Below are 288,358 nucleotides of genomic sequence, written 5' to 3'. Positions count from 1 at the left end.
CACAGCCTCCGGCTCCTGCCTCTGTGACCTGCTGCTACGCTGCTCCCCCACACCTGCTGGCTTTCTGGGACAATGACTCATGTATAGGCTGAGGAGGGCTTTTCAGCACAAAAAATGTGCTGAAAAACTCGGCTTATACACAAGTTTATACGGTATCTGATATACTGATGATTTTGTAGTGAATGGAGAGGTCTGTAATTTTTATCGTAGGTTCACTTCAACTGTGAGAACAGAACAGAATCTTAAAAAAAAATCCAGAAAATCCATTGTATGATTTTTACATGATTAATTTGCATTTTATTGCATGAAACAAGTATTTGATAAAAGAGGAAAATAGAAAAGTAATAGTTGGTACAGAAACCTTTGTTTGCAATTATAGATGTCAGATGTTTCCTGTAGTTCTTGACCAAGTTTGCACACACTGGAGCAGGGATTTTGGCCCACTCCTCCCTGCAGATCTTCTCCAGATCTTTCAGGTTTTGGGGCTGTCACTTGGCAACAGTGAAATTCAGCTCCCTCCAAAGATTTTCTAATGGGTTCAGGTCTGGAGACTTGCTAGGTCACTCCAGTACATTAGAATGCTACGGAGCCACTCATTAGTTGCCCTGGCTGTGTGTTACAGGTCATTGTCATGCTGGAAGACCCAGCCACGACTTCAATGCTCTTACTGTGGGAAAGAGGTTGATGGCCCAAATCACGCAATACATGGCCCCAGCATTCCTTTGCTCCAACATGCTTCACAATTGGGATGGTGTTCTTGGGGTTGTACTCATCCTTCTTCTTCCTCCAAACACGTCGAGTAGAGTTCATATCAAAAAGTTCTATTTTGGTCTCATATGACAACATCACCTTCTCCCATGCCTCCTCTGGATCATCCAGATGGTAATTGGTGAACATCAAATAGGCCTGAACATGTGCTAGCATGAGCTGGGGTCTTTGTGTGCCCAGAAGGATTTTTTTCCATGACAGCATAGTGTGTAACTAACGGTAATGTTTGAGACTTTGCTCCCAGCATTCTTCAGGTCACTGACAAAGTCCTCCTGTGTAGTTCTGGGCTGAATCCTGACCTTTCTCAGAATCTTCCTTACCCCACAATGCCAGATCTTGCATGAAGCCTCAGGTCGAGGAAGATAGACTGTCATCTTGTGTTTTTTCCATTTTCTAATAATTGTGCCAACCAGGGGTGGACACACTGCATGTGCAGCCATTGCCTGGAGGTGGAGGGGGGCCACGCAAGGCAGCAAACACTGAGGGCAATCTGGCTTGAGGCGCCCCTGGCTAGATTACCCTCATGTGCGGTGGGCAGGGAGCGATCCCTGCAGCTCCATTGCCTACAGGAGAAAATTACAGCAGAGTGGAGCTGCAGGGATCTGTTCTGCTTCCTGCCCGCACTTCCTGTCAGGCACGGCAGCGCGGCTGGATGACGTTAGCATTCAGAGCATGGCGGTGCCAGAGAGAAAGCTGCCCGTGATGAAGATGTTACGGCTGCGAGGAACATGCGGAGAGGTGCTGTGTGTGAATGGTGGTGTATGTCTGTGTGTATGTGTGTGTGTGGAGAGGGCAATGACAGGGTGATGGAGAGGGCAATGAAGTGTATTAAGGCAATGAAAATGAATTAAATGAGGTCTGGATACACATGGTGAGAACATTATACTGCTTCTGTACAAATCCCTGGTTAGACCGTACATGGAGTACTGTGCACAGCTTTGGGCACCAGTGCTCAGGAAGGATATAATGGAACTAGTGCGAGTACAAAGGAGGGCAACAAAATTAATAAAGGGGGTGGGGAACTACAATACCCAGAGATATTAGCAAAATTAGCATTATTTAGTCTAGAAAAAAGACGACTAAGGGGTGATCTAATAACCATGTATAAGTATATAAGGGGACAATACAAGTATCTCTCCAAGGATTGGTTTATAACAAGGAATGTGAAGGTCGCAAGGGGGTATTCTCTGCGTCTGGAGGAGAGAAGGTTTTTCCACCAACATAGAAGAGGATTCTTTACTGTTAGGTCAGTAAGAATCTGGAATTCCTTGCCTGAAAAGGTGGTGATGGCGAACTCAGTCGAGGGGTTCAAGAGAGGATCTTTAGAAGGACATAGATCTGGGGATTTATTCTGACAGAGCTTTGGCTCCATATCTTACGAAATTTCCCTTGATGACACAAAGAAGGGCCAAAAATATAAAAGACACATTGGTAAGGAGCCATCATATAACAACTAAAAGTAAAACATTTCTTGATTTGAGGAGTCCGAGGCAGGGATGTTTTCCCTGTGGCTCGTGTGTCGCGTGTCCGAACATCCTTAGATGTGGGACCTTCATGAATTCTGATGGGAGCAGGGAATTTAAGATTAGAGATTATATCTCATGTAATACTACTTTTGTGGTATATTACGCCACCTGTCCCTGCTCCCTAATCTATGTGGGTCTCACATCTAGGGAATTGAAGGTTCGGACGCGCGAACACGTAAGGGATATTCTGGCCGCCAAGGAAGTAGAAGATCCATCGGTTCTAAAAGCAATACCAAAGCATTTTCGTTTTTTTCACGGATCGGACCCTAGGGGCTTTAAAGTGAGAGGGATCGATAGAATACATGGTGGCATTAGGGGGGGCAATATGACCAAGATACTTGCACAGTGCGAGTGCAAGTGGATTGTCACCCTCGACACCGTCGCCCCGAGGGGACTTAATGAGCAGCTGAGCTTCGCTCCATTTCTGTGAGGTAACTTTTAGCCCTGTATACATCTAATGGTTTTATTTTTTATATATATATATATATATATATATATATATATATATATATATATATATATATACACTCACCGGCCACTTTATTAGGTACACCATGCTAGTAACGGGTTGGACCCCCTTTTGCCTTCAGAACTGCCTCAATTCTTCGTGGCATAGATTCAACAAGGTGCTGGAAGCATTCCTCAGAGATTTTGGTCCATATTGACATGATGGCATCACACAGTTGCCGCAGATTTGTCGGCTGCACATCCCAAAGATGCTCCACACAAGGCAGGATGGATCCATGCTTTCATGTTGTTTACGCCAAATTCTGACCCTACCATCCGAATGTCGCAGCAGAAATCGAGACTCATCAGACCAAGCAACGTTTTTCCAATCTTCTACTGTCCATTTTCGATGAGCTTGTACAAGTTATAGCCTCAGTTTCCTGTTCTTAGCTGAAAGGAGTGGTACCCGGTGTGGTCTTCTGCTGCTGTAGCCCATCTGCCTCAAAGTTCGACGCACTGTGCGTTCAGAGATGCTCTTAGGCCTACCTTGGTTGTAACGGGTGGCGATTTGAGTCACTGTTGCCTTTCTATCAGCTCGAACCAGTCTGCCCATTCTCCTCTGACCTCTGGCATCAACAAGGCATTTCCGCCCACAGAACTGCCGCTCACTGGATTTTTTTTCTTTTTCGGACCATTCTCTGTAAACCCTAGAGATGGTTGTGCGTGAAAATCCCAGTAGATCAGCAGTTTCTGAAATACTCAGACCAGCCCTTCTGGCACCAACAACCATGCCACGTTCAAAGGCACTCAAATCACCTTTCTTCCCCATACTGATGCTCGGTTTGAACTGCAGGAGATTGTCTTGACCATGTCTACATGCCTAAATGCACTGAGTTGCCGCCATGTGATTGGCTGATTAGAAATTAAGTGTTAACAAGAAGTTGGACAGGTGTACCTAATAAAGTGGCCGGTGAGTGTATATATATATATATATATATATACCTAGCTTTGTCCAGATATGTGGTAATAAGATATGGGATTGTTTATGATTCTTGATCTGGCTGTCCTCCCCTAGGTGACCTATTCACCACTCGTCTTTTAATAAGTTGATGTATTAATTGTCTTGTTGTGTGTTTTTTCTTTTAGTTATTTATGTAATACCCATGGCTCTACATTTGTTATGGCTTCGCGGCAAAATATGTTCTACGTTATGGAATACGGAAAAGAAGAAGATCTGCTATTTGTTCGCAGTTTTTGTGATATTCATATAAATGTATTATTTTTTGTATGTTGGTATATTAATCAAAATTTAGTGTTTTTTATAATTTTGTAATCAATTAGGTTTAGTTTAGGGGGTGTTGGAGTTCACGGATTATTCACCATTCTTCACGCACTTTTATGTACTCTGCAGTTTTTTATTATTATTAAGTGTGGGAATATATGTCCTTCAAAAAATGATTTATATCACGGCTATTTAGATGACCTTGTGAAAAATGGGCGTTGTGGGTTTGGGTGCCCCATATTACACAGTATAATGTATACCCCATTGAGAAATGGAGTTTGGTTATTGTAATTAATTACACAGAGTCACTATTTATTACTATTTTTTATACATATGATATGTCAGCTGATATGACATTTTTTATGTCACTATTTTTCTAGGTAATCTCACTAATTTTTATTTCACTCTATTCTTCTTTTTTATTTTATTTTTTATTTTATTTTATTCTTATTATTTTTTATTTTTTATTTATTTTTTACTTTTATTTTTTATTATTTTTTATCTTTTGTTTATTATTTTCTATTTATTTATTCTTTATATTTATTAATCATTATTATTTATTATTATTTTTTTGAATATATTTATATCCATTTATTGCGAACATATGGGTTGCGTAATGTCCCGTATCAATCTAGCGTCCAGTTTTACATTCCATTGGAGACTCCTTTTAGATGTTCAATAATGGTTGCGTTGCGTTTTGTACCCTTTCAGTATTCCATTCCCCTCTAGCGTTCTGATTTTACACTCTATTGGGGATATTCCAAATCTATCTAGCGTTCTAATCTAAACGTCCTATTTGGGACGCCGCGGCGATCTACTTTTTTGCTTCCTGTGTTGGCTCTGTTTTTTGTCTCTCATAAAATGGCAGCAGCCATGGTCTTTCTATATGGGAGTCGGTGGTGCGCATGCCCGGCGTCGTCCATTGTTGCCATCTTCTTGTAGGCCTATCACTTGATGGTGGGGAGTGTTTACCCCTAGTGTTGGTACGGTGGAGCTCCACCTTTACGCACGCCCCACTGTGATGGTTCTATTGGACGATGCATTCTGGACGCCGCTGCGCATGCGCCGGCGTCACCGATTTCAGTTCCGGTTTTAACGATATATAAGCACAATGAGACACTTTATGGATATACCCTGTTGAAAAAGCCACGCGAAACGCGCGTCCGGGGGGACCCAGCGAGGTGGGGAGACCAGACCTGACCAATAATGGGTAAGCAGCAACTATACAGATGAGTAGATATATGACCATGTACTTAGGGTAATCTTGTCATATGAGTGGAATCCAGGGATTATACATGGTCAAACATGTCTTTCTATGTTTGAACTAATGCAGCTACCCCAAAGGTAGATTTGTGTACTCTCCCCAAACTTGGTCCATTGCCACATTTTTCTCCTTTTTGTGTCTTCTGCCATATGGCTGTATTAACAATACACCCATGCTTTGTAATTTTTATGTCTATATGTGATTGTTATAATTTAATAAATATTTTGGATACTGTTTTCTAATCATGTTTAAGTGGACGTTTATTCTCCGTGTTTTTGTGGATTTATTGGTTTGGAGTAGTCCCAGAAGGGCACCTGTGGGGTGCCAAGAGAGAGTCGGTTTTTACCGCTCACCCTTACAAGATATACTGGTACTTCATGACTATAGTACTAAATATTGTTTTTCTGTGTTTCCCACAGCAGTTAGTCAGAAGTCAATGGACTTTCGTAGTCGGGACCAGACGTGGTTATCTCGACTGCAGGAGGCCTTTAAGGAGGAGAATGTTGGTTCTACTGTTGCGAGTGGTGGTGACTCCGGGGAGAGGATAGCCAGATTAAGGTCTTTGCTGCATAAAAGGACAAAGCTGTGGTGGAATAGGGCCACGTTGGGGCAATGCCTGACCCGCAACCTAATCCCAAGGGGCTTACGTGTCCAAATTTTCCCTTCTTATCCGATTGAGGACGAAACATTTAAAACCCAATGGGAGAATATTGCTACTATATGTTCCAGAGGATTCATCGGTTTGCTCATTAAATTAGATGAAACTAAATTGGTTGAATTGGAGAAGGAAATTGACGAGATCCAATTAATTATAAAAGAGGACTTGACACCTGAAGCACTGGGGAAATTAAATGGTGATCTTGAAAATGATTTTCTTAAATGGGAGCAAGAGATTAGTGCTGTTAAGACAAAAAAACTACAAAGAGACAATTCAGATTACCGGGATAATCATGTGTATCGGTGGAGGACAGGGAGAATGAGAACCCGTCCAACATCACAGATGAGGTCGAGCTCTATGTCCTCCGCTACATCTGTGGACGAACTGAGTGTGTCATCGGACCAATCTAAGACTGCGTATGGTGATAGAGGGAGGAAAATACAACCGAATAGAGTTGCAAAAGGAAAGTATACATCTCAAAAGAGAAAGTTCACCTCCCCTCCACGTATGAGCGGAAGGCGAAAAATAATAACTTAGAGGTGATTAATCTATCTACTTATCCCCTCTCTCAAACTCAGTCTGAGGTCTTAAAACTTGGTCTTAATTTTGTTCCATCTAATCAATTTAATTTTTTTACAGCTGTAAAAGACACCCATTTATTTTGTCGCAAATTACTATTGAAGAAGTTACATGCCCCCAAAAATTCTGGTAATCAAACTCCCAGCGATGCGGAAGCTGCTGCTCTATCTGCCTTGGAGGATCTACTTGAGGAACAACAATCAGACTCAGTAGGTAAATTTCCTTCTTCAGTTTTGCCCAGATCATCCACCTTCCCCCCTTTGTCTCTGTGTCCACAGATTGATATTTTCTGTAAACTTGTCACCGAGGATCTAATGAAAATACCGAGGGGACTCTATAATGATAATTTAACGTTGGATCAAAGAAATGCATTAAGAGAGCTACAGGCTTTGGACGCAGTAGTTATAAAGCCTGCAGACAAGGGGGGGAATGTGGTGATCTGGCCAATTGAGAAATATGAAAGAGAGATATTTCGACAATTAAAGAACAAAGAAACATACCGGTGTTTACCCCAAAATCCTACCCCGGAGTTCTCCAGGGAGTTGGAACATATTCTGGGATTGGCATGCGAGTCAGCTATTGTCCCCAAAAAAGTCCTGGATGGACTTATGTCAAGATCTCCTAAGGTGGCCACCTTCTATGCCCTGCCCAAGGTGCACAAAGATGCTGTTAATCCGCCCGGGCGACCTATTGTCTCTGGCATAGGGGGGTTGTGTGAGAACATTTGTAAATTTGTTGACTTTTATCTAAAACCGTTGGTGGAGACGCTGCCCTCCTATGTCAGAGACACTACGGATGTATTGAGGAGGGTGGATGGACTGTCACTCGAAGCGGGCATGATTTTAGTGACCATAGATGTGGAATCACTATATACATCAATCAGACATGGAGATGGGCTGAGGGCCGCCCGCTTCTTCCTCGAGACTACCAACTGGGATGGCCACTTCTCTGAATTTATTTTGGAACTACTTGAGTTTATCTTAACCCACAATTATTTTGTTTTCAAGGACAGGTTTTATTTACAGTTGCAGGGCACTGCAATGGGCGCGGCGTGTGCGCCATCTTATGCTAATTTATTTTTGGGTTACTGGGAAAGGTTTATTTTCCAGGGCGATGGCGCACACGCCGCGGACCCAGTGGTGGGCTGGTTTCGCTACATTGACGATATTCTGATGGTGTGGAATGGTAGCGAGGCCAGCCTATCCAAATTTATGCAGGCCCTGAACACCAACAACTTTAATTTAAGATTTACATACACTTGGCATTTTGAGAAAATTAATTTTTTGGATATCACCCTATGTGTTGCCGGGGATGGCTCTATTGAAACAGATTTGTATCGCAAGGAATCATCAGTGAATTCCTTGCTGCATGCCTCCTCGGCACACAACTACTCAGTTATTAAGGCCATCCCAGTTGGACAATTCCTGAGGAACAGGCGGGTCTGCTCAACAGATGCCCGCTTCGAGAGGCAGTCCGCCATCCTCACGGAGCGCTTTAGGGCGCGGGGATACAGCCGGCGTAGCATTAGGGCAGGGTATGGACGGGCCAGATTAACACGGAGAGAGGACCTACTTCGAGAGCCGAACAGATCTGGAGCGAACAATGAGACGACAATTAGATTTATTTCTACTGCTAACTGCCAGTGGCATCGCATCCGCGAGGTGCTCAATAAACATTGGTCCGTGCTGCAGACCGATGGTGCTTTGGCTCCATATCTTACGAAATTTCCCTTGATGACACAAAGAAGGGCCAAAAATATAAAAGACACATTGGTAAGGAGCCATCATATAACAACTAAAAGTAAAACATTTCTTGATTTGAGGAGTCCGAGGCAGGGATGTTTTCCCTGTGGCTCGTGTGTCGCGTGTCCGAACATCCTTAGATGTGGGACCTTCATGAATTCTGATGGGAGCAGGGAATTTAAGATTAGAGATTATATCTCATGTAATACTACTTTTGTGGTATATTACGCCACCTGTCCCTGCTCCCTAATCTATGTGGGTCTCACATCTAGGGAATTGAAGGTTCGGACGCGCGAACACGTAAGGGATATTCTGGCCGCCAAGGAAGTAGAAGATCCATCGGTTCTAAAAACAATACCAAAGCATTTTCGATTTTTTCACGGATCGGACCCTAGGGGCTTTAAAGTGAGAGGGATCGATAGAATACATGGTGGCATTAGGGGGGGCAATATGACCAAGATACTTGCACAGTGGGAGTGCAAGTGGATTGTCACCCTCGACACCGTCGCCCCGAGGGGACTTAATGAGCAGCTGAGCTTCGCTCCATTTCTGTGAGGTAACTTTTAGCCCTGTATACATCTAATGGTTTTATTTTATATATATATATATATATATATATATATATATATATATATATATATATATATATATATATATATACCTAGCTTTGTCCAGATATGTGGTAATAAGAACATATGGGTTGCGTAATGTCCCGTATCAATCTAGCGTCCAGTTTTACATTCCATTGGAGACTCCTTTTAGATGTTCAATAATGGTTGCGTTGCGTTTTGTACCCTTTCAGTATTCCGATCCCCTCTAGCGTTCTGATTTTACACTCTATTGGGGATATTCCAAATCTATCTAGCGTTCTAATCTAAACGTCCTATTTGGGACGCCGCGGCGATCTACTTTTTTGCTTCCTGTGTTGGCTCTGTTTTTTGTCTCTCATAAAATGGCAGCAGCCATGGTCTTTCTATATGGGAGTCGGTGGTGCGCATGCCCGGCGTCGTCCATTGTTGCCATCTTCTTGAAGGCCTATCACTTGATGGTGGGGAGTGTTTACCCCTAGTGTTGGTACGGTGGAGCTCCACCTTTACGCACGCCCCACTGTGATGGTTCTATTGGACGATGCATTCTGGATGCCGCTGCGCATGCGCCGGCGTCACCGATTTCAGTTCCGGTTTTAACGATATATAAGCACAATGAGACACTTTATGGATATACCCTGTTGAAAAAGCCACGCGAAACGCGCGTCCGGGGGGACCCAGCGAGGTGGGGAGACCAGACCTGACCAATAATGGGTAAGCAGCAACTATACAGATGAGTAGATATATGACCATGTACTTAGGGTAATCTTGTCATATGAGTGGAATCCAGGGATTATACATGGTCAAACATGTCTTTCTATGTTTGAACTAATGCAGCTACCCCAAAGGTAGATTTGTGTACTCTCCCCAAACTTGGTCCATTGCCACATTTTTCTCCTTTTTGTGTCTTCTGCCATATGGCTGTATTAACAATACACCCATGCTTTGTAATTTTTATGTCTATATGTGATTGTTATAATTTAATAAATATTTTGGATACTGTTTTCTAATCATGTTTAAGTGGACGTTTATTCTCCGTGTTTTTGTGGATTTATTGGTTTGGAGTAGTCCCAGAAGGGCACCTGTGGGGTGCCAAGAGAGAGTCGGTTTTTACCGCTCACCCTTACAAGATATACTGGTACTTCATGACTATAGTACTAAACAGAATATAGGCTGAACTGGATTAACAAATGTCTTTTTTCGTCCTTGCTAACTATGTTACTATATGTTACCATGAAGGGGGTGGTGAGGGAGGAGGAAATGATGGTAGTGGTGGAAAAGGCAATGATGGGGTGGTTGAGAAGAAGGCAATAATGGTTTTGGTGGTGGTGGTATTACAATGATGTGGTGGTGGAAAGGGCAATGATGGTGGTGGTGGGTGAGAAAGCAATGATAGAGGTGGTGAAAATGGCATTGATGGGGTGGTGGTAGAGAATGCAATGATGGAGGTGGTAGAAAGGGCAATGTTGGGGGTGGTAAGGGAGAAGGCAATAACGGTGGTGGTGGAAAGGGCAATGATGGGGGTTGTGGGGGAGAAGGCAATGATGGAGATGGTGGAAAGGGCAATGTGGGGGTGGTAAGGGAAAAGGCAATGACGGTGGTGGTGGAAAGGCCAATGATGGGGGTGATGGGGGAGAAGGCAATGATGGAGGTGGTGGAAAGGGCAATGATGGGGGTTGTGGGGGAGAAGGCAATGATGGAGATGGTGGAAAGGGCAATGTGGGGGTGGTAAGGGAGAAGGTAATGATGGTGGTGGTGGAAAGGCCAATGATGGGGGTGATGGTGGAGAAGGCAATGATGGAGGTGGTGGAAAGGGCAATGATGGGGTGGTGGAGAGAACAATAATGGAGGTAGTGGAGAGGGTAAAGATGGAGGTGATGGAAAGGGAAATGATGGAGGTGATGAGGAGGGCAATGATTGAGGTGGCGGAGAAGTCAATGGTTGGGGTGGTGCAGAGGGCAATGATGGAGGTGGTGGAGAGGGCAAAGATGGAATGGTGCAGAAGGCAATGATGGAGGTGATGAAGAGGACAATGATGGAGGTGGGGAGAGGACAATGATGGGATGCGGGGAGGGAAGAGGACAATGAGGGGTGTGGGGGGATTGGGATGGGAGGAAGGGGACTTAAAATGGACTTACGAACAGGGAGAAGTGGAGGAAGATGTTAGGAGGAGGAAGGTGCTAAGCCCCTGATAGCATGCTCCCCCATCTCACAATTCATTGTGATGCAATCGGGGACTAAAAATATATTGGGGAGTGGGAGAGGAGACGATAAGGTGCATATGCCATGTATTTTTGAGGGGTCTGATTTAGGACACCATATTATTAAGCTAGGTAACGTTGATAGAGGCAGCTTTCCATCCATGGACTCTCATATCATAGCATAGGTATTTCTCATTGTATATATACTGCATTCAGCCTGAGCCATCTTGCAATCTCCCATGGCAGTATAGTCCCTTTTATTGGATTGTGTACCTTTCTTACATGTAGTAATTTTATCCTATTTGTGTTTTTAACATTATGTTCAATAAAATTTATTTTATATTAGTACCATAGTGGAGATCGCTTTATTGCATAGATCCCACTATATGTGGAAATCAGTATTTGTAAGCCAAAACCAGGAGTGGGTGATAAATGCAGAAGTGGTGCACATGTTTTTATTATACTTTTCCTCAAATTGTTCCACTCCTGGTTTTGGCTTACAAATACTGATGTAAAATACTGACCAAATACTGCTAGTGTGACAGCAGCCTTATGGTGATAGTATTGTGTTTTTTTTTGTTTTTTTTATTTCTGATCAGTATTGTAGTATTCAGTCACTATGTGGTGGTAATATGTTGTCTGGAAATGGTGTTGTGGTATTTGTCCCTTGTATGTGCTATTTGGTCACCAAGTGGTGGTAATATGTGGTGTTGACACGGTGCGGTGGTATTTGTCCCTTGTATGTAGTATTATTCGGTCACTATGTGGTCTGGTCATGGTGTGGTGGTATTTCTTCCTGTATGTGGTATTATTGGTCTTGGTATAGTGGATTGTGTTGTGTATGGCAGTCATTTGTTCTCTCTGATATTAATTAGGAGAAGATTCTTTATTTCCATTAGAGTTTTAATGCTTTGTACACAGCGGCGGAGATGCACTTACAGGGGTTTCCTGTGGAAAAAAGTAATCACCTCTCCACAGGATAAGTGATAACATATTGATTGGTGGGGGTCTGACTGCTTGGACCCACTCAGCAAAATGTGGAACTTTTCATCCCCATTAGACTGGAGTGGCATGTCCGACTAGATCACTGATCCATTCATTCCCTCAGTGGCTGCACTTGTTTTTTTCTGGAAGCCCCAAAGAGAATGAATGGAGCTGCGGTCAGAAATCCCACCTGCCGCTGCATTTTAAAATAGTGATAAAAGTGTCCTGTCAGGGATAAAACTTCCCCAGTTTCTAATGGTCGGATCTAAGCGATCACCTATCCTGTGGAGCCCATGGATCAGTGATAACTTGTTTTACCTAGAACCACATTAATGTAAACTACCGTAATTATACATCCCAGTTATTGGGGCACACGGTAGATGTGCAGCAGCCGCCGGTGTTTTACAGCCGATGCTCCACTATAATGACAGATATTTGCATATAGCTGTAGGGTGGGCCCCTAGAGTCCATTCCTCTGGTGGGCCCCAGACACCCCAGTCCGACGCTGATCATATTGACAAGAAAAGCCGTGGATGGGAGATGTCGACATGAAGGTCTGAAGAGAAACAGGAGAAAGCTGCTTTAATCAGACGAGACGTCAGCGGTAAGTGCCTGGATGAAGATATTATTCTGTATATGCACTGTTTGATGTGGTGTAATAATGTTATCTGTAAAATCCATGGGCAACAGATCTTCAGGTCGGAGACCATGTGTTAGTGTGGGAAAGACGTCCTCCGAGACATGCTGGAAAATCGGTGGGAAAAGGACTCTTACCGGGTAAAGCGACAAGTCAGCCGCGAGAAGCCTGTGTATGAGATTCAGCCTGAAAGAGAACAGAGCTCTCCTACTAGGATAGTTCATCGAAACATGCTTTGGCCTTGTCAGAGATGCCTGACCCAGTTCCCCGATAGTAGAGGAAGAAGAGGATGAAGAGAGTGAGGAACCAAGACCTGGGGCCTCCAAAGGATCTGATCCCGGGAATACAGAGACACCATTGCTCCCTTCAGTGCAACCTGATTCTACCACTCAAGGGGACTCCACTACTCCTCCCAATGTAGGAGGCTCTGAATGAACAACAGCAAGCAAACCCCCCACACATTTTGATCAGGAACATTTAATTTGGCAGCAAAATGTACTAAAGAATAGAAGATGGCAATGTGATTCGCAAGAACCCTCGCCCGTGGAATGGTGGGCTAAAGGAGTGGGGGAATGTAGGAAGATGGACCAGAACAGTAGTGTCTCTTGCGTGTCTGGACCAGAACTATCAGGACTGTCATCATTGTTGCCGGGGCAAGTACTTTCTGACCGGAGTGGACCTTTGCACCTGACTGCTGTGGGAAGGTGTGATATAAAAGGGACTGCATGCGTGGAAATGGGGCTTTTGGCAGGGATCCAGCGAGTGCTCCAGGAGAAGGTTGACTCCCTCTCCGCTGACCGATGTCAATTGACAGCCCCGCTTTGTAGAGTACCATCCCCTGTGCATACAGACTGTGCCTCTCTTGAGACTGACTCCCCGATATTCTGCCACCATAACACCACTAACCGGTCGGTGCATCTAACACCTGTGGTCTCTCTTGGAAGCGCTGATCCGGGGTTGCATGCAGGTCACAGCGGTGAGACTGCGGCCTCCAGTCCCGGACTTTGCACATCCTCAGCCATGCAGCAGACCTTTCACCATTCAGCACCCCATTCCAGGATCACAAGGCCACGTGAAAGAAGAACAAGATACTTTGTCGACATACAGAGACAGTGCTACATTTTTTCTCCAGAACTGGCTCAGGGACCTCTCAAGCCACCTACGGTGCCATCGTGGGATTTTCCAGCCACCATCATCTAGGAACCAGAGACTGATAAGTTATCCCGTTATTTAACCCGTTCTAGTTACTCTATTGCTATACACACTTTGTGGGCCTGTGTATTTACAACCCCTCACTCCCTGAGTGGAGTATTTACTATTGAGATAATTATATATATAAAACCTGTTAACTCTTGCTCTGCCTCCTGCTCGTCGCTGCATCCCACCTTCCTGCTAGCACCTTGGATATGTAAAGTGCTGTGGAAAAACATAGCGTTACATAAGCAAAGCATAATAAATACACACAGTGACACTCACATATTATCTAATTCTCTTTTACCTCTGTCCACTATATCTTCACTCCATGACACAGGCACCATTTTCCACAATACCACAGTAGCATCAGCTATTGACTCAGTCTCCCCTCTTGTACTTAGCAAAGGTTGACCAATCAATACACAAACCTGGCACACCAACCTCTGAAAAAAGCTGCAGCAATCGTCCCGAGTTGCAGAGCAACACATTCAAACAAGGAATTCTCTCATTCAACTCAACCCTCACCTCTGCTGAAGAGGAATACTTTACAGCTCTCATTTCTATATCTCTGCGATAAAGTTATTCAACACTTTTTAATATCCACCACTGCCCCCCCATATCCATCATTTCTGCAGAAGACTTTGCCATAGACTTCAAAAACAATATTGACCACATCAGATAAAGCTTTAATGTACAACCACTACAACCCCTCTGTATAACAAACCAGTGCGCTTCCTCATATCTTTCTTTCCCACCACACCTGAAAAAAAACTTACTCATTTTCTGAATAAATGGCACTCCACTACATGTGCACTTGAACCCATCCCATCCTACCTCCTCCCTAACCTTACCATCATTTTTATCCCGGCCCTAACCCACCTCTTCAGCCTATCATTAACCTCAGGTCTTCCTTGCTGCTTACATACACACAACAATCACACTTATCATGAAGAAGCCATCCCTTGACCCAACCTCAATGTCCAGCTATCATCCCATATCAGTACTTTAGTTTATCTCCATGCTCCTCGAACAGCACATCCACATTGAACTTTCCTCTTTCTCGCATCTAACTCATTCTTTGACAACTTACAATCCCTCTTCTGTTACCACTCAACTAAACCTCCCTTAACGAAAGTTACAAACGACTTACCAACTGCCAAAGTCAACAGACAATATATTATATTCCTTCTTCTACACCTGTCCTCTGCTTTTGACAAATTAGACTATTCCCTCCTAATACAGATCTTTTCTTCCCTTGGCATCAAAGACCTTACTGTCTCCTGGATCTCCTCACTAAATGCATTATCATCTTTAATTCCCATACTCCCTCCTCATCCCGATCTGTTTCAGTTAGTGCATCACAATGCTATGTCTTGGGACCCCTATTCTTCTCCATCTATACTTTTGTCCTGAAACAATTCATAAAGTCCCATGGTTTCCAGTACCACCTGTATGCTTATGACACTCAAGTCTATCTCTCTATTATCCGGAATCCCAGATTGTCTATCAGCCGTATCCTTCTGCCTCTGATCACATTTTCTAAAACTCAATGTGGACAAAACCGAACACATTATCTTTCCTCCATAAAAATCAGCCTCCCAACCAGAGCAGTCTATCATTATAAATTACATAATTCTTTATCCGTGTACTGCAAGTCTGCTGCCTTGGTGTAACCCTTGACTCTACCCTGTCCTTGAAACCTCAAGCCTTTATCACCTCACGCCACCTCCAACTCAAAAATATTTCCAGAATTTATATTTTCATCAACTTTGAATCTATGGAAATGTTAGCACATACCACTCTGAGAATACAGAGCAGCTGCTATAACCGCACCCCAACACTGACTGACACTGGTTCTACATTGAGGCTGGCTGTCAGTCAATGCCAGAGGCACGGTTACAGTGGCCACTCTTTATTCTCAAAGTGGTGATTGAACCAGCGGCGCCCCCACCTCTATGACTGAAAACCGAATGCTTGCGGGGAGAATAAAGATCATTTTCCCCTTGCTGCATTCGGCTACATGCAGGTGCCAGACAACATAATAACACTATTAACCGGCAGATTAACTGCATATCTGCCGGTTAATAGTGTTATTTCTTGTGTCAGGTTCCCTTTAAATATAGTTAAGTGTTGCTTGATTAATGATGTCTGAAATAAGATCATGTACATGCACTCTAAATGTTTCTGCTTGATGGAATATTAATTTAGCATTTGGGGCCTTACTTTAGTTTTTGACCAAGGCGACACTGTTAAAAAACAAGTTCTACTCAGGGGTGGGTATGGTTAACTCACTGCGACATAGATGCACAGCTCAATATTTTCTAGACATTTTAAAATTTTCTTTAACTTAACACATGTAACAGAACTACCAAAACCATGCACCACTAATGGTGGCTTAGCATTTTGAATTCTCTCTCTTGGCCGTCCCATCTCTGCCAACAGATAAAAATTTCTATATAGTTTCACATGAAATCAGAGGTATACTGTATAAAGGCAGATCTTATCCCATCTCTGCCAACAGATACAAATTTCTATATAGTTTCACATGAAATCAGAGGTATACTGTATGAAGGCAGAGTGAGGGTATGTGCACACGTCAGGATTTCTTGCAGAAATCTCCTGAAGAAAACCGGAAATTTTCTGCAAGAAATCCTCATTTTTTTTTTGCGTTTTTTTCCCCGTTTTTTTCACGGTTTTTTAAGCATTTTGCAAGCGTAATTAGCTTGCAGAATGCTAAAGTTTTCCAAGCAATCTGTAGCATCGCTTGGAAAACTGATTGACAGGTTGGTCACACTTGCTAAACATAGTGTTTGACAAGTGTGACCAACTTTTTACTATAGATGCAGCCTATGCAGCATCAATAGTAAAAGATAGAATGTTTAAAAATAATAAAAAAAATGGTTATACTCACCTGCAGACAGCCGATCTCCTCAGCGGCTTCCGTTCCTATAGATGGTGTGTGTGTGCAGGACCTTCAATGATGTCGCGGTCACGTGACCGCGACGTCATCGCGGTCATGTGACCGCGACGTCATCGCAGGTCCTTCACACACACCATCTATAGGAAAGGAAGCGGCAGCATGCACCGATGAGAGGCGGGAAGACTCCGGGGCCATCAGAGGGTGAGTATATGACTATTTTTTATTTTAATTCTTTTTTTTTTACCAATTATATGGTGCCCAGTCCGTGGAGGAGAGTCTCCTCCACCCTGGGTACCAACCACACATGACCTGCTTACTTCCCGCATGGTGGGCATAGCCCCATGCGGAAAGTAAGCAGGTCAATGCATTCCTAGGTGTGCGGAATCCCCGCAATTCCGCAAATTTAATAAACATGTTGCTTTTTTTTCCGCGATGCGATTTTTTCGCGGAAAAAAATGCAACATTTGCACAAGAAATGCGGAATACACTGAAAATAATGGGTGGCATATGCAAGCGTTTTTTTCGCATTTTTATCACGTTTTTATAGCAAAAAAACGCGAAAAAAACGCGAAAAATACTGAACGTGTGCACATGGCCTTATACTCCATACTCTGCTACACTATCTGTAGAATGGCTTCCAACAAATAGATAAAGAGGATGAAGCACTCTGTCCAAGCCTACCTATGACCATGGGAACCCAGACAAGTATATAAACAAAGATAATCTTTTAAACAAATAGCCAGGTACATGATTTCCAAAGAATTTAGATTTTCAAGAAAAGATCATGTGTCATACCACAAAAAGGTCCCTTTCTTTCTCTATAAGCCAATAGAAACATATCAGTGCACTTTATAAAAATAATAAATTCTAGTGTCGTGGGAATAAAAAAGGAACCACAGAGTACATACAATTTCATTATGTGTCTACTCTACTGGTGACAAATGTTATACGAAAGGAAAAGATAGAGCAGGTAAAATGTGATGATAGATTAGTGAAAAAATAGAATAGCGATAGGGCAGGGATTATGAAAATGTGACTTAGGATGTAGCTCTCTTTTATTAGAAAAAAAATATATATATTTTTAAAGCAATTCTGGGATTATTTTGGTTGCATTCTTGCATTGTATGCGTTTTTGCCGAAATTTTTCTCCGTGAAAACGCATACACAACACAGCCCATTGATGCTAATGATGCGTATTTTTCCACAGCGGAATCGTATTGTGGAAAAATGCGCAGCATGCTCATTCTTTGTGCGGAATTGCGGCGATTCTGCACACATAGGAATGCATTGATCCGCTTACTTCCCGCATGGGGCTATGCCCACCATGCGGGAAGTAAGCAGATCATCTGTGGATGGTACCCAGGGTGGAGGAGAGGAGACTCTCCTCCAGCCCCTGGGAATCATATACCTGTAAAAAAAAAAATTAAAATAAAAAATCATGATATTCTCACCTTCCGGCGTCCCCCGCAGCCTTCCCGTTCCTCGCGATGCTCCAGTTCCCAGTGATGCTTTGCGACAATGACCTGTGATGACGTAGCAGTCTTGTGTGATGCAACGTCATCTGGGGTCATTGTCGCAAGGCATCAGTGGGAACGGGAGCATCGCAAGGATTGAGAAGGCTGCAAGGGCCGCCAGAAGGTGAGACTATCAAGATTTCTTATTTTTTTCATTATTATATTATAGGCAGCATCAATAGTAAAAAGTTGGTCACACTTATCAAACACTATGTCTGACAAGTGTGACCAACCTGTCAATCAGTTTTCCAAGCGAAGATACAGATCGCTTGGAAAACGCTAGCATTCTGCAAGCTAATTACGCTTGCAAAATGCTAGTGTTTAGCGGGAATACGCATGCCAATTCTGAATGCGTTATACCCGCGGCAGGGAGTTGCAGAATTGCCATGGAAATTTCAGCGGCAATTCTGCAACGTGTGCACATAGCCTAAAAGCTGTGTTCTCCTATAGTGGGGTTTTTAAATGAAATTCATGTTTTTTCACCTAAAAATGTGCACCTTCATTTCACCTTAATGTTGTGCAGCTTAGCACTTGTAGCTTCTAAGGTTTGAATCCAGTAAATTGCAAACTGTGGAATTCGTCAGAGAACTTGTCTACCAATTTGATCTCTAGGAGCTCCTATTTGTTCCTGAGCAATTATCTAAGCAAAATTCTGATCAAATCAAAGTTGACCAATGTTTACTCTGTGTGGGCAGAGAAGGGCAGTGGAAATTTTGAATGAGTCCTGTCAGAATTTAAACATTAAAGGCTGTTCACATTAAATTACTGCTAATAATAAACTTGGACATAGGGTACTGTCCCCTGGAGTGTACAGAACTGAATCAATGTAGAGAGCTTCTCTGTTCCTGCTCCATACATTGTTCACATGTGGCAAAACAAAAACAGCTGTTTGGTAAGAGTGACGGGTTTGGATCTCAACCGTTGTGATATTGATGAACTCTCCCATGGATACGTCATCGATATGTATATGTTTGTCCCAGACAACCCCTTTAATGCTCCAGTTGCCACAGCTCTTTCAATTTCAGGATAACCTCAAAAGCGTAATCATCCTCATTCCCATTCTCATTTGAGTATTTCTTCAAATTATTGGTATAACATGCTTACAGTCTGACATACTCTTGCCACATCCTCACTAGTCTTTTCATGATTCCCACAAATAAGTTCCCGGAATGCGCCTGTCATATATTGGTTCCCTTTCAGAAAAAAATTACACCTGAAATAATGCTCATTTTTCCTTTTAACTAGGGTAATACATTGGTTTCTATTTATCCCCTTTTCTCCTGCCTCCTCTGCCCCCTCAAGTCCTATCTTGTACTTTTTCCTTTCCTTTGCATGATGAACTGTTGTTCAATTTCTACTGTTCCCTTAACATGTGGCATTCATGTCTACAAAAGAGAGAAGTGTAATATCAGGTACAAATCAATGCATACTGCCACAAATAGTCCTCTCCTCCACCACAGCTTTCTTTTTCTCCACTGATGCTGGCTGGGTTGACTGGAGATTCCATTCTAGAACTCTTAACATGTTAACCTGGATAGGCAGCCTCTAATCTCTCGGCATCATTAGCATTAATTGATGTTACTTTAGCATCTAAAACAGAACACTTCATCAAATACACAATAATCTATAAACTAGAAAATAACCATTCAAAAATCATAACCCCTTCCCTTACAACTACCTTGTCTACTTTCTTTAGACTTTGTTGGTCCTCACTGATTTTAAATTACTCATGTGTGCATTTATCTTCTCATTCCTCCATATTCATTTTTTCCTCTCCGTTAAAATCCTCAATATCTGATCTTGACCATTGAACACAAGGAGCATTTTACTGGTTTAGTCACTGATCAATAATGAAAATGTACATACTGTAGTTCTCAGAGGTATTTAACTCTTTTAGGCCTTGCCACTTTATATTCCAATATTGTTCTTTTATATGCTCTTCCCTTCTTTATCTAGATTTACAATCCAGCTAAAATTGTCAAATTATTTCTTTTTTGTAGAATCTTTTTTTTGTATCTGCACCAAAATGATATCTTTAAAAATGTGAGCTCGGCGAGCAAAAAATAAGCCCTCACCCAACCCGAGATCAGGAAAACTGGAGACACTACAGGTATCGGAAAATGGCACAATTTTTTTTTTTTTTTTAACAAATTTTGGAATTTTTTTCACCACTTAGATAAAATAGAACCTAGACATGTTACATGTCTATGAACACCGAACTTTGACTTTTTTCCCTTTTTCCAGTGCACAATATGTTAAAGCCAATTTAGTTATTCAAAAGCACAACTCACCCTGCAAAAAACAAGCCTTCACATGGCCATATTGACAGAAAAATAAAAAGGTTATGGCTCTGGGAAGAACGGGAGCAAAAAACGAAAACGCAAAAACAAAAATACCTCTGGTCATGAAGAGGTGAGTCCAAAAAGTCGACAGAGTTGCGCAACTCAAATTACCGTAGTATGAAGTATTGTACTTGCCTCCCACAGTCTGTCTAACATATATGTGTTATGGAAGGGAAAAAAGTGATTAAGCTTGACCAGGATAAAGTACCATCTATGGGCACCTTGTATGTGTTTCCTGCAAAGAAACACAAGACAAGGATAAGTAAGCCCAAAGATTTGCTGCTCTCTGTGTATGTTTTGGCCAAGTCTGTCTCCCAATTTAAAATATTTGCAGATTTATGACAATAGTAATTAGAGATCACTGTCCAGTAAATTTTTGAGGTTGCCCAGCTATCTGTAATGTTTGGAGTAGTGAGAATCATAGAGATGTTTTTTGTTGTTTTTTAAGCCTAGCAAGTAGGGTTGCCAAACTGATTTTTTTTTTCACGACAATGTATCAAAAATCACAGACAGCCAACATTGTTTGGGGACACATTGAAAAACCATAATAAATCATTACGATTTTAAGTGATGCTGCATATCGTTAGTAACTTACTACCCTTAATTCTGAATTCACTATGATATGTAAAATTTTGATAATTATAATTGTAATCATAATAATCGGTCAAAGTGCCCCATTTTTACGGACTTTTTAGGAATTTCTGGACGGCAATGTTGAGAGGAATTAATAATCTATATAGGTTTTTCCAGCTTCATTTAAAAACACAGATGCTTCCAGTTTTATTTTTTATGGATAGGGAAAAAAGTGCACTATTTTAAGGACTGTTCAGGAAGTTATAGATGACAACTTTGACAGCAAGTAATACAAAAAAGTGACTCTGCATTATGCTATACTTAGTCTCGATGACCTTGGAGACCTGACATGCATATTACCCTGTTCTCTAGCTGTAAAAGTAGACTGACAATCTGAAAGAGGTTCTATATTGAGCATCGGTTCAGGTGAAGCAATGCAGTTCTAATAACCTGGGTTAATTTTTCTCAGAAATTGACCATGACAACTCCGCTCAGGCTGAGGTAACTACTTTATCTGTGGCCTATGTTCTGCAATTGCTTCTGTGTTCATGACCTTGGCCCAAATTGTTTGCACTATATCAGGACCATGACCTTTGGCTGACAAGTGTTCTAAAGAATTAAATATTAAAATTGGTCACATGGAGGCTAGCCTTACTATTTTGGCTAGTATTAATGTGATATCATGGTTCTTCTATTAAACATAGCCAGAAAGCCTATACACTTAAATACAATAGGATAATTAATGACAGCTAATGCCATTGAATAATGTTCATATTGATCATTCAACCTTGTTGAAACACAAATGTTTATGATTCCATTGATTTTATTAGCTCCAAGAAACATAGGTACTGTATTTGTTTTAACAATATATTAAATATTGACGTTAAATGCCAGAAGGTACATGAATAAAATTAAAACAGGTTTCTTAAAGTAGTTTCAAGATGAAACCTATTAAAAATTATGTTCATTATGTTCAACAGAGTAGGTGGAGGCGTTGGTCTGCTCCTATCACCCAAAAGTACCTTTCAGGTTATCCCCCAAGTACCCTCACTTGTCTTCCCTTCTTTTGAGGTCCATACGGTCAGACTCTACATCCCCTTCTCCATGCGAGTGGCGGTGGTGTATCGTCTTCCGGGCCCCTCCCATCAGTTAATTGATTACTTTGCCACCTGGCTTCCACACTTTCTCCCCTGTGACATCCCCACCCTCATCATGGGTGATTTCAACATCCCCATTGCTTTTCCCCTCTCCCCATCTGCTTCTTACATTTTATCTCTAACCTCCTCTTTTGGCCTCTTGCAGCATACTAACTCTTCAACTCATGAAGATGGAAACTCCCTCAACTTGGTCTTCCCCTGGCGTTGCTCAGTGGATGATTTCACAAACTCCCCTCTCCCGCTCTCTGACCACAACCTTCTTTCATTCTCTATCAAGAACTGCCATCCCGCTCAGGTCACTCCCACTTTCCACACTTATAGAAACATACAGGCCATTAACACTCGGAAACTTATGAAGAACTTGCAGTCCTCATTGGCCCCTATCTCCTCCTTCTCATGTCCTGATTCTGCACTGAAGCATTACAATGAAACCCTGCAAAGTGCCCTGGATGAAATTGCACCTCCGATATATAGAACACCTTGGCACAGATGGTGACAACCGTGGCACACGCTGCAAACACGTTTCCTACAGCAGTGCTCCAGGTGCACCAAATGCCTGTGGAGAAAATCTAATCTACTCGATTTCATCCATTATAAGTTTATTCTTAAAACATACAACTCTGCTCTTCACCTCTTTAAGCAAACCTATTTCTACACCCTCATCACCTCACTGTCCAATAACCCTAAACATCTCTTTGACACTTTTCATTCCCTACTCAACCCAAAAGTGCAGGCCCCAACCATGGATCTCCATGCTGACGATCTGGCCAATTATTTCAAAGAAAAAATTTACCATATCTGACAGGAAATTATCTCACAATCTCCTCATATCATGCACTGCCCTTCCTCCCCTACTGCATCTAGCTCACTCTCTGACTTTGAACCAGTCACAGAAGAAGAAATAATCAGGCTCCTTGCATCTTCTCGCCCGACCACTTGCACCAGTGACCCCATTCCGTCACATCTTCTCCAGTCCCTTTCCCCTGCTGTCGCCTCTCACCTAACAAAAATATTCAACTTCTCTCTCTCTTCCAGTATCTTTCCCTCCTCACTTAAGCATGCCACCATCCATCCATTGCTTAAAAAACCATCCCTCGACCAAAACTGTACCGCTAACTATAGGCCTGTCTCTAATCTTCCCTTCATCACTAAACTCCTCGAACGCCTGGTCCACTCCCGTCTTATCCGCTATCTCTCAGATAACTCTCTTCTCGGCTCTCTTCAATCTTGTTTCCGCTCTTTACACTCTACTGAAACTGCCCTCACTAAAGTCTCTAATGATTTACTAACAGCTAAATCTAATGGTCACTCCATGCTAATTCTCTTGGATCTCTCCGCAGCATTCGACACTGTGGATCATCAGCTCCTCCTCACTATGCTCTGCTCCATCGGCCTTAAGGACACCGCTCTCTCCTGGTTCTCCTCCTATCTCTCCGACCCCTCTTTCACTGTATCTTTTGCTGGTTCCTCCTCCTCTCATCTTCCCCTTACTGTTGAGGTTCCTCAAGGATCAGTCCTAGGCCCCCTCCTCTTCTCTTTGTGTACCGCCCCTATTGGACAATCAGTAGATTTGGGTTCCAGTAAAATTTCTATGCTGATGACACCCAATTATACACTTCTACTCCTGATATCATGCCTGCCTTTTTAGAAAACACCAGTGATTGTCTTAGCGCTGTCTCTCATGTCCTCCCTCTATCTGAAACTGAACCTTTCAAAAACTGAACTCCTCATGTTTTCTCCCTCTACTAACCTACCTTTGCCTGACATTGCCATATCCGTGTGTGGTTCCACCATTACTCCCAAGCAACATGCCCGCTGCCTTGGGGTCATACTTGATTCTGAGCTTTCATTCACCCCCCACATCCGATCACTGACTTGCTCTTGTTATCTGCACCTCAAAACATTTCTAGAATTCAACCTTTTCTTACTTTTAACTCTGCAAAAACTCTTACTGTTTCTCTTATTCATCCTCGTCTGGACTATTGTAACTCTCTACTAATTGGCCTCCCTCTTACCAAACTCACCCCACTCCAATCTGTCCTGAATGCTGCAGCCAGGATCATATTCCTCACCAACCATTATTTCGATGCCTATACTTTGTGCCAGTCATTACACTGGTTACCCATCCACTCCAGAATCCAGTATAAACTTATTACCCTTATCCGCAAAGTGCTCCATGGCTCAGCATCACCCTACATCTCCTCCCTAGTCTCAGCCAACCACCCTACCCGTGCTTTCCATTCTGCTAATGACCTGAGGTTAGCATCCTCAATAATCAGAACCTCCCACTCCCGTTTTCAAGGTTTTTCACATGCTGCGCCAATTCTTTGGAATGCACTACCCAGGTTAATACGATTAATCCCCAATCCCCACAGTTTTAAGTGTGCCCTAAAAATGCATTTGCTCAGACTGGCCTACCGTCTCAATGCATTAACCTAACTATCCCTGTGTGGCCTATTCAAAAAACTTAAAACATAATCAGGTTCCTCGCATCATGTTCTCATACGCTTTATGCATTTAATAGCCCTCTGTGTTTGTACTGTTACATATTTAGGCTGTTAACTGGTTCATGCAGCTTTACATGAACACCCGATTCTTAAACTATGGCTGGTCCGAAAAACGAAAGCAATTGATACCATCCACCTCTCGTGTCTCCCCTTTTTCTTCATAGTTTGTAAGCTTGCGAGCAGGGCTTTCATTTCTCTTGGTATCTGTTTTGATCTGTGTTTATTGTTATGCTGTAATGTCTATTGTCTGTACCAGTCCCCTCTATAATGTACAGTGCTGCGGAATATGTTGGCTCTATATAAATAAAAATTATTATTATATTATTATTCATTCATTGTTTATCTCTGATCACCTAATTTGGGTGTATTAGTAGAGATACCGATCATCTACTGTTCGGGTATGGACACCGAACACAGACTTCACCAGGAAGTTCGTGTTACTGTTCGAGTGTCGGTCTCCCCGAACACAGGGTGTTTCTCGCACTGTCATGTGCATGACAGCATGGCAAACACTGCCTTTGATCGGCGGTAAAATCATTACCACTGCTCAGACAGCCACAGTTCTCACACTGTCAAATGACAGCATGAGCCCGCAGCTGTGATCGGAGGTACAAAGTTTACCTAAGTCACTGATGTCAGCTGATGGGACTACTGTTCCCATCAGCCTGCGCCTGCTGCTGCTAATAACAATGAGAGCAAGCGGCGGCTGATGGGAGTATTCTTCAGCTGCCGCCTGTGAGCTTAATAAATAATTAAAAAAGAAAATATCTATTATGTCAATAACTTTACAAAATTCTGAATAAAAAAAAAACATAAAAATTTGTTTTGGCATTTTCGTGACCCAAAACTTTTTTATATTACCATCAATGGAACTCTATTGGGGCCATATTTCCTACCTAGCAGTACCCTCCCATGACTGATTAACAGGTTGTTTGCTCTTGTATGGCCGCTAATCTGTCAGTCAGGAGAGGGTGAGACACTAGAAGTGCATCATTGCGTCCAAGTGCACTTCAAACACTTAAAGACACAGTTTCAAAATGTGAATTCTTGCCACTGTAGCAGCTCCTTGCAGTCATAAAGGATTGACTGGCATATCTTTTAAAGGGCTCCACAATCATATACTTTGGAGATAAAAGTTTCTGACAGGTTCTCTAATGTCATATGTCGTGTCTTTAACCAGCTCACATCTTTTCCCACCCATGATGACTGATTTAATTGGCCACCATGTGCCTCTAACATCCACGGATGGAGTGGAGCTCCACCCTTGTCTGTTAACCTGTTAAATGCTGCTGTTAACTCTGACAGCAACAATTAACATGTACCGGCAGGGGGAGTTTTGTTGCATTCTCACATTGGCCTGCCTGTGACGGGATCGTGGGGCACCAATGGGTTATCATGACAGCCGGGGGTCTACTGATGACACCCATGATTCTCCTGTCAAAAACAGTCCGAGTAGGGCAATCATAGGAGATGGTGTTTTTATCTATATACACATGTGGTCAAAATTGTTGGTACCCCTCTTTAATGACAGAAAAACCCTGGTCACAGAAATATTTTGAATCTGACAAAAGTAATAATAACTAAAACATCTATGAAAGTGGATAAATGAAAGTCAGACATTGCTTTTCAACCATGCTTCCACAGAATTAAAAAAAATATATAACTCATGAAATAGACCTGGACAAAAATGATGGTACTCTTACTCAACTTAATATATTGTTGCACAACATTTTGAGTCAATCGCTGCAATCAAATGATTCCTGTAACTGTCAATGAGACTCCTGCACCTCTCGACAGGTATTTTGTCCCACTCCTCAAGAGCAAACTGCTCCAGTTGTCTCATGTTTGAAGGTTGCCTTTTCTAGACAGCATGTTTCAGCTCTTTGCAAAGATGCTCAATAGGATTTAGGTCAGGGCTCATAGAAGGCCACTTCAGAATAGTCCAGTGTTTTCCTCTTAGCCATCCTTGGGTGTTTTTTTAGCTGTGTGTTTTGGGTCATTATCCTGTTGCAAGACCCATGACCTGCGACTGAGACCAAGCTTTCTGACACTGGACAGCACATTTCTCTCTAGAATCCCTTGATAGTTTTGAGATTTCATTGTACCTTGCACAGGTTCTAGACACCCTGTGCCAGATACAGCAAAGCAGCCCCAGAACATAATAGAGACTCCTCCATGTTTCACAGTAGGGACAGTGTTCTTTTTTTTTATATGCTTCATTTTTGACTCCAGTACAAAACCCTAACGATGACATACAAAGCCATCCACAACCTGTCTCCTCCATACATCTGTGACCTTGTCTCCCGGTACTTACCTACACGCAACCTCCGATCCTCACAAGATCTCCTTCTCTACTCCCCTCTTATCTCCTCTTCCCACAATCGTATACAAGATTTCTCTCGCGTATCACCCCTACTCTGGAACCTTCTACCACAACGCATCAGACTCTCGCCTACCATCAGAATCTTCAAAAAGAATCTGAAGACCCACCTCTTCCGACATGCCTACAACCTGCAGTAACCACCGATCAACCAACCGCTGCACGATCAGCTCTATCCTCACCTACTGTATTCTCACCCATCCCTTGTAGATTGTGAGCCTTCGCGGGCAGGGTCCTCACTCCTCCTGTACCAGTTATGACTTGTATTGTTTAAGATTATTGTACTTGTTTTTATTATGTATACCCCTCCTCACTTGTAAAGCGCCATGGAATAAATGGCGCTATAACAATAAATAATAATAATAATAATAATTTTTCCGTCTGTGATCATAGAGATAATATGCCTTGCTAAAAAGTTCCATTTTTGTCTAGGACATTCTCCCAGAAGCTTTGTGGCTTGTCAACATGTAGTTTGGCAAATTCCAGTTTGGCTTTTTTATGATTTTTTTTCAACAATGGTGTTCTTCTTGGTTGTCTCCCATGAAGTCCATTTTGGCTTATACAACGACGGATGATGAGATCTGACACTGATGTTCCTTGAGCTTGAAATTCACCTTTAATCTGTTTAGAAATTTTTCTGGGCTCTTTTGTTACCATTCGTATTATCCGTCTCTTTGATTTGTCATCAATTTTCCTCCTGCGGCCACGTCCAGGGAGGTTGGCTACAGTCCCATGGATCTTAAATTTCTAATGTGCAACTGTAGTCACAGGAACATCAAGCTGCTTGGAGATGGTCTTATAACTTTTACCTTTAACATGTTTGTCTATAATTTTCTTTCTAATCTCCTGAGACAACCCTTTCCTTCACTTACTCTGGTCCATGTTGAGTGTGATACACACCATGTCACCAAACAGCACAGTGAGTATCTGTAGCCCTATATACAGGCCCACTCACTGATTCCAAGATTGCAGACACCTGTGATGCTAATTAGTGGGCACACATTGATGTAACATGCCCCTTTTGTCACATTATTTTCAGGGGTACCATCATTTCTGTTCAGGCCTATTTCTGTTCAGAACATTCTGTGGAAGCATGGTTGAAAAGCAATGTCTGACTTCCATTTGTTCAATTTCATAGATCTTTTATTTATCATTACTTTTGTCAGATTCAACTTATTTCTGTGACCATTGTGGGTTTTTCTGTCATTAAATGAGGGGTACCAACAATTTTGACCACATGTGCATAGCAGTGCTGATGCTCTTGCAATATATAGTACAAGCAATGAGATGATTGCAGCTTCAAGTCCCCTAAATGAACTGCTAAATGCAGTAAAAAGTGAAAAAAAAAGTCTTAAAAAATATGCAAAAACCCTACAGATGTTCAAATCACCCCCTTTTGTACCATTAAAAATAAAGCAATAAAAGAAAAAATACACATACAATATTTTGGTATACGCTGCCTTCGTTAAAATTAGATCTATCAAAAAATAATCCTATCTGTAAACGGCGTAATGAAAAAAAAAATCAAAAAGCCAAAATTGCATTTTTTTGGTCACCTTAACATTGTAATAAAATGCAAAATCTACCCCAAAATTGTATAATTGAAAAGGCAGCTCAGGGTGCAAAAAATAAGCCTTCATACAGGCTCATATCTCTAAAAATGTCTCAGAAAATGTAGACAAAAGCAAATTTAATCATTTGTTTTAAAAATTTCCAAATTTTTTTTTACACTTAAAAAAAACAAAAACTACACATGTTTGGTATCTCCGTACTTGTACTGACCTGGGGAATTATATTGCCAGGTCAGTTTTAACATAAGAATCATATTGCCATAACAGTTTTACCATATAGAGAACTTCGTAATTTAAAAAATTGTGAATTTTTTTTAGCAGTTTCAACGCGCTTGGAATTTTATATCTGTTTTTCAGAACACTTTATAGTAGAATGAATAGTGTCATTCAAAAGTACAACTCGTCTCACAAAAAAACAAGACCTGACATGGCTATATTGATAGAAAAAAATATTATGGCTCATGGACGAAGAGGAGGATAAAACGAAATCAAAAACACAGAAAATCGCCATGTCATGAAGGGATTAAGAAAGAAGTCATTCATTGAGCCATCAATCTGTACAAATAGTTACAAGAGTATCCAGTACTGGTGGTCCGCTATTTATTGTATAAGGCTGGGGTCACACATGCGAGTGCAATGTGAGAAACTTGCACGAGTCTCTCGCATCAATACCCGGCACTTCCACCGGCCTTCGGGACCGGAGTGTGCGGCTGCATGTATTTCTATGCAAATCAGCTGTTATCATGGTTTTTTTGACATTTTTTTCCCAGAGATTTATCACAAGATTGCATCAAACATTGTGATCCCATCCGCAGACCAGTGCAAGTGACTGTCCGGCACAACAACCAACAGACCTTGTAGAAAGGTTCTCATTTAGGCTATGTGCACACGCTGCGGACTGGTGTGTGGATTTTTCCGCACTGATTTTGATAAATCCGCAGGGCAAAAACATTGCGTTTTTCCTGCGGATTTATTGCAGTTTTACTGCAGATTTTCTTCGGTTTTTGTGCGGATTCTACCGCGGTTTAACACCTGCGGTTTTTTAATATGGAGCAGGTGTCAAACCGCTGCAGATTCCGCACAAAGAATTGGCATGCTGTGGAAAATAAACCGTTGCGTTTCCGCGCGTTTTTTTTCCGCAGCATGTGCATAGCGGTTTTTATTTTCCATAGGTTAACATGGTACTGTACACCGCATGGAAAACTGCTGCGGATCCGCAGCGTCAAAAACGCTGCGTATCCGCAGTAAAAACCGCAACGTGTGCACATACCCTAAAAACAATGAGATCAGTTCCTGCATCAGTTTACATTTTTCCATCAATGTGCAGAGGGCCCTAAAAGGGTACCTACTTTTTACTTATAAATTAATAGAACAAGGAAAGTACTATATACATATACAATACTAGAGTAATCCTGCTTTGGCCACTCATCAGTTAGGTTACTCAGGCATTATACATTTTAGCTCCGTTGTTGCTAAATTGTCTTGTCTTCACCTTCATTAAGGGGGCATCAGTTTTGGGGAAAGTTGTGTCCCCAGGTGAGTTTGCTGTTAAAAAAAAAATGCTTCCAGCTGTGCCTTACATACCTTCCAAAGCTGTGTATTTGGAACTCGAGAGCGGGATTTCTGCTGTTTCAGCACTTAGAGGTTCTGCATATGGAGTTTTCTACAAATAATTATAAGAAACTCTGCCCTCCTAAAGTTAAATAGTATTAATTTCCTCTTGAACACTGTACAGTACTGTCCAGACACATATGGGGTATGTGAGGACTGGTGGAACGCACCGAGTTAATATGGATGTTATAATTGGTGCGTTCGCAGCCTGGGGTCCACCATGCAGGAGGCAACCTGCTGCTAGAAAATGACGGCACTATATGGCATTATAAGTGAACTCAGTTACTTCACTGAGTCACACAGAAAAGAACACGCTGTGCCCTGTTAGCGTTACAGGGGAGCTCCGGTGAGGAGTTTTTGTGTGCTTCTCTGTGTGCGTGACCACTGACTGCCATGAGCTGATGGCAGTCAGTGGTCAGGCAAACAGAGAAGCACACAAAAACTCCTAACCAGAGGTGCCGGTATTCTAGGGGCTTATTTCAGCCGGGTCCCTGAATACAATCATACAAACTCCTCACCGGAGGTGCCGGTATTCTAGGGGCTTTTTTTAGCCGGGTCCCTGATTACAATCATACAGGCGCGACCACAATTAGCAAGCTCATAACATGAAGTGATACTAGCACATGGCCGTGTGGCCATGCAAACCTTCTATAGCTGCAGCAGCTTCAGGACCTTCCTAGAGGACCAATGGAAGCTGCTACAATGCCAGAGCAACTTCAGGACCTTCCTAGAGCACCAATAGGAGCTGCAGCAGTACCTGAGCATGTGACCCCTAACCTCCAATGAGAGGTCTTACCCTGGGCATGCTCAGAAGGGAAAAGGCAGGACTTTGTGAGTTGTGGACAGCGCTGAAAGAGCAGTCAGATGTTTGGATGACACTGCTTAATCTACAGCCAGGCATGGTCATGTGCGACAATGGCCGTAACCTGGTGGCTAGAGTTGAGTGACTTTTACTTTTTTAGGATCGAGTCAGGTTTCGCGAAACCCGACTTTGTCAAAAGTCGGGTCGGGTGAAATTGGCCGATTATTGCGAAAAGTCGGGGATCCGACTGAAACACGAAACCCAATGCAAGTCAATGGGGAAGCAAAGTCGGCAGTGAGTGGAGGACAAGAAAGCACCTACAGGGCCCATTTTAATGTCAAAAACATCAATTCTTGTTACTTAAGCTTGTCAATCTTAATTTGCCTTATAATAATAGTTAGGCATTGAAAATTGGTGGTCATTTGGCTAAAGTTGTGGGAAGGATAGGGCTGGCTCAAGTTTTCCGTGGGCCCAGGAAACGCGGACTACGTCACGGCGGTGGAGCAGGGAGAGGTAAGTATTTCAACTTTGCAAGTGCTGTGATCCTGAGCAAGCAGGGGGGGCACACTCGTTCGCATTGGCACTGGCACAGGGCCCCTCAAAGTACGGCGGTGTGTTGGACGGCGGGGGCGCCTCCCACCGGCAGAGACACTTTTGCGTACTATGAGGGGCCCTGTTCCAGTGACGTCACCAACGAGTATGCCCCCCACCTGATGAAGGAACCTGCACTTTCATCAGCACCTTCCTCTTTGTCCCCGTGTAAGGTGGTATAGTATGTGGGAAGGGGAACCTGACTTTCAGCAGGGCCAGATTCTGGCTGTGTAGAGTGCAAGGGGAATGTAGTGGTCTGGGTCAATGTACCAGCAGACTCATCTAGCAGTGACTGGGCAATGGGCAGGATGAGAAGGAAACACAGTTAGTAGGCCCAAATAATAAAGTAGGCTAAATGCAGTTCAAATGTGGTAACAGGACTAAACAGGCGGCATTGCTTTGTTCAGTGGAAGACAACTGTAATGAGTGGCAGGCACAGTTAGTAGGGCCAAATAATAAAGTGGGCCAAATGCAGTTCAAAATTGGTAACAGGTGTATAGAGGTGGCACTGCTTTGTCCAGTGGAGAACAACAATCAGTGGCAGACAACGTTAGTAGGCCCAACCAAACAAGTAGGCCAAATGCAGTTTAATATTTGAAACAGGATGAAAATTGCGGCTCAGCTTTGTTCAGTGGAGGAGAACCACAAGCAGCGGCAGACACCGTTAGTAGGCCCAACCAAACAAGTAGGCCAAATGCAGTTAAATATCTGATATAGACTGGAAGCTTGAAAATTGAAGCTCAGCTTTGTTCAGTAGAGGAGAAAAGCAAGGAGCGGCAGACACCGTTAGTAGGGCCCAACCAAACTAGTAGGCAAAATGCAGTTTCATATTCAAAATATAGGCCGAAAGCCTGAATATTGAAGCTCAGCTTTTTTCAGTGGAGGAGAAAAGCAAGGAGCGGCAGACACCGTTAGTACGCCCAACCAAACTAGTAGGCAAAATGCAGTTTCATATTGTAAATATAGGCCGAAAGCCTGAAGATTGAAGCTCAGCTTTGTTCAGTGGAGGAGAAAAGCAAGGAGCGGCAGACACCGTTAGTAGGGCCCAAACAAACTAGTAGGCAAAATGCAGTTTCGTATTCAAAATATAGGCCGAAAGCCTGAAGATTGAAGCTCAGCTTTGTTAAGTGGAGGAGAAAAGCAAGGAGCGGCAGACACCGTTAGTAGGGCCCAACCAAACTAGTAGGCCAAATGCAGTTTCATATTCAATATATAGGCCGAAAGCCTGAAGATTGAAGCTCAGCTTTGTTCAGTGGAGGAGAAAAGCAAGGAGCGGCAGACACCGTTAGTAGGGCCCAACCAAACTAGTAGGCCAAATGCAGTTTCATATTCAAAATATAGGCCGAAAGCCTGAAGATTGAAGCTCAGCTTTGTTCAGTGGAGAAAAGCAAGGAGCGTCAGACACCGTTAGTAGGCCCAACCAAACAAGTAGGCCAAATGCAGTTTAATATCTGATATAGCCTGAAAATTGAAGCTCAGCTTTGTTCAGTGGAGGAGAACACCAAGCAGCGTCAGACACCGTTAGTAGGCCCAACCAAACAAGTAGGCCAAATGCAGTTTAATATCTGATATAGCCAGAAAATTGAAGCTCAGCTTTGTTCAGTGGAGAACAACAAGCAGCGGCAGACACCGTTAGTAGGCCCAACCAAACTAGTAGGCCAAATTCAGTTTCATATTCAAAATATAGGCCGAAAGCCTGAAGATTGAAGCTCAGCTTTGTTCAGTGGAGGAGAAAAGCAAGGAGCGGCAGACACCGTTAGTAGGGCCCAACCAAACTAGTAGGCCAAATGCAGTTTCATATTCAAAATATAGTCCGAAAGCCTGAAGATTGAAGCACAGGAGAAAAGCACAGGAGAACACCAAGGAGCGGCAGCCACCGTTGCTAGGCCCAACCAAACTAGTAGGCCAAATGCAGTTTCATATTCAAAATATAGGCTGAAAGCCTGAAGATTGAAGCTCAGCTTTGTTCAGTGGAGGACAGCTGTATTGAGTGGCACAGACAGACACAGGTAGTAGGCCTAAAATAAAAAAGTAGGCTCAATGCAGTTTAAAATAGGTTACAGGGGTACACAGGCAGCATTGGTTTGGTCAGCGGAGGACGATTGCAAGGAGTGGCGCAGACTTACTAGGCCTAAAATAAAAAAGTAGGCTCTATGCAGTTTAAAATAGGTTACAGGGGTACACAGGCAGCATTGGTTTGGTCAGCGGAGGACAATTGCAAGGAGTGCAGACAGACTTAATAGGCCTAAAATAAAAAAGTAGGCTCAATGCAGGTCTAAACTGGTAACAGGAATAAACTGGCGGCACTGCTTTGTTCGGTGGAGGACAACTGGAAGAAGTGGCTGACACAGTAAGTTGGCCAAAATAGTAAAGTGGGCTAAATGTCTGCAAAAAAAATGTTCCTAAATAAACAGGTGGCAAAGCTAGGTACAGTGGTGGGTTCCTCTGCTGAGTAGCAGACAGTGGTAGTTCGCTCACAGTATTCACAGGTCTAAATGGAGGGCAGGGCCCCTGTATATTTTTACTATCATCTATCATTTCAACAAATTTGTATTGGCAGTGCCATTGAAGGATTTAACAGCACAGACTAAACAGTGGTGGAGCAGTGAGAGGTAAGTTTTGCAAGTGGTAGAGCACTGTTCGAGCTGGGGGGAAAACTCTCTCGCGGGCGGCGGTACTGGCCCAGGGCCCCTCATATTACGAAGGTGTGTCTGACGTTGGGTGTGCACCACCACCGCCAGAGACACTTCATTGTATTAGGAGGGACCCTGTGCCAGTGCCGTCGGCCAAAAGTGGGCACACCCACCTGTCCAGGCAAACGGCACTCGCACGGGTGCTTGCGCCAAGTGGTGACCACGGCCCCGGGGGGGGGGAGTGTTGTGATTCGGTTCGTGGGCTCCCCCGGTGGTCTCTTGTGGTACTGGTGTCCTGCAAGCTTTGCCTTCTCAGTTCACCTGTTCCTATCAGGATGTGGGAGTATCCTATTTAACCTTGCTCCTCAGTCATTCTAATGCTGGCCATCAATGTATCCAGAGTGATTCTGTTGCATGTTCCTGCTCCCAGTTTTCTGCTCAGCTAAGTTGGACACTTTAGTCCTTAAGTCTATTTTTGTATGTTTTGTCCAGTTTGCACTTATGTGAATCTCTGCAGCTGGAAGCTCTTGTTGGGCTGAAATTACCACTCCAGTGGCATGAGTTGTCACATGAGTTAAGGTAATTTCAGGATGGTGTTTTGAAGGGTTTTGCAGCTGACCGCGAAGTCCTCTGTTGTATCTTTCTGCTATTTAGTTAGCGGGCCTCTCTGTGCTAAATCTGCTTTCATACTACGTGTGTCTTTTCATCTGCTCTCACCGTTATTATATGTGGGGGGCTGCTATCTCCTGTGGGGACATTCTCTGGAGGCAAGCCAGGACTGTGTTTTCTTCTACCAGGGGTAGTTAGTTCTCCGGCTGGCGCGCGGCATCTAGAGACAACGCAGGAATGCCCCCTGGCTACTTCTAGTGTGGTGTGTAGGTTTAGCATCGCGGTCAGCTCTAGTTTCCATCACCCGAGAGCTTGTCCGTTTATTCTATGCTTCTGATGTTTCCTTGCCATTGGAAACCATAACAGTATGGCCAGCCCAAATGTTTAATCTATAGGCTGAAGCAGGAGAGAAAAGGAACTGTGTGAAACCTTTTTTTTTTTTTTTTTTTCCTTCCTCTGAAGTTGCACTCCAGCTCTAATTGCAGTCTCCTGTTTTCCTCTCCTCTTAACCCCTGAATGGCTCAGACTTTATCTGTTGAAATATGGATCCCCAGAGTCTGGCTACCAATTTGAATAATCTGGCCTCTAAAGTTCAGAATATACAAGATTTTTTGTTACATGCTCCTCGGTCTGAACCTAAAATTCCTATACCGGAGTTTTTTTCTGGAGATCGATCTTGTTTTCTAAATTTTAAATACAATTGTAAATTGTTTCTTTCGCTGAGATCTCATTCTGCTGGAGATCCTGCCCAGCAAGTAAAAATTGTTATTTCTTTACTGCGGGGTGACCCCCAAAATTGGGCATTTTCATTGGCACCAGGGGATCCTGCGTTGCTCAATGTGGATGCGTTTTTTCTGGCTTTGGGGTTGCTTTATGAGGAACCAAATTTGGAGATTCAGGCTGAGAAAGCCCTAATAGCCCTCTCTCAGGGGCAAGATGAAGCCGAAATATATTGCCAAAAATTTCGAAAATGGTCTGTGCTTACTCAGTGGAATGAGTGCGCTCTGGCGGCAATTTTCAGAGAAGGTCTCTCTGATGCTGTAAAAGACGTCATGGTGGGGTTTCCTGCGCCTACTGGTCTGAATGAGTCCATGACAATGGCAATTCAGATTGATCGGCGTTTACGGGAACGCAAACCTGTGCACCAGTTGACGGTGTCTTCTGAAGAGGCACCACAGAGTATGCAATGTGATAGCTTTCTGTCCAGAAGCGAACGACAGATTTATAGGCGCAAAAATCATTTGTGCTTCTATTGTGGAAATTCTACTCATGTTATATCAGCATGCTCTAAACGAACAAAGAAAGTTGATAAATCCTCTGCTATTGGCACTTTGCAGTCCAAGTTTATTTTGTCTGTAACTCTAATTTGTTCGTTATCTTCTATTGTTGCGGATGCGTATGTGGATTCTGGCGCCGCTTTGAGTCTTATGGATTGGTCCTTTGCCAGGCGCTGTGGGTTTGATCTAGAGCCTCTGGAAGTTCCTATACCTTTAAAGGGTATTGATTCTACACCATTGGCTAGTAATAAACCACAATACTGGACACAAGTGACTATGCGTATGACTCCAGACCATCAAGAGGTGATTCGCTTCCTTGTACTGTATAATCTACATGATGTGTTGGTGCTGGGATTGCCATGGTTGCAAACTCATAACCCAGTCCTTGACTGGAAAACAATGTCTGTACTAAGCTGGGGATGTCAGGGAAATCATGGGGACACATCTTTGGTCTCCATTGCTTCATCTATTCCCTCTGAAATTCCTGAGTTTTTGTCTGATTATCGTGAGGTTTTTGAGGAATCTACTCTTAATTCTCTTCCTCCTCACAGAGATTGCGATTGCGCCATAGATTTGATCCCTGGCAGTAAATTTCCTAAGGGTCGTCTATTCAATCTGTCTGTACCTGAACATGCTGCCATGCGAGAGTATATTAGGGAGTCCTTGGAAAAGGGACATATTCGTCCTTCTTCGTCTCCTCTTGGAGCGGGGTTCTTTTTCGTAGCTAAAAGCGATGGTTCTTTGAGACCTTGTATTGATTATAGACTCTTGAATAAGATCACAGTCAAGTATCAGTATCCTTTGCCATTACTGACAGATTTATTTGCTCGCATTGAGGGGGCGAAGTGGTTCTCTAAGATTGATCTTCGCGGTGCGTATAATTTGGTGCGAATTAAGCAGGGGGATGAGTGGAAAACCGCATTTAATACGCCCGAGGGCCATTTTGAGTATTTGGTGATGCCTTTTGGTCTGTCAAATGCCCCTTCGGTCTTTCAGTCTTTTATGCACAATATTTTCCGTGAATATCTGGATAAATTTATGATTGTGTATTTGGACGATATCTTGATTTTTTCGGATGACTGGGAATCTCATGTTCAACAAGTTAGGAGGGTTTTTCAGGTTTTGCGGACCAATTCTCTGTTTGTTAAAGGTTCAAAGTGTGTTTTTGGGGTTCAGAAGATTTCTTTTTTGGGGTACATTTTTTCCCCCTCTTCTATTGAGATGGATCCTGTGAAGGTTCGGGCTATTTGTGACTGGACGCAACCGACTTCTCTTAAGGGCCTTCAGAAATTTTTGGGCTTTGCTAACTTTTATCGTCGATTCATAACTGGTTTTTCTAGCGTTGTCAGGCCTTTGACTGATTTGACTAAAAAGGGTGCTGATGTTGCAGATTGGTCTCCTGCTGCTGTGGAGGCCTTTCGGGAGCTTAAGCGCCGTTTTTCTTCTGCTCCGGTGTTGTGCCAGCCTGATGTTTCTCTTCCTTTTCAGGTGGAAGTTGATGCTTCCGAGATCGAAGCGGGGGCGGTTTTGTCGCAGAAAAGTTCAGATTGTTCAGTGATGAGACCTTGTGCGTTCTTTTCTCGAACATTTTCGCCCGCCGAGCGAAATTATGACGTCGGTAATCGGGAGCTTTTGGCGATGAAGTGGGCATTCGAGGAGTGGCGTCATTGGCTTGAGGGTGCTAAACATCAGGTGGTGGTCTTGACTGATCACAAAAATTTGATCTATCTTGAGTCGGCCAGACGTCTGAATCCTAGACAGGCGCGCTGGTCGTTGTTTTTCTCCCGGTTTAATTTTGTGGTTTCGTATCTGCCAGGTACTAAGAATGTGAAGGCGGATGCCCTTTCTAGGAGTTTTGAACCTGATTCCCCTGGTGATTCTAAACCTACGGGTATACTTAAGGATGGGGTGATATTGTCTGCTGTCTTCCCAGACCTGCGACGTGCTTTACAAGAGTTTCAGGCGGATCGGCCTGATCGTTGTCCGCCTGGTAGATTGTTTGTGCCGGATGAGTGGACCAATAGAGTCATCTCGGAGGTTCATTCTTCTGCGTTGGCAGGTCATCCGGGAATTTTTGGTACCAGAGATTTGGTGGCTAGGTCCTTCTGGTGGCCTTCCCTGTCTCGGGACGTGCGTACTTTTGTGCAGTCTTGCGATGTTTGTGCTCGGGCCAAGCCTTGTTGTTCTCGGGCTAGTGGGTTGTTGTTGCCCTTGCCTGTTCCTAAGAGGCCTTGGACACACATCTCTATGGATTTTATTTCTGATCTCTCTGTTTCTCAGAAGATGTCCGTCATTTGGGTGGTGTGTGACCGCTTTTCTAAGATGGTTCATTTGGTGCCCTTGCCCAAGCTGCCTTCCTCATCTGAGTTGGTGCCCCTGTTTTTTCAGAATGTGGTTCGGCTGCATGGTATTCCGGAGAATATCGTTTCCGACAGGGGATCCCAGTTTGTGTCCAGATTTTGGCGGGCGTTTTGTGCCAGGATGGGCATTGATTTGTCTTTTTCGTCTGCATTTCATCCCCAGACAAATGGCCAGACGGAACGTACTAATCAGACCTTGGAGACTTATTTGAGGTGTTTCGTGTCTGCTGATCAGGATGACTGGGTCTCCTTTTTGCCGTTGGCTGAGTTTGCCCTTAATAATCAGGCCAGTTCTGCCACTTTGGTCTCCCCTTTCTTTTGCAATTCGGGGTTCCATCCTCGTTTTTCATCTGGTCAGGTGGAGTCTTCGGATTGTCCTGGAGTGGATACCATGGTGGATAGGTTGCTGTTGTGAATTTGCTTTTTGCTCCCTCTAGTGGTTACTAGTTTTTTGACTCTGGTTTTTCTGTCATTCCTTTTATCCGCACCTGGGTCGTTAGTTAGGGGTGTTGCTATATAAGCTCCCTGGACCTTCAGTTCTATGCCTGGCAACGTAGTTATCAGAGCTAGTCTTCTGTGCTCTTGTCTACTGATCCTGGTTCCAGTTATATCAGCTAAGTCTGCCTTTTGCTTTTTGCTATTTGTTTTGGTTTTGTATTTTTGTCCAGCTTGTTCCAAATCTATATCCTGACCTTTGCTGGAAGCTCTAGGGGGGCTGGTGTTCTCCCCCCGGACCGTTAGACGGTTCGGGGGTTCTTGAATTTCCAGTGTGGATTTTGATAGGGTTTTTGTTGACCATATAAGTTACCTTTCTTTATTCTGCTATTAGTAAGCGGGCCTCTCTGTGCTAAACCTGGTTCATTTCTGTGTTTGTCATTTCCTCTTACCTCACCGTCATTATTTGTGGGGGGCTTCTATCCAGCTTTGGGGTCCCCTTCTCTGGAGGCAAGAAAGGTCTTTGTTTTCCTCTACTAGGGGTAGCTAGATTCTCCGGCTGGCGCGTGTCATCTAGAATCAACGTAGGAATGATCCCCGGCTACTTCTAGTGTTGGCGTTAGGAGTAGATATATGGTCAACCCAGTTACCACTGCCCTATGAGCTGGATTTTTGTATTCTGCAGACTTCCACGTTCCTCTGAGACCCTCGCCATTGGGGTCATAACAGTTTGCCAGGCCAGTATTAAATGTTTAATGCATTGCAGAAGAGGGATTATAAGAAAGAAGATTCTGAGTTTTTTTTTTTTTTTTTTTTTTTTTTTTCTTTTTCCCCTTTACCTCAGAGTGGCTATGCTTGCTGCAGACATGAATGTCCAGACCTTGATTACAAGTGTGGACCAGCTGGCTACTCGTGTGCAGGGCATACAAGATTATGTTATCAGAAATCCTAGGTCAGAACCTAAAATACCGATTCCTGAACTGTTTTCCGGAGACAGGTTTAAGTTTAGGAATTTCGTGAATAATTGTAAATTGTTTTTGTCCCGGAGACCCTGTTCATCTGGAGATTCTGCTCAGCAAGTAAAAATTGTTATTTCGTTCTTACGGGGCGACCCTCAGGATTGGGCTTTTTCGCTGGCGCCAGGAGATCCGGCATTGGCTGATCTTGATGCGTTTTTTCTGGCGCTCGGTTTACTTTATGAGGAACCCAATCTTGAGATTCAGGCAGAAAAGGCCTTGCTGGCTATGTCTCAGGGGCAGGACGAGGCTGAAGTGTATTGCCAAAAATTTCGGAAATGGTCCGTGCTGACACATTGGAACGAGTGTGCACTGGCCGCTAATTTTAGAAATGGCCTTTCTGAAGCCATTAAGAATGTTATGGTGGGTTTTCCCATTCCCACAGGTCTGAATGATACTATGGCACTGGCTATTCAAATTGACCGGCGGTTGCGGGAGCGCAAAACCGCAAATTCCCTCATGGTGTTGTCTGAACAGACACCTAATTCGGTGCAATGTGATAGAAAAACCGCAAATTCCCTCATGGTGTTGTCTGAACAGACACCTGATTTAATGCAATGTGATAGAATCCTGACTAGAAATGAGCGGAAAATTCATAGACGCCGGAATGGCTTGTGCTACTACTGTGGTGATTCTACACATGTTATCTCAGCATGCTCTAAACGTATAGCTAAGGTTGTTAGTCCTGTCACCGTTGGTAATTTGCAACCTAAATTTATTCTGTCTGTAACTTTGATTTGCTCACTGTCATCTTATCCTGTCATGGCGTTTGTAGATTCAGGTGCTGCCCTGAGTCTCATGGATCTCTCATTTGCTAAGCGCTGTGGTTTTACTCTTGAACCATTAGAAAATCCTATTCCTCTTAGGGGTATTGATGCTACACCATTGGCAGCAAATGAACCGCAGTATTGGACACAGGTTACCATGTGCATGACTCCTGAACACCGCGAGGTGATACGTTTCCTGGTTTTACATAAAATGCATGATTTGGTTGTTTTAGGGCTGCCATGGTTACAGACCCATAATCCAGTCCTGGACTGGAAGGCTATGTCAGTCTCAAGTTGGGGCTGTCGTGGTATTCATGGGGATTCCCTGCCTGTGTCTATTGCTTCCTCTACGCCTTCGGAAGTTCCGGAGTATTTGTCTGATTATCAGGATGTCTTCAGTGAGTCTGAGTCCAGTGCACTGCCTCCTCATAGGGACTGTGACTGTGCTATAGATTTGATCCCAGGCAGTAAATTTCCTAAGGGAAGACTGTTTAATCTGTCGGTACCTGAACATACCGCTATGCGTTCATATATCAAGGAGTCTCTGGAGAAAGGACAAATTCGTCCGTCTTCTTCCCCTCTTGGTGCGGGATTCTTTTTTGTGGCAAAAAAGGACGGATCTTTGAGACCTTGTATTGATTATCGGCTTTTAAATAAGATCACTGTCAAGTTTCAGTATCCTTTACCGCTGTTGTCTGACTTGTTTGCCCGGATTAAGGGTGCCAAGTGGTTCACCAAGATAGACCTTCGTGGTGCGTACAACCTTGTGCGCATTAAGCAAGGTGATGAATGGAAGACCGCATTCAATACGCCCGAAGGTCATTTTGAGTACTTGGTGATGCCTTTTGGGCTCTCCAATGCGCCTTCAGTTTTTCAGTCCTTTATGCATGACATTTTCCGGAAGTATCTGGATAAATTTTTGATTGTTTATCTGGATGATATTTTGGTTTTTTCTGATAATTGGGATTCGCATGTGGAGCAGGTCAGGTTGGTCTTTAAAATTTTGCGTGAAAATTCTTTGTTTGTCAAGGGCTCAAAGTGTCTCTTTGGTGTACAGAAGGTTCCCTTTTTGGGGTTCATTTTTTCCCCTTCTGCTGTGGAGATGGACCCAGTCAAGGTCCGAGCTATTCTTGATTGGACTCAGCCCTCGTCAGTTAAGAGTCTTCAGAAGTTCTTGGGCTTCGCTAACTTCTACCGTCGTTTTATCGCTAATTTTTCTAGCATTGTGAAACCTTTGACGGATATGACCAAGAAGGGCTCCGATGTAGCTAACTGGGCTCCTGCTGCCGTGGAGGCTTTCCAGGAGTTGAAACGCCGGTTTACTTCGGCGCCTGTTTTGTGCCAGCCTGACGTCTCACTTCCCTTTCAGGTTGAGGTGGATGCTTCGGAGATTGGGGCAGGGGCCGTTTTGTCGCAGAGAGGCCCTGGTTGCTCTGTTATGAAACCTTGTGCCTTTTTCTCTAGGAAGTTTTCGCCTGCCGAGCGAAATTATGATGTGGGCAATCGGGAGTTGTTGGCCATGAAATGGGCATTTGAGGAGTGGCGTCATTGGCTCGAGGGTGCTAAGCATCGTGTGGTGGTCTTGACTGATCACAAAAATCTGATGTATCTCGAGTCTGCTAAACGCCTTAATCCGAGACAGGCCCGCTGGTCATTGTTTTTCTCCCGCTTTGATTTTGTTGTCTCGTATTTACCAGGTTCAAAGAATGTGAAGGCCGATGCTCTTTCTAGGAGCTTTGTGCCTGATGCTCCTGGAGTCGCTGATCCTGTTGGTATTCTTAAAGATGGAGTTATCTTGTCAGCTATTTCTCCGGATCTGCGACGTGTGTTGCAGAGATTTCAGGCTGATAGGCCTGAGTCTTGTCCACCTGACAGACTGTTTGTCCCGGATAAGTGGACCAGCAGAGTCATTTCCGAGGTTCATTCCTCGGTGTTGGCAGGTCACCCGGGAATTTTTGGCACCAGAGATCTGGTGGCCAGGTCCTTTTGGTGGCCTTCCTTGTCAAGGGATGTGCGGTCATTTGTGCAGTCCTGTGGGACTTGTGCTCGAGCTAAGCCTTGCTGTTCTCGTGCCAGCGGTTTGCTCTTGCCCTTGCCTGTCCCGAAGAGACCTTGGACACATATCTCCATGGATTTCATTTCTGATCTTCCGCTATCTCAGGGCATGTCCGTTATCTGGGTGATATGTGATCGCTTTTCCAAGATGGTCCATTTGGTTCCTTTGCCTAAGCTGCCTTCCTCTTCCGATCTGGTTCCTGTGTTTTTTCAGAACGTGGTTCGTTTGCACGGCATCCCTGAGAATATTGTGTCAGACAGAGGATCCCAGTTCGTTTCCAGGTTCTGGCGATCCTTTTGTAGTAGGATGGGCATTGATTTGTCGTTTTCGTCTGCTTTCCATCCTCAGACTAATGGACAGACGGAGCGAACTAATCAGACTTTGGAGGCTTATTTGAGGTGTTTTGTCTCTGCTGATCAGGACGATTGGGTGACATTCTTGCCGTTGGCTGAGTTTGCCCTTAATAATCGGGCTAGTTCCGCCACCTTGGTTTCGCCTTTTTTCTGCAACTCTGGTTTCCATCCTCGTTTTTCTTCGGGTCATGTGGAGCCTTCTGACTGTCCTGGGGTGGATTCTGTGGTGGATAGGTTGCAGCAGATCTGGAATCATGTGGTGGACAACTTGAAGTTGTCACAGGAGAAGGCTCAGCGCTTTGCCAACCGCCGCCGCGGTGTGGGTCCCCGACTACGCGTTGGGGATTTGGTGTGGCTTTCTTCCCGCTTTGTTCCTATGAAGGTCTCCTCTCCCAAATTTAAACCTCGTTTTATTGGGCCTTACAAGATATTGGAAATCCTTAATCCTGTATCTTTTCGTCTGGATCTTCCTGTGTCGTTTGCTATTCACAATGTATTTCATAGGTCCTTGTTGCGGCGGTACATTGTGCCTGTAGTTCCTTCTGCTGAGCCTCCTGCTCCGGTGTTGGTTGAGGGCGAGTTGGAGTACGTGGTGGAGAAGATCTTGGATTCTCGCCTCTCCAGGCGGAGGCTTCAGTACCTGGTCAAGTGGAAGGGCTATGGTCAGGAGGATAATTCCTGGGTGGTCGCCTCTGATGTTCATGCGGCCGATCTAGTTCGTGCCTTTCATGCCGCTCATCCTGATCGCCCTGGTGGTCGTGGTGAGGGTTCGGTGACCCCTCACTAAGGGGGGGGTACTGTTGTGAATTTGCTTTTTGCTCCCTCTAGTGGTTACTAGTTTTTTGACTCTGGTTTTTCTGTCATTCCTTTTATCCGCACCTGGGTCGTTAGTTAGGGGTGTTGCTATATAAGCTCCCTGGACCTTCAGTTCTATGCCTGGCAACGTAGTTATCAGAGCTAGTCTTCTGTGCTCTTGTCTACTGATCCTGGTTCCAGTTATATCAGCTAAGTCTGCCTTTTGCTTTTTGCTATTTGTTTTGGTTTTGTATTTTTGTCCAGCTTGTTCCAAATCTATATCCTGACCTTTGCTGGAAGCTCTAGGGGGGCTGGTGTTCTCCCCCCGGACCGTTAGACGGTTCGGGGGTTCTTGAATTTCCAGTGTGGATTTTGATAGGGTTTTTGTTGACCATATAAGTTACCTTTCTTTATTCTGCTATTAGTATGCGGGCCTCTCTGTGCTAAACCTGGTTCATTTCTGTGTTTGTCATTTCCTCTTACCTCACCGTCATTATTTGTGGGGGGCTTCTATCCAGCTTTGGGGTCCCCTTCTCTGGAGGCAAGAAAGGTCTTTGTTTTCCTCTACTAGGGGTAGCTAGATTCTCCGGCTGGCGCGTGTCATCTAGAATCAACGTAGGAATGATCCCCGGCTACTTCTAGTGTTGGCGTTAGGAGTAGATATATGGTCAACCCAGTTACCACTGCCCTATGAGCTGGATTTTTGTATTCTGCAGACTTCCACGTTCCTCTGAGACCCTCGCCATTGGGGTCATAACAGGTTGCATCGTATTTGGGGGCAGGTGGTGGACAATTTGGAGTTGTCCCAGGAGAGGACTCAACGTTTTGCTAATCGCCATCGTCGTGTTGGTCCTCGTCTTCGTGTTGGGGACTTGGTGTGGTTGTCCTCCCGTTTTGTCCCTATGAGGGTCTCTTCTCCTAAGTTTAAGCCTCGGTTCATCGGTCCTTATAAGATTTTGGAAATTCTTAACCCTGTGTCTTTTCGTTTGGACCTCCCAGCATCCTTTGCTATCCATAATGTCTTCCATCGGTCATTATTGCGGAGGTATGAGGTACCACTTGTGCCTTCTGTTGAGCCTCCTGCTCCTGTGCTGGTTGAGGGTGAATTGGAGTACATGGTGGAGAAAATCTTGGACTCCCGTGTTTCCAGATGGAGACTTCAATATCTGGTGAAATGGAAGGGCTACGGTCAAGAGGATAATTCTTGGGTTACAGCTTCTGATGTTCATGCTTCTGATTTGGTCCGTGCCTTTCATAGGGCTCATCCAGATCGCCCTGGTGGTTCTTGTGAGGGTTCGGTGCCCCCTCCTTAAGGGGGGGGTACTGTTGTGATTCGGTTCGTGGGCTCCCCCGGTGGTCTCTTGTGGTACTGGTGTCCTGCAAGCTTTGCCTTCTCAGTTCACCTGTTCCTATCAGGATGTGGGAGTATCCTATTTAACCTTGCTCCTCAGTCATTCTAATGCTGGCCATCAATGTATCCAGAGTGATTCTGTTGCATGTTCCTGCTCCCAGTTTTCTGCTCAGCTAAGTTGGACACTTTAGTCCTTAAGTCTATTTTTGTATGTTTTGTCCAGTTTGCACTTATGTGAATCTCTGCAGCTGGAAGCTCTTGTTGGGCTGAAATTACCACTCCAGTGGCATGAGTTGTCACATGAGTTAAGGTAATTTCAGGATGGTGTTTTGAAGGGTTTTGCAGCTGACCGCGAAGTCCTCTGTTGTATCTTTCTGCTATTTAGTTAGCGGGCCTCTCTGTGCTAAATCTGCTTTCATACTACGTGTGTCTTTTCATCTGCTCTCACCGTTATTATATGTGGGGGGCTGCTATCTCCTGTGGGGACATTCTCTGGAGGCAAGCCAGGACTGTGTTTTCTTCTACCAGGGGTAGTTAGTTCTCCGGCTGGCGCGCGGCATCTAGAGACAACGCAGGAATGCCCCCTGGCTACTTCTAGTGTGGTGTGTAGGTTTAGCATCGCGGTCAGCTCTAGTTTCCATCACCCGAGAGCTTGTCCGTTTATTCTATGCTTCTGATGTTTCCTTGCCATTGGAAACCATAACAGGGGAGTCAGCCCATTTAGGGAGGTGTAAAAATGGCCTATGGTGGACATTCAGCAGCTGCAAATGGAGGAATTGGAGCAGTCAGTAAGAGGAGGCCAAAAGCAAGACCTTTTTACAGGAAAGCTACGTGTCAGCAGGGGAAGGTGGGGCAAAATAATTAGAAATCCATGATTGGTTCATTTTAATGAAGGTTAGATCATCAACATTTTGGGTAGCCAGACGAGTCCTTTTTTCGGTCAGTATTGAACCAGCAGCACTGAATACTCTTTCTGAGAGCACACTAGCAGCTGGGCAAGCGAGCTCCTGTAATGCATATTCTGCCAAATCAGGCCAGGTGTCTATTTTAGATGCCCAGTAATCAAGGGGGAATGACGTGTGAGGGAGAACATCGATAAGGCAGGAAAAATAGTTTGTAACCATACTGGACAAATGTTGTCTCCTGTCACTTTGAATTGATGCAGCAGTACCTGTCGTGTCTGCGGTCATTGCGAAATCACTCCACAACCTGGTCATAAAACCCCTCTGTCCAACGCCACTTCTGATTTGTGTACCTCTAACACCTCTGCCATGTTGCCCCCTGCAGCTCGTGTGAGAACCATCACCTCCGCTGTGTGCTGGGAATGCCTGAACCAAACGGTCTACAAGAGTTGCTTGTTTGGTAGCCAACATTTGTTCAAGGTTCTCATGTGGCATGATATTTTGCAATTTCCCTTTATAGCGTGGATCCAGGAGGCAGGCCAACCAGTAATCGTCATCGGTCATCATTTTGATAATGCGGGGGTCCCTTTTTAGGATACGCAAGGCATAATCAGCCATGTGGGCCAATGTTCCAGGTGTCAAATCACTGCTTGTGCTGGGTTGAGGAGCACTTTCTGGCAAATCAACATCACTTGTCTCCTGCAAAAAGCCTGTACCTGACCTTGCAATGCCACCAGTTTCTATTGCCCCCTGAGAAGCTTCCTCCTCCCATAAATATTCAACCCCATCATCCTCCTCCTCCTCCTCTTCGTGCGCCACATCGTCCAGGAGAGTTCCCTGAGCAGACAATGGCTGACTGTCATCAAGGCTTCCCTCATCCTCGGCTGCAGACGCCTGCTCCTTAATGTGCGTCAAACTTTGCATCAGCAGACGCATTAGTGGGATGCTCATGCTTATGATGGCGTCGTCTGCACTTACCAGCCGTGTGCATTCCTCAAAACACTGAAGGACTTGACAGAGGTCTTGTAGCTTCGACCACTGCACACCTGACAACTCCATGTCTGCCATCCAACTGCCTGCCCATGTATGTGTATCCTCCCACAAATACATTATAGCACGCCTCTGTTCGCACAGCCTCTGAAGCATGTGCAGTGTGGAGTTCCACCTTGTTGCAACGTCGATTATTAGGCAGTGCTGGGGAAGCTTCAACGATCGCTGATGGTTCTGCATACGGCTGGAGTGTACGGGCGACCGGCGGATGTGCGAGCAAAGTCTTCACACCTTCAGGAGCAGGGCTGGTAACCCCGGATAACTTTTCAGGAAGCACTGCACCACCAGGTTCAAGGTGTGAGCCAGGCAAGGTATGTGTTTCAGTTGTGAAAGGGCTAGGGCAGCCATAAAATTCCTTCCGTTATCACTGACTACCTTGCCTGCCTCAAGATGTATACTGCCCAGCCATGACTGAGTTTCTTGCTGCAAGAACTCGGCCAGAACTTCCGCGGTGTGTCTGTTGTCACCCAAACACTTCATTTCCAACACAGCCTGCTGACGCTTACTACTAGCTGTTCCAAAATGGGACAACTCGTGTGCAACACTGGCAGCTGCGGATGGAATGGTCGTGCGACTGTGCTCTGTGGACGAGCTTTTGCTTCTGCTGGAGGAGGAGGAGGAGGAGGGGTGGCGAACGCCTACAGCCAACTGTTTCCTAGACCGTGGGCTAGGCAGAACTGTCCCACTATGGCTGTCCCCTGTGGACCCTGCATCCACCACATTAACCCAGTGTGCCGTGATGGACACGTAACGTCCCTGGCCATGCCTACTGGTCCATGCATCTGTTGTGAGGTGCACCTTTCTACTGACTGATTGCCTGAGTGCATGGACAATGCAGTCTTTGACATGCTGGTGAAGGGCTGGGATGGCTTTTCTCGCAAAGAAGTGTCGACTGGGTAGGTCATAGCATGGTACTGCGTAGGCCATCAGGGCTTTGAAAGCTTCGCTTTCAAGCAACCGGTAGGGCATCATCTCTAACGAGATTAGTCTAGCAATGTGGGCGTTCAAACCCTGTGTACGTGGATGAGTACTTCCTTTTCCTAACGAGAGTCTCTTGTAGGGTTAGCTGGACTGGAGAGCTGCATATGGTGGAACTAGTGGGGGTGGTGGTGGACATGGCAGATTGAGAGAGGGTTGGTGAGGGTATTCTTGCTGTTGGCCTACATACAGTGTTTCCTATCAACAACCTGGTGATTCCCTGACTGCTTTGGCCTTGCGACGATACCTCCACATTTGCTGCAGGTGGTGTCCTAAATGGTGGGCTTACAGTGAAGGAAGCAATGTAGCGTTGCTGACTAGCTTCATTCTGAGCGGGTGCACCTACGTTACGGGACGTTTGGTAGTTAGTCCAGGCTTGCAAGTGAATGCTGGTTAAATGTCTACGCATGCACATTGTATTTAAATTTTTGACATTCTGCCCTCTGCTAAAGGTCCTTGAGCATTTCTTACAGATAACTTTGCACTGATCATTCGGATCTTGGTTAAAAAATTGCCAGACTGCACTCTTCCTACTATCAAATACCTTTTCAGGCATTGCACGCTGTGCTACTTTCACCGGATGGCCACGCTATCCTACAACTGTTTTTGGCTTTGATGCACGGTTTTGGACAGATACAGGCCTGCCAGATGAAAGCTGTTGCGATGTTGATGCCTGCTGCAGCTCATACTCCTCCGCTTCAGAGCTACTGCCAGCGGCACCCTGTTCCCCCAATGGCTGCCAATCGGGGTCAACAACTGGGTCATCTATCACCTCCTCTTCAATGTCCTGTGCACCTTCCTCTGTGTCACCGTGTAAGGTGCTATAGCATTCGGGACGGGGCACCATAGTCTCATCAGGGTCAGGTTCTGGCTCAGTACACTGCGAGGGCAATGTTGTGATCTGAGTCAATGGAACAGCATAATAATCTAGCTGTGGCTGTGCATCAGTGCACTCCATGTCCGATTCATCTTGTAATGGCCTGTTAACAATTTCCCTTTCTAACCCAGGCACGGTATGTGTAAAGAGATCCATGGAGTAACCTGTTGTGTCGCCTGACGCATCCTTCACTGTTGTTCTGGGTGAAGGACACAAGGAAGCGACTTGTTCCAAACCGGGAGCATCCACTGACGACTCGCTTCTTTTAAATTTTGAACTTTCCGAAGAGGAGGCGAAAGAGCTAGAGGCTGAGTCAGCAAGGAAAGCCAAAACTTTTTCCTGCTGCTGCGGCTTTAAAAGCGGTTTTCCTACTCCCAGAAAAGGGAGCGTTCGAGGCCTTGTGCAGCCAGACGATGACGCTGGCTCAACAACTCGAGACTTAGGTGCTATTTTGCTTTTCCCACTACCACCAGATGCTCCACCACCACCACCACCATCATTACCAGCTGGCAATGACCGCCCACGGCCACAACCTCTTCCACCAGACTTCCTCATTCTTGGGAAAATGTAACCAAACTAACAACCGTTATATGGTATTGTAAAACAAGGTAGAAGGTGTATGTAAACTTGTTGTGAATTTAAATCTCCCTTTCTATATGTGTGGGAGACTGCTGCAAAATTCAGGCCCACTGTATTACACTACACAGTGTACGTGGCAGAAAGTGTCTGGCAGATATACGCCAAACAGAACTGACGCAGATGCACTTAGTGGCAATATTAATCTCCTTTTTATGTGTGGGACACTGCTGCAAAATTCAGGAAAACTGTATTACACTACACGGTATAAGTGGCAGAAAGTGGCTTGCAGATATACGCCAAACAGAACTGACGCAGATGCACTTAGTGGCAATATTAATCTCCCTTTTTATGTGTGGGACACTGCTGCAAAATTCAGGCCCACTGTATTACACTAAACAGTATAAGTGGCAGAAAGTGGCTGGCAGATATACGCCAAACAGAACTGACGCAGATGCACTTAGTGGCAATATTAATCTCCCTTTTTATGTGTGGGAGACTGCTGCAAAATTCAGGCCCACTGTATTACACTACACGGTATAAGTGGCAGAAAGTGGCTGGCAGATATACGCCAAACAGTACTGACGCATATGCACTTAGTGGCAATATTAATCTCCCTTTTTATGTGTGTGACACTGCTGCAAAATTCAGGCCCACTGTATCACACTACACGGTATAAGTGGCAGAAAGTGGCTGGCAGATATATGCCAAACAGAACTGACGCAGATGCACTTAGTGGTAATATTAATCTCCCATTTTATGTGTGGGACACTGCTGCAAAATTCAGGCCCACTGTATTACACTACACGGTATAAGTGGCAGAAAGTGGCTGGCAGATATACGCCAAACAGAACTGACGCAGATGCACTTAGTGGCAATATAAATCTCCATTTTTATGTGTGGGACACTGCTGCAAAATTCAGGCCCACTGTATTACACTACACGGTATAAGTGGCAGAAAGTGGCTGGCAGATATACGCCAAACAGAACTGACGCAGATGCACTTAGTGGCAATTTTAATCTCCCTTTTTATGTGTGGGACACTGCAGCAAAGAAAAAAACAGGCCCACTGTATTACACTATACAGTATAAGTGGCAGAAATTGGCTGGCAGATATACGCCAAACAGAACTGATGCAGATGCACTTAGTGGAAATATAAATCTCCCTTTTTATGTGTGGGACACTGCAGCAAAAAAAAACAGGCCCACTGTATTACACTACACAGTATAAGTGGCAGAAAGTGGCTGGCAGATATACGCCAAACAGAACGGACGCAAATGCACTTAGTGGCAATATAAATTTCCCTTTTTATGTGTGGGACACTGCAGCGAAAGAAAAACAGGCCCACTGTATTACACTGCACAGTATAAGTGGCAGAAAGTGGCTGGCAGATATATGCCAAACAGAACTGACGCAGATGCACTTAGTGGCAATAATAATCTCCCATTTTATGTGTGGGACACTGCTGCAAAATTCAGGCCCACTGTATTACACTACACGGTATAAGTGGCAGAAAGTGGCTGGCAGATATACGCCAAACAGAACTGACGCAGATGCACTTAGTGGCAATATTAATCTCCCTTTTTATGTGTGGGACACTGCTGCAAAATTCAGGCCCACTGTATTACACTACACGGTATAAGTGGCAGAAAGTGGCTGGCAGATATACGCCGAACAGACGCAGATGCACTTAGTGGCAATATTAATCTCCCTTTTTATGTGTGGGAGACTGCTGCAAAAAAAAAAAACAGGCCCACTGTATTACACTACACAGTATAAGAGACAGAAAGTGGCTGGAAATATATATAAAAAAGGGACTGTACTGCAATAACAATCTCCCTACAATGATCTCAGGACAAGTATGGCAGCCAGCAATAAAAAGGACTGCTGCACACAAAAGTGGGGACAAATAAACAATAGAACTGTGCAGAAAGGAGCAACAGGACTTTTGCTTTTAAAAAAGCAGTTGGTTTGCACAGCGGCGTACAAACAGCAATGCAGCTATCAGGGAGCCTTATAAGCTACAGAGCTGATGCACAGAAATCTAGCCTCCACTGTCCCTGCAAAGAAAAGGTGGTGTTGGACAGTGGAAATTGCTACAGCACAAGCGGTTTGGGAGTTAATATTTCCTCCCTAACAATATCCCTGCTTCTGATGAAGCTGCAGCAACCTCTCCTTATGCTCAGTTCGGCAGAAGTAAGATGGCGGTCGGCGTGCACGCCCCTTTATAGCCCCTGTGATGCCGCAGAAAGCAAGCCAATCACTGTCATGCCCTTCTCTAAGATGGTGGGGACCGAGACCTATGTCATCACGCTGCCCACACTCTGCGTCCACCTTCATTGGCTGAGAAATGGCGCTGAAAGTGTCATACGAAACGCGACTTTGGCGCGAAGATCGCCGACAGTATGGCCGATCCCACGCTGGGATCGGGTCGGGTTTCACGAAACCCGACTTTGCCGAAAGTTGGCGATTTTTGAAAACATCCGATCCATTTCGCTCAACCCTAGTGCAAACCATTTTTTAAAAGAATGAAATCGTGTTCCAGACTACCATTCCATATAACCCAGAATAAAATGGCATTTCAGAGAGAAAGAACAGTACTCTCTGTGAAAGTGGAAGGAGTATGTTGTTTGATGCAAATCCACTTACAACGTATTGGGGAGAAGCCATCATGACAGCTGGCCATCTTCAAAACAGACTGCCAGGTAAAGCCACAAACAAAACTCCATATGAGCTATGGAACTGCGAGAAGCCTAACCTGAAGCATCTCAGGATATTTGGAAGCAAAACGTTTGTGTATGTTCCAAAAGAAAAATGTTCCGTGGGAATCGCATGCAAAGCAAGGAGTCCTGGTGGGCTATAGTGAAACTCAAAAGGGATACAGAATCCTGCACCCAGAGACTATAACAGTAACAATCAGCACAGATGTAGTGATTCATGAAAACTGTGTATGGTTCAAATTCCATGAAGTTACACCAGTTATTCAACCTAAGAAGCAAGAACAAGAATCTCAATCATCAAACCCAGACACCGAAAAGGAAAACACTGAAGTATGGATAAGCTCTAAAGCCACTAAGGAAGACACAGAAGAACCAAGTCAACCTCCAGTCAGGAGATCAGAAAGGCCAAACAAAGGTATCCCAGCTAGACGCCATTCTTATATAGTCAGAACATTTCCTGAACCAGAGCCACAGTCACGGCAAGAGATGCAAAAACAGCCTGTCCATGAGAAACAGAAGTGGATAAATGCTGCTAATGAAGAGATGGAGTCCCTTCATCAACTCCAGACATGGGAGCTTACTGAGCTACCACAAGAAAAAAGAGCTATCGGATGTAAGTGGGTCTTCAAAAACAAATATAACTCAGAAGGTAAAGATCACCGGTTTAAGGCAAAATTGGTTGCAAAAGGGTACTAGCAAAAGTATGGTGAAGATTATGATGCTACATTTTTTCCAGTTGGGAAGCAAACCACATTCAGAATTTTAATGTCTGTAGCTGCAGTTCAACAGATGACAGTGAGACATCAAAACACCATTCCTACATGGTGACATTGAAAAAGAGTTGTACATGAGCCAATCCGAGGGATATATTAAAAAGGGTGAAGAACCTTGCTTGTAAAATGCAAAAATCTCTCTATGGACTTAAGCAGTCATCAAGAGCATGGAACTCGAAAATGAACAAAGTTTTGATAGATGAAGGATTTAAAAGATCTCAAGCTGATCCATGTTTGTATACGAAGAATGTAGCGAACTGGATGGACAAATGCCTTTTTTCGGCCTTGCTAACTATGTCACTATCCTAGACAAAGTAAAAACAAAAGCTTTAGTGGAAATGTGACCAATTACCAAACTGTGACTGAATTTTGCAGACTTTGAATGAAAAATGGTCAGGAAACCGAACACGAATTGGAATGTGCTACATTCATGCCAAATTTGAGATTGGTGAATGTTGTCCAAGCAAGTTTGCCATTCTGTATCCTTAATCACCTTCTCTTCCTCCTCTTTTTCTTCTGCCTTCACATTCTGCAGCATGTAAAATGGACTTTGAGGGTCCCCAACAGACATAGGTCAGTGAGTGATGAACATGTTGCTGCCTTTCTTCCATCAAGTCTTACATTCAATGAGTGTTTTTCTGCAGGATAAATATAAGGGGAATAACATTGTCAATTCAACTGTTGTCCCTACTGCAAAATTTTGTCACCTCCTTTGATGACTTCATTTGCCAATAGCACATCTCAAAGTAACCAACACTCCAGTTTTGCGGGTGCATTATTTAGTCTGACAGACTCCTCCCTCACGTTGGTATGTTTATAGAAAAATGTTGCACAATTAAATTCAGGATGTGTGCCATGCAGAGAGTGGGAGTTACTTAACCCAAACATAAGGCAGCCAGAATATTCCAGGAATGTTGCTCAGATCAATTCCCAGCTGCAATTGACAGAGAGCCAGATAGAGTATACTTTGCCAACTGAAACAAAGCAGCAACTAGTCCGTTGTATGACTTTTGCCCCAATGCTTTCAAGCTGTTTTACCTTGCATGAACATAAAGAATTATGTCAGTACTTGCAATCAGTGCAGTGCCATGTGGCTGTTGAGTAAAGGGCCTTGGCTGTACAGAAGGATCCAGAGGATGTGACTGAAGTGACAGATAACTATGGCCAGGTGGTGTAAACAAACATACTGCAGCTCCCAGTCGTGGAAACTTCATTAGCTGTCCTAGTTGTAGTGGTACATAACGGTCGCTCATAACATGCACTCAAGAAACTCATGTGTTGGCCCTGTCCAGTTAGTTGTTGTTCCAGATGTCTGCATTGCTGTATGTGTTGGAGTTCTAAGAAAAGTTGATATAGCAGGGTATGTTCCACTGCACTTGAAAATAACAATGGAAAACCCTCAGCAAGGCTGAGTTCACATCATCAATTCTCGAAAGGCAGACGTCTCGAAAAGGTAATACAGCAGCAACTGCACCACCAGCAACTTGACCAAGTGAATGTCTAGTTGACACACAAGTGGATGACTGTGAACATATGACTATTTCTTGCCACACAATAAGAAATAATATTTGCAATGAAGAATTAGGAGGAGGCATACTTGGAGTACAGCAGGCTGCAGTGGTGAATGACAACGATGATGATTATGACACCAACCAGGTGCTACTTAAGGGTGAAGCCTAGGTGACAACTTGTGCATTGATATGATTGCTAGTTGCACAGCTTTTTCTACATGAGCAAATTGAGCAAGTGTTGTCGACTTTATGTGCTTATTGATATTTGTAATTCCTAGTCTATATGAGCCTGGCCACCCATGTCTTTGAGAACCTGCAGACTGACAAATAATCTTTTAGCGGCTACCTGTAAAATAACTCTAACATACGTGATGCCCACATGTACGACTTTCCACCTTCCCGACTAAATGATTCATGTGCTGTTGTGCCTCTATCACAAGCAGCATGTATGGCATCAACTACTCTACAACTGCATGAAAAATAAGCAGATTTCTCCTAAGAGGATCTTATACCCACTAGTCGCATGTGCTGTTTATCGCCGAGGTCAACAACCTCTTCATCTCGTCATTCTTGTCTGGCTCCCAGGTCTTATCTACTTTAGAAACATCATCATCCCTCATTCGGCTGCTAGTTGCCTATGTACAGGAAATAGTTTGAGCTCCTTGTTGCCATCCTATCTCTCCACCTGATTTCCAGCTTGATAGTTTCCCTGGCTGAGAATGCTCTTACTATTGTCATTGCCACTTGCTATATGGCTCACAGAGCTAGCAACAGAATTTGAAATTTGAATTGGGTCCTTGATGTGTTAAATGGCAATCCCCAGGGGCAGTGAGACGATACTCGTTTTCTGGAATTGGCCAGACATAATATTCTTTTTTGTCGCAGGAACAAAGTGAGGGGCTAGGTAAAACAGCACCTCCTCAAGGCCCAAGAGGCAAAATCCAGGGGGTATAATCAGACAATTTAAATCCGGGGATTGGGTAGTAGTGCTAGTGCCCACCGTAGAGAGAGCAAGATCCTTAACCAGTGAGAGGGAACCTCTAAGGTGGTGTAAAAGGTGGGAGAGGTCACCTGTAAAGTGCACCTATCAGGGTTAAGGAAGCCCTTCTCCATATATTATGGCAGCCTACAAAACTGTTTAAAGATTGGGACCTGCTTGAAATCACTTGTTGGCTCAGTCAGAAGCCAACATTGCGCATGTCAAAGTGGCAGATACTTTGCCACCTTCCAAAAATCAGCACTGTCAAAAACTCGTTACCCAAAATAGGGGCAGGTTCTTGGAGTTACTCAGTCACCCTTGTGTCATCAACATGAGCCTCCCACTAAGGTCATTTTAAAGCCCTGTAGGCACTGTGTGCTGGCACATGGTGCCCAGCCACCAACATTGGGGAGAATGGGAGGGTATACATGAAATCAAGCTAGGACAGAGTTAAATCCTAGCACTAGAGATACTGATAAGGTGCACCTGGATAGCTAGGACTAGAACCAGGCCATGTGTTCAATGGAGGCAGTCAGCCAGAGGAAGCTGAACATATTAGGTTGTGTTGGAGCTGGAGAGAGACAAGCTAGAATTTCTCTTAGAGGAGACTGCCAGGTAATGTGCACCAAACTACAAGTATCACTGGTTGCTTTGGACAATAGCCATTTTGTGTGACCGAACTGTGACTAGCTCAGTCGTGTCTGAATCACCAGTGAATGTGTGCTCAGTGATCTTTATTATTAAAATAAGGGCAAACCATGCCACCACAAAGTGACCAAACCAAAACAAAAACGTGTTCCACTCAATTAAAAACTATGGGATATATCTAACAATCCCTGATCCAGCTCCTAGATAATATCTGCCTGCCAGCGAAGGTTGACACCCTAGGGGGGAGCATATTGGCGCCCCCGCTCCACGATGACTGACCCTAGGGGCCCTAATAAACCCTACAACCACTGGTGAGCCCCACTGCCCATGGGCTAAAGGACCACTATGTCTATACAAGCAGATGCTGTTTTAGGGAAAGCTAGCCCCCAAAGAAATATAAAAACAATATGAACACATCAGGACCAGACCGGTGTGTAAAACGGAAGATCTCAGCAGATATTGGTTACTATTAATGGTGGCTGATAGATAAACACACAATATCAGGGTTATCTGTGATCAACAGTCAGATATTCTATTAACCAAGTAACGTGTGTGTATCTGCACAGTCCGGATCCCCCTATATCATAGTTGGTGGGACCGAACAAAAGACCATACAGGGGCCTCCAAATCAACACTGATATCAATACACACACTATTGGTATTCAGTAGCCACCATTAAAAAAAGAGCCATTGATACTCATCTGCTTAACACCAGACTTCCTACACCATCTGTCCTTCAAATTTAGCGCCTCAACGCGTTTCGCCTGCCTAGGCTCATCAGGAGGCTTGATACATTGATGTCATTGTGTCCCAAGAAAGATGGCTCAATGCCCACCGATATCCACCTACTTTTATGTCTCCCGCTTATTCCGCCGTATCCGGGCTCCTCCCCTCCGCTTCCTGCCATGTACCAACGTCATATCACACGTCTGCCTCCCAAGCGCATGTGCCAGCTGGAACGCACATCAGCCCGTCCACTCAATAACTATTCATCACGGGTGCGCGGGCGCTTCCGGTTCAACCGGAGATTACTTCCTGTCCAAGAAGTCTTAGAGCGCTCGTCGTAAGTGTGTATATACTATGTTGCATAGCAACCGCACGGAGGAGGTTCCTACTCATCTGTGTCAATGCACAGCCGCACGGAGAAGGTTCCTGCTCATTTGTGTCATTGCACACATTAGATAACGTCAGACTGGCTAGGGCAAAATGGCATATAATTAAATTAACTCAGCCCAAACCCCACATACTCAATATGTCACTTATGAGGGTGGGAATATTTGTAAATGTTACACCATAACTAACATCTTATCCCGTCCACCCCCAATTCACCAGCCGTATATGCTGCCCGATTGCAGCTCTATTCCAGGGACCCCGTACCACTGATAACTTGCCAAACGGCATGTATGGGGGAGAACACAAAAGAAGGAACAAACGATATCTAAGATAACATATATAAGTATATATAATTTCTGAAAACTAAGAAATCTACCCATCATTTAGCATGGTTCAGTCATATAGGACCCTGTAAACATCCTTTTCAGTCCAGACAAACGGAAGAAACATCCCATATATTTATAAAAAACATGCGTACGACAATTGCTCGTTTAGCCCAAAAGGCTCCCGGGACTCCATCCTGAAGATCCATTCACATTCGCGATGGAGAATTGATCTATCAAAATTACCCCCCCTAGGGTTTAACCTGACTCCTGTTACATCATCACTATGGTGGGAACGCATATGTTTGGCCAGTGGGGTATCCCGATTATTTCTAATGTCTGTTGTGAAATTGGATTTTGGGCTCCCCCGGTGGCCACTGGTGGAATTGAACTGGTGTGCATCATCCTCTCTGTTCACCTGTTTCCATCAGGATGTGGGAGTCGCTATTTAGCCTTGCTCCTCTGTCACTTCCATGCCGGTCAACATTGTAATCAGAAGTCTTTCTGTGCATGTTCCTGCTGCTAGACAACTCCCAGCTAAGTTGGACTTTAGTCCTTGTTTGTTTTTACATTTAGTTCCAGTTCACAGCTGTAGTTTCGTTTCTGTGTCTGGAAAGCTCTTGTGATCTGAAATTGCCACTCTGATGTTATGAGTTAATACTAGAGTCTTAAAGTAATTTCAGGATGGTATTTTGATAGGGTTTTCAGCTGACCATGAAAGTGCCCTTTCTGTCTTCCTGCTATCTAGTAAGCGGACCTCAATTTTGCTAAACCTATTTTCATACTACGTTTGTCATTTCATCTAAAATCACCGCCAATATTTGTGGGGGCCTCTGTCTGCCTTTCGGGGAAATTTCTCTAGAGGTGAGCCAGGACTATATTTTCCTCTGCCAGGATTAGTTAGTCCTCCGGCCGGCGCTGGGCGTCTAGGGATAAAACGCAGGCTACGCTACCCGGCTACTGTTAGTTGTGCGACAGGTTTAGTTCATGGTCAGTTTAGTTTCCATCCTTCCAAGAGCTAGTTCTGATGTTTGCTGGGCTTGTTCTCTTGCCATTGAGAACCATAACAGTTTGACCGGCCTCAAAAAGGGTTAAATTAATTGACAGAGAAAGGAGAGAAAAGAGAAGTCTGCTGAAGATTTTTTTTTTTTTTTTTTTTCCTTCAGTTCTGAGTGTGCTTGTAATTGAATCTCTTGCAAGTCTGCCTATATTGCAGCCTTTCTCTCTCTCTCTCCTTCTAATCCTGGAATGGCTCTGTGTTCACCTGTTTAAAATGGATATTCAGAGTTTAGCTGCAGGTTTGAATAATCTCACCACGAAAGTTCAAAATTTACAAGATTTTGTTGTTCATGTTCCTATATCTGAACCTAGAATTCCTTTGCCTGAATTTTTCTCGGGGAATAGATCTTGCTTTCAAAATTTCAAAAATAATTGCAAGTTGTTTTTGTCCCTGAAATCTCGCTCTGCTGGAGATCCTGCTCAGCAGGTCAGGATTGTGATTTCCTTGCTCCGGGGCGACCCTCAGGATTGGGCTTTTGCATTGGCTCCAGGGGATCCTGCGTTGCTCAATGTGGATGCGTTTTTTCTGGCCTTGGGGTTGCTTTATGAGGAACCTCAGTTAGAACTTCAGGCGGAAAAGGCCTTGATGTCCCTATCTCAGGGGCAAGACGAAGATGAAATATACTGCCAGAAATTCCGTAAATGGGCTGTGCTTACTCAGTGGAATGAGTGCGCCCTGGCGGCGAATTTCAGAAAGGGTCTCTCTGATCCCATTAAGGATGTTATGGTGGGGTTCCCTGTGCCTGCGGGTCTGAATGAGTCCATGACAATGGCTATCCAGATCGATAGGCGTCTGCGGGAGCGCAAACCTGTGCACCATTTGGCGGTGTCTACTGAGAAGACGCCAGAGAATATGCAATGTGATAGAATTCTGTCCAGAAGTGAACGGCAGAATTTTAGATGAAAAAATGGGTTGTGCTTCTATTGCGGTGATTCAACTCATGTTATATCAGCATGCTCTAAGCGTACTAAGAAGCTTGATAAGTCTGTTTCAATTGGCACTTTACAGTCTAAGTTTATTCTATCTGTGACCCTGATTTGTTCTTTATCATCTATTACCGCGGATGCCTATGTCGACTCTGGCGCCGCTTTGAGTCTTATGGATTGGTCCTTTGCCAAACGCTGTGGGTATGATTTGGAGCCTCTTGAAACTCCTATACCCCTGAAGGGGATTGACTCCACCCCATTGGCTAGCAATAAACCACAATACTGGACACAAGTAACTATGCGGATTAATCCGGATCACCAGGAGATTATTCGCTTTCTTGTGCTGTATAACCTACATGATGTGTTGGTGCTTGGATTGCCATGGCTGCAATCTCATAACCCAGTCCTTGACTGGAAAGCTATGTCTGTGTTAAGCTGGGGATGTAAGGGGACGCATGGGGACGTACCTGTGGTTTCCATTTCATCATCTATTCCCTCTGAGATTCCTGAATTCTTGACTGAATATCGTGACGTTTTTGAAGAACCTAAGCTTGGTTCATTACCTCCGCACCGGGAGTGCGATTGTGCCATAGATTTGATTCCGGGTAGTAAATACCCTAAGGGTCGTTTATTTAATCTGTCTGTGCCTGAACATGCTGCTATGCGAGAATATATAAAGGAGTCCTTGGAAAAGGGACATATTCGTCCTTCGTCATCTCCCTTAGGAGCCGGTTTTTTCTTTGTGGCTAAGAAAGATGGCTCTTTGAGGCCGTGCATTGATTATCGGCTTTTGAATAAAATCACGGTTAAATATCAATATCCGTTGCCACTGCTGACTGATTTGTTTGCTCGCATAAAGGGGGCCAAGTGGTTCTCTAAGATAGATCTCCGTGGGGCGTATAATTTGGTGCGAATTAAGCAGGGGGATGAGTGGAAAACCGCATTTAATACGCCCGAGGGCCACTTTGAGTATTTGGTGATGCCTTTTGGTTTTTCAAATGCCCCTTCAGTCTTTCAGTCCTTTATGCATGACATTTTCCGTGATTATTTGGATAAATTTATGATTGTGTATCTGGATGATATTTTGATTTTTTCGGATGACTGGGACTCTCATGTCCAGCAGGTCAGGAGGGTTTTTCAGGTTTTGCGGTCTAATTCCTTGTGTGTGAAGGGTTCTAAGTGCGTTTTTGGGGTTCAGAAGATTTCCTTTTTGGGATATATTTTTTCCCCCTCTTCCATCGAGATGGATCCTGTCAAGGTTCAGGCTATTTGTGATTGGACGCAACCCTCTTCTCTTAAGAGTCTTCAGAAATTTTTGGGCTTTGCTAACTTTTATCGTCGATTTATTGCTGGTTTTTCTGATGTTGTTAAACCATTGACTGATTTGACTAAGAAGGGTGCTGATGTTGCTGATTGGTCCCCTGCTGCTGTGGAGGCCTTTCGGGAGCTTAAGCGCCGCTTTTCTTCCGCCCCTGTGTTGCGTCAGCCTGATGTTGCTCTTCCTTTTCAGGTTGAGGTCGACGCTTCTGAAATCGGAGCTGGGGCGGTTTTGTCGCAGAGAAGTTCCGATTGCTCCGTGATGAGACCTTGTGCTTTTTTCTCGCGTAAATTTTCGCCCGCCGAGCGGAATTATGATGTTGGGAATCGGGAGCTTTTGGCCATGAAGTGGGCTTTTGAGGAGTGGCGTCATTGGCTTGAGGGGGCTAGACATCAGGTGGTGGTATTGACTGACCACAAAAATCTAATTTATCTTGAGTCCGCCAGATGCCTGAATCCTAGACAGGCGCGCTGGTCGTTGTTTTTCTCTCGGTTTGATTTTGTGGTGTCCTACCTGCCGGGTTCTAAGAATGTTAAGGCGGATGCCCTTTCTAGGAGTTTTGAGCCTGACTCCCCTGGTAATTCTGAACCTACAGGTATCCTTAAGGATGGAGTGATATTGTCTGCCGTTTCTCCAGACCTGCGGCGGGCCTTGCAGGAGTTTCAGGCGGATAGACCTGATCGTTGCCCACCTGGTAGACTGTTTGTTCCTGATGATTGGACCAGTAAAGTCATTTCTGAGGTTCATTCTTCTGCGTTGGCAGGTCATCCTGGAATCTTTGGTACCAGGGATTTGGTGGCAAGGTCCTTCTGGTGGCCTTCCCTGTCTCGAGATGTGCGAGGCTTTGTGCAGTCTTGTGACGTTTGTGCTCGGGCCAAGCCTTGTTGTTCTCGGGCTAGTGGATTGTTGTTGCCCTTGCCTATCCCGAAGAGGCCCTGGACGCACATCTCGATGGATTTTATTTCGGATCTTCCTGTTTCTCAGAAGATGTCTGTCATCTGGGTGGTGTGTGATCGTTTCTCTAAGATGGTCCATTTGGTTCCCCTGCCTAAGTTGCCTTCTTCTTCCGAGTTGGTTCCTCTGTTTTTTCAAAATGTGGTCCGTTTGCATGGTATTCCGGAGAATATCGTTTCTGACAGAGGTACCCAAATCGTGTCTAGATTTTGGCGAGCATTCTGTGCTAGGATGGGCATAGATTTGTCTTTCTCGTCTGCTTTCCATCCTCAGACTAATGGCCAGACCGAGCGGACGAATCAGACCTTGGAGACATATTTGAGGTGTTTTGTGTCTGCAGATCAGGATGATTGGGTTGCTTTTTTGCCTTTAGCGGAGTTTGCCCTCAATAATCGGGCCAGCTCTGCCACCTTGGTGTCTCCCTTTTTCTGTAATTCGGGGTTTCATCCTCGATTTTCTTCTGGTCAGGTGGAATCTTCGGATTGTCCTGGAGTGGATGCTGTGGTGGAGAGGTTGCATCAGATTTGGGGGCAGGTAGTGGACAATTTGAAGTTGTCCCAGGAGAAGACTCAGTTTTTTGCCAACCGCCGGCGTCGGGTTGGTCCTCGGCTTTGTGTTGGGGACTTGGTGTGGTTGTCTTCTCGTTTTGTCCCTATGAGGGTTTCTTCTCCCAAGTTTAAGCCTCGGTTCATCGGCCCGTACAAGATATTGGAGATTCTTAACCCTGTGTCCTTCCGTTTGGACCTCCCTGCATCTTTTTCTATTCATAATGTTTTTCATCGGTCATTATTGCGCAGGTATGAGGTACCGGTTGTGCCTTCCGTTGAGCCTCCTGCTCCGGTGTTGGTTGAGGGCGAGTTGGAGTACGTTGTGGAAAAAATCTTGGACTCCCGTGTTTCCAGACGGAAACTCCAGTATCTGGTCAAATGGAAGGGATACGGTCAGGAGGATAATTCTTGGGTGACTGCCTCTGATGTTCATGCCTCCGATTTGGTCCGTGCCTTTCATAGGGCTCATCCTGATCGCCCTGGTGGTTCTGGTGAGGGTTCGGTGCCCCCTCCTTGAGGGGGGGGTACTGTTGTGAAATTGGATTTTGGGCTCCCCCGGTGGCCACTGGTGGAATTGAACTGGTGTGCATCATCCTCTCTGTTCACCTGTTTCCATCAGGATGTGGGAGTCGCTATTTAGCCTTGCTCCTCTGTCACTTCCATGCCGGTCAACATTGTAATCAGAAGTCTTTCTGTGCATGTTCCTGCTGCTAGACAACTCCCAGCTAAGTTGGACTTTAGTCCTTGTTTGTTTTTGCATTTAGTTCCAGTTCACAGCTGTAGTTTCGTTTCTGTGTCTGGAAAGCTCTTGTGATCTGAAATTGCCACTCTGATGTTATGAGTTAATACTAGAGTCTTAAAGTAATTTCAGGATGGTATTTTGATAGGGTTTTCAGCTGACCATGAAAGTGCCCTTTCTGTCTTCCTGCTATCTAGTAAGCGGACCTCAATTTTGCTAAACCTATTTTCATACTACGTTTGTCATTTCATCTAAAATCACCGCCAATATTTGTGGGGGCCTCTGTCTGCCTTTCGGGGAAATTTCTCTAGAGGTGAGCCAGGACTATATTTTCCTCTGCCAGGATTAGTTAGTCCTCCGGCCGGCGCTGGGCGTCTAGGGATAAAACGCAGGCTACGCTACCCGGCTACTGTTAGTTGTGCGACAGGTTTAGTTCATGGTCAGTTTAGTTTCCATCCTTCCAAGAGCTAGTTCTGATGTTTGCTGGGCTTGTTCTCTTGCCATTGAGAACCATAACAAATGTCCCCCATATGTTCCCCCACTCTTCTCCTGAACTCCCTCTTTGTCTTGCCCACATAGTCTCTAGGGCATGAACAGGAGGCCACATATACTACACCTGTCGTCTTACAGTTCAAAAACTCTCTCTGATAGAAGGTTTTCCCTGTCGTAGAGCTCTGGAATCGTTTGCCAGGTTTCATCCATTTACAAAGGCTACAGTCACCGCATTTAAAGAAGCCGCAGGGTCTCCTATCTAGCCATGTACCCATAGTGCTGGGTCTCTGGTATTGACTATGTACTAACATGTCCCTAATTGATCTGCCCTTCCTGAATGTAATATTAGGGCATTCACCAATTATATCCTTCAAATCAGGGTAAAATTTAAGGACATCCCAATGCTTTGTGAAGATCTGTCTTACGTCCCTGTGTCGCGAGTCAAAAGTCTCAATGACCCTCACCATGTCCCGAGTATCGTCCTTCATGCGTTTTTGTAGCAAACTCTGGCGATCCATCATTTTAGCACAAATAAATGCTGTATCTATGACGTGTCTCGGGTACCCCTTTTCATGGAACCTATTAGACATATCCGCCGCCTGGCTTTTAAACATGTCCAATCTGGAACAATTTCTCCTCAACCTAAGGAATTGTCCCTTAGGGATTCCTCTCTTAAGGGGAGTCGGGTGGTGGCTGTGCCAATGCAGTAGGCCATTTGTGCTTGTCGGTTTTCGGTATATACTAGTTGAAATTCCTCCATGCACCTCTTTTTTGATTTTGATATCCAAGAACACCAGTTCAGCCTCATTACTTGTGGGGTTTGGGCTGAGTTAATTTAATTATATGCCATTTTGCCCTAGCCAGTCCGAAGTTATCTAATGTGTGCAATGACACAAATGAGCAGGAACCTTCTCCGTGCGGCTGTGCATTGACACAGATGAGTAGAAACCTCCTCCGTGTGGTTGCTATGCAACATAGTATATACACACTTACGACGAGCGCTCTAAGACTTCTTGGACAGGAAGTAATCTCCGGTTGAACCGGAAGCGCCCGCGCGCCCGTGATGAATAGTTATTGAGTGGACGGGCTGATGTGCGTTCCAGCTGGCACATGCGCTTGGGAGGCAGACGTGTGATATGACGTTGGTACATGGCAGGAAGCGGAGGGGAGGAGCCCGGATACGGCGGAATAAGCGGGAGACATAAAAGTAGGTGGATATCGGTGGGCATTGAGCCATCTTTCTTGGGACACAATGACATCAATGTATCAAGCCTCCTGATGAGCCTAGGCAGGCGAAACGCGTTGAGGCGCTAAATTTGAAGGACAGACCGTGTAGGAAGTCTGGTGTTAAGCAGATGAGTATCAATGGCTCTTTTTTCAATGGTGGCTACTGAATACCAATAGTGTGTGTATTGATATCAGTGTTGATTTGGAGGCTGTTATGATCCTTAGTGGCTGAGGATCACGAATAGACCAGCAAGTGAATAAACTAAGGACAAGCTCTAGGGAGATGGTAACTGGACTGATCGCAAATCTGAATCTATCCAAAACAACTAGAGGTAGCCGGTGAACGTGCCTAAAAAATTCCTAGACGTCTCGAGCCAGCCTGAGGAACTAGCTACCCCTAAAGAGAAAGAAAGACCTCGCTTGCCTCCAGAGAAATAATCCCCAAAGATATAGAAGCCCCCAACAAATATTAACGGTGAAGTAAGAAGAAGGCACATACGTAGGGATGAAATCAGATTCAGCAAAAGAGGCCCACTAGTACTAGAAAGCAGAAAATAGAGCAGGGGTCTATGCGATAAAAAAAAAACCCTTACAAAATATCCATCCTGAGATTACAAGAACCCACGCACCAACTAATGGTGTGTGGGGAGAAACTCAGTCCACTAGAGCATCCAGCAAGCGAGGGAATCACATTTTAGCAAGCTGGACAAGAAAACATGATAAACACTGCTGATCAAAAAAAGAGCAAACAAAACTTAGCTTTGTGCTGGATGGACTGGGAGCAAGGTAGTCAGAAGGAATCTGAGTAGCACTGATTACATCGACAGCCGGCAACAAGAGGAAGTAACACAGAGCTATATAGGAACCTCCCAGAGGACAACGAACCAGCCGATAGCCAGAGACCAGCAGGATAACAAACAAAGCCACCAGGGGGAGCCCAAAGCAAAAGTCACACCATACCACCAGTGACCACAAGAGGGAGCCCGAAAACAGAGTTCACAACAGGAGGCCCCTGTATGGTCTTTTGTTCGGTCCCACCAACTATGATATAGGGGGATCCGGACTGTGCAGATACACACACATGTTACTTGGTTAATAGAATATCTGACTGTTGATCACAGATAACCCTGATATTGTGTGTTTATCTATCAGCCACCATTAATAGTAACCAATATCTGCTGAGATCTTCCGTTTTACACACCGGTCTGGTCCTGATGTGTTCATATTGTTTTTATATTTCTTTGGGGGCTAGCTTTCCCTAGAACAGCATCTGCTTGTATAGACATAGTGGTCCTTTAGCCCATGGGCAGTGGGGCTCACCAGTGATTGTAGGGTTTATTAGGGCCCCTAGGGTCAGTCATCGTGGAGCGGGGGCGTAAATACGCTCCCCCCTAGGGTGTCAACCTCCGCTGGCAGGCAGATATTATCTAGGAGCTGGATCAGGGATTGTTAGATATATCCCATAGTTTTTAATTGAGTGGAACACGTTTTTGTTTTGGTTTGGTCACTTTGTGGTGGCATGGTTTGCCCTTATTTTAATAATAAAGATTCTTGTGGGTTTTTATTACATGATTTTTGTTACTCAAAAAAATCCAGTAATCCAATATAAACGTGATATTGTGTGCTCAGTGAGCCTAATGCAGGACTTGACTTGCTGTCTGGGTTAGACCCTGGTATTGCTTTGCCTTCATTGCAAATAGTTTGTGATCACTTTTGTTATTGTATATGTGGAGGGAAAAGGCTGTTGTCATTTAAAGAGCTTTGCAAGTTTATGGAGATCATTAAACGTCATGCTGCTTTGGCACAAGAATGAGGTGCCTGTGTCTACCTGAGAGTGAGAATTACAGCAGGCAAAGCACCTCCCTAAATCAGTAGAATCTTTGGATTATTATTCAACACAAAGATTCCCACTCCCATTTTCAATGTGCTTCAGTGCAGTACTGGTACACCACAAGAACCCTCTATGTGCAATGAACAGTGTGCTCTAACCTTCTGTAAAATTGTAAAAGGAATTGCTTAGCTGGCCCACATTTTTTTATAGTGACTGTGATAGTCCCCACTGATTGGCTGCACTAGACATCGTGATGTGATAGCTGCAAGGCATTATGGGGGAACCAGCTTGGCTGCACCTGATGTCATGAGCCTGCTTTTTGGCAACAGGGTGAGAAATTGCACCATTTTTTTTGTGATAATGGGGAATGGAATCACAAATTGGAATATGGAATCATGGGATATGGGAATTTTAGGGAATTCTATTCAGTCTACCTATGGCAGCTCATCTCTAATGTATTGTCATCATCAGTTGAAGCAGCTTTCGAAATGTATTTCATTCTTATAGAAGTTGCACCGAGAACTATCAAGTTTCTGAATTTTTCTTGTGTCGTTGAAAGAGTAAAACAACAACTGTGGTAATAAAATGTTGAACATAAATATAATTTGCTCTATTGCTGAGGTTTATTCAACATTGCTATCTATTACATCTAGTATCCCACACTGCTGTTCTAGGCAGGGTGATATGAATAACTGCCAGTTGAAACTGCTGAAGCCTATTATAACCTTGTTTTCATTGTATCTCTGATAACCTAACTTGGGTGCATGAGTCCATGACTAGGACAATTAGGGAAAGGTCATAGTGGTATTAGTTAGAATTGTCTGTTATGTTGTAGGGTAAGAGATGTAGTTCCACAAGGCAGAGCTATGCAAAGCAGCTACCTTTACATTTAAAAAAAAAAAAAAAAAACATTTTAATCTTGAAATATTGTTTGTGATTTTAAAAGTTAGTTTTCCTTGACAATGAAAAGTTTATTTTCACATGATTTCAACATTTTAAAGGTTCTCTGGTACTTTTCCACTAGTCCGTAACAACTGAAGAAAGCTGATATATTAGGCTATGCTAATATACCACAGATTTACTGCGTTCATTTCTACAACTGCACCATGCATCTGAACGAGGGTTCACTCAGATGTCAATTTTTCACAAAGAACTTCTACCCATATGTTTTTTGGATAGAACACATACTCATTATAGTCCCTGGGGCTGTTCATAGGTCTGTGAATTTTTGCGGAACAAGTGGCCTGCACCAAAACAAGTTGACATGTCTAATGTCATAGATCAAATTCAACAATATAAGTCTATAGAAACTTGATAATATTGAACAGCATTCAAGCGACATCCTTGCGCTGTCCAATTATCATGTTTTATTTATTTTTGAAGACTTAGTTCTCAGATTCAATTGATGAAACTCTGAAAATTTACATATTGACCAAACATTGGAAATCTATTCCAAATTACTGATGAAAATCAGTCAATTTTTTTGAAGATGAGAAAAATCACTGGAATCTGAATGAACCCCCAAACTTGTAAATATCCATGCATGTGCTGCTGAAACAACTCAAATTGTCTCTTCAGAGAGGAAGATAACTAGAACTCTAGTGCCACCTATTGGAAGTAGCAATCCTAAAAGTCAATTTTAACCCTTTAACAAGCCTTGACACCTGACTTAGTATAATAGCCAAACCAGAATCTCAATTTGCAGACACTGTGTTTTGGGGTACTGCCCCTCGTCAGTGCAAAGTGGAGATCTGGTTTGGCTGTGTGAGAGGCATCTGACCGATATCCAAGAAGTATCATTGCTCCATGCGGAGATTGACATGCTAAGCATGCCGAGATGAGGAGACTTATAGCTGCAATGCTACTCTGGGAAATAGGCAAATTGTCTCTTAAGAGAGGAAGAGGACTAGAACTCTAGTGCCACCTATTGGAAGGTAGCAATCCTAACAGTCAATGTCGACCCTTATACGAGCCTTATCACATGACTTAGGATAATAGCCAAACCAGAATCTCAATTTGCAGACACTGTGTTTCGGGGTACTCCCCTCGTCAGTAATGTTGAGCATTCCGATACCGCAAGTATTGGGTATCGGCCGATACTTGCGGGTATCGGAATTCCGATACCGAGATCCGATACTTTTGTGGTATCGGGTATCGGTATCGAAACAACATTAATGTAATAATGTGTAAAAGAGAGAATTAAAATAAAAAATATTGCTATACTCACCTCTCCGACGCAGCCTGGACCTCACCGAGGGAACCGGCAGCGTTGTTTGCTTAAAATTCGCGCGTTTACTTCCTTACGTGAAGTCCCGGCTTGTGGTTGGTCGCGTGCCGCCCATGTGGCCGCGACGCGACCAATCACAGCAAGCCGTGACGTAATTTCAGGTCCTTCAGGATTTTAAAATAACGTTCTGGCTTGTGATTGGTCACGTCGCGGCCACATGGGCGACAAACCACAAGCCAGAACGTAATTTTAAAATCCTGAAGGACCTGAAATTACGTCACGGCTTGCTGTGATTGGTCGCGTCGCGGCCACATGGGCGGCACGCGACCAATCACAAGCCGGGACTTCACGTAAGGAAGTAAACGCACGAATTTTAAGCAAACAACGCTGCCGGTTCCCTCGGTGAGGTCCAGGCTGCGTCGGAGAGGTGAGTATAGCAATATTTTTTATTTTAATTCTTTCTTTTACACATTCATATGGATCCCAGGGCCTGAAGGAGAGTTTCCTCTCCTTCAGACCCTGGGAACCATCAGGGATACCGTCCGATACTTGAGTCCCATTGACTTGTATTGGTATCGGGTATCGGTATCGGATTGGATCCGATACTTTGCCGGTATCGGCCGATACTTTCCGATACCAATACTTTCAAGTATCGGACGGTATCGCTCAACACTACTCGTCAGTGCAAAGTGAGGAGCATTGCGGCTCCTCATCTCGGCATGCTTAGCATGTCAATCTCCGCAAGGAGAAACAATACTTCTTGGACATTGGTCGGACGCCTCTCACACAGCCAAACCTTATATCACACTAGAGTTCTAGTTCTCTTCCTCTCTGAAGAGACAATTTGCAGATTTCCCAGAGGAGTATTGCAGCTTTAAGGGCTCATTTCCACTTGCGAGGAAAACGGACGAGTGCAATCCGATAAAAAATCGGATTGCACTCGGACCAATGTTATTCAATAGGTGTCTTTTCATTTGCGATTTTTTTCTCAGCCGAAATCGGACTGAGAAAAAAATCGCAGCATGCTGCGATTTGCTGCGAGTCTCGGACGAGACTCGCCAATGCAAGTCAATGGGTGCGAGAAAAAAAACGGACGGAATACGGACCATCCGTATTCCGTCCGTTTTTTACGGATACATCACCATTCTGTGGCCTAGAACACTGTCCATGGTCCTGTAAATGACTGTAGAAAAATAGTTGCAGAGAAATAAAACGGATTGCATACGGATTGCATACGGATGTCATACGGATGTAAAACGGATGGTGCGATTAAAAATCACATTGCACTCGCATGACACTCGCATGACAATCGCATACGCTACATCCCTTTTTTCGGTCCAGATTACGGACCGATTTGTCTCTCGCCAGTGGAAATGAGCCCTAAGTCTCCTCATCTTGGCATGCTTAGCATGTCAATCTCCGCAAGGAGAAAAGATACTTCTAGAAACAACTCACACACACACATATATATTAACAACAGTTTGTCAACACCTTTAGGGAAAGTTTCATACGTTGTGGATTTGTCAGAGAGTTGAGCTGCAGATTCCACTTTCATGTGAAGAGGAAAATATCTGCACCAAAATTGAAACATGATGGAGATTTTAACCCCTTCATGACCTTGGGATTTTCCGTTTTCCCGTGTTCGTTTTTCACTCCCCTCCTTCCCAGAGCCATAACTTTTTTATTTTTCCGTTAATTTGGCCATGTGAGGGCTTATTTTTTGCAGGACGAGTTGTACTTTTGAACAACATCATTGGTTTTACCATGTCGTGTACTAGAAAACGGTAAAAAAATTCCAAGTGCGGTGAAATTGCAAAAAAAGTGCAGTCCCGCACTTGTTTTTTGTTTGGCTTTTTTGCTAGGTTCACTAAATGCTAAAACTGACCTGCCATTATGATTCTCCAGGTCATTACGAGTTCATAGACACCTAACATGTCTAGGTTATTTTTCACCTAAGTGGTGAAAAAAAATTCCAAACTTTGCCAAAAAAAAAAAAATGCCCCAATTTCCGATACTCGTAGCGTCTCCATTTTTCGTGATCTGGGGTCAGGTGAGGGCTTATTTTTTGCGTGCCGAGCTGGCGTTTTTAAAGATACCATCTTGGTGCAGATACGTTCTTTTGATCGCCCGTTATTGCATTTTAATGCAATGTCGCGGCGACCAAAAAACGTAATTCTGGCGTTTCGAATTTTTTTCTCGTTACGCCATTTAGCAATCAGGTTAATGCTTTTTTTATTGATAGATCGGGCGATTCTGAACGCGGCGATACCAAATATGTGTAGGTTTGATTTTTTTTATTGATTTATTTTGATTGGGGCAAAAGGGGGGTGATTTAAACTTTTATATATTTTTTTTTTTTCACATTTTTTTTTTACTTTTTTTTTTTACTTTTGCCATGCTTCAATAGCCTCCATGGGAGGCTAGAAGCAGGCACAGCACGATCGGCTCTGCTACATAACAGCGATCTACTGTTCGCTGCGATGCAGCAGAAAATCAGGTGTGCTGTGAGCGCCGACCACAGGGTGGCGCTCACAGCTGCCGGAGATCAGTAACCATAGAGGTCTCAAGGACCTCTATGGTTACCATTCTAAAGCATCGCCGACCTCCGATCATGTGATGGGGGTTGGCGATGACGTCATTTCCGGCCGCCCCGCCGGATGCGGTAGTTAAATGCCGCTGTCTGCGTTTGACAGCGGCATTTAACTAGTTAATAGCGGCGGGTGAATCGCGATTTCACCCGCCGCTATTGCGGGCACATGTCAGCTGTTCAAAACAGCTGACATGTCCCGGCTTTGATGCGGGCTCACCGCCGGAGCCCTGCATCAAAGCAGGGGAGCTGACCTCTGACGTACTATCCCGTCCGAGGTCAGTAAGGGGTTAAATCTGTAACATGATTATTCTTAGGCCAGAGTCACACTAGCGTATCACATCCGATACAAGAGCATCGGATGTGATATGCTAACAACAGTCAGCGTGAGCCGAGTGTCAATGCTTTGTTCTCCGAACGGAATCCTGCATGGAATTGCAGCATGTTGTGTTTTTTTCTTTTATGTACGATCGCAATCCGATTGGAGCAGGAAAAACAATGCCATATAATTAAATTGGTAGGAATGCAATCCGATTTTTAATCGGACTGCATTTGTCCTAATTAATTGCAAGTGGTTACAAGCCCTTAAATGGTTCCCCCCCCCCCCCCCAAGCAAAAGGTCATTTTAATCAGTAGATCTTGGAATAATAATAAGTTCCACATTGGATGTGTTTAAATAAAATTTTCCTGTGCTGAGATAATCTTATAAATGTGCCCCTGCTGTGTGCTGTGTAATTGCTGTGTCTGACCGTACAGGGACATGATCTGATCATGCCACAGCTCCTGGGCAGGGGTGGTTAACGTATATAAACAGGACAGCATGGGGTGATCAGACCATGTCCCTGTACTGTAATACACAGCCATTACACAGTACACAGCAGGGGCACATTTATAACATTTTTTCAGCACAGGAACAGTTAAATTTAACCCCTTCACCCCCAAGGGTGGTTTGCACGTTAATGACCAGGCCAATTTTTACAATTCTGACCACTGTCCCTTTATGAGGTTATAACTCTGGAACGCTTCAACGGATCTTGGCGATTCTGACAATGTTTTCTTGTGACATATTGTACTTCATGATAGTGGTAAAATTTCTTCGATATAACTTGCGTTTATTTGTGAAAAAAACGGATATTTGGCGAAAATTTTGAAAATTTCGCAATTTTCCAACTTTGAATTTTTATGCCCTTAAATCACAGACATTTGTCACGCAAAATACTTAATAAGTAACATTTCCCACATGTCTACTTTACATCAGCACAATTTTGGAACCAAATTTTTTTTTTGTTAGGGAGTTATAAGGGTTAAAAGTTGACCAGAAATTTCTCATTTTTACAACACCATTTTTTTTAAGGGACCACATCTCATTTGAAGTCATTTTGAGGGGTCTATATGACAGAAAATACCCAAGTGTGACACCATTCTAAAAACTGCACCCCTCAAGGTGCTCAAAACCACATTCAAGAAATTTATTAACCCTTCAAGTGTTTCACAGGAATTTTTGGAATGTTTAAATAAAAATGAACATTTAATTTTTTTTCACACAAAATTTATTTCAGCTCCAATTTGTTTTATTTTACCAAGGGTAACAGGAGAAAATGGACCCCAAAAGTTGTTGTACAATTTGTCCTGAGTACGCTGATACCCCATATGTGGGGGTAAACCACTGTTTGGGCGCATGGCAGAGCTCGGAAGGAAAGGAGCGCCATTTGACTTTTCAATGCAAAATTGACTGGAATTGACATGGGACGCCATGTTGTGTTTGGAGAGCCCCTGATGTGCCTAAACATTGAAATCCCCCACAAGTGACACCATTTTGGAAAGTAGACCCCCTAAGGAACTTATCTAGATGTGTGGTGAGCACTTTGACCCAACAAGTGCTTCACAGAAGTTTATAATGCAGAGCCGTAAAAATAAAAAATCATATTTTTTCACAAAAATGATCTTTTCGCCCCCATTTTTTTTATTTTCCCAAGGGTAAGAGAAGAAATTAGACAACATATGTTGTTGTGCAATTTGTCCTGAGTACGACGATACCCCATATGTGGATGTAAACCATTGTTTGGGCGCAGGGCAGAGCTCGGAAGGGAAGGAGCGCCATTTGACTTTTCAATGCAAAATTGACTGGAATTGAGATGGGACGCCATGTTGCGTTTGGAGAGCCCCTGATGTGCCTAAACATTAAAACCCCCCACAAGTGACACCATTTTGGAAAGTAGACCCCCTAAGGAACTTATCTAGATGTGTTTTGAGAGCTTTGAACCCCCAAGTGTTTCACTACAGTTTATAACACAGAGCCGTGAAAATAAAAATTCCTCTTTTTTTTCACAGAAATGATTTTTTAGCCCCCAGCTTTGTATTTTTACAAGGGTAACATAATAAATTGGACCCCAAAAGTTGTTGTCCAATTTGTCCTGAGTACCCTGATACCCCATATGTGGGGGGGGAACCACTGTTTGGGTGCATGACAGAGCTCGGAAGGGAAGGAGCGCCATTTGGAATGCAGACTTAAATGGATTGGTCTGCAGGCGTCACGTTGCATTTGCAGAGCCCCTGATGTACCCAAACAGTAGAAACCCCCCACAAGTGACCCCAAATTGGAAACTAGACCTCCAAAGGAACTTATCTAGATGTGTTGTGAGAACTTTGAACCCCCAAGTGTTTCACTACAGTTTATAATGCAGAGCCGTGAAAATAATTTTTTTTTTTTTTCACAAAAATGATTTTTTAGCCCCCAGTTTTGTATTTTCACAAGGGTAACAGGATAAATTGGACCCCAAAAGTTGTTGTCCAATTTATCCTGAGTACGCCGATACCCCATATGTTGGGGTAAACCCCTGTTTGGGTACACGGGAGAGCTCTGAAGGGAAGGAGCACTGTTTTACTTTTTCAACGCAGAATTGTCTGGAATTGAGATCGGATGCCATGTCCCGTTTGGAGAGCCCCTGATGTGCCTAAACAGTGGAAACCCCCCAATTATAACTGAAACCCTAATCCAAACACACCCCTTACCCTAATCCCAATGGTAACCCTAACCACACCCCTAACCCTGACACACCCCTAACCCTAATCCCAACCCTATTCCCAACCGTAAATGTAATCCAAACCCTAACCCTAACTTTAGCCCCAACCCTAACTGTAGCCTTAACCCTAGCCCTAACCCTAACCCTAGCCCTAACCCTAGCCCTAACCCTAGCAATAACCCTAACCCTAACCCTAGCCCCAACCCTAGCCCTAGCCCTGGCAATAACCTTAGCCCTAACCCTAGCCCTAACCCTTACCCTAGCAATAACCCTAGCAATGACCCTAGCCCTAACCCTAGCCCTAACCCTAACCCTAGCAATAACCCTAGCCCTAACCCTAACCCTAACCCTAGCCCTAACCCTAACCCTAGCCCTAACCCTAACCCTAGCCCTAACCCTAACCCTAATGGGAAAATGGAAATAAATACATTTTTTTTATTTTTTTATTTTTCCCTAACTAAGGGGGTGATGAAGGGGGGTTTGATTTACTTTTATAGCGGGTTATTTAGCGAATTTTTATGATTGGCAGCCGTCACACACTGAAAGACGCTTTTTATTGCAAAAAATATTTTTTGCGTTACCACATTTTGAGAGATATAATTTTTCCATATTTGAGTCCACAGAGTCATGTGAGGTCTTGTCTTTTGCGGGACGAGTTGACGTTTTTATTGGTAACATTTTCGGGCACATGACATTTTTTGATCGCTTTTTATTCCGATTTTTGTGAGGCAGAATGACCAAAAACCAGCTATTCATGAATTTCTTTTGGGGGAGGCGTTTATACCGTTCCGCGTTTGGTAAAATTGATAAAGCAGTTTTATTCTTCTGGTCAGTACGATTACAGCGATACCTCATTTATATCATTTTTTTTATGTTTTGGCGCTTTTATACGATAAAAGCTATTTTATAGAAAAAATAATTATTTTGGTATCGCTTTATTCTCAGGACTATAACTTTTTTATTTTTTTGCTGATGATGCTGTATGGCAGCTCGTTTTTTGCGGGACAAGATGACGTTTTCAGCGGTACCATGGGCATTTATATCTGTCTTTTTGATCGCGTGTTATTCCACTTTTTGTTCGGCGGTATGATAATAAAGCGTCGTTTTTTGCCTCGTTTTTTTTTCTCACGGTGTTTACTGAAGGGGTTAACTAGTGGGCAGTTTTATAGGTTGGGTCATTACAGACGCGGCGATACTAAACATGTGTACTTTTATTGTTTGTTTTTTTTTATTTAGATAAAGAAATGTATTTATGGGAATAATATATATATTTTTTTCTTTATTTAGGAATTTATTTTTTATTTATTTTTTTACACATGTGGAAATTTTTTTTTTTTACTTTGTCCCAGGGGGGGACATTACAGATCGGTGATCTGACAGTGTGCAAAGCACTCTGTCGGATCAGCGATCTGCTGTGCAGGGCTGCAGGCTTACCAAGCGCCTGCTCTGAGCAGGCACTCGGTAAGCCACCTCCCTCCCTGCAGGACCCGGATGCCGCGGCCATCTTGGATCCGGGACCTGTGGCGAGGAGGGAGGTAGGAGACCCTCGGAGCAACGCGATCGCATCGCGTTGCTCCGGGGGTCTCAGGGAAGCCCGCAGGGAGCCCCCTCCCTGAGCGATGCTTCCCTATACCGCCGGAACACCGCGATCATGTTTGATCACGGTGTGCCGGGGGTTAATGTGCCGGGGGCGGTCCGTGACCGCTCCTGGCACATAGTGCCGGATGTCAGCTGCGATATGCAGCTGACACCCGGCCGCGCTCCCCCCGTGAGCGCGGCCGATCGCGTATGACGTACTATCCCGTCGGTGGTCATACGGGCCCACCCCACCTCGACGGGATAGTACGTCAGATGTCAGAAAGTGGTTAAACACACCCAATTTTGGAGGTTGTTATTATTTCAAGATCTATTGATTAAAATGAAACTTTTGTTTGTGGGAAACAAACCATATAAAAGCCATATCCTAAGTCATATTGCAAGACTCGTTAAAGGGTTGATTGTTACTTGTTGGATTGCTACTTCCAACAGGTGGCTCTATTGAGTTCAAGTCCTCTTTTTTTCTGAAGAGGCAATTTGCATATTAAATTTCCCAGAGGAGCATTGCATGGCGAATAAGCCTCCTTACCTTGACAAGCCAGAGCTGGTATGTCACTCTCCACATGGAGAAACCTTACCTATTTACATAGAGAAATTCTCTAAGTCATTTACACATCATTTTAAAATATTTATCTAAACATATACATATACTGCTCAAAAAAATAAAGGGAACACTAAAATCCCACATCCTAGATATCACTGAATGAAATATTCCAGTTGTAAATCTTTATTCATTACATAGTGGAATGTGTTGAGAACAATAAAACTTAAAAATGATCAACATAAATCGCAACTAATATCCCATGGAGGTCTGGAGTTGGAATGATGCTCAAAATCAAAGTGGAAAATGAAGTTATAAGCTTATCCAACTTCAGTGGCCTGAAGAATGCCTCAAGACAAGGCCATGATGCTCCATAGTGTGTGTAGCATCCACGTGCCTGTATGACCTCCCTACAACACCTGGGCATGCTCCTGATGAGGCAGCAAATGGACTCCTGAGGGATCTGCTCCCAGACCTGGACTAAAGCATCTGCCAACTCCTGGACAGTCTGTGGTGCAACGTGATGTTGGTGGACAGAGCAAGACATGATGTCCCAGATATGTTCAATCAGATTCAGGTCTGGGGAATGGGCGGGCCAGTCAATAGCTTCAATGCCTTCATCTGGCAGGAACTGCTGACACACTCCAGCCACATGAGGTCTGGCATTGTTCTGCATTAGGAGGAACCCAGGGCCAACCACACCAGCATATGGTCTCACAAGGGGTCTGAGGATCTCATCTTGGTACCTAATGGCAGTCAGGCTACCTCTGGCGAGCACATGGAGGGCTGTGCGGCCCTCCAAAGAAATGCCACCTCACACCATTACTGATCCACTGCCAAACCGTTCATGCTGAAGGATGTTTCAGGTAGCAGATCACTCTCCACGGCATCCCCAGACTCTGTCACGTCTGTCACATGTGCTCAGTGTGAACCTGCTTTTATCTGTGAAGCGCACAGGGCGCCAGTGGCAAATTTGCCAATCCTGGTGTTCTGTGGCAAATGCCAAGTGTCCTGCACGTTGTTGAGCTGTGAGCATATCGGGAATGCAGACCATCCTCATGGAGTTGGTTTCTAACCGTTTGTGCAGACACATGCACATTCGTGGCCTGCTGGAGGTCATTTTGCAGGGCTCTGGCAGTGCTCCTCCTGTTCCTCCTTGCAAAAAAGGCTGAGGTAGCGGTCCTGCTGCTGGGTTGTTGCCCTCCTACAGCCCCCTCCATGTCTCCTGGTGTACTGGCCTGTCTCCTGGTAGCGCCTCTGGACACTACGCTGACAGACACAGCAAACCTTTTTGCCACAGCTCACATTGATGTGCCATCCTGGATGAGTTGCACTACCTGAGCCACTTGTGTGGGTTTTAGAGTCCGTCTCATGCCACCTCGAGTGTGAAAGCACAACCAACATTCAAAAGTGACCAAAACCTCAGCCAGAAAGCATTGGTACTGAGATGCGGTCTGTGGTCCCCACCTGCAGAACCACTCCTTTATTGAGTGTGTCTTGATAATGGCCAATAATTTCCATCTGTTGTCTATTCCATTTGCACAACAGCATGTGAAATTGATTGTCCAACAGTGCTGCTTTCTAAATGGACAGTTTGATTTCACAGAAGTTTGATTTACTTGGAGTTATATTCTGTTGTTTAAGTGCTCCCTTTATTTATATACGAGGGGCTATCCAAAAGTAATGATAATCGGTTATTTCTATTGCACGCAGAAATTAAAATAAAATGTTTTCTTCTTTCTTAGGTACCCACTAGTCCAGGAAAAAAAAATCACTTAAATAGACCACAATTCCCGGGAGCTACATTCATTTGAATATGAACTGCCGAGGAGTGAACATCAAAATGGAAAAAAACGAACTCAGAGCTGTCATCAAATACCTCTGCTTGAAAAAAATGACTACCAAAGACATACACAGCGACTTGGTGGAAACATTGGGGGACTCTTCTCTTCCATATTCCACAGTTGCATGCTGGGCCAAGGAATTTAAGCTGGGAAGATCATCGACGGAAGATGAACATCGTGAAGGACGCCCATCCACGTCCCTCAATGAAGAAAACGTGAAAAAAGTTGAAGAAGTTGTATTGGCAGATCGAAGAGTGACTATCAGGCATGTAGCTGAGGTCACAGGGATCTCATATGGCAGTATTCAAAGAATCCTTGCAAATGAATTGCATATGAGAAAGGTCTCCGCGCGTTGGGTGCCAAAAATGTTAACCGACGAGCAAAAGAAGAAACGAGTTGACATTTCAATAGCAAATCTCGATAAGTTCCAAGCAGACAAGGAAAATTTTTTGTCACGTTTTTTGACCATGGACGAGACCTGGATCCACCACTTTGATCCTGAAACTAAACAACAATCGATGACATGGAAACGATCCGACGAACCGACGCCGAAGAAATTCAAAGTGTCAAGCTCAGCAGGGAAGGTTATGGCGTTTGTTTTTTGGGACGCTGAAGGAATTATTATGGTGGACTATTTGGAGAAGGGAGCCACTATTACTGGCTCCTACTACGCAGAACAAATAAGAAGATTTCGGGAGGCTATCAAGGAGAAAAGGCGCGGCAAACTGCGGGCTGGAGTGCTGTTTCACCAAGATAACGCGCCGGCTCACAAAGCTGCAGTTGCCATGGCTACCATTCAAGAATCGGGCTTTGAACTGGTGGAACACCCCCCCTATTCGCCAGATCTAGCCCCCAGTGACTTCTTTCTCTTTCCTCGGCTCAAGGAACACCTCCGGGGCAAGAAATTTGACGACAATAGCGACGTGATAACCGCTGTTGGGGATTTTTTTGAGGGTCAAGATCAAGAATTTTTTTCAAAGGGAATTCTAAGTTTAGAAAAGAGATGGACTAAATGTATAGACTTGTTAGGAGACTATGTAGAAAAATTAAAAAAAAATTTGACTATATTCATTGTGTTTAGTATTGATTACACTGGTCAACAGCATTTTTGGTGCCAAAGATATTTCATCGAATTTAGGGTATTTTTGGGGTGCTGATTCTGAATATGTCATCAGTTTTGCCAGATTGGCTCAAGTTTTTGAGATTTTTGGTATCTTATTTATAGCACTTGTTGGTAAATGCGACGCATCATCTCATTAATTTCTTTGGATTAGTACTTGAACTGAGCAGTTCTCAATATAGTTTTGTGTTAATTAGTGTTCTAAAAGTTTGTTCATAGCTTGATTTTTGCACTAACTTTATGTTGTTGTCTGTTTTCCAGTGAAAAGCATGAACTCATCAAGAAGAAGTTGTCTTAACGATCCAGACTCATTCTGTTACATTTGTGGTGAATACACACTGCCAAAACATAGAAGAAACATAACAGACTTCGTAAAAAAAGTGTATTTTGCCTATTTTGGGGTTATGCTTGGGGACCAAGACAAGTTTTGGGCACCACACATAGTGTGCAAAGCATGTATCGAATTATTACGAAAATGGAGCAAAGGACAAAGAAAAAGCTTCAAATTTGGTGTTCCAATGGTGTGGAGAGAGCCAAAAAATCATCATGATGACTGTTATTTATGGTAAACACAGGTACAGGCACATCTTCACAATGAGGGACAGGCCTTCTTGCAGATTCCATGTTACTCCCATTTTCGTTTCTTATGCTTATTGAATCCTTGCACTTGCACTGCACAGAAATAACAGTCATCATGATGATTGGTCATTGGTCATTGGTCCTTCTAGGAAGGTCTTGTTCTGGCTGCAGCTATAAAAGGCTCGCATGGCCGCTCGGCCATGCGCTAGTATCTTTCTAAGTTATGTGCTTTGCGCCAGTGTGGTCATGTAAGATTGTGTTCAGGGACCCGGCTGAAATAAGCCCCTAGAATGCTGGCACCTCCGGCGAGGAGTTTGTGTGTTTGTGTATTCAGGGACCTGGCTGAAATAAGCCCCTAGAATGCTGGCACCTCCGGCGAGGAGTTTTGTGTGCATGCATGACCACTGACTGCTCTCTGTTGGGCAGTTAGCCTGTGCTCCTGTGAAGTCTAACAGGGTGCAGAGCTTTGCTTTCACGGCTGCTCTATGAGTTAACAGAACTAGCCAATACCGCCATATAGTGCTGCTATTTGCTAGCAGCAGGTTCTCCTGCACGGTGGACCCCGGGCGCATCAATTACAATTAAAAACTATATTTTCTCGGTGCGTTCAGCTAGCCCTAACAGTATACTAGCGCCAGGGTCTGGCTAGTAAATGGCGGACGATCAGCGTCTACAGCGGTACATCCAGCAGCTGAGGGTAGGTTGGCGGCTCTAGAGCGTACAACCTCAGCTGTGGACGTCACTGCTGTTGCTGTTCAGGCTGCAAGTGCAGCTGCAGCCAGTTTGTCCGCAGCCACCCCTGCTCCGACTATATCCCATCTCCCACTTCCAGACAAGTTTGCCGGTGACAGTAAGCTATGTTGGGGATTCGTGAGCCAGTGCTCCATACATCTCGAGCTTCTGGCTGCACGTTTTCCTACGGAACGGGCGAAAGTGGGATTCATTTTGTCTCTTTTGTCGGGCAGGGCGTTGGAGTGGGCAACGCCGCTTTGTGAGCGCAATGATCGTGTGGTGCAGAGTGCTCCTCTCTTCCTGGATGCTCTGAGGCAGGTCTTTTTGGGACCTTGTGGCACTCACGATACCGTGCTCCAATTGTTGGCAATTACTCAGGGTTCGTCCATGGTCAGCCAGTTTGCCGTTCAATTCCGGACTCTAGCCTCTGAGCTAGAATAGCCGGATAAAGTCCTTATTCCAGTGTACTGGAAAGGACTGGCTGATCATGTAAAGGACGCCTTGGCCACCAGGGAGATTCCCGCCACACTGGAGGAGCTCATTTCAGTATCTACCCATATCGACCTCCGTTTTATCGAGCGGAGGTTGGAGCGGACCCAGTGTAGGCAGAGGTTTCGGCTGGCTCCCACCTTTGCCAAACCTCTAGAATCTCCTGTTCTGGCATCCGACTCCCATGAGGCCATGGAGGTTTCTCAAACGGGACCTAAGTCTCAGACCGCTCGAGTACCTGTGGTGTGTAAAAATTGTCAACAACTGGAACATTATGCTAACAAGTGTCCACAGCGGTCGGGAAACGATCGCGTCTAGTGTCCATAGGAGGAGGTTCACTAGACACAGCAGCCTTTTCCTCCAAGCTGTCCTTTAAAGGGACAATTCTGTTGGGCTCATCCAATCTTGCAGTTGAGCTTTGTATGGATTCAGGAGCAGAGGGAAATTTCATGTCCTCTGCTTTTGCTCTGCGCCACGCAGCACCTCTGGTGATGCTCACCAAACCAGTAACTGTTAGAGTGGTGAATGGGTCGACACTTCCATTACAAATCACACACCAGACTGTCCCTTTCACATTAGCCATGTCTCCATCCCACCAGGAGATTATTTCCCTTCTTGTCCTTCCCGAGGGAATGGATGAGATTCTGCTGGGAATACCCTGGCTCCGTTTCCACTCTCCACATATTGAGTGGACCTCTGGGAGAATATTGGGTTGGAGTGAATCTTGTAAGGGCAGATGTGTGAAAGAGTGCGTTCAGGTTTCCACCACTGAGATACCCGCAGATCTCTCGTCTCTTCCCGAATGCTATTGGTCCTATGCAGACGTTTTCTCCAAAAAGGCTGCGGAGACCCTTCCGCCTCACCGTGCCTATGACTGTCCTATAGATCTCTTGCCTGGAGCAGAACCTCTTCAGGGACGTGTCTATCCCCTCTCTCTCCTGGAAACGGAGGCTATGTCCCAATACATCCAGGAGAATTTGGCAAGAGGGTTCATTAGGAAGTCAGTGTCAGCTGCAGGGGCGGGGTTCTTTTTCATTCAGAAGAAGAATGTAGAGTTATGTCCTTGCATAGATTACAGGGGTCTTAACGCCATCACCGTTAAGAATAAATACCCGCTGCCCCTGATTTCTGAGCTTTTTTATAGGCTACGGGGAGCAAGGGTATTTACCAAATTAGATCTGCGGGGTGCTTATAACCTGATTCGCATCCGTGAGGGGGACGAATGGAAGATGGCGTTTAACACCAGAGATGGGCACTATTAATATCTGGTGATGCCCTTCGGGCTCTGTAATGCTCCAGCCGTTTTCCAAGACTTTGTCAATGACATCTTCCGGGATATGCTCTCCACCTCGGTTGTAGTCTATCTGGATGATATTCTCATCTTTTCTCCAGATATTGACTCCCACCGGAGAGATGTTGACAGAGTCTTCGACCTCTTACGGGCAAATTCTCTTTATGCAAAGTTGGAGAAGTGTGTTAGGGTTGGCGGAATGCACCGAATATATTTATTAGATGGGATTGGTGCGTTCGCAACCCAGGATCCACCGTGCAGGAAAGAACCTGCTGCTAAGTAATTGGCGGCACTATATGGCGGTATGAACCAGCTCTGTTAGCTTCACAGAGCGGCCGAGAAAGCAAAGCTCTATGCCCTGTTAGACTTTCACAGAGGCACAGGCTAACTACCCAAATGAGAGCAGTCAGTGGTCATGCATGCACACAAAACTCCTCGCCGGAGGTGCCAGCATTCTAGGGGCTTATTTCAGCCAGGTCCCTGAATACACACAAACACAATCTCCTCGCCGGAGGTGCCAGCATTCTAGGGGCTTATTTCAGCCGGGTCCCTGAACACATACAAACACATGACCACACTGGCGCAAAGCACATAACTTAGGAAAATACTAGCGCATGGCCGTGCGGCCATGCGAGCCTTAAATAGCTGCAGCACGTACAGGACCTTCCTAGAAGGACCAATGAGAGGCTGCTACAGAGCCTGCGCACCTACAGGACCTTCCTACAAGGACCAATAGATTTGGCTGCAGTACCTGAGCATGTGACCCTTGATCTCCACTGAGAGATCTTACCCTGGGCATGCTCAGTGTGTGCAAAGCAGGACTTAAGGTACCTTCACACTGAACAACTTAACAACGATATCGCTAGCGATCCGTGACGTTGCAGCGTCCTGGATAGCGATATCGTTGTGTTTGACACGCAGCAGCGATCAGGATCCTGCTGTGACATCCTTGGTCGGAGCTAGAAGGCCAGCACCTTATTTGTTGCTGGATCTCCCGCAGACATCGCTGAATCGGCGTGTGTGACGCCGATTCAGCGATGTCTTCACTGGTAACCAGGGTAACCTTCGGGTTACTAAGCGCAGGGCCGCGCTTAGTAACCCGATATTTACCCTGGTTACCAGTGTAAATGTAAAAAAAAACCAAACACTACATACTTACATTCAGATGTCTGTCGCGTCCCCCGGAGTTCTGCTTCCCTGCACTGACTTGTCAGCGCCGGCTGGCCGTAAAGCAGGGCACAGCGGTGATGTCACCGCTCTGCTTTACGGCCGGCCGGCGCTTACAGTGCAGGGAAGCAGAATGCCGGGGGACGCGACAGACACCGGAATGTAAGTATGTAGTGTTTGGTTTTTTTACATTTACACTGGTAACCAGGGTAAACATCCGGTTACTAAGCGCAGCCCTGCGCTTAGTAACCCGATGTTTACCCTGGTTACCCGGGGACTTCGGCATCGTTGGTCGCTGGAGAGCTGTCTGTATGACAGCTCTCCAGCGACCACACAGCGACGCTGCAGCAATCGGCATCGTTGTCTAGATCGCTGCAGCATCGCTAAATGTGACGGTACCTTTAGTCCCAGAAAAGCCTGCTTGCCGCAGATCAGTGCAGGGTACAATAGCAGAGCCTGGAGAGGCAGCAGTAACCCTTTGTACAGTATCAGTCTCAGTGAGATGCTGGGACCGACGTCTCCGCTGAGCAGGCTCCACTGCGGCTGATGCAGAATGGGAGACCGCAGCAGATACGGATCGAGATTCCCCCTGTGCAGCAGAGGAAACTCGACTCCTAACAAAGTGTATGTTTGAGCAGGAGTCTTTACCTTTCCTGGGCTATATCATCTCAGCCCAGGGATTGGCTATGGATCCTGACAAACTACAGGCTGTGATGGACTGGCAAGAACCCCATTCTCTTAAAGCGGTGCAGCGCTTTATGGGGTTCATTATTTATTACCGCCAGTTCATTCCCCACTTCTCAACTTTGGTAGCTCCCTTGGTAGCCCTCACCAAGAAGGAAGCAAATCCCAAATTGTGGTCAGAAGAGGTCTCCAGGGCCTTCTCTTCTATTAAGTCTCATTTTGCTAGCGCTCCCATTCTACATCGTCGCGATGTAGATAAGCCGTTTATCATGGAGGTGGATGCCTTACCCGTTGCTGCAGGAGCAGTCCCCTTCCAAAAGGATGCTCAAGGTTGGAAGCATCCTTGCTTCTTCTTCTCCAAGACCTTCACACCAGCGGAGAGGAATTATTCCATCAAGGACAGGGAGTTGCTAGCGATGAAGTTGGCTTTCTCTGAGTGGAGACATCTCTTGGAGGGGGCTTGTTTTCCCTTTCAAGTCTTCACGGACCACAAAAATGTATTATATTTGCAAACAGCTCAGCGGCTAAATTCTCGCCAAGCCAGATGGTCGTTGTTCTTCTCCCGGTTCCATTTCACCCTCCATTATCTCGCTGGGGAGAAGAACATTCGTGCTGACGCCCTTTCTCGCTCTGTTGTGTCATCTAAAGAGGAGGAAGGAGAGCCTCGGCTTATTGTCCCTTCCGAGAGTCTGAGAAGCGTAACTCCGGTTTCGCTAGAGTCTGTGCCTGCAGGCAAGACTTTTGTACCCATTAATTTGCGACCGGAGGTTCTCTCTTGGGCTCATTCGTCCAGGGTGGGTGGACACTTTGGGACAAAGAGGACGTCTGAGCTGTTGGCGAGGACATACTGGTGGCCACATATGGTCCGTGATGTCAGAGATTATATTCAGGCGTGTGTCTCCTGCGCCAAAAATAAGTCTCCTCGACAACGGCCAGCTGGGTTACTCTATCCCTTGCTGGTGGCAGACAGGCCCTTGGGAAATGGTCGGGTTTGCCCAAATCTCGTGACTGTACCATCATTTGGGTTATCACTGATCATTTTTCCAAAATGGTGCATTTGGTGCCGCTTCCACGGTTACCTTCTGCACGGGCCTTGGCAGCGTTGTTCATAAAACACATCTTCTGCCTACACGGTATGCCAGACAAAATTGTCAGTGACCAGGGTCCCCAGTTTGCATCTTGCTTCTGGAGAGAGCTTTGTTGTCTTCTCAGCATTGAGTTAAATCTCTCTTCCGCATATCATCCTGAGACGAATGGGTTGGTAGAGAGGGCCAACAAGACCTTGGTAACATATCTGCGACATTTTGTCTCAGCCAGGCAGGATAACTGGGCATCCTTGCTACCATGGGCAGAGTTTGCGCTGAACAATGCTGTAGCCGACTCCACTGGACAAACCCCATTCCTCCTCAACTATGGTCAGCATCCGCAGGTACCTGTACCTATGCCCGTGTCTTCCACCGACTACAAGGTGGCAGACTGGGCTGTGGAAGCACGGGATATTTGCGACCGCACTCAGGATGCCATTCAGGCCTCCAAGGAGAGAATGAGGTCCTCCGCCGATGCACATCGGCGCCCCGCTCCGACCTTTGCTCCTGGTGACTTGGTGTGGCTCTCCGCCCGTAACATCAGGCTGCAAGTTGAGTCCACTAAGTTTGCACCTCGCTACTTGGGTCCTTTCAAGGTCCTCGAACAGGTTAACCCTGTGGTCTATCGTTTAGCCCTTCCGCCATGCCTGGGTATCACCGACACCTTTCATGTGTCCCTCTTGAAACCCGTATACATGTCCCGGTTTTCCGAGTTATCTGCTGGGACATCGGGTTCGTCTATGGATGATTACGAGGTGAACACTATTTTGGGGTGCAAGGTGGTACGTGGCAAAAAATTTTATTTGGTGGACTGGAAGGGTTATGGTCCAGAGGACAGGTCTTGGGAGCCTGCTGAGCACATTCGGGTCTCCGCAGCTCATTGCTGCCTTCAAGCGTAGCAAGGTCCAAGGAGGGGGGCCCTGGGGGGGTAATGTTAGGGGTTGAGTTCACGCCTCTGCACAGGGGGAATCTCGGGTCATCTCCGCTGCGGTCTCCCATTCTTCTCCTGCCGCAGTGGAGGCTGCTCAGCAGAGACATCGGTCCCAGCATCTCGCTCAATCTGACTCTGTGAGGAGGATTACTGCTGCTTTTCCAGCTTCTGCCATTGAAGTCAGTGCTGGTCAGCGGCGAGCAGACGCTTTTGGGACTAAGTCCTGCTTTTCTCCTTCTGAGCATGCCCAGGGTAAGATCTCTCATTGGAGATCGAGGGTCACATGCTTGGATACTGCAGCAAAGTCCATTGGTCCTCCAGGAAGGTCCTGAAGGTGCTAAGGCTTTGTGGCAGCCTCTCATTGGTCCTTCTAGGAAGGTCTTGTTTTGGCTGCAGCTATAAAAGGCTCGCATGGCCGCTCGGCCATGCGCTAGTATGTTTCTAAGTTATGTGCTTTGCGCCAGTGTGGTCATGTAAGATTGTGTTCAGGGACCCGGCTGAAATAAGCCCCTAGAATGCTGGCACCTCCGGCGAGGAGTTTGTGTGTATGTGTATTCAGGGACCAGGCTGAAATAAGCCCCTAGAATGCTGGCACCTCCGGCGAGGAGTTTTGTGTGCATGCATGACCACTGACTGCTCTCTGTTGGGCAGTTAGGCTGTGCTCCTGTGAAGTCTAACAGGGTGGAGAGCTTTGCTTTCACGGCTGCTCTGTGAGTTAACAGAACTAGCCAATACCACCATATAGTGCTGCCATTTGCTAGCGGCAGGTTCTCCTGCACGGTGGACCCCGGGCTGCGAACGCATCAATTACAATTAAAAACTATATTTTCTCGGTGTGTTCTGCTAGCCCTAACAATAGCACACCCCACATAGTAGTATACAGCACAGCCCACACAGTAGTATATAGCACAGCGCACATAGTAGTATACAGCATTGCCCACACAGTAGTATACAGCACAGCCCACACAGTAGTATATAGCACAGTGCACATAGTATTATACAGCAGAGGCCACATCTCTCCTCCCCCCCCGAGAATGGCCCCACAGTCCAGTAGAAAAAAAAACACACTCCTCACCTTTCCTCGTGCCCGCGGTGTTCCCTGCTCCTGTCTCGGCGGCTGCCGCTACACTGCCTGGCTCACAGTGAGTGCACGCGCACCCGCAGTGTCAGAGGCAGAGCGGGGAATGATGACAGAGGGAGCATCAGCAAACACTCTCTTCTCCATCATTGCATTCAACTGTACCGGCGTCATAGATGCCGGTATAGTTGAATGCGGTGGCTGCGGCGCTGGGGGAGGGAAGGGTGAGTCGGCGTGCAGCGGCCCACTACTGGCACCGGCCCTTCTGGCATTTGCCAGAACTGCCCGATCGCCAGTCCGGCCCTGGACTGAGCTCCTTGGTCAGTTCCTTTGACCTCATCATTCTCATTTGGTCTGACATGCACTGTGAGCTGTGAAGTCCTATATAGTCTGGTGTGTGCCTTTCCAAATCAAGTTCTATCATTTTAATTTAACAGAGCTGGACTCACTCCAATAAAGGAGTAGAACCATCTCAAGGAGGATCACAAGGAAATGGACAGCATGTGACTTAAATATGAGTGTCTGAGCAAAGGGTCTGAATATTTATTGTTTAAGCTTTGTTTATTAAACAAAAAAAGGAACATTCATACAGTCGTAAATAGTGATGAGGGAGCACTAAAATGCTCGGGTGCGCGTTGCTCGGGTCGAGCGGATTGGTACACTCAGGTACTCGGCCAGAACAACGAGACCAATGTAAGTCTATGGGAGACCCGAGTATTTTTACCGCGATCCCCCCGTGGATCATTTTAAGGTCTAAAAATGTCTGAAAATGATGGAAACACTGCTCAAAAGACACAGGGACATCATGGGGATCGCCCCAGGAAGCATTCCTGACTCCTAGTTCACAGCTGTAAACATTTTTTTCCGAGATTCATGCAATTTTTCCCGGTGCAACAAAAAACACACTAAAATGAAACCAAAATGGATTTTGCTGGGAAATGTGTTAAGGTACATCCTTTTCAGGTTAATGACTTGCCTGTAAGGCCAAATATTTAACCCCAGAGCGAAAATTTCCTCCCCCACTTAGGCTTAGTTCAAACGCAGCGTTTTTGAAGCGTTTTTCAACTTTAACATTGCTTTTAACCACTACAAATGCATTCACTGGGAAATGTCATTGTAACATTTAACAACCCTAGCTGGCCATGTGCTGTGTGACACATAAGCAGACCCATCTTGTTTCATTTATGAAGGAGGGACTCTTAAAGTCACAGAGCCTATTTTTACTGGTGCATCAGGCGGCATTAAACTTCTTAAAGGGCCATTATGAAACAGTGGGTCTCCTAAGCTGTTGTAGCCTATGCTGTGAGTGGATGGGCTGCCAAGAATTACGACGCACCACAATACCCCTTTCATAAGATGTCCAGGGGGGACTCCTGAAAAAGTGTTGCATTGAATTCAAGGCCTGCCCTGCTACCAATTCATATGCACCCCAATATGCCTTTGAACCCACATACTGGATGGGCCCATGAAAATGCAGCTCTACTGCATAGTTAGTCATATGCACCCCGTTACGCCTAGGAACCCACATACTGGATGGGCCCATGAAAATCCAATTCACAATATACATTTTGTACTCTGTACTCCTTTGTTTTACACATTGGCAGCAAGGCCAACCCTACTGCATAGTTAGTCATATGCACCCCGTTACGCCTAGGAATCCACATACTGGATGGGCCCATGAAAATCCAATTCACAATATGCATGTTGTACTCCATACTCCTTTGTTTTACACATTGGCAGCAAGGCCAGCCCTGCTGCATAGTTATATGCACCCCATTACGCCTTGGAACCCACATACCGGATGGACCAATGAAAATCCACTCGTATTTTTTAATGGTATGATGGTTCCCTCTTTGCCGAATTATTTATGGGAGAATTCGGCAATTTTATTTGCCATACCAGACAAGACTTCCGTGTCTTCACCAACAGGATGACTGACCATGCTGTCCTCCTCCTCCTCCTCTCTGTCCTCAGGCCATCTACGCTGAACAGACGGTATGACAGCTGTGTTTGTAGTAACATCTAAAGCACATGAAAGTAACTCCTGTTCTCCCTCCTCCTCCTCCTTATTGCCTACCAATCCAAGACATGAGGCTGGGCTGAGTGTAATCCCTCTGTATGGTTCCTTGCTCCATGTCCTCCTGCTCTGCCTGCAATGCATCCTCTTTAATTGTGAGCAGAGAGGTTTTCAGAAAGCTGAGAAGCAGGATGGTGACACTAATTATGGCATCATCGCCGTTCACCATCTTGGTGCAGTCCTCAAAGTTTTGGAGGATGGTACATATGTCGGACATCCAAGTCCACTCCTGAAGTCTTATGTGTGGAGTCTTGACTGAATATCAACGTCCTTGTTGATGTTGGTAGTCAACAACTGCCCTCTTCTGCTCACAAAGCCTTTTCAACATATGCAGTGTAGAGTTCCAGTGCATGGGGACATCACACACCAGCTGGTGAGCTGGAAGCTACAAACGCTGCTAAAGCATGGCAAGGGCGGCTGAAGCTGTAGCTGACTTTCTAAAATGGGCAGATAGACGGCGTACTTTCACTAGCAGATCCGGCAGCTCTGGGTAGCTTTTCAGAAAACATTGAACCAAGAGGTTAAGCACATGGGCCAAGCAAGGTACGTGTGTGAGCTCACCTTGCCTCAGAGCTGCCACCAGGTTACGGCCATTGTCACACATGACCATGCCTGGCTGTAGGTTCAGCGGTGTCATCCAAACATCTGACTGCTCTTTCAACGCTGTCCACAACTCTTCTGCATTGTGCGATTTGTCACCTATGCAGATTAGCTTCAGCACAGCCTGTTGCCACTTGTCTGAGGCAGTGCTGCAGTGCTTCCAGCTTCTGACTGATGTGTTGATTTCAGAGATGGAGGATGAAGAGGAGGAGGAGGAGGTGCAGGAGCTGTAGACTGTGGGGGCAACCCTGATTGATGTAGGGCCAGCAATCCTCGGCGTGGGGAGGATGTGTTCCATCCCAAGGTCCAACTGGTCCTGGCTTCCACTATGTTATCCCAGTGTGCCGTCAGTGAGATGCACCGTCCCTGCCCACAAGCACTTTTCCATGTGTCTGTGGTTAGGTGGACTTTCCCTGTAACAGCATTGTTGAGGGCACGGGTAATGTTGTGGGACACATGCTGGTGTAATGCCGGTACAGCACACAGGAAGAAATAGTAGCGACTGGGGACCGAGTACCTTGGGGCGGCCGCCATCAGGTTGCGGAAAGCTTCCGTCTCAACGAGCCTAAAAGGCAGCATTTCTAGCGCAAGCAGAAGAGAAATATTAGAATTTAGGACTGTGGCCTGTGTGGCGTTGGCTGTGTATTTTCGCTTGCATTCCAAAGACTGGTTTATAGACAACTGAAGGCTGTGCTGGGACAAGGACTTGGACAGGCTTGATATGGTGCTACTTGACTGTGGGCCACAACAGGTGCAGAGCTAGAGGCATCTTCACATGCATGGTGATCTGCGGATTGGCTTCTATGCAAAACAGTGGAAGAAGCCGTGGTGTGACCTGCAAACAGTGGTCCTGAAGCCTGGGGTTTGGCCCACAAAGTCGGGTGCTTTGCTGCCATGTGCTTGATCATGCTGGTGGTGGTCAGGCTACTTGTTTTGCCACCCTTGCTGATGCGGGTATGGCTATGGGTGCTGCAAATGGCCTGTTTGGGGTTATCTTCAGAGTCTTTAAAAATTAACCAGACTCAGGAAGACCTAACAGTTGGAGTGGCAAGTTCCCTCATGTTGGTGTTACGGGGAACGGATGCACGCCTTCTGTCTGTGGCCACCACACTGCTTCTTCCTGCCTGTTGGGGTGATATGCCTCCTTCCCCATGTGTGCTGCTGCCCTCGCTCTGCATGTCCTCCTGCCAGGTTGGGTCAGTCGCATAGTCATCCACCACCTCATCTTCCACATCCGCGCCCTGCTCCTCCTCTTGACTTTCTGGCAATTGTGTCTCATCATCGTCCACCTCGGGGGGCTGGTCAAAGCTTTGGGCATCTCTACATGCGATCTCATCTGTCCCCACTTCAAGTTGACCAGCCGAGAGTTCTGAATCTTGAAATGGAAAACTGAACAGCTCTTCAGAGTGTCCAAGTGTGGGATCAGTTGTCTCAGGGCATTCGGCATGGTGGGAAGGAGGATCAGGGTGAGGAATATCCAGCCCACACTCATGGCTACTCAGACTTGACTGTGTGGAAGACATGGTGGTGGTGGCTAAGTGACCGAAAGCATTATCTGCTGTCCAACCAACAACCGTTTAACACTGCTCTGGCTTCAATAGTGGTGTGCTGCTGTCCCCTGGAAACTGGGACAGGAAGGTTTTGTGAGACGATGTGGGTATTTGTTGCTGCCCACTTCCACCTTGGCCACGTCCTCGTCCTCAGCATTCACCATCATCATGTCTACTTCCCCGTCCCTTGCCCCTGCCTTGACCATTTTAAATGGACTACTGCACTATTTCAAATGCTCAACACAAATATATTTATTAGTTGCAAAATAATATCTGATAAGTATGCCTGCAAATCTACGATTTGCAAATCTACGATACTACAAATCTGAACACCAGGCAGGCATCAGCCTGACATAACAGACTGTATTCAATTTTTGGGGGCTTTTTTGTGAAGTTAATTTATGCAAAATAATGCTGTGCATAAGTAGAGTAACAGACAGCAAAAAAAGTGGTCCACCGGCCTACAATGCCCAAACTTGGAGCATGCAGATATATGAGGGCTGTCACGGAAATACCACACTGGCAAATATGTGTCCTTTTTATATTTTTTATGCTAAATAGTGCTGCATATAATTACAGTAACAGACAGCAAAAAAAGTGGTCCACCGGCCTACAATGCCCAAACTTGGAACTCGCAGATATATGAGGGCTGTCATGGAAATACCACACTGGCAAATATGTGGCCTTTTTATATTTTTTTAGGTTAAATAGTGCTGTATATAATTACAGTAACAGACAGCAAAAAAAGTGGTACACCGGCCTACAATGCGCAAACTTGGAGCATGCAGAGTTATGAGGGCTGTCACGGAAATACCACACTGGCAAATATGTGGCCTGTTTTTTTTTATAATGCCAAATAGTGCTGTATATAATTAGAGTAACAGACAGCAAAAACAGTGGCAAAATGGCCTAAAATGCCAAAACTTGGAGCACGCAGATACTGTATATGAGGCCTTTTTTGGTGAATTTAAAAAAACAAAAAAAAAAAAGTGGCACAAGGCTAGCACACACAACTATCCTACGTATGCCTGACAAACTATGATTTTTAAACAGGCCTCAGTCTGACAGAACACACTGTATATTTTTTTTTTGGGGGGGTGAATTTTTGGGAAAAAAAATGCAACTAGGTATATAGTAAAGAAGCTGCAGCAGCAGACAGTTGTGGAGTTTTGGGAGGGATGCAGTGGGAGCAATGTACGCACATACAGTGCCTGCAGGCCTTGCACTGATGTGGATATGCTGTGCCCTGCCTAGTTAGCGCTGCAATATCGGGACCACGAATTAGCCCTAAAAGGACTGTTGGTTTCTCGGGAGTTGTGGATTTAAGAGTTGCAGACCTACACTAACTATAAAAACCACGATTCTGACCCTACCTCGGCAGCAACTCTCCCTACTCTCACTGAATCCGGAGCAGAATGCGGCAATGATGTATAATAATCGTGGGGCAAGTGTTTGATAAAGGGAGCGAGTTTGCAGATCTCAGAGGTGCAGTGTGCTTGTAATTTTTTTTTTTCCATCTAACATTATGTGAGCACATTGTGGCTAGCCAATCAGGGTGTAGGTAACATCCACATTGTCCTGACACAATGGCTTGTGTCATTGGCTGCTGAAATCACATGTTCCTCCAATATAAAGAGCGGACATCTTGTTTTAGAGCCATTTTGACACTTTAAAAGCAGAGACTGCTCCTGATGCTGGCACTGTTATCAGCAATATTTTAGGTAGTTAGCTAGGCGGTTGTTTATTAGTCAGATAGTTTAGTTAGGTAGCTTCCTGTGTGGCTGTGAAATTGACCTTCCAGCACATTATTGTTTTATGCCATTACTGATGTCAAAGACAGCAGGGCACATTTCATACAAGTGTGTTGTGCACTGCTTCTATTTTGCTCCGTGCACAAGTAGACCATTATAAATCTTATTTTTTCACTTACTAAATGTGATATAGCAAGGCATATCCCACCTTGTCACTTATTGGTGTGGTGACATTGTTCTGTTGTGCATTAAAATATATATTTTTGGGGGCAGTTGCTACCATGATTCACCATGCCATATCTCACCTTTATTGGCAGTGAAATTCCACTGTCTGCATAGCTCATGAAGATAAAAAAAAATTATGTTGCTAACCGTGATACAGCCCGCCATATCTCTCATTGTAATTTTCTGGCGGTGAAATTAAGCTGTCTGCAGACCTCACACACACACAAAAAAAAATTCTGTTGATAACCGTGATACATCCTGCCAAATCCCCTGTTGTAGTTTTCTAGAGGTGAAATGAAACTGTCTGCAGACCTCACGTATATTATTATTATTATACATTTTTATAGCACCATTTATTCCATGGCGCTTTACATGTGAAAAGGGATCAAATATAGACAAATACAATAAACATGAGCAGAAACAAGGCACACACAAGTACAGAGGGAGAGAGGACCCTGCCCGTGAGGGCTCACAGTCATAATAAAATTCTGTTGCTAAAAGTGATATAGCCTGCCATATCCCCGTTGTAATTTTCTGGAGATGAAATTAAGCTGTCTGCAAACCTCACGCACATTTAAAAAAAAATTTTGTTATTAAAAGTCATACAGCCCAACCACATATGCAAGCCCTTTCCACTTCCTGCCGACTTCAACTCAAAAATATTTCACAAATCCGTTCATTTCTCAACCAAGAATCTGCAAAAACCCTAGTCCATGCCCTCATCATCTCTCACCTTGACTACTGCAACCTCCTGCTCTGTGGCCTCCCGTCTAACACTTTCGCATCCCTCCAATCTATTCTAAACTCTGCTGCCCGACTAATCCACCTGTCCCCCCGCTATTTCCTGGCCTCTCCCCTTTGTCAATCCCTTCACTGGCTCCCCATTGCCCAGAGACTCCAGTACAAAACCCTAACCGTGACGTACAAAGCCATCCACAACCTGTCTCCTCCATACATCTGTGACCTCGTCTCCCGGTACTTACCTACACGCAACCCCCGGTACTTACCTACACGCAACCTCCGATCCTCACAAGATCTCCTTCTTTACTCCCCTCTTATCTCCTCTTCCCACAATCGTATACAAGATTTCTCTCGCGTATCACCCCTACTCTGGAACCCTCTACCACAACACATCAGACTCTCGCCTACCATCGAAATCTTCAAAAAGAACCTGAAGTAACCACCGATCGACCAAACCGCTGCATGACCAGCTCTATCCTCACCTACTGTATTCTCACCCATCCCTTGTAGATTGTGAGCCTTCACGGGCAGGGTCCTCACTCCTCCTGTACCAGTTATGACTTGTATTGTTTAAGATTATTGTACTTGTTTTTATTATGTATACACCTCCTCACATGTAAAGCGCCATGAAATAAATGGTGCTATAACAATAAATAATAATAATAATACAGCCCGCCATATCCGCCGTTTTAATAATTTGGGGTTGAAATCTACAGACATCACGCGCATAAAAAAAAAATACTTTTTTGTTGCTAAACGTGATACAGCCCATCATTTCCCACGTTGCAATTCTATGGCGTTGAAGTTGTTGTGTGTGCAGAACTTTTGCACATAAAATAATTGGGGGGTTTACAAACATGATACAGCAGGCTTGGTTATACAGAAGTTACCTACACTAAAATGTTTTTGTTCAGTTACTAACCTTGTACAGTATAGGAAATCTCCTTTTGAAATTGTTTGTAGCATCTTCTGTATGTTATACAGGCCTCATCCAGAGGCCCCCAAAAATGTATTTGGTTACTAACGTCCTACAATAGGGTAGATCTCACTTTGAAATTGTTTGTAGCCTCTGGTCTATGTTAAAAACACCTCATCAATAGGCCCAAAGAAATGTATTTGGTTACTAACGTCATACAGTAGGTGAGATCTCACTTTCAAATTGCTTGTAGCATCTAGTCTATTTTATACAGTCCTCATCTAACAAAAAAAAACTCCATTTCTTCTGTTACTAACGTTCATCATTTGGGGAGAACTCACTTTGAAATTGTTTGTAGTATCTAGTCTATGTTATGCAGGGCTCATCCACAGGCCCCCCCAAAATTTTTTGGTTGCTAACGTCATACAATAGGAGAAATCTCATTTTTAAATTGTTTGGAGCATATCTTCTTTGTCATACAGGCCTCATCCACACGTAAACAATTCTTTTGTCTGTGCATTACACAATTCAGCATGCCATATTTCACCTTCTCATTTACTGCTGGAGAAATTCAGCTGTTTGCAGAGCTGGCACAGAGTTTAAAATCTATTTTTTTGTTGCTAATACTGTGCTCCTACCACATTATCTGCGCAACATGACTAGGAAAAAGCGAGGTCATGGTGGAGGGGGATTAGGCTTAGTATTCAAGGTGTATCTGGGGTAGGTGGTAATGTTTATGAAAGCACTAGTGAGCCAACGTCACGTCCTATACAAAGAAAACTGACAACTTCTGTTACTGGATGGGCTACTCCACTACCTTTCTTTGCCAGACGCACAGCAGTGCACCTTGTTGATGATGCCCAAAAAGAGCATGTGCTCAAGAGGATGGCAAGCGCAGCTTCAAGTGGCCTTTCCTCATCTTCCTCTACCTCAACATCACACCCAGTAGAGTCCTCAGAGGCGGCACACAAATTACCCTTGCATTCTCCTAAGCTACAACTCTCCAACTGTACAACTGACTGTATGGAACCACAGATATGTGAGTCTGAAGAGCTGTTCACACATTCTATGCCATGGGTATCAGAAGTCTACTCAAAAGCTTCATGGAGTCAAGAGAAGGAAATCTGCACCGATGCTCATTTTTTAGCTTGGATCTGGGGCAGGACAAAGTAGGGTCAGAGCAGCATCTTGACCCTCATCACCAGATGTTTACCCCCGGGAGGATGATGATCCTGATGAGACTCAGATATCTGAGGCTCACACGAACTCTAGAGTGCTGTCAGGTCAGGAAGAGGGTGACTCCAAGGGTGAGGAATGTGATAACACAGAGGACGATGATGATGAGGTGTTAGATCCCAGTTGTCGTGAACACAGAAGCACACAGCTGAATAGGTCACTGAGGAGAAGAAATACAAGGAAGTTACGTTGCATTGTACGTTGTGGACACATAGTGATACAGACACGACGAGCAATGCATCCTCAGCTTCAACTGTGGCTGTGCCCAGCAGCGTTCGTGGGTCTGCAGCTCGCAGTGGTGGCAAGGGTTACCTAGCTTGGGCTTTTTTGACATTGCAAAGGATTCACGTAATCTGCCAAATTTGCAAAAAAAAATGAGAAGAGGTAAAAAGTGCAATAATTTGACGACAACATGTATGAATCTTCACATGCACAATCAACATGCGGTACTCTTGGAATCCCACTGCACTAAAATGCAGACCAGCAGCCCTCAACAACTATCAGCTGCCCCATCAATCCCATCTGCTGCATCTTCCTCCTCCTCTGTAAAGGTACCTTCACACGAAGCGACGCTGCAGCGATAGCGACAACGATGCCGATCGCTGCAGCGTCGCTGTTTGATCGCTGGAGAGCTGTCACACAGACCGCTCTCCAGCGACCAACGATGCCGAGGTCCCCGGGTAACCAGGGTAAACATCGGGTTGCTAAGCGCAGGGCCGCGCTTAGTAACCCGATGTTTACCCTGGTTACCAGCGTAAAAGTAAAAAAAACAAACAGTACATACTCACCTGCGTGTCCCGCAGCGTCTGCTTCCTGACACTGACTGTGCTCCGGCCCTAACAGCACAGCGGTGACGTCACCGCTGTGCTTTCACTTTCACTTTAGGGCCGGCGCTCAGTAAGTGTCAGGAAGCAGACGCTGGGGGACGCGCAGGTGAGCATGTACTGTTTGTTTTTTTTACTTTTACGCTGGTAACCAGGGTAAACATCGGGTTACTAAGCGCGGCCCTGCGCTTGGTAACCCGATGTTTACCCTGGTTACCAGTGTAAAACATCGCTGGGTATCGTTGCTTTTGCTTTCAAACACAACGATACACAGCGATCGGACGACCAAATAAAGTTCTGGACTTTATTCAGCGACCAGCGACATCACAGCAGGATCCTGATCGCTGCTGCGTGTCAAACGAAACGATATCGCTAGCGAGGACGCTGCAACGTCACGGATCGCTAGCGATGTCGTTTCGTGTGAAGGTACCTTTACTGTGCCAAGTAATATGATGCAGGTTTCCCACCACAGAATCTCGGGTTCTTTAACCGCTCTTCTAATGCTGACTGAAAGCCTGCGATCACCTGTAATAGAAGCAGACAGCCTGCTCAGAAAACAAGTACACCACATCTTTCTCAATCTACCATAACATCTCCGCCTGCACCTCCCTCACGGTCCATCAGTTTGTCCAGTTCATTGTACTCCACCCTCTATCAGCACTGCTGCCAGCCCACAAACCCGCAGTTGTGATCACATAATAGTAATAATCTCTTTATTTATATAGCGCCAACATATTCTGCAGCGCTTTGCAGTTTTTCACACATTATCATCGCTGTCTCTGATGGGGCTCGCAATCTAAATTCCCTATTAGAATGCCTTGGGAATGTGGGAGGAAACCAGAATACCAGGAGGAAACCCACTCAAACCTGGGGAGAACATACAAAATCCTTGCAGATGTTATCCTTGGTGGGATTTGAACCCAGGACTCCAGCGCTGCAAGGCTGCAGTGCTAACCACTGAGCCACCATGCTGGCTAAAAAGATTGTTTCCTCCTACACATGTCAAAGCTAAGAGGGTGAACTCCACAATCTCTAATCTGTTGGTTATGGAAATGCTGCCTTTCCGCCTGGTAGATACAGATGATTTCTGAAAGCTGACAGTCCCCTAGTACCAGTTGCCTAGCCACCATTACTTTCCTAAGAAAGCTGTGCCTGTGCTACATCAGCGTGTCTCAGACAACTTCACCCGTTCCTTGACTAAATCTATGTCTGCTAGGGTGCATGTCACCGCAGACATTTGGATAAGTAATCATGGCCAAGGGCATTACATCTCGCTGACTGGGCACTGGGTGACTCTGGTGGCTGGGGGGCAGTTGCTGCTCCACAAGTCTTGGAATCCCCAAGGCTTGCAGGACAACCTCTATATTTCACATTTCCGCCACTGCTTCTGCCTCCTGCACCTACTCTAGGGCCTCCACCTGGGCCCTCAACCTCTGCCTTAATGAGACACACATTCCAACAGTGCAGAGTGAATCCCCACCAGCTATGTGCTACCAGGGCTCACCGCAATCAAACAGTGATAAAATTGATATGCCTTGGAGATTGCAGCCATACAGCTGAAGAGTTGTGGACAGGTTTACAGGCCAAGTTTGAACAATGGCTGTCTCCACTGAACCTGCATCCAGGGAAGGCCGTGTCTAAAAATGGTGCAAAATTGGTGGCAGCCCTACGCTGATGCAAACTCACACACAAGCCTTGCATGGCTCACATCTTCAACCTGGTGGTACAGCATTTTTTCTGCCACTATCCTTGCCTGGGTTGCCTGCTGCAGCAAGCAAGCAAGCTGTATGCTCACTTCAGCCGTTCACACTCCTCAGCTTGTTGACTTGCATCAATACACAGGTCTTTGTCCATGCTTGTTAACAGATTGTGAGGCAGTGACTCGTGTCACAGGTAGTGGTCGCTGTGTGTTCTCCCCAGGTTGTGCATGGAGATGGATGAAGTCCATAGGTGTGCATGGCAGTCACGGATCTCCCATCCAGGTTTTCCATGTGGCTCAAAGCCACAGGTTTGTTTGTTAAAAAACCCTGCATTAAGGGGTATGGGTGTGTCAGGTGTCAATCAGGTGTGTGCTGGTGTGCAGAGCAGAGGCCTGCAGAGCGCTGGCTGTATTTGAAGCACAGGTCAGCAGATCCAGCAGCTGTGGCAGCCAAATAGCCTGGCACCCACAGCGTATACAGTGATGCAAGTCGTCCATGGTGGCTGGTCTCGGATGTGGACAGTCCTGTGCCCGGAGATGAACCGGAGGTGGATGTCCTGTGCCCAAAAGAGTCGGATGTGAACAGTCCTGTACCTGGAGGTGTACTGGAGGTGGATGTCCTGTGCCTGAAAGAGGACTGGCGTGTTTAACGATTGCAAACAGGTGGATATTGTGCCCGGCTGCCATCCAGAGGATATCCTGGGCTGTGTATGGCTCTGTAAGTAAAGAGTCTGTGACACAGCGGTGAAGGACACCCATGGGAACTAGTCAGAGGAGGACTGGCGTGTGTAATGTCTGCAACATGTGAAGCTGTGTTTGGAGACTGTAATACAGCGTGCGGTTGCCCTACGGGTACTGGACAAGGAGAGGTCCGGCATGTTTAGGGACTGCAATCTAAAATCCATATGATGTGTAGCGCTATGAAACGGGCACTGAGATGAGATGCAACTGTGTGTATTGAACTTTGGTGATGTGTACTATAAAATGCTATGGACCTTTATGTGTGAAATAACGCATTAAAGAGACTTTTGCGTTTGAACTTTATGTGTCACTGGCACTGCCTCTTCACTGCGTATGGTACTACCGCAGCATTACATATGGTGGAGAATGTAGGCAGCGTGAAAAGAGGCATACCCCAAAGCGTTGTGCAAATATGGTGGAAAAATGTTTTCAAGACAGTTTGCTTTAGCTTGGTGGGGCCACAAAGATTCAAGGTTTCTGGCAGTAACTCAGTGGGATTATGAAGATTTACTGTGGATTGGCGGATCCATGAAGTCTACTTTGCGGAGGAGCTACAGTGGAAGCAGCAGAGAATGTGAATATGTGCAGTGTCGGGCGTAGAAAATTAAAATGTTGGATACCTGCCATAGGGGACGCCAAATTAGGGTCAGAGTGTAATCCCGATAGGCTCCCCCCTAGAGGTATTGGCAGGAGAGACTGAAAACGATGTTTTAGGTGGGGATGTCACAGGGTCATACGGATGCCCTGTCTTGCACCCATACGGGGTAACAAGTGTTCAACCCCACAGATATGAACACGGGGGGAGGATATGTGAGGCAGTGACTCGTGTCACAGGTAGGGGTCGCTGTGTGTTCTCCCCAGGTTGTGCATGGAGATGGATGAAGTCCATAGGTGTGCATGGCAGTCTCGGATATCTGGTCCAGATTTTCCATGTGGCTGAAAGCCACAGGTTTGTTTGTTAAAGAACCCTGCAGTAAGGGGTATGGGTGTGACATGTGTCAGGTGTCAGTCTGGTGTGTGCTGGTGTGCAGAGCAGAGGCCTGCAGAGCGCTGGCTGTGTGTGAAGCTGCACAGGCCAGCAGAGCCAGCAGCTGTGGCAGCTGAATAGCCTGGCACCCACAGCATACATAGCGATGCAAGTCGTCCATTATTATTAATATTATTGATTTATATAGCACCATTAATTCCATGGTGCTGTACATGAGAAGGATTTACATCAAAATACAAATATCACTTACTAAACAAACTAACAATGACAGACTGGTAGAGAGGGGAGATGTCCCTGCCCTTGCAGGCTTACATTCTACAGGATTATGGGGAAGGAGACAGTAGGTCAGGGGTTGCAGTAGCTCCGATGGTGTTGAGGTGGCCTTGTGGTCATTACAGGTTGTAAGCTTTCTTGAAGAGGTGGGTTTTTGTGTTTCTTTTGAAGGATCCAAATGTGGTTTATAACCGGACATGTTGGGGTACAGAATTCCAGAGGATGGGGGATATTCGGATGAAGTCTTGGAGGCGATAGGGTGAGGAGCGAATAAGCGTGGAGGAGAAAAGGAATTCTTGGGAGGACCAGAGATTACATGAGGGAAGATATTGAGAGATTAGTTTGGAAATATACGGTGAGAAAGGTTATGGATGGCTTTGTAGGTCACTACAGTGTTAGTAGTTTAAACTGGATACGCTTTGAAACTGGGAGCCAGTGAAGGGATTTGCAAAGAGGGAAAGCAGGAGTGTAGCGAGGAGATAGATTAATTAGTCGGGCAGCAGAGTTAAGGACAGACAGGAGGGGTACGAGAGTGTTTGAAGATAAGCCACAAAGGAGAATGTTGCAGTAGTCGATGCGGGAGATGATTAGGGCATGCACAAGCATTTTGGTAGAGTGAGGGTTAAGGAAAGGACGGATTCTGGAAATATTTTTGAGCTGGAGGTGTGTTGGAGCCAACATGGACAGTTTATGTATCATAAGAGCAAGGAACATTCCCTTAACTCTACATAATAGCTAAAACCTACATCAAAGTAATTGACCATTAGCTGTAACAGGTGATCACACAAGTTCCTGGGGTGTGAAGTCCTCTGTCCTTTTAATAGAATAAAGAGAATCTACATTGTAGATGGACATTGTGTCTCCAACCTCTTGGAGGATACATAACCCCTGTAGTGTTGGGAGTATAAGCTATTGTTCCTGAACTGAACATCTTATCTTTGACACACATTCCATGTGGATGTGAATTACAAGACATTGTTCTTCAGTTGGACATCTAGTCTCCAGCCTAAACGGAATGCCCTCAAGCCTTTTGACACCAGGACTTTATCTTAAATCAAAGGATGCCATCCAAAGGAAAGTGATGATTACTGCAGCCAATGACAATGTTCACATTGCCAGAAGATGATTGGACATTTGCCACAGAAGATACCGGAAGCAAGGGTGGAGTCATGGCTTGTATGTGGGTGTGGATGTGTATTGGTTATATATATATGTAAAGATCAGTTATGTATCCTTTCCCACATCCCAGTTTCCTCTACCCTCTCCTATTACCTCTTCCCTTTAATTTACCCTTGTCCTTTAGTTAGACTTCCCTTATGTATGTCACTGTAAATACCTTGTTTGTAATAAACCCCCTTTTAAAGATCCATTAGTTCTTGTTAATTAGTATTAACTGGCACCCCAAAAGTCAGCAGATTCTACAAGGTGACAGGAGGTGGCGAGAGCTTGGATGTGCGGTTTGAAGGACAGGGCAGAGTCAAGGGTTACTCTGAGGTAGTGGATTTTGGGGACAGGGGAAAGTATGATTTCATTTATTTTGATAGACAGATCAGGTAGGGAAGATATGCGAGATGGAGGAAAGATAACACTGGTCAACAGCATTTTTGGTGCCAAAGATATTTCATCGAATTTAGGGTATTTTTGGGGTGCTGATTCTGAATATGTCATCAGTTTTGCCAGATTGGCTCAAGTTTTTGAGATTTTTGGTATCTTATTTATAGCACTTGTTGGTAAATGCGACGCATCATCTCATTAATTTCTTTGGATTAGTACTTGAACTGAGCAGTTCTCAATATAGTTTTGTGTTAATTAGTGTTCTAAAAGTTTGTTCATAGCTTGATTTTTGCACTAACTTTATGTTGTTGTCTGTTTTCCAGTGAAAAGCATGAACTCATCAAGAAGAAGTTGTCTTAACAATCCAGACTCATTCTGTTACATTTGTGGTGAATACACACTGCCAAAACATAGAAGAAACATAACAGACTTCGTAAAAAAAGTGTATTTTGCCTATTTTAGGGTTATGCTTGGGGACCAAGACAAGTTTTGGGCACCACACATAGTGTGCAAAGCATGTATCGAATTATTACAAAAATGGAGCAAAGGACAAAGAAAAAGCTTCAAATTTGGTGTTCCAATGGTGTGGAGAGAGCCAAAAAATCATCATGATGACTGTTATTTATGGTAAACACAGGTACAGGCACATCTTCACAATGAGGGACAGGCCTTCTTGCAGATTCCATGTTACTCCCATTTTCGTTTCTTATGCTTATTGAATCCTTGCACTTGCACTGCACAGAAATAACAGTCATCATGATGATTTTTTGGCTCTCTCCACACCATTGGAACACCAAATTTGAAGCTTTTTCTTTGTCCTTTGCTCCATTTTCGTAATAATTCGATACATGCTTTGCACACTATGTGTGGTGCCCAAAACTTGTCTTGGTCCCCAAGCATAACCCCAAAATAGGCAAAATACACTTTTTTTTACGAAGTCTGTTATGTTTCTTCTATGTTTTGGCAGTGTGTATTCACCACAAATGTAACAGAATGAGTCTGGATCGTTAAGACAACTTCTTCTTGATGAGTTCATGCTTTTCACTGGAAAACAGACAACAACATAAAGTTAGTGCAAAAATCAAGCTATGAACAAACTTTTAGAACACTAATTAACACAAAACTATATTGAGAACTGCTCAGTTCAAGTACTAATCCAAAGAAATTAATGAGATGATGCGTCGCATTTACCAACAAGTGCTATAAATAAGATACCAAAAATGTCAAAAACTTGAGCCAATCTGGCAAAACTGATAGCATATTCAGAATCAGCACCCCAAAAATACCCCAAATTCATTAAAATATTTTGGACACCAGAAAAAAAATTTTTTGTTGTTGACCTGTGTAATTAGTTCAGATTTGTCCACATTGAGCTTGAGGAAGCGAGAGGTGAATAAGGAGGATATGGCTGATAGACACTCAGATTCTGGAGAGCAGAGAGGTGACATCTGGGCCAGAGAGGTAGATCTCAGTGTCATTAGCATATAGATGGTACTGGAAGCCATAGGACCTTATGAGTTGTCCCAGGCCGAGTGTATAGACTGAGAAGCGTAAGGGTCCTAGGACAGAGTCTTGAAGGACACCAACAGAGAGGGGGCGAAATTAAGAGGTAGTATGTGAGTAGGAAACACTAAATGTGAAAATGAAGAAAAATAGCAGCAACACTCCAAATGTTGGTGAAAAAAATCCTTAGTCCTTTATTTTACAAAGAATTGCATGGACAAGGTTATGCGGGCAAGGACAAGTGCAGATTATGCAGAAAAGAGAAACAGGACGACAGCCGTTTCGCGTTATTCACGCTTCCACTGGTCCAGATGTCCAAATGTGCAGTTGGTAAGGTATGAGGAGATCCAAGATAGGGCAAGGTCTTTGACACCAAAGGAAGAGAGGATCTGTAGTAGGAGGCAGTGGTCAACTGTGTCGAAGGCTGAGGACAGGTCTAAAATTAGGAGTATAGAGAATTGTCTGTTAGCTTTGGCTGTAAGTAAGTCATTAGCAATTTTGGTTAGGGCAGTCTCAGTGGAATGGTGGGGACGGAGGCCAGATTGTAGGTTGTTGAAGAGAGAGTTAGATGCAAAGTGAGATAAAAGTTCAGCATGGACATGCTGCTCAAGAAGTTTGGAAGCAAATGGAAGCAAAGATATGGAGCGATAGCTGGACATAGCGTTTGGGTCAAGGGATGGCTTTTTGAGGATAGGTGTGATTGCGGCATGTTTGAAAGCAGAGGGGAAGGTACCAGAAGTTAGTTACAGATTGAAGAGATAGTTTAGGGATGGGATTAGTACGGTGGGGAGGTTGGGGAGGAGGTGGGATGGGATGGGGTCAAGCACACAAGTGGTGAAGTGTGATTTGGAGAGAAGATGAGCAAGCTCCCCTTGAGTGATTTTGGAGAGGGAAATTTTGGGGTTAGGGCATTGGTCTGGTATACAAAGGAGTTGTGATGGTTTGACAACAAAGACTTGCCTTGTTTGGTCTATCTTATTTTTGAAGTGCGTGGCAAAGTCCTCGACAATGATTAGGGAACTTGGAGGGGGCAGTGGTGGGCGGAGGAGGGAGTTAAAAATGTTGATCAACTGTTTGAGGTTGTGGGATAAAGAAGATACAAGGGATGTAAAATAGGCCTGTTTAGCAGAGGTGAGAGCTGATTTGAATGCGAGTGTTGTTTGTTTGAGTGCAGTTAAATAATCTTGCGAATGTGTTTTCTTCCAAAGCCGTTCTGCAGTTCTGGATACTTGCCGAAGCTTTTTAGTGATGTTATTGTACCAGGGTGGTGTGCCCTGGTGTGCAGAGCAGAGGCCTGCAGAACCCTGGCTGTGTGTGTGAAGCACAGGTCAGCGGAGCCAGCAGCTGTGGCAGCCAAATAGCCTGGCACCCGCAGCGCATACAGCGATGCAAGTCATCCATGGTGGCTGGTCTCGGATGTGGACAGTCCAGTGCCCGAAGGTGAACTGGAGGTGGATGTCCTGTGCCCAAAAGAGTCAGATGTGGACAGTCCTGTGCCCGGAGGTGTACCGGAGGTGGATGTCCTGTGCCCAAAAGAGGACTGGCGTGTGTAATAATTGCAAACAGGTGGATATTGTGCCCGGCTGCCATCCGGAGGATATCCTGGGCTGTGTATGGCTGTGTGAGTAAAGAGTCTGGCATGAGTAGTGTCTGCAACATGGGAAGCTATGTTTGGAGACTGTAATATGGCGTGTGGTCACTCCACGGATACTGGACAAGGAGAGCTCCGGCATGTTTAGGGACTGCAATCTAAAAGCCATATGAAGTGTAGTTCTATGAAACTGGTGCTGAGACGAGATGCAACTGTGTGTATTGAACTTTGATGACGTGTGCTATAAAATGCTATGCACCTTTATGTGTGAAGTCACACGTTAAAGAGACTTTTGTGTTTGAACTTTGTGGGTAACTGCCTCTTCACTGCGTACGGTGCTACCGCAGCATTACAAGATTGATATGCAATGTGCTGTCAGAGTGGAATCCCACTCTGCACATGTTGCAGTGACTGTGGCAGCAGCAACGAACCCTCACGCAATATGACATGTCGCATAGCCTGGGCCAATGCAGTATGGACCTGGCGAATATCACGTTTACGGAGTGAGCAAAGATTAAACACCTCTGCACTCTTCTGCACAGTTTCTAAATGTCTGCTCAGATGGTTAGCGCTGACAATGCCGTCATCAGCATCACTATTTCGGTCATTTTTATGGTGGAGCAGACTTTGAACAGCCTACGGGAGGAGATGGTGGTCCAGGAAGAAGAGGAGGAAGCAGAAGAGGATGCGGAATGGATAACATTGTCTCTAAGTTCCAGAATGTCATCACACAGGCAGGTGCCAAGGGAGAGTTATTACTGCGATCAAGCAGGGCTGGTGTTAACAGACAAACTGTCAGTGAAGGTGCAAGATCCTAGGAACAAATGGGTTAGGAAGATGTGATGCACGAGCAACTGTCAAGAGATGAAGAGGATAATCATCCCCTCTATGTTGTTGGCGGGAGGGGATGGAGGAAACAAGCATCAGTGTTACCCACCACCAACACAGCATGGGCTTGGACCTCATGGAAAAGCCCAACATATGAGTGCCTTCTTGCTGCACTATCTGCAACATGATCCACGTGTAGTTATGATTGGAAACAGTGCTGACTACTGTGTTGCCACTCTGTTAGATCCACGTTATAAGACCAAATTTTGGCAGATGCTTCCCGCCCTGGAAATGGACCCGCAAATGCTGGAGTATCGAAACAAGCTTTGACACAAGCTTAAGAGAGGCTTTCCCCATGACAGCAGTGAGACACACAGTGTGCATCGTAGCTCTAGACTTTCAACATCCAGCACACCAATTTGTAAACGCCAAAACATTAGCAGCAGCAGCAGTAGCAGTAGTGTAAAGGTACCTTCACACGAAGCGACGCTGCAGCGATAGCGACAACGATGTCGATCGCTGCAGCGTCGCTGTTTGGTCGCTGGAGAGCTGTCACACAGACCGCTCTCCAGCGATCAACTATGCCGAGGTCCCCTGGTAACCAGGGTAAACATCGGGTAACTAAGCGCAGGGCCGCGCTTAGTAACCCGATGTTTACCCTGGTTACCAGCGTAAAATCTAAAAAAAACAAACAGCACATACTTACATTCACGTCCCCCTGCGTCCACTTCCTGACTGACTGAGCGCCGTACAGTGAGAGCAGAGCGGTGACGTCACCGCTGTGCTGCTTTCACTTTCACTTTGCGGCGCTGAGTCAGAGGAGGAAGCAGACTGCAGGGGACGCAATGTGAGTATGTGCTGTTTGTTTTTTTTACATTTTACGCTAGTAACCAGGGTAAACATCGGGTAACTAAGCGCGGCCCTGCGCTTAGTAACCCGATGTTTACCCTGGTTACCAGTGTAAAATATCGCTGGTATCGTTGCTTTTGCTTTCAAACACAACGATACACAGCGATCGGACGACCAAATAAAGTTCTGGACTTTATTCAGCGACCAGCGACATCACAGCAGGATCCTGATCGCTGCTGCGTGTCAAACGAAACGATATCGCTAGCGAGGACGCTGCAACGTCACGGATTGCTAGCGATATCGTTATAATGTCGTTTCGTGTGAAGGTACCTTAAGTGGAAGAAGCAATTTCTGTGAGTCCTTTGACACTTTTTTTTTGGCCAGCTCATGCATCAGCACAATAGAGTACAAGTCTTACACATGGTGAACAAATGGAGAGGATGGTGTAGGAGTATCTAGAACTGAATATCAATACCATCAGGGAGGGTTGAGACCCTTTCACATTTTGGTCTTCAAAAATGGATGAGTGGCCTGAGCTCGCCTCACATGCTTTGGAGGTATTATCATGGCCAGCAGCCAGTATTCTCTCAGATCGTGTCTTCAGCGCTGCTGGAGGTGTCCTGAAAGATAAGTGCAGCCGACTGTCCCCTGAAAGTGTAGACTACCTAACTTTCATCAAGATGAATAAGTAATGGATCTTCAAGGACTTTTGCACCTCAATCACATACTGTACAGACTAGGCGATGTTGCATTATTTAGAATGCTGCATTAATCTTGTGTAATTGCACTTTGTGATATCTTTAGTGTGGCTTCTGTGCCTGCTGTTGCTGCTGCAGATGTTAACACATATTTGTGGAAATGTAAACAGTCATTGTTGGTCTCCATCTTCTGGATTGGCTGTAGTGTAAGATGGGTCAGTCCCTATTATACTATTTCTACTGTGGTGAAAATGATGCCACTTCAGTGGTGTCAGGCCCTATTTTTTTGAAATGTCAACACTTGGTTGGGTGTCCATGTGATGGGTTGGCTGTAGTGGAAGAGATGTCGATCCCTACTATAATAATTTCTACTCTTGTGAAATTGATGCCACTTTGGTGGTGTCTACCAATAATTTTTGGAAATATATAGAGTCCTGATTTGGTCTCTCCATCTCCTGGGTTGGCTGTAGTGAAAGAAATATTATTCTCCATTATACTATTTCTACTCTCATGAAATTGATGCCACATTGTTGATGTCTGCTACTAATTTTTGTAAATGTTTAGATTTCTGGTTGGGTCTCCTTTATGCGTGTTGCCTGTAGCATTAAGCCTCTGAGACCATCAGGCCTCCATGTCCTTTGAGTCAACTACCCATGTTACTATTCTCAGATTAGTCTACGAAACCTATATTTGTGCCACCTAAGTGTGGCTGAGCATAAAAGCAGGATAAGTTGTTGCATGTGGTATCAGGGCACCCAGCACAGCAGGCTTACAACGATCCCTCACACACCTCATCTTGATTTGATGCTCAATTTAAAGCTGTAAATGCTGGCCCGACCTCGATACATCATGCATGGCTGATTGCTGCCGTGCCATGCTACAGTTTATACTGTGAGTGAATTGAGGCCACTTTCCTAGTGTCTGTCCCTCATTTGATGTGCATAGGCAGCTTTTGGGCCAGTTTCAAGGTGTTCTGTATGCATTTGTTTTTGCCTACAATTGACTTGAATGGCGTTCGGTTATGTTCTATGTTCTGCGAATATTCGACGAATAAACCGGCGAATATTGCAAATTCGGCAATCGTAATCCAAACCGAACTTTGAAATATTCGCTGATCTCTATTTAGAATATACCTCAGCTGCTGCAGAACATCACAATACACCTCAGCTGCTATTGCAGCATTAAATTGATAAAATGGCTTTTATTACCACATTGAACCATTACATGTGATCTGCAGAGAGCAGTGACACCATGTAATGTATGAGGCTTGCAATGTTATTTTGCCATGAGATAAGGAATCTGACAGCTGATTCCTACTTCACGAACCCTGGGCAGCACAAATAAAATATTGGCTTTATTATTGCAGCCATGGAGGTTTTACTACGATGCTGTCACATTTCCGAGAAAATATGCATGTAATATTTGGCCGGGAACAATGCAAAAAGAATTCCAAGTTCAAGAGGCAGGTCCATGAAGGCTTTTTCCTTTCTTTTCTACCCCAAACTGATAGGTGTCCCCTGTATTTCTACTTCTGAAAGTTGACATTGACATGGCGAATCCTAATGTACGTGTATAATATAGGCTTTCACTCTGCTTGCCGATTCAAGCAGTTGTTACATGATAGCTCACATATGATTGTGATTATGTGCCAACTGATGCCTCCTCCTGATTCTCTCAACTCAAAATTAGATTTCTCTCTCTCGTTGAAGATGAAATGATCTCTAGAACGCTTAAAGTTAAAGATGCACTTCAGCTTTTTTACAGATGATATTATACTTGCATCAAGAATTTGTTGAAATTTCATTGAATCCATTCTTCCCTCTACCTGTGAAATGTTCCCAGTGCTTTTGGCTGCAATGCACCTCAATGCATGATTGATCAACCCCCATGCTTAATGGTTGGAGATATGTTCTTTTCCTTAAATTCTGTGCCCTTTTTTATCCACACATACCTTTGATTGGGGCAAAAGAGTTCTATTTTAACCACATCAGTACACAGGATTTGTTTCTAAAATTCATCAGGCTTATTTAGATGTTCTTGTGCATACTTCTGAGGCTGAATTTTATGATGAGGATGCTGAAGAGGTTTTCTTTTGATGACTCTTCCATGAAGACCATATTTATGCAGGTGTCTGTAAACAGTAGGATAATATACTTCCACTCCGGAGTCTGCTAAATCCTTCTGAAGATCTTTTGCAGTCAATCGTAAGTTTTGATTTGCCTCTCCAGCAATTTTACGAGCAGCCCTCACTAAAATTTTGCTTGGTCTTCCAGACTTTATCTTAACTTAAACTGTTCCTGTTAACTGCCATTTCTTAATTACATTTTGAACTGAGGAAAAGGCAAGTTGAAAACACTTTGTTATCATCTTATAGCATTCTCCTGATTTGTGGGCCTCTACCATTTTCATTTTCAGAGAGCTAGGCAGCTGCTTAAAAGAGCCCATGGCTGCTGTTTTTTGGCACAAGTTGGGAAATTTGCATCACCTGGCCTTTCCTAAAAATGATGGTGAACAAGCCATAACTCTAACAGGTTAATTAAGGTCTGAAACCATGGCCAAAGTAGTTGGAGCACATAAATCTCCAAGGGTGCCAAAACCTGCATCAGCCTAGTTTCCTTTTTGTAGTTTCTAAAATATAAAAAATTGCAATATATTTTCCCCTTAAAATGCAAAGGAAATATGTCATCTTTAGGCCTTTTAGGTAGAAAAGACTGAGAGAAGAGCACAGAAGGAGGGGAAAGTCACTTCCTGCAGTCTGCTTGCCCAAGCCTGGAGCAGCATATGAAGTTGATTTGATGTCTCCCTCCTTGTCTTGCGTCCTCACTGGTTGCACATAGGTAAGGCTGACCATGTGCTTCAGTACTTCTGATTCCAGTGGAGTAAAGGACCTGTGGTGACTAGGGTTGAGCGAAACGGGTCGGCCATTTTCAGAAGTCGCCGACTTTTGGCAAAGTCGGGTTTCATGAAACCCGACCCGACCCCTGTGTGGGGTCGGCCATGAGGTCGGCGATCTTCTGAATCTGGTATCGGAATTCCGATACTGAGTTCCGATATGTTTGCGATATCGGGAATCGGTATCGGAATCCATATTTAAGTGTTAAATAAAGAATCAAAATAAAAAATATTGATATACTCACCCTCGGACGCGCCCTGGTACTAACCGGCAGCCTTCCTTCCTAAGAATGAGCGCGTGAATGACCTGCGGTGACGTCGCAGCTTGTGATTGGTTGCGAGCGGTCACATGGACAAGCCGCGACATCATCTAAGGTCCTTCACGCGCTCATTCTTAGGAAGGAAGGCTGCCGGAAAGAAGCAGGGCGCGTCCGAGGGTGAGTATATACCTAATAGGAATATACTCACGCTCGGATGCGCCCTGCTTCTTTCCGGCAGCCTTCCTTCCTAAGAATGAGCGCGTGAAGGACCTTAGATGACGTCACGGCTTGTCCATGTGACCGCTCGCGACCAATCACAAGCCGCGACGTCACCGCACGTCATTAACGCGCTCATTCTTAGGAAGGAAGGCTGCCGGTTAGTACCAGGGCGCGTCCGAGGGTGATTATATCAATATTTTTTATTTTGATTCTTTATTTTACACATTAATATGGATCCCAGGGCCTGAAGGAGAGTTTCCTCTCCTTCAGAACCTGGGAACCATAGTATCCCATTGCACTGCATTGGGTTTCGTGTTTCGGCCGACCCCGACTTTTTTATAGGATTGGCCGATTTCACTCGACCCGACTTTTGAGAAAGTCGGGTTTCGTGAAACCCGACCCGATCCTATAGAAATAAAAGTCGCTCAACCCTAGTGGTGACATCACAGTAACATGACCAATCACATGACCATAACGAAATCAAAGTTCCTGAAGTAGTCTAACCATTAGAAGCTACACTGATACTAGCATTATCAGTGTAGCTCTTGTTGTAGACACTGCAGGCCCCTAAGGGAGTAGATGACCTGAGCAATTGCCCATTTTTACCTACAATGCCAACCGTGGTTGGAGATATTCTCTGCAGAAGCAATGCTCTATTATACAACATCTGATGAGAGTGATAAAGCTATAAAGTGCCATGGAGGGATGTGCTAAGTGCTAAGGGGTGCCAACAATTAACCTTGTCTTGGGAAGGGTCAGTAGATATAGGCATGTTCACTTTGCCTATCTGGCAATGTTGGGAAATGCCAGTTGGACTAGTATTGGTAGTGAGATGACTATTTTTAATGGTTTCCTTGTCCTCTTGATTCTCTACCTCTCTAAAACGGCAGGTTGCTTTAATCCTGTGGCATACAAGAGGTCAGGATCATGCAGGGCAAGACATGCAGCGCAATGACATTACTTCATTGCACCACCTGTGCAGTGATGTAGAATGTAGGAAAAAAGATGAGGCCACAACACCTCATAATGGAAAAGAGGTGAGATAAGTTTCAGTTTATTTTGTTCTTATTGCCAAGACATTTGAGGATTTAAAGAGGGCAGTGCAGAACAGTGAGCACTAACTTTAACCACTCCCTACACTCTTCCGCTAACTAATAAAGAGTGGCTGCAGGGCAGATAAAATGTTGTTTTCTCCCTGTAGCTGCTGCTCCAGTAAACCAGCTACACATTATTTAAATGGGTTAAAATGCAATTTACCTGCAGATTACACCAATATCTGCAGGTAAATACAATTTGTATGACTGGTTCCCTTTAAACTCTTCATTTTTATAAAATCTTAAAACAGATGCTGCCTGATGGTAATAAAGAGCCTAGACTCAGGAACAGTATTTCTTCTGTATTATTAAGTTCACCTTAAATAACCCCATATACATTTGTTCTATACGCCTGAGTTTTTCTTTAACAAATGTCCAATGCACAGTGCTATAAATATGAGAAAATAAAACACATACTTTTTCTATTAACAGTCATGTTTTATGCAGTCACTAAAAATCCTCTACATTTTCATCTGCTGTTTTATGTTACCAAAAGTTGCATATCTTGTTGCCCAAGAAATTGCAACTGTGGCGTGAATGACATAATTTCATCCTAAGGGCTTCTGGGAAATAGAACAGCAGCTATTCTACTTATGTGTCCAAAGCATATCATGTATCTCTTCATTATTCCTAACAGTTAGCTTTTGTATTCTTTACATGTATGCCAGGTTCACACTAAATTGTGGTCTTCATTTCGTCTTTATAACAACTGTCAGGGGTTTACGTTTTACGAAGAAAATGAGAACTGGATGTTCTTAAGTTGCTTAGTCCCCAGACCACCTTGTTACAGCTGAAAGCGCAAGCTTACTGGAAGCTAGCAGAACATTCTAACATAATGTATATGTTCTGTGAAAAAAAAGGAAGTATTTCCAAACATGTTCACGGTTCATTCAAGCATGGCAAGGCCAGAAATAATCTTACCACATAATTTATCAACATTGAGATTTTAACACCGATGGTAACATCAGCTGTATTTGGTTTACGACTCCTCTGCATAACTGCAATCATGATTTTTGTGTGATTTCAGTCTTAGGAAGCACAACATTATGAATCTTAATTCTCCTATGTAATTAATTTATTTCTATTGTTGTGTTTGAAGAGGAAACAGTCAGTCAGGGAGGTGCTTGATGCCTATGAAAAGAAAGTTATGATTATGCTATTGGATTGAAACATTATGGTATGTAAACAGGCCTCTATAATTATAGTGAAAAATATGAGATGATAGAATGTATTTGTCAGATTTAAAGCACCACTCCAGCTTTTTTTTTTATTTTACCGCTGGATTGATATTACTAATGTAAGTTCTCTGCCCCTAGTATTATACTCACCAGTCTCCGTCTTCTTCTGTTATCGGCACCGCTCCGGTCATCTTCTGCAGTTTGATACTTACCAGATGGCTGCAGTGTTTGCTGGGTGTACTAAAGGTCACCACTCAATTTAAATATATGAGAGCCAGAATGAGGCTCTAGTAGATTTTCATTGAAAACTTGTGGCTGTTAACTCTGACTTCTGGTCAGTCAGAAGTTGCAGTCACTAGATGGCAGTTTGGGACTGAAGCAGTGCTGGGATGACCTGAAGACGGCAGCTTACACCAAACATAGCAATTTTAGAATATAAAATTAAATTTATACTTACTCTACCACTCACTTGTCTTGCTCATGCAGCTCGTTCACCAGAACTCATGTCTTTATTTCACCTTCCCCATTGCACACATCCTTGCCCGCCTGCTTTGCGATATGCCAGGACTTGGAACAATTGGGTTCAGGCCTATTCCAGCTCCACCAACTGGTGAGATGCATTCAGTGATGATGTCTGCAAGAAAGAGTAGAGCTGAAATCACCACCAGTATCAGAGATGCAGCTGGAAGCCCCTTCAGCAAGTCAGCAGTGGTACCACATGCCGTCTAGAGACTCGCCATCTCCTGCTCATGCAGTCGTTGGCCGGGTGGACGCAACTAGGCAGCGTTACAGTGATCAGACCAAGGTCGGTAAGTCCTGAGCACTACGTGCATGCACACAGTTATTTTGGTGCCAAACTTAGGCAGATGCAGGCACTTGATAGCATCAGTGCCCAACAGACCCAGTTTCCTAGGCAGAGTTACACGTATCAGACCCAGGTCGGTATGTCTTAATCATTACATGCATGCACACAGGCTAGTTTCACACTAGCATTCAGCAGGGCTGCGGAGGGCTGTGGACTTCCTCCGTGAAGCCCCGCCCACTGCCGCGCCTCTTCATTCAGCGCCGCCTATGGCTGCATGTGTCCTGCACACCCTATCTTTAACATTGGGTACACAGGCCACCAAAACTCATTGCGTTCGGCACAGGTCGCCGCACCGTCAAAACGACGCATGCGGAGGAATCCACATACATCAGCATGGCCTGTGTACCTAATGGTAAAGATAAGGTATGCACACCGCATGTCGACATAGGCCGAGCTGACCGGAGGAGGTGCGGCGGTGGGCGGAGCTTCACAGAGGAAGTATTGAGCCATCTATCCGCAAATGTGAAACCAGCCTTAGTTTGGTGCCAAAATTAGGCAGATGCAGGCACTTGATAGCATCAGTGCCCAACAGACTCAGCTTTCTGAGTCACTAGTGCCTTATAGAGACCTCAGCAGTAAAGCAGAATCTACCGGAGTGTACAGATGTGTTCTGGGGAGAAGCTCCAACATGCTCACGGGATTCTTAAAGTGAACAGCATGGTTTATTAGTCATTCTTGATGTGATCTTACCCTCACTAAAGATATCCTTCATTAAGATACTTGGTTCAATGTGGAACATATTGATAACTGGATTCTACCTAGGAGGGTTCCCCCTCCAGCATTTTTGCCAGCTGAAGCTGAGCAATACTTGTTTATCCCCAAATGGATAAACCAAGTGGGTTTAGAGTCATTTTACTAAGTTTGTAAGCTGCTTTGCTGCGCCACCAAAAAGCCACCCCTGCCATTCAATGGTCTGCAATAATGCCTTATTGAAAAGAAGGATGGCTATATTGGTCAGCATATTATTTTAAAATGTCAGAAATGTGATTTTGTACATTTAGAGTATTTTGGTTATTATTCTCACTTTCACTGAAGAAAACATAGAAATTAGATGGGACAATTTACATTCTTCATCTAGTTGCAAAATAATTCTGTACACTAATAGTTGCTCAAAAATTCTTCACACATCAGGTTTCAAGTTTATTAAAAACGTACTCTCATCAAAGTTTGTATCCCCTTAATATATTGCAATCATCATATTACATAGCACTGTGTACTTACAATTGCTCATTTTGCCTTTCTACCCAGCTAATTCTTCTCTTTTCTCTGTTTTATATAGAAATAAGAAGTCCCTTTTCCCTGCATAAATCATTCCCTTTTTCAACTCCTTACAAATCTACTGTCAGTAGGGTAAATCTGCAGTTTAACAGCATTATGAAGGTGCCAAGCCACAGTACAGTAAGTGTAGCACCTGGGAGAAAATGAACTTTATTTCTCCCAGAGCTATTATTGGATGTGACTGGTTCCTTTTAATTATAGTGTTGTACAAAATGTATGCTGAGTCAAAGCAGGATGACATTACTTTTGACAGCAAAACCAACAGTCTGAGTCAGTATTCTGCACAGAACGGTCTGCATGACTATTGAAGGACTAATGCTAGTTTCACATTTGTGTCTATGTGTGCAGAGTATCATCCACAAATGCAAACGTGTGATAAAATGCATGCTAATGCAGCGTTTTTTATCCTCATCAGCTTACGCAAGACGGCAAAGAAACGCAGTGTTTGCATGCGATTGCATGCGTTTGCGCTTTTTATATGCATGCATTCGATAGGTAAATGCTTTTCCAGGAGAATTTCCTTGACACAATGGGCGAATCTCGTGGATATTCTGTATATAGACCCTTGTATAGATGAAATCCACATCTTTTGCTGCTGTATCCAGCATCAAGATGGATCTTCGCATGGAGAGTTTCTATCGGAATCTGGATTTGGATGGCAACTTGTTTCTTGTCTTTGCATTAGCTTGTGAACAAGAAAGGAAAAGACAAAGACGGAGAAGACGTCCTCGTCGATTTTGGCAACACCCCTTTGTTGAAGTTAGAGAGAGCCATGGAGCCTACCATTCCGTATTCAGTGAGTTACGTGAAAACCTGGTAAAAAAGGATGTCTCAAGAGAGCTTCAGGGATTCGCTGCTTCATGTACAAAGAGCCATCAGCAGTCAGGATACACAGCTACGTAGAGCAATTCCTGCTGAGGAACGTCTGCTGGTGACACGAAGGTACTTAATATTTCAAAAGAAACGCTTGTCATAAATTATTATTGTTCTGCCATGTACTTAATGTTTTTTTACTTTCACTTTTCGGCAGATTCCTGGCTACAGTAGCGAGCTTATCATCGCTCCATTTCCAATTCCGGATTGGAATTTCAACACTTTCTCGGATTGTTGCAGACATCTGCCAGGCTTTGTGGATCGTTCTTCGTGAGGAAATTATCCCCCTACCCACCACAGAAATATGGCAAGAAAATGCCGAAAAATACTTGCAAATTTGTAATTTCCCAAACTCTTTGGGAGCTGTGGATGGAAAACATATTTGAATTACCAAACCGGCTGGAACTGAATCAGACTAATTTAATTATAAAAAATATTTTTCTATTGTGCTCATGGCGATTGCAGCTGCGGACTGTAGATTTGTCGCCGTGGACATTGGATCTTTTGGACAAGGTAATGATTCAGACATTTAAAACTCGGACATGGGCAAACGCTTGTATGGCAACAATTTTAATTTCCCCCTGCCACGACCTCTTCCCAACAGTGAAGGGCCGCCAATGCCATTTGTTGTTGTTGGGGATGAGGCCTTTCAGATGTGTGCAAACCTCCTTAAACTATACTCCAGTCAGGACTTGAACCACACAAAAATAATTTTTAACAGCCGACTGACAAGGGCACTCAGAACGGTTGAGTGTGCCTTTGGTTTGCTGGTATCAAAATGGCGCATTTTGGGCACAGCCATTAATCTCAAAATTGATACAATCGATGAGGTTGTGAAAGCTTGTGTGGTTCTGCACAACTACATCATGGCTAAAGAGAGACCCAACGTAGGACTTGATGAACCTGTTTCTAACCCATTGCCAGATTATCATCATCACCCTCTGAGGACAACAAGGGAAGTTGCCGAAATGAGGGATACATTTGCTGCCTACTTTATTTCTGATATCGGACGTGTGACATGGGAAGATGAAATGGTTTAGTAAAATGTTACTGTACTGTTATGTAATGTTATGCATCTGGAATGTTAAAATGTACCTTTAATGTTTGCTGTCAATAAAACACCTCTATTGAAACTCCTGTTCCAAGTGCCCTCTACATTACAATACTTAGTTATATAAGGTGATCAATGGGTCACAACTACATATTCCACTCCCTGTCTCATGCGGATTGGGTTATGTCACCCATGCTTTACACTACACCTCTTCTCTCTGTCAGTGCTATGGTAGGTGACATCAGATTAGCTCCATCGTCTCTTCAGTTGGCAATAATCATATAGTCCAATAGATTAATGCAGACTGAAGAGACGATGGAGCTAATCCACCTCATATCTTTACTCGCCTGCCCATGTGTCAGAACTAGTGCACTCAAGATGCAGAAAACCCATGTAGTAAACATGGCATCAACACAGGTGCAAAAGACAGATGATGACATGACTGCTCATAGTCATGGAGGTGTGATTGCTCAGTGTCGTTCTGAGCAGTGGTCTCATCAGTGTTTTTCAACCATGTTTACTTCATGGGTTTGCCGCATCCTGAGTGCACTAGTGCTGATACCTTGGCAGGTCAGCATTGCTGACCCCTGACCATTTGTGCTGTACTAATTTTGTTTTTTTGGAGGATTTTCAGTCCTCTTTGTGTTTTTGCCACCTCATAGCTCCATGACAGACACAAGAAGCAAAGCTGCATTGTAAAGCAAAGAAAGAAAAGGTGGAGCAGATTGTGTCTGTCATGGAGCAATGAGTTGGCAAAAACACAAAGCTTTACACTGCAGCTTTGCTTCTTGAGTAAAAACTTCTATAGCGGCGACGGCGCAGTGTGTGTAGGGGAAAAAAAACAAATTTATTAACTTTTACAAGACAATGAGGGTGAAATGTTATGGACCTGGGGGGTGGGGAGCTGGGATGATAGGCTAGGGGAGGATGATGAAGGGGTTCCAGAGGAAGGGACAGCTAAATGTGTGGGGTCAGGGATGGAAGTAGACACATTAGGAGTGGAAGCATGGGACGGGAGAGATACATTGGGAGGGAGAGAAAAACTGGACAACAGAGACACATTGGGAGGTGAGGGTGGAGGTAGTTGGACAATTCTGGTGCCACAACTCTTTTTTGATTTCTGTCCCATCTTAGGCAGCTGCCTTTTTTTGTGTCTCTTTGGGAGGGTGGGAGTGGTGGGTTCAGCAGGTCATGCAGGATCTAGACCCGGTCTGGTGGTGGCTGTGGACAGCCATGCAGGATCTGGATATGGCATGGTGGTGGTGGTGGACGGCCATGCAGGAGCAGGACTCGGCATGGTGGTGGCAGTGGACTGGTGTTCAGCAGGACCCGGCATAGTGGTGGCGGTATAGTGGTGTTCAGCAGGACTGGGTATGGTGGTGACCATACAGTGGTATGCAGCAGAGCTCGGTAACGAACTGAAGCAGGATAGTGGTGGCACAGGTGGAAATGCCATGTGTGGCTGCTGGAAGTACCGAGTCTGCTGCATAGCCTGAACATAAGCAGCATTGCAGGCCTGCATCATATTAAGCCGGAGTTCAGGCGTAAGGTGTGCTCTATCGCATAAAAAAAATGTTGTGCCGGTCTCTGAAGGTCGGCTTCCATGTGGTCAAGGCGTTGGTTGACATGGGCAAAACCACTTTCCAGTCTATCTCCGAGCATCTTCAGGCCATTCTGGAAGACTGAGGTCAAGTGAGCATGAGTGACCTGTCCAAGGCCTTCTGCCACTGGTGGGAAGACCCCAAAAAACAGTGGCAGAGGACTGGGACAGAGGAAGACCTGAAGGACCAGCTGCCTGTTCTCCAGCCTGTGAAGCCTGCCCACTTGCTGCATTGCTGGTGGATGACTGGGACTGTTCTGTGGCTGTCCGATGAGGACGATCCAGATTTAGCGGTGCTGCTCCAGGTTCTGTGTTGAAAAGAAATGAAAAACATTAATACAAAAAAATTACAATTGTAAAAGCACCAACATATCCTGTGAAATTGAAAAATTCAGATTAGGGAATACAACACAATGGAATACAACACAAAAAAACTTACGTTCGCTGAGCAAGGACAGGCTTTAGGAAAGACAGTCTTTTATGATACTTGCAGCAGCACCACTGCGAACTTGGTTCTCCTGTCTCAGGTCCTTATTGAAGAGATCCTTCATTATGCCAATGGGTTCTGACTTTCTTCACTGTAAAGGGGGAAAAAAATGAAATTGTTAAACACTGCACTTTAGGCCAGGATCACACATCCCTGTGTGATGCGAGAAACTCGCAGGAGTTCACTGCCATGTCAGACCACATTGCAATACTTACAAAAATCCTTTCGGACTTGTGGCGTGGCATTGTCCCAGTCATCCATCAGCGATTGGACCACTTAATTCCACAGCCGTCGAATCACCACAGTGTCCGAGTGCTGCTGATTCCGGGTGTCCCACAACGGAACTCGCTAATGCACCGATATGATGAGGAGATCATTGTCGATGAATTCTTCTTCATCCCGTTGTGGAACCTAGAAATGAAAGAAAGACATTAATGCTGTAAAGGTCAAAAACAGTCAACAAGAACAAAAAACAGCCAAGAGTACCAAAACATTCAAGAATAACTAAAAACAGTCAAGAATACGTACACGCCATCTTGCCACTGGAACTTGGGCCTGAGACTGCTGCTCCTGCTCTTCTGCACTGGAATGGTTCTGTAAAGAAAAAAAAATATATTTTGCCACATGTGTAAATAGTGACAGTGAATACTTACTAATCAGTAGCAAATGTACTCACATCAGTCTCCTGTCCACTCTGTGAGGTCTGCTCTGCACTGGGGGACATGATGAGGAATGCTGCAAGAGAGACAGAAATGATTACAGACTGCAGAGAGAAAAACAGAAAGGCAGACATATAGCTTGTATATTCACATTTTGATAGTCAGAGACTTCTAAAAAAGATGCTGCAATGCCTTGTATCGCTTCCAGAATCTGAAGAGAAATGGACCTCCAGTGCCCACACCCTCTATTAAAAAGTTTGTTTGGAGGGGTGGCTTAAAACCAGTTCCTGGACATGTTTCCTCATAAAAACGCATGTGTAGCAAACAAAATCATACGCATGTCCTAGTGTACCTATGCATTCCCATAGACTGTAACGCGTTTTTTTTTTTTTTAAGCATTCCATCCGCATATGTATGGCGGCGGAAATTTGCCACCTCAAAAAATGCAACATGTTGCATTAGCTGTGCAGACTAAATGCAGATGAATGCATGCAAGTGCATGTCCCTGCATACACAATGTTAAAGATATGTACACTGGACGCATGCGGATGTATGCAGATGAAACGCTGCGTTCACAGACGCAAATGTGAAACCAGCTTAAGAAGTATAATTTTGGACCACTGTTTAATTAAAAAGAAATGAACAATTTGTCAGTGCACTGTGTGATTAAATCGTTACTATCTATTACAGTCCTAGACTTCAGAGTATTGCACAACTTTTTCTCAAAGAAATTGGAGTCTTTGCAGTATTGCTGTTAATTGAACTTTTTGGAAAAATTTTTAGATCCTGGTGAATTCGAATATTAAAAAATACCATCAGCTCTAATTGCATTAGCTATACTTGCAGAACTGAAGTTCGGAGCTTTTTCACAAACATGATTTATGGAACAATAAGCTTCAATTAATGCTTAAGATGTCCTTTATTAACTATTAAGCTTTCTTCTGCTGAAAATCGTGGATTAAAGCATTCAATTTCTGAAGCAGCTACATGTTTTCACGAGGACAATAATAATGAGAACAATAGACAGCTGGGGATTTGTGTCACAGTCAATTATGGGCATAGTAGCCCTCCTCAGGTCTGTGAATTAGAATATTAGTCATGTTGTGGATATGTTTTACATGGTTTATTTAAAGATTAATATCTTCCCCGTGGTCCTATTCAGCACACATCAACTTTAAACTTGCATTTGCTTGAGATATATGACATTATCATTTTTCTTCCTTTGTAAGACTTCTCAATAGCATTGAGAAATGCAATCAGTTTAACAAGGTATTTATATTTATGGCTATCATATTTATTTCTTTGATGATACCCGTTCCTTTAATCCATACTTGACATTTCGCTATATTGATCATGGTGTAAAATACATTTACACAGCATCATAGAAACAGCTTTTCAGAAACCCTGGAGTTCACTAATAACCAATTCTGTCTCCATACAAAGACTGTCCATGAGAAAACGAGAGTATATCCAATTCAAATACTTTGTCTGGGATCTATTAAAGCCTGGATTTATGTCATTGCTTCTGAATTTTCATTATCATCTTCATTGAGCATAAAAGTCTCCAAAAAAGCAGACTGGGAACAAAAGAGTTGGATGAGAAAATCTACAACAGAAAGTAGGGGGGATAAGGAACAAAGCCCAGAAATATTTTGACTGTCTTACTAGAGAACATTTAGCTGTTTGTACTACTCTCCAAAAATACCACCTCTGTTCTACTTGAATTTAATAAATGTGTTTAACATTATATTTCAGAACATTTGTATTCTGCGTAAAAATGCAAAAAGTGAAATTTACAAGTGAGTATCCCTCATTAGCAATACATTTTGCCATTTCTTTAATTAATGTTAAATAGCATTCACTCACATTACTGGGATGACTATGCCACATATTGTAAATGTGAGTTTAATGATGGCTGTCAATCACCACAGTTGTGTCCCCAGTAATGTGTATGAAAATAATTTAACACAAGGCGGTTAAAGAAATGGCAAAATGTATTGCTAGTGGGTGAGAATTGTAAATTTAACTTTTTGTAGTTCTACGTAGAATAAAAATTATGCATATTCTGAAAAATAAGCAGATTTATCCAACTGATGTAATGCAGAGGTATATATATATATATATATATATATATATATATATATATATATATATATATATATATATATATTATAGAAATATCCAGGCACGTGTGGAAAGTGCTGCAAGGAAAGAAGGCCTTAAAAAATAGGCTCTTAATAGTTTATTCTTACCGATTTCCCAGAGGAGCATTTCAGGGCTTATAAGCCTCCTCACATTGGCAAGCCATGCTAGGCAGGTCACTGTCCATGATAAGTAACTTTACACCTTAGATCCTACTAAGAAGCCTTTCATACAGCCAAATCAGATTTGATACTTTACACTCTCAAGGGGCAATACGCCAAAACACTATGTCACTCTTTAGATCCCAGTATTAAGCCTCTCATACCTTCAGATCAGATCAGATACTTTGTACCAATGTGGGGCAACACCTCAATACATTGTGTCTATAAATTGAGATTCTTATTTGTTTTTTATCCTAAGTCATATGGCGAGTCTCATTAAAGGATCAATACTGACTATTAGGATTGCTGCTTCAAATAGGTGGCACTAGAGTTAAAGTTTGCATATTTAATTTCCCAGAGTAGCATTGCAAGACTTATAAGCCTCCACACATTGGCATGCCATTCTAGGCATGTCCTTCTCAAGGAAAAACGCTACCTCTTCGATCCCACTAAGAACTCGAAAGAGTCGATAGTGACTTTTAGGATTGCTACTTCCAATAGGTAGCACTAAAGTTCAAATCCTCTTCCTCTCTGAAGAGGCAATTTGCCTCTTACCAATTACCAAATTCAAAATTATAAATGAATTAGCAAAACGCAAACCTAAATTAAATCAATAAATGTGTGATCAATTCTTCTAGATGCACTTGCAAACAGATTACGAACCACCTAGGCAGGAAGGTTGTTCCAGTCATTGATGATGACTAATTACAGATCTTCTGTAGATGTAGAGTTTAGCAAATCCCTCTGGCTCTTCATGTAATGCTACACAGACCTGATGATGTTGAGATCAAAGGTTCTCTGGGGACCATATCATCACTTCCAAAACTCCTTGTTTTTCTTTAAACCGAAGATAGTTCTAATTGATAGTGGCTGTATGTTTGTGATCGTTGTCCTGCTGTAGAATAATTGGAGCCAATCAGATAACTCAGTGGTGCTTGATGGTTAAATATCTGCCAGTAGTATTTGTCATTCCAGAGTTATTACCACAGTGACACTGGTCAGATTTCTCAAATTTAGCCTGGTTAATAAGGTCAAAAATTAGTCCGGTCACTAAGGAGTTAACCCCTTCCTTACCTGTGACGCCACATACGCGTCATGAAAGTCAATCCGACCTGTGATGCCTATGTGGCGTCATGGTGCGATCGCATTCCTGCAGGTCGGGTGAACGGGTTGACTGAAATATCACCCGACCTGCAGGTACAGGTGGACTTGTACTTGAGCCCAGAGGGAGGTGGCTTTGCCCCCCGTGGCTACGATGGCTTCTGGTGACCTTTTTGTCACCCCCCCAGATCTGATTGGAACTAGAGACCTTGTGACGCTATCTCTCCATTCAGATGTGGAGGGGTGGGGTAAACGATGACTGCCTCGTTCTCCAGCCTCTTCCCATTCGTGGGAGCTGGAGACCGAGGTGCCTACTTGCTGCCCTGCCACATACTCACCGCAATCGCCGCTGCCATCCAGGCACCAGGTACTCCCCTCTGCTGCCCTCCACTCCCCCCGCTGTCCGATTCCACACCCCTGAACTCCGCTTCTTCCCCCTGCCCCGGTGATCACCCCCTGATCACCCCCCTGCTGCTGCTGCTGCCGGCTCCATCTCAACCATCTGATGCTGCATCTCCTCAGCCCCCCTGCCTGACAGCCCCCGGTGATCACCCCCCACCCCAGTGATCACCCTGATCATCCCCTGCCCCCTGGTCTCCTCCTTGCCCCCCTGATCCGCTGTTCTCACCCCTGCCTTGCTGACCTTACCCCTGCCCCACTGATCTTACCCCTGCCCCGCTGATCTCCCCCCTGTCCTGTTGATCCCCCTGCCCTGCGGATCGCTCCCTGCCCCGCTGATCTCCCCCTGCCCCGCTGATCTACCCCCTGCCCTGCTGATCTCCTCTACCCTGATGATCGCCCCCTACCATGCAGATCACCTCCTGCCCCACGGATCACCCACTGCCCCTGTGATCTTCCCCCTGCTCCCCTGATCTCCCCCTGCTCTGCTGATCTCCCCATGTCCCAGTGATCGCCCCCTGCCCCGTGGATCACCCCCTGCCCCGCAGATCACCCCCAGCCCCGGTGATCGCCCCATGCCCCGCTGATCACCCTCTGCCTGGTGGATCACCCTCCTGCCCTGCTGATTTCCACCTGCCCTGCTGATCTCCTGCCTGCCCCGATGATCCCTCCCCTGCCCCGCTGATCTGCCCCTGTCCCGGTGATTGCCTCCTGCCCAGCAGATCACCCCATGCCCTGCGGATCTCCCCCCCTGCTGATCTCCCTCCTGCCTCGGTGATCACACCCTCCAGCCCCAGTGTTCCCATTAGGATAGGACATGGGCTGAAGTGAGTTGGGCTAAAGTTAGGGATAGGGTTGGGGCTAAAATTAGGGTTAGGGTTGGGGCTAAATTTAGGGTGGGGAATAGGGTTAGGGTTAGGGGTATTGGGTTGGGATTAGGGTTAGGGGTGTAATAGGGTTAGGGGTGTGTTGGGATTAGGGATGGAGTTAGAATTGGGGGGTTTCCACTGTTTAGGCACATCAGGGGCTCTCCAAATGCGAAATGATGCTCTCAGATCATTCCATCAAAGTCTGCATTCCAAAACTTCACTACTTCCCTTCCGAGCCCTGACATGTGCCCAAACAGTGGTTCCCCCACATTTGGGGTACCTGTTTACTTAGAAAAAACTGGACAACAACTTTTGGGGTCCATTTTCTCCTTGTTTCCTTGTGAAAATAAAAAATTGCGGGCTAAAAAAATCATTTTTGAGGAAAAAAAAGATTTTTTATTTTCACAGCTCTGCGTTATAAACTTCTGTGAAGCACTTGAGGGTAAAAAGTGCTCACCACACATCTAGAAAAGTTTCTTGGGGGGTCTAGGTTCCAAAATGGGGTCACTTGTGGGGGAGTTCCAATGTTTAGGCACACAGGGGCTATCCAAACGCGACATGGTGTCCGCTAACGATTGGAGCTCATTTTTCATTCAAAAAGTCAAATGGCGCTCCTTCCCTTCCGAGCCCTGCCGTGCGCCCAAACAGTGGTTTATGACCACATAGGAGGTATTGGTGTACTCAGAAGAAATTGCCCAACAAATTTTAAGATCCATTTTATCCTGTTGCCCATGTGAAAATGAAAAAAAATGAGGCTAAAATAACTTTTTTTGTGAAAAAAAAGTACTTTTTCATTTTTACAGATCAATTTGTGAAGCACCTGGGGGTTCAAAGTGCTCACTATGCATCTAAATAAGTTCCTTGGGAGGGTCTAGTTTCCAAAATGGGGTCACTTGTGGGGGAGCTCGAATGTTTAGGCACACAGGGGCTCTCCAAATGCGACATGGTGTCCGCTATTGATTGCAGCTAATTTTTCATTCAAAAAGTCAAATGGCGCTCCTTCCCTTCCGAGCCCTGCCGTGCGCCCAAACAGTGGTTCCCCCCACATATGGGGTTTCAGTGTATTCAGGATAAATTGGATAACAACTTTTCTGTCCACTCTCCCCTTTTACCCTTGAGAAAATAAAAAAATTGTTGCTAAAATGTCATTTTTGTGACTAAAAAGTTAAATGTTAATTTTTTCCTTCCATGTTGCCTGCTGCTGTAAAACACCTGAAGGGTTAATAAACTTCTTGAATGTGGTTTTGAGAACCTTGAGGGGTGCAGTTTTTAGAAAAGTGTCACTTTTGGATATTATATAGACCCCTCTAACGGACTTCAAATGTGAGGTGGTCCCTAAAAAAATGGTTTTGTAAATTTTGTTTTAAAAATGAGAAATCGCTGGTCAATTTTTTACCCTCATAACTTCCCGCTCAGTATAAGCTATATGCAGGATTGCAGCCTGTAAAATTGGTGGCCAGGTACCTGAAATTATTGGGGAATCCGTGACCGGTGTGGTGCCTGTGGATCTGAGTGCCTGCGGGGCAATGACTGGCAGAAGGAGCTCCGGGAATGCGGCTGGGGAGCAGGAGAGAAGGACCCAAGATGGCGCCGGCCAGGAGGAAAGGCTGTCAGAGGAGCCTGTGATTGTGGGGGAGGATCCTAGGAGAGCATATGCAGCAGCCAGGCTGCAGCGCTTCGCCCGACAGACAGAGGAGATCCGGAGCCCAACTGTGACAGGCAAGGTGAAAGATAAGCCTGTGCTGCGCGGAGATATGGAGGAGCTGGGGGAGGAGGAGGGAGAGGACAGCGATGGTGGGAGCCGTTCTGTGCAGGAGAAGGAGGAGAGCGGGGGAATCATGAAAGGCTCTGTGCTATGCATCGAGGGAATGCAGATTCCTGAGGAGCCCACTCTGAAGGATGTGTTTAAGGTGGTTTTATACAGTCACAATATTATCACCAATATGGCTGCGCAGATGGGGTCATGCAGGCAGACATGTCCAAAATGCAACATTCCTTGCACGTGGCTAAGGAAAGGATGGGAGAGGCGGAAAAACGCATTAGCGGTGCTGAGGACTGTATTGCTAAGGCGCATAAGGCTACAAAACCCATGAGTGCTGCGATTTCTGCCATACAAGCGAAAAAAAACTGACGACCTTGAAAATAGGTCCAGGCGCAATAATGTGCGGCTGATTGGGGTGCCTGAAAAGACGGAAGGCGCGGCGCCAACAGAGTTCTTTGAAAAATGGCTATTAAACCATATTGGAGCCGACAAGTTATCTCGGATGTATGCTATTGAACGAGCACACTGCGTGCCTATGTATCCCCTCCCCCCTGGGCGTCCTCCTGGACAAGTGCTAGTCAAGGTCTTGCACTAACGTGACAGAGACGCCATTCTCAGACATGCCAGAGAGAACCCGGATTTGCAGATAAATGGCTCCAGGATTTCCATATTTCCGGACTTCTCCATAGAGGTGCAGGAGCAGAGAGCCAAATTTGTCCATATCAAGAAGAGGTTGAGGAAGATCGGCGTCACTTACTCGATGCTGTACCCGGCCAAACTAAGAGTGGTCGCTGAAGGGAAAGTGCACTTCTTCATGGAGGATAAAGAGGCACTCGGATGGCTGGACAGCAACGAACAACATTTGCGGCAAGCGAAATTAAAGGACTCAGTGGGATGATAGAACGGTTCTTTCTTATTCTTGTTTCTCTTTTACTGCCTTTACTTTTTTTTGAGGGATCCATTGGCTCCTTTTTTCCCCCCTGGGTTTTTTGTGTTCTTATGAGGCGGGGATGGGCCCTTGTTGGATCTCGAGTTGAAATTTAAATAGGCTGCAATCCACAAGTCATGTGAAAGTCCTAATAGTTTGGGACAAGGGGCGGGACTGTTGGACGGGGTTAACAGACTGTTCCAGATAAAGTGCGCTCTCCCCTCCGTGTTAGAAGGGGATGGAAGGATGGGATGGGGATTTGTTGGGGATGTTTCTCTGTTGTGTGGGGGGAGGGGGGGTGGGGTTGGGGAAATATTTGCATAATGTACATCACCATGGTTACTGTGGTTGTGGCTTTGGCCGCAAATGGATGAAAGAATGTGGAATAATATGTACTGAGGAGGGAAAATGGCAGGAAGAATGAAAATTGTGAGTTGGAATGTCAGGGGTTTGGCGTCTGGTGTGAAGCGGCAAGCTGTGTTTAAATTTTTGAATGATGCCAAGCCGTCAGTGATCTGTCTGCAGGAGACTCATATGGTGAAGGAGAGAACGCATTTTCTGTCTAAGAGATGGGTTCAGGTGGGGTACCATGCCAAATTTTCAGCATATTCCAGGGGGGTCAGCATCCTCATCTCTGCCGGGGTACCTTTTGTGTATCACAAAGTGGTTATAGATCAGTCGGGTAGATTCGTATGTTTGCTTTGTAAATTGTACGGATGTCTGATGTGGCTGGTTTCAATTTATATTCCACCACCATATTGTGGAAAGGTTATCCACAGAGTTCTGGGAATATTGGAGGAGACACCGGGGATACCGTTTTTGATAATAGGGGACTTTAACAACATTCCACATGCACACTGGGATAGGGGGAGACGAGAGCCGTTGAAGTCGGGTGGTAATTGCACACCATTTGGTGCTGTCCTGAGGGAAACTGCTCTGCATGATTTATGGAGGATTTCTCATCCTGGGGTGTATAAGTATTCCTGTTTTTCGTCCTCTTTCGCTTCTTTGTCAAGAATAGATCTGGACTTGGGCAATTCACAGATGTTGGGCCTTGTAGGGGAGGTAACGTATATGGCTAGAACAATATCTGATCATTCCCCCATGAGTGTGATACTTGAGGGTGTGGGATCCTTGCCTGCTAGGGGGTGCATGTGGAGGCTGAATCCGTTCTGTCTAAACCTTATTGATTTAGATGGACACATGGGGGGGAAATTAAGGAATATTTTAAAATTAATGCTGGGTCGGCTTCGGTATTGACGGTATGGGAGGCCATGAAGGCCTATTTCAGAGGGCTCTGTATTAAAAACCCTGCTGTTCTGTTTAGATTTCACATACACTTGTACTGTTCTGTCATTTTTAACAAAAATTAAGAAAAAAAAAAATTCCCACAGAGAGTACCCCCCTAATGACGAAAAGTCAGGGAGCCTCAAGTCTCAGAATCACACGCTGAATTTTTATAACATTATAGAATTTCAAAAACGGTCATTTTTGACCTAACAGAACAGCAGGGTTAAGGGGATATCCCGAATCAAGGCAGAAACAGGCAGGAAGGATCAGATGTTGATAAAAAAGTTGGAGGAGGCTGAGGAGGCATTAATTAACGATCAATCCCCAGAGGCACAGGGAAGGTTAAAGGTGGCGCAGAATAGAGTATGTCAGATGGCAATGAAAACAGCGGAACGTAGAAGAATGTTTCAAACTGCCAAATACTTTGAAGAGGGGGACAGGGTGGGCCCATCTCCTTTCCAGAATAGTGACGGCGCAGAGAGATTCCACACATATAGTCGCTTTGAAGGGAAGGGATGGGAGGGAGCACACTGGTTGCAAAGCAATTTTGGAGGTGATGACAGAGTATTACTCAGATCTTTATAAATCATGGGTACAGCCAATGATGGAGGAGGTGGATGGTTTCTTGACAGGGGTACAGCTTCCCAGACTCTCAGTGGCCGATCGGAGACTTCTCGAGGAGCCGTTTAATTTGGAGGAGCTTGACGCCGCATTGGTCTCTATGCCCAATGATAAAGCCCTGGGGGTAGATGGGATCCCGGGGGAGGTGTATAAAAAATATAAAGAGATACTGCTTCCTGCCTTATTGGAGGTGTATGCTGCTGGTCTGGTGGAGGGGGAGCTGACGAGGTCCATGCGGGAGGCAATAATTGTTGTACTGCAAAAACAGGGTAAGGATCCGAGGGATCCAGCTTCGTATCGCCCAATCTCGTTATTAATGATAGATATCAAAATCTTGGCCAAGATGTTGGCTAACCGTCTTAACAAAGTGATAACAACACTAATACACCGGGACCAGTCCGGATTTATGCCCAATAGTTCTACAGCGTGTAATCTTTGACGACTGTTTCTCAATATGCAGGTAAAGGCGGATAATATGGGTCAGAGGGTTGTGGTGTCTTTAGACGCCGCTAAGGCGTTTGATAGTGTGGAGTGGCAGTATTTGTGGGCGGTCATGAAGGCTATGGGTTTGGGTGAGAGGTTCTTACGTTGGGTGCAGCTGATGTATGCATCTCCAAGAGCTAGGATACGGGTGAATGGAGTCTTGTCGGGGGATTTCCCTTTATATAGGGGAACACGGCAGGGGTGCCCCTTGTCTCCTCTGCTGTTTGCAATTGCTGTTGAGCCCTTGGCGGTGGCAATACAGAGGGACAGGGATGTAAAGGGGTTTCGGTATGGAAACTATGAAGAAAAAATAGCCCTGTACACTGACGACGTGTTATTGTTCTTGGAAGATGCACAGGAGTCTCTGGGGGCCGCCTCTGAACAGTATTTCTAAATTTGGGGCTCTTTCCGGACTATCTATTAATTGGGAGAAGTCTGTGTTGTTGCCCATGGACGCGGCGGCTCCTCTGACTCTTGACCCTGGGGTTCCCTTAAGAGTAGTACATGAGTTTAAGTATCTGGGCATTGTGGTTTTGGACAAAATAGAGGACTATGTGTGGCTCAACCTGACTCCTTTGCTTGGGAAGTTCCAGCAGAAGATTGGGGCCTGGAAGAAGCTTTTCTGTCGGTTGCAGGCAGAGCCAATTTGATCAAAATGATACTTATGCCTCAGCTCCTCTACATATTGCATAATGCTCCAGTGTGGCTGCCTCAGAGTAAATTTTATAGGATCAATACTCTATATAGGGATTTCATTTGGAGGGGTGGACGGGCGCGCATCAAATTGGAACATCTGCAAAGGGCAAAGGATGAGGGTGGTCTGGCGGTCCCTAATCCATGGATCTACTATATAGCATCTCAATGCCAGCACATGGTAGGTTGGGGAGAGCCAGAACAAAGCTCTTCAGTGGGAATAATCATTGAATGCGCGGTAGGGAAGGGCCCATTGTTGGCCAGTCTTGAAGCAGGTAGATTCAGAATTAACCCCCAAAAATTCCCAACAATAGCTATGATGGGGAAAGTATGGCAGAATATTAAGCAATGAAGGGGAGTGACGGAATTTACAAGATATACGCCAATTTGGTTTGAACCTAGGTTGGCAGAGCTCATGCGATTGCGGGGGTTCGGTCAGTGGAGGCGCATTGGCATTTGGTTCGTGTCTCAGTTGCTTGATGGAGATGTTATTAAAACATTCGAGACACATAGGACTGAGTTTCCTTTAACCCAGAAGTCATTCTTTCAGTACCTGCAGTTGAGACATGCCCTAAACTGTCAAAATGAGGTGTCGCGCGTGAATCTGCAGTTAGATAGCTTGTTGAATCTTATTGGGCCTCGGAGGAGTACGAGGGGGTTCATTACCTTGATGTACAGGGGTCTGATGGATACCTCTTTATTGAAGCATCCATTAAAAATACCTACTGAGACCCTAATAAGATCCTAGATGACCTGTACCCTACCTAGCAGTGGAGGTTGGCACCCTAACACACGATGTGGCGCCGGTGTTTCTGGCATGCTGTTGTCTAAATATTTTTAAGCATGTTAGGCCAAGCTATTGGTCGTTGAGGTATATTACCGTGTGTCAACCTACTATATATGTAGACCTGAAATACAGGTATTATAAAAGTGCTAAATAAATGTTTTTGCCTGTATATATATTATATCACAGTTAACAGACACTATTAATTTATAGAATACTTTGGTATTTTTCTACCTCACCTTTTTGAGCATAAATAGATTCAGGTGTGATCCACATTTGGTTGACACACTGTTAAAAAATTAAAAAATAACTAGAGCCGCATTTTATTGGCAAACCTTCCTTTTTTCTGGCCCATTGTTTAGGCAAAAAATATTATTTTTTTGCTCAGCTAGATTTGGCTATTTTGTGTGCATGGTGTGGAGGGATTTGGGTTTGGGTAGTGGTCAGGGTGGTTTAGGGACATAAGGGACAGTCGACGCGGAGTGGGGGCGCCACATCGTGTGTTAGGGTGCCAACCTCCACTGCTAGGTAGGGTACAGGTCATCTAGGATCTTATTAGGGTCTCAGTAGGTATTTTTCTCCCCCTCGCCCCCCCCTTTTTGTCCGCTGCAACGGCCCACCAACACCCAGCCCTACTCTCTTATGGTGTTAGTCTATATATATTTGACCTTTTATTGATGGAATTTTAAATAAGAATAAATAAAGGTATTTTTTAAGGGTTATTTTTCTTTTTGGTCTTCTAAGGTGTAAACCAAACCTTTGGCCATTTGTGGCCATCAACAAGGAGTCCCGGATTCAAGGCCACTCAGGTTACAACTGGCACGATGAGGAGTTTCAAGCATCTAACACAAAAGACACACATTGGCTTTTCATCCATTTGATTAGTGCAATTCTATTTTGATTGTCGACAGAGTTGAGCCAAATCTGAGGCTCGCAAGCTGCAGACACTGCTCCCTCCTTAAGTTGATTCTCTTAAAGATGCCTCTCCATTACTAACTGCTGGGCTGGATGTCACCTGAAAATACAAAGGTGACATCAACCCCACAAATATGAACCCCATTTGCCACCCCCATAGGGCAAGTGGTAAGAGCCAGGCAAATTGCCTTTCTTGGGGCAGCTGTGGGCTGCTATTTTTAGGCTGGGGGCAATGTCAATGGCCCCTTACCAGCCTGAGAATACCAGCCCCAAGCTGTCTGCTTTAGCTGGGCTGGTTGTAAAAATGTATTTAATTATTTCTTTAAATCATTTTAAAAAATGGTGTGGGGACCTCTCTGCTCTTGATAACCTGCCATTCTGCCGAATCCACCTGCCCCAAACATCCAGAGGTTGGCCTATCACTACTGACAAGCATACTTACCATGAGAAGACAATAAGTATTTATATCGCATTACTTAGACAGAATAATATCATCATACTGTTTTCTGGCATAAACTTTGATGAATCACAGACTCTGTCACAAAACTTCCACTTCCAAGTATCTTTCACTTCAATGACCTCAAAAATAGTCCCTGGCATTTTTCTTTAAATACTGCCAACCATGTTACCCCATATATGGTGACAACCTGCTGCCTAAATAAACAATGCTTGGCATACTACCCTCAAAAAATGAAGTATCATCCTGGCCGTAATGTGTAAGTATGCCATAGCGACTCTGTAAAAAGAATTTGCCTGCTGTCCACATTTGCCAAGTGTAACAAATGGAAGCGGAGGCACAGATGGTGAAGCAAACATTCATTTATTTGAATTTTCGTGGAACCACAAGACCACTATCCGGGGGCTTTGAAGGGGGCGTAAATATGCGAACCCCAGACACCCATAGCAAGACCTCTCAAACAGGACTAGGTTGGAATGCCCAAGGGACGCAAGGTGCTACCTCCACTTAGACGCCGAACACATGGAAACTGACCCAGTGGGACAGGCGAACTGGCAGGATCTGCAAGAAGTGGAGAACTTGACAGGTGGAGAACAGCTGGAGCAGGGAACGGACTGTAAGTGGCAGGCACTGGCGCAGAAGGAACTGAAGTAGTCCGGAGAGATGTGGAGAGATTTGGGCGGGCACACTGCAGAGACAAACCAGAATTTGCAAGATGCTAGCGGAGTACTGGCACACTGGTACAGAGAACCTGGAATAGCAACAGGAAATACTTGTTGCTCAGGCACCTCCCTAGGGACAGAGGTGCCTGAAATAATACTGGACACTCAGCCATTGGCTGATACCTAATTTTGAAAAAGGTGCGCTGTCTCTTTAAGAGACCGGGAGTGCGCGCACGCAGGCCCTCAGAGCCACTCCAGGAGACCTACAGGCCGAGCGCAAGAAGCAGAGACGGAAGCCGGCAGCATGGGACAAGAACCCCAGAAAACCAGCGTCCCCGCTGGGCACTGTGCTGCAGCGAAGGACACGAGTCACCAGGTAAGTACTGGGAGGCGGACCGGACACGGGGCAGGGGCGCTACACCAAGTAAGGTAATGGCCCTTAATATTTTCAATCTGTTTCATATTTCCATAAAGTTGTGTGTAAATTGGTGCATAGTCAAAGGATCTAGAGTAAATTTGTGGCTGTAGTAATCTGTGAGATCCCAAGAGTTTCCCAAAGTACCGGGGACTGTGATTGACACCTCAACACTAAGGCACTAGAATGGGAAATCAGAGAACCATTAACACACTAGTTGATGTCACTCCTTTGCCAGCTATGACTTCAAGAAGTTTTTGCCACCATATTGTCTACATTCTTTGTGCCAGACTTCAGTAATTTTAAACATTGCAAAATCTTTTCATACTTTGCTGAAATTTAAAAATCCATCTGTTGAGGTAAATACTGTATGTCTATCTCAACATATTTTGTAATTTGTGCCATGTCTTTCATAATGTGCAATTTCTGATGATGCTGCCACAGACATTTGGGGCATTACCCTTGAAGTTTACTTACGCATTACAAATTTATCAATTTCCACGAAAAGAAAAAAATAAACAGAAATAAACAAATTTGCCAACGCAAAGTTTACTGTCTCCTTGCTGATATGCCTATGAGAGATGGAATTTGTACACAGGTTTAACACCTTTTAAAAAAATGCACAATCTATTCTTAGTATTATAGATGCTTAAATAAAATTGACTACAGTTTACTGTTTTCTGAATTCAATGAATGTAGTAATTTATTTTAGCTATTCAGTGTAGTAAATAGTAATAAAATTAAAATGACACCTTATTTTACTGTTATGTTTAAAGAAAATGGGAAATACAATGTATTTTTTTAGCAGTACTTTATGCACTGTAGTACTTAGCAACTTATTCTTAGTTATTAGTTATCTGTAATTACAATTAATACAGCAGTGAGTATATCTTATGAAAAGTACAAAATAAGACAATGAATAAACTAAATTGCAATATAACATATCATTTAGTTCAAATACAATTTAACATTTGTTTTTTATTATATTATGTTTAATTATATTTTGCTTAATTTTTGTTTTCTTGTATGATTATTCATTTATTTGAATATCAATAAAATTATTTTATAATTCACATTCATTTTTCTGCTCTAATATATAGTGGTGCTTGAACATTTGTGAACCCTTCAGAAGTTTCCATATTTCTGCATGAATTTCCACATCCGATTTTCACAAGTCTTAAATGTAGATAAAATCAAATACAGTATATGAGTAAAAAATGTAGGCTTTATAATTTTTTAAATGAGGTAATAGATCCACTATGATGTCTGTGAGTGGAAATTGCTTTCAATATCTGCATTGACCTCTTGGGCAGAAATACCTGGATCTAAACTTTTACAGTAGTTTTTGATTATTACAGCTCATTGACCTGGAGTTGTACATTATTTCTCACTACAAAACAGTTGAAACTCTATTATGTTGGGTTTTTTCAAATGAACTGCTTAGTTCCAATCCTTCCACAACATTTCTACATGACCAAGGTCAGTACCTTGACTTTGCCATTCCAAAGCTTTAACTTTATTTTTCTTTACGGGGGTTTTCCAAGGATGTAATAAAATGGCCACCATCAAGTAATTCAAATGGCAGTCCATCTTAGTCACAAGTCAGGACAGGCTAGATTCAGAAAAAAAACAGCTCCTGAAAAGTGTGTCTTAACTTACAGAGGAGCTGTATCATAAGAGCACATACCTGTGAGCTCCTGGTGAGGGGCTGTAAAAAAAAATTAATCCTTTCCTTGGCTGACTGAACACTAAGGATTTTTTTCTCCAGCCTAAGTTCACCTTGCATAGTCACGCATAGAGAGTTATTCCTTATATCACAGCCCTTTTTCCTTTTCATGGATGTACATGTGCTTATGACATAGCTTCTCTTTCAGTTAATACTGGTCTAGGGAGCTGTGTTTCTTCAGACTGTCCATCCTGACAAGTGACTAAGATGAGCTGCCATTTAAAGAGCAATGTTCCTTTTGGACAGCAGTGACCTTCTCCGTGCAATCGTGTCATGCACATCATTGTTGTTCAGTATCCTGCTGGTAGACTCATGAACAATAACATTATCCAATATGAGAGAATCCTTTAGTTTTTTTGACCTCACAAACTATTATACACCTTGCTCTTGGAGTGATCTTTGTTGGTCGACCATTTCTATTGAGGATAGTAATGGTATTAAATTTCCTCCATTTGATCTCCATCTGACTGTGGATTGATGGAGTCCAAACTCCAAATAGTTTTAGAACTTTTTCTAGCCTGATGACCATCAAAAACTTTGCTTCTGAGGTCTTAAGAAATCTTAATTGTACATGCCAAAATACAGCTCCTCAAATCTTTTGTGAAAGTCAAACTTTGATAGATCTCTACTTTTGAAATAAAACTGGTTGCCTAATGACATCTGATTGTCAACCCATTGATTGCAAATACCAGACACCAATTTCACCTTCATATTTGCTAAGCCTCAAAGTTTGCATACTTTTGCTTCTCACAGACATGTAATATTGAATAATTTTCATTTCAGAAATGACAATGTCCAATACTTTTGACTCATTTATTTTATTTGATTTGTCAAAACATTTAACTCTGCCCTTCATTTTGGTAAACAAGCCTATGTCATCACCCCTATCACTTCCTTATCCAATAATCCAAAATTACTTCTTGACAGTCACCTTTTACTCCTTCATTAGTTCTAAAGTGCAGACCACTATAAGCAATCTCAGTGATGACAATATGGCCTCTAATTTGAAAGAAAAAATTTACCATATAGGACAGAAAATTTCAATTGTTCACTGTCTCTTTTTGAACCAGTCTCAAAAGAAGTTGCCAGACTCCTGACTTCTTCTTGCTCTACTATTTGCACCAGTCACCCTATTCCCTCAAGCCTCCTCCAATCGTTCTTCCTGACTGTTATTACCCACTTATACCCAACTAAAATATTTAACCTCTCTGTTTCTTCTGGTAACCTTTCTCTATTCCTTAACATTTTTACCTCTCTGACGATTAGTTCAGTGAATCATTTGCTGGCTCTTCTTCCTCTTCCCCTTAATGTTTGGGTTCCTCAGTGTTTCGTCCTAGGTTTGATCATTTTTTCTGTATACACTGCCCCTATTGGACAAGCCACCAGTACATTTGGTTTTTAGCAACATCTCCAATTATACACACCTTCTCCTGACATCACCCTTGCATTACTAAATACCAGTGACTGTGTCCACTTTCTCTAATATCATGTCATTCCTTTATCTAAAACTGAATGCTTACAAAACTGAACTTATTGTTTTTCGTCACTCTGCTAACTTACTGTAGCATGATACTATCATTTCCGTGGTGCTTCTACCCTTATTCCCAAGCAGTACCCTAGCTTTCTTGGGTTTAGATTATAAATTGCATCAATATTTCACTTCTTTTATCAAATAACTCACTTTATTACCAGCACCTCAAAAACATTTCTAGAATATTACCTTTTCTAACTTTTGACTCTGCAAAAACTCTTACTGTTATTCTGTTTCATTCTTATCTGGCTTACTGCAACGCATCAGCCGGGATCATATTTCCATCCAACCATTACATCGATACCTCCACCTTCTGCCAGTCGTTGCATTGGTTGCCCATATGCTACAGACTAGAGTAAATATAAACTTATCACTCTTTCCCACAAAGCTCTCAACAGTTCCACACAATGTGGAAAATGTTAGCACTATAGAAATAAAATTATTATTATTTTATTACGGTACATATTATTTTATTCTATCAACTTTTAGGACTTATGCAAAACATATTTAAAAATCTGATGAAGTGTTAGGTCAAATTTATGCAGAAATGTGGAAAATTCTGAAGGGTACCCAAGCTTTTAAGAACCTATGTATATATTTCAATCTCAATTATCTCAAGCTTATACGTGTAATTTAGTAAACCTATGTAAGTGGTTTAGAAGATAATATGACTTTAATGAAATGATGCATTTTACTTTGTTGAGTGATTCTCAAAAGACATGAGATGAGGCAACAGAAAAGTGTAATCTCAGAAATACTTAAACAGAACTGTTTTAAATATTAAAGACTTTATATTGGACAAAAAGTAAAATATTTAACAATAAAGATTAAAGTTCACCTACTATCATTCTTGCTAATTGTAGGAGGGAAGTGCCCCAAAATGTACATTTTGTGTGGTGCAGTAATTAAAGTAAGAGATTATGCTACAAAATACTAAGTTTTGGCATTGTAAACAATGCATTACTCTCTTGTGATCAATAAATAGTACATGCAAAACTTTTGGCAGTCAGTTTTCTTTAATTAGATGACCATACCTCTATTCTAAAGCATTTTGGTTGAGATAAAGGTCTTGTATGATGACAACTTCATGCACTTTCAATATAACACCAGGTAAATGGCATCACAACAACCAGACAGAAGTAATCACACTTTAAAAAAAATGCAAAACTTTTGGTTGCTACTGTAGTGTATAATAGTCCCATATATTGCTCCATACAATTTAATGGCTCCTTATAATGCTCCATACAGTATAATGCTCCAATAAATTGTTCCATACAAAATAATGGCCCCATATAGTTCCCCATACAGTATAATGAGCCCCATATATTGTTCCATACATAAAAAAAATAATCAAATACCTCTTTTCATTCCCGGAATTCTGGTCTCAGCATTTTCTAGCACTCTGCACTGCTCGGCAGATGTCGCGCTGTAGTGACGTCATCGCGTGCTCTGGCATGAGACGGCACAAAGAGCCAGAAGATGCTGAAGGTACTAGAGCTGCAGGGAAAGGGGAGAGGTGACCATTTGATGAGGGCTGGTGCCAGCATTGGCACCACGTTCCCCCAACTCACGGGCCCCACAGTGTCCCTAATGGCGTGTGGGCCCCCCAGGTGGCCAGAATGGGATGTGTCATTCTATGCTCCTATCAGCGCTCTTAAGATGCGATTGCGGTGTTCTCGTGGGTTGCTATGACAGCCAGGGGTCCGTTCAAGACCTTTGTGCCTGTCATTACAGAGCTCCTTTCAAATCCAGCTTGTGGCTGGGTTTCAAAGGAGACAATGGATTGTACGATATGGAACAATATTATGGTATTGTTGTATATAGCACAACAGATCATACAGTCACAGGTTTAAGTCCCCTAAGGAGACTAATAAATACAGTAAAAAGTAAAAAAAAGTTTTACAAATATCTAAAAAAATAAAAGTTAAAATCACCTCTTTTCCAACATTACAAATAAAAAAAAAAAATGCTAAATATACACAGATAAGGTATTGCCACATCCAGAAATGTCCAATCTATCCAAATATAAAAATAATTAACTCGATCAACAAACAACATAAACAGAAAAAAATGTAAAAAGTCAAAATGTTGGCATTTTTTTGGTCGCCGCTGTATCACAAAAAATGCTGTAGGAAGTGAAAAAAATATATCTATCTCAAAATAGTAGCAATAAAAAGGTAATCTCACAAAGCTCTATAGACCAAAAAATGAAAGTTTTATGGGTCTGGAAAAATGGCAACACAATCAAAAAAATTTTGTTGTTTTTTTTCCAAATGTCTAATTTTTGTTCACCTCTAAGATAATAAAAAACTCACCAAGGGTGTGTTCACACTGGGAGTTTTTGCTGTGTTTATTTCTGCATCAAAACCTAATTTCTTGGCAGAAAAGAAGCTGCAGCAATAACGCATGTTTTGGTGCTTTTTTATTTTTGTTGCGGTTTTGATGCATTTTTTTCATGTATTCATGCATAACTTGTATCTCTTTGTGCATGCTAATAAAGTTGAGTGCCTCCAGAGAAAAAAAAACTACTTCCTGTAGAACCATACCTCTAGATCCTTTGAAAAGCCGGCAATTCTGTAGCCTCGTACAGTAAAATCACAGAATGACAGGTTAGAATAGATGAAATATATATACACTTTTAGAATAGATAGATATCGAGACGTCAGTGACACACACTAACACACACATATATACATGTATACATATTACATAGCTACGGTAGATAGTTAGAAAAGTTGGCAGTTCATCAACCACGTACTGTAAAATCACAGCAGGAACCGACAGCATACGATAGATGGATTACATACAATATATTCGCATAAAGTAGATAAATTACACCATGTTCCAAATTATTATGCAAATTATATTTTTCTCGGATTTTCCTAAATGGTTGGTGCAAATGACAGTCAGTCTAATAAAAGTCATCATCTGTTAGATTATACATCGAATTTTATTGAAGAAATCTCCCAATGATAACAGTATAATCTCCAAAATGAATAAAAACTCAAAATGCGCTGTTCCAAATTATTAGGCATTAGGCATTATTTAAAGAACTGAAAATGCTCATTTGTGGAATTTGCAGCATTAGGAGGTCACATTCACTGAATAAAAAAGCTATTTAACTCCAAAACATCCTAACAGGCCAAGTTACATGTTAACATAGGACCCCTTTTTTGATATCACCTTCAAAATTCTTGCATCCATTGAATTTGTGAGTTTTTGGAGAGTTTCTGCTTGTATTTCTTTGCATGAAGTCAGTAAAGCCTCCCAGAGCTGCTGTATTGATGTGAACTGCCTCACACCCTCACAGATCTTTTGCTTGAGTATACTCCAAAGGTTCTCTATAGGGTTGAGGTCAAGGGAAGATGGTGGCCACACCATGAGTTTATCTCCTTTTATGCCCATAGCAGCCAATGACTCAGATGTATTCTTTGCAGCATGAGATGGTTTTGCTCCTGAAGGCACGTTTCTGCTTTTAATACCATGGAAGAAAGATGTCAGTCAGAAACTCTATATACTTTGCAGAGGTCATTTTCACACCTTCAGGAACCTTAAAGGACCCTATCAGCTGTTTCCCCATGATTCTTGCCCAAAACATAACTCCTCCACCTCCTTGCTGACGTTGTAGCCTTGTTGGGCCATCCACCAACTGTTAGGGCTGGCGGAATGCACCAAGTAAATATGGAGATAGTATAGGTGCGTTCGCAGCCTGGGGTCCACCGAGCAAGAGTGGAACCTGCTGCTAGTAGATGGCGGCACTATATGACTGTACTACACCTGAATAGACACAGGTTCAGTCACCCAGTCTGTATAGGAGCCTGTTGCTTCACAGAGTCGCCGGAATTAAAGGTAATATTGTGCTCTGTTAACCTCACAGACGATCACAGCTCACTAACGGAGGAGGTAGCATACAGTGTTATTTCAGTCAGCAACAGCACACAAACTCCTCTCCGGAGGTGCCGGAATTCTAGTGGCTATACGCCAGCCCTAAATTCACACCCACAAACTCCTCTCCGGAGGTGCCGGAATTCTAGTGGCTATACAGCGACCCTGAGCACACGCTGACACAGACCACAAAGTAGCTAAGCTCATAAACATAAGTTGATACTAGCGCATGGCTGTGTGGCCATGCGAACCTTTTATAGGGAAAGCTCTCCAGGACCTTCCTAGTGGTCCAATAGGAACTGCTTCAGGACCTGAGCATGTGACCCCCTACCTCCAATGAGAGGTCGTCCCTTGGGAATGCTCAGTAGTGGAAAAGCAGGACTTAGTCCCAGGAGCGTCTGCTCGCCGCTGAACAGTGCTGGTTACAATGGCTGAGCCTGGAAGATCAGCAGTAACCAAGCGCACAGTATCTGACACTGAGACCGATGTCTCCGCTGAGCAGGTTCCACTGCGGCTGGAGAAGAATGAGAGACCACAGCAGAGGTGGCTTGAGATTCCCCCTGTGCAGCGGTGGGAACTAGACACCTAATATTACCCCCCCAGGGCCCCCCCCCCTTGGGCCTCGCTACGCTCAAAGGCAGCAATGAGTTGCGGAGCCCGAATGTGCTCAGCAGGCTCCCAGGACCTATCTTCTGGACCATAGTCCTTCCAATCCACTAAATAAAATTTTTTACCACTTACCACCTTACACCCCAAGATAGCGTTCACCTCATAATCATCTGTAGATGGACCCGATGTCCGGCAAATTTTTCAGAAAACTGGGACATGTGAACGGGCTTAAAGGGACTCTTGCCTTACGCAGGCGTGTACTATGGAGGACAGAGAATGAACTTCAATCCAATATTGCAGCCAGCATGCAGCCAGCGGGTAAGGAAAGGGTGAATCAAACACCCAAAACCCCCGCCCCTATGGCTGAAAATTGTTCCCTCCAAATTCAGGTGACAGAGTCCCTTTAAGAAGAGACACACGAAAGATGTCGGTGATACCTAGGCGCGGAGGAAGGGTCAGACTGTAGACCACAGGGTTAACCTGTTCCAGGACCTTGAAGGAATCCAAGTAGGGAGGTGCAAACTTAGCGGTCTCAACTCACAGCCTGATGTTATGGGCGGAGAGCCACACTAAGTCGCCAGGAGCAAAGGTCGGAGCGGGGCATCGATGCGCATTGGCGGAGGACCTCATTCTCTCCTTGGAAGCCCGGATGGCATCCTGAGTGCGGTCCCAAATGTCACATGACTCCACAGCCCAGTCTGCCACCCAGGAATCGGCGTAAGACACGGGCATAGGCACAGGAACCCGCCGATGCTGGCCGTAGTTAAGGAGGAATGGGGTCTGTCCAGTGGGGTCAGCTATGGCGTTGTTTAGCGCAAACTCCGCCCATGGTAGCAAGGATGCCCAGTCATCCTGCCTAGCAGAAACAAAATGTCGCAGATGTGAGACCAAGGTCTGGTTGGCCCTCTCTACCAACCCATTCGTCTCAGGATGGTATGCTGAAGAGAGATTCAGCTCGATGCTGAGTAGACGACAGAGCTCTCTCCAGAACCGAGATGCAAACTGGGGACCCCGGTCACTGACAATTTTGTCCGGCATACCATGTAGGCAGAAAATGTGTTTAAAAAACAATGCTGCCAAGGCCCATGCAGAAGGTAGCTGTGGAAGAGACCCAGTAAATCGTTTTGGGCCTAGGAGCAGTGCCTAGCCCGCCTGTGAAGCTAACTACACCGCCTGTGTATCTAAATTTTTACTGCATCTAACCCAGTAAATCGTTTTGGGCCTAGTACCACAGTTTGGCCACTCAGCTCTGCTCAGTTTCCATCCATCATTTTTTGTGCCAACAACTACAGAGTTGCCAATTAGCACCAAAATGAGTGGCAAAAGGCCTGCTGCTGGTGGAAAGGGGAATAGGTGTGTTGGAAAGGGAAAAAATGTTTGTGTCCGTGGGGTAGGTGGTAAAGCAACAGTAACATCTGCAGAAGAAAGACCATCTTCCAGCCAAAGTAAGTTGTCTACTTCTTTTCATGGACAATCTGATATGATCCTTTTTTTACTACCATCGCTACGAGCATCGCTACAAATTCCAGATGTGGCACAAAAACAGCAGGTGCTTGAACGGATATCAAGTGCTCATTCAAGTGGGCTCTCCTCCACCTCAACTGCAACATCACAAGTACTCCAGTCCTCAGAGGTGTCACCCCAATCGCACTTGCTTCCTCACAGCTCCCAAGTCTCCAGCCGCCCGTCTGAGTATGGAGTAACACAGATGGTTGAGTCTGCAGAGCTGTTTACTCATACTATAGCCTGGGAATCAAAGGTCTGCTCCAGAGCTTCTGTGAATCCAGACGAGGAAATGATCTGCATTGATGCCCGGAATCTTTGTGAGTCGGATCCAGGCCCAGATGAAGAAGGTTCTGAGCATAATGTAGACCCTTGTTCCCAAACTGTAACTCCTGTTGGTGGAGACAATGAGGAAGATGATGATGAGACTGATACCTGATTGGAACGAAAACTTGACTTTTCGGTCAGGGCAGGAAGAGGTTGGCTCTGAGGACGACGGGTGTGAGAACACACAGGGTGATGATGATGAGGTTAGAGACCCCACTTACTGTTAGCCCACAGTCCGCCAGTCCATGAAGTCAGCAGAGGAGGTGAAGGAGGATGCTAGTGAAGAGTCTGACGACGAGGTTAGGTTGCGCCTTCCTGGACAGAGACGGAGTACTGGAGGAACATCAACAACTGTATCCTCAACCACAACTGTGCCTCTGAGCAGAAGTCGTGGTGGCTCTTCAGGTCGCATGGGCTCTAAGCCTTGCATAGACTGGGCATTTTTTGAGATCGCAAAGAATGACCCAACTCATGTTGTCTGTAAGATTTGTCACCAAAATCTCAGTAGAGGCCAAAAAATGAATAGTTTGAGTACTTCATGCATGAACCGTCACATAGATATGAGGCATAAGTTGCAGTGGGAAGCTCACTGTGCTACAATGCGGCCTAGTGGGCTGGGCCAACCACGTCTGCCCCATCAAGTGCATCTGCGGCCTCTTCATCCTCTGTGACAGCGGAGACAGCAGTCGCACATGGTTTTGGACGCAGACCTTCCACCTCTTTACCCGTAACAGCCAATGTGATTGGCAGGTCGTCAGTAAATTTGCAAGTGGAAAAACCTGCTGGTGTTGAGCACTCTCCGACATCGAGACCACCACATTTTGATCAAGGCAACATAATATCTCCTCCTGCACCTTCCTCACAGACCAGCAGTTTGCCGGGGCACCCTACTCAACCCCGTCTAAGCACGGCAGCCAGCCCTTGGTCCCTCAGATGTGGACAAGTAAAAGACCATTTCCTCCTAGCCATGACAAAGCTAAGAGGTTGAATTTCACCATCTGCAAGCTGTTGGCTACAGAAATGCTGCCTTTCCGCCTGGTGGACACAGAGGATTTTCGAGACCTTATGTCCATCGCAGTGCCCCAGTACCAGATGCCAAGTCACCACTACTTCTCAAAGAAAGCTGTGCCTGCGCTACACCAGCATGTCGCACACAACATCACCGCTTACTTGAAAAACTCTGTGTGTGACAGGGTGCATTTCACCATAGACACTTGGACGAACTAGACATGGACAGGGGCGTTACATGTCGGTGACTGGGCACTGGGTAACTATGGTGACATCAGGAGAAGGGGCTGCTGTCCAAGTCTTGCCGTCCCCACAAGTTGCTCGTGGATCCTCTGTATCTAGAAGTTCCTCCACTGCTTCTGCCTCCTCAACCTCCTGTTGGTCCTCCACCTGCACCCAAAGCCTGTCTGGTAATGCCACCCACTTTCTAACTGTGCAGAAGGAATCCTGCACACCTCCTTACTATGCTGTCACCAGGGCTCAATGGCATCAGGCGGTATTTACATTGAAATGTCTGGGAAATGTGAGTCACACAGCTGAGGAGTTGTGGTCAGCTCTGGAGACTGAGTTCCATCAATGGTTGTCTCCACTGAACCTGCAGCCAGGGAAGGCCGTGTGCGACAATGCTGCAAACCTGGGTGTGGCCTTTCGCCGGGGCAATGTCACACACATGCTTTGTATGGCCTCTATGGCTCACGTTTTGAACCTGGTTGTCCAGCAATTTTTATCCCACTATCCTGGACTAGATGGGCTTCTGCAGAGGGCACGGTCGCTGTGTGCTCACTTCCGTCGTTCGCATCCCGCAGCTCAACAACTTACATCTCTGCAGAAGTCATTGGGCCTGCCAGTTCACCGGCTGAAATGCGATGTGCCCACCGGCAGCACCAACAAGCCATGGCGCAATACGTTATAACGTATAGCCTCGGCCAGCGAGATCCAGAGGTGGGGCAAATCATGCTGCAGGAGTGGTCTCAGATCAAGGACCTATGCACTCTTCTGCACAGTTTTGAAATAGCGACGAAGATGTTTAGTGCTGACGATGACATTATCAGCATGACTATTCTGGTCATTTACATGCTGGAGCACACCTTAAACAGTATTCGGAGTCAGGTGGTGGGACAAGAGGAGGAGGAGGAACAGGAGGAGTCGTATGCGGAAGGGATAATATCTCCAAGGTCCAGACAGTCGGCAGCACCAAGGCAGCTGGCATTGGAGGGTGGGGAAGAGGGATTACAAGGGCGCATGGTAGCAGCCAAACTGTTGAGGAAGGTACAGGAGCCGAGGAAGAAGTGGAGGACGAACTGGCGCTGGGCATGGAAGACTCATCAGATGAGGGAAACCTTGATCAAATTTCTGTTGTGTGAGGTTGGGGGGAGAGGGCAGAGGAAAGAAGCATGGTTCTCACCTCGCCGCCACCAAAACAACAAGGAATTGGTCTTCCTGGATGCGCAAGACACATGAGTGCCTTCCTGCTGCACTACCTGCAACATGACCCTCAGATTGTCAGAATCCGAAGTAATGCCGACTACTGGGTTGCCACACTCTTAGATCCTCGGTACAAAAGTAAATTTGGCGAAATAATTCCTGCCATAGAAAGGGATTCACGCATGCAGGAATATCAGCAAAGACTGTTACAGAATCTTACATCTGCTTTTCCAAAAAATACCAGTGGTACACGTAGTGAATCTCTGAGTTACAACTTGCCAACCGTGGGACTGTCGAGTCATCACTCAAACCATAACAGTAACATCGTATCTGGTGGTAACAGCAATTTTTTTCAATCGTTTCAAGTCTTATTTAGACCATCCTTTGCAAGGCCACAGGAGACAAGAAGTCTGACGCATAGCCAACACCTAGAGAGGATGGTACAGAAGTATCTCCAAGTTAACATCGATGCCATGACTGAGGAACTGGACCCTTGCTCATTTTGGGCTTCCAATCTGGAAAAATGGCCTGAACTCGCCACTCACGCCTTGGAGATCTTGTCGTGCCCTGCAGCCAGAGCTCTCTCTCGACGTGTGTTCAGCGCTGCTGGTGGTGTGCTGACAGATAAGCGCACACGGCTGTCCAGTGACAATGTAGACAGACTAAGGTTCATCAAGATGAACAAATCCTGGATCAGCAAGGACTTTTCTACCCCTGTGTCATCCTGGGGAGACTAGAAGCTTGATGATTTTTGAAAATCACCTCACCAACCATTTTAAGAAAGTCTGGCGAAATTGATGCCACTTAAGTTGTGTCTGTGGCCTAATTTTTGGAAAAAATGGAGACTCTTTTTGGAGTCCCCTTGCTGTGTTTTACATGAAGTTGGCATCATCAATTCCAGGTGGGTGGGGTCGCTCCTCCCCTTTTGACCTTTGACTCCATACACTATGGCTTGGGGTAACACAGATGGTTGAGTCTGCAGAGCTGTTTACTCATACTATGGCCTGGGATTCAGAGGTCTGCTCCAAAGCTTCAGTGTCTGCTAGTCAGCAGAGTAGCCCACCCATGAAGCAAGCTACACCGCCTGTTTATCTAATTAATAATTTTTAACTGCATCTAGCCCAGGAAATCCTTTTGGGCCTAGTTGCATTTTGTGCTACTCAGCAGAGTACCCCACCCATGAAGCAAGCTACACCGCCTGTTTATCTAATTACTAATTTTTAACTGCATCTAGCCCAGGACATCCTTTTGGGCCTAGTAGCAGTTTCTGCTACTCAGCAGAGTACCCCACCCATGAAGCAAGCTACACCGCCTTCTTCCTTTCTCAATCTAACCCCTCGGCTCTGGGGTGTCCGCTCTCCCTCCAGCTCTCTCCTTCTCACAGGTGTACTACGGCATGTATTCACACTGTGGCGAATCTTTTGGGCCCAGGCAAAAGAAGTCGTCGAGGTAATGGATAATATGTGCCCTCTTAGAAACGTCCATGACGACCCACTAGAGGAAGAAACTAAACGCCTCAAATAGTGAGCAGGATATGGAGCACTCCATGGGCAAACAGCAATCTATGTAGTATGCTCCTTCACAGAAGCAGCCCAATAGGCGCACACTATTCGGAGGCACAGGTAGTAACCGGAACGCTCCCTCAATGTCTGTTTTGGCCATTAGGGTGCCCCTTCCCAACTTCTTGACCCGCCTGATTGCCTCGTCAAAGGAGGTACAGCATATAGTAGTGTACTTGGTTCCGCGTCGATGTTGTCGTTTACTGACCTGCCCCTTGAATATGACATATGGTGGATTAGTCTGAATGTATTGGGTTCCTTTTTTGGCACGACTCCCAACGGGGATACAACTACGTCTTCTAAGGAAAGTGTTCTGAATGGACCCGCCATTCTACCTAAAGATATATATATATATATTTTTTTGTCACGATGTCGGAGTGTTGGTAGTCTGATTTTAGATTTTTACTCCAGCCTTTCTTGATTTTAGAAGGCCATGACATGCCAGTATTTGTGTCTCCTTTTACTCCTCCACCTCTTTTCTTTTCGCATGACTATATGTACTTGTGACTTTTCCATGTGTTTGTTGTGTCTTCTGAGCAGTTTGTCAGCTTTTCGACACCTTTTAAGGTGTTTTCTGTGTTTTCTATGTGTTTGTATGTGTTTGTGTTTGCCTGCCATTGGTTTCAATGGGGTTCGACGGTGTTCGTCGAACATCCGACGAACATTCGTCGAACACGCCCCAATTCGACGAACCGAACTCGAACACTAGGGGGGTGGCTCAACACTACCCAGGAGGTCCCTTCCAACTCTACCTTTCTATGATTCAATGATTCTTTGAAACCATAAATCTATGACAGATGAGAATCTCTTAATGCCAATATGGTTAAATTAAACCTATATAATTTCTGTGTTATGATCATGTGAAAGGGCCTAGTGACTTTTTAGGATGTAAGGAGTTATGTATCAACAAAACAGAGAAGCTGATCATCTGTTTTTTACAAACTTATAACTGGAAACGCTATCAGGCTAGTTGAATGTAATGACGTTTTAATGGATTGTTGTTACTTAATCTACAAAAAAATGTATGAATCAGCAAAGGAAATGTTATCCCAACTGTTTAACATCATCTGCATAGCATGTATATACATCATGCCATTTTTTATTCATGCAGTCATATTGTCCTGTTTTCTGCCAATCCGAAGCACATTTCTTGATTGAATTAAAAGGCAAAGGTCTTCAATGAAAAGGCTGATGGTGTACATATGGTTTTGACATTTGAAACCATGAGCTAAGCCTTGCATTAACAACAGCACATATCATACTGAAGAATGTAGAGCACGGATCTCTATACAATTGAGCTGCAAAGTCAGACAATTCAATTAACTAAGGCCTTGTATAAGTTTCATGCATCTCTTAGATGTGTTTACCTTGATTAATATTTATATTCATTTATAAAATGTATTTTGTTGTAATTTATTTATTTTGACTGAGGGCAGATATTAATAGCCTAGAGAGGGACCATGGTTATTGCCCCCGCTCCCCCGGCTAAAACATCTGCCCCCAGTCACCCCAGAAAAGGCGCCTATTCTGCCACTTAGCCTCTCTCTTCCCACTCCTGAGTAGCGGTGGGATATGGGGTAATAAAGGGTTAATATAACCTTTCTAATGTAAGTATTGGTTAATAATGGAGAGATGTCAATAAGACACCTATCCATTATTAATCCACTAGTAATAAAGGGTTAAAAAAAAACACACACATTATGAATGAAGTATTTTAACGAAATGAATACACATGGGGTTTTTACATCTTTATTATACTCTCAATCCAACTCTGATGACCCTCATCAACTGAAAAAAAGGGAAAATAAAAAAACAACAATATCCCATACCTGTCCCCCGTACATGTCAAGATGTAAATCCATCTGAAGGGGTTAAATAATTTTACAACCAGGAGCCTGCTAATGCAGCCACCCCTGGCTGTAAAAACTGGGGAATGAATGGAATGCAGGGGAATGTAGCTTCGTAGACTTGCGGTGATGCCCCCCCTGGTGGCATAAACTCATATGAACTCTAGGGTGGGAATTTTTCTGAATACTTTCCCACGCTAGAGTTCATATGAGTTTATGCCACCAGGGGAGCGGAAAGAGAGAGGCTAAGTGCCAGAATAGGTGCATCTTACAGATGTGCCTTTTCTGGGGTGGCTGGGGACAGATGTTTTTAGCCAGGGGGGGGGAAATAACCATGGTCCCTCTCTAGGCTATTAATATCTACCCTCATTCACTGGCTTTCCCACTCTGGTGGTGAAATTTGCGCCAGAGCCCACGCCAGGTTTTTTTACATGATTTAACCCTTTATTTTAACACCTAGAGCTCCCAAATTTTGCACACAGACACTTCTTACATTATTAGTGAGGAATATGTAAAAAAATAAGGGATATGAAATGGTTTACTGTATGTAAACCATGTCTCATATCCTGTCAGGTTTGATCAGTGGCGTATCTAGGGGGGCAGCCGGGGCATGTGCCTCGGGCGCAGCCGGTAGGGGGGCGCAGTCGGGCCGCCTAATTCGGCGGTCCGCAGTGTCTCCCCCGGCGGCTGCATTCTGCCACCCCTGGTCTGGGAGTCAGCTGTTCTCTGTGTCGACTGTCAAGCTGAGAACAGAGAAGCTGCAAAGCGCCGGCTCCCAACGTGTGCAGAGGTGGAGGGGGGCCCCTGCAGGGTGGCTGCAGCGGGCAGGGAGAAATCCCCGCAGCTCCGCTGCCCAGTGATCTGTCTTCCTGCTTCCTCTCACACAGACGCGCTGCTGGATGACGTCATCATTCAGCGGCCGGCTGTGTCAGAGGAAGGCGATGAGATGCTGCGGCAGAGTGTGAGGAGAGGTGAGAGGTGTGTGTGTATGTGAATGTGTGTATATGTGTGTGTGTGTGTATGTGTGTATGTGAATGTGTATGTGTGTGTGTGTATGTGAATGTGTGTGTGTGAATGTGAATGTGTGTGTGGCTCAGTATTGGGTGTGTGTGTGTGTGTGTGTGTATCGCGCTTCAGGGGAATGTGCAGAGAAGTGAATGGGGGAAGGAGAGGGTAATGATGGGGCTGACGGGGAGAGAGCAATGATGGGAATGGTGGAAGAGGAGAGGGCAATGATGGGGCTGACGGGGAGAGAGCAATGATGCGGATGGTGGAGGAGGAGAGGGCAATGATGGGGCTGACGGGGAGAGAGCAATGATGGGGATGGTGGAGGAGGAGAGGGCAATGATGGGGCTGATGGGGAGAGAGCAATGATGGGGATGGTGGAGGAGGAGAGGGCAATGATGGGGATGGTGGAGGAGAGGGCAATGATGGGGCTGACGGGGAGAGGGCAATGTTGGGGCTGACGGGGGGGCATATGTCCTGGGGGGCGCCAAAATTAATTCTTGCCCCGGATGCCAGAAACCCTAGATACACCTCTGGGTTTGATAAGGAGATAGCAAAAGCCGGCAATCGAATTACTGGCTTTTCTGCTACCTAGCTCTGTATTAAATATAAATACTGTATATATATATATATGTGTGTGTGTCAATGACATATATATACAGTACAGACCAAATGTTTGGACACACCTTCTCATTTAAAGATTTTTCTGTATTTTCATGACTATGAAAATTGTACATTCACACTGAAGGCATCAAAACTATAAAATAACATGTGGAATTATATACTTAACAAAAAAGTGTGAAGCAACTGAAATTATGTCTTATATTCTAGGTTCTTCAAAGTAGCCACCTTTTGCTTTGATGACTGCTTTGCACACTCTTGGCATTCTCTTGATGATCTTCAAGAGGTAGTCACCGGGAATGGTCTTCCAAAAAATTTGAAGGAGTTGCCAGAGATGCTTAGCTCTTGTTGGCCCTTTTGCCTTCACTCTGCGGTCCAGCTCACCCCAAACCATCTCGATTGGGTTCAGGTCTGTTGACTGTGGAGGGCAGGTCATCTGGCGTAGCACCCCATCACTCTCCTTCTTGGTCAAATAGCCCTTACACAGCCTGGAGGTGTGTTTGGGGTCATTGTCCTGTTGAAAAATAAATGATGGTCCAACTAAACGCAAACCGGATGGAACAGCATGCCGCTGCAAGATGCTATGGTAGCCATGCTGGTTCAGTATGCCTTCAATTTTGAATAAATTCCCAACAGTGTCACCAGCGAAGCATCCCCACACCATCACACCTCCTTCTCCATGCTTCACTGTGGGATCCAGGCATGTAGTCTATCTGTTCACCTTTTCTGCGTCGCACAAAGACACGGTGGTTGGAACCAAAGATCTCAAATTTGGACTCATCAGACCAAAGCACAGATTTCCACTGGTCTAATGTCCATTCCTTGTGTTCTTTAGCCCAAACAAGTCTCTTCTGCTTAGTTGCCAGTCCTTAGCAGTGGTTTCCTAGCAGCTATTTTACCATGAAGGCCTGCTGCACAAAGTCTCCTCTTAACAGTTGTTGTAGAGATGTGTCTGCTGCTAGAAATCTGTGTGGCATTGACCTGGTCTCTAATCTGAGCTGCTGTTAACCTGCGATTTCTGAGGCTGGTGACTCTGATAAACTTATCTTCAGAAGCAAAGGTGACTCTTGGTCTTCCTTTCCTGGGGCGGTCCTCATGTGAGCCAGTTTCTTTGTAGCGCTTGATGGTTTTTGCCACTGCACTTGGGGACACTTTCAAAGTTTGCCCAGTTTTTCAGACTGACTGACCTTCATTTCGTAAAGTAACAATGGCCACTCATTTATCTTTACTTAGCTGCTTTTTTCTTGCCATAATACAAATTCTAACAGTCTATTCAGTAGGACTATCAGCTGTGTATCCACCAGACTTCTGCACAACACAACTGATGGTCCCAAACCCATTTATAAGGCAAGAAATCCCACTTATTAAACCTGACAGGGCACACCTGTGAAGTGAAAACCATTCCCAGTGACTACCTCTTGAAGCTCATCAAGAGAATGCCAAGAGTGTGCAAAGCAGTCATCAAAGCAAAAGGTGGCTACTTTGAAGAACCTAGAATATAAGACATAATTTCAGTTGTTTCACACTTCTTTGTTGAGTATATAATTCCACATGTGATAATTCATAGTTTTGATGCCTTCAGTGTGAATGTACAATTTTCATAGTCATGAAAATGCAGAAAAATCTTTAAATGAGAAGGTGTGTCCAAACTTTTGGTCTGTACTGTACTGTATGTATATATATATATATATATATATATATATATATATATATATATATATATATACCGTATATACTTGAGTATAAGCCGACCCAAGTATAAGCCGAGACCCTAATTTTGCCACAAAAAACTGGGAAAACTTAATGACTCGAGTATAAGCCTAGGGTGGAAAATGCAGCAGCTACCGGTAAATGTCAAAAATAAAAATAGGTACCAATAAAAGTAAAATTAATTGAGACATCAGTAGGATAAGTGTTTTTGAATACCATATTGATTCAGGAGCCCCATATAATGCTCCATACAGTTCATGATGGGCCCCATAAGATGCTCCATACAAAATACGCCCCATATAATGCTGCACAAATGTTGATTATGACCCCATAAGATGCTCCATACAAACATTTGCCCCATATAATGCTGCATAAATGCTGATTATGGCCCCATAAGATGCTCCATAGACTATTATGCCCCATATAATGCTGCACAAATGCTGATTATGGCCCCATAAGCTGCTCCATACAGACATTTGCCCCATATAATGCTGCACAAATGCTGATTATGGCCCCATAAGATGCTCCATAGACTATTATGCCTCATATGCTGTTGCTGCTATTATAAAAAAAAAATGACATACTCACCTCTCGTCGCTCAGGTCCCTGGCACTTGCTATAGTCACCTTTCCCCGTTCCACTGCCAGGCGCCACTTTGTCTTCCCCGTCCTCCGCACTGACGCTCAGGCAGAGGGCGCGCAATAACCATGTCATCGCGCCCTCTGACCTGAGCATCACAGGCAGATGACGCAGATGACGGTGCCCGGTGGTGGAACGAGGACAGGTGAATATCGCCATGCTCCCCCTCCCCATTAAACTCACCTGCTCCCGGCACGGAGCGGTCCCTGGCAGCTTCTCTGATGGACTCTCCAGGCACGGACGCTCTTCCAGCTTTGAGCGGTCACTGGTACTGCTCATTACAGTAATGAATATGTGGCTCCACCCCTATGGTAGTAGAGTCGCGTCCAAATTTATTACTGTAATGAGCAGTACCATGTGACCGCTCAAAGCTGGAAGAAGCTGTCAGCGCCCGGGGACCATCAGAGATGCAGGGACCGCGCCAGGAGCAGGTGAGTATGTCACAGCTGCCACTCCCCCTTCCCCGCCGACCCCCCAGGGACAACGACTCGAGTATAAGCCGAGAGGGGCACTTTCAGCCTAAAAAATGGGCTGAAAATCTCGGCTTATACTCGAGGATATACGGTATATATATATATATATATATATATATATCTACCTATTCTATGTGTAGACATCATTTATTTGATCTATTCTATTCTAACCTGTCAGTGTGATTTTACTGTACACCGCACTGAATTACCGGCTTTTCTATAGAACACAGGTGCATATTTCTTGCAAGTCAGACGCATGGTCCGTGTGAAATCCGTATTTTTCTCGCCCCATAGACTTTCATTGGCGGATTTTTTGTGCAATACGCTGCCCCATAGAGAAACATTGGTCCGTGTGCAATGCGTTGTTTTTGCGCCTCTCATACATCCGTAGTCTTCTCTAGTGTGCCCCCCCCCGGCCTAAGGGACATGGATTTGGTGGAGCCCGCCAAGGCCATGTGACAGATCCGAGGGTGATCGTGTCTCATTCTAGTTTCCTGTCAAAATTTGGTTAGCGCATTACACCACTAAAGAACGCAGACAGGTGTGAGGATGTTGTGGGTTGGATGTCAGACAAAGGCTCCAGTGTGTTGACAAGCAGCACCAAAAAGTCTTCCACACGGTCCACTCTTGGTAGCCAAGAGGCTGGGCCTTTGAATCCTCAACCTGGTCCTTCGTCCTCCCACCATCAAGAGTCCAAGGAGACATATGACCCCAATGCTGGCCACTCTGAGGAACTGTTTACATTCCCTTTTAATTGTGCACCATTAATGAGGGTCATGAGGAGGTGGAGTGCAGTGATACCCAAACATTTGAGCACCCATGGCCAGGAGAAAGGCACGTTTGGGAAGATCAATTGATGTCTGAAAAGGTGGAGGATAATCATGAGGCACAATTGCCATTAGGACAGCCACAAATTGCAGCCCAGAAAGAGGATTAGATTGAGGAATTAGAAGATGACGTGGTCGATGATAAGGCCACTGATGTAACCTAGCACAGTGCCATGCATAGAGAGCACAGCAATGCACAGAGGGATGGATCAATAGCAGGAAAACAGGCAAGAGGAGTTAGTGGTTTGCACTGATGTAGAAATTGATCAACTGTAATTAGCAGCATCTGCCAAACCAAGCAAGAAGAGGCAAGAACACTGCCAACCTGAGCACCACCAGCATTCATAAGCACATGGCAGCCAAGCACAGCAGTAAGTGGGCAGAAAGCCTGGGTTCCAAATCTGTGTCTGAGGGGGAAACCACTGACCCTTCCCTTGTGTTATGGCCTTCCCAATCTGCTGACCATGAAACAAGCGCTGATGTCTCCTGCCCACAACCAGCAGTTGCACACACACAACAGTCAGTAACCATGTCTGCTTCATTGTCCCAGCGTAGCGTTCAGTTGTCCCTGTCCCAGATATTTACTAGAAAGCAGAAATATCCAGCCACCTACACACAGGCCCAAATGCTAAATACCCACATTGCCACATTGCTAGCTCTGTAAATGTTGCCATTTCGACTTATGGGAACGGAGTCGTTGCATGACCTCTTGGCAGTGGCAGCCCTATGGTACTTGATTCCCAGCCGACACTATTTTTCCCAGTGTGCCGTCCCCGAGTTACTGTCCAATGCAGTCACAGGAAAGGTCCACCTAACCACACGTGGACAAGTTCTTGTGGACAGGGATGATACATTTCCGTAACGGCACACTGGGTTAGCCTAATGGAGTCTGGGAAATAGTCAAAGGCTGGGACATCACACATTCTACTCACACCAAGAATAGAGGGTTCAACTTCCATCAGGCTTATAGTCTCCTTGTATTCCACTTCTTGTCTCTACTCCTCCTTCTCATTCTCAGCGTAACTAGCCTCCCCATCTGTCAGGACTCTGAACATTTTTTACCTTTTGTGCATTACTGCCCTCTTCCAAGATGGCATCTTTGGTCTCATGTGCACTGTGTCTTACTGCTATAAAACTCCACCCCAGCCTTCAGTCTGTGCTAGAGTATTCTGCCTTGCATCCAGCTCCTGACCTCTGATTACTCCCTGGCTATACACCTGCTCCTGTGAACCTGTGTGGTGATCCTGCTACTCTGCTCTGAGTTCCTGCTGCATACACAAGTTTCCAGTAATCCTCCATCTGCTGCTCGTGTTTACTTCATCTGCATTTGCTGGACATGTAAGCTTTTGCTGCTTTGCTTAACCTGAGACTATTAACCAGGCCTCCCTGGTTCAGCTAAGATATGATTTGAACTGCCTATAAGCATATCTATCTGTGTCTGGACTAAGACAAGGATTTATTAGTGTCAAGTATCCTCAAGAATAACTGTGCTTCATAGACTCTCTGCTTGATTGCATTTTTCTCTGAAGACTGCTAAGCTGCGTTTATTATTTGCACGAAGTGTTGTGGACTTGAGTTTCTCTCTGCACCTGTTTGAATCACCGTGTGATAATATAGACTTTACCACTTATAAAACTGTGTCCTGTTGTTGTCTTATTCCACGCAACAAGTCTCCTGAGTTATCCCCTATAATTATTACAGGATACTCTAGCCTAAAGAAAAAAAAAAAAAGGAGACTGCTGGAGCAATGACTGCAGAAAGCAGATTAGAGCAGGTGTTTTCCATAATTAGATCACTGCAGAAAGATGTGGAAGGTCTGCAAAAGAAGTTTGGAAGCTTTGAACTCAATCAACAAGTGTTTGGACAGACTTTGCAGGACTTGAGCAACCGCATGGCAGCCCAGGAAAACAAACTTGCTGGCATAGAGTCCCAGTATGGACGGGCTTTTCAGGACATAAGCACGCAAATAGCTGCACAAGTGACTTTACCCTCTGGGCAACCGCCACCAGCTAGCCCACCTAAGTTGCCCCCATTCAGTTTTAATGCTCATCGCGACAAATTTCGTGGCTTTGTGAATCAATGTATGCTATATTTTAATGTGCATGCTGACCATTTTCCTACTGATAGATCCAAAGTATTGTGTGTAATAATGCTACTGACCTCACAAGCGCTCGCCTGGGCGAATCCGATGATTGAGTCTCGTGACCCACGGTTAAAGGACTTGGATGATTTCTTGGCCACTATGGCATTAATGTTTGATGACCCTAATTGCCGCGCAACCGCTGAATCTGCTTTGTTGTCTTTACGCCAGGCTAAACGTTCTGTTATTGAGTATGCCACTGAATTCAGGAGATTGGCGGTAGATACCAATTGGAACAGTTATGCACAATTGCCTATTTTTAAAAGGGGTCTGTCTAGTATTGTAAAAGATGAACTAGCCCGCTCTGAGTCACCACAAGAGCTAGAGACATTTATACAGCATTGTGTGCGCATAGACATTCGCCTTACTGAGCGTAGGCAGGAGAAATTTGCTGCATATAACCGTGTTTCTAACTTTTCCCTTCCTTCCAAAGAACCTGCAGGTAAAACCTCTCGGGAGGTGGAGGAGGTGCCCATGCAAATTGATTCCGTTCAGAGTCACGAGATCAAGTGCCGGGAGCATCGCCTTCGTGAAAGTCTATGTTTCTACTGCGGCCAGTCTTACCACTTCTTGATCAATTGTCCTAAGTGTCCTAGATGGCCTAACAAGGTGCTAGCAGCAATAGGGGAGTATGACAACTGTGATGATGAATTTGACATCTCTGATTGTAGCCTGCCTTTAAACGCTGTATTCCATTCACTTTCTATGACTTCACCCCTCAAGGAGCTGAAGGAAAAGAACTCTCACTGTTCTATCCCTATTAAGATCCTGTGTTCAGGACAGTGGATTTCCAGTTCAGCTATGATTGACTCTGGTGCAGGTGGCAATTTCATGGATATCACATTTGCAAAGGAACATGGTATTGAAATTCAGCAAAGAGCCTCTCCAATTACCATGGAAACAGTGGATGGGTCACCTTTAATCTCTGGGCCTGTGGATCAGGAGACCGTACCCCTTGAAATTTTGTTGGAGCCTAATCATCAGGAGCAACTTTCTTTCTTGCTAATTTCTTCTCCTCATTTTCCTGTGATTTTAGGCATTCCTTGGTTGCGTTCTCAGAACCCAATTATCAACTGGGAGACCAAGGAGATTATCTTCCCAACAAGAAGCAACTCAGCGTTAACAGAAGCTGTCCCTGAGTCCATGACTACGGAACCACATGTACAGGTATTTTCTTTACCTCCAGCTTATAAAGAGTTCTCTGACATCTGTGACAAGAAGAATGCAGATCAGCTTCCTCCACACAGGCATTATGACTGTCCCATTGAGCTGCTTCCCGGGGCAGCCATTCCTTTTGGTAACGTATACCCTTTGGCGGCACCTGAGCTTCAAGCCTTAAAAGAGTATATTGATGAAAATCTGGCCAAAGGCTTCATACGTCCTTCTTCCTCACCAGCAGGGGCACCTATCTTTTTTGTAAAGAAGAAGGATGGGACCCTGAGACCCTGTGTTGACTATCGAGAACTCAATAAGGTAACCGTACGAAACCATTACCCTTTGCCTCTGATTCCCGAATTACTGGAAAGAGTCCGCCATGCTAAGGTGTTCTCTAAACTGGATCTTCGTGGGGCTTATAATTTGGTGCGTATTCGTCCAGGGGATGAGTGGAAGACAGCATTCAGATGCCGGTATGGACACTTTGAATCTCTTGTGATGCCCTTCGGGCTTTGTGATGCCCCTGCAATGTTTCAACACCTTGCTAATGACATTTTCAGAGATTTGTTGGACCAGTTTGTAGTGATCTATTTGGACGATATACTAATCTTTTCTGACTCTGTACAGGAACATGAAGAACATGTCAAAACTGTTTTAAGACATCTGAAAGAGAACCATCTGTATATTAAGCCGGAGAAATGCGAGTTCCATCGTTCTGAGATATAGTTCTTAGGTTATATCATCTCTCCCCAGGGGCTGAACATTGAATCTTGTATGATTCAGGCTATCCTTGACTGGCCGGTACCCAAGAACGTTAAGGAGGTCCAACGTTTTATTGGTTTTGCAAATTTCTACAGACGCTTCATTCGAAATTTTTCTGATATTGTCCGTCCCATTACTTCCTTGACAAAGAAGGAAAAGCCCTTTAAGTGGTCATCACACGCTCAAGAAGCTTTTGATCGGCTTAAGATCTGTTTCACATCAGCACCACTGGTGATACACCCAGATCCAACACAACCTTTCATTGTGGAGGTGGACGCTTCTGATAATGCTTTGGGGGCTATTCTCTCCCAAAGAACTGGAGAGAAGGGTCTGCTACATCCTTGTGCTTTCTTTTCCCATAGACTAACCTCAGCAGAGAAGAATTACGATGTGGGAGACAAGGAATTACTGGCTATTATTGCGGCTTTCAAAGAATGGAGGCATCATTTGCAAGGAGCTGCATAACAGATCATAGTACTAACTGACCATCGCAATATAGAGTTCCTTAGATCCGCTAGATGTCTTTCTCCTCGTCAGGCTCATTGGAACTTATTTTTAAATCAATTTAACTTTGTTATCTCGTACCGTCCAGGTTCTCGTAATGGGAAGGCAGATGCTTTATCCCGAATCCATGTTGCGGATTCCGTACCTGGAGCCCCGTCCAAGACCATTCTATCTGATGCCAATTTCATCGGACTTATCCACGATCAGGACTTGTGGAAGGAGTGCAGGGAGGCCTATGAAGGTGATGTATTTCTGGCCAACCCACCTGTGGATATTAATCTTGTCTTTAAGGGTGGCATGTGGTTCAGAGATCGACGTATCTACGTCCCGGAGCTCGTCCGTCTGCAGATCCTCAAGTTGGTACATGACTCCAAGTTGGCTGGTCACAGGAGGGTACAAAAGACACAAGAGTTCCTGAGCCGATTCTTCTGGTGGCCAGCTTGCCTGAAGGATACCAAGGACTATGTTCTCTCTTGCGAGGTATGTGCCCGTTACAAGACTCTTCATGTGGCACCTACGGGTCTTCTACAACCATTACCTGTTCCGTCCCGCCCTTTCTGGGTCTATATCAATGGACTTTATTGTGGAGCTGCTTACATCAGGGGGCATGATTACAATCATGGTGGTAGTTGATCGCCTGACTAAAGCTGCTCATTTTGTTCGTGCACCGGCCTCCCCTCAGCTAAAGATACAGTGAACTTGGTTATACAGAATGTCTTTCGGTTGCACGGGGTTCCGGATGAGATCATCTCTGACCGTGGAGTAGAGTTCACTTTCAGATTCTGGAAGGGGTTTTGCTCTGCATTCAACATTAATGTCTGTCTCTCTTCTGCTTACCATCCCCAGACAAATGGTCAGACTAAGCGTACCAACTAGACGCTGGAACAATATCTAAGATGCTATGTCAGCCATCTCCAGGATGATTGGTTGGAGTTGTTGCCGTTATCCGAATTATCATATAATAATTCTCAGAGCGCCTCCACTAAATTTACACCTTTCTTTGCCAATCTGGGTTATCGTCCGTGTATTTTACCTAGGTCTCCAATTAATTCTCCGGTTCCAGCAGTGGAGGAAAGGCTGACTGCGATGAGACAAAATCTGGAGGTTCTGAAGGAATCCCTGACCACAGCTCAAGAACGTTATAAGAGATCGGCTGATAGATTCCGTAAACCTGCACCCATGTTCAAGGTAGGAGATTCCGTGTGGTTAGCAACTAAGAATCTGAAGTTAAACGTTCCTTCACAAAAAGTTGGACAGAAATTCATTGGCCCTTTCAAGATCAACAGTATTGTGAGCTCTGTGGCCTGCCAGCTGAAGCTGCCTAGGACAATGAAGGTACACCCAGTTTTTCATGTATCTTTACTAAAGCCTGTATCTCCTAATACTTTCCAGGGACGTGTTGTGCCACCTCCGCAGCCTGTGGTGATTGATGGGCAAGAACAATTTGTGGTGGAGGAAATTATTGATTCCAGGATTTGCAGGAATCGGCTTCAATATCTGATAAGATGGCAGGGATATCCCCCTGAGGAAGACTCTTGGGAAACTGTGGAAAACATCAATGCCCAACAGAAGATTTCTCGTTTTCATCAGAGATTCCCTGAGAAACCAGGTCGAGGATCGTCCTGAGGCCGCTTCTAAGGAGGGAGTAATGTCAGGACTCTGAACATTTTTTACCTTTTGTGCATTACTGCCCTCTTCCAAGATGACATCTTTGGTCTCATGTGCACTGTGTCTTCTGTTGTGAATTTACCTTTTGGCTCCCTCTAGTGGCTACTAGTGATTTTACTCTGGGTATGTCATTCATCCCTTGTATGCTCACCTGGGTCGTTAGGTCAGGGGTGTTGCTATATAAGCTCCCTGGACCTTCAGTTCAATGCCTGGCAACGTTGATATCAGAGCTAATCTGTAGTGCTCTGGTCTTCTGATCCTGGTTCCTGCTTGATTAAGCTAAGTCTGCTTTCTTGCTTTTTGCTATTTGTTTTTGTTTGCATTTTTGTCCAGCTTGTATATAATCTGTTTCCTGACCTTGCTGGAAGCTCTAGGGTGGCTGGTGTTCTCCCTCCGGGCCGTTAGACGGTTCGGGGGTTCTTGAATCTCCAGCGTGGATTTTGATAGGGTTTTTGTTGACCATATAAGTTATCTTACTACATTCTGCTATTAGTAAAGTGGGCCTCTCTTTGCTAAAATCTAGTTCATCTCTGTGTTTGTCATTTCCTCTTACCTCACCGTTATTATTTGTGGGGGGCTACTATCCTACTTTTGGGGTCTATTCTCTGGAGGCAAGAGAGGTCTTTGTTTTCCTCTTCTAGGGGTAGTTAGTCCTCCGGCTGGCGCGAGACATCTAGCGACCAACGTAGGCATGTTCCCCGGCTACTGCTAGTGTTGGCGTTAGGAGTAGATATATGGTCAACCCAGTTACCACTGCCCTATGAGCTGGATTTTTGTACGTCGCAGACTTACTTGTTTCTCTGAGACCCTCGCCATTGGGGTCATAACAGTACTATCCTACTTTTGGGGTCTATTCTCTGGAGGCAAGAGAGGTCTTTGTTTTCCTCTTCTAGGGGTAGTTAGTCCTCTGGCTGGCGCGAGACATCTAGCGACCAACGTAGGCATGTTCCCCGGCTACTGCTAGTGTTGGCGTTAGGAGTAGATATATGGTCAACCCAGTTACCACTGCCCTATGAGCTGGATTTTTGTACGTCGCAGACTTACTTGTTTCTCTGAGACCCTCGCCATTGGGGTCATAACAGTTTGCCAGGCCAGAATTAAATGTTAAATGCATTGCAGAAGCGGGATTATAAGAAAAAAAGTTCTGAGTTTTTTTTTCTCTCTCTCAATTTTTTTTTCTTTTCCCCTTTACCTCTGAGTGGCTTGTGTTTGCTGCAGACATGAATGTCCAGACCTTGATTACAAGTGTGGACCAGCTTGCTGCTCGTGTGCAGGGCATACAAGATTATGTTATCAGAAGTCCTATGTCAGAACCTAAGATACCGATTCCTGAACCGTTTTCCGGAGACCGATTTAAATTTAGAAATTTCAGGAATAATTGTAAATTGTTTTTGTCCCTGAAACCCTGTTCATCTGGAGACTCCGCTCAGCAAGTAAAGATTGTTATTTCTTTTTTACGGGGCGACCCTCAGGATTGGGCCTTCTCGCTGGCGCCAGGAGATCCGGCATTGGCTGACATTGATGCGTTTTTTCTGGCGCTCGGTTTGCTTTATGAGGAACCCAATCTTGAGATTCAGGCAGAAAAGGCCTTGCTGGCTATGTCTCAGGGCCAGGACGAGGCTGAAGTGTATTGCCAAAAATTTCGGAAATGGTCCGTGCTGACCCAGTGGAACGAGTGTGCATTGGCTGCTAATTTTAGAAATGGCCTTTCTGAAGCCATTAAGAATGTGATGGTGGGTTTTCCCATTCCCACAGGTCTGAATGATTCTATGGCCCTGGCTATTCAAATCGACCGGCGGTTGCGGGAGCGCAAAACCGCTAATTCCCTCATGGTGTTGTCTGAACAGACACCTGATTTAATGCAATGTGATAGAATCCTGACTAGAAATGAGCGGAAAATTCATAGACGCCAGAATGGCTTGTGTTACTACTGTGATGATTCTACACATGTTATCTCAGCATGCTCTAAACGTCTTACTAAGGTTGTTAGTCCGGTCGCCATTGGTAATTTGCAACCTAAATTTATTCTATCTGTAACTTTGATTTGCTCACTGTCATCGTATCCTGTCATGGCGTTTGTGGACTCGGGTGCTGCTCTGAGCCTTATGGATCTGTCATTTGCCAAGCGCTGCGGATTTGTTCTTGAGCCATTGGAAAATCCTATCCCTCTTAGGGGTATTGATTCTACGCCATTGGCAAAAAATAAACCGCAGTTTTGGACACAGGTTACCATGTGCATGACTCCCGAACATCGGGAGGTAATACGTTTTCTTGTTCTGCATAAAATGCATGATTTGGTTGTTTTGGGTTTGCCATGGTTACAGACCCATAATCCAGTCTTGGACTGGAAGGCTATGTCAGTGTCAAGTTGGGGCTGCCATGGAATTCATGGAGATTCCCTGCCCTTGTCTATTGCTTCTTCTACGCCTTCAGAAGTTCCGGCGTATTTGTCTGATTATCAGGATGTCTTCAGCGAGTCTAAGTCCAGTGCACTGCCTCCTCATAGGGAATGTGACTGTGCAATAGATTTGATTCCTGGCAGTAAGTTTCCTAAGGGGAGACTGTTTAATCTGTCGGTACCTGAACATACCGCGATGCGTTCATATATCAAGGAGTCTCATGAGAAGGGGCATATCCGTCCTTCTTCTTCCCCTCTTGGTGCGGGATTCTTTTTTGTAGCCAAAAAGGACGGATCTTTGAGGCCTTGTATTGACTATCGGCTTTTAAATAAGATCACTGTTAAATTTCAGTATCCTTTGCCGCTGTTGTCAGATTTGTTTGCCCGGATTAAAGGTGCCAAGTGGTTCACCAAGATAGACCTTCGTGGTGCGTACAACCTTGTGCGCATTAGGCAGGGCGATGAATGGAAAACCGCATTCAATACGCCCGAAGGTCATTTTGAGTACTTGGTGATGCCATTCGGTCTCTCTAATGCACCTTCAGTTTTTCAGTCCTTCATGCATGACATTTTCCGGAAGTATCTGGATAAATTTTTGATTGTTTATCTGGATGATATTCTGGTTTTTTCTGATGATTGGGACTCGCATGTGGAGCAGGTCAGGATGGTTTTTGAGATTCTGCGTGAAAATTCTTTGTTTGTAAAAGGCTCAAAGTGTCTCTTTGGTGTACAGAAGGTTCCCTTTTTGGGGTTCATTTTTTCCCCTTCTGCTGTGGAGATGGATCCAGTCAAGGTCCAAGCTATTCATGATTGGACTCAACCCTCGTCAGTTAAGAGTCTTCAGAAGTTCTTGGGTTTTGCTAACTTCTACCGTCGTTTTATCGCAAATTTCTCTAGCGTTGTTAAACCGCTGACGGATATGACCAAGAAAGGCTCTGATGTAGCTAACTGGGCTCCTGCTGCCGTGGAGGCTTTCCAGGAGTTAAAACGCCGGTTTACTTCGGCGCCTGTTTTGTGCCAGCCTGACATCTCACTTCCTTTTCAGGTTGAGGTGGATGCTTCGGAGATTGGGGCAGGGGCCGTTTTGTCACAGAGAGGCCCTGGTTGCTCTACTATGAGACCTTGTGCCTTTTTCTCTAGGAAGTTTTCGCCGGCAGAGCGAAATTATGATGTGGGCAATCGGGAGTTGTTGGCCATGAAGTGGGCATTTGAGGAGTGGCGTCATTGGCTCGAGGGTGCTAAGCATCGTGTGGTGGTCTTGACTGATCACAAAAATCTGATGTATCTCGAGTCTGCTAAACGCCTGAATCCTAGACAGGCCCGCTGGTCATTGTTTTTCTCCCGTTTTGACTTTGTGGTATCGTATTTACCAGGGTCTAAGAATGTGAAGGCCGACGCTCTGTCTAGGAGCTTTGTGCCTGATGCTCCTGGAGTCGCTGAACCTGTGGGTATTCTTAAGGAAGGAGTTATCGTGTCTGCTATTTCTCCAGATCTGCGACGTGTGTTGCAGAGATTTCAGGCTGGTAGGCCTGACTCTTGTCCACCTGACAGATTGTTTGTGCCTGCTAGATGGACCAGCAGAGTCATTTCCGAGGTTCATTCCTCGGTGTTGGCAGGGCACCCGGGAATTTTTGGCACCAGAGATCTGGTGGCCAGGTCCTTTTGGTGGCCTTCCTTGTCAAGGGATGTGCGGTCATTTGTACAGTCCTGTGGTACTTGTGCTCGAGCTAAGCCTTGCTGCTCTCGTGCCAGCGGGTTGCTCTTGCCCTTGCCTGTCCCGAAGAGACCTTGGACACACATCTCTATGGATTTCATTTCTGATCTTCCGGTGTCTCAGGGCATGTCTGTCATCTGGGTGATATGTGATCGTTTCTCCAAGATGGTCCATTTGGTTCCTTTGCCTAAGCTGCCCTCTTCTTCTGATCTGGTTCCTGTGTTCTTCCAGAACGTGGTTCGTTTGCACGGCATTCCTGAGAATATTGTGTCGGACAGAGGATCCCAGTTTGTTTCCAGGTTCTGGCGATCCTTTTGTGGTAGGATGGGCATTGAGTTGTCGTTTTCATCCGCTTTCCATCCCCAGACTAACGGACAAACGGAGCGAACTAATCAGACTCTGGAGGCTTATTTGAGGTGTTTTGTCTCTTCTGATCAGGATGACTGGGTGACCTTCTTGCCGTTGGCTGAATTTGCCCCTAATAATCGGGCTAGTTCCGCCACCTTGGTTTCGCCATTTTTCTGCAACTCTGGTTTCCATCCTCGTTTTTCCTCGGGACATGTGGAGCCTTCTGACTGTCCTGGGGTGGATTCCGTGGTGGATAGGTTGCAGCGGATCTGGGGGCATGTGGTGGACAACTTGAAGTTGTCACAGGAGAAGGCTCAGCGTTTTGCCAACCGCCGCCGCGGTGTGGGTCCCCGACTTCGCGTTGGGGATTTGGTATGGCTGTCTTCTCGATTTGTTCCTATGAAGGTCTCCTCTCCCAAATTTAAGCCTCGCTTCATTGGTCCTTACAAGATATTGGAAATCATTAATCCTGTATCCTTTCGCCTGGATCTTCCGGTGTCGTTTGCCATCCACAACGTATTTCATAGGTCCTTGTTGCGGCGGTACGTTGTGCCTGTGGTTCCTTCTGCTGAGCCTCCTGCTCCGGTGTTGGTTGAGGGCGAGTTGGAGTACGTGGTGGAGAAGATCTTAGATTCTCGTCTCTCCAGGCGGAGGCTTCAGTACCTGGTCAAGTGGAAGGGCTATGGTCAGGAGGATAATTCCTGGGTGGTCGCCTCTGATGTGCATGCGGCCGATTTAGTTCATGCCTTTCACGCCGCTCATCCTGATCGCCCTGGTGGTCTTGGTGAGGGTTCGGTGACCCCTCACTAAGGGGGGGGTACTGTTGTGAATTTACCTTTTGGCTCCCTCTAGTGGCTACTAGTGATTTTACTCTGGGTATGTCATTCATCCCTTGTATGCTCACCTGGGTCGTTAGGTCAGGGGTGTTGCTATATAAGCTCCCTGGACCTTCAGTTCAATGCCTGGCAACGTTGATATCAGAGCTAATCTGTAGTGCTCTGGTCTTCTGATCCTGGTTCCTGCTTGATTAAGCTAAGTCTGCTTTCTTGCTTTTTGCTATTTGTTTTTGTTTGCATTTTTGTCCAGCTTGTATATAATCTGTTTCCTGACCTTGCTGGAAGCTCTAGGGTGGCTGGTGTTCTACCTCCGGGCCGTTAGACGGTTCGGGGGTTCTTGAATCTCCAGCGTGGATTTTGATAGGGTTTTTGTTGACCATATAAGTTATCTTACTACATTCTGCTATTAGTAAAGTGGGCCTCTCTTTGCTAAAATCTAGTTCATCTCTGTGTTTGTCATTTCCTCTTACCTCACCGTTATTATTTGTGGGGGGCTACTATCCTACTTTTGGGGTCTATTCTCTGGAGGCAAGAGATGTCTTTGTTTTCCTCTTCTAGGGGTAGTTAGTCCTCCGGCTGGCGCGAGACATCTAGCGACCAACGTAGGCATGTTCCCCGGCTACTGCTAGTGTTGGCGTTAGGAGTAGATATATGGTCAACCCAGTTACCACTGCCCTATGAGCTGGATTTTTGTACGTCGCAGACTTACTTGTTTCTCTGAGACCCTCGCCATTGGGGTCATAACAGTCTTCCTGCTATAAAACTCCACCCCAGCCTTCAGTCTGTGCTAGAGTATTCTGCCTTGCATCCAGCTCCTGACCTCTGATTACTCCCTGGCTATACACCTGCTCCTGTGATGTGAATCTGTGTGGTGATCCTGCTACTCTGCTCTGAGTTCCTGCTGCATACACAAGTTTCCAGTAAACCTTCTTCATCTGCTGCTCGTGTTTACTTCATCTGCATTTGCTAGACATGTAAGCTGCTGCTGCTTTGCTTAACCTGAGACTATTAACCAGGCCTCCCTGGTTCAGCTAAGATATGATTTGAACTGCCTATAAGCATATCTATCTGTGTCTGGACTAAGACAAGGATTTATTCGTGTCAAGTATCCTCAAGAATAACTGTGCTTCATAGACTCTCTGCTTGATTGCATTTTTCTCTGAAGACTGCTAAGCTGCGTTTATTATTTGCACCAAGTGTTGTGGATTTGAGTTTCTCTCTGCACCTGTTTGAATCACCATGTGATAATATAGACTTTACCACTTATAAAACTGTGTCCTGTAGTTGTCTTGTTCCACGCAATGAGTCTCCTGAGTTATCCCCTATAATTATTACACCATCACTCCCCAACTGGTAAATCTGCAGCACTGCCTTTGCGAAGCAGCATCACGCTCTGCTGAGGCTCATTTGTTTAGGTGATAAACCTCACAACGCAGTCAAGCTGTTGAAAGGGATAAAAAAACAGACCAATTAGTGGCTCTCCCTGGTGAACCTCCAACCAGGTCTGGATGTGTGAGATAATGGGAGCATCTTGGTGACTGCTTTCAAGCATTGGCAAGCTGGTACACGTTACATGCATGGCTTATGTTCTGAACTTGGTTGTAAAGCGGTTTTTAAAAACATACCCTGACTTGCCTGACGTACTTACCAAGGCACGCCATGTCATCGTTCATTTCTGAAAGTCATCTCAGGCTTTTGTCGTTCTAGCTTAGCTGCAGCAGTGCTTTAATTTGCCTCGTCAATGACTGATTTGTGACCTGCCCACACACTGGAATTCGACCTTCCATATGTTGGCAAGGCTTAGTGAGCAGCAGAGTGCAGTTTCTGAATTCCAGCTTCTCAATGCCCTTTGTAAGGTCCTTCAAAACTTTGAGTACTGCACCAAGATGGTGAGTGCTGATGATGCTATTATGAGCGTAACCCGCTACTCTGTCTATTAAAACATTCATTGCAGAATCTCAAAGAGGAAGCTTTGAATGCCGAGCAGGTGGCTATGGAGCAAGATTGTACAGTGGCTGATACCCATAGCCCAGCCTCAAACAGTATTCTCAGGCCACATTGATGATGAGGAATAGGAGGAGGAGGAGCATGATTTTTTGCTCTGCGCTAGAGGGGACTCCCAATCCCAGCTGCATGCCTGTCCAGCATGGATGGCCTGAAGAGCAGAAGGAAGAGGATAAGTGTCGTGAGGACGAGAGGATGGTTAGTATTAGTCCTAGTGAGGACACTGAACATTTGATTCTTTGAATACTGCCACACATGGCAGAGTTCATGTCCAGATGCCTTTTCCAAGACCCTCATGTGAAAGACATTTTATCCACCATGAAGTACTGGCTGTGCACCTTTCTTGACCATGGTACAAGGAGAAATTTGCTTCTCTAATGTCAGAAGCAGACGTGCCATTTTCAGTGCATGCATGCCATAGGGCCATAGTGGAAGACTGGCTTAAAAGATTACCATCAGACAATGCTGGTGGCAGAGGTACTGACTCTTTTTCGCCCACAAGGATTATAGGGGAGAGCCACAAACACCAGGTGCAACTCAGGGGGGTGGGGATTGTACACCAACTGGGACATTTTCTTCAGACTGTCCCATAGGCAAGGGCTATCTGTGGGAATAACTATGACGAGGAGGGAGAAGTTGACCAAGATAGCAAGAAGAGAAGAAAGGTTCTAGCCCTGCCCTCTCATACTGGTCCCAAGATAAGAGCACGTGACAAGGGGAAAGTTCAACACTTACCACCTAAAAAACCCAAAGCTCAGGGACAGAGCCGAAAGCAGCAAAAGCTGGTATCCACAGGAAACCGGGAACCTTCAAAGAAAAAAAGGCAACAAAGAAACCAGGAAGAGACTCGCTTCAACCAGCTGGTGGAGCAGTACAAGCGGAAGATCCTGGGAAAGCCCAATAGCGCTGTCCCAGTTAAGAAAAGCAAATGGTTTGAGGACTGAGTCTGACTGCCAAGGCACAGTCACATCTGTACAATGTTGTCCTCCATCAACGCAAAGAATTTGATTGGAAGTCTTCAAAAGAGCATAGATAGCGAAGTAACGAGAGACACGGGCAGTCTGATCTTCCTGTACTGCAGATATGGCGATATTTGCCTTCTGAGGCACCCACCCAATGTCAGAACTAGAGGACGCAGCTCTTTGTATTATAGGTGACATGCAGAAGTCTATGGAGAAGATATATATCTACAGGGGACTCTAATATTTTAGGATTCATAGAACTCTTGGAAGGCCTTCTTCCACCAGTCTGACTTATGATATTCACACTGTATTTTCTTTAGTAGTCTGTCTCCAAATCTGTACAAAGAAACTTTTGTGAAGTCCTTTTTTACTGCAGTGTAAAAAGAGCATTTTATTTGTTTTTATATAGTTATTAATAAGAATGTTGTACTGAAACTTCTGATTTTTGAGCTGTGCTTTTTGCATAATACTCAACACTGGTTTTGTATATCTGCAAATCGCAGACGATGGTGCACGGCCGGTCATACTTGTCCTGACCCTTATAAGTCAGCAGGACCATGATATGTGGATGTGTGAAACCGGCCTAATATGTCATACGTGTCCAATATATACGCTGTGTGCAGAATTATTGGGCAAGTTGTATTTTAGAGGATTTTTTTTATTAGTGATCAACAACTATGTTGTCAATCAACCCAAAAGGCTCATAAATATCAAAGCTTAATATTTTTGGAAGTTGGAGTGGAACAGCCTTCCATCCATAGATTCTGTCAGTTGCTTGATCTGTTTACGATCAACATTGCGTGCAGCAGCCACCACAGCCTCCCAGACACTGTTCCGAGAGGTGGACTGTTTTCCCTCCCTGTAGATCTCACATTTTATGAGGGACCACAGGTTCTCTATGGGGTTTAGATCAGGTGAACAAGGGGGCCATGTCATTGTTTTCTTCTTTGAGACCTTTGCTGGCCAAGCCACGCTGTGGAGTAGTTGGATGCATGTGATGGAGCATTGTCCTGCATGAAAATCATGTTTTTCTTATAGGAATATAGGCTGAACTGGATGGACAAATGTCTTTTTTCGGCCTTACTAACTATGTTACTATGTTACTATGTTACTATAGTGAAGGACTACTTAAGTGACCAGACCAGCGTCCTTCCTGATTCTTTAGTTCCCTTTAACTATTGGTTGTCCAAGATGCACACTTGGCCCAACCTCTCCTTGTACGCCTTAGATGTGCTGCAATGCCCTGCTGTGAGAGTGTTGTATGATCGAGTTTTTAGGTCGGCAGGTGCAATAATACTGGATACGCGCACATGGCTGTCAATGGAAAATGCAGACAGGCTGACTCTTATAAAATTTAAAAAGGGCTAGATTTCCTCTGATATTGTATGCTCTATGGATGACAGCAACGTTATGTAAATGCAGGCCAAATGTTGTTTTTTTTGGAAGTTGTCTTAATGTCCATCCCTTACTATCCAAAACCAATTTGTTCAGTAAGTCAACTCCTCCTCCTCCTGCTTCTGCAACAAGTGCTTAGTGTTCATTTATGTATACCCCACGTGGGTACTAGATGCACTGAGGAAGGCAGGGTTTACTATAAACCCAAAAAGTGCTGCCTCGGGAAAGAACAGGCAAAGTACTTGGGCTACATTATTGGAAGAGGCAAGATAAAGCCACAAATAGACAACGTGCAGGCAATCCAAAAGTGGCCGCAGCTAGTCTCCAAAAAGCAGGTAAGGGCGTTTCTAGGAATTGTGATATATTATTGGTGATTTATCCGGAATTTCGCAAAGATAGCCACACCCCTGAAGGATATGCTCAAGGGCACAAGGATGTTGATGGTCAAGTGGTCCTCTGAAGTAGAGATGGCATTCCAGAAGCTCACCCTGTGCAGACAGCTGGTCTTGGTAGCACCTGATTTCACTAAAGGAGTCTGTGCTCCTGACGGACGCCTCTGACGTCGAGGTGGAAGCCGTGTTGTCCCAGGTAATAGATGGGGATGAACATCCAGTCCTATACCTAAGCTGGAAGCTCTCATCCTGTGAGGAAAACTATGCCATTGTTGAAAAAATTGCTTGGCCATGAAATGGGTGATTGACACCCTGAGGTACTACCTGCTAGGCTGTAAGTTCAGCTACATGACGAAGTCACTGGTAAGGTACTGGAGGAGAGATATGTGTCACTGCGCTTAATGGCATCAGTGATAAAAAGCCAGAATATTTTCCTCCAAAACAGAAAAAAGGTTTGGGAGACTTAAACTAAAGTTGCACAAGTGGGCTGGTTTATGTGGACATTCATAGAGCAGTGAGATAATATTCACCTTATCTCAACCTGCAGAGCTGGCACCACCGTGTCCTGACCGGACCTGTGTGATGCTGCAATCACGTGATCAGTCACATGATGGAGGAGTAGGAGTCACATGGTCTGGTGCTTAAGTATTTGGCTTCCAAAGTCAGCAGTGTTCAGTGTGTGCCTGGAGAGGAAGCATATCAGGAAATTGTTTGTGCATGTGTTGTGTGTAACAACCAGAATCATGTGTATTCTGCTAGCTGTGATCGGGAGGAACCCCGCTCTCGTAAGGACTGTGTTTTCTGCCACCATTTTGTTTTGCTTTCCTGTTTTTACCCAGAGGGCTGTATTTCCTTTTCTACACCTTGGTTTATGCTGCCTATAATAAACCAAAGGAAGTCCTTAAGGCCGCAGTGTACCCATATCTACCTCCGTGTGCAGCAGAGTAAGCCGATCTACCACACCGTGTATTCAGCTTCTTTTCAGAGGCTTGCATTGTTAACACAGGTGAAATTCGCTCAAGAGTCATGAAAAAGACCTGGACCCTCAGTCCCTGGGTGGCAGCACTATATGGCCCCCTTCACACATTGGTTTATTATTATTATTATTCTTTATATAGCACCATTGATTCCATGGTGCTGTACATGAGAAGGGGTTACATACAAATTACAGATATCACTTACAGTTAGCAAACTAGCAATTACAGACTGATACAGAGGGGCGAGGACCCTGCCCTTGCAGGCTTACATTCTACAGGATTGTGGGGAAGGAGACAATAGGTTGAGGGTTGCAGGAGCTCCGATGTTGGTGAGGCAGTAGCTTCGGTAGTGGTGAGGAGCAGCGGGGTCAGTGCAGGCTGTAGGCTTTCCTGACGAGGTGGGTTTTCAGGTTCCATCTGAATGATCCGAATGTGGTTGATAGTCGAACGTGTTGGGGCAAAGAATTCCGGAGGGTGAGGGATATTCGAGAAGACTTGGAGGTGGTTGGGTGAGGAGTGAATAATTGTGGAGGAGAGGAGGAGGTCTTGGGAGGATCAGAGATTACATGAGGGAAGATTTCGTGAGATTAATTCAGAGATATATGGAGGAGACAGGTTATGGATGGCTTTTGTAGGTCAGTATTAGTAATTTGAACTGGATACACTGAGGGAATGGGAGCCAGTGAAGAGATTTGCAGAGGGGGAAGCGGAGGAGTAGCGAGGAGAGATATGAATTAGTGTGCCAAGGTGTTAGCAGGGAGATAACAGAAAAGGATGTTGCAGTATGCCAAGGCGGTAGATGATGGGGGCATGCACAAGCATTTTAGTAGATTGACGGTTGAGGAAATAATGGATTCTGGAGATATTTTTGAGCTGAAGGCGACAGGAGGAAAGAGCTTTGATGTGTGGTTTGAAGGACAGGGCAGAATCAAGGGTTACTCCGAGGCAGTGGACTTCCGGCATGGGGGAAAACGTGATGTCATTAATTGCCATAGATAGATCAGGTAAGGAAGATCTATGAGATGGAGGAAGGATGATGAGTTCAGATTTGTCCACATTGAATTTGAGGAACCGAGAGGAGAAGAAGGAGGATTTGGCTGATAGACACTCCGGGATTCTGGACAGCAGGGCCAGAAAGGTAGATCTGAGTGTCATCAGCATAAAGGTGGTACTGGAATCAGAGGCATAGCTAGGGTTACAACTTAGGGGGGGCGAAACATCTGAGTGGGCCCCTAACCAGCTAACTCTGATTACAGCTACGGTTGTGCTCTCTAATTGTGAATATAGGGAAACCTCAGAATATTACCCTACTGTTATTGAAAATAAATCTAAATACAAAAACGAACATTGACTTTACCACCATATTGTGACCATATGCAACTTTGATGGTCACAATACTCTGAGTGCCCCTATAACAATAATGCTTAAGTGCCCACGTAACATTTAATAATGTCCCCTAAGTTCCCCCATGTACTGCTCCATTATACACAGTATGGTGAGCTTAAAGGGAACCTGTCACCCCCCCCCCCCAGGCGTTTGAAACTAAAAGAGCCACCTTGTGCAGCAGTAATGCTGCATTCTGACAAGGTGGCGCTTTTAGTTATTGGTGCTGTAACTGCAGAAATAATCCGTTTTGTAATTCGTCCCAAATACCTTTCTTGAGTCAAGGAGGCAGGCCTTCCCCCCCCCCCCCTGCTGCAGACGCCACACAGCCATCACTCAAATCCTCTTGGCGCCGGGCGCCGCCTCCTCATCGCTGTTTTGAAATGAGCCGGCGCCTGCCCTCTTTTCTCCTGCCTTGGGCAGGCGCAGTGAGCGCTGCCCTTCCTCTGTGCTCATATGCAGTCTAACTGACTGCGCCTGTGCGGCCACCCTGCCTGTGAATCCCAGCCCCGCAGTGAGAATAAATCAGAAGACACTGCGGGGCGGGGATTCACAGGCAGGGCAGCTGCACAGGCGCAGTCAGCTAGACTGCATATGAGCACAGAGGACGGGCAGCGCTCACTGTGCCTGCCCAAGGCAGGAGAAAAGAGAGCAGGCGCCGGCTCATTTCAAAACAGCGATTAGGAGGTGGCGCCCTGCGCCAAGAAGACTTAAGTGACGGCTGTGTGGCGTCTGCAGCAGGGGGGGGGAAAGACCTGCCTCCAGGAGTGAAGGTATTTTGGACAAATTACAAAACGGATTATTTCTGCAGTTACAGCACCAATAACTAAAAGAGCCACCTTGTCAGAATGCAGCATTACTGCTGCACAAGGTGGCTCTTTTAGTTTCAAACGCCTGGGGGGGTGACAGGTTCCCTTTAACGCTTCCCTATACACAGTCTAAGGCCCCCACAGCTCCCTATATACAGTATGATGATTCTATAACTCCCCGATACACCGTATGATGTTCCCACTGCTCCCCTTTACACAGTATGATGTTCCCACTGCTCCCCTCTACACAGTATGATCCCACTGCTCCCCTATAGATAGTATGAGCCCAATGCTCCCCTATACACAGTATAATGCTGACAGAAGTCCACTATAGAAAGTATAATGCCCCCCAGAGCTCCCCTATATACAATGTAATGGGCCAAAAGCTCCCATATGCACAATACGCCTTCACAGTTCCCTATACACAGTATGATGGGCCCACAGCTTCCTTATACACTGTATGATGTGCCTGCAGCTCCCGTCAAACAGTATGATGTCCCTCGCAGTTCCCCTGTACACAGTATGATGGGGCCACAGATTCCTTGTACACAGTATGATGGGCCCACAGCTCCATTATACACAGTATAATGGGCCCACAGCTCCCTTATACACAGTATGATGGGCCCGCAGCTCCCTTAAACACAGTATGATGGGCCCGCAGCTCCCTTATACGTAGTATGATGGGCTCGCAGCTCCCTTATACACAGTATGATGGGCTCGCAGCCCCCTTATACACAGTATGATGGGCCCGCAGCTCCCTTATACACAGTATGATAGGCCCGCAGCTCCCTTATACACAGTATGATGGGCCCGCAGCTCCCTTATACACAGTATGATGGGTTCGCAGCTCCCTTATAGACAGTATGATGGGCTCGCAGCTCCCTTATACACAGTATGATGGGCCCGCAGCTCCCTTATACACAGTATGATGGGCCCGCAGATCCCTTATACACTGTCTGATGGGCCTGCAGCTCCCGTACAAACAGTATGATGGACTCACAGCTTCCTTATGCATAGTATGATTGGCCCGCAGCTCCCGTATACACAGTATGATGGGCCTGCAGCTCCCGTATACACAGTATGATTGGCCCGCAGTTCCCTTATACATAGTATGATTGGCCTGCAGCTCCCGTATACACAGTATGATGGGCCCGCAGCTCCCTTATACATAGTATGATTGGCCTGCAGCTCCCGTATACACAGTATGATTGGCCCGCAGCTCCCTTATACATAGTATGATTGGCCTGCAGCTCCCGTATACACAGTATGATGGGCTCGCAGCTCCCTTATACACAGTATGATGGGCCCGCAGCTCCCTTATACACAGTATGATTGGCCCGCAGTTCCCTTATACACAGTATGATGGACTCACAGCTCCCTTATACAAAGTATGATGGGCCCGCAGCTCCCATATACACAGTATGATTGGCCCGCAGCTCCCATATACACAGTATGATTGGCCCTCAGCTCCCATATACACAGTGTGATGGGCCCGCAGCTCCCTTATACACTGTCTGATGGGCCTGTAGCTCCCGTACAAACAGTATGATGGACTCACAGCTCCCTTATACACAGTATGATGGACCCACAGCTTCCTTATATACAGTATGATGGGCCCGCCAGCTCCCTTATACACAGTATGATGGGCCCGCAGCTCCCTTATACACAGTATGATTGGCCCTCAGCTCCCATATACACAGTATGATGGGCCCGCAGCTCCCGTATACACAGTATGATGGACTCACAGCTCTCTGTCATGATTTTGATACCCTGGTCATTTACTCATCCTCCGGCGTATTCACTATTTTGTGGCACTGCTGCAGTGCCGCTGCTCAAACTTGTGAGCGCAGCTTCTGACAGGCCAGAAGTTAGAAGCTATGTCACAAGCGCTCAATATAAGACTATGAGGCTATGTGCACTTGTTGCGGATTCGTGTGCGGATTTACCGTGGATTTCCTGTGTTTTTTGTGCAGATTTCACCTGCGTATTACAACCTGCGGAATCCTATACGGGAGCAGGTGTTAAATGCTGCGGAATCCGGCAAAAAGAATTTACATGCTGCGGAAAATACAACGCAGTGCTTCTGCGCGGTATTTTCCACACCATGGGTACTGCGGATTTGGTTTTCCATAGGTTTACATGGTACTGTAAACCAGATGGAAAACTGCTGTGAATCCGCAGTGGCCAATCCGCACCGTGTGCACATAGCCTGAGAGTGAGAAAGAGGCCAGAACGAGGCTCCCACAGACTCACATTGATTAGTGACCTCTGCGCTGCTCCATGAAACACTGGAGCCACGGACAGGTCACAAACTGCAGGAGACGGAGTCGAGCGGAGACTAAAACAGATGAAAACGCCAGAAGGTGAGTATCAGATAGAGGGTAGGGGACTTGGATTTTCAGCACCGCTCCAGCAGTGAAATAAAAAAAATAATGCTGGAGTGGTGCTGTAAATGTGATGCAGCTCTTGGTTACTATATGGGGGCTTCGTATACTAATACTCATAAAAGACCCAGGTGGTACGTATCAAAAGCCCCCTACCCCCCCCCCCATCTCCAGCCTCCCCAGACAGCAAATATTACCTGTGATGGAGTACATATAACATCATAACAATACATTATAATATTCAGCCCCCAGTGACCTGTCCCCCCTCCCCAACTTCAGCCCCAATGCCCCCATCATCTCACATCCACCCCCTCAGTGCCCTGTCCCACTTCACCCACCTTCAGCCCCCACAACACCCAAATGGTGTTACTTTCACCCCCCAGTGTCCTGTCTCCCCTCCCCCACAATACCCCCATGGTTCACATTCACCCCCCAGTACCCTGTTCCCCCTCAATCACTTTCAGCCCCCACAATACCCCAACGGTCTCACAGAGACATACCTGAATTTAATAAACCTAACAAGTTCCATCCCCAGCACTTACTGATAAAGTTTGCACTGCAGGCAGGACCAGGAAGTATAAGTGAAATGCAAGAAGTGGGCACTAGCACCCAGCGTGCCTGAGCCAATCCCAGTGTGCACAGAGTGAAGAAAACTGCAGCTGGGGAAAAGCTTCATCATCAGGTCAGAGGGGCAGCACCATTCACTGCAGGAGGGAGACTGCAGCCGGCCACTGTGCTAATAGCGTGCAGAGTCTGTCAGACGGGAGCAGACAGTATACTGCTCTGCTCCTATGCAGAGTTCTGCCTCGTCACAGAAGTGGCTTCGCCCAGGCTCCCGGTGGGCCCCTTCATGTGACTGGGCCCGGGGCGATGGCCCCCTCTGCTACGCTACTGACTGGAATCCATGAGACTTTATGAGTTGTCCCAGGCCAAGTGTATAGATTGAGATTATTTGGTCCGTGTGCCGTCCATTTTTTATGCACCACAAAGAAACACGAACAACCATTGTTTTCTATGGTGGTACGCTAATGTCAGTTTTTTTACATGGACTATCTATCCATCATCCATGTTCCTCATCGCTATTCATTGCTATCTTTGAACATCTTTAAAACATAACACTCTTTAGTTTCTATGTTTCATTTTATTCCATACATTTTGCACACAGCGCACGCCGACAGCACACGGACAAACAGATATGGACAGTACACGGACACACGGATGTGACACGGAGAGCACACGGACAACGTATCTTACCGATACTGTTTTTTCCTTAATAGGTTGTCCACTTTTCAGACAATCCCCTCTAAACTACTATATTCCCTAATGTAAAATAAAAATAACAGATACACACTTTTCACACCCCTGCAATTCCAGATTTTTTGGTGCAAATCTCTGAAGGCTTTGCATGCCATTATTATGTTAGGCAAGCACCACTGCAGCCAGTCAGTGAGCTGCTTCATTCACGCTTCCTTCAAAGGAACTTTGGACGTATAAGGGAACTGTGAGTCCGGTGAGAACTTCAGCCTCCTATTGACCACTGATTTACTGCAATGCTCAAGTTGTATAAAATGGTAATGCAAACCTTGGGAAACCCGGCACTGACATTGCTCTGATATAATTTTATGTGTCACTGTGGAATACACTGGTTAAGAAGGTGATGTATGAGTGGTGGACATGTAAGTGGTCATCCCTTGCCAAAAACTGAATTACACTGTGACTTTAAGAGACAATTCTCCCCTCTGATTTGTGTGCAATTGGACTAGTCCTTTCCCCTCTGCAGCTTTCTGTGTGTTGGTTTGAGCAAGAAGCAAGAAGTGTCTGATCTAGAAGGGAAGAGAGTGACGTGTATCTCATTCTTACTGGGGTTCAGCTGTGTTAGGGTATCGAGCAGGTTTCCCTAGTCAGGGCACTGTAACAGCGCGGCCTGATAATCTGAAGCCAGGTAGGAGTTTAGAAGAGAATAGTCTGTAGAAATTGCTTATAATGTTTGTATTAAACTTTGTATTGCCATAGCTGGAGAGCAGCTTGTGTAACGCGTTCCAGCTATCTCTCCATGTATCGATTATTGCTGTTATCATTATAAGAACCAATAGTCTCATTTTCAAGCATAACGTCCTCTATCTTTCAATAAAGCCAGTGTTTTGTTTCTGCCTCCTCGTTTACTGTTCTGTATTGGAGTCCTGCCCTGCAGTGTCGTTCAGGGACCGTTTCAAGTGGCACTGTGAGCGAGGTTGGTAATAGAGATTGGGTCAGCCACCCTGACACAATTAGTAGTAATGCTAATGTGAGTATTGCAGGCAATGGTGGAACTGCTGCAAGGGCCCTCCCTATTATCACGTTGTTAAGCATGCTGCCTAAATCTGATGGCCAGAATATGCCACTGTCCGAATGGGTGACCAGATTGCAGAGAGCTGCTAAGATTTATAGTATCAGTCTAGAGCTACAAGTGGAGATCGCTCTGGCTGTCCTGGAGGGTGAGGCCCACAGAAATTTTTTTTTTACAATAGGAAGCCATTTGTAAAACCTTGAAAGAAATATTGAAATTTCAGGAGGAGATATGCAGTGCAGGGCATCTCAGAGCCAAGTTCTTCTACTGGCTGCAGCAGGAAGGGGAAGGGGTCTCCCAGTATGCCACAGCACTACAGGAAGTACTAGCAGAGTTGCAAAAGAAAGAGGCAGACGGAGTAGGCAGTATGAGATCTTTGGACCAGATAAAAAATAATCTTGTGACTCTACAGCACTTCCCTGAGGCAGGTCCTGAGTGAGCGATTCAGAGAGGACACTGCCTTAAGCTGTAGGCAAATATTGGCAGAGGCGGTGGCCTGAACCAACGAAGAAAGCTATGCCTCTGGATTGGTACAGACTCAGACCATTGTAACCCTTTGGGGCACAAAGAATAAACAGTCTTTGATCAGAGTGGTACAAGATCTGCAGAGTTCCCAGAATATTATGCAAGAGAAGTTGACTCAAATAGAAAAGAGGGATGGGGACCGGCTCTGCCCCTGAAGTCGCCTACCCATCTCTACAATATCCCTATTGGGCCTTCCCCCATGCTCCCAAACCTGAGCCTTTCTAAGCAAGTCTGCTGAACCCCTACAGTCCTCCACCTACCACGCCTTTATGTGGACCGTTCCACTAAGGTCCTCAATATCCTCCAACGAAGGGCCCTTGGCTTGAGCCGATCTATCTGGGACCCTAGTGTCCTCCACCAATGCCAGCTGGTCAGGTTCTAGGGGCACCTCCCGCATGCAGGTGAAGAGAGGACTGTCAGGACACACAGTGTTGGTGGTGTGGAAGTACTGTAAAGGACACTTCTCTAGAGGATGTTGGAATGATTTGCAAGGATACTCAGAACTGCTGTTAAGCTTCCGGCCCCTGCAGTAGTGGGGAGCACTGCAGGAAAGTACAAGCAACCCAGCACAACTCCGAACATGTGGGTGCAAGGTGTACTGTTCTGTGAGCTGAGTTTGAAGGCATCCCAGTGGACTGCTTAGTGGATTCCGGGTCTCAGGTAATGACCATGTCTGAGCCATACTTCAATCATTACTTTCAATGCCATGCCAGAGTGAGAGATGCTGATTTGGGTAACAGCAGCTAATCAGCAATCTATCCCCGTCACGGAGGTCATGTGGATGAATGTGAGGCTAGGCGTACAAGGTGTGGGAGGAAAAGGCATCCAGCTGGTTCCTGAGCCATTCAAAGAAAATGTACCGGTGATAATGGGCATGAATATATGAACCAGATCAAGTTCTGTAATTGGCGGTCTGGCTACAGGAAACAGGCCACTCTGCACACCCACACAGAAAGCATTTAAACAGCTGATCCCCGTGTGTGGAGCACAGAAGAACGTTCTGGTACACCAGTATTTGGGAGTTATCCGGGTGCTGGGAAGGGTTTCTCTCACACTCCCTCCTTGTTGGGAGACCATCCTGACACTGATTGTGGGAACTTTACGCAATCTTGAAGGTATGTAGGTGGGCCTAGACTGGGTAGGCCAGAATTCCCTGGCAGCCCGTACATTGGCAGTGATCCATAATGGATGAGTACCTATCAGATAGGTGAACCCCTGGATGTTCGGGTCTGGCAGGTTCACACAAATGGTTAAAAAAGTTTGATTCGGGTACCAGAACATTACCTGAACCCGGACCCATTCACATAAATGGGGGGCCTGAAAATCTATTGTTTGTGACTCTGCATCATCTACATGACAGCGCGACAAACACTGCCTCTGACCTGCTGTCAGAGAGATGAGAGCGTCAGTCCGCAGCTATGACAGGAGGTAAAAAGTGTACTTCTGGTACCAGGCGTCGGATAATGGGACTACTACGCCCATCAACCTATTCAGCTGTCACTGATAACAGCGAGAACAGACGTAACTAATGTGAGTATTCATCAGCCGGAGCCTGCGTTATAAATGAATAAATATTTTTTTTTAATGGCGTGGGTTCTACTGTAATTTTGAACCTGTATATTTTTGATAACCTCTATGTCAAAACTGACAGTTGCAACCCCCATCTGTCAGCTCTAGCATGGTTAGTTATCAAAAATAGAGGGGTCCCCATTTTTTTTTAAATTATTTAAATAACTCAAAATAACAGCATGGGGTCCCCCCATTTTTGGTAACCAGCCTAAAGCAGACAGGTGGGGGTTGATATTCTCTGGCAGCTAAGAGGCCATGGATATTTGCTTCCCCAACCTAAAAGTAGCAGTCCACAGCCACCCGAGAAAAGGCTCTTTGCCCGGCTCTTCCCACTTGCCCTGTGGAGGTGGATACACAGTTTTACTTTTTTATTTAAAAATAACAAACACAGTTATAGTCACCTTATGCCCATTGCATTGAAGCCCTTGCCCCCTGTAAAAAAAAAAAAAAAAACTGAAAAAAATAAAATAAAAATAATACTCACCTAATGTCAATTCCATTAAAGCCCTGGTCTTTTGTAAAAAAAAACATAACAAAACTAAAAAATAACAAAATAAGCAGATCACAGCGAGAGAAACACTTGGTGCTCAGGGTGCCAAATCTGAACAGAAGTGTGGATTTCCTGGAGAAGTCCGTGTTGGGGGTCTGTGCCCGAACAGTAGGCATTTGGAACGGACCCCAAAGCAAATTGTTTGGGTTCACCCATCTCTAACCATCAGAGTTGTGAATGTTGGACAGAGAAGTCTGCTTAACACAAGGAGTGGAGCTATCTCGCATGCACCTACATCAGAGCGAAGTGCTGAGTCAGAAATAGGCGACCCTAGTCCCAGTAGGTGACACTGTCTGGAATCTGGCAGTCACAGCTAAAATAGAAGAGGTCCTGATTCCTGAATGGAATTGCTCTATCCAAATCATATACAAGCTGTTGAAGCAATGCTGTGGGAAAATCAAGCAGAATTTTCCAGATATGCTGAGGACTTAAGCTGTACAGCTATCATCAATGAGATACCGACACTTCTCCTACCCGAGAAATATATCGACAGATACCGCCAAAGGTGTATCAGGAGATGAAGACATTATTGAAACACATGTTGGACTCAGGAGTGGTGCAGAGTTTCTTGGGTAAACTTACTGTTGCTTATCATGAAGTACGGAACCTTTCATTTTATTGCGTGGATTACTGGAAGTTGAATGTGTGCACTGTGCAGGACTCATAGCCCCTGCCTTGCATTGAAGAGTCTTTGATGAGCCTAGAGAAAGCTAAATACTTCTCCACCCTGGATCTAGCTATATGGTACTAGCAGTTCCAGGTGGCAGATTAAGACAAGGCAAAGTGTTGTGATCCGCTTTTTGGGCTCCCCTAGTGGTGGCTGGTGGTACTGGAGACTTGTGTGTTCTTTTCTGCCTCAGCTCACCTGCTTCCATCAGTTTTGGGAGTTCTCTATTTAGCCTTGCTCTCCAGTCACTTCCTTGCCGGTCATCATTGTAACCTGAGTCTTTCAGTTGCATGTTCCTGCTACCAGTCTGCTGATCAGCTAAGTGGACTCTTGTCCTTTTTGTTTTGTATTTTTTGTCCAGTTTACAGTTTGTCATTTCCTGTTACTGGAAGCTCTTGTGGACTGAAATTGCCACTCCTGTGTCATGAGTTGACACAGGAGTCTTAAAGTAATTTCAGGATGGGTTTTTGAAAGGGTTTTTCAGCTGACCGTGAAGTCCTCTTTTGTATCCTTCCTCTATCTAGTAAGTGGACCTCGCTTTGCTAAATCTACCTTCATACTGTGTATGTCTTTTCCTCTGAACTCACCGTTAATATATGTGGGGGCTATTATCATCTTTGGGGAATTTCACTAGAGGTAAGCCAGGTCTGTTCCTTCCTCTTCCAGGCGTAGTTAGTTCTCCGGCTGGCGCATGGCATCTAGGCAGCCGTAGGAATGCTTCCTGGCTACTGTTAGTTGTGTGGTAGATTTAGGTCACGGTCAGCTTGAGTTTCCATCACCCGAGGGCTAGTCTGTTATTTTGTGTTTCTGATGTTCCCATGCCATTGGGGAATCATGACAGTATGACCGGCCACTGTTAAAGTAATTGGCAGAAGAAAGGAGAGTAAAAGAAGTCTGTAGATTTTTTTTTTTTTTTTTCCTCACATGTTTGCTACTTAGTTGGCTCAGTTGTATTTCTGCTCTATTTACAGCCTTGCCTTTCTCTCCTTCTAATCCTTGAATGGCTCTGATCTCTCCGGTTTAAGGATGGACCCTCAGAGTTTGGCTGCAGGTTTAAATAATCTTGCTACGAAGGTTCAGAATTTACAAGATTATGTTATACGTACTCCTATTTCTGAACCTAAGATTCCTACACCAGAGGTATTTTCCGGAGATAGATCTCGGTTTCTGAATTTCAAATGTAATTGTAAATTATTCCTTTCTCTCAGACCTCACTCCTCTGGAGATCCTGTTCAGCAGGTTAAGATTGTGATTTCTTTGCTGCGAGGTGATCCTCAAAATTGGGCATTTTCATTGACACCAGGGGATCCTGCGTTGCTCAATGTGGATGCGTTTTTTCTGGCATTAGGGTTGCTGTATGAGGAGCCTAATTTGGAGATTCAAGCTGAAAAAGCTTTAATAGCCCTGTCTCAAGGGCAAGATGAAGCTGAGATATACTGCCAAAAATTTCGTAAATGGTCTGTGCTTACTCAGTGGAATGAGTGTGCCCTAGCGGCAATTTTCAGAGAAGGCCTTTCTGATGCCGTTAAGGATGTCATGGTGGGGTTTCCTACGCCCACAGGTCTGAATGAGTCCATCACAATGGCGATTCAGATTGATCGGCGTTTGCGGGAGCGCAAACCCGTGCACCATTTGGCGGTATCTTCTGAAGGGACGCCAGAGAAAATGCAATGTGACAGAATTCTGTCAAGAAGCGAGCGGCAGAATTATAGGCGCAAAAATGGCTTGTGCTTCTACTGTGGTGATTCCGCGCATGTTATATCAGCATGCTCTAAACGTACTAGGAAGGTTGACAAGTCTGTTTCTATTGGCACTTTACAGTCTAAATTTCTTCTGTCTGTAACTCTGATTTGTTCATTATCAGTTATTACCGTGGATGCCTATGTGGACTCTGGCGCCGCTCTGAGTCTCATGGATTGGTCCTTCGCCAGGCGCTGTGGGTTTGATTTGGAGCCTCTGGAAGTTCCTATACCTCTGAAGGGTATTGATTCTACACCTCTGGCTTGTAATAGACCACAGTTCTGGACGCAAGTGACTATGCGTATGACTCCAGACCATCAGGAGATGATTCGCTTCCTCGTGTTGCATAATTTACATGATGTGTTAGTGCTTGGACTACCATGGTTGCAATCTCATAACCCAGTACTGGACTGGAAAACTATGTCTGTGTTAAGCTGGGGATGTCGAGGGGCTCATGGGGACATACCTTTGGTTTCTATCTCGTCATCTATTCCCTCTGAGGTTCCGGCATTTTTGTCGGATTTTGGGGATATTTTTGAAGAGCCTAAAATTGGTTCTCTCCCTCCCCACAGAGAGTGTGATTGCGCCATAGATCTGATTCCAGGCAGTAAATTTCCAAAGGGTCGTTTGTTTAACCTATCTGTACCTGAGCATGCTGCCATGCGAGAGTATGTTAAGGAGTCCCTGGAAAAGGGACATATTCGTCCTTCTTCATCACCTTTAGGAGCTGGGTTTTTCTTTGTCTCTAAAAAGGATGGCTCGCTGAGGCCTTGTATTGATTATCGACTCCTGAATAAAATTACTGTCAAATATCAGTATCCGTTGCCGCTGCTTACTGATTTGTTTGCTCGCATAAGGGGGGCTAAGTGGTTCTCCAAGATTGATCTCCGTGGGGCGTATAATTTGGTGCGAATTAAGCAAGGGGATGAGTGGAAAACCGCATTTAATACGCCTGAGGGCCACTTTGAGTATTTAGTAATGCCTTTCGGCCTTTCTAATGCACCTTCAGTTTTTCAGTCCTTTATGCATGATATTTTCCGTGAATATCTGGATAAATTTATGATTGTGTATTTGGACGATATTTTGATTTTTTCTGAGGACTGGGAGTCTCATGTTCAGCAGGTCAGGAGGGTTTTTCAGGTCTTGCGGGAGAATTCTCTGTGTGTAAAGGGTTCTAAGTGTGTTTTTGGGGTTCAAAAGATTTCCTTTTTGGGGTACATTTTTTCCCCTTCTTCTGTTGAGATGGACCCTGTCAAGGTTCGGGCTATTTGTGACTGGACGCAGCCTACTTCTCTAAAGGGTCTTCAGAAGTTCTTGGGCTTTGCTAATTTTTATCGTCGATTTATAACTGGTTTTTCTGGTGTTGCTAAGCCTCTTACGGATTTGACTAAGAAGGGTGCTGATGTTGCCAATTGGTCCTCTGCCGCTGTGGAGGCCTTTCGGGAACTTAAGCGCCGCTTTTCGTCTGCCCCTGTGTTGCGCCAGCCTGATGTCTCTCTTCCCTTTCAGGTTGAGGTCGATGCTTCCGAGATCGGAGCGGGGGCGGTTTTGTCGCAGAAAAGTTCCGATTGCTCAGTGATGAGACCTTGTGCGTTCTTTTCTCGAAAATTTTCTGCCGCCGAAAGAAATTATGATGTCGGTAATCGGGAGCTTTTGGCCATGAAGTGGGCATTTGAGGAGTGGCGTCATTGGCTTGAGGGTGCTAGACATCAGGTGGTGGTTTTGACTGATCACAAGAATCTGATTTATCTTGAGTCTGCCAGGCGCCTGAATCCTAGACAGGCGCGCTGGTCGTTGTTTTTCTCTCGGTTTAATTTTGTGGTCTCATATCTACCAGGTTCTAAGAATGTGAAGGCAGATGCCCTTTCTAGGAGTTTTGAGCCTGATTCCCCTGGTGATTCGGAACCTACAGGTATCCTTAAGGATGGGGTGATATTATCCGCTATTTCCCCAGATCTGCGACGTGCTTTGCAAGAGTTTCAGGCGGATAGACCTGATCGCTGTCCACCTGGTAGACTGTTTGTTCCTGATGATTGGACCAGTAGAGTCATCTCGGAGGTTCATTCTTCTACGCTGGCGGGTCATCCTGGAATTTTTGGTACCAGGGATTTGGTGGCTAGATCCTTCTGGTGGCCATCTCTGTCTTGAGATGTGCGTGTTTTTGTGCAGTCTTGTGATGTGTGTGCTCGGGCCAAGCCTTGTTGTTCTAGGGCTAGCGGGTTGTTGTTGCCCTTGCCTATTCCGAAGAGGCCTTGGACGCACATCTCGATGGACTTTATTTCTGATCTTCCTGTCTCTCAGAGGATGTCTGTTATCTGGGTGGTGTGTGACCGTTTTTCTAAGATGGTGCATTTGGTGCCATTGCCGAAGTTGCCTTCCTCGTCTGAGTTGGTTCCTTTGTTTTTTCAAAATGTGGTTCGCTTGCATGGTATTCCTGAAAATATCGTTTCTGATAGGGGTACCCAGTTCGTTTCTAGATTTTGGCGGGCATTCTGTGCCAGGTTGGGCATTGATTTGTCTTTTTCGTCTGCCTTCCATCCTCAGACTAATGGCCAGACGGAGCGAGCTAATCAGACTTTGGAGACGTATTTGAGGTGTTTTGTGTCTGCGGATCAGGATGATTGGGTTGCCTTTTTGCCGTTGGCGGAGTTTGCTCTTAATAATCGGGCTAGTTCGGCCACTTTGGTTTCCCCTTTCTTTTGCAATTCGGGGTTTCATCCCCGTTTTTCTTCTGGTCAGGCGGAGTCTTCGGATTGTCCTGGAGTAGATGCTGTGGTGGATCGGTTGTATCGGATTTGGGAACAAGTGGTGGACAATTTGAATTTGTCCCAGGAGAGGACTCAGCGGTTTGCTAACCGCCAGCGTCGGGTTGGTCCTCGCCTTCGTGTTGGGGACTTGGTGTGGTTGTCTTCCCGTTTTGTCCCAATGAGGGTTTCTTCTCCTAAATTTAAGCCTCGGTTCATCGGTCCCTATAGGATTTTGGAGATTATTAACCCTGTTTCCTTTCGTTTGGACCTCCCGGCATCTTTCGCTATCCATAATGTGTTCCATCGGTCGTTGTTGCGGAGATACGAGGTGCCGGTGGTTCCTTCTGCTGAGCCTCCTGCTCCTGTGCTGGTTGAGGGTGAATTGGAGTACGTTATAGAGAAGATCTTGGACTCCCGTATTTCCAGGCGGAGACTCCAGTATCTGGTTAAATGGAAGGGCTATGGTCAGGAAGATAATTCTTGGGTAACTGCCTCTGATGTTCATGCCTCGGATTTGGTTCGTGCCTTTCATAGGGCTCATCCAGGTCGCCCTGGCGGTTCTTGTGAGGGTTCGGTGCCCCCTCCTTAAGGGGGGGGTACTGTTGTGATCCGCTTTTTGGGCTCCCCTAGTGGTGGCTGGTGGTACTGGAGACTTGTGTGTTCTTTTCTGCCTCAGCTCACCTGCTTCCATCAGTTTTGGGAGTTCCCTATTTAGCCTTGCTCTCCAGTCACTTCCTTGCCGGTCATCATTGTAACCTGAGTCTTTCAGTTGCATGTTCCTGCTACCAGTCTGCTGATCAGCTAAGTGGACTCTTGTCCTTTTTGTTTTGTATTTTTTGTCCAGTTTACAGTTTGTCATTTCCTGTTACTGGAAGCTCTTGTGGACTGAAATTGCCACTCCTGTGTCATGAGTTGACACAGGAGTCTTAAAGTAATTTCAGGATGGGTTTTTGAAAGGGTTTTTCAGCTGACCGTGAAGTCCTCTTTTGTATCCTTCCTCTATCTAGTAAGTGGACCTCGCTTTGCTAAATCTACCTTCATACTGTGTATGTCTTTTCCTCTGAACTCACCGTTAATATATGTGGGGGCTACTATCATCTTTGGGGAATTTCACTAGAGGTAAGCCAGGTCTGTTCCTTCCTCTTCCAGGCGTAGTTAGTTCTCCGGCTGGCGCATGGCATCTAGGCAGCCGTAGGAATGCTTCCTGGCTACTGTTAGTTGTGTGGTAGATTTAGGTCACGGTCAGCTTGAGTTTCCATCACCCGAGGGCTAGTCTGTTATTTTGTGTTTCTGATGTTCCCATGCCATTGGGGAATCATGACAGCAAAGACAGCGTTCATGCTCCCCATGGGACTGTCTGAATTTAACAGAATGTCATACGGACTATCAAATGCACCGGATATGTTCTAGCGGCCGATGGAGAAGTGCCTGAGTGACCTGGACTTTGAAGCCACTCTGATGTACCTGGACGATATCACTATGTACACTGCTATCTTTCAAGAATACCTGAAAAGACTCGGGCAGCTACTCGGGCGATTGCGGGCCCATGGCTTGAAGGTAAAGCCAAAGTGTCATCTTTTCAAGAAGGGAATTGAGTACTTGGGCCATAAGACGTCTCAGGACGGAGTTCTGACTTCTCAAGACAAAGTAGTCGCGATACAACAATGGCCAGCTCCAAGAACCCTGCGGGAGCTGAAAGCCTTCCTCAGATTGGCCGCGTACTATCAAAGATTCATCAAGGACTAGGCAAAAATAACAGGCCCTCTGAACGAGCTGCTAAGGTGGATGGCTGGGGTACCCAAGAATCAAAACATTCCCTGGGAACAGAAGCAGGAGGAGGACTTCCAGACCTGAAAAGAAGCCCTGACATCGGCCCTCATCCCAGATTATGCAAACTTTGAAAAACCGTACCTCTTATACACTGACGGCAATCTCTATGAACTGAGGACAGTCCTTTTGCAGGTAAAATACGGACAAGACATGGTTATTGCTAGAGATGAGTGAGCACTAAAATGCTTGGGTGCTCATTGCTCGAACAAAGCAATTCCTGATACTCGCATGTTAGGGCTAGCGGAACGCACCAAATTATAAGAGAGATGGTATAAGGTGCGTTCGCAACCCGGGGTCCACCGTGCAGAGATAGAACCTGCTGCTGAGTAAAGACGGACTATATGGCGGTACAATGTGGATACACACACGGGTTAACTTCACCCTGTGTGAAGGAAGCAAACCCTGTTGTGTCACAGGGCCACGGTACCGCACCAAGAGCGCAAGCAAGGAGTCTCAGGACTCTATCCCAAGACACAGGACTAGAGTACGATCAGACCACTTGTGCTCGACACCGCAACTGGGATGTCAAAGTAACAGAAAATATAACTTAAAGCACAAGAGTGCATGCTGTGCCGTTTTGGCGGACGCCCCTAACCACCCAGACTTGGGATAGGAAAGCGCTCTATAAGCGCATGGCACCGCACTGGCGGTTACAGCAATAGACGCTGTATCGTGTGTCTTTATGTTGTCAGCTTAGTCGGGCGCTAGACAGCAAGCATCCACCTTTTGCGAACAGTCATACACAAGGGAGGGGATTTTAAAGAATGACTTGCACTCATCAACACACACACGATTCCAAATGTACACTAGCGCATGGCCGTGCGGCCATGCAAACCTTTTATAGCTGCAGCAAGAACAGGACCTTCCCAAAAGGACCAATGGGAGTCAGCCACAGAAGAAGAACACCTTCAGGACCTTCGTAAAGGACCAATGGGATTTGCTGCAGTATCTAAGCATGTGACCCTTGATCTCCAATGAGAGATCTTGCCCTGGGCATGCTCAGAAAGGGAAGAGCAGGACTTAGTCCCAAACACGTCTGCTCACCGCTGCCCAGTACTGGCTACAATGGCAGAAGCTGGAAAGGCAGCAGTAACCAGTAGTCCAGTATCAGCCTGAGCTAGACGCTGAGACCGATATCTCCGCTGAGCAGACTCCACTGTGGCTTGAGAATAATGGGAGACCGCAGTGAAGATGGTTCGAGATTCCCCCTGTGCAGAGACGGGATCTCTACACCTAACAGTACCCCCCTCCTTGGACCTCACTACGCTCAAAGGCAGCAATGAGCTGTGGAGCTTGAATGTGTTCAGCAGACTCCCAGGTCCTGTCCTCTGGGCCATAAACCTTCCAATTCACCAAATAGAAATTTTTGCCACGTACCAGCTTGCACCCCAAAATAGCGTTCACCTCATAATCGTCCGTAGACGAACCCGATGTCCCGGCAGATGACTCGGAAAACCGGGACACATGAAAAGTGTCGGTGATACCTAGGCATGGAGGAAGGGCCAGACGGTAGACCACAGGGTTAACCTGTTCGAGGACCTTGAAGGGACCCAAGTAGCAAGGTGCAAACTTAGTGGACTCAACTCGCAGCCTGATGTTACAGGCGAAGAACCACACCAAGTCGCCAGGAGCAAAGGTCGGACCGGGGTGCCGATGAGCATCGGCAGAGGTCCTCATTCTCTCCTTGGAGGCCCAGATGGCATCCTGAGTGTGGTCCCAAATGTCCCGTGCCTCCACAGCCCAGTCTGCCACTCTGGAGTCAGCGGAAGAAACGGGCATGGGCACAGGGAATCGCAGATGCTTGCCGTAATTTAGGAGGAATGGAGTCTGACCGGTGGAGTCGGCTACAGCGTTGTTAAGCGCAAACTCTGCCCACGGTAGCAAGGATGCCCAGTCACCATGCCTGGCAGAAACAAAATGTAAATATGTGACCAGGGTCTGGTTGGCCCTCTCAACCAACCCATTCATCTCGGGATGATATGCCGAGGAGAGATTCAACTTCAATTGAGACGCAAACTGGGGACCCAGGTCACTGACAATTTTGTCTGGCATACCGTGTAGGCGAAAGATATGCTTGATGAACAACGCTGCCAGAGCCCGTGCAGAAGGTAGCCATGGAGGAGGCACCAAGTGCACCATTTTGGAAAAATGGTCGGTGATCACCCAGATAATGGTGCAGCTACGAGACTTGGGTAAGCCCACCACAAAGTCCATCCCGACCATCTCCAAGGGCCTGTCCGCCACCGGCAGGGGGTAAAGCAACCCAGCTGGCCGTTGCCAAGGAGACTTGTTCTTGGCACAAGAGACACACGACCGAACATAGTCTGCGACATCACGAGCCATATGCGGCCACCAATATGTCCTCGCCAGTAGCTCAGATGTCCTTTTGGACCCAAAATGTCCACCCACCCTGGATGAGTGAGCCCAAGAGAGAACCTCCAGATGCAGATTGGATGGTACAAAAGTCTTGCCCGGAGGCACAGACTTGAGCGAAACTGGGGCCACAGTTCTCAGGCTCTCAATGGGGACAATAAGCCGAGGCTCCTCTTCCTCCTCCTCAGATGATACAACAGAGCCAGAGAGAGCATCAGCACGAATGTTCTTCTCCCCGGAAAGAAAATAGAGGGTAAAATGGAACTGGGAGAAGAACAAGGACCATCTTGCCTGGTGAGAATTTAACCGCTGGGCTGTCTGCAGGTACACCAAATTCTTGTGATCTGTGAAGACTTGGAAGAGAAAACGAGCTCCCTCCAAGAGATATCTCCACTCCAAGAAGGCCAACTTCATGGCTAGCAACTCCCTGTCCCCGATGGAATAATTCCTCTCTGCTGGTGAGAAGGTCTTAGAAAAGAAGAAGCAAGGATGCTTCCGACCTTGAGCATCCTTTTGGAAAAGGACTGCTCCAGCACTAACAGATGAGGCATCCACCTCCATTATAAATGGCTTATCTACATCGGGGCGATGTAGGATGGGAGCGCTAGTGTAGCGCCCCCACTGCCGCAGGGCCGAGGGGTACCCGGTACCGGGCCTCTGAGTCTCTGCTTCTGGGGTTGTCACGGCGGCTAGGCCCCGGTCCGTGACCCTGCCGTGGGGCGCACAGTGAATGATAGGTGTGGATGTTGGTGGTGCAGTTGTGGGGGTGCAGGTCGCGGTAAATAACGAGGACACCAGGTTGCAGTCTCTTTACCTCTTTACTGGAGATCTCTGAGTCCTCAGTCCAGAATATGGTTCACCAGTCTGCGCAAGTCCGGCCGGTCCAATGGCACCTACAGAGTTCACTTCACAGGTGGAAATCGGTGCCTTCCTTCTTAGCGCTATGTGTTGTAGTCCTTCCCTGCTATGCTTACGGAAAGTACCCCACAACCGTTGTGTCTGTTTCTCGTGTTCCCTCACAACTCGATTAACTGATCTTCTGCTAATCTTCCGTCCCTTCCTGATGTTACAGTTAGAACGGCACCCGTTTGTCGGGTAGGCCTGGAGTTCTTCCGGGACCCTAGAGACGCCCCTCTCCCGCAATTGCCTCCCAAGACTTCATAGGTGATTTAGGTGAGACAGCCCGCCTGAGACTGACTGTCCTGCCGCTGTTTAGAGTATTGCTTGAAGCTCTCTAATGAAATACTCCCTCGGCGTTCCGGCCACCGGTAATGCGCCTCAGTAGGGTGTTGCTCCGGTCTTACAGCATGACCCCTACTGGTATTCTCCTATTGCTTGATCTCGTTTCTCACTCAGCACAATCTATCTCGCTTCTAGTCCTTTCTTGGGTCCCGCCGCTTCCCGGAGCTGGCGCGGACCCGTTACGTTCTCTTTCAATGCCAAGCCTCTGTCAGGATCCCACCCCTGACAGAGACCCTACTGTCTCTTCCTCCACAACACCCTCTGCCACCAGGTGTTGCTTCGTTCAATCCAGTCAGCTTTCTCTTCTAACTTCCTGCCTGACCCCCAGTTTACCCACTATGGTGGGGAGTGGCCTAATGAATAGAACCCTTAGCTCCCCCCGGAGGCCCAGCTGTGAAATCTATTGGTGTCTGTGATACCTGATCAGATGAACTCCTTCAGTGCCATCGGACGCACCGTAGCTCCCCATAGTGGCGGAGCCACAGTACTGCAACGACCAGGACTCTGGGGCGCTGCACTCCCCCCTGGTTAAACACAGTACTCCGGGACTGGGAAGAAAACAACAATACAGGTTAGCAAAAAGACATACAATTTTGGTTGAGTGCAATAACAATAAGTATACTTAAACAGAGCTTCCCTTTATGGGAGGTGAGGACACTTAAACGTTACAAACATGGTTAACATTATAAATTACAGGTTATAAATAACTCCTGTTACCCAACCGGGTATTCTACTAAGTGCAAAATTGTTGAACAATAATTTAACTTTGCCTTTAAGGACATACACTCTTTATCCACTAAAGACCTTCCTATAATCACATTATAAGGTATTTTAACTTTTACATTCTCCTACTTTGGATCTGCAGGACCGCCTGTCCTATCGGCACCAGACCTACTGCCTCTCCTTTCTATTACAGGACCGCCCCGTTCAGCCAGGGCCTACTGCCTTTTCAACTACTATACACAGTATAGAACATAACATTACTTTCAGTTTTAAGAGCACTGAGCCATCTCTACATGACTCCTATGAGGACTCAGGGTTTACCTTCTATCCTAACTATCTATCAACATTATCAAGCATTTTCTTCTGAACATTAAGCCTTCTCATTATCTTTCTTTCTATCATGCATGCTGGACACCACGTCTATCCCTACGGGTCCACTGCATCCTTCTTCTATCTTTCGCCTTTTTCTTCTCAAATAACATCATTAACATTTCTTCACAATTAACCAATTGAACACATATAACTTCCTCGTGCAAACATTATCATCACTTTTCTCTCATCAACATTATTGCTACTTGTCTTAAGCAATATTACTATCAAAATGCGACAAATGAACATCCTCTTTAAGAGGGGACCAAGTCTCTGTGAGGTAGTATATCTTCTCAAACTACCAGTCCATACTCAGCAAAGGTTCCAGTACGGTATCTTCGCAAAGAGTCTTTAAATAAAACCAGTAGGAAGCGCCTTTAAGAAGGTGCAAACTATATACAAGAAGTTCGGATCATGCACTGTTCATGATTTCAGCAGTTTTTAAATAACGTAGAAAAAATAGAAAATAACCAAAAAACAATAGGGATCCCGGGTCAACAAAGGGATCCCTTTAAGAGTGTACCCTGAGCGGGTTTAGCAGGACAACGAGAAACAGTAACTATTTACAGATTCATGGTATCGAGGTTTATCTTCATAGTGAATCACAAGACATCAGCCGAAAGTGGGCACCTTCCGACCGTGCAGACTTTGATCCTAGGTCAGCAGCTGATGCCGCACCAGTATCACCAATGGATTTCCCTGGTGCAGTCAGACCACCCGATGTCTGGACCCGAAGGCGGACTCTAGCCGCCAGCTCAGTCGCTGCAATGAGACGTACAGCGGCAATGTTGGTAAGATCCGTTACGTCTGGTTCCATCATGGTTGAAGTACCAGACGACGCCCCCCCCAGCTCACAACGGCGCACGTCCCGGGCATACCACCCGTATGCATTCCGATGACGGGTGTAAGTCACCGGATCTCCCCTTTGTAGCGGATCACCACTTCGGCCACAGCAGGGAGCCTTCACGTTGCAGCTGGCAACGAAGACGTCAGTTGGCAGCCCTGGTTCCTGTATGGAGCCCCATCCTCTCTTCGGGTGGAAGGCCAATACAGTGCCCCGCCTCACCATGTCCCGGTCATCACATGCAGGAGGTGGTTGTCGTACCCTCGGTGGGGTAGTCAGCTCTGCCTCTTTCTGCCTTTTCCAATGTAGAATCAAGCATTGTTTGTATTGCTCCCAGGTAAGCACAGCAAGGGTGAATCCTTCTTCCCGAACTCCATCTGGCCCAACCCGGGGGGTGTCCCACTGGAGGGTCACCCCGTCTGGGCCTACGTCTACGGGTTCCCCCATCCTAGTCGGCAGCGGTGGCACCAGCTTTCCCATGGCATCGGGGGGTAACACCACTAGCTCTGCCGATAGTAGACGGCTTTTACTGGGGTGAGGACCGGTCGCGGGAGCGGGATCGAGCCGGGGAGCAGGGGCGTCTCCCATACCTGCGCCTGATGTGGTTCCACCGATGTCGATCCGGTCCATTAACGAGAACGCTGGAGTCGGCCGCAGCCCGGACCGCGGCTCCTCCAATGGGGTCCCCGGATGCGGCTCCGCCCACCATGGTTCCTCCTCCGCTGGCTCCGAGGACGGGATGGGTAAGCTCAGCTCCGCGGCCGGTTCCAAAGAATTCAGATCTTTCCGCTGCAGTGGACATAGGTCCGCCTCTGGTGAAGGAGGGCAAGCCGGAATTACTTCTTCCTCCTTCAGGCACTTGCTGTTCGTCATCGCTGCCTGATAGTCGGTGGCAGTGCATACACCTGACTCCGCCATTTCTCCGAGGTCGAGCTTCTCCGTCACCTGCTTCCCGCCGTTGCAAATCAGGGGGTCGTCCTCTGCTTGAGGGCAGGTTCTCACTTCACAGCCAGAAGCACAGGGGGCGGTAGCCATTTCCCGCGCCACTCTGGTAGTCTCCTCCCATGGCACGCCCTCCTTCTTCTCTGGCGTAGCAATGGCGGCGGCTTTTGGCGTGAACTTTTGGCGGCAAATGGCGCAGCACAGTCTTTGCAATAAAGTACAGTCCAAGCACAACAAATCACAGTTCCAAGGCACACATGACCTGATTCTTCAGGCTTAAGTACATCCTGTTCGTGACGCCAAGTTGTAGCGCCCCCACTGCCGCAGGGCCGAGGGGTACCCGGTACCGGGCCTCTGAGTCTCTGCTTCTGGGGTTGTCACGGCGGCTAGGCCCCGGTCCGTGACCCTGCCGTGGGGCGCACAGTGAATGATAGGTGTGGATGTTGGTGGTGCAGTTGTGGGGGTGCAGGTCGCGGTAAATAACGAGGACACCAGGTTGCAGTCTCTTTACCTCTTTACTGGAGATCTCTGAGTCCTCAGTCCAGAATATGGTTCACCAGGCTGCGCAAGTCCGGCCGGTCCAATGGCACCTACAGAGTTCACTTCACAGGTGGAAATCGGTGCCTTCCTTCTTAGCGCTATGTGTTGTAGTCCTTCCCTGCTATGCTTACGGAAAGTACCCCACAACCGTTGTGTCTGTTTCTCGTGTTCCCTCACAACTCGATTAACTGATCTTCTGCTAATCTTCCGTCCCTTCCTGATGTTACAGTTAGAACGGCACCCGTTTGTCGGGTAGGCCTGGAGTTCTTCCGGGACCCTAGAGACGCCCCTCTCCCGCAATTGCCTCCCAAGACTTCATAGGTGATTTAGGTGAGACAGCCCGCTTGAGACTGACTGTCCTGCCGCTGTTTAGAGTATTGCTTGAAGCTCTCTAATGAAATACTCCCTCGGCGTTCCGGCCACCGGTAATGCGCCTCAGTAGGGTGTTGCTCCGGTCTTACAGCATGACCCCTACTGGTATTCTCCTATTGCTTGATCTCGTTTCTCACTCAGCACAATCTATCTCGCTTCTAGTCCTTTCTTGGGTCCCGCCGCTTCCCGGAGCTGGCGCGGACCCGTTACGTTCTCTTTCAATGCCAAGCCTCTGTCAGGATCCCACCCCTGACAGAGACCCTACTGTCTCTTCCTCCACAACACCCTCTGCCACCAGGTGTTGCTTCGTTCAATCCAGTCAGCTTTCTCTTCTAACTTCCTGCCTGACCCCCAGTTTACCCACTATGGTGGGGAGTGGCCTAATGAATAGAACCCTTAGCTCCCCCCGGAGGCCCAGCTGTGAAATCTATTGGTGTCTGTGATACCTGATCAGATGAACTCCTTCAGTGCCATCGGACGCACCGTAGCTCCCCATAGTGGCGGAGCCACAGTACTGCAACGACCAGGACTCTGGGGCGCTGCACTAGCAAAGTGTGACTTAATGGAGAGAAAGGCCTTGGAGACCTCCTCAGACCACAATTTGGGATTTGCTCCCTTCTTGGTGAGGGCAACCAAGGGAGCTACCAAAGTTGAGATGTGTGGAATGAACTGGCGATAGTAATTAATGAACCCCATAAAGCGCTGCACCGCTTTAAGAGAATGGGGTTCCTGCCAGTCCATCACAGCCTGTAGTTTGGCAGGATCCATAGCCAATCCCTGGGCTGAGATGATATAGCCCAGGAAAGGTAAGGACTCCTGCTCAAACACACATTTCTCCAACTTTGAGTAGAGGGAATTTGCCCGTAAGAGGTCGAAGACTCTGCAAACATCTCTCCGGTGGGAGTCAATATCTGGAGAGTAGATGAGAATATCATCCAGATAGACTACGACCGAGGTGGAGAGCATATCCCGGAAGATGTCATTCACAAAGTCTTGGAAAACGGCTGGGGCATTACAGAGCCCAAAGGGCATCACCAGATATTCATAGTGCCCATCCTTGGTGTTAAAAGCCCTCTTCCATTCGTCCCCCTCACGGATGTGAATCAGGTTGTAAGGACCCCGCAGATCTAATTTTGTAAATACCCTTGCTCCCCGAAGCCTATCAAAGAGCTCAGATATCAGGGGCAAAGGATACTTATTCTTAATGGTGATGGCGTTAAGACCCCTGTAATCTATGCATGGACGTAGTTCCCCGTTCTTCTGCATGAAGAAGAACCCAGCCCCTGCAGGTGACACTGACTTCCTAATGAATCCTCTTGCCAGATTTTTCTGGATGTACTGTAACATTGCCTCCATCTCCGGGAGAGATAACGGATAGACTCGACCCCGGGGAGGCTCAGCACCAGGCAAGAGGTCAATAGGACAGTCATAGGGGTGGTGAGGCAGAAGGGTCTCCACAGTGTTATGATCCTTAGTGGTTGAGGATCACAAATTACTCCAGCTAAGTAACAAACATAGGACAAGCTCTAGGGAGGTGGCAAACTGGACTGACCGCAAATCTGAACCTATCCAAACACACTAGAAGTAGCCGGTGAACGTGCCTAAAAATCCTAGACGTCTCGAGCCAGCCTGAGGAACTAACTACCCCTAGAGAGAAAGAAAAGACTTCTCTTGCCTCCAGAGAAATAATCCCCAAAGATATAGAAGCCCCCAACAGATAATAACGGTGAGGTAAGAGGAAGGCACATACACAGGGGTGAAAGCAGATTCAGCAAATGAGGCCCACTAATACTAGATAGCAGAAAATAGAAAAGGGAATCTATGCGGTCAGTAAAAAACCCTTACAAAATATCCACTCTGAGATTTCAAGAACCCCCACACCAACTAATGGTGTGGGGGGAGAACCTCAGTCCCCTAGAGCAACCAGCAAGCGAGGAAATCACATTTTAGCGAGCTGGACTAAAAACATAATGAACACTGATAATCAAAAAATGATCAAACAAAAACTTAGCTTGTCTTGGAGAGACTGGGAGCAAGGTAGACACAAGGAATCTGAAGAGCACTGAATACATTGATAGCAGGCAAGGAACTGAGTATCCAGGTGAGCTAAATAGGAAACCAACCAAGGATAACGAACCAGCTGATGCTGCAACCTGCAGAAAGACAACACTACACAGTACTGCTTGTGACCACTAGAGGGAGCACAAAAATAGAGTTCACAACACCACAGCTCTTTTTGGAGAACATGTCTGCATAGGGCCAATATTGCTTGGGGAGAGGATAGATCTGCGGGTACCTCAGTAGTAGCAACCTGAACACATTCCCTCTGACATCTACCCCCACAAGATTCACCTCATCCCAAAATTCTGCCTGTGAACCACTCAATATGAGGAGAATGGTACCGTAGCCAAGGCATCGCTAACAGGACCTCGTCAATTCCCTCAGAAATGACGAGCAGAGATATAATCTCCGGATGAGATGGCGACATGGACAAAGTGAAAGGGATGGTCTGGTGTGTTATCTGTGAGGGCAGTGTTGACCCATTTACCACTCGTACGGTCACTGGTTGAGCTAACATTACCAGGGGAATTGCGTGACATTGGGCGAAGGCAGATGACATAAAATTGCCCTCAGACCCAGAATCCACGCAGAGCTCTACCGAGTGGGAAAATGGGCCTATAGTAATTGTCCCCTTAAAGGACAATTTGGAGGCAAACGTCGCCGTGTCTAGTGTACCTCCACCTACTACCACTAGACGCTGACGTTTCCTCGACCGCTGGGGACATCTGGTGGCAAGATGTCCTGACTGCTGGCAAACATGACAAACCTGGAGTGCACGAGCGGTCCGGAACTTAGATCCCGCTCGTGACGCATCCATGGCTTCATGTGACTCAGAGGCCTGGACTGGAGATTCCAAAGGTTTGGCGAAGTTGGGAGCCAGCCAAAACCTCTGCCTACACTGGGCTCGCTCTAACCTCCGCTCGTGAAAACGGAGGTCAATATGAGTGGACACTGCTATTAACTCCTCGAGTGTGGCAGGAATGTCCCTAGCGGCCAGAGCATCCTTCACGTGGTCAGCCAGCCCCCTCCAAAATATGGGATTAAGGGCTTTATCCGACCACTCCAGCTCAGATGCTAGGGTGCGAAATGGATGGCAAAATGGCTGACCAAGGATGAGCTCTGAGTGCCAACAGTTGGAGCGCCGTATCATGGGTGACACGAGGTCCTAAAAAGACCTGTTTCAGAGTGCTCAGGAACAACGAAGCACTCTGCCCCACATGATCGCCACGCTCCCACAGCGGCGTAGCCCACTCCAACTCCCTGTCCGACAGGAGAGACACAATAAATCCCACCTTAGCCCGCTCTGTGGGGAAACGTGCAGCCAGGAGCTCGAGATGTATAGAGCACTGACTCACAAAACCCCTACAAGACTTACTATCACCAGAAAATTTTTCTGGCAGCGGGAGGCGAGATAGAGTCGGAACAGGGGTGGCAGTGGACAAGGTTGCTGCAGCCACGCTAGCAGCCTGAACAGCAACTGCGGTTACATCCACAGCTGAGGTTGTATGCTCGAGAGCCACCAACCTACCCTCCAGCTGCTGGATGTACAGCAAGGATTGCTGTTTGTCTGTCATTACTAGCCAGACCCTGGTGCTATTGTAATGTTAGGGCTAGTGGAACACACCAAATTATAAGAGAGATGGTATAAGGTGCATTCGCAGCCCGGGGGTGCACCGTGCAGAGATGGAGCCTGCTGATGAGTAATGACGTACTATATGGTGGTACAATGTGGATACACACACGGGTTAACTTCACCCTGTGTGAAGGAAACAAACCCTGTAGCGTCACAGGGCCGCGGTACCGCACCAAGAGCGCAAGCAAGGAGTCTCAGGACTCTATCCCAAGACACAGGATTAGAGTACGATCAGACTACTTGCGCTCGACACCGCAACTGGGGTGTCAAAGTAACAGAAAATATAATTTAAAGCACAAGGTGCGTGATGTGCCGCTTTGGCGGAAGCCATAACCACCCAGACTTGGGGTAGGAAAGCGCTCTATAAGCGCACAGTGCCACACTGGCGGTTACAGCATTAGACACTGTATCGTGTGTCTTTATGTTGACAGTTTAGTCGGGCCCTAGACAGCAAGCATCCACCTTTTGCGAACAGTCATACACAAGGGAGGGGATTTTAAAGAACGACTTGCACTCATCAACACACACACGATTCCAAATGTACACTAGCGCATGGCCGTGCGGCCATACAAACCTTTTATAGCTGCAGCAAGAACAGGACCTTCCCAGAAGGACCAATGGGAATCAGCCACAGAAGAACACCTTCAGGACCTTCGTAAAGGACCAATGGCATTTGCTGCAGTATCTAAGCATGTGACCCTTGATCTCCAATGAGAGATCTTGCCCTGGGCATGCTCAGAAAGGGAAGAGCAGGACTTAGTCCCAAACACGTCTGCTCGCCGCTGCTCAGTACTGGCTACAATGGCAGAAGCTGGAAAGGCAGCAGTAACCAGTTGTCCAGTATCAGCCTGAGCTAGACCCTGGGACCGATGTCTCCACTGAGCAGACTCCACTGCGGCTGGAGAAGAATGGGAGACCACAGCGGAGATGGTTCGAGATTCCCCCTGTGCAGAGGCAGGACACCTAACACTCGCATGCTCATTTTGAGTAACAAGTGTAATAGGAGTCAATGGGAAATTTGAGCTTTTTTTCAGCAGACCCTACAAAGAGGTCTGAAGGGCAGTGGAAATGTTCAAGTGGATGGCAAAAGTGCTGAATGGAAGGAGAACAGCATGGGCAAGACCCCTGAAAGCATCTCTGACTCCCAGATCGCTGGTGAGTGTAATGATGTCACACTTTTACTCCACTTTAAGGAGCGACAATAAAACATTCCAAACCAACGACAAATTGCATTTTAAAGGGAAAAAATGTTAAGAAACATTTTTTTCCTGTATAATGACTTGCATGTAAGGAAAAATAAAAAAATGATTTTAAAAAAATATATAATTTGCGTAAACTAAAATTGATTTTTTTAAATTAAAAATATGAAATTTCAGTTTAATTTATGAAGGAAGCAATGACTGCCAAAAATAAGGGACTCAGACACACCCTCCACTTGACAAAGAGGAGGGCCTCGTACACATCCTGTTCAAATGTTTTTTGAGGGTTATATACCTGAGTCACCCGCCAGGGCCTGGGGATACTCGGTACCAGGTCCGGTCATCGTTAAAGGGGTGGTCACAGTGTTGGCGATCCGGTCCGTGGCCCTGGGCGCCCAATAAAAGGGATAGTTTTTAAAGGGAGTTGTAAAGCAAATAAAAGTTTGTAACGCCACCTGTGGTACTCGGTCAGGGGTGACACGCTGCATAAATTGGTCCTCTGGGGTGATGGTATGGCAGCAAGATAATATCGCTTCCCACAGGTGAAGCTGGGTCGTCAGGGCTCCCGTGTGCTGGGCAGGGATGGTGTGATACCGGTAATAAACGGAGGGTTGCAGTTTCTTTACCTGGTTTACTGCTGTAGACAGCCTCAGTCCAGGGTACTGGCAACAGGTGTCGATGGAGTCCAGGCAGCCTAAAACAAGTGGGAATCCTTTGCCAAGTCAGTTTGGGAGCTTTCCTCTATGCGCTGGTTACTAGTCCCTTGCTGCCTGTGGCTTCCTGACAAGGTCCTTTCTGTCCTGTCGGTTTACTTTCTGTCCTGGGACAGTCCCTGCATGGTAGGCAACACGAGCCATTTTCTTGGGGTCTCTATACATGGTGACTCCGGGCGCTGGATGTTGCTATACCTCAGGTGTAGTGTGAGCAAGTCACTTTCAGCTTCCTGCCCTCCGGTTCTGCCGTGGGACTTGTAGTTCCACACAGCCTCGGGCTACCGGTGCCCGATTTGTGCGCATCTGCCTGGAAGGAGTCCAGTTAAGGCTCCATTCTAGCTCTGTAGTTCTCCTGTGCTCCTTCCCTGTTTCTTGTCTGCATCAGACTAACTAACTCCTCCTCCAGACCAGAATGTATATAGGGAAGTTCCCCTGAAAACCGGGTTCAGAGCTCCCCCTTCTGGCCTGGAGTCAGAAAGTGTTGCATGTAAGATTACCTGTCAAAGGGATCGTCCTTGTTTCCAGGCATAGCATCACCCTCCCTAAGAGGAAGGCAATACCACTGTGGTACCTGAACTCCTGGGGTGCCACATACCAATGAAATGAACCCAAGAAGATGTAATATGGGTGAGCAATATAATACCGATAAATTTTCAACAAGTTTTTGGAGGCTTATATACCGATAAAATGTATTCCAGACCACAGAATAATCTCTGGATGAGCAATATAATATTGATAACATTTTTGTGAGGGTCATACACACCAAAATGTGCCCAATATTATGCCGACAATATTTGTAACATTTTTTTTGAGGGTTAAATACCAACAAAATATACCCAAGAAGATGTAATACCCTATGGGTGAGCAATATAATACCAATGCAATGGACTTTTGAGGATTATATGCTACTGTAATTTACCCAAGAAAATGAAAAAGTCTATTAACCCCTTTACCCCCAAGGGTGGTTTGCATGTTAATGAACAGGCTAATTTTTACAATTCTGATTACTATCCCTTTATGAGGTTATATCTCTTTAACGCGTCTAAGGATCCCGGTGATTCTGACAGTGTTTTCTCGTGATATATTGTACTTCCTGCTAGTGGTAAAATTTCTTTCATATGATTTGCATTTATTTGTGAAAAAAATTGAAATTTTGCAAAAATGTTGAAAATTTTGCAATTTTCCAACTTTGAATTTTCATGCCCATAAATTACAGAGATATGTCACACAAAATACTTAATAAGTAACATTTCCCACATGTCTACTTTACATCAGCAAAATTTTGGAACCAATTTAGGAAGTTATAAGGGTTAAAAGTTGACCAGCGATTTCTCTTTTTTTTTTTTTTTTTTATAGGGACCACATCATATTTGAAGTCACTTTGAGGGGTCTACATGATAGAATATAACAAAAAGTGACAACATTCTAAAAACTGTACCCCTCAAGGTGCACAAAACCACATTCAAGAACTTTATTAACCCTTCAGGTGCTTCACGGGAATTTTTGGAATGTTTAAAAAATAATGAACATTTAACTTTTTTTCACAAAAAATTACTTCAGATCCAATTTTTTTTCATTTTCCCAAGGTAACAGGAGAAATTGGACCACAAAAGTCGTTGTGCAATTTGTCCTGAGTACACTGATACCCCATATGTGGGGGTAAACCACTGTTTGGGCGCATGGCAGAGCTCAGAAGGGAAGGAGAGCCGTTTTGGAATGCAGACTTTGATAGAATGGTCTGTGGGCGTCATGTTGCATTTGCAGAGACCCTGATGTGCCTAAACAGTAGAAACCCCCCCACAAGCGACCCCATTTTGTAAACTAGACCCCCCAAGGAACTCTAGATGTGTTCTGTGAACTTTGAAAGCCCAAGTGGCTGGATTTGAGATCGGATGCCATGTCGCGGTTTGACCCCAACACACCCCTAACCCTAATCCCAACCATAACCATAACCCTAACCACACCCCTAACCTTAATCCCAACCCTAACCACAACCCTAAGACCAACACACCCCCTAACCCCAACACACCCCTAACCGTAATCTCAACCCTAACCACAACCCTAAGACCAACACACTCCTAACACCAACACACCCCTAACCCTAATCCCATCCCTAACCCTAATCCAAACTCTATCCCTTAACCTAATGGGAAAATGTAAATAAATGCATTTTTTTATTTTATTATTTTTCCCTAACTAAGGGGTGATAAAGGTAGGTTTGATTTACTATTTATAGTGAGTTTTTAAGGTAGGTTATTATGTTTGGCAGCTGTCACATGCTAAAAGACTCTTTTTATTGCAAAAAATAGTTTTTGCATCATCACATTTTGAGAGCTATAATTTTTCCCTATTTTGGCCCACAGAGTCATGTGGGGTCTTCTTTTTGCAGGACGAGTTGATGTTTTTATTGGTACCATTTTCGGGCACATGACATTTTTTGATCGCTTTTTATTACAATTTTTGGGAGGCAGAATGAACAAAAACCAGCAATTCTTGAATTTCTTTTGGGTGGGGCGTTTATACCGTTCCGCGTGTAGTAAAATTTATAAGGCAGTTCTATTCTTTGGGACAGCGATACCTCATTTATATTTTTTTTATGTTTTGCCGCTTTTATACAATAAAAACTATTTTATATAAAAAATGATTGTTTTTGCATCGCTTTGTTCTGTGAGCTATAACTAGTGTTGAGCATTCCGATACCGCAAGTATCGGGTATCGGCCGATATTTGCTGTATCGGAATTCCGATACCGAGTTCCGATATTTTTGTGATATCGGAAATCGGAATCGGAAGTTCCCAGTGTATGGTTCCCAGGGTCTGGAGGAGAGGAGACTCTCCTTCAGGCCCTGGGATCCATATTCATGTAAAAAATACAGAATTAAAATAAAAAATATGGATATACTCACCCGTCCGGCGGTGATTGGCTGGCTGCACAGAGTCATCCGGTGTATATCAGACCTGGCGCCACCCTGCTCATCACAGTCAGCTCCAGACTTAGGCAGTGTAGGGAGAGGTGCTGCTGAGATAGGGAGAGATTTGGTGGTGTATAAGTTATTGGGGGTATACCATATAGAATACACAAATCCAGCTAAACCAACAGTCCTTCTGAGGACTAATTACGGTGTATATAGGTATCCGTGCTAGGCAGGCAGTGTATGTGGCAGACTTCATTGCATACAGCAAGAGGGTCCATTCCTGTCTGCTGCTGGCTATTACAGATATTTGCCTAATATACTGTACATAGCCCCAGATATCAGTGGCCAGGAAAAAATTTTTTTAGCATCTTAATTAGTCCTTTCCCCCCTGCAGCTTGCTGTTTGTTGGTTTGAGAAAGAAGCACGAAGTGTCCAATCCCAAAATGCTGGCAGGAAGAGACTCGTGCATGTGTCAGGAAGGAAGAAAACAATAAGGGTGTTGGAACACTGAGAGACTGTTAAATGAATCAGCGGTTTTAAGGGAGAAGATAGTGCCTAGTTACCGCAGGATTGGCTAGCAGGACCATGTCAGAAGGAAAGTGTCGCATAGTACAGCCAAGACACTTTCCTCCAAGAACCTATTAGGCTACTTTCACACTAGCGTTAACTGCAATACGTTAAAATGCGTCGTTTTGCAGAAAAAACGCATCCTGCAAAAGTGCTTGCAGGATGTGTTTTTTCCCCATAGACTTGTATTGGCGACGCATTGCGACTTATTGTCATCCGCCGTGTATGCGTCGAAATTTGGTGACACGTCGTCTGGAAAAAACATAGATTGTAACGTTTTTTGTCTCCGCCTAAAAAACGTGTCGCGACGCATCCTGCGGCATGCGTCGTTGGCTATAATGGAAGCCTATGAGCGACGGATCCGTCGAGACACGTCGTACGACGCAATGCAGCGCTGCAATACATTTTTTTACACTGAGCATGCTCAGAAGCAGGATTTTGTAGCCAATTGGCCGGACACCCCTAAATCTATATAAACCTGGCCTGGGCCTTGAACTCCACATATGCCAGCAAGAAGCCTACAGACAAGAAGCCTGCCAGCAAGACCCCAGCCTGCCACAAGACCCCAGCCTGCCACAAGACCCCAGCCTGCCACAAGACTCCAGCCTGCCACAAGACTCCAGCCACCATAGAGCCAGTGTGAGTATTGCCATTTTTGTGTGCGTCTGTGTGCCTGTGCATTTGTGTCTGTATGAGGTACTGACTACAGCAAGAGCTTAAAACCTGAAGCGAACCAGAGGCCTGCCATTGTCCTGCAACAGCCAGTGCCCTGCTAGAGTCCAGATCCACCCTGAGGCCTGCCACTATGAAGACATCCAGAGGACTGCCAGCCTTTTTTAAATGTGCATGTGTGTATGTATGCGTCTTGTGTTTTGGTCCGCCTGTGCTTTTGTGCATCTGTGTGTGTGTGTGTGTGTGTGTGTTTTTTTTCGTACGGCTGTGTGCTTTTGTATGTATGTCTTCACCTGCCTGCACTTATGCCTTTGCCAATCTTATGCCTGTTTATGTGTTGTGCTTGTGTTATGACTGCGCCTGTGTGCTGTCAGGCATGTTTGTGTGCGTCTTGGTGATTGCATGTGTCCATGCTTTTTGGTTAATTCCCTTTTTCTGATGTATTTGTCAAGTCTAGTGGTCTGTGCAGCATGTGGTTTCAATGTGTGAGCGTGTGCTTTGTTTTTTAATTTTTTTATATTTGTTTCTCTTTAAAATTGTTTTATTTTTTAAATTGGATGTATTTTTGCCAAGTGTAGTGGACTGTGCAGCATGTGGTTTCAATGTGTGTGCGTGTGCCTTTTTTTTTTTTTTTGTTTCTCTTTTAATTTTTTTTTATTTTTTAAATCGGATGTATTTTTGCCAAGTCTAGTGGTCTATGCAGCATGTTTCAATGTGTGAGCGTGTGCCTCGTTTTTTTTTTTTGTATTTAAAATTGATTTTTTACTGTTAACCATTCCCAGTTGATGTACTTGTATTTAAAATAAAGAGCATTGTAGCTCCTAATTGTGATGTAAAAAAAAATGAAAAGAAAAAAGAAATTAATAAAATGTTTATAAAAAAAATGTCCGTAGTATCATTTCAGAAAGGTAAATTTAAAAATGGTTACACATGCAATACAAAGTTGTTTGAGGGCTCATTTTTTAATAAAGGTTATACTTTAAGGCTATGTTCACACTTTGCGTTTTTTGCTGCGGATCCGCAGCGGATTTGCAGCTGCGGATCCGCAGCCGTTTTCCATGCAGGGTACAGTACAATGTTACCTTATGGAAAACAAAAACCGCTGTGCCCACTTTGCGTTTTTCCGCTTGAAAATCAGCGCGGATTTTCAGCGGAAAAAAAGAAGTAGCATGTCAATTCTTTCTGCGGATTCCGCAGCGGTTTTCCACCAATAGGAAAGTGCAGTTGGAAACCCGCAGTGGAATCCGCAGTAGAAACCGCACAAAAAAAACGCAGTGAAAACCACCGCGGTTTTGCACTGCGGTTTTTCCAAACCCGCAGCTGAAAAATCTGCAGCAAAAAAAGGATAGTGTGAACAAGCCCTAAAGGTTTTTTTGGGGAGACCAATTTTTCAAGGTTTTTTTTTTAAAAAAAATGTGGGTAAATATATTTTAACATGGTGGGTTCACATTTCAATTTAATTTTTTTTTTTTTTTTACATGGAAATGGTTAGGTGCAGCGTGTGTATTTGTTTTAGGGTTTGGGTGTTCACCTTCTTGAACATTTTTCACATTTTAGCAGGGTGAGGGTGGTTATCGTTAAACATTACCTAGTTCAGGGGGGTGGTATAACTATAAATTCATTATACTTACAGATACACCAGGTTCCAAAGCCCTCCAACAGGGACCACCCAAACCCACCCACACATGACCACCTCTAATTTTTTTTAATTTTTGAATACAGAAATCTGCGACTTTTAAATGTGTATAGCAGATTGCAAGTGTCTTTTTTTACTTACAGAGCTACCGGCCATCACACAAGAACTACAGCCACCGGCCATCCCACAGGCCCACTGCCACTTACCATCCCACAAGGACCACCGCTGTACTTTTTTCAAAGTAAGGTTTGAAGACCACAAATCTGCAACTTTTAAATGAGTATAGCAGATTGCAAGTATCTTTTTTTACTTACAGAGCTACCAGCCATCACACAAGAACTACAGCTACCAGCCATCCCACAGACCCACAGCCACTGGCCATCCCACAGGGACCACCGCTGTACTTTATTCTAAGTAAGTTTTGAAGACCACAAATCTGCTACTTCAATGTGTAGAGCAGATTGCAAGTGTCTTTTAACTTACAGAGCCACCAGGACCACAGCCACAGGCCATCCCACAGGACCACAGCCACAGGCCATCCCACAGGACCACAGCCACCGGCCATCCCACAGGGACCACCGCTGTACTTTATTCTAAGTAAGTTTTGAAGACCACAAATCTGCTACTTCAATGTGTAGAGCAGATTGCAAGTGTCTTTTAACTTACAGAGCCACCAGCACCACAGCCACCGGCCATCCCACAGGACCACAGCCACAGGCCTTCCCACAGGACCACAGTCACCGGCCATCCCACAGGGACCACCGCTGTACTTTATTCTAAGTAAGTTTTGAAGACCACAAATCTGCTACTTCAATGTGTAGAGCAGATTGCAAGTGTCTTTTAACTTACAGAGCCACCAGGACCACAGCCACCGGCCATCGCACAGGACCACAGCCACAGGCCATCCCACAGGACCACAGACATAGGCCATCCCACAGGGACCACCCAGTGATCCCACAGCCACAATGTCCTCTTCTGACAGCCCTCCTCCACAGCAACAGCATGTATCGGTAAGTTAACCCAAAAATTGTAAATGTTTTTTTTTTTTGGTTTTTAATTTACATTTTTGTTAATCACTACATGCATAAATTATGTTTAAACAGGAAGCTGAATCAGATGAGGAGCTGTCAGAAGGGGGCGAGATGGGTGGAGAGATGCAAGTGGAGGAGGAACCAAGTGTAAGTAGTGGTGAAACAGTTGCTTCACACATCACACTGCACCATACACAAAACAGATTTTCATACATAACTAAACACAGAAAACATATACCTACATTAAAGATAATTTTTTTCCTTTATTTCAGTCTCCTGCTGCTCCTGCTGCTGCTGCTGGCCATTCAGCAAACCATGAAGGTTCTCCCAGCAGCTCCCAGAGTCGGCGGTATCGTCGCCGCGGTCGGCCATCAGTGAGTTGTTTTTTTGGGGGGATTCTATTGGTACTTTTGTGTTTCAGTGTACTAATTTTTTTGTTTTTCTACTTCTTTTTTTTACACAGGCTTCACAGTGTGCTCCCGCCGAAGACTTTGATGACAGCATTGATATAGACTGTCTCATTGAGGAGGTTCGCGAGCGGGAGCCGCTGTGGAACATGGCTGACCGCAGGCATGCCGATAGCAGTGTTACCCGTCGGCTCTGGGACGAAGTATGCCATAACATCTTTCCGAGGTGGGAGGACCTTCTTCCACAGCAGCAGAGTAAACTATGTAAGTATTCACTTTTCAGTGATGTTTTGAGCTGAATGTAATGTATTGTATTTAACAATTTTTTTTTCTTTTCATTCTTGTCTTCACAGGTGGAAAGGTTAGGAAGCGGTGGCGGTCACTGAGGGATCGCTTTAAGAGGGAATTTAACGAGGAGATGCAGGCCCCGAGTGGCTCAGCAGGAAGGAAGAGGAGCAAATATAAATATGGCATGGCCTGTTATGATCTGGTGACCTTGGAGCCGCATGGGACTTTCTCAGGAGTAGGTGGAACCTGTACTGACTGCAAACCCTAAACTGACACCGCAACTAGAAGTAGCTGTGGGGTGTACCTAACACATCCTAGACACCTCGACACAGCCGGAGGACTAAATACCCCTATAGATGGAAATGGGAATTATATCTTGCCTCAGAGCAGAACCCCAAAGGATAGGCAGCCCCCCACAAATATTGACTGTGAGTATTAAAGGAAAAGACACACGCAGGCAGAAATCAGGATTTAGCAAAAGAGGCCACGCTAGCTAACTAGGAAAGGATAGGACAGAATACTAAGCGGTCAGTATTAAAACCCTAAAAATATCCACAGCAGATAATACAAAAATTCCATATCTAACTAAAGACATGGAATGTATATCTGCTTCTCCTGAGAATCCAACTTGACTGAAAATATCCAAACACAGTCTAAGCTGGACAAGAAAAAACCATGAATAGCACTGAATTGTAAGCTCACAGCATGTGTGCTGTAGAAACAAAAACCAGACACTTATCTTTGCAGATTTGGCAGCAGGGCAGGAGGAACCAGACAGAGATGCAAAACCTCCAAGAACAATGGACAACTGGCAAGGGCTAATGAATCTGCACACCTAAATGTCCCAGTCAGAGCTGCAATCAGCAGGGACACCTGCCCAGGATTGCAACCCAGGGACAACTGCATTACTATCAACAACCACCGGAGGGAACCCAAGAGCAGAATTCACAACAATGGCCCTCTCCTTCCTGAGGCGAACCATGCTGAGTAGAGTGTAAGTATTCTACAGCCCACTAAATAAACCTGTCTAACTTACTTTGTTTTCAGTCAGGGCTTTTTCATATCAATATATTAATTGTTTTTGTTTTTTCTTTCACAGCACCTTCTCCAGCCACCGGGCGCCTGCATCTTCCTCTGCGCCCTCTGGAGCGATCCCTCCTGAGTCTGCCACCGAGGGCCACGTCGGTAGGCCCCACACCTCTGACCCCTCTGTCCCCTCCACTTCATCCGCCCCAAGTAGTGGAGCATCATTGCAGCCTTCCTTACTTGAATCTGATGCTCAACAGTTAGCGTTCCCTTTACCCAACCCCTCTGATCCTGCCACCTCTAGACCACCGTTAGGTTCGTGGCGGCAGCGACAGAGGGGTCAGGAAAGGAGCTATGCTCCTGAGTTCTTACATCTGAATGCATCCTTCCAAAGCTCTTTCAAAATTTTGGGAGAGCAAGTGACTGCTGGTTTCAACATGGTGCAATCACGCATCAGTGAAACCAGCCATGAAACCAGCAGTCGCTTGGATAGGCTGCATTCAGATGTAAGTCAATCTCCAGCCAACCTTTTTTTCCAATCCATGCTCAGGAGCATGGAAAAGCTTTCTTTTGACCAACAGATGTGGGTAATAAATACCTGCCATAATGCTCTACTTAAGGCCCTTCATGAACTCCAATCTACCCCCACACCTCCCCACACATCCACTACATTTCCACCCCAGGCCCCATTTCCACCCCAGGCCCCATTTCCACACCATGCCCCATCCCAGTCCCCATTTCCACACCATGCCCCCATTACCAAACCCAGTCCCAATACCCACGCCAGTCCCAATACCCAACCCAGTCCCAATACCCAACCCAGTCCCAATACCCAACCCAGTCCCAAAACCCAACCCAGTCCCAATACCCATCCCGGCCCCCAAACCAAATGTCTTCCCCACTGTTTTCTTCCTTGCCCAGCTTTCCTTCCCCATTAAGTATGCCACCTACCCCAACACCACCCCCCTCTGGTCAGCCTCCTGCTTTTACCCCCCTTCCACTGCACCCCAACCAAGTAGGCTTTCCCCACCTATCGACGTGGTCCAACCTTCCAGCCCCTCCTCCGCTCGTATCTCCACCCCACACTTTGAAGATTTGTAAATGATTTGTAAAGTTATGTAAAATTATTTAAAAATGTTAACAAACTTTTCAACTTTTCTTTAAAAAAAAATTAAGTAAAAAAAGAATGAAAATAACAAATGTATCTGTTTTTTGCAAAGAAAAAAAATATATATAAAAAAGTTCAAATAAAATTCTGTTTGTTTTAAATTCTACTCTTTGTGTCTGTGCATTCACTAAGGTAATATGGTAAATAGTAAAAAAAGGTTAAATTAAATTAAACAACACACGTTTGAAAGGTATAACATATTGGTTTTATTACCAAGAAAACCACACTTTTGGACCTTTTTTTTTTTTTTTGGAGAAACACAATTTTTAACATAAACCAAATCCATGAAAAACATGTCACACAATGATGTCTTGCCATGGAATCCGCCCAACAGGTGACACAAAATCATCCGCAAACTGGTCCCTCATCCTGGTAATAGAACCTGTGGAGCGAACAGAGCTGCTGCGGTAATCCCACAAGGTTGTCTCCAATTCTTCGTCATCAATGGAAACGGGCTCCTTTGAAAGGACAAAGTTATGGAGCACCACACATGCCTTAACAACCTCGTCTACAGTTTTAGTTTGCAGTTTGATTGCCGTCAGCAGAACTCTCCACTTTGCCGTCAATATACCAAAAGCACACTCGACTACTCTTCTTGCTCTAGTAAGGCGGTAATTAAATACCCGTTTGGTACGGTTTAAGTCACGGCTACCATATGGTTTCAGTACGTGCGGCGAGAGTTGAAACGCTTCATCACCTACACAAACATATTGCTTGGCTGGTTCACTTGTTCCTGGGAGTGGTCTGGCTGGCGGGAAATCGTATGTCTCTCCATACAGGCAACGGCCCATTGGAGAGTTTTTAAAAACTTGAGAATCGTTGGACCGGCCATAGGCTCCTATGTCCACAGCAAGGAACTTGCAGTTGGCGTCTGCTATAGTCATGAGTACAATGGAGAAGTATTTCTTGTAGTTGTAGTACTCAGAGCCTGTTCCTGCTGGTTTAGCAATCCTGATGTGTTTCCCGTCGACGGCACCAACACAATTTGGGAAATGGCAAATTTGCTCAAACTGTTCTGCACTTCTCAACCAGATGTCCATTGATGGTTGGGGAATATACTCCATCTGTAAAGTATTCCAGATAGCCTGACAGGTATCTTTCACTATCCCGGAAATTGTGGAAATGCCAAGCCGGAATTGATAATGGAGCGAAGTCAGAGATTCACCCGTAGCTAGGAAGCTGTAGAAAAAAAAATAAATGTTAGAAAAAATTGCACAGACCAACAACATTTTAAATTTTTGGTTTCATGGTAAAGTTTCAATAAATGGCACTGTGAAAAAAAATTTTCTGACGGGACGCACAATAAAACCTGCATGAAACAGGTGTAAAATAGTGGAATGGCCTCAAACAATAAAAAAAATTACATGCTGCAGAAAATGGTACGCAATGTGTCAGCGCAGTATTGTCTGCAGCATGTAATATGACATTAAATATGAGCAATGACATAAAAAAAAAGCAGTGGAATGGCCTCAAACAATAAAAAAATTACATGCTGCAGAAAATGGTACGCAATGTGTCAGTGCAGTATTGTCTGCAGCATGTAATATGACATTAAATATGAGCAATGACATAAAAAACAAACAGTGGAATGGCCTCAAACAAACAAAAAAATTACATGCTGCAGAAAATGCAACGCAATGTTTCAGCGCAGTATTTTCTGCAGTATGTTATATGACATTCAATATGAGCAATGACATAAAAAAAGAGGCTTACCGCAGGGTCACCATCAGCCGCTCCGCCGGTGTGATGGCAAGCCTCATCCGTGTGTCCTGCCTTTGGATGACATCCCCTAGTTTTTCCAGCAAATAGTCAAAATGTTCCATCCTCATCCGTACGTAATTGAAGAATTTGTCTGGGTTGTGCCGCAACTCCAGGTAGAGAGTGGACTGGACACCCCGGTTCATCCGCAGTTCATTGATCGGATGTATCCAGAGTCGTCTCCGTCTCTGTTGCTGCAGAAGCAGCCTCCGTCTTTCTGCTGCCGCCTCCTTCTCCCGCACTATAATATCCAGGCGATTCGTCTCAAATATAACGTCAGTTACCACACTCGCAATCCTACCAAGTACACCTTCCATCTCTGCCACTAAACTAAAACCCTCAAAGATGGGCTGTAAAAACAGTCACTATATAGTTTTCCCTATTTTCCAGTAGCCAATCAAATTTGGGAGCCTCCCATTTTAAAAACGGATCCGTCGTAAAAACGGATGCAACGGATGCAACGCATACAGTATTTCGACGAAAACGTTTAGCGGATTTGCGACGGATCCGTCGAAATGCTGTATGCGTTGCATACGTTTTTCACTATTTTTGACGCATCCGTTTTTGACACAAAACGACGCATTTGGACGTCTACAGAAAAACGCTAGTGTGAAAGTAGCCTTACCTGGAGAGAGAAAGCAACAATGTGATACCAGGGACCCATCAGCACTGAAAGTGGGACAATACTTGCCCAGACCCAGAAGAAGATGGAACTGTTAACCTGATGGAGGAGTGCAATACAGCAAATGTGGCTCCACTATATCGGGACAAAGCAGAAACCAGCAAACTTTCTCCTTAGTGCTGCAGAACTGTGAGTATGACACAGGTGTTCAACTGTGTTAGGGTAAAGAGCAGGTTTCTCTAGTTAGAGCAACGTAGCAGCGAAGCCTGATTATCGGAAGCTAGGTAGGAATTTAGTGGAGAGTAATCTGTAGAAATTGTTTATACTGTTTGTATTCAACTTTGCATAGGTATAGGTGGAAAGCAGCCTGTGGGACAAGTTTCGGCTATCTCAAGGAAACCATTAGTCTAATTTAAAATCCTCTGTCTTTCAATAAAGCGGGTGTTTTTTTTCTGCCTCCTCATCTAATTTACCTTATTTGAGTGCTGCCTCGGTGGTGTCGTTAGACAGACAACCTCTTTAGGGACAAGAAGACTTATATACCTCTTCACCACTAGTTTCAGATCATGAGATATAGCATAAAGGAGAATGAAGTAGCCTCGTAGAGTAAGTTCGTTGACATACAGCATGCTTCTTTTCAGAACTATAAGCCTTGATGGGTTATTTAGAGGGTGTCATTGCACCTACAAGTATAGCTGTATTAGAAAACTTAATAATTTCGCACAATTCATTCTATAGCTACTTGGATCAATAATAAAAGATCTGAGTAGTTTCTAACATGCCTTTTCATGGATGTTAATAGAAAATTATTCACAAAGGTATATTTATCTGAATATTATTGATGACTGCTGGTGCATAACCAATGAGTTAACTACTTTTTTCTAAAAGTGCAAAAGTGAAAATGTTGACTAAATGAAGTAAAAAACGAAATAAAACTTCAGGTGGTAAAACTTCCATTTTAAGAACATGTGAAAATGCAATCACTGAGGATTTATGAGCAGATTATGAAATGTTACCATAGTGAACAATTGGCTTTCATACCAGTTATGCAATACTCTTTTTGGCTTTGTTAGAAATGTCAAGATTGATTTCCTTTCAAAGTGGGTTTAAAACCTAACTTTATTAATATGTAACTAAATATTAAATGAGTGTCCTGGCAAATCAGTGATGTTTGTCTCAGGAGTATAAAAACATATTTGCTGAACAATTTTTTGCTATTAGAGATAATGAAGAGTTGCATGGAAAGAACAATATGTATGGAGATCAAAGTAACAGATCAGATGATAACAAGGGGATGATTTATTAATGAAAGATCATTTGAAAGATAGAAAAGAAAATTACTTTAAAGAGGTTGTCCACTACTTTTTCATTGATACCCTTTCATAGGTCATCAATGTCTGATAGGCCTCGGTTCAACACCAGGCACTCTCGCCGATCAAAGGTACTTGGGGTGCTGGCCATCTTCTGATAGTGGCCGCCGCAGGGTACTACACACCTGCCTCCTATTGACTTGAATAGGAAGCGGGTGTGCAGTACCCTGAGGCAACCACTATCAGAAGATGGCAAGCTTCGCAAGTGAGTACTTCTGGCAGCTACCACTGATGACAGCTGGTCGGTGGGGAGATCTGATCTCTTTAAAAAGCACCTTACGGCCAATATAACAGCAGTAAAAGTTGTTTGTACATGCACATATTGCTTCTGATATCCTCTGCATCAGAGGCACAGTGAGTCTTTCTTTCACATAGGCAACAGATTCACATTGTTGTGCAATCTTTATCAAAACACTCAAAGAAAGAGGTTTGAGTATAAACTGCTCCAGGCTCCAGTCTTTACCCCTCACATACACCTGGGAATTCAGATTTAGGCTACATTCACACGTTCAGTATTTGGTCAGTATTTTCTATCTGTATTTATAAGCCAAAATCAGGAGTGGAACAAATAGAGGAAAAGTGTAATAGAAACATGTCACCACTTCTATATTTTTCACCCACTCCTCTTTTTGGCTCAAAAATATTGACCTAATACTGAATGTGTGAATGTGGCCTTACTCCCATAAAGCGTTGTCCGGGCTTTGAGCTGACATCTGCAGTCACTCTATTTGACATGTAAATTCTCAAAGCGTGCACAGTGCACACTGTCAGAACTCTACAGTGCCAGAGCCATGAGCGGGCAGTTAAGTAACCACAAGTATGCAATGTGAATACTTCCAGACACATTCAAACTTGATGTGCTCGGTCTCGCTCTATTTTTTTGTATTGAGCAAGGCCACGTTCGTCTACTTAGCACATGATCGCATATATGAAAATTGTATACTTGTGGTCACGCACTCTCCCTCTCCTGGCTCCAGCTCAATACTGTGCGCTGTGAGGACAGAGTCACATAGAGTGACTGCAGACTTTAATCCCAAGCCTGGACAACCCCTTTAGCTTGCATGTACTGAGATCAAACATAGTACCAATCCCAGCAATTTAAACCCTCATATACCTCTATCATTAATGACAGCAGCATTAATGACAACTCTCACTTTGTCAGCCGATCAAACCACCTGAAATGCTATCATGGGGTGCCAACAGGTTCCTACAGCAGCAGTATGTCTCACAATAACCTCTGTGTCTGCCATTTCCCCAGATATTAAGATCCAGCCTAAAAGGCTTTCAGTCAAACACTGACAGGTTAGATAATTCAAATTACAGCATAGGTTGTACAGTGTATTATCAATACGATCAAAGGATTTCATGATCAGTGAACTTAAAGGGCCACTGTCACCCCCTCCAGCCGTTATAAACTAAAAGAGCCACCTTGTGCAGCAGTAATGCTGCAGTCTAACAAGGTGGCTCTTTTAGTTTTTGCTTCTGTTATTCCCTCAATAAAGCATTTTATAATTTTCCCCAAATACCTGTCTTTGTACCTGGAGGCAGGTCTGAAGCCTCCTCTGTGAAGCGCCCAACTGCCGTCACTCTTCTCTTCTGGGGCGATGGTCGCCGCCCCCTGCGCGCTGTTCTTCTTAAATCCGGCGCCTGCGCTGTGCGCGCCTGCCTGGGGCAGGCGCAGTGTTCATTGGCCGTCATCGCTCAGATGCCGGGTGCCTGACTGCGCCTGTGTGGGCAGTGCGGCCACCCTGTTACTGAATCCCCGCCCCGCACTGTGTTATGCATTATGCACAGTGCGGGGCTGGGATTCCTGGGCAGATTCCTGCACAGACCGATGCTGGGAGGCGGGGAAACTGGGGGAGCGTCTGACAAGCGCAGTGCGCATGCCCAGGAATCCCAGCCCCGCACTGTGCATAATGCATAACACAGTGCGGGGCGGGGATTCAGTAACAGGGTGGCCGCACTGCCTGCACAGGCGCAGTCAGGCACCCAGCATCTGAGCGATGACGGCCAATGAACACTGCGCCTGCCCCAGGCAGGCACGCACAGCGCAGGCGCCGGATTTAAGAAGAACAGCGCGCAGGGGGCGGCGACCATCGCCCCAGAAGAGATGAGTGACGGCAGTTGGGCGCTTCACAGAGGAGGCTTCAGACCTGCCTCCAGGTACAAAGACAGGTATTTGGGGAAAATTATAAAACGCTTTATTGAGGGAATAACAGAAGCAAAAACTAAAAGAGCCACCTTGTTAGAATGCAGCATTACTGCTGCACAAGGTGGCTCTTTTAGTTTATAACGGCTGGAGGGGGTGACAGTGGCCCTATAAGTGTTATAAATGAAAATGTAAAAATTAAAAGCACTGAAGAAAATGTAAAGATTAAAAACGCTAAATCACAGTTTTAATAATAGTAAATGGTTTATTTGCTAAAAAAGAACCCCCTGCAAAAAAATATATGATTTTTCATCCTGTTTGGTAAAAGCTGTTAAAAACCCCAATGTCATTGTTGCTGTTTTGTTAATCTTAGCTTAAATTAAAATAGATCAAAAAGATATATTAATTCCAAAATGGTACCATTAAAAAATTTTAGGGTATGTGCACAGGATCAGGAATTTTTGCATTTTTTGCACACTTTTTCACGATAAAAACACTATAAAAACGAATAAAAACCGCTTGGATATGCATCCTATCATTTAGAATGCATTCCGCAATTTTTGTGCACATGATGCATTTTTTTCCGCAAAGAAAAAACACATTGCGGGAAAAGAAGCATCATGTTCATTCTTTTTGCAGATTTTTTGCGGATTTCCCATTGTTTTGGAGTGCAGGGAAAAAATGCAAAAAATCCGCAAAAAAACCCGCGTCAAATCAGCGCAAAAAACGCGCAGAAAACGTGAAAAAAACGCATGCAGAATTCCTGCCGAAAACCTCAGGTTTATGTCAGGAAAATTCTGCATGCATTACGGACGTGTGCACATAGCCTCAGAAAAATGAAAAAAATTAGGGCACTTAAGACGACTAAAACAAAACTATTTTTGGTAAAAAAGTGATTTTTCTTGTGAAAAACAGTAAAACAAATTAAAAATACAAATTGACTATCAACATAACATTTGGCGACTCGCAAAATAAAGTTCACATATTAATTATACTGCATGATGAACTACAGGTGCTTCTCACAAAATTAGAATATTGTCAAAAAGTTAATTTATTTCAGTTCTTCAATACAAAAAATGAAACTCATATATTATAGAGTCATTACAAACAGAATGATCTATTTCAAGTGTTTATTTCTGTTAATACTGATGATTATGACTTACAGCCAATGAAAACCCAAAAGTCATTATCTCAGCAAATTAGAATACTTTGTAACTTCAGCTTGAAAAATGATTTTAAAATCTGAAATGTTGGACTACTGAAATGTATGTTCAGTAAATGCACTCAATACTTGGTCAGGGCTCCTTTTGAATCAATTACTACATCAATGCGGGATAGCATGGAAGCGATCAACCTGTGGCACTGCTGAGGTGTCATGGAAGCCCAGGTTGCTTTGATACCAGCCTTCAGCTCGTCTGCATTGTTGGGTCTGATATCTCTCATATTCCTCTTGACAATAACCCATAGATTCTCTGTGGTCAGGCGAGATTGCTGGCCAATCAAGCACAGTGATACTGTTGTTTATAAAAGAGGTATTGGTACTTTTGGCAGTGTGGATAATTGCCAAGTCCTGCTGGAGAATGAAATCTACATCTCCAAAAAGCTTGTCAGCAGAAGGAAGCATGGAGTGCTCTAAAATTTCCTGGTAGATGGTTGCTTTGACTTTGGTCTTGATAAAACACAGTGAACCTACGTAGACCAGTGGATGACATGGCTTCACAAACCATCACTGATTGTGGAAACTTCACGATAGACCTCAAGCAGCTTGGATTCTGTGCCTCTCCACTCTTCCTCCAGACTCTGGGACCTTGATTTCCAAATGAAGTGCAAAATTTACTTTCATCTGAAAACAACACCTTGGACCACTGAGCAACAGTCCAGTTCTTTTTCTCCTTGGCCCAGGTTAGACGCTTCTGGCGTTGTCTATTGGTCATGAGTGGCTTGACACAAGGAATACAACAATTGTAACCTATGTCCTGGATACGTCTGTGTGTGGTGGCTCTTGATGCAATGACTCCAGCAGCAGTCCACTCCTTGTGAATCTCCTCCAAATTTATGAATGACCTTATCTTAACAATCCATTCAAGGTTACTTGTACACCTTTTTCTACCACACTTTTTCCTTCCACTCAACTTTCCATTAAAATGCTTAAATACAGCACTCTGTGAACAGCTAGCTTCTTTAACAATGACCTTTGTGGCTTACTCTTCTTGTGGAGTGTGTCAATGACTGCCTTTTGGACATCTGTCAAGTTATCAGTCTTCCCCATGCTTGTGGAGCCTACTGAAACAGACTAGGTGACCTTTTCAAATGCTTAGGAAGCCTTTGCAGATGTTTTTTGCTAATTATTCTAATTTACTGAGAAAATGACTTTGGGGTTTTCATTGGCTGTAAGCCATAATCATCAACATTAACAGAAATAAACACTTGAAATAGATCACTCTGTTTGTAATGACTCTATTTAATATATGAGTTTCACTTTTTGTATTGAAGAACTGAAATAAATTTAGTTTTTGATGATATTCTAATTTTGTGAGAAGCACCCCAAATTTTGAAGAGAAAAACAGGAAAACTTTTTTTTAATAAAATGGTGGTGCTTCTTATAATCCATGTGTCTTATTGCTTGCTGGGGGTGGTGGCTGCAGTGAAGCGGGGACCCAGGGTCACTGCTGGAGGAGGCCGGAGTTGGATGATGCTGCAGGCAGCAGGCTGTAATGAAAGGGTATCCGGCAGTGCTGCTGGTGTCTGGTGCTGCTGCCCGCTGCCCTGTCAGTGTCTCCAGTGCCCAGCGGCGCTGCAGGGGGGTGTCCAGCTCTGCTGCCTGGGGATGCTGCAGCGGTCTCCGATGCTGCCGGGGTCTGATGACACCAAGGGAGCGGTGCATGCGCAGATGGAGATCTCAGGAAATGAGATTTCAGTGCTGAAATTTCATCTCCCGAGATCTCGGTGCCGAGATCTCCATCTGCTCATGCGCCACCCTGCCCGGCGGCCATTTTACTAGAGTCCACCGCACAGGAAATCATGGGACATGTTGCATTTTGTTGTGGTCGGTGCAGCTTCAAAACGACGCATGCGGAGGCATTCGTATACATCCCCATTGCCTGCATACCCAATGTTAAAGATAGGGTACGCAGGACCATGCAGAAGTAGGTGGAGCTGAAAGAAGGGGCGTGGCAGTGGGTGGAGCTTCATGGAGGCAGAAGGCTTTTGTCTGCAGTCTTGCCGAATGCTAGTGTGAAGCTAGCCTTAGACTGCTGTTACATTCAGTGGGGGAAAAAAGTATTTAGTCAGCCACCAATTGTGCAAGTTCTACCACTTAAAGAGATGAAAGAGGCCTGCAATTGACTTCATAGGTAGACCACAACTATGAGAGTTAAAATGAGAAAACAAATCCAGAAAATCACCTTGTCTGATTTGGCAAGATTTATTTTGCAAATTATGGTGGAAAATAAGTATTTGGTCACCTAAAAACATGCAAGATTTCTGGCTCTCACATACCTGTAATTTATTATTTAAGAGGCTCTTCTGACCTCCACTCATTACCTGTAGTAATGACACCTGTTGAACTTGTTATCAGTATAAAAGACACCTGTCCACAACCTTAAACAGTCACACTCCAAACTTCACTATAGTGAAGACCAAAGAGCTGTCGAAGGACACCAGAAACAAAATTGTAGCCCTGCACCAGGCTGGGAAGACAAAATCTGCAAAAGGCAAGCAGCTTGCTGTGATGAAATCAACTGTGGGAGCAATAATAAGAAAATGGAAGACATACAAGACCACTGATAATCACCCCGTGGGGTCAAAATGATCACAAGAACGGTGAGCAAAAATCCCAGAACCACATAGGGGGACTTAGTGAATGATCTGCTTAGAGCTGGGACCACTGTAACAAAGGCTACCATCAGTAACACACTACACCACCAGGGATTCAGATCCTGCAGTGTCAAACGTGTCCCCCTGCTTAAAGGGAACCTGTCACCCCCCCAGGCGTTTTTAACTAAAAGAGCCAACTTGTGCAGCAGTAATGCTGCATTCTGACAAGGTGGCTCTTTTTGTTCTGTGTGCTGTAACTGACGTAATAATCAGTTTTATAATTTGTCCAAAATACCTTGTCTTCAGACAAGGAGGCAGGCCTTTCCCTCCTACTTTAGACGCCACACAGCCATCACTCACATCTTCTTGGAGCCGGGCGCCGCCTCCTCACCGCTGTTTTGAAATGATGCGGCGCCTGCGCTCTTTTCTCCTGCCTTGGGCAGGCGCAGAAGGCGCTGCCCATCTGTCCTCTGTGCATTCGTACGCCCTGCCTGTGAATCCCAACCCCGCAGTGTCTTATGATTTATTCATACTACGGGGCTGGGATTCCTGGGCATGTGCATTGCGTGTCTAAGCCTCTCACCCTCTCCCACCTCCTACTACACACACACACCAGCTGTGAGGATTTGGCAAGGTTCCAGGCGATTGCACGGAGGAGGGATCACCTGAGGATGCACACGCTGTAGCAGGCGGTGGGAGAGGGTGAGAGGCTTAGACACACAATGCGCATGCCCAGGAATCCCGTCCCGTAGTATGAATAAATCATAAGACACTGTGGGGCTCGGATTCACAGGCAGGGTGTACGTACGCACAGAGGACAGACGGGCAGCGCTCACTGCGCCTGCCCAAGGCAGGAGAAAAGAGCACAGGCGCCGCATCATTTCAAAACAGCGGTGAGGAGGCGGCACCCGGCGCCAAGAAGATGTGAGTGACTGCTGTGTGGCGTCTAAAGCAGGGGGGAAAGGCCAGCCTCCTTGTCTGAAGACAAGGTATTTTGGACAAATTATAAAACTGATTATTTCGGCAGTTACAGCACACAGAACTAAAAGAGCCACCTTGTCAGAATAGAGCATTACTGCTGCACAAGGTGGCTCTTTTAGTTAAAAACGCCTGGGGGGGTGACAGGTTCCCTTTAAGCCAGTACATGTCTGGACCCATCTGAAGTTTGTTAGAGAGCATTTGGATTATCCAGAAGAGTATTGGGAGAATGTCATATGGTATGATGAAACCAAAGTTGAACTGTTTAGTAGAAACGAAACTCGTCATGTTTGGAGGAGACAGAATGGTGAGTTGCATCTAAAGAACACCATACCTCCTGTGAAGCATGATGGTGGCAACATCATGCTTTAGGGCTTTTTCTCTGCAAAATGACCAGGACTACTGATCCATGTACATGAAAGAATTAATGGGGCCATGTATCGTGATATTTTGAGTGCAAACCTTCCATCAGCAAGGGCATTGAAGATGAAACGTGGATGTGTCTTTCAGCATCATAATGATCCCAAGCACATCACCAGGGCAACGAAGGAGTGGCTTAGTTAAAAGCATATGAAGGTCCTGGAGTAGCATAGCCAGTCACCAGATCTCAACCCCATAGTAAACCTTTGGAGGGAGTTGTGTAACGCCAGTGCATTTGTACCTTGTTTCTCCGGCGTTACGCTGCATGTCTCTGCTTTAACCCTTTGCTCCTCTCTCCCTAACTAGCAGGGATACTGTTGTCTGTTACCTGTATGGATGCTGGTCGTTTCCCTGCTCCGCTGCCTAGCTGTACATGTGCTGTGATGTCTTTGCTCCGCTGTTTGACCATCCGCAGGTGTGGTCTCTGGCTGCCGCTGTGGAAGCTATCCGCGGGTTGCAAGGTCATCTGCAGCTGTGCATGACTTTCCATTTGTTTTCAGGCTTTCAGCCACTGCCAGGTGCCCTAAGCCTCAGTTCCTGTGCTGACTGTGCTGTAATGGTTTCTGTTTATGCTTAGGGTGCGCGCGGCCACACCTTCCCTGCTTTTATTAGTGTTGGTGTGTGCACCTGAGTTGCTTTCCCTAACCCATTGCTGAGAGGCTGCTCCTAAATAAACTCCCTCTTTTCTGTTGGGCATTGTCAGAGCTTCACATTAAGTTTCTGAGTCTTGCCATGTGTGTTTGGTGTTCAGCTCCTGCTTTGCCTACGTTTAGTTCTGGGAGAGCTGGTGCCTGCTCTAGGGGCAGAGTAACCAGATCCGCCTTTCCTGGAGCTTGCATATCCAGGCCCATTTCTGTTGTGTTTTGTGTTCCCGCCTCCCTGTGGGCTGCATTCTCAGGCCTGAACCCTTGATCCTGCATCCATTCCTGTACCTGACCCTGTCTGAACTGTGTCCTCTGTTTTATGCTCCTGAAGTCCCTCTGTGTCTGGAACCCTGTACCCAGTGACTGTGAACTACCTGGGTTCATCTTTTAAAGATGGAGTCCGGTGTTTTTGCTGAGCGTTTACTATGCTGTGCTCAGCCTGCTATGCGGGGCTAACTACGTCTGGCCACGGTCCAACCCGGCAGGTCTTGCACCATCCCGCTTGAGTTCCTTCCTAGGAGCCTGACAACCATAGTTTGAAACCTGACTAACGCTACCTGGTGCCCGGAGCCCAAACACCACTGCCTTGTCTTGTGCAGTCTGTGTCTCAGCCGTTAACCTGAGCTGTCATGGCAATGTTCCGGGTCCTGTGCCATCCGTGTCCCAGCCAATGACCTGGGCTTCCATGCCTGTGTCCCAGATGTCTTTTCCGGTGTCCCTGATGTCCTGATGTAACCGATTACCTGGGCTGCCACGCCTGTGTCCCAGATGTCTTTCCGGTGCCCCTGATGTCCTGATGTAACTGATGCCCTGAGCTGCCACGCCTGTGTCCCAGATGTCCTTTCTGATGTCCTGATGTCCAGCCTGTGTCCTGATGTCCTAATGTCCAGCCTGTGTCCTGATGTCCTGATGTCCAGCCTGTGTACTGATGTCCTGATGTCCAGCCTGTGTCCTGCTTGAGTCTTGATGTTCTGCCTGTGTCCCGATGTTCCACTGGTTCCCCGGGGTCCACCCTGTGATGATGTCTGTCTTGAATCAGTGCCTGATGTTCTCCTTCTGAGCCTTTGCTACGACTGAGGCCTAAGTGAGAGGCCATCCTACTATGCCCGTGCCAGATGACCCTGGACTGCATCAACTTGAGATGACCCATGCCATCGTCTGACGTCTGTCCAAGGTCAGTGTCTGATGTTCTCCTGCTGAGCCTGTGCTGTGCCTGAGGCCTGAGAGAGGCTGTCCTAGTATGCCCGTGCCAGATGACCCTGGACTGCATCAACCCATGATGACCTCTGCCATCGTCTGAAACCTGTCCGTGGTCGGTGTCTGATGTTCTCCTGCTGAGCCTGTGCTACGCCTGAGGCCTGAGAGAGAGGCCATCCTAGTATGTCCGTGCTAGATAACCCTGGGCTGCATCAACCCATGATGTCCTCCTTCCTTCTTCTGTTATCCTGGGATGTGTACCCTTCCTTGATGTGCGGAATCGGGATTCTGGCATCATTATGTTCTTTATATGTACTGTGATTTCATTTAAGTAAACTTTATGTTTCTTCATACCTGAAGTTGTGTGGTGTAATCTAGTTCTGCATGTCGCCAACTTGTCCACATGATCAGTTGCCAGAGACCCTGCTCGCTGCCCTTCCCTAGTCTGGGTAGGTCCAGGTTATCCTATGTGGTCCAGTGGGTCCACATTCCGTCCCCACCTGGGACGCTCGCCCCACGTCGTCGTGGTCTGGCAATGTGGAGGCGTCAGCTGGGCCACATCTGCAGTCACAGCCGTAACAAGTTGAAAGTCCTTGATGCCCAGTGACAGGCCCAAAACATCACTGCTCTAGTGGAGATCTGCTGTCACGGGAAGTCTAGGTGGGCAAGAGCTAATAACCTGGGCCCCTGCAATTTCCCTCAGACTAGGGAAATCCTGACTGACCCTCTACCTAGAGTTTACACTGATGGTGTGCATGTCTAGGCCTCCACCCGCTCCCTGTCTCCTGTTTCAACCCTAGGCTGAAACCACCACCCAGTGAAGAGATCATACACCAATACCCACAGTTAGCACAGACAAGGATAACGGAAAATATACACCACGCCGTAGTCACTCAGGAATACACTATAAATGCACAGGGCAAAACAAATACAAATATAGGAAGGAGTAAATAAGACAAAGGGAAACACACCACCAGCAACGATACTCCAACTACTAGCTCACCACTCCAGACTGAGATAACATGCACAAGACAGAAGCTATAATCGGCGACGCCCAATGTTCAGGAGAACTATTTAAAGGCAGTGGGCATGGCCCAGCTTCCAATCCGAGCACCAGGTAATTTAACCCTGGACCAGCTAGATAAAATCTAGCCGACACCAATGAGCGCATAGTGGTCAAAAGCGGAATTACCGCTGTCTGTCGAACGACCTGGTCTAAACAGAGTCCGACATGACAGTACCCCGCCTTCTACGAGGGACCCCAGGGCCCTCACGGCTTATAGGACCCAGCTTGTCCGGATGGCGGCGGTGAAAAAACCTGACCAGCCGATCCGCATGAACGTCCGAGGCTGGTACCCAGGACCTCTCCTCAGGCCCATAACCACGCCAGTGTACCAAGTACTGTAAAATGCGGTGCACTACATGAGAGTCAACCACCTTGGAGACTTCAAATTCCAAATTACCATCCACCAAGACTGGGGGTGGCATAGGCGCCGCGTCCACGGAACCCACCACCTTCTTTAAAAGAGACCTGTGGAACACGTTGTGTATCTTATACACCTTACGAAGCTCCAACCGGTACGCTACTGGGCTAATGACAGCGGTGACCCTAAATGGACCAATAAACCGTGGACCCAATTTAAGGGATGGTATCTTGAGTCTTATGTTTTTTGTGGATGACCACACCCAGTCATCCACACTCAGGTCCGGACCTGGCACACGCCTACTGTCAGCCACACGTTTGTACCTAGCACCCACACTCAACAGGCGCTGTTTAACTCTCCTCCAGACTCATGACAATTGTGTTCCTAACTGGTCGTCCTCCGGAATGCCGGAAGAGTCCCTCTGACTCAAAGTACAAAATTGAGGATGTAGCCCGTAAACACAAAAAAATGGAGACTCCCCAGAAGACTCCTGACGGTGATTATTGATGGCAAACTCAGCCAAAGGAAGGAACGTCGACTACTCCTCCTGTTTATCTGAAACAAAGCAGCGTAAGTACTGTTCCAAATTTTGATTCATACGCTCGGTCTGCCCATTTGACTGAGGATGAAACGCCGAAGAATGAGACAACTTGATCCCCAGCCGTGAACAAAATGCTTTCCAAAATTTTGCTACAAACTGAGACTCCCTATCAGAAACGATGTCAGACAGAACCCCATGAAGTCTGACCACTTCCTGCACAAATACCTGAGCCAGAATCTTAGCGTTAGGCAATGAAGGCAAAGACACAAAGTGCGACATTTTTGAGAACCGATCAACAATCACCAAGATGACCGTGTTCCCAGCTGAGGAGGGCAAGTCAGTGATAAAATCCATGGAGATTTCTGTCCATGGCTTACTAGGTACCTCGAGAGGAAGTAGTGTGCCAACAGGACGGGAGCGGGGCGTCTTAGTCCTAGCGCATGTGGTGCAAGCTGACACGTATGAGACCACGTCCTGTCGGATCTTGGGCCACCAAAACCGACGTGACACCAACTCCAAGGTACCCCTAACCCCTGGATGGCCAGCCAGGACAGTATCATGATGCTCCGCCAAAACCTTTAAGCGGAGATGAAACGGTACGAACGTTTTGTTGAAGGGAAGCTCAGATGGTACCTCCTCCTGGGTCTCGGCAATCTCAGCCTCAACCTCGGTAGTGAGAGCCGAAACCACAACACCCTTTTGGAGGATGGGTACTGGATCTTCCTGAGGCTCTCCCCCCGGGAAACACCTGGACAAAGCATTCGCCTTAGTGTTTTTAGAACCAGGTCTGTAAGTGACCACAAAGTTGAACCGCGTGAAAAACAATGCCCAGCGAGCCTGCCTGGGAGACAGACGCTTGGCAGACTCCAAATAAAGCAAATTCTTATGGTCTGTAATAACAGTAACCTGATGAACCGACTCCTCCAAGAATTGTCGCCATTCCTCAAAAGCCAATTTGATTGCCAACAACTCTCTGTTGCCGATATCGTAGTTACGTTCGGCGGGCGACAGTTTCTTGGAAAAGTAGGCGCACAGACGCAAACCGCTCAAGGAGGAGCCTTGTGACAACACCGCCCCCACACCAACCTCAGACGCATCAACTTCTACAACAAAAGGTTTCGATACATCTGGTTGCACCAGAATGGGAGCCGAAACAAACCTGTTTTTAAGAGATTCAAATGCGCACACAGCAGTCTCAGGCCAAACGGAGAAATTGGTACCCTTTTTAGTCATGTCAGTTAGCGGTTTAGCAATGACAGAAAAATCCTTGATAAACTTCCTATAGTAGTTAGAAAACCCAAGGAACCGCTGAAGTGCTTTTAGGTTATCAGGCCGTTCCCAATGCAACACCGCTTGCACCTTGGCGGCGTCCATTTTAAAACCAGAAGCAGACACAATATAGCCCAAGAAAGGCAACTCCTGTACCGAAAATACACATTTCTCCAATTTTGCATACAGCTTATTCTCTCTGAGGAGCTGTAACACCTGCCTGACATGATCTAAATGAGTATCACGGTCGCAAGAATATATGAGGATGTCATCTAGGTACACAATAACGAATTTCCCCAAAACATGCGAGAACACATCATTTATGAAATGTTGAAACACTGCAGGTGCGTTTGTCAACCCAAATGGCATCACCAAATTTTCAAAATGACCCTCAGGGGTATTAAAAGCCGTCTTCCACTCATCACTTTGACGGACTCTTATGAGGTTGTACGCCCCCCTGAGGTCAAGCTTGGTAAACCACTTAGCACCTGCCACCTGGTTGAATAAATCCGGTATCAATGGCATGGGGTATGGATCACGAACCGTAATCTGGTTCAACTCCCTGAAATCCAGACACGGCCGTAGTCCACCATCTTTCTTCTTAACGAAGAAGAACCCTGCTGCCACTGGTGAGGACGAAGGCCTGATGTGCCCTTTGCTCAAACTTTCAGCAATGTAATCCTTTAGCGCTTGTCTCTCCGGACCGGAGATGTTAAACATCCTTGCTTTAGGCAACTTGGCCCCTGGTTTAAACCTGATAGAACAGTCATAAGAGCGATGTGGTGGCAACTCTGAACAACCCTTCTCAGAGAACACATCCACAAAATCCAAAAGTGACTCAGGAACGCTTGGAGTCACAGCAGAAACACATGTGGCCAAGCAATTCTCCTGACAGAAATCACTCCACTGAATTATGTCCTGAGTTTTCCAGTCAATAACCGAGTTGTGTGTAGACAACCATGGGAAACCCAGAACCAATTGTACCGGAAGACTCTTGAGCACTTTACATGTAACCTGCTCGAAATGAAGAACCCCAATGTGGAGTTTAACCTCAGCCACAAACTCAGTAATCTCCCCCTGTGGGAGAGGAGCAGAATTGATGGTGACCACGCGGATAGGATGAGGCAGTTTTTCGATCCTAAAACCAGCAGTGCGCGCAAACTCCTCATCAATGAGATTTGTGGCAGAACCACTATCCACAAAAACAGTGATTGGCAGCTCTCTGCCAGCGACAACAACTTTGGCAGGGAGCATGCACTGAGGAACCATCATAGAGGATATACATAAGCTCAGATTGGACTCCTCCACACCCTCTGAACTTAAAAGTTTTTCCACCGTGGCATCTTTCTTTGACAGCAGAGCACAGATATTAATAAAATGACCAGTTTTACCGCAGAAAAACCAGGCTCCCTGCTTCCTGAATACAGGGGCTCGATTCTTAACATGTGATACCCCTGCGATTTGTATAGGTTCCATGGGCTCACCTGCAGCAACCTCACGTGAACCTAAACCTTCACCCACAGGCAGCGTCTCATGCTCCCCCTGACACAAACGGCGATCAATGCGGACAACAAGACTCATAGCGGAATCTAGTGAAGCAGGAGTCTCGTACATCAGGAGGGCTTTTTTAACCCTATTAGAAACTCCATGAATAAAGTGACTCCACAGCACAAACTCATTCCACTGTGTGTCGACCGCCCAGCGGCAAAATTCAGAACAGTAATCCTCTGCAACACGCTCCCCCTGGCGAATAGTGCGTATCTTAGATTCTGCTAGAGCCATTCTGTCAGGCTCATCGTAAATATTTCCAAGAGAGGAAAAAAAACTCTCCACAGAGTCGAATGCAGCAGAATCAGATGGCAAAGAAAACTCCCATGCTTCGGGATCCCCGCTTAACAATAACAACACCAGGCCCACACGCTGAGCTTCATTACCGGAGGAGATCGGGCACATACGGAAATACAGTTTGCAAGCTTCACGAAAAGAAACAAATTTACTGCGTTCCCCAGCAAATTTTTCAGGCAAAGGAAACTTAGGCTCAGCAACTTTACCTGTAACTCCGGCTTGCACATTTGACACTGCTAGTCCCTGTTGCTGCACTGCCCCCCTCAACTCAGTGACCTGTAGGAACAGCGCCCTCAACTGGTGGTTTATGGAAATCATGGGATCCATGGAAATAATGTTGGCCGATTATAATGTCAGGGGAAATCTAGGTGGGCAAGAGCTAATAACCCGGGCCCCTGCAATTTCCCTCAGACTAGGGAAATCCTGACTGACCCTCTACCTAGAGTTTACACTGATGGTGTGCATGTCTAGGCCTCCACCCTCTCCCTGTCTCCTGTTTCAACCCTAGGCTGAAACCACCACCCAGTGAAGAGATCATACACCAATACCCACAGTTAGCACAGACAAGGATAACAGAAAATATACACCACGTCGCAGTCACTCAGGAATACACTATAAATGCACAGGGCAAAACAAATACAAATATAGGAAGGAGTAAATAAGACAAAGGGAAATACACCACCAGCAATGATACTCCAACTACTAGCTCACCACTCCAGACCGAGATAACATGCACAAGGCAGAAGCTATAATCGGCGACGCCCACTGTTCAGGAGAACTATTTAAAGGCAGTGGGCATGGCCCAGCTTCCAATCCGAGCACCAGGTAATTTAACCCTGGACCAGCTAGATAAAATCTAGCCGACACCAATTAGTGCATAGTGGTCAAAAGCGGAATTACCGCTGTCTGTCGAACGACCTGATCTGAACAGTGTCCGACACGACATCTGCATGGAGGAATGGACCGGCATACCACCAACATGTGCCAACCTTGTGAAGACTTACAGAAAACATTTGACCTCTGTCATTGCCAACAAAAGATATATAACAAAATTTTGAGATGAACTTTTGTTAATGACCAAATACTTGTTTTCCACCATAATTTGCAAAATAAATCTTGCCAAATTAGACAAGGTGATTTTCTAGCTTTGCTTTCTCATTTTGACTCTCATAGTTGTGGTCTACCTATGATGTCAATTACAGGATTCTATAATCTTTTTAAGTGGGAGAACTTGCACAATTGGTGGCTGACTAAATACTTTTTTTCCCCACTGTATGTTAACAGCAGCACGCTGTTTGATTGCCTACAATAGGAAGCAAACTTCTCCACCTTTCCAACTAGATCTATATCTTCGCATCAAAGATATCAGCAACTTTGAATATCGTTAGTCCATGGTAAATATATGATCTCTATGAGATGGCTATAACTAGGTCCTAACATTCACCCCCCCCCCCCTTTCCTTTTGTCTGAGTCTGTGTGTTTTTTTGTAATATTTTACTCTTTAGCTACTTGAAAATGTTTAACTATTACTATAGTATAAGATTGGTTGTTAACCTATATAGATAGTGAAAAACCTAAAATGCCTGATTATTTTTTCTTTTCCTGTAAAATTTTAAACATTTTCAGTAAAAATTACATAAAAAAAATGGATTGGACAAAATTGTTGGCACCTTTACAAAAATATTGCTCATTTCAACTCACGTTTGGCAAGTAACAGGTGTGGGCAATATGAAAATCACATCTGAAACCAGATAAAAAGGGGAGAAGTTGACTTAATGTTTGCATTATGTGTCTGTGTGTGCCACACTAAGCATGGAGTACAGAAAGAAAAGAACTCTCTGAGGACTTGAGAAACAAAATTGTTGAAAAATATCAGCAATCTCAAGACTACAAGTACATCTCCATAGATCTTCATTTTCCTATGTTCACAGTGCGCAACATAATCAAGAAGTTTACAACCCACAGCACTGTAGATAATCTCCCTGAACATGTAGGGCAGTGAAAAATTAAAGAGAGATTAGAACGCAGTTGGATAAGCAGCCCCAAACAAGTTCCAAAGAAATTCAAGCTGTCCTGCAGGCTCAGGGTGCATCATTGTCAGTGAGAACTATCCATTGACAGTTGAATGAAATTAAACTCTTTGCCAAAATGTATGTGAGTAAGCCAAAATCCTTCAGGGAAAGCATTTTGTGGACAGCACATCATTCTACAGTGAAATATGAGGGAGGTACAAAGATGATTGGGGTTGCTTTGACTGTGTGCAAGGTGTAATTAAACCTGAAGATTACCAAAGGATTTTGGATCTCAATGTAGTACTGAGTGTCAGGACAATAATATACTTCAAGAAGCACCCAGAAATGGAAGGAAGCAAAGCGCTGTAGAGGTCTGAGTGGTCAGCGCTAAATCCCATTAAACACCAGTGGAGAGCTCTTAACCGCTTAACGACCGCCGATATGCCTTTTAACAGTGGTAGTTTATTGTACTTAATTTACAGCGCTGTGGAAAGAGTGTATAGGGCCCCAGAGTTGGATTTTTTGGGGGGTGCAACAATATATTCAGGAAAGGAAGAAAGTGAAACTGATCCTTTAAATCTTTTAGCTGATTACTTCATCAGTGAGCACATAAAGGTAAAACACCTACAGTGGAGTTTAACCCCTTAGTGACGGAGCTACTTTGCATCTTAATGGCCAGGCCAATTTTTACAATTCTGACCAATATCATTTTATGAGGTTATAACTCTGGAATGCTTTAACAGATCCCGATGATTCTGAGACTGCTTTTTGTGAAATATTGTACTTCATGTCAGTAGTAAAATTTCTTCGATATTACTTATTTATGAAAAAAATATGGTGAAAATTTTTTCAAATTTTGCAATTTTCAAATTTAAAATTTTTATGCCAATGAATCGGAGAGATATGTCACACAAAATAGTTAATAAATAACATTTCCCACATGTCTACTTTACATCAGCACAATTTTGGAAACAACATTCTTTTTGTTAGGAAATTATAAGGGATAAAATTTACAAAACCATTTTTTTAGGGATCATCTTACATTTAAAGTTACTTTGAGGGGTGTACATGACAGAAAATATCCAAAAAAGACACTATTCTAAAAACTGCACCCCTCAAGCTGCTCAAAACCACATTCAAGAAGTTTATTAACCCTTTACTTGCGTCACAGAAACTGAAGCAATGTGGAAAGAAAAAATTAACATTTAACTATTTTTTACAAACATTTTTCTTCAGAACCAATTTTTATTATTTTCACAAGTGTAAAAAGAGAAAATGAACCACGAAAGTTGTTGTGCAATTTCTTCTGAATACTCCAAAACCCATATGTGGGTGTAGAACACTGTTCTCCCTCTTACCAAAGTCTCCCCACTCCAATCTGTCCTGAATGCTGCAGCCAGGATCATATTCCTCACCAACCGTTACACCGATGCCTCTACCTTGTGCCAGTCATTACACTGGCTACCCATCCACTCCAGAATCCAGAACAAAACTACTACCCTCATCCACAAAGCACTCCATGGCTCAACACCACCCTACATCTCCTCTCTGGTCTCAGTCTACACCCTCCCCATGCCCTCCGCTCCGCTAATGACCTCAGGTTAGCATCCTCAATAATCAGAACCTCCCACTCCCGTCTCCAAGACTTTACACGTACTGCACAGATTCTTTGGAATGCACTACCTAGGTTAATACGATTAATCCCCAATCCCCACAGTTTTAAGCATGCCCTAAAAACTCATTTGTTCAGATTGGCCTACCACCTCAACGCATTAACCAAACGATCCCTGTGTGGCCTATCATAAAAAAAAAAACATAATCAGGTTCCTCATATCATGTTCTCATACACTTTATGCAGTTAATAGCCCTGTTTGTCTGTACTGTTACATACTTGGGCAGTTAACTGGTTCATGCAGCTTTACCCGAGCCTTACACTATGGCTGGTCCAAATAACTAAAGCAATTGTTACCATCCACCTCTCGTGTCTCCCCTTTTCCTCATAGTTTGTAAGCTTGCGAGCAGGGCCCTCATTCCTCCTGGTATCTATTTTGAACTGTGATTTCTGTTATGCTGTAATGTCTATTGTCCCCTCTATAATTTGAAAGAGCTGCGGAATATGTTGGCGCTATATAAATAAAATTATTATTATTATTATTTGGAAGAGAAGGAGTGCCGTTTGACTTTGTCAATGCAGAATTGGCTGGAATTGAGATTGAATGCCATGTCGCCTTTGGAGAACCCCTGATGTGCCTAATCAGTGGAAACCCCCAACAAGTGACATTATCGCACTCGCATTTTTATTTTCACAAGGATAACAGGAGAAATTAGACCCAAGAGTTGTTATGCAATTTGTCCTGAGAACGCTAATACCCCACTTGTGCGGGTAAACCACTGTTTGGGCGCACGGCAGAGCTCAGAAGGGAAGGAGCGCCGTTTGACTTTTTCAATGTAGAATTGGCTGGAATTGAGATCGGACGCCATGTCGCATTTGGAGAGACCCTGATGTGCCTAATCAGTGGAAACCCCCCAACAAGTGACATTATTTTGGAAACTAGACCCCTTACATTACTTATCTAGCTGTGTGGTTAGCACTTTGAACCCCCAAGTCCTTCAAAGAAATTTATAATGTAGAGCCATGAAAATAAAAAATCTTTTTCCACAAAAATTTTATTTTCCCCTCAAATTTTTTTTTTCACAAGGGTAACAGGAGAAATTAGACAACAAAAGTTGTTGTAAAATTTGTCCTGAGTACGCCTATACCCCATATGTGGGGATAAACCACTGTTTGGGCGCACTGCAGAGCTTGGAAGGGAAGGAGCGCTGAAATTGAGATAGTACGCCATGTCATGTTTGGAGAGCCCCTGATGTGCCTAAACATTGGAAATCCACCACAAGTGACACCATTTTGGAAAATACACAAATTAAGGAACTTATGTAGATGTGTAATGAGCTCCTTGAACCCCCAAGTGCTTCACAGAAGTTTATAACGCAGAGCCGTGAAAATAAAAAATCCTTTTTTTTTGCCTCAAAAATTATTTTTAGCCCTCATTTGTTTATTATCACAAGGGTAACAGGAGAAATTGAACCATAAAAGTTGTTATGCAATTTGTACTGAGTACTTTGGTATCCCAAATGTGTGGGGCCCACTCTTTGGGTGCATAGCAGAGCTCGGAAGGAAAGGAGCGCTGTTTTGGACACTTTGATAGAATCATGTTGCTTTGCAGAGCCTAAACAGTAGAAACCCCCCACAAATGGCCCCATTTTGGAAACTAGACCAACCAAGAAGCTTATCCAGATGTGTGGTGAGCACTATGTCACCTAAGTGCTTCACAGAAGGTTATAGCATAAATTTAAAAAAACAGAATAAAATGAGTTAAGTCATTAAAATCACCACTGTTTAAAACAGGCACCAGGTATACTCCAAAATATAGCTATATACAAAAAACAGAAGGAGTACAAAACACCCATATTTAATATATCAAATATTTTATTAATCAATCATAAAAATGCCATATACACAATATTATTAAAAAAGATTATATGAACAAAAAATTATCACAGTGAAGGACCCAAGAGAAAAAAAGATCCAACACTATTACATGTATATACGTAAGGACCGGGAACTCAGAGACCATAAAAATCCCCATAATGCAATAATATTATATATTATATTAAGTATATAAATATTGCAGTACTGTCACAGTACTAGAAAGTTAATATAACACTATGGGTGTAACTAGGGTAAGTAAAAACCTATTGCCATCATAGCTGTAAACTCAAAAACACCTAAAACATGAATAGTCCAAATCTAGTACATAGAAAAAGTCTCACCCAAATAGGTCCTTGCAAGCGGTCAGATCACACAGCCCCAATGCGCATTTCACGTGGGCTTCCTCAGGGGGCTGTGCACTTTGTGGTGAGCAGTTTGAGCTCCCAAGTGCTTCACAGAAGTTTATAACACCGAGCCGTGATAATAAAAAAATCATTTTTTTTCCACAAAAATGATTTTTTAGCCCCCAATTTTTTATTTTCCCAAGGGTAACAGGAGAAATTAGACTCCAATAGTTGTTGTACAATTTGTCCTGAGTACGCTGATGCCCCATATGTGGGGGTAAACCACTGTTTGGACGCACAGCAGAGCTCAGAAGGGAGGGAGCACCATTTGACTTTTTGAACGCAAAATTGGCTGGAATCAATGGTGGCGCCATGTCGTGTTTGAAAACCCTCTGATGTACCTAAACAGTGGAAACCCCACAATTCTAACTGCAACCCTAACGCCAACACACCCCTAACCCTAATATAAACCCTAACCAAAGCCCTAATGACAACCCTAACCCTAATCCCAACCCTAACCATAACTCTAATCACAACCCTAACCCCAAGATGCCCCTAACACTAATCCCAACCTTAACCATAACCCTAATTACAAGCCTAACCCCAACACACCCCTAACCCTAATCCCAAACCTAACCCTAATCCCAACCCTAACCCTAATCCCAGCTCTAACCATAATCCTAACCACAAACCTACCCCTTATCCCAACCTTAACCCTAATCTTAACCCTACCCCTAATCTCAACCCTAACCCTAATCCAAACCCTAATCCCAACAATAATCCTAATCCCAACCCTAACCCTAATCCCAACCCTAATCATAACCCTGATCCCAACCCTAACCCTAATCCCATCTCTAACCCTAACCCTAATTTTAGCCCCAACCCTTACCCTAACTTTAGTCCAACTCCAACCCTAATGTGAAAATGGAAATAAATACATTTTGTTTATTTTATTATTTTTCCCGAGCTAAGGAGGTGATAAATGGGGGCTGTTTACTATTTTTTTAATTTTGATCACTGCGATAGGGTCTATCACAGTGACCAAAATGAACCAATAGGAAAAATCTTTCCGTCCACCATTTTCTTACCGGAAGAAGACGCCAGCGACCGTGGAGGGAAGCAGGAGGACCCAGGGACACCGGAAGACATCGAGGGGGGGATCGGGGACCCTATTGTGCGATCACATCAGAGGACAGAGAAATGTAATGGCAAATTGTGCTTTTCTTGCGGTCGCTGTTATACAGTTAAAGGGGATCGCAACCCAGGGGTCAGTAAAAACCGACCCAAATCATGTTCACTGGGGTCTCGGCTACAACCGGCAGCTGAGACCTTGGAGAAAATCCAACTCTGGGGGCTCTATACACTTTTTCCACAGTGCCGTTAATTAAGGTTGCTGTGGTTTAAGTACCCTTAACTACCGCTTTTAAAAGGCATATCAGCTGTTGTTAAGGGGTTAAAGGAAATGCTCTGTCAATAATGAGGCTCTTATTAGTGTTGTTAAGAGTGGGGGGAAAGGGTTTTTTTGTTCTAAGACTGCCACAGATTTAGTTATCATTTTCTTACATTCTGTCTTGGCATTTAAGCTGGTTTATAAGAATTATATGAAATGTTTTCCCTAGTTTAGTAGAGATGTCTTGATATGATTTACTTAATTTGCATCAAGAGTAACACAAATCATCACAATGGGCCTTTAAAAGAACAAATATTACATTATCTGCCAAGATGTTTCATTTAGTTCAAAAGACATTTACATAATCTTGCCAATAAAACACATATCCTTGAAAGGGATCTAAGTAAAAGTAACCTTCCCTTTTGGGATATAGAAATCTCTGAATACTAGAACGATCAAATATATTGTTGATAACCTTCCAGAAATGTAAAGGATTTAAAGCATTGTGTGTGACTAAAGACTAATTTGGCTATGCTAATTTGTTTGGTACATGTGTCCTGCATATGTTTCCCATGGATAGAGGAGAGAGATCTTTTGCATGTGCCTGCCAACCCAGCTGCAGGACCACCATCTGAGCACAGACACCTGTTCCTCTTGAGCCGCTTACTGCAAAGCAGGTTTCAGAATGGCATTAAAAGTGTATCAACTGCTAAGACATTTAACTCCTTGTATATCTGGAATTTTTTAAATAAAGTCTCTCTATGTTGAAAAAAAAGTGAAACCGCACTAAGCAAAAATATCAACCTAAAATTTAGAGAACTACCAGAAAAAGACAGAACTCCAGTTTAGTATTGGTAAAAATAAGGGACTTTAATTCATCTATATATGCAGGTCTTTTTAGCCCTGTATGCTTAAGAATTTTTCAAGACTATAGGCCTAAACACCACATACATGGACTACTAAAGTCCCTTATTTTCAGCTATACCAGATTAGAGTTCTGGCTTTTCAGGTAATTATACACTGCTTAAAAAAATAAAGGGAACACTTAAACAACAGAATATAACTCCAAGCAAATCAAACTTCTGTGAAATCAAACTGTCCACTTAGGAAGCAACACTGATTGACAATCAATTTCACACGCTGTTGTGCAAATGGAATAGACAACAGATGGAAATTATTGGAAATTATCAAGACACCCTGTAATAATTATAGGGGATAACTCGGGAGACTCTTTGCATGGAACAAGACAACTACATGATATAGTCCCATAAGTGGCAAAGTCCACATCATCACACGGTGATTCAAACAGGAGCAGAGAGAAACTCAAGTCCACAACACTTGGTGCAAATAATAAACTCAGCTTAGCAGTCTATAGGAAGCCTCAGGGGAAAATGCAATCAAGCAGAAAGTCTATGAAGCACAGTTATTCTTGAGGATACTTGACACTAATAAATCCTTGTCTTAGTCCAGGCACAGATAGATATGCTTATTAGGCAGTTCAAATCATATCTTAGCTCAACCAGGGAGGCCTGGTTAATAGTCTCAGGTTATTGCAAAGCAGAAACAGCTTACATGTCCAGCAAATGCAGATGGAAGTAAACACGAGCAGCAGATGAAGGAGGATTACTGGAAACTGGTGTATGCAGCAGGAACTCAGAGCAGAGTAGCAGGATCACCACACAGGTTCACAGGAGCAGGTGTATAGCCAGGGAGAAATCAGGTCAGGAGCTGGATGCAAGGCAGAATACTCTAGCACAGACTGAAGGCTGGGGTGGAGTTTTATAGCAGTAAGACACAGTGCACATGAGACCAAAGACGCCATCTTGGAAGAGGGCAGTAATGCACAAAAGGTAAAAAATGTTCAGAGTCCTGACAGATGGGGCCTCCTTAGAAGCGGCCTCAGGACAATCCTGGACCTGGTTTCTCAGGGAATCTCTGATGAAAATGAGAAATCTTCTGTTGGACATTGATGTTTTCCACAGGTTCCCAAGAGTCTTCCTCATTGGGATATCCCTGCCATCTTATCAGATATTGGAGCCGATTCCTGCAAATCCTGGAATCAATAATTTCCTCCACCACGAATTGTTCTTGCCCATCAATCACGACAGGCTGCGGAGGTGGCACAACACATCCCTGGAAGGTATTAGGAGATACAGGCTTTAGTAAAGATACATGAAAAACTGGGAGTACCTTCATTGTCCTAGGCAGCTTCAGCCGGCAGGCCACAGAGCTCACAATACCGTTGATCTTGAAAGGGCCAATGAATTTCTGTCCAAGTTTTTGTGAAGGAACGTTTAACTTCAGATTCTTAGTTGCTAACCACACGGAATCTCCTACCTTGAACATAGGTGCAGGTTTACAGAATCTATCAGCCAATCTCTTATAACGTTCTTGAGCTGTGGTCAGGGATTCCTTCAGAACCTCCAGATTCTGTCTCATCGCAGTCAGCCTTTCCTCCACTGCCAGAACCGGAGAATTAATTGGAGACCTAGGTAAAATACACGGATGATAACCCAGATTGGCAAAGAAAGGTGTAAATTTAGTGGAGGCGCTCTGAGAATTATTATATGAAAATTCGGCTAACGGCAACAACTCCAACCAATCATCCTGGAGATGGCTGACATAACATCTTAGATATTGTTCCAGCGTCTGGTTGGTATGCTCAGTCTGACCATTTGTCTGGGGATGGTAAGCAGAAGAGAGACAGACATTAATATTGAGTGCAGAGCAAAACCCCTTCCAGAATCTTGACGTGAACTGTCAGAGATGATCTCATCTGGAACCCCGTGCAACCAAAAGACATTCTGTATAACCAAGTTCTCTGTATCTTTACCTGAGGGGAGGCCAGTGCACAGAACAAAATGAGCAGCTTTAGTCAGGTGATCAACTACCACCATGATTGTATTCATGCCCCCCGATGTAGGCAGCTCCACAATAAAGTCCATTGATATAGACCCCCAAGGGCGGGACGGAATAGGTAATGGTTGTAGAAGGCCCGTAGGTGCCACATGAGGAGTCTTGTAACGGGCACATAACTCGCAAGAGAGAACATAGTCCTTAGTATCCTTCAGGCAAGTTGGCCACCAGAAGAATCGGCTCAGGAACTCTTGTGTCTTTTGTACCCCCCTGTGACCAGCCAACTTGGAGTCGTGTACCAACTTGAGGATCTGCAGACGGACGACCTCCGGGACGTAGATACGTCGATCTCTGAACCACATGCCACCCTTAAAGGCAAGATTAATATCCACAGGTGGGTTGGCCAGAAATACATCACCTTGATAGACCTCCCTGCACTCCTTCCACAAGTCCTGATCGTGGATAACTCCGATGAAATTGGCATCAGATAGAATGGTCTTGGACGGGGCTCCAGGTACGGAATCCGCAGCATGGAATCAGGATAAAGCATCAGCCTTCCCATTACGAGAACCTGGACGGTATGAGATAACAAAGTTAAATTGATTTAAAAATAAGTTCCAATGAGCCTGATGAGGAGAAAGACATCTAGCGGATCTAAGGAACTCTAGATTGCGATGGTCAGTTAGCACTATGATCTGTTGTGCAGCTCCTTGCAGATGATGCCTCCATTCTTTGAAAGCCGCAATAATAGCCAGCAATTCCTTGTCTCCCACGTCTTCTCTGCTGAGGTTTGTCTATGGGAAAAGAAAGCACAAGGATGCAGCAGACCCTTCTCTCCAGTTCTTTGGGAGAGAATAGCCCCCAAAGCATTATCAGAAGCATCCACCTCCACAATGAAAGAAAGTGTTGGATCTGGGTGTATCAACAGCGGTGCTGATGTGAAACAGATCTTAAGCCGATCCAAAGCTTCTTGAGCCTGTGATGACCACTTAAAGGGCTTTTCCTTCTTTGTCAAGGAAGTAATGGGACGGACAATATCAGAAAAATTTCGAATGAAGCGTCTGTAGAAATTTGCAAAACCAATAAAACTTTGGACCTCCTTAACGTTCTTGGGTACCGGCCAGTCAAGGATAGCCTGAATCTTACCAGATTCCATGTTCAGCCCCTGGGGAGAGATGATATAACCTAAGAACTGTATCTCAGAACGATGGAACTCGCATTTCTCCGGCTTAATATACAGATGGTTCTCTTTCAGACGTCTAAAAACAGTTTTGACATGTTCTTCATGTTCCTGTACAGAGTCAGAAAAGATTAGTATATCTTCCAAATAGATCACTACAAACTGGTCCAACAAATCTCTGAAAGTGTCATTAGCAAGGTGTTGAAATGTTGCAGGGGCGTTACAAAGCCCGAAGGGCATCACAAGAGATTCAAAGTGTCCATACCGGCATCTGAATGCTGTCTTCCACTCATCCCCTGGACAAATATGCACCAAATTATAAGCCCCACGAAGATCCAGTTTAGAGAACACCTTAGCATGGCGGACTCTTTCCAGTAATTCGGGAATCAGAGGCAAAGGGTAACGGTTTCATACGGTTACCTTATTGAGTTCTTGATAGTCAACACCGGGTATCAGGGTCCCATCCTTCTTCTTTACAAAAAAGATAGGTGCCCCTGCTGGTGATGAAGCCTTTGGTCAGATTTTCATCAATACACTCTTTTAAGGCTTGAAGCTCAGGTGCCGCCAAAGGGTATATGTTACCAAAAGGAATGGCTGCCCCGGGAAGCAGCTCAATGGGACAGTCATAATGCCTGTGTGGAGGAAGCTGATCTGCATTCTTCTTGTCACAGATGTCAGAGAACTCTTTATAAGCTGGAGGTAAAAAAAATACCTGTACATGTGGTTCCGTAGTCGTGGACTCAGGGACAGCTTCTGTTAACGCTGAGTTGCTCCTTGTTAGGAAGATAATCTCCTTGGTCTCCCAGCGATTGTTAAAATGATCTGCTCCCCAGAAACCTCCCCACCTCGAGGATGTGTTGTCTTGGAGACTAGGTTGAAGATGGACCCTGAGGTGGTATCTTAAGTTTCTAGGTGGTGGGTTGAAGAGAATATCAAGGTGGTGGCTAGTGTTGAGCATTCCGATACCGCAAGTATCGGGTATCGGCCGATACTTGCGGGTATCGGAATTCCGATACCAAGATCCGATACTTTCGTGGTATCGGGTATCGGAATCGGAAGTTTCCAGTGTATGGTTCCCAGGGTCTGAAGGAGAGGAGACTCTCCTTCAGGCCCTGGGATCCATATAAATGTGTAAAATAAAGAATTAAAATAAAAAATATTGATATACTCACCTGTCCGGAGGCCCCTGGACTTTACCGCCGTAACCGGGAGCCTTCTTTGCTTAAAATGCGCGCGTTTAATGGTTTCCGTGACGTCACGGCTTCTGATTGGTCGCGTGCCGCCCATGTGACCGCGACGTGACCAAACACAACAAGCCGTGACGTAATTTTCAGGTCCTGATGCCTAATTCTAGGCATTCAGGATTTTAAAATTACGTCACGGCTTGTGATTGGTCGCGTCGCGGTCACATGGGCGGCACGCGACCAATCAGAAGCCGTGACGTAATTTTAAAATGCGCGCGTTTACTGCCTCCCGTGACGTCACGGCTTGTGATTGGTCGCGTCGCCCATGTGACCGCGACGCGACCAATCACAAAGCCGGAACGTAATTTTAAAATACAGAATGCCTAGAAGGACCTGAAAATTACGTCACGGCTTGCTGTGATTGGTCGCGTCGCGGCCACATGGGCGGCACGCGACCAATCAGAAGCCGTGACGTCACGGAAGGAAGGAAAAGCGCGCATTTTAAGCAAAGAAGGCTCCCGGTTCCCTCGGTGAGGTCCAGGCTGCGTCGGAGAGGTGAGTATAGCAATATTTTTTATTTTAATTCTTTATTTTACACATTAATGTTGTATTTTACACATTAATGTTGTTTCGATACCGATACCCGATACCACAAAAGTATCGGATCTCGGTATCGGAATTCCGATACCCGCAAGTATCGGCCGATACCCGATACTTGCGGTATCGGAATGCTCCACACTACTCACGAGCTTGAAAAAGAGAGGGCATAAGAGCATAAGGTACTGTAACTTTAATACCAGCACCCCTACATGGTTCCCCTTTCACCCCCAGCAGGATCGCCAACATACTCACTGATCCAGCAGCATGGCATGGCCCCCACCTTTCTCCCTGCTTCCTGTGTCTGTGCATGCCTAGTGCGTGCACGCTCCCCTGCTCTTAAAGGGGTAAGTGCACACACATGGTAAAGTGCTCCCAGCCAATATCTGGGAGGCATTTGAGTATAAAAGACACCCTCACTATTAGAGAAGTTCCTATGTAACCCCTATAGTTAAATAGTAGTTCTGCTGACCGGCTGCTATGGGGCACCTCAGGATGCGGTGGGGTGCCCGGTGCCAGCAGTGGGCCCCCCGCCTGTCATCGCAGGGTCAGCTGTATTAGCGGCATGCTGACACAGTTGACCGCATTGATGAGAGAGGGAGCTTTACGCTCCATCTCCCATCATCCCCCTGTCAACGTCTGACGTCGCCGACACTGACTGGGGGTCACGATGATGTCAATACTCGGCGCCCTCTGTCTGGAGATGAGCGATCGCTCAGAGCACTGCAGGAACAAGGAGGAAGAGAGGTGAGTATTGGATTTTTTTTTTACTGGGTGCATTTTACTGTACTGGCTGCCTAATGGGGGTTCATTATACTATACAGACTGCCTAATGGGGGTGCATTATACTATACAGACTGCCTATGGTGGTTGCATTATACTATACAGACTGCCTATAGGGGGTGCATTATACTATACAAACTGCCTATGGGGGCTGTATTATACTATAAAGACTGCCTAATGGGAGTGCATTATACTGTACAGGCTGCCTATGGGGGCTGCATTATACTATACAGACTGCCTAATAGGGGTGCATTATACTATACAGGCTGCCTAATGGGAGTGCATAATATTGTAATTGCTGCCTATGGGGGCTGCATTATACTATACAGACTGCCTAATGGTAGTGCATTATACTGTATAGGCTGCCTATGGGGGCTGCATTATACTACACAAACAGCCTAATGGGGGTGCATTATACTGTACTGGCTGCCTAATTGGATTGCATTATACTATACAGACTGCCTAATGGGGGTGCATTGTACTGTACTGTCTGCCTAATGAGGTGCATTATACTATACAGGCTGCCTAATGGGGGTGCATTATACTGTACTGGCTGCCTAATGGGGGTGCATTATTCTATACAGACTGCCTAATGGGGTGCATTATACTGTACTGGCTGCCTAATGCGGGTGCATTATACTATATAGGCTGCCTAATGGGGGTGCATTATACTGTACTAGCTGTCTATGGGGGCGGCATTATACTATACAGACTGCCTAATGGTAGTGCATTATACTGTACTGGCTGCCTATAGGGGCTGCATTATACTATGCAGACTGCCTAATGGGAGTGCATTATGGGGGCTGTATTATACAGACTGCCTAATGGGGTGAATTATACTGTACTGACTGCCTAATGGGGTGCATTATACTATACGGGCTGTCTAATGGGGGTGCATTATACTGTACTGGCTGCCTAATTGGGATGCATTATATTATACAGACTGCCTAATGGGGGTGCATTATACTGTACTAGCTGCCTAATGGGCGTGCATTATACTGTACAGGTTGCCTAATGGAGGTGCATTATACTGTACTGGCTGCCTAATGGGGGTGCATTATACTGTACTGGCTGCCTAATGGGGGTGCATTATACTATATAGGCTGCCTAATGGGGGGCATTATACTGTACTGGCTGCCTAATGGGGGAGCATTATACTGTACAGGCTGACTAATGGGGTGCATTATACTGTACTGGCTGCCTTATGGGGGTGCATTATACTATGCAGGTCTATGGGGAGTGCATTATACTAAACAGGCCTATGGGGAGTGCATTATACTAGACAGGCCTATAGGGAGTGCAATATACTATATAGGCCTATAGGGAGTGCATTATACTATACAGACCTATGGGGAATGTATTATACTACACAGGCCTATGAGGAGTGCGTTATACTGTACAGGCCAATGGGGAGTGTGTTATACTATACTGGCCTATGGGGAATGCATTACACTATACAGGCCTATGGGGAATGCAATATAATATACAGGTCTATGGGGAATGCATTATACTATACAGGCCTATGAGGAATGTATAGTACTATATTGAGGACTATCTGGCACATTATACTATATGGAGGCTATGCAGGGGGCCATCATACGGTGTGAGGATTACAGTAAAGGGGCCATCACACAGTGTTGGGGCCATCAAGCAGTTTGGGGGCTACTAAGGGGTCAGTTTACTGTGTGGGGGTACATTACAGTGAGGAGGCATCATGTTATGTATCAGAGAGCATCATGCTGTGTATAGGGAAGCTGTACAGGGGGAGACTCAGGACATTATTCAATGTTAAGTGGGCACTTATTGTTATAGTTATAGGGGAACTCAGGTTACTGTGACTATCAAAGGGGCACACAGGGCATTATTACTTTGTAGGGAGCAAAATTTGGGCGCTGTTTTCTAGGGCACTTGCACCCAGTATTACTATGTTCTAGAGGGTTTCTTTAGAATTTAGAGGTCACAGAGAACCACACAGCAGGGGCAGTAATAGGGTCACATACGGCAGCAGCATTGGGGTAGTTTGTGAAGGTTGGGAATAGATGGTGTCATGCTGAAAATATGAGAAGTGAAATGTGTCTTTGTTGTATTCTCTGCAGACGAAGTCCTTGGTGGAAGAAGTTGTGTCGGTCTGGGCCAGATGGAAAAGATCGGAAAAGTGAACAACTCCATCAGAAAGAACGTCAGCGGTAAGTCATTATCTGTAACTGTGCTGTGATCTCTTATATGTTCTGTAGGACTGGTATTTACCACTGACCATATGGCGGTAATATCAATGTTGCTCTTTGATTAGAGATTATTTTCAGCAACATCACTGTCATCTGCTGAGGTTCTCCTCCACTATTAGGGTGTGTCACCCAGTTGTAATCAGGGTTACTTGGTTAGGGACCCACTCAGAAGCTTCATCTCTGAACAGGTACGGACTGGGGCTGAAATTCAGCCCTGGCATTTGAAATCACACAGGCCCGTGCTGTCCCTGTCCCCAACCACTAGATGGAATATATTACTAATATTACCATGGATGGAGGAAAGCAAGATTTACTACAAGACCAATATTTCTAATGATACCTGTGGCCTGGTGGGGTAAGTGACGGAGTCAGCGACTTTGTGCTCCATCACAACTCTTAACAGTATGGGTATCTTGAGAACACCGATTCTGTTAACATAGCAGACAAGGCAGCCCACAACCCTTCAGGCCCTTCTGGCATTTGCCAGAATTGCCAGATGGCCAGTCCGGCCCTGTCTCTGAACCAAAACCCTAGCTATTCCTCTGTTTGTGACCCTTGGAGTTAGCAGCAGCAGTGTGGGTTGTGTAGGAGTGGTTCCTGACAGCTACCTGTGGCTCAAGCCTGACTCCACCATTAGGAACTCCAGGTAGTTGATTAGCTCCGCCCCTACAAGGCATATCCGACCCTGTGATATAGTGGGTCCACAAACCACGTGAGCCACCTGGGTGCATGACACCGGTGACTACTGATGGGTGTAGTTTTATTTCTGCCTCTACTATGTCACTGTTACTCAGGAAAGAATGTTTCCTAACATTTTTTTCTTTAAAATCCATTTTATCTTCAGTTTTGTATGTTTTATTGTTAGTCTGTAAAAGTGGACTAAGGGTATGTGCACATGCTGCGGAAAGGTGTGCGGATTTTTCTGCACTGATTTTGGTAAATCCGCAGGTAAACCACACTGCTGATTTACCACGGAATTACCTTGGTTTTTGTGCGGATTTCACCTGCGGTTTTACACCTGCGGATTCCTATTGAGGAGCAGGTGTAAACCGCTGCACAATCCGCACAAAGAATTGACATACTGCGGAATATAAACCGCTGCGTTTCCGCGTGTTTTTTTCTGCAAAATGTGCGATGCGGATTTTGTTTTCCATAGGTTTACATGGTACTGTAAACTCATGGAAAACTGCTGCAGATCCGCAGTGCCAAATCCGCTGCCGATCCGCAGCGTGTGCACATACCCTAATTCTCTTACAGCACTGTTCCCAGCATCGACCTGGGAGTCAGAGATGTGTACAGGCATCTTCCCTAGGCTGTTCCCATTTCATTCAATTTTCCAGCCTCCCCACCCCTCCTGTTAAGGTTTTCCGTAAAAATATTTGAGTTTCCTATTGACCTCCATTTTACTCAATACTCGAGTCAAGCCAGCTTGAGCGTCCAACGTGCTCGATTCAAGTACCGAGCACTCAAGCATGCAAATACTTCTACCAGCACAACATTTCAATGGTGACAGTTCCATGTCCTAACCCAGCTGGAGGTATATGGCGGTATGCTGCCTGCCGTAAGCTGTGTTTGGTAGTAATGTCCTTCATGTGATACCTTCTCTCATGAAGCACTTGACGATATAATTCGGGTGAATACCAGTCTGCACGATTGATGAGCGGCTGGAGAAGTGTCCAAAGTAATGAGGTCTCAGCTTCAACCGTAGTAACACAGATGTGCTGCATGTAGAGATGGCTGGTCTGATCTCCCTGTCGGCATCCGGTATTTCAGATGGGAATGCATTCATTACCTCCTGGCTGTTGGAGATGATCTTATGAAGTCTGAGCTTTGCTGCCGACAGCTTTTCCTATGTTCTAGAGAGCAAATCAATTACCTCTTCACTTGTGCGCATATATTTAAGCCCATCATCTACATAGAAGTTCTTTTCCACAAATAGATGAGCATCAGATCCATACTCTCTTTCACCTTCCTGGGCTGTCTGTTTCAGTCCATAGATTGCCAGAGCAGGTAAGGGGATGTTCCCAAAAACCTTTACCTTTATTCGGTAGTCTAGGACCTCATTGTGGACATCATTGTCCTTGTGCCATAGGAAACTGAGGTAGTTTCCACTGTCTTCTTTCATGATAAAACAATGGAGTGTTTGCTGAATGTTGATCATTACTGCAACTGGTTCATCTGAAACGAATCAGCACTCCTAAGTCTGTTGTTTAGGTTAGACCCAGTTAGGGGCAGGCTATTGAGAGAGATACCTTCATACTGTGCACTGGAGTAAAAAAAACACTCTGATTTGGTTAGGTTTGCGAGGATGATAGACAACAAAGGATGGAAGGTACCAATATTCTTCTCCTTCCTTCAGTGGTGGCGCAGGCTCTGCATGACCTCTGATGAAGATATTCTACATGAAATCAACTATTTGTAAATATCTGGTTTTCTCTTTAGGGTATGTTTTAAAGATGAAAAACCTTGGCGTTGCTTGCTGCAGATTGTTTGGCAACCTTGCTCTTGGGTAAAGGTGCTACCCAGTATTTTACATCAGTATTTGTAAGCCAAAACCAGTAGCTGGTGCAAAATGTAGAAGTGGTGCATATTTCTATTATACTTTTCCTCTGACTGCTCCACTCCTGGTTTGGGCTCACAAATACCAATGTAAAATACTAAACTGGTGAACTTGGCTTATTAGTGAAACTTGTTTTGATTCACGTTGCATGCATGTTTTATGCATCAATAAGTCATAATCAAAATGTTAACTAGTCTTGCACTGATACTGTGTTTCCCTATTTTCAAACTATTACAAAGTATAATCAAGGGTACAAGGACAAGTCATGTACACTATTTGTAGTTTATTATGCCTTCACTTTTTAAAGTGCATGTTTCCTTTACATGAAAAAAACTGTTTTGATAATTCTTTCTGAAGCATATGATAGCAAGCCAGAGATATTAGTATGTAGTGTTTGCATTGGATGAGTGTTTGAAATATTAGTAGCAACTAGGATGAGTAATCTACACTTCTAAATGTTGATCTAAGCTTGGAATCACAGTATTTTGCTGTTCCTCTGTGATTTGATTGTTTGCTGAAATCATTGTGGCTTCTAACCAGTTATATGATAGAAAGAAACTAGCTCAACTCTAAGATCACATGAAAATGAATAGGGTAATATGAATGGCTAAAAAGTATACACATTGTTAGTAATCACAATTATTACTGAAATAACTTGAAACTGACAAAATTATTTTCAATTTAATTTCACTGAATATCAAATAATGAAAATCAGACATTGCTTCAGAATTGTGGTTCAACAGAAAAAAAAAAAAAAGTAATGAAAATGGCCTGGACAAAAATGAGGATAACCTTAACTGACTATTTTATTGCACTACCTTTTAAAGCAATCAATGCAAACAAGCAATTTCTTGTTTGCACTCATTTAGACTTTTGCGCTTCTTTTCACAGGTATTTTTGCCCACTCTTCCTGAGCAGCCTGCTTCAGCTGTCTCAGGTATGGAGGTACCTTCCTAGGCTGCATATTTCAGCTCATTCGACATATATCAATAAGATTTAGATTAGGACTCAGAAGGGCACTTCAGAATAATCCAATGCTTTGCTCTTAGCCATTCTTGGGTGTTTTTAGAAGTGTGTTTTGGATCATTATCCTGTTGGAGGGCCTATGACCTGTGACTCAGACCAAGCTTTTTGACACTGGCAACACATCTCGCTCCAGAATGCATTGATAGTCTTGAATAATCGTTGTACCCTACACAGATTCAATACACACTTTTTCAAATGCAGCAAAGAAGCCCTAAAAATAACCAAACCTTCTGCATGTTTAACAGTAGGTACAAAATTATTTTCTTTGCTTCATTTTTGCATCTGTGAACATTAAAGGGAACCTGTCACCTGAATTTGACGGGACCAGTTTTCAGTCATATGGGCAGGGTTTTCGGGTGTTTGATTCACCCTTTCCTTACCCGCTAGCTGCATGCTGGCTGCAATATTAAATTGAAGTTCATTCTCTGTCCTCCGTAGTACACGCCTGCGCAAGGCAAGATTGCCTTGTGCAGTCATGTACTACGGGGGACAGAGAATGAACTTCAATCCAATATTGCAGCCAGCATGCAGCCAGCGGGTAAGGAAAGGGTGAATCAAACACCCGAAAACCCCGCCCATATGACTGAAAACTGGTCCCGCCAAATACAGGTGACAGGTTCCTTTTAAGCTAATATGGCTTACCAAAAAGCTCCAGTTTTGTTTCATTTAACCAAAGGACATTCTCCCAGAAGCTTTGTGTTAATATTTGATTTAGTACCTTCCAGTCTCAGTCCAAGACAGTAACTGATGGTGTGATTTAACTCTGATGTACATTGATCTCGGAGATGACCTCTAATCTCTTTGGAATTTGTTCTGGGCTCTTTGGTTATCATTTGTAAAATGGCTAATGAAATCAATTATTAAACCTTATATAAGTCAGTTCAGATATGGTGTAGCAAGATGGCGATTGTGTCTTTGAAGCTGTCTTGGAGATCCTTGAAACTGTCCTTGAAGGAATCTTTGGAATGCACCATATTTGGAAATGAAGCTTGGACTGGACCAATTACAAAGTGACTAGCTGTTCAAAAGTTGTGCGACCCCCCTATTTCCTGCTCTTAGTATATTCTTTTGTTTTGAGAATAAAGTTCAGTTGGGCATCATCTTTGACTGAGAGAGTAGTGTGTCTTTTGTCTTTGTGAATCTGATACATTCTTAGCCTCTAAGCTAGCACTCAGCTTGTATTTGGTCAGGTACAAGCAATCATATAGATCTCATCTTACTTTAAGAGATCACCCTCACATTTTTGGCGCCTCAACGTGCGGCTCACTGAGGATGTACACTCCTCACTGAGGATGTACACTCCCCAGACATTGACACCCGGAATGGATCGAGGAAGAATGTCCAGAGTGGTTTGACTAGGAGACTGATCACTTCCATAAAAACACGGTAAGTCTGCTGATTCCTTTATGAATCTGTAGTACTTGCCTGTGTTTCTCGAACTATTCTGTTTGTTCTGTACTCGTGTTTGCCAAGTGTCTGTGCTGCCTTGACATGGTGGGTGTGGGATACGTACACCTAGTGGCCCTAAAAGAACCCACGGCTACTGGCTGTGTGGAACACAAACCGTGATTGACTGCTTGTAACCTGCTGCATGTCTTGTCTCATACCAGCACTGTGCTGGGCTATCTGAGTCTCTGCCTGTGTGTAGCAGGAAGGGGGAGAGGAGGTTGTCTATGATATGGTGAGCGCAAAGTTGCTCCTAGAGTCTCGGGTGTGGAGCATAGCATGATAGAATCACGGGTGGTCGAACAACGTAGTGCAAAAAACTGTAGAAACCTCTTTGAACCCTAGCATTGTGCACAAGGTCTGAGATAGAAATCCCAGTTACAGAGGACGGTCAGTTTTTGTGTTTGTCTGTCCATCTGATTATGTGTGTCTGAGAGTGTTGTCCCTCTTCCAGAATTAGCCGTCCTATCTGTGACCGCACGTGAGGAACGGCGAGATTTAGTGTTGGTGCTGGGGTGAGCGCAAATTCTGTGTGGTACCAGGTAACTCAGTGCGGTCCGAGGGGAGACACGGCGTTAATACAGCAGACACGTATCATCCTCTGTGCGGTTCATAGATTTGGGCTGGGACTTCTGGTGACTGGATAACACTCAGTCTTTTTGTTTGTCTAAAGCCAGCAGAAAGTGGAGAAGTTTTTGCAGTTCCGTAAGAGAGGAGGGAAATGTGATGATGGCAGATTAGACTGCTGTATGATAGTGTTTGCCAGAGGGGGGAAGAAGTACCGTATTTTTCGCTTTGTAAGATGCTCCGGATTATAAGACGCACCCCAAATTTTGAGGAGAAAAATAGGAAAAAACTTTTTTTAAGAAATTGGTGGGGCGTCTTATAATCCATGCGTCTTATTACTTACCAGGGGTTGTGGCTGTGGTGGATCAGGGTCCCAGGGTCGTTGCTGAAGGCAGGAGTGGAGCATTGCTGCAGGCTGGGATGAGGGGGTCTGCAGGGGGCTCCTGTGCTGCAGGCTGGGATGAGGGGTCTGCAGGGGGCTCCTGTGCTGCAAGCTGGGATGAGGGGTCTGCAGGGCTGTCTCTGATGCTGCAGGGCTGTCTCCGGTGCTGTGGGGGGCTCTGGCGACATTTTGTGAAAGGCCAGAGCCCCCGACAGTTCGTCCATGCGTTCCTGTATGACTGACTCCGGGAAAATGGCCGCCGGAATCTCGAGCTGAAATCTCATCTCCCGAGATTCCGGCGGCCATTTTCCCGGAATTAGTCATACTGGAACGCATGGACGAACTGCCGGGGGGCTCTGGTCTTTTCACAAAATGTCGCCAGAGCCCCCCGCAGCACCGGAGCCTCCAGCATCACCCGGGGCAGCAGCGGACAACCCCGGCAGCGGCGGCGGACGACAGCGGCGGCGGGCGGTAGCGGCGGCGGACACCCCCTCATCCCAGCCTGTAATGGTAAGCGGTATATCCGCTTTGTTAGACGCACCCACATTTCCCCCCCCAAATTTGGGGGAAATAAGGGGCGTCTTACAAAGCGTAAAATACGGTATATACAGAATATGAGGCGATTAATGAAAATATGTGTATTCCCCGAGAAAGGCAGATTACAGTAGTTAGAGTGGCAGGGAGTTATTAAAGGAAAGAAAGAAAGTTGGAAGATGATGAATTGATGCAAGTAAGTTTAGCATGGTGCAGAACAACAAAAAATCTGTCTGTCTAAGGAAAGTTGGGTGACTGACTTAATGAGGGTTTTCTGGAAATGTATTGAAGTAAAAAAGAGAATATTTAAATGATGCTGGCTTGTTAGATCAGGCTGAGATTAGTGTTGAGCATTCCGATACCGCAAGTATCAGGTATCGGCCGATACTTGCGGGTATCGGAATTCCAATACCGAGATCCGATACTTTTGTGGTATCGGGTAGGGTTGAGCGAAACGGGTCGTGCATTTTCATAAGTCGACGACTTTTGGCAAAGTCGGCGTCTCATGAAACCGACCCCGATCCCTGTGGGGGTCGGCCATGCGGTACGCGATCTTGGCGGCAAAGTCGCGTGTCGTATGACGCGTCTAGCGCCATTTTTTCAGCCAATGAATGAGTGTGGGCAGAGTGATGACATAGGTCTTAGGGGAGTGAACACCTATCGTCATGTTCTCGCTTGTGCGCAGTAGGGATTTGGAATGTGCAATACGAAATTTTCTGCGGAGAGGAGGAGGAGGAGGAGGAGGAGGAGGAGGAGGAAGCCGTGATGTAATTTCAGGTCCTGAATGCCTAATTCTGCATTCAGGACCTGAAAATTACGTCACGGCTTGCTGTGATTGGTCACGTCGCTGTCACATGGGCGGCACGCAACCAATCACAAGCCGTGACGTAATTTTAAAATGCGCGCGTTTCCTGCCTCCCGTGACGTCACGGCTTGTGATTGGTCACGTCGCCCATGTGACCGCAACGCGACCAATCACAAGCCGGAACGTAATTTTAAAATCCTGAATGCCTAGAATTAGGCATTGAGGACCTGAAAATTACGTCACGGCTTGCTGTGATTGGTCGCGTCGCGGCCACATGGGCGGCACGCGACCAATCAGAAGCCGTGACGTCATGGAAGGAAGTAAACGCGCGCATTTTAAGCAAAGAATGCTGCCGGTTCCCTCGATGAGGTCCAGGCTGCGTCGGAGAGGTGAGTATAGCAATATTTTTTATTTTAATTCTTTATTTTACACATTAATATGGTTCCCAGGGCCTGAAGGAGAGTTTTCTCTCCTTCAGACCCTGGGAACCATCAGGGATACCGTCCGATACTTGAGTCCCATTGACTTGTATTGGTATCGGGTATCGGTATCGGATTAGATCCGATACTTTGCCGGTATCGGCCGATACTTTCCGATACCGATACTTTCAAGTATCGGACGGTATCGCTCAACACTAGCTGAGATATTATGGAAAAAAAAACCTGTGCAATTAGAGGTGATGTGCAGGAAGAAAAACATGGTGATAAGTTTTAGTATGAGAAAGTATGAAACAAAGATGCTGCTCCCAGTTTGTCTCCACCCCTTACATTGTCCCTAGAGGATGGATATGTTGTGTATGTATGAACTAGAATTTAGTTTGGGTGGAGACCTGTCCTGTATGTGGTGCCCCCTGTTGGCACATAGAAACTATTAAACCTATTTCTAATCTAGGATTGTATCCTTTGTTATGCCCCCCTACCATTCATGTGCATAGCGTGCCTCTTGACCAGTGCCCCAAAGGCTACGCCCCCATAAGTCTTGTCCATGCCCTCAATGAGTATCATGCCTGCACTGGTTGGCACCAGCATCCCCTTCAGGATCTGCCCTGCCCTCCAGATCATTTCCTGATAAAATCCAAATGGATGCAGCAGTTACTAATACGTCTGTCTGTCGCTGCCATCTGAGACTCACTAGGATGATTACTCAGCCAGGGTGGGCAGCCCACCTCAACCCCCTTCTGTTCTCTTGCAGTGCTTATCTGGGTTATAGCCACCAGACCTTACTACCCAGACTAGGGGACCAGTAATGCTGGAGCCCCAGGAGAGTGTATGGCGTCCCTGGGATCCTAGTGAAATGCTGGCCATAATGAGAAGAATGAAAGACCCTGGAATATTTCTCATGTCATTTGTTACAGAGGATAATGAAGAAAAAAAAACAGTAATGCTTTCTGCTGTTGCTGGTGAAATTTAGAGGAACAGATTAGCCTCCAGAAAGTCATCCTTCATGATATCCAACAGGATTCTACTGAATCAGGAGAACATATTATATCTGGCTCTGGCAAAGTTAAAGGTTTAAAGTCTGTGATTATAGAGCCACTAATAATGTCCCACTCAGAGTATTAAAGTCATATTCCCAGCTTCAATAATGTAAAAACCTGGTCCAGAGCCCCTGTTACGTAGACCAGGGAAGGGAAAAGAAATTTAATGTGTAAAGTAGAAAAATATTTAGAATTGAGAGTCCTCAGTGATTGATATATATCTGTTATGAATTAGACTTTTTTGGCTCCCTCTTGTGGTCACTAGTGATATGACTCTGGGATTGTCTTTCCCTAGTTTGGCACCCACCTGGGTCGTTAGTCCAGGGGTGTTGCTATATAAACTTCCTGAATTCTCAGTCTGGTGCCTGGCATCGTTGTAATCAGTTCCTTTCTGTTTGCTCCTGTCTGCTGGTCGTGGTTCTTGCAAAATTAAGCTAAGTCCTGCTTCCTTGTTTTTTGGTTATTTGCATTGCTCTTATTTATTTGTCCAGCTTGTACTAAATGTGATTCCTGATTTTGCTGGAAGCTCTAGGGGGCTGGTATCCTCCCCCCGGGCTGTTAGACGGTTCGGGGGTTCTTGTATATCCAGCGTGGAAATTTTGATAGGGTTTTTGCTGACCGTATAAGTCATCTTACTATATTCTGCTATTAGTCAGTGGGCCTCTCTTTGCTAAATATCTAGTTCATTCTTACGTTTGTCTTTTCTTCTTACCTCACCGTTATTATTTGTTGGGGGCTTGTATCCAACTTTTGGGGTCTTTTCTCTGGAGGCAAGAAAGGTCTATCTTTTCCCTTCTAGGGTTAGTTAGTTCTCCGGCTGGCGCGAGACGTCTAGAACCAACGTAGGCACGTTCCCCGGCTGCTGCTATTTGTGGTGCTAGGATTAGTTATACGGTCAGCCCAGTTACCACTGTCCTATGAGCTGTTTTTTTGTGTTTGCAGACTTGGTAATTACTTCTGAGACCCTCTGCCATTGGGGTCATAACAGTATGCCAGGCCAAAGTTGAATGTTTAATGCATTGCAGAAGTGGGATACTAAGAAAGGAAATTCTGAGTTTTTTTTTTTTTTTCTTTCTTTCTTCCTCCCCTTTACCTCTGAGTGGCTTGTGCTTGCTGCAGACATGAATGTCCAGACCTTGATTACAAGTGTAGATCAGCTTGCTGCTCGTGTGCAGGGCATACAAGATTTTGTTACTAGTAGTCCTATGTCTGAACCTAAAATACCTATTCCTGAACTGTTCTCTGGAGACCGATTTAAGTTTAGGAATTTCAGGAATAATTGTAAATTGTTTCTGTCTCTGAGACCCCGTTCATCTGGAGACTCAGCTCAGCAAGTTAAAATTGTTATCTCTTTTTTGCGGGGCGACCCTCAGGATTGGGCTTTCTCGCTAGCGCCAGGAGATCCGGCATTGGCAAATATTGATGCGTTTTTTCTGGCGCTCGGATTGCTTTACGAGGAACCCAATCTTGAAATTCAGGCAGAAAAAGCCTTGCTGGCTATTTCTCAGGGCCAGGATGAAGCTGAAGTGTATTGCCAAAAATTTCGGAAATGGTCCGTGCTTACTCAGTGGAATGAGTGTGCTCTGGCCCCTAATTTCAGAAATGGCCTTTCAGAAGCCATTAAGAATGTGATGGTGGGTTTCTCCATTCCTACAAGTCTGAATGATTCCATGGCGCTGGCTATTCAAATTGACCGGCATTTGTGGGAGCGCAAAGCCGCTAATCCTCTGGTGGTGTTTTCTGAACAAACACCTGATTTAATGCAATGTGGTAGAATTCAGACTAGAAATGAACGGAAAAATCATAGACGTCAGAATGGGTTGTGTTTTTACTGTGGTGATTCTACACATGTTATATCAGCATGCTCTAAACGCCTAACAAGGGTTGTTAGTCCTGTCGCCATTGGTAATTTGCAACCTAAATTTATTTTGTCTGTGACTTTAATTTGCTCATTGTCCTCCTACCCTGTTATGGCGTTTGTGGATTCAGGTGCTGCCCTGAGTCTTATGGATCTGTCATTTGCCAAGCGCTGTGGTTTTGTTCTTGAGCCGTTGGTAAATCCTATCCCTCTTAGAGGTATTGATGCTACGCCATTGGTGGAAAATAAACCGCAGTTTTGGACACAGGTAACCATGTGCATGACTCCTGAACATCGGGAGGTGATTCGTTTTCTTGTGCTGCATAAAATGCATGATTTGGTCGTTTTGGGTCTGCCATGGTTACAGACCCATAATCCAGTCTTGGATTGGAAGGCAATGTCTGTGTCAAGTTGGGGCTGTCAGGGAATTCATGGTGATTCCCCCCCGGTGTCTATTGCTTCCTCTACTCCTTCGGAAGTTCCTGAGTATTTGTCTGATTATCAGGATGTATTTAGCGAGTCCAGGTCCGGTGCTCTCCCTCCTCATAGGGACTGTGAGTGCGCTATAGATTTGATTCCAGGAAGTAAATTTCCTAAGGGAAGATTATTTAATCTGTCTGTACCTGAGCATACCGCAATGCGTTCGTATATCAAGGAATCTCTGGAGAAGGGGCATATCCGTCCATCCTCTTCCCCTCTTGGTGCGGGATTCTTTTTTGTGGCCAAGAAGGACGGATCTTTGAGACCTTGTATTGACTATCGGCTTCTGAATAAAATCACTGTTAAATTTCAGTATCCTTTGCCTCTGTTGTCGGACTTGTTTGCCCAGATTAAAGGTGCCAAGTGGTTCACCAAGATAGATCTTCGTGGTGCGTACAACCTTGTGCGCATTAAGCAAGGAGATGAATGGAAAACTGCATTTAATACGCCCGAAGGTCATTTTGAGTATTTGGTGATGCCTTTTGGGCTCTCTAATGCTCCTTCAGTGTTTCAGTCCTTTATGCATGATATTTTCCGGAAGTATCTGGATAAATTTATGATTGTTTATCTGGATGATATTCTGTTTTTTTCTGATGATTGGGACTCGCATGTAGAGCAGGTCAGGATGGTGTTTCAGGTTTTGCGTGAGAATGCTTTGTTTGTTAAGGGCTCAAAGTGTCTCTTTGGAGTACAGAAGGTTCCCTTTTTGGGTTTTATTTTTTCCCCTTCTGCGGTGGAGATGGACCCAGTCAAGGTCCGAGCTATTTATGATTGGACTCAACCCACGTCAGTTAAGAGTCTTCAGAAGTTCTTGGGTTTTGCTAACTTCTACCGTCGTTTTATCGCTAATTTTTCTAGCGTTGTTAAACCTTTGACGGATATGACCAAGAAAGGTTCTGATGTTGCTAACTGGGCTCCTGCAGCCGTGGAAGCTTTCCAAGAGTTGAAGCGCCGGTTTACTTCGGCGCCTGTTTTGTGCCAGCCTGATGTCTCACTTCCCTTTCAGGTTGAAGTGGATGCTTCTGAGATTGGGGCAGGGGCCGTTTTGTCGCAGAGAGGCCCTGGTTGCTCTATAATGAGACCATGTGCTTTTTTCTCTAGGAAGTTTTCGCCCGCTGAGCGGAATTATGATGTTGGCAATCGGGAGTTGTTGGCCATGAAGTGGGCATTTGAGGAGTGGCGTCATTGGCTCGAGGGTGCTAAGCATCGTGTGGTGGTCTTGACTGATCACAAAAATCTGATGTATCTCGAGTCTGCTAAACGCCTGAATCCTAGACAGGCCCGTTGGTCATTGTTTTTCTCCCGTTTTGACTTTGTGGTCTCGTATTTACCAGGTTCAAAGAATGTGAAGGCTGATGCTCTTTCAAGGAGCTTTGTGCCTGACTCTCCTGGAGTTGCAGAACCTGTTGGTATTCTTAAAGAGGGAGTAATCTTGTCAGCCATTTCTCCGGATTTGCGACGTGTGTTGCAGAGATTTCAGGCTGGTAGACCTGACTCTTGTCCACCTGACAGACTGTTTGTTCCTGATAAGTGGACCAGCAGAGTCATTTCTGAGGTTCATTCCTCGGTGTTGGCAGGGCATCCGGGAATTTTTGGCACCAGAGATTTGGTGGCTAGGTCCTTTTGGTGGCCTTCTTTGTCACAGGATGTGCGGTCATTTGTGCAGTCCTGTGGGACTTGTGCTCGAGCTAAGCCTTGCTGTTCTCGTGCCAGCGGGTTGCTCTTGCCCTTGCCTGTCCCGAAGAGGCCTTGGACACACATTTCCATGGATGTCATTTCAGATCTTCCGGTGTCTCAGGGCATGTCTGTCATCTGGGTGGTATGTGATCGCTTTTCCAAGATGGTCCATTTGGTATCTTTGCCTAAGCTGCCTTCCTCTTCCGATCTGGTTCCTTTGTTCTTTCAGAATGTGGTTCGTTTACACGGCATTCCTGAGAATATCGTGTCTGACAGAGGATCCCAGTTTGTTTCCAGGTTCTGGCGATCCTTCTGTGCTAAGATGGGCATTGATTTGTCGTTTTCGTCTGCCTTTCATCCTCAGACTAATGGACAAACGGAGCGAACTAATCAGACTCTGGAGGCTTATTTGAGGTGTTTTGTTTCTGCAGATCAGGATGATTGGGTGACCTTCTTGCCGTTGGCTGAGATTGCCCTTAATAATCGGGCTAGTTCCGCTACTTTGGTTTCGCCATTTTTCTGCAACTCTGGTTTCCATCCTCGTTTTTCCTCGGGACATGTGGAGCCTTCTGACTGTCCTGGGGTAGATTCTCTGGTGGATAGGTTGCAGCAGATTTGGAATCATGTGGTGGACAACTTAAAGTTGTCACAGGAGAAGGCTCAGCGTTTTGCCAACCGCCGCCGCGGTGTGGGTCCCCGACTTCGTGTTGGGGATTTGGTATGGCTGTCTTCTCGATTTGTTCCTATGAAGGTCTCCTCTCCTAAATTTAAGCCTCGCTTCATCGGTCCTTACAAGATATTGGAAATCCTTAATCCTGTGTCCTTTCGCTTGGATCTTCCTGTGTCGTTTGCCATTCACAACGTGTTCCATAGGTCTTTGTTGCGGCGGTACGTTGTACCTGTGGTTCCTTCTGTTGAGCCTCCTGCTCCGGTGTTGGTTGAGGGCGAGTTGGAGTACATGGTGGAGAAGATCTTGGATTCTCGTCTCTCCAGGCGGAGGCTTCAGTATCTGGTCAAGTGGAAGGGCTATGGTCAGGAGGATAATTCCTGGGTGGTTGCCTCTGATGTGCATGCGGCCGATTTAGTTCGTGCCTTTCACGCCGCTCATCCTGATCGCCCTGGTGGTCTTGGTGAGGGTTCGGTGACCCCTCCTTAAAGGGGGGGTACTGTTGTGAATTAGACTTTTTTGGCTCCCTCTTGTGGTCACTAGTGATATGACTCTGGGATTGTCTTTCCCTAGTTTGGCACCCACCTGGGTCGTTAGTCCAGGGGTGTTGCTATATAAACTTCCTGATTTCTCAGTCTGGTGCCTGGCATCGTTGTAATCAGTTCCTTTCTGTTTGCTCCTGTCTGCTGGTCGTGGTTCTTGCAAAATTAAGCTAAGTCCTGCTTCCTTGTTTTTTGGTTATTTGCATTGCTCTTATTTATTTGTCCAGCTTGTACTAAATGTGATTCCTGATTTTGCTGGAAGCTCTAGGGGGCTGGTATCCTCCCCCCGGGCCGTTAGACGGTTCGGGGGTTCTTGTATATCCAGCGTGGAAATTTTGATAGGGTTTTTGCTGACCGTATAAGTCATCTTACTATATTCTGCTATTAGTCAGTGGGCCTCTCTTTGCTAAATATCTAGTTCATTCTTACGTTTGTCTTTTCTTCTTACCTCACCGTTATTATTTGTTGGGGGCTTGTATCCAACTTTTGGGGTCTTTTCTCTGGAGGCAAGAAAGGTCTATCTTTTCCCTTCTAGGGTTAGTTAGTTCTCCGGCTGGCGCGAGACGTCTAGAACCAACGTAGGCACGTTCCCCGGCTGCTGCTATTTGTGGTGCTAGGATTAGTTATACGGTCAGCCCAGTTACCACTGTCCTATGAGCTGTTTTTTTGTGTTTGCAGACTTGGTAATTACTTCTGAGACCCTCTGCCATTGGGGTCATAACATATATCGTTCCTATATGTGTAAAGTATGCACACAGAGGCTGTCAGGGGGATAGCCCCCTCCTTCTCCCCTCTTTAGTCTCTTAGGGTCATGAAGCTGTGCTGATAGTCCCCCTCCCTCTCTCCCCCTTCTCTCAGTGGTGCTGACATCTCAGGTTTCACTGTGTCTGATAACATCAGCATTCATGGCGCACTACTGATTTCAGCCATCCTGCTGCCTCTGGGGGGAAGAGGAGGGAAGTGGGTGGTAGTGGAACCTGCCTGACCTGCTAGTTGAACTACAACAGGACCATGACTGTGTACAGGTAATGTCCCACAGGGGGGTTTCAGTCATGGTGCGATGTCCCACTAGATAACCCAGACCATGAGCTCTTTGTGGATGGATTGCAGTATTGTGTGGATGACCAGTTCTATACTGAATATGTTGTCGGTTCCCATGAAACCATACATGTGGAACCGTTGCCCCCACACGTCAGTCTAGGAAGAGTACTCTGACGTGACGCACGAACATGACTGCATAGATGAGTCAGGAGACCGTGGGTTTTACACATGTCCATGATAAACCTGATCCTAATGCAGATTTTGAGTTTTTTTTCTTGTAGATGGCTCCAGATATCACCAGGATATGCGATTCTACACTGGATCCTCACATGAGGTCATCTGAGCTGAACCACTCGCTCCTCACATGTCGGTGCAGGAGGCAGAGTTGTAGGCATTCACTGAGGCGTGAAGAGCTGCTGCAGGTAAAGTCGCTAATATTTACAGATTCGAATTGTGCATGGGGAATATCCCATGATTATGGCCCTCTCTGCAGAAGCAGGGCATTTCTTACATCAGCTGGTAAGCCCATTATCAATGCAGAGCTGGTGGAACAATTAATGGAGGCATTGATGTTACCAGTCCAGGTTGGCATCATCAAGGTAAAAGCACACACAAACGGTGACTCCGTGGAGGTAGAGGGCAACAGAAGGGCAGACAAGTTTGCCAAAGTACTAAGAACAGGTACCACTGATACATAGCTTATAAATAAGTACTGGGAAAATACACCCTATACATTGGACAAAAATCCCTGTAAGGAGGACACTCCAAAATAGTCTAACCTACAGCAAAATGTGGAGTACATAGTCCCATACACAAATATGGAAAATTATTTTTAAACACAGTTTTATTTAACAATCATAAATAGCAACATAATAGAATAAATATATACAGACTGACAAGACCAGGTACAGAATGGTGCAAATACAGATAGACACAAACTACTGTGGTAGCAATATGGTAGATAGCAGTTTAAGTCATATACTCCCCTGTTATGGTTACCCCAATGACCATGGGAAAAAAATACAAAACGGACTAGCTCTCGGGTGATGGAAACTAAGGTCGACCGTGACCTGAACCTGACACAACACTTACAGTAGCCGGGGGATGTACCTACGATGCCCTAGACACCACGCGCCAGCCGGAGATCTAACTACCCCTATAAGAGGAATATACAGGCCTGCCTTACCTCCAGTGAGGAACCCCAAAAGATGATAGTAGGCCCCCACAGATATTGACGGTGAGTTCAGAGGAAAAGACATACGTAGGATGAACAGCAGATTTAGCACAGTGAGGTCCGCTTACTAGATAGCAGAAGGACAGGAAAGAGTTACTTCACGGTCGACCTAAAAATCACTATTCAAAAACACCATCCAGAAATTACTTTAAACTCCAGTGACAACTCATGCCACTGGAGTAGTAATTTTCTGTCCACAAGAGCTTCCAGCACTGAAGAGTCACATTGCAGATAGCTGGACAAAAATAGCAAAAACAAGAAACAAAATTCAACTTAGCTGAACTGGAACTTGAGGCAGGTGAATGCAACAGAATGCTACTAGCACATTGTTGGCCGGCATGTGACTAACAGCCAAGCAGCCTTAAATAGGAAACTCCCCAAGAGGGTGGCGACAGGTAATCAGAGATGGAGGAAGGCACATAAGAGACACTACCATAACAGACCACCGGGGGAGCCCACAAACCGAATTCACAACAGTACCCCCCCCTTAAGGAGGGGGCACCGAACCCTCACCAGAACCACCAGGGCGACTTGGATGAGCACTATGAAATGCACGAACCAAATCGGGAGCATGAACATCGGATGCTGTCACCCAAGAATTATCCTCCTGGCCATAACCTTTCCACTTAACCAGATACTGAAGTTTCCGTCTGGAAACACGGGAGTCCAAGATCTTTTCCACCACATACTCCAATTCACCCTCAACCAACACAGGAGCAGGTGGATCAGCAGAAGGAACAACCGGTACCTCATACCTCCGCAATAATGACCGATGGAAAACATTATGGATATTAAAAGATGCTGGGAGGTCCAAACGAAAGGACACAGGATTAAGAACCTCCAGAATCCTATAAGGGCCGATAAACCGAGGCTTAAACTTAGGAGACGAGACCTTCATAGGAACAAATCGAGAAGACAGCCACACCAGGTCCCCAACACAAAGACGAGGACCAATACGCCGATGACGATTAGTGAACTGTTGAGTCTTCTCCTGGGACAACTTCAGATTGTCCACAACCTGTCCCCAAATCTGATGCATCCTATCAACCACAGCATCCACTCCAGGACAATCCGAAGACTCCAATTGACCGGACGAAAACCGAGGGTGAAACCCTGAATTACAAAAAAATGGAGAAACCAAAGTGGCAGAACTAGCCCGATTGTTAAGGGCAAACTCTGCCAATGGCAAAAAGTCAAGCCAATCATCCTGATCAGCGGACACAAAACACCTCAAGTAAGTCTCCAAGGTCTGATTAGTACGCTCAGTCTGGCCATTAGTCTGAGGATGGAATGCAGACGAAAAAGACAAATCGATACCCATCCTGGCACAGAACGTCCGCCAAAATCTAGACACAAACTGAGTACCCCTGTCAGACACTATATTCTCAGGAATACCATGCAAACGCACCACATTCTGAAAAAATAGAGGAACCAACTCAGAGGAGGAGGGCAATTTGGGTAAAGGTACCAAATGAACCATCTTGGAAAAACGGTCACAAATCACCCAGATGACAGACATCCTACGAGAAACCGGAAGGTCAGAAATAAAGTCCATAGAGATGTGCGTCCAAGGCCTCTTAGGAATAGGCAAGGGCAACAACAACCCACTGGCCCTAGAACAGCAGGGCTTGGCCCGAGCACAAACATCACAAGACTGCACAAACATGCGCACATCTCGAGACAAAGAAGGCCACCAGAAGGACCTAGACACCAAATCCCTGGTGCCAAAAATTCCAGGATGACCTGTCAACGCGGAAGAATGAACCTCCGAGATAACTCTACTGGTCCAATCATCAGGGACAAACAGTCTACCAGGCGGACAGCGATCAGGCCTATCCACCTGAAACTCCTGCAAAGAACGCCGCAGGTCTGGGGAGACAGCTGACAATATCACCCCATCCTTCAGGATGCCGGTAGGTTCGGAATCACCAGGCGAGTCAGGCTCAAAACTCCTAGAGAGGGCATCCGCCTTCACATTCTTGGACCCAGGCAGATATGACACCACAAAGTTAAATCGGGAGAAAAACAACGACCAGCGCGCCTGTCTAGGATTCAGACGCCTGGCCGACTCAAGATAAATTAGATTCTTGTGGTCAGTGAGGACCACCACCTGGTGTCTAGCACCCTCAAGCCAATGACGCCACTCCTCAAACGCCCACTTCATGGCCAGAAGTTCCCGATTTCCCACATCATAATTTCGCTCAGCGGGCGAAAACTTTCGGGAGAAAAACGCACATGGTCTCATTACTGAGCAGTCAGGATCTTTCTGCGACAAAACTGCACCTGCTCCGATCTCCGAAGCATCCACCTCAACCTGGAACGGAAGTAACACATCAGGTTGGCGCAACACAGGAGCGGAAGAAAAGCGGCGCTTAAGCTCTTGAAAGGCCTCCACAGCCGCAGAGGACCAATTAGCAACATCAGCACCCTTTTTGGTCAAATCAGTCAAAGGTTTAGCAATGGCAGAAAAACCCGCTATAAATCGGCGATAGAAATTAGCAAAACCCAAGAACTTTTGCAGACTCTTCAAAGAAGTAGGTTGCATCCAATCACAAATAGCCTGGACCTTGACAGGGTCCATCTCCATAGATGAAGGGGAAAAAATATATCCCAAAAAGGAAATTCTCTGAACTCCAAAACTACACTTTGAGCCCTTTACAAAAAGAGAATTAGCTCGCAAAACCTGAAAAACTCTCCTGACCTGTTGAACGTGAGATTCCCAGTCCTCCGAAAAAACAAGAATATCATCCAAATACACAATCATAAACTTATCCAGATATTCACGGAAAATATCGTGCATAAAGGACTGAAAAACGGAAGGGGCATTTGCGAGACCGAAAGGCATTACCAAATACTCAAAATGGCCTTCAGGCGTATTAAATGCGGTCTTCCACTCATCCCCCTGCTTAATCCGCACCAAATTATACGCACCACGTAGATCGATCTTAGTGAACCACTTAGCCCCCTTTATACGAGCAAACAGATCAGTCAGTAAAGGTAACGGGTACTGGTATTTAACTGTAATCTTATTCAAAAGTCGATAGTCGATACAAGGTCTCAATGAACCATCCTTTTTACCTACAAAGAAAAATCCTGCCCCTAGTGGAGACAACGAGGGGCGAATATGACCCTTTTCCAAGGATTCTCTGATATACTCCCGCATAGCAGTATGTTCGGGCACAGACAAATTAAACAAGCGACCCTTAGGAAACTTACTACCGGGGATCAATTCAATAGCGCAGTCACACTCTCTGTGGGGAGGGAGAGAATCAACTTTAGGCTCTTGAAAGACATCATAAAAATCTGACAGAAATGCTGGGATCTCAGAGGGAGTAGATGAAGAAATAGGAACCAAAGGTGCATCCCCATGAATACCCCGACATCCCCAGCTCAGCACAGACATTGATCTCCAGTCCAAGACGGGATTATGAATCTGTAACCATGGTAATCCAAGCACTAAGACATCATGTAGGTTATATAATACAAGGAAACGAATAATCTCCTGATGGTCTGGGGTAAGACGCATAGTCACTTGTGTCCAATATTGTGGTTTATTGCTAGCCAACGGTGTAGAATCAATACCCTTCAGGGGAATAGAAACTTCCAACGGCTCCAAATCAAACCCACAACGCTTGGCAAAGGACCAATCCATGAGACTCAGAGCGGCGCCAGAATCCACATAAGCATTCACAGTCACAGATGATAAGGTACAAATCAATGTCACGGACAAAAGAAATTTTGACTGCAAGGTACCTGTAGAAAAAGATTTATCAACCTTTTTATCAACCTTATTTATACGTTTAGAGCATGCTGATATAACATGAGCTGGATCTCCACAGTAGAAGCACAATCCATTTTTGCGCCTGTAATTTTGACGTTCGCCTCTAGACAAAACACGATCGCATTGCATATGCTCCAATGCCTTTTCAGAGGTCACCGCCAAATGGTGCACAGGTCTTTGCTCAGAAGACACCGCCATATGGTGCACAGGTTTTTGCTCAGAAGATACCACCATATGGTGCACAGATTCTTCCTCAGAAGACCCCGCCATATGGTGCACAGATTTGCGCTCCCGCAAACGCCGATCAATCTGGATAGCCAATTTCATGGCATCATTCAGACCTGTAGGCACAGGGAACCCCACCATGACATCCTTCACGGCATCAGAGAGACCTTCTCTGAAATTAGCTGCTAAAGCGCACTCATTCCATTTAGTAAGCACCGACCATTTACGGAATTTCTGGCAGTATATCTCAGCTTCATCTTGCCCTTGGGAAAGAGCTATCAAGGCTTTCTCAGCCAAAATCTCCAAATTAGGTTCTTCATAAAGCAACCCCAAAGCCTGAAAAAACGCATCTACATTTAACAACGCAGGATCCCCTGGCGATAATGCAAATGCCCAACTTTGTGGGTCGCCGCGCAGTAGAGAGATAACAATTTTAACTTGTTGAGTCTGATCACCAGCAGAGTGAGATCTCAGAGACAAAAACAATTTGCAATTTTCTCTGAAACTCAAAAACCGGGATCTGTCTCCGGTAAAGTATTCAGGCAGAGGAATCTTAGGTTCAGACATTGGAGCACGTATAACAAAATCTTGTAGGTTCTGTACTTTTGTCGCAAGGTTATTCAAACCCGCAACTAAACTCTGTGGATCCATGTTTCAAATGGGTGTAACCCAAGCATTCAGAGGTTAAGAGGAGAGGAGAAAAAAAAAAAGGCTGAAGACTGCAGTTTAAGCAAGGAATACAAATGATCAAACTAAGGTGCACTTTCAAACACAGAAAAAAAAAAAAAACCTTTTCTTCTCCTTCCTACTTTAGTGCATATTTTAACACATAGATTTTTTACAGGCCGGCCAAACTGTTATGGTTACCCCAATGACCATGGGAAAAAAATACAAAACGGACTAGCTCTCGGGTGATGGAAACTAAGGTCGACCGTGACCTGAACCTGACACAACACTTACAGTAGCCGGGGGATGTACCTACGATGCCCTAGACACCACGCGCCAGCCGGAGATCTAACTACCCCTATAAGAGGAATATACAGGCCTGCCTTACCTCCAGTGAGGAACCCCAAAAGATGATAGTAGGCCCCCACAGATATTGACGGTGAGTTCAGAGGAAAAGACATACGTAGGATGAACAGCAGATTTAGCACAGTGAGGTCCGCTTACTAGATAGCAGAAGGACAGGAAAGAGTTACTTCACGGTCGACCTAAAAATCACTATTCAAAAACACCATCCAGAAATTACTTTAAACTCCAGTGACAACTCATGCCACTGGAGTAGTAATTTTCTGTCCACAAGAGCTTCCAGCACTGAAGAGTCACATTGCAGATAGCTGGACAAAAATAGCAAAAACAAGAAACAAAATTCAACTTAGCTGAACTGGAACTTGAGGCAGGTGAATGCAACAGAATGCTACTAGCACATTGTTGGCCGGCATGTGACTAACAGCCAAGCAGCCTTAAATAGGAAACTCCCCAAGAGGGTGGCGACAGGTAATCAGAGATGGAGGAAGGCACATAAGAGACACTACCATAACAGACCACCGGGGGAGCCCACAAACCGAATTCACAACACTCCCCCTAAAAAGTGCTAAGTGCAATATAGAGTGCAAATGGATGTAGGGCTCAATTCCCACTAGCTTACTGGGATCGCTATATAGCATCCCACCAGACTCTTACTAAGAAAGAGAAGGGGAAATGGAAAGGAGGAGTATACTGCTCATCTTACCCATCAGTGTATGCCTGTAGTGTGTCTGCAGCAGCCCCGACGCGCGTTTCGCATTGGGCTTCCTCGGGGGGCTGTAAATGTGTGTCCTTAGAGCGCTCATTTATATCGTGGGTGCACCTGTGTTTGATGATCAGCGCCATTATCGGCGCATGCGCATTGTCATACAGGTCCGTAAGTATGCATCGGCTACTGCTCTTCCTGTGACAGGGCGGGGAGAGGGAAATCCCTCTTGACGTCATTAACCCGCCGCGTCACATCCTGGAAGCAGGAGGAGATGTACACCGGTCTCCTGCCGCACTGCGCATGCGCGCGCGCCGCAATCACCATTTTGGAAAAGGGAGAAACTACTGCTGGTGAGTATTACATGCCCTAATGCAATGGAATGATGCTACATAGTGAAATAAATGTGAATAAAGTGACTAAGTGCAATATGAAATACTAATAAAAAAAAGAAGCAGACCCATATCTTCCGCCTCTCAAACATATGAAAAAAATATATGTACCGTGCACAACCACACTGTCGAGTATAAAAATATGAAAAAATGGTATTAGTGACTACTCCAAATACTATTAAGGACAGTCATGGACTGAAATAACTATATATTTAGATAACCGTATATAGGTTATCTAAAGGTGTTATACAGTGCTAATAAAGTGCTAATACAGCAAAAAGTAAAGAAAAAAACCAATACTTTAAAACTCATGAGCGTACATATCCATACAGCATAAAAATAAAAATAATTAATATTAATAACTATATAAGGCAAAAGTATAAAAAGGGGAATAAATAAGCTCCAAGAATATCGATACACAAATATACTACATTTAGGACATAAGTCCCTTCCACAGTCAATAGTAAGTAAGGAGAAAAAATGAAAGCAGCACAAACTGCAAACAAATAAATACAGTGAAGTACTCTCATCTTCAAGAGAAACTTCAGTAAAGTTTCTCCCCCTTCGTTTTTCTCCATAGGGTGTCCTGCTTCAAGCGCCCTCCGACACCACGACAGAACCCAAACGCTCCAAAGGTAAGTAGATGGAAACAATAGACCAATCCGACGGAAATACTACATATAGAAAATAAAAAATAAAAAACACACATAATTAAAATCCAGAATATCACAAAGACTCTAAACTAACCTGACGAAGCCTAAAGGAAAGATGAGAAGCTCAATTGCTCATTAAGACCATGTGGGGACATGGTGCCTAAAATTGCTATCCAGCGACATTCCAATTGTGCTAGTGTCCGTTTCATATCTCCACCTCTAATGCCACACCTCACATGATCAATGCCGAAGATTTTTAGGTCCTTTGGATTGCACTCATGATGGAGCCTGAAATGGCGTGGTATTGTTTTTAAAGTGGCAATGTCTTCCTCCTTCTTTGCCGCCATGATGTCTCTTATATGCTCACGTGTCCTAACCCTGAGCTGTCGTGAAGTGAGGCCCACATAAAATAGGCGACATGAGCATTTAGCCAAGTATACCACAAATGTGGTACTACAGCTAATGTAGTCAGTGATTTTAAATTCTTTACTACCGTCGGCCGAGGTGAAAGACACTGCCCTTACATGGTTACGACAAGCTAGACAATCACCACAAGGATAGAATCCCCACCTACGTTTGCCTGCTCCAAAAATGGCTGGGGTCTTGGTTGTGTAATGACTCCTAACCAAAATGTCTTTTAGATTCTTCCCCCTCCTTGCTGTCATGAGAGGTTCATCAGAGAGACATTTAGCAAGTGTGGGTTCAGTTTTTAAAATGGGCCAGTGTTTACTCAAGATTTTTCTCATCACTCCCCATCGGTGGTTAAAAGTGGAAATATATCGAATCTTACCAACCTCTTCCTTACCAGGTTTTCGAAATTGGGAAAGTAGATCACATCTTTTCTGCTTTTTAGCACGTGTCAAGCCACGTTTTATGCTCCTGTTACTGTAACCTCTTGCACGAAATCTCTCCCCAAGGTCCACAGATTGTCTGCCAAATGCCTCCTCTGTAGAGCAAATCCTCCTCATCCTTAAGAATTGCCCTATGGGTATGGCACCAATCGTGGAGTCGAGATGTGATGATGAGGCATGGAGGAGTGCGTTGACAGATGTTTCCTTCCTAAACACGTCCGTGTGTATGTAACCATCCTTCTGGACCAGCAGCAAAATATCCAGGAATGATATTTCTTTACAGCTATAATTATAGGTGAGCCTGATGTTGAGGCTGTTGCGATTCAGATCCTGCATGAACAGCTTTAATTGTTCCGCCGACCCATGCCAAATAAACAAAATATCGTCGATATACCGATACCACCCCAGAATCCGCGAGGTGGAATGCACGCCCCCCTGAAAGATGCCCCTCTCCCAAAATCCAAGGAAGAGGTTGGCATATGAGGGCGCGCACGCCGCCCCCATAGCTGTACCGCGGTTCTGGAGGTAGTATCGGTCCTTAAAAGTAAAAAAATTATGCATAAGGATGAAACGCAAGAGCCTCAACACCAGGTCACAAGTCTCTGGTTCGATGCTGCTGGATCCAAGAAAGAAGTCCACAGCCTCCAGGCCATCATCATGGCGGATGGAGGTATAAAGTGTCTCGACATCCGCCGTGACTAAAAGCATCTCTGACTCCAGTATGAGGCCATCCAATCTTCTTAGGACATCCGTAGTGTCCCTGACATAGGAGGGTAAAGTTTCTACTTGTGATCTAAGGTAATGATCTATAAATTTGCAGATAGGATCACACATCCCTCCTATGCCAGAGACAATCGGACGCCCAGGAGGATTGACAGAGTCCTTGTGGACCTTGGGGAGAAGATAAAAAGTGGGCACTATCGGATGTTTGACTACCAGTCCATCAAATGTTTTCTTATTGATAGTGCCCTTATATAGTGCCTCTTCCAATATTTCGACAAGCTCAGACATAAAGTCAGGAAGGGGATTTTTAGTGAGCAATAAATATGTTTCTCTATTGCGCAGTTGTTTGAAGGCCTCCCTTTCATATTTATCAGAAGGCCATACCACCACGTTTCCACCCTTGTCTGAGGGTTTTATTACCACACTATCCAATGCCCTAATCTCACGCAGAGCATTCCTCTGACGCATAGTGAGATTATCCTTTTTGTTTCTATTGTTAATATGCTTTAGATCTGCGGCAACCAAATTCGTAAAAAATTTCCACCTGTGGACAGAGTGACAAGGGAGGAAACGTGGTGGATTTAGCAGAAATAGATGGAGGGGGAATACCTGTAGATAGACCTGTAGCCTCATTCTCCAACTCCTCCAATATGGTAATAGCTTCCTGTTCAGTAATATATGTACTCTCCGTTGCGGAACGGTTTGCCAAAGTAGCAGCAAGGCAGCCTAGGGAGCAGTGGATGGTGGCGGGGAGTCAGCGTATTCCAGCCACACTGAGCCTAGATGTCCTGAAATCTCTTCAGCTGCCCAAACAGAGAAGGAACACTGGGAGAGAATGGGAGCTGAGCTGAACTCAGAAGGAGTACGGGAGAATAAGGATGAATTGTGTATACCAAGGTCCCTGTTCCCAATTATGGTGCAAGCAATATATGGCCCCACTCACACCTCAAAATGTCACATGTGTACCATGGTAGATGCCTTCTGGATCGCTCCTGGTTTCAGTTACGCAGCCACGAATCTCGTACAGTCATGCGTCATCTGTGCACAGCACAACCCAGGAAAAACAGTAAAAATCCCTAAGAAAGTGACACCCATGCCTCTCTACCCGTTTCAGAGACTGCAGACTGACTACATACAGCTACCCAAGGTAGGACTGTATGGAAAATGTCCTAGTATGTGTAGATCTCTCCTCTGGTTGGCCAGAAGCCCATCCTGTAAAATGTGCTAATTAATGCTAAAATGACACTTAAACTTAAAAATTCAGAAGGCCATGACAGACACATGAAAGAGTTGGGTAGAGTGCTTGACTCTTGCACTCTCTTCAGTCAGACACACTCCAAATAGACAGACAGGCTTATCTCCTTCTGAAGTCCTGCTTGGTAGTGCCCCAAAGACGTGTCTGTACTTCCCATAAGTAAAACAGCCTATGTCCAGGCCTTGCAGAAAAAGACTTAATGTGGTGCATAAACATGTGTTCTCATCCATTCCAGATCCTAATGAAAGTGCAGACGTGCATCAGCTGAATCCAGGTGATTGGTGGTCATATGCAGACACGTGAGAAGGAGCCTAGATCCACATTTTGAGTGGCCATACCAAGTTCTCCTGACAACGCCTACCTCAGTGACACTCTAAGGGAGACCACCATGGATTCATGCCTAACATAAAAAAAAAAGTGGATTAACCACCCGAGTAATACATATCCTTGCCATCATCTACCTAATGCTGTTATGTATAGGAAATGGGCAACAGGTAGCTGTAACTAAAGAAAAGGGAATTATTACTTTTTGGTACAATTCCTCGAGTACAGTGGTGGCTACTTATGGGTTTGATGCCCGTGATATAATACAGGGAAGTGGGTGTGGGGAGCCAGGAGTATCACGACTCTCAGGAAAGACAGAACAGTATGTATTCTTTATTTGGGGTAATTGGGAAAGAAGAAATAAAAACTGTGGTTTTTGGACATCTGTAGGATGGGATACAAGTGATAAAGGGTGGGGATATAAACCAACCCCTGCCTTCAAACAAAAGAGTAGTAAAGGGAAGTCCTTGCTTACGCGGATGACGCTACTCAAGTCTGACTCTAGCGACCAATGTAGGACAAAGTGTCATCCTTTGATACTCAGTATTAAGGATCCATCACATAATGATGCAGGAGAGTATACTTTGGGTGCATATTATAGTTAGGGGGGAAAGACCTCAACAGGCAATTTCCACCTTAAAGATATGTTGGAGTCTCAGGAATGGGCAAATGTGCAGGGTGAAAGTGACAAATTAGGAATACCATGGAACCACACTTATGAGGATACACTTGCTATAGAGACTGGGTATACAGATGTTAACACCTGGGTTGAGTGAATGAGGTACACTGCACAACAACAAAATAGAACCAATTGTTATGTGTGTGCGGCAGCCAGGCCCCATTTGGGATCTGTTCCCCTATTAATCCCTGAATTGGAGGAGGAATATGTCCTTGCCCTCTTTACCAACACCTCCACTACTTATACACAGTGTGGGAGATGGAGGGATAAATATCCTGTGTTGGATAAAACTCCGTCTCTTGGTCGAAGTATTACTATCTATCCTGGGAATTACACCTGTATGCAAATACAAGGAAAGGGCTGTTTCTTGGGGAATTCTAGCAAGGGTTTTTGCCATAATTACTCCTCAGCAACCCCCAAGAAGTTTACACAGCAGGTCTCCTCAGTAGCAGACATATTCTGGATATGGGGATATGAAGATAAGGTCTAAGTTAGAGGGTAATTGGACGGGACAGTGTACTTTGGCCAAGGCCATCATGCCTTTTCATCTTATCCCTGAAGGTTCGCCTTTGACTAATCAAAAACAGCCCCAACATATGAAAAGGGGAATTGCCCCCAAAGAAAGCTTTGACCCTCATGTATATATTGATGCTATAGGGGTACCAAGGGGGGTCCCTGATGAGTTTGAATCAAGGGACCAGGTTAAAGCAGGATTTAAGTCTATAATCCCTATTGTAACTGTCAATAAAAACGTAGATTGGATTAACTACATATATTATAACCAACAAAGATTCATAAATTATACTAAGGATGCATTAAAGGGGATAGTTGAACAGTTGGAAGGTAAATCCACTATGGCTTTCCAAAACCGGATGGCTTTGGATATGTTACTAGCAGAGAAAGGAGGGGTATGTAAAATGATTGGAGAAACTTGTTGTACCTTTATCCCCGATAACACAGGTCTGAATGGAAAGGTTACCTTAGCTATAAAAAAGCTTGAATCCCTATCTGAGGAACTTAAGAAAAATTCAGGAATTGGTGATCTTTAGGATACTTTGTTTGAATGGATGGCGGGATGGCAGAAATGGTTGGCACAGATTGGTACAATTATTATGGTAATCCTTATTTTCATGTCTGTGGTTTCTTGTTGAATATTTCCTTGTATTAAACAGATGGTCAATAAGAGAGTGGATAGCCTAACCCCTACGCTGGTTTTCCAAGAAGATGGTGATGGCCATGAATCTACTATAAAAGCCCTGAAGACCAATTCGATTTATTAAACAGGGATAAATATATATCCCATGTGCTGTGTTTTCTCCTTGTCTTTTTGTGTTTGTCACTGTCCCCTGTGTGTATTATCTGCAGTGGTGAGGCGAGCGTCCTTGCCGGCCATTGCACTAGTCAGGGCAGAGTTAGGTATCAGTGAGGGACGAGGTTGCTGGCAGCGGTGGGGGGAAGGACCCACTTAGGGCGTTGGGCAGTGCAGGGACAGGTTCAGGTTAAATTCAGGTGGTGACCATTCCCCATTTCCTTATCGGTAAGGCCTTCCTTTCCCCATTTTCCATCCCTTTCTGTGTGTTGTGCTTTCATTGACCGACCACGTATTTGATCATGTTACATTGTGACATCAGGTTAATAATTGATTTCTGGGGGACTGTGAAGGAGAAAATGGCTAATGAAATCAATTATTAAACCTTATATAAGTCAGTTCAGATATGGTGTAGCAAGATGGCGATTGTGTCTTTGAAGCTGTCTTTGAGATGTTTGAAACTGTCCTGGAAGGAATCTTTGGAATGCACCATACTTGGAAATAAAGCTTGTACTGGACCAATTACAAAGTGACTAGCTGTTCAAAAGTTGTGCGACCCCCCTAGTTCCTGCTCTTAGTATATTCTTTTGTTTTGAGAATAAAGTTCAGTTGGGCATCATCTTTGACTGAGAGAGGAGTGTGTGTATCGTCTCTGTGAATCTGATACTTTCTTAGCCTCTAAGCTAGCACTCAGCTTATATTTGGTCAGGTACAAGCAATCATATAGATCTCAATTTAAGAGATCACTCTCACAGTACTATCCGTGTCTTCAGTTACTCATGAATTTTCCTCTTTCAGCCATGTCTAGAGAGGTTGGCAACAATCCCATACCATGTCAAAAGAGGTTGGCAACAGTTCCGTTGACCTTAAATTTTTGAACAATATGAGCAATTAACCCCTTTCTGCCATTGGACGTACTATTCCGTCCATGTGGGGTGGGCCCTAATTCCCAAGGACAGAATAGTACGTCCAGCGCGATCGGCCGCGCTCACGGGGGGAGCGCGGCCAATCGTGGCCGGGTGTCAGCTGCCTATTGCAGCTGACATCCAGCACTATGTGACAGGAGCAGTCACGGACCACCCCCGGCACATTAACCCCCGGCACACCGTGATCAAACATGATCGCAGTGTTCCGGCAGTATAGGGAAGCATCGCGCAGGGAGGGGGCTCCCTGCGGGCTTCCCTGAGACCCCCGGTGCAACGCGATGTGATCGTGTTGCTGCGAGGGTCCCTTACCTCCTATCCCTGCAGGCCTCGGATCCCAAATGGCCGCGGGGCTGCATCCGGGTCCTGCAGGGATTACTTCTGGGTGCAGACCAGGCTCTGGTAAGCCTGCAGCACTGGAACTCAGATCGGTGATCTGACAGAGTGCTGTGCAAACTGTCAGATCAGCGATCTGTGATGTCCCCCCCTGGGACAAAGTAAAAAAAAAAAATTCCACATGTGTAAAAAAAAAAAGAAAAAATACTAAATAAGGAAAAAAAAAATTATTCCCATAAATACATTTCTTTATCTAAATAAAAAAAAAATCAAACAATAAAAGTACACATATTTAGTATCGCGGCGTCCGTAACGACACCACCTATAAAACTATATCACTAGTTAACCCCTTCAGTGAACACCGTAAAAAAAAAAAAAAAACGAGGCAAAAAACAACGCTTTATTCTCATACCGCCAAACAAAAAGTGGAATAACACGCGATCAGAAAGACGGATATAAATAACCATGGTACCGCTGAAAACGTCATCTTGTCCCGCAAAAAACGAGCTGCCATACAGCATCATCAGCAAAAAATAAAAAAGTTATAGTCCTCAGAATAAAGCGATGCCAAAATAATTATTTTTTCTATAAAATAGTTTTTATCGTATAAAAGCGCCAAAACATAAAAAAATGATATAATTGAGGTATCGCTGTAATCGTACTGACCCGAAGAATAAAACTGCTTTATCAATTTTACCAAATGCGGAACGGTATAAACGCCTCCCCCAAAAGAAATTCATGAATACCTGGTTTTTGGTCATTCTGCCTCACAAAAAAACGGAATAAAAAGCGATCAAAAAATCTCCCGTGCCCGAACATGTTACCAATAAAAACGTCAACTCGTCCCGCAAAAATCAAGACCTCAAATGAGTCTGTGGACTCAAATATGGAAAAATTATAGCTCTCAAAATGTGGTAACGCAAAAAATATTTTTTGCAATAAAAAACGTCTTTCAGTGTGTGACGGCTGCCAATCATAACAATCTGCTGAAAAACCCGCTATAAAAGTAAATCAAACCCCCCTTCATCACCCGCTTAGTTAGGGAAAAATTTAAAAAATTTATTTATTTCCATTTTCCCATTAGGGTTAGGGCTAGGGTTAGGGCTAGGGTTAGGGCTAGGGCTAGGGTTAGGGCTAGGGCTAGGGTTAGGGGTTGGGGCTAGGGTTAGGGTTAGGGTTTGGATTACATTTACGGTTGGGATTAGGGTTAGGGGTGTGTCTGGGTTAGAGGTGTGGTTAGGGTTACCGTTGGGATTAGGGTTAGGGGTGTGTTTGGATTAGGGTTTCAGTTATAATTGGGGGGTTTCCACTGTTTAGGCACATCAGGGGCTCTCCAAACGCGACATGGCATCCGATCTCAATTCCAGCCAATTCTGCGTTGAAAAAGTAAAACAGTGCTCCTTCCCTTCCGAGCTCTCCCGTGCACCCAAACAGGGGTTTGCCCCAACATATGGGGTATCAGCGTACTCGGAACACATTGGAGAACAACTTTTGGGGTCCAATTTCTCCTGTTACCCTTGGGAAAATACAAAACTGGGGGCTAAAAAATATTTTTTTGTGGAAAAAATAATATTTTTTATTTTCACGGCTCTGCGTTATAAACTGTAGTGAAACACTTGGGGGTTCAAAGCTCTCACAACACATCTAGATGAGTTCCTTAGGGGGTCTACTTTCCAAAATGGTGTCACTTGTGGTTTTTTTTACTGTTTAGGTACATTAGGGGCTCTGCAAACGCAATATGACGCCTGCAGGCCATTCCATCTAAGTCTGCATTCCAAATGGCGCTCCATCCCTTCCGAGCCCTCCCATGCACCCAAACAGTGGTTCCCCCCACATATGGGGTATCAGCGTACTCAGGACAAATTGGACAACAACTTTTGGGGTCCAATTTCTCCTGTTACCCTCGGGAAAATACAAAACTGGGGGCTAAAATATAATTTTTGTGGGAAAAAAGTTTGTTATATTTTTTCGGCTCTGCATTATAAACTTCTGTGAAGCACTTGGTGGGTCAAAGTGCTCACCACACCTCTAGATAAGTTCCTTAGGGGGTCTACTTTCCAAAATGGTGTCACTTGTGGGGGGTTTTAATGTTTAGGCACATCAGTGGCTCTCCAAACGCAACATGGCATCCCATCTCAATTCCAGTCAATTTTGCATTGAAAAGTCAAATGGCGCTCCTTTGCTTCTGAGCTCTGTCATGCGCCCAAACAGTGGTTTAACCCCACATATAGGGTATCGGCGTACTCAGAACAAATTGTACAACATCTTTTGGGGTCCATTTTCTCCTGTTACCCTTGGTAAAATAAAACAAATTGGAGCTGAATAAATTTTGTGTGAAAAAAAGTTAAATGTTCATTTTTATTTAAACATTCCAAAAATTCCTGTGAAACACCTGAAGGGTTAATATACTTCTTGAATGTGGTTTGGAGAACCTTGAGGGGTGCAGTGTTTAGAATGGTGTCACACTTGGGTATTTTCTATCATATAGACCCCTCAAAGTGACTTCAAATGAGATGTGGTCCCTAAAAAAAAATGGTGTTGTAAAAATGAGAAATTGCTGGTCAACTTTTAACCCTTATAACTCCCTAACAAAAAAAAATTTTGGTTCCAAAATTGTGCTGATGTAAAGTAGACATGTGGGAAATGTTACTTATTAAGTATTTTGTGTGACATATCTCTGTGATTTAATTGCATAAAAATTCAAATTTGGAAAATTGCGAAATTTTCAAAATTTTCACCAAATTTCCGTTTTTTTCACAAATAAACGCAGGTAATATCAAAGAAATTTTACCACTATCATGAAGTACAATATGTCTTGAGAAAACCGTGTCAGAATCACCAGGATATGTTGAAGCGTTCCAGAGTTATAACCTCATAAAGGGACAGTGGTCAGAATTGTAAAAATTGGCCTGGTCATTAACGTGCAAACCACCCTTGGGGGTGAAGGGGTTAAAGTAACAAAAACATTAAGTCATTTGGAGATGGTCTTATAACTAGGGATGAGCAGACTTGTGGATGTTCGGGTTCAGTGGGTTCAAGCAGCACTCCCACAGGCAGAGATTGCATAGAACACACAATGGTTTAAAGGCACAGTACTCTCAGAGGCAGGAGGTGCAGAGTACACACAGCAGATTAAAGGCACAGTACTCCCACAGGTGAGGTTGTAGAGTGCACACATCTGCTTTTGTCATAGTGCTCCCACAGATATGGGTTGCAGAGTAAACAGTGGCTTTTTGGCACAGTACTCCAACAGATATGAGCTGCAGAGCATGCTCAACGGCTTTTGTATCAGATTGCGCAGTCAGAATCTATCCCTCAATCCAGCTGCATCCTATCCCTGCAGTAATAAGAACTGAATGGCACTTATGATTAAGCCTTCATACAGGCCAGGTCGAGTGTTGTTCCAGCTAGTTGCAGCCATGCCAATACTTGGTATCGGCTACAGTTGAAAGCACTAATGAGACACAGAGTGTCACGCTTCCTCATCCATTATTATCCCTCTGCGTCTGACAACACTGACAGCAGGCACAATAACAGCATATAAAAGAAGCTGTCAACACTCACTGTGTTAGGGCACCCATTCCTGATCCAAGGAACCCGCTTCGAAAATGTCTGCAATCAAAGAAGATAAGAACAGCGTTCCATCCAGGTGCAGTAGTAGAAAAAAAGCTTTATTCCGATATGGTAAAATACGACATTTCAGTAACAGTAGGTCTTTGTCTTGACAAAGACATACTGTTGGTCAAAATTTGAGACATTATTAAATGTTTTGTGGGCACTTATTTTTATACGGGAACTCATTTTATTGTGACTGTCAAAAGGGCACATAGAGGGCATTATTACTTTTAGGGGGTAAAATATGGGCACTGTTTTCTAGTGCACTTACCCAAGGAAATACTATATTCTAGAGGTTTGTTTTACCATCTAGAGGGCTAAGGGTAAGGTTTCTCCTTGTGGAGAGTGCCATACCAGCTCTGGCTTGACAAGGTAAGGAGGCTTATTCGCCGTGCAATGCTCCTCTGGGAAATTTAATATGCAAATTGCCTCTTCAGAGAAAAAGAGGACTTGGACTTTATAGTGCCACCTGTTGGAAGTAGCAATCTGGAGGAAACCCACGCAAACACAGGGAGAACATACAAACTCCTTGCAGATGTTGTTCTTTGTGGGATTTGAACCCAGGACTCCAGCGCTGCAAGGCTGCAGTGCTAACCACTGAGCCACCATGCCTTTGTAATGTATTTAAATCTCATAAACCATAGACCATGATTAAAATCTCACATTCGAAACGTGTCATCGTTAAACCACTTGGATTCCAATGTCCGTCCACAACATTTCCTTTTAATGTGTTACCAATAAACGTGAAGTTTTATTTCACCACGCTGGAGATTTTTTTTCCATATTGCTCTCTGAACATACCTAAGACCAAGGCGGCTCTGTGTGTGGATTCTACTTTGTTGAAGAGACTTCAAATGGTGAGCTGACTCTCCCATTTCCCCCCTTCCCTCCACATATGTGTCTCTTCCTCTGCCTGTTCGCAGCGCCGTGAGCGCCGGGGATGATGGGTGCGGCGTCCCGGAGGTAACGGTGCGCATGCGCCAATCAAATAACGCTATGGCCGCAACAGCTGTAGGTGGTCCATAAAAGGCAGTCCATGATAGACACACAATCACGTCCCCCCGAGGAAGCTCACGCGAAACGCGCGTCGGGGCCGCCGGACACACACTGACACCAATGAGATTGGGGTAAGATTGGCAACGATATTTGATTAGCACTTATTCCTACTGCTGGCTTTAGAGCAGTGATATTAATGAAAGGAGTGGCACATGCCGTTTTGTTGGTAGCACTATGCACTTTAAACCATGTAACATGCTCCATTGAACTATCAATAGGCCTAGAGTAGGTAGCTGTGTTTGCCTTCTTTATACCCCAGGTGATACCTGTGGTGTGTTCTGTCCGCCGCACATGCATTATACGTACACTTTGTCTGTTATGTTTGTAATATATGTGATTTAATTATGCTTAATAAAATTTGCTATTTTTTACTTATGATTCATTGGGTATTTATACTCCATAGTTTCTCTATAGGATTTATGTATTAGTGGAGTTTCCCTGTTATCCTTTATGTCTTTTGCGGAGCTTACTTCCGTACGGAGCTCTGCAAATGACATGCATCAGTGGTTGTTGTATTTAGTGCTTTTCTGTGTTTTCACAGCTATCTGCACTGGTGAAATGGACTTCAAAGCACGTGAAAAAACGTGGCTTGTTCAACTTGATAAAGTGTTTAACGTTGATACGTGTGCGGTTTTAGATTCCAGATCAAAAGATTTGACCGAATTGACTAATAAATTTAAGGAGCTGCTACAGAAAAAAACACGGCTATGGTGGAATAAGTCCTTTTTGGAACGTTATATAACCTGTGGACTAATTCCGAGAGGATTAAGAATACAAGTATTCCCTTCCTTCAATATAGACAACGATTCTTTTAAAAATGATTGGGAGGAAGTGGCAGCGAATTGTTCCAAAGGTTTTATGACCCTCCTCATTAAAAATAACGAATTAACCATCAGTGACCTGGATAAAGAACTAGAAGAAATTCAGGAGGAAATTAATAAGATTCTCACCCCAGAGACTAATATGTCTTTTAAAAATGAACTTGATATTGATATCCAGAAATGGGAGAAAGAAATTGTATCTTTGAAAACTAAAAAATACCAGCGTGATGTCTCTGATACCAAAAATAACAGAGTATATAGATGGAGAAGTAATGTACATAATAGGAGAGCGACCTCAAGAGCTAGATCAGTCTCATTTTCGTCAGTGTCGTCTATTGAGGAAAAAAAAGACGAAAAAGGAAGTACAGGACCTGAGAGAAGTGATAGTTATAAAGATCGGTGGCAGAAGGTCACCAGATATGGTAATAAGAGAAAAACACCCATTTCTCCTCAGAAAGACAAGAGACCCAAGAACGCCACACTTGAGGTAATAAATCTATCACAACATATCTTGACAGAAACTCAGTGTGAGGTTCTGGGTCTTGGTCTCTCATTTTCCCCTTGCAATAATTATGATTACTTTACAGCATTAAAAGATTTGAATTTATTTTCACGAAAACTTATTTTGAAAAAACTCCACTCCCGATCTACATCAGAGGGGACTCAGGTGTCTGAACAAGAGGCTATCGCTATATTGGAAGAACTGGAAAATGAATCTATTAATCCTCGTACAGGTATGCCTCCCCCATCTATCTGTGCCAAGTCGACCACGTTTCCCCCTCTGTCACTCTGTCCTCAAGTTGAGATATTCACGAATTTAGTGACTGCAGATTTTAAAAGGATTGGCAACAAAAACAAGAAAGATAATCTCACACAAGGTCAGAGAAAGGCTCTGCGAGAAATACGTGACCTGCAGGATGTGGTGATAAAACCATCAGATAAAGGGGGGAACGTGGTCATATGGCCTACGGAGAAATATGAAAAAGAGGCTTTTAAACAATTGCGCAATAAGGAGACGTACATTTTGCTTTCCCATGATCCCCTACCTAAATTTATGAGAGAATTGATGGAAATTCTTGAGGAATCCCTATATCAGGGAACCATTAATAAAAAAACGTTTCAAGGGCTGGTGGTGGAATGCCCTGTTCTGCCCACGTTCTATCTCCTCCCCAAGGTCCACAAGGACCCAATAAACCCCCCGGGATGTCCGATCGTCTCTGGCATGGGAGGGCTATGTGACCCAGTATGTAGATACATAGACCATTATCTAAAGTCTCAGGTCGAGACTTTGCCCTCCTATGTCAGGGACACGTCGGACGTCCTGCGGAGACTGGACGGTCTTTCCTTGGAGCCAGACATGGTATTGGTGACAGCGGACATCGAGACACTCTACACCTCAATCCAACATGAGGATGGGATTGAGGCAGTGACTTTCTTTTTAGAATCCAGTAACATCGAACCTGATGTGGTGGACCTGGTGTTGAGGCTCTTGCGGTTCATCCTGACACACAATTGCTTTACCTTTAAGGACCGATACTACCTCCAGAATCGCGGGACCGCGATGGGGGCGGCGTGTGCGCCTTCGTATGCTAATTTATTTTTGGGATATTGGGAAAGAATGATATTTGGAGACGCACACTCCGCCCCCCAAGTACTGGGGTGGTATCGGTACATAGATGATATTTTGTTTATTTGGCAGGGGTCTATTGATAATTTACATCAGTTTATGCAGGATTTGAACCGTAACAGCCTCAACATCAGGCTCACCTACAATTTTGGTAGGGTGAATATTCCTTTTCTTGATGTCATGCTGCAGATCCTGGATGATGGCTCCATAGGAACAGACGTCTTCAGAAAAGAAACCTCAGCTAATACATTGCTTCATGCCTCCTCAGCTCATAATAGCTCAACAATTGGAGCTATACCTATAGGACAATTTTTGAGAATGAGGAGGATATGTTCTACTGAGGAAGCATTTACAAAACAGTCCGTGGACCTTGGGGAGAGATTTAGATCACGTGGGTACAGCAACAGAAGTATAAAAAGAGGATTCGTTCGGGCCAAAAACCAGAAAAGATGTGATCTTCTATCACAGATACCCAAAACTAAGAAGAGGGATGGTGAGGTGGTTAGATATATATCCACATATAACCACCAATGGGGACAAATGAGGAACATCTTGAGACGACATTGGCCCATTTTAAAGACCGAACCAGTTCTGGCCAAGTGTCTCTCGGAGGAACCCCTTATGACGGCTAGGAGAGCCAAAAATCTGAGAGACATCTTGGTCAAGAGCCACTACGTTAAAAAAACTCCATCTATTTTTGGTAGTGGGAAAAGAAAATGGGGTTTTTTCCCATGTGGTGACTGCTTGGCGTGCAGAAACCACGTAAGGACATTGTCATTTGCCTCTGTGGAGGGCAGAGAATTTAAAATCACAGACTACATCTCATGTAGTACCACATTTGTGATCTACATGGCCAAATGTACTTGTGGATTATCTTATGTCGGATTGACGTCACGCGAACTGAGGGTTAGAACCCGGGAACACATTAGAGACATTATGGCGGCCAAGGAGGCAACTGACGATGTTCCTCTCAAATCCATACCTAGGCACTTCAAGCAGTACCACGGGTGTAACCCTAAAGAGTTAAAAGTATTTGGAATTGATCATGTGAGGGGAGGAGTTAGGGGAGGAGATCTTAAGAAAAAACTTGCGCAATTGGAATGTCGCTGGATAAGCATATTAGGTACCATGGCCCCACACGGGCTTAATGAACAACTAAGCTTCGCTCCTTTTCTATAAATTTATAATTCTAGGTCACCAAAATCTCTTATATCTGGATTTTAATTTGTGTGTCTTTTTATCTATTTTTAGTACCTGTAATGCCTGTATCCATCTTTATTGTCTGTTCATCTGGGCCTGTATTGGACATCTGGACATCCGGACAGCTGTGTTGCCTAGAGAATTTATACACCGAAAGAGAACATCATGAGTTATGGACGATAGACCTAAATATTCCAAGAATAAATCTAGAACATCGGATGACAGCTTGGGCCAAGACCCGTATAATTGTTCTGTTTGGCTTATTACTTTTCTTTTTTAAATTTTCCCTTCTTCTTTTTTCTTTGGTTCCCTTAACGGGTGGTTTTTTGTTGAGGTGTTATTAGTGGACCATGACGTGAGCGGTGCTACTATAACTACATATGAACAATTAGGGGTTAGCCCCCTGCTACACACTCTTTGCTTTATTAACGGAGACCGTGGATAGCGTTGCTCCGTTCACGTCATGGTTCCAGTTGACACAAGAGATTTTATTTATTTATATTAATAATCTGCGGTTTGGTATAATCTTGCAGTATATATTTCACGATATGTGAGTATAGTCACGAATTATGCACTTTATATTCATACAAAATTCATTGAACATATTTGTGAAGAGTTACATGGCTATGCACTTTATATTTATCTATATATTAATTACGTGAGCACTAATTCTGATTATAGTGGTTAGTTGCATTAATTCCTTATTCTACTTTAGTGTTTCCCTTTTATTATTTTCTTCATCTATTTGGCACGGTCACTTTAGTTTCACTGCCATTACTAATAATACGTTACGTGTCTTGGTTGCCCTTAGCTCTTCCCGTGGGTAAAATGGCCGCTGGTGTATGCGCGCATGCGCGCCGCACTCTGGTCTGCCGACCATCATCCACCTGCGCTCCCCAGCGGCGGAACAGGAAACGACGTCTTGAGGATTTTCCTCTGCCTGTTCGCAGCGCCGTGAGCGCCGGGGATGATGGGTGCGGCGTCCCGGAGGTAACGGTGCGCATGCGCCAATCAAATAACGCTATGGCCGCAACAGCTGTAGGTGGTCCATAAAAGGCAGTCCATGATAGACACACAATCACGTCCCCCCGAGGAAGCTCACGCGAAACGCGCGTCGGGGCCGCCGGACACACACTGACACCAATGAGATTGGGGTAAGATTGGCAACGATATTTGATTAGCACTTATTCCTACTGCTGGCTTTAGAGCAGTGATATTAATGAAAGGAGTGGCACATGCCGTTTTGTTGGTAGCACTATGCACTTTAAACCATGTAACATGCTCCATTGAACTATCAATAGGCCTAGAGTAGGTAGCTGTGTTTGCCTTCTTTATACCCCAGGTGATACCTGTGGTGTGTTCTGTCCGCCGCACATGCATTATACGTACACTTTGTCTGTTATGTTTGTAATATATGTGATTTAATTATGCTTAATAAAATTTGCTGTTATGATTCATTGGGTATTTATACTCCATAGTTTCTCTATAGGATATATGTGTCTCTTGCAGTAATTTGTCTGGCTCACGAAGAACTTTTCTACATTGTTTTGCGTAATAGGCTGACAACCTTCAATAGTCATAGAATCTTCACATTCATCAGGAGGTGCAGACTTTTTCCATGATATCAGTCTTTTGAGCAAATTCGCTTCTAAATTCAATCAAACTGGAAATATGTTGAACACCACTGAGAATCCCATGGACGAATCTATGAAGAGTCTTATAAAGAAAATTAGAGAATCACAAATCCAAATACTCTGTTGGTTTGCCACAAATTTTTGGAAATGTGATCACTCCTGGTTGGGTGTCCATCTGCTGGGTTGGGTGAAGTGGAAGATGTGTCGATGTGTCAGTCCCTATTATACTATTTCTACTGTGGTGAAATTGATGCCACTTTGTTGGTGTCTGCCACTAATTTTTGGAAATGTGAAGACTCCTGGTTGGGTGTTCATCTGCTGGGTTCGGTGTAGTGGAAGACCTGTCGGTCTCTATTATACTATTTCTACTGTGGTGAAATTGATGCCACTTTGTTGGTGTCTGCCACTAATTTTTGGAAATGGGAACACTCCTGGTTGGGTGTCCATCTGCTGGGTTAAGTGCAGTGAAGACCTGTCGGTCCCTTTTGTGCTAGTTTTACTGTGGTGAAATTCATTTCATTTTGTTGGTGTCTGCCACTGATTTGGTGGAAATGTGAACACTCCTGGTTGTGTGTCCAACTGTCCATCTGCTGGGTTGGGTGTAGTGGAAGACCTGTCAGTCCCTTTTGTGCTTTTTCTACTGTGGTGAAATTGTTGTCATTTTGTTGGTCTCTGCCACTGATTTTGTGGAAATGTGAACACTCCTGGTTGGGTGTTCATCTGCTGTGTTTGGTGTAGCAGAAGATGTGTCAATCCCTATTATACTATTTCTGCTGTGGTGAAATTGATGCCACATTGTTGGTGGCTGCCACTATTTTTTTGGAAATGTGAAGACTCCTGGTTGGGTCTCCATGTGCTGGGTTGGATGTAGTGGAAGACCTGTCAGTATCTATTATACTATTTTTACTGTCGTGAAATTGATGCCACTTTCTTGGTGTCTGCCACTAATTTTTGGAATTGTCAACACTCCTGATTGGATGTCCAGCTGGATTGGATCTGCTGGATTGGGTGTAGTGGAATGCCTGTCGGTTCTTAATATACTATTTCTATTGTGTTGAAATTGATGCCACTTTGTTAGTGACTGCCACTAATTTTTTGGAAATGTGAATACAACTGTTTGGGTGTAGTGGAAGATGTGTCGGTCCCTATTACACTATTTCTACTGTCGTGAAATTGATGCCACTTTGTTGGTGTGTGCCACTAATTTTTGGAAATGTGAACACTCCAGGTTGGGTGTCCATCTGCTGGGTATGGTGTAATGGAAGACCTGTCGGTCCTTAATATACTATTTCTATTGTGATGACATTGATGCCACAATGTTGGTGTCTGCCACTAATTTTGTGGAAATGTGAACACACCTGGTTGGGTGTAGTAGAAGATGTGTTGGTCCCTATTACACTATTTCTACTGTGGTGAAATTGATGCCAGCTTGTTTGTGTCTGTCACTAATTTTGGAAATGTGAACACTCCTGGTTGGGTGTCCATCTGCTGGGTTGTGTGTAGTGAAAGACCTGTCTGTCCCTATTATACTGTTTGTACTGTGGTGAAGTTGATGCCACAGATTGGAATAGCCATGCAATAATCACAGAGATTAAAGGCTGTGAGTCACACAGAAACAATTGCTTTAACCCCTTTCTGCCAGCTGACAGAATAGTACGTCAGCTGGCAGATCCCCTGCTTTAAGGTGGGCTCCGGCGGCGAGCCCACCTTAAAGCCGCGACATGTCAGCTGTTCTGTACAGCTGACATGTGCGTGCAATGAGCGCGAGCGGTATCGCGATCCGCCCGCACCCATTAACTAGTTAAATGCCGCCGTCAAGCGCTGACAGCGGCATTTAACTAGCGCTCCCGGCCGCGCGGCCAGCTATGCTTGCACTGCTGACCCCTGTCACATGATCGGGGGTCAGCAGTGCATCGCCATAACAACCAGAGGTCTCCTTGAGACCTCTATGGTTGTTGATGGCCGATTGCTTTGAGCGCCACCCAGTGGTCGGCGCTCAAAGTACACCTGCCTTTCTGCTACATAGAGGTGATCTGTATGTCACCTCTATGTAGCAGTGCCGATCGAGTTGTGCATGCTTCTAGCGTCCTATGGAGGCTATTGAAGCATGCCAAAATTTTTAAAAAAAGTGGTTAAAAATATAAAAAAATATATAAAAGTTCAAATTACCCCCCTTTCACCCCAATCAAAATAAAACTATTAAAAAAAAATCAAACCTACACATATTTGGTATCGCCGCATTCAGAATCGCCCGATCTATCAACAAAAACAAAGGATTAACCTGACCGCTAAATGGCGTAGCGAGAAAAAAAATCAAAACGCCAAAATTACGTTTTTTTGGTCGCCGTGACATTGCATTAAAATGCAATAACGGGCGATCAAAAGAATGTATCTACAGCAAAATGGTATCATTAAAAACGCCAGCTTGGCACTCAAAAAATAAGCCCTCACCCGACCCCAGATCATGAAAACTGGAGATGCTACGGGTATCGGAAAATCACGCAATTTTTTTTTTTTTTTTTGTTAGCAAACTTTGGAAATTTTTTTTCACCATTTAGATAAAAAATAACCTAGACATGTTAGGTGTCTAAGAACTCGAAATGACCTGGAGAATCATAATGGCAGGTTAGTTTTAGCATTTGGTGAACCTAGCAAAAAAGCCAAACAAAAAACAAGTGTGAGATTGCACTTTTTTTGCAATTTCATCACACTTGGAATTTTTTTCCCATTTTCTGTTACACGGCATGGTAAAACCAATCATATCGTTCAAAAGTACATCTAGTCCCACAAAAAATAAGCCCTCACATGGCCATATGGACGGAAAAATAAAAAAGTTATGGC

Source organism: Ranitomeya variabilis, chromosome 5, assembly GCF_051348905.1.
Source record: "Ranitomeya variabilis isolate aRanVar5 chromosome 5, aRanVar5.hap1, whole genome shotgun sequence".
NCBI lineage: Eukaryota > Metazoa > Chordata > Amphibia > Anura > Dendrobatidae > Ranitomeya > Ranitomeya variabilis.
The sequence above is the reverse complement of the archived record's forward strand: the minus strand, read 5'-3'. Positions refer to the sequence as shown.